General features: G+C 43.2%; 8 protein-coding genes across 19 annotated transcripts; 3 read left to right on the forward strand and 5 right to left on the reverse strand.

Annotated features, from left to right (window-relative positions):
- Positions 1 to 25633: 25633 nt before the first annotated feature.
- Positions 25634 to 27977, forward strand: BHLHE23 (basic helix-loop-helix family member e23). 2 transcript variants are annotated; one of them, XM_054845516.1, is made up of 2 exons: positions 25634 to 26804; positions 27569 to 27977. In XM_054845516.1, exon 1 carries the CDS (start codon positions 26042 to 26044, stop codon positions 26708 to 26710), a length of 669 nt encoding a protein of 222 aa, XP_054701491.1. In that variant the 5' UTR covers positions 25634 to 26041; the 3' UTR covers positions 26711 to 26804; positions 27569 to 27977. The 2 variants fall into 2 exon arrangements, with proteins under 2 accessions (XP_054701491.1, XP_054701490.1); XM_054845515.1 differs by having other exon boundaries at positions 25634 to 26693.
- Positions 27978 to 68523: 40546 nt separating this feature from the next.
- Positions 68524 to 89303, reverse strand: SLC17A9 (solute carrier family 17 member 9). 2 transcript variants are annotated; one of them, XM_054845909.1, is made up of 13 exons: positions 89049 to 89303; positions 80612 to 80809; positions 78873 to 79012; positions 78167 to 78266; positions 77267 to 77397; positions 76393 to 76489; positions 75408 to 75504; positions 73700 to 73787; positions 73350 to 73384; positions 72666 to 72781; positions 72122 to 72177; positions 71743 to 71772; positions 68524 to 71634 (listed from the first exon to the last, which is right to left on the reverse strand). In XM_054845909.1, exons 1-13 carry the CDS (start codon positions 89162 to 89164, stop codon positions 71471 to 71473), a joined length of 1368 nt encoding a protein of 455 aa, XP_054701884.1. In that variant the 5' UTR covers positions 89165 to 89303; the 3' UTR covers positions 68524 to 71470. The 2 variants fall into 2 exon arrangements, with proteins under 2 accessions (XP_054701884.1, XP_054701885.1); XM_054845910.1 differs by lacking the exon at positions 80612 to 80809.
- Positions 89304 to 92160: 2857 nt separating this feature from the next.
- GID8 (GID complex subunit 8 homolog) lies at positions 92161 to 102957 on the reverse strand. Its single transcript, XM_054845832.1, has 5 exons — positions 99709 to 102957; positions 98339 to 98468; positions 96984 to 97180; positions 96295 to 96492; positions 92161 to 95991 (listed from the first exon to the last, which is right to left on the reverse strand). The coding sequence occupies exons 2-5, from the start codon at positions 98454 to 98456 to the stop codon at positions 95818 to 95820; spliced, it is 687 nt and encodes a 228-aa protein (XP_054701807.1). The 5' UTR covers positions 98457 to 98468; positions 99709 to 102957; the 3' UTR covers positions 92161 to 95817.
- Positions 102958 to 105854: 2897 nt separating this feature from the next.
- DIDO1 (death inducer-obliterator 1) lies at positions 105855 to 161439 on the forward strand. Of its 4 annotated transcripts, XM_054845833.1 has the most exons (18): positions 106178 to 106721; positions 118328 to 118515; positions 120134 to 120335; positions 122530 to 122640; positions 122960 to 123878; positions 124193 to 124511; positions 127498 to 127710; positions 128300 to 128525; positions 142204 to 142669; positions 143616 to 143775; positions 144475 to 144591; positions 144817 to 144924; positions 145394 to 145529; positions 145655 to 146195; positions 147058 to 147211; positions 148246 to 148335; positions 149008 to 149203; positions 156310 to 161439. In XM_054845833.1, the coding sequence occupies exons 2-18, from the start codon at positions 118348 to 118350 to the stop codon at positions 159681 to 159683; spliced, it is 7500 nt and encodes a 2499-aa protein (XP_054701808.1). In that variant the 5' UTR covers positions 106178 to 106721; positions 118328 to 118347; the 3' UTR covers positions 159684 to 161439. The 4 variants fall into 4 exon arrangements, with proteins under 4 accessions (XP_054701810.1, XP_054701808.1, XP_054701809.1 ...); XM_054845835.1 differs by lacking the exons at positions 106178 to 106721; positions 118328 to 118515 and adding an exon at positions 105855 to 105977; XM_054845834.1 differs by lacking the exon at positions 118328 to 118515.
- A 2554-nt stretch (positions 161440 to 163993) lies between these two features.
- TCFL5 (transcription factor like 5) lies at positions 163994 to 169698 on the forward strand. The gene is made up of 6 exons (XM_054845965.1): positions 163994 to 165302; positions 166006 to 166189; positions 166854 to 167013; positions 167641 to 167887; positions 168303 to 168444; positions 169203 to 169698. The coding sequence occupies exons 1-6, from the start codon at positions 164569 to 164571 to the stop codon at positions 169320 to 169322; spliced, it is 1587 nt and encodes a 528-aa protein (XP_054701940.1). The 5' UTR covers positions 163994 to 164568; the 3' UTR covers positions 169323 to 169698.
- A 442-nt stretch (positions 169699 to 170140) lies between these two features.
- Positions 170141 to 209120, reverse strand: COL9A3 (collagen type IX alpha 3 chain). Its single transcript, XM_054845964.1, has 32 exons — positions 209036 to 209120; positions 207698 to 207766; positions 203165 to 203200; positions 202494 to 202565; positions 201682 to 201735; positions 197272 to 197307; positions 196660 to 196683; positions 196086 to 196139; positions 195370 to 195423; positions 194579 to 194620; positions 193147 to 193203; positions 191425 to 191478; positions 190890 to 190943; positions 190314 to 190367; positions 189617 to 189670; positions 188441 to 188494; positions 187936 to 187989; positions 187587 to 187640; positions 186915 to 186968; positions 186108 to 186152; positions 185118 to 185171; positions 184657 to 184710; positions 181956 to 182009; positions 181135 to 181206; positions 177571 to 177606; positions 176109 to 176153; positions 175804 to 175836; positions 175275 to 175421; positions 174589 to 174643; positions 173612 to 173794; positions 173265 to 173342; positions 170141 to 171364 (listed from the first exon to the last, which is right to left on the reverse strand). Exons 1-32 carry the CDS (start codon positions 209099 to 209101, stop codon positions 171189 to 171191), a joined length of 2028 nt encoding a protein of 675 aa, XP_054701939.1. The 5' UTR covers positions 209102 to 209120; the 3' UTR covers positions 170141 to 171188.
- A 2053-nt stretch (positions 209121 to 211173) lies between these two features.
- Positions 211174 to 223381, reverse strand: OGFR (opioid growth factor receptor). 5 transcript variants are annotated; one of them, XM_054845336.1, is made up of 10 exons: positions 223019 to 223381; positions 221275 to 221349; positions 220923 to 220976; positions 218448 to 218492; positions 217671 to 217733; positions 217280 to 217364; positions 216806 to 216884; positions 216249 to 216315; positions 215807 to 215955; positions 211174 to 214710 (listed from the first exon to the last, which is right to left on the reverse strand). In XM_054845336.1, the coding sequence occupies exons 1-10, from the start codon at positions 223247 to 223249 to the stop codon at positions 213336 to 213338; spliced, it is 2223 nt and encodes a 740-aa protein (XP_054701311.1). In that variant the 5' UTR covers positions 223250 to 223381; the 3' UTR covers positions 211174 to 213335. The 5 variants fall into 5 exon arrangements, with proteins under 5 accessions (XP_054701311.1, XP_054701307.1, XP_054701310.1 ...); XM_054845332.1 differs by lacking the exon at positions 220923 to 220976 and adding an exon at positions 222513 to 222646 and having other exon boundaries at positions 221275 to 221327; positions 223019 to 223154; XM_054845335.1 differs by lacking the exon at positions 220923 to 220976 and adding an exon at positions 222513 to 222582 and having other exon boundaries at positions 221275 to 221327; positions 223019 to 223072.
- A 223-nt stretch (positions 223382 to 223604) lies between these two features.
- Positions 223605 to 230779, reverse strand: MRGBP (MRG domain binding protein). Of its 3 annotated transcripts, none has more exons than XR_008579618.1 (6): positions 230512 to 230779; positions 229819 to 229940; positions 229192 to 229273; positions 227456 to 227530; positions 226089 to 226390; positions 223605 to 223726 (listed from the first exon to the last, which is right to left on the reverse strand). XR_008579618.1 is itself a non-coding variant. In XM_054845337.1 (5 exons), the coding sequence occupies exons 1-5, from the start codon at positions 230741 to 230743 to the stop codon at positions 226200 to 226202; spliced, it is 702 nt and encodes a 233-aa protein (XP_054701312.1). In that variant the 5' UTR covers positions 230744 to 230779; the 3' UTR covers positions 224960 to 226199. The 3 variants fall into 3 exon arrangements, 1 of the variants encoding a protein (XP_054701312.1); XR_008579617.1 differs by lacking the exon at positions 223605 to 223726 and adding an exon at positions 224960 to 225654; XM_054845337.1 differs by lacking the exon at positions 223605 to 223726 and having other exon boundaries at positions 224960 to 226390.
- Positions 230780 to 284183: the final 53404 nt, after the last annotated feature.

The following is a 284183-nucleotide window of genomic DNA, read 5'->3' on the forward strand; positions in this document are numbered from 1 at the left end:
CAAAAGGCTTGGCAGTTTTACGTTTTATCAGGGGTATGGGTGTCATTACTGGATTGGTACCCACCAAATAAAGGCACAGATAGGATGGGAGAAAAATTGGAGCCTTATTTTTTAAAAACAGAATCTCTCTAAGCCAAATTAACCCCTGACTAAGCCCACTAAAGTTAATGGGGCTACTGGGCAACCAAAGTTAACTTGACTCTTTTGCTCTGTTTTCTACTTATTTTAGAGGAGACAGCCTGTTTTTACATTGCTGGCCAAGAGAGAGAGCGTGAGGATTAATACTCAATTCAAGGCTGTAAAGTGCTGCATTGCTGTGAAGTATTTAATTTAGATCCTTTTTGCGTTTCTGGGGATGTAGCCTAAGCGGTCTACACGAAAAAAGGTAAGGTGCAGCGCAGAACTTGCAGTGATGTAAAAAATTAGCAAAGGAAAAAAAAAAAAAAAAGACAAGAAAATGAAACAACAACAAAAACCTATCAGAGAGTGTGAAATTCACCTGGATCCCTCCTAAGAGGTTTGCACATTTGTGTGATTAGAGTCATATTTATAGGAAAATCTTGTCACTTCTCCTCACACTCTGTGGGGCTGTAAAACACATCACTGCAGCTCTCAGTTTTTGGAAGAGCTGCTGAAAACAGGAGAACGTGTTGTGCAGGAGGGACAGAACCCATCATGCAGGAGGGTCCCCCAGCCTGAGGTCCTGCCTCTGCGCAGCCACGGGCTGCGGGTTTTAATCACAGTGAGATGCCAACGTCCATGTGCCAAGGGATTGCTGGAAAAACACAAGCCAAAGTGCTTTTGGACACCGCTCCAGAGGCTTTGCCCACTGTCATGGGAGGGAGCTGGTCTCATTTTGCCTCTGGCCATGGTTTGCAGTGCCAAAGCACTGCAGAGGGGCCAGGGAGGCACCCCCTTTCTCACCTAAAGGGTCCTGCATAATGTACAAGAGCAGGATTTCCTCCTGGCACCAACCTGTAAGAAAACAGCTGGCATTGAAACAAACAAGTAAACAAACAAACAAAGGCTCCATTGAAACCTGACATCCTCAATAACAGGATCTTGTTCAGATGTCAACTTAAAAATCTCAATGATCTTCAAAAGAGTTATAAAATCTAGTTGGCAGCAATTGCTGCAACCAGTGATTTCCCACGCACTTTGTGTGCTGCTCCAGCACAAATGATTGCATGAATAAATGGGAGAGTGAGGGAGAACCAAAGGGAGTGGGAAAAGAGGTAAAGAAGCAAAATGCAAGAGAAGAAAAGCCCAAGTCTGTGCTGGCAATCTTGCCTGCTCATCTAAATTGACATTTGATTTCTGAGCGTACCACAACACAGCATTGACAGATCTATTTCTCTTGCAGGGCTGTCCAGTTTTATACATTTCAGGTTGCCAGTGCTACATTGTGAAACCTCACCCAACCCATTTTCCTCTGCAGGAGCTCCTCAGGCAGAAAAGGGGGTATTTCCTTTTCCACTTGTCACAGGGATGTGTTGGGCAGCTAATATATATAAATTAAAAAAAAAAAAAAAAAAAGGCATGCAGAAAACAGCCAGAGCCCTGAACCAAAGATAAAAGCCTAAACAAGTGCACTGAAGTGTAAGGTTAAACGGAGAGGGAAAAGCCATTAGGGACAGTAGAGCTTTGGAAAAGAGTAGAAATAATTCTTAAGGAGAAAGGGGTGGTGAAATATATCTGAAAGACAAAGAAACAGAAGTCAGAAAAACATGGAGACCTACTGTTAGAGCTCAAAACAATACAAATTACTTTCCCTGGTCAAAATTGACTCTGGCTGAGATCTCTGGTTCTGGAGTAAGATGCTATTTCTGATTGTATACTCCCATGCAAGGCCTGGCTGCCTGAACACAAACAGAAGCAATGATGTCACTGCAAAATAATAAAACAGCAATCGTTTTGTTGGCTTGTCACATATTACAGCTAATTATTTAATTACTCTAATTTAAAGTTTTACTAGATTCAGCATCAAAGCATAAAAATCTAGTGATTGCAGTGTCAGAAAGGAATAATATAATTAACGTATTTAGTAGTAACATATTAAACTGTTGATTGCACTGCATTAATCGGCAGAGATGATATGATACATGGAAGCTATATGAAATACATGTCTGTATGAGCCTGCGTTGTCTTCCTCCCCGTGCCATCACTGACACGTCTGTGGGGCGGGAGGTGCAGGTGTGGAGGAAAGGAGCAGTAGTAGGAGAGAAGCAGACCCATTTCTGCAGCAAGTGTCTATGGAGGCAAGCTGTCGATGAGCTGACGGCATCGCCACCGAGGCACGTGCCAAACACAAGGCTTTTGCAACCAGGCCCAAAGCACAGATGACAAAGTTAGGGACATGTCTGGCTGCCGTGCACCATCACAGCTCTTTGCCCCGGAGATGTGCTGGAGTGCCCCTGAAGCTGCTAAGATTTAGAAAGATCTGAGCCCCACAGACCTCAGCTTCACACCGTTTCTCCCACATAGACACATACCCCACATCAAAGCATTTAAATGAATCAAGGTTTAATTCCCTGAGTTACCCACAACACACCAAATTCACAAGCAGTTGGGTAGTCAAATTGTTGATGCAATAGGCCCTTTACTTTGATAGTGCCCTCCAAAATTGGCTCAGTGGTCACCAGGCAATTAGAAATAAAGAAATTGTTTCTGCCTGACATAACCTAATAACATTTATTTTTTTCCTCCATTGCTCCAGAGCCAGGCAGCCAACAGAGGGAGCACAAATTCCTGAGCAGCGCTACATGCCTGGACTCTGCGATCCCCTCGGCTATCTTCGGTTGCTGATCATGCTGGCACACAAACTAGGAGGCAGCAAAAGGCACCAGCCTTGGAGGAATAATGTGCTCTGACCTCCCTTCCCCTGCAACAGGACACGGAGCAGCTCAGCTCTTCAGAGGACCCTACTCCGAATAAGCATTGTGATCTGAAAATATGAAAATGAAGAAAGACATCAGTAAAGAAAAGGCCAGTCAGGAAAGAAAGGATGCAAAACAGTGAGAGAGGATAAGAGTTTGTATTTTTAAGCTTAAGCTCTTCTACAAAATAATTCCCTGGTCAGAAAGGGAAAGACAGCAAGATGGAAAAGATGTTAAGTGAAACATACGGGCAAAACCAGACACACGTCTAATAATTACAAATTACACCATTTTCTCAGATTAATTTCTGTCTGAAAAGAAATTCCTTTTTCTCCCTCAGTAAGCACAGTGGCCTGCTTGCCTTTCTTGAGACAAGTCACATTCTCAAGCATCATGCAAATACATGCCCACAGCAGAAATGCTCCCTACACCAGTCCAGTTTCCAGACCCACATCTATTCAAATGCGGTTTGCTCTCCAGCCACCTCTGGGATACTTAAGTAAGTGTTTTTTATGGTAGAGCTGTTTCTTTATCCCAGCTGAAAATGCCATTACACTATAGTTTTATCTAAAAGCTATCTAAAAGCTAGAGATTCTTGTTAGCATTCACAGGCACAGCCAGGTGTGAACTTCTCAGGGTGCTGCTTCTTAAAGACAATCCAGCGCCGGGGCTGTGATGCTCAGAGCGGAACAAACTTTGCAGGGTTTCACAACAGCAAGTGAGAGATGCGTGTGGACAGCAGAAGGGCGCATCTAGCTGATCCCAGCTGCTAAATTCAAGACTACCTCAGCTGTGTGTGACTTCTGATCCACGCATAAATGGGGCATTGTTGCAAGACTAGCACAAACTGTATTCTTCAAATTAAAAGAAATGATTTACTTAGGTTTTTTTCTCCCAAAATAACAGAATTCAAATATATTATTTGAAAAAATACATTTTCGTTTTCCACCTCACTGCGTCCAATGATTGTGGTGTGATTATTAAACACTTCATAAATAATAATGTGACATTTTCAGATTGTGTGTCTGATTAAGCAGCCATTCTTCTCTCTCTGACTGCGACCATGGACAGATGAGATTACCGCAGACGCGGCAATCTTTGTGGCTCCTTCCCTGGGGATCAGGGATCAGAAGTCGCCCCTGTAACCCAATTAAAACCAAGAGGATATGAGCTGATCACTTCAGGCCAGCTTCAAAACTCATGACCATTGATGGGGAATCTTGACATGAACTTCTCTGAGCTGCAGATCTGACCCAGGAACACTGCTTGATGCATTTTCTAGGGAGGATATTTTACACAGTGAGTCACTTTCTCTGCAGTGAGTAATGATTTTACTCAATCATGGTTCAGTATTAGGAAGCCTGCTCTAAGAGCAAACAAGCAGTTCCAGATGAAGACAGAACTAAATCCAGGGAATGGAAGTATAAGAGAAGACAGGTTTCATCTAGGAGCAAAAGGGTGAACCTGAGAGATAAACAGTCTCTCAGTGAGGGGTCAGAGTCCTTTGAGGATCAACGCGTTGCAGAGACCCTCCTCAAAAAGTTTACTGCCCCTTTTTCACAAAAAACCCCCACCATTTAGTAAAGTTACTTATTAAATAAAGAGCCAAAATCCAGTGACATATCTCCCCTGGTTATTCCAGTGCCTACAATGCAGCTGTGCCTCTCAGAGCTGTCATATAGAGTAGCACAGATGTCAGTGAAAGGGACAATCTCCTAACCCAAATTCTCTCTTGCCTAGTATAGCATTCGGATGAGTTAATCCCAGTCGGAAAACCCAAATGCTTTCTTTTTTTCTGAGCACAATCACCATTTCAGAAAAATGACCAAAGAAAGCAGCCCCTCTCCGTAAACCCTCCCAACCATCTGTCTGGATATTACTGACCTTTAATATTATGCAGGCGGGAGGTGGAAAGGATGGGATAAGAAGGGGGTGGGGGGGGAGGTGTGGAAAAATGTCATTGCTGTAACAATGGCTTATTGCATTTGGATAATCTCGCTTCTTGTACCGCTGCTAACACGGTAATCTTTCTCCACCTACTGTATGTCAATAATGCAATAACCTCGCTCTCCCCCTGCATCAATAACACAACAGCCGCTCTCCGCTTTCAGCGGCACTGATGAATTCTAGAATTGCAACAGCTCAGATGGTCCACGCTAGCTCATCCCTGCCTCCCACCCTCATTACATTTTAATTTCACTTTAAAGACAGTTGCTATCAGCATTGTTTAGCTACAGCTTCTGCAAAATAAGATCAGGCTGTATTTGAACTCAGGAGGTTCCTCGGCTCAGCACAGGTGCCAGAATATTTTCTATCAGTGTCATTTCTTTGCATATTCTCAGTCGAAAAATTAAGGCAAGATTTTCCAAAGACTTAACTGGCCAACAGCTCAATGTATTCTCCAAAGAAGCTGCTCTAAGCTCAGTACTTCTGAAAATCTGTTACTTATGCTTCAGTGTACGGACAGCGGATCAGATTCTCAGTTCGCTGTCCCCATTGCAGCCTTCAGATGTGTGCCAATTACAATTATACCAGTCCACCAGTTATTGATTAATCAGTGTTGGTTTAAAGCATAAACATACACAAGTGCTCTCCACATGTTAGGAAAATTCTGGTTAAAAAAATGGGTATAATAACAACAGCTAAAAAATAGTTAAAGCCAAGTGATGTGACAGGTTGGAAAAAAAAAGATCTGAAAGCATAATCAAGTAAGCTTAATATCAGAGAGCATATGGTAAAAAGATCTTGTAAGAGAATCCTTAATACTACAGTGGGCCTCACACACTGATTAATATCACCTCCTCTGTATAGTCTAGCATGGATGGATTCAAGAAGCAGCTGATAATTTTCAGAAATGCCGCTCCTCGTAATGATAGAAGATGAGGTTTTTGAGTTATGTTGAGAATTATTGGCAAAGGTTAGGTGATTTCCCACTGGTGCTAGAGGGAAAACATTGCTTGCAAATTACGGGCATTTGTCAGTACTAATACCACATCCCCCAGCCACCTAAACTGTCAACATTAATAGGTGTCTTTACAGCAAAAAGGGGTGACGATAGTCAGACTTGATCAGACCTTGAAATGAGAAGAGGAGCATGATACAGAGAATAAAGAAATGGAAATGCGCTTGCAGTGCCTCTTGCCTTAGCTCCCAACATCCCACCCATAGCTGTGTGGGTGGCACTGCATACCACGCTCTGCCAATTATCACATTTGCTTCCCCCTTCACTCTCCTTCCCATCTCTCTTTCATTCGCTGGGTAGATTTCATTAAGCCTCTTCCATCCTCTCTCTTTCCAGTGACTGCTCTGTTTTCACCTGTCTACCATTCGCACAGTGTGTCTTTTTCCAAGAAGCAAACACAAGATGCAAGAAGCTAATGCAAGATGCTAATGCAAGATGCTTTCCCAAGAAAAAAAATGCAAGATGCAAGGCAGGAAAGGTTTTCTGGCACCTGGGTACTGCCAGGCCTTGGTCATTCTCCTGCCAGTCCTCTGTACAGCCCTTGGGCAAGCAGTGGCCCGGAGCCCACTGGCAGGGAGCCCACAGCACTGCTCCCCAGGAGGGAGGTTAGAGACAAGGGTCCTTGCCAGGCTTCTGGTTACCTCTTTCCCACCTGGGCACAGCAGCAGCAATATCTAGCCCTTGCAATATCTTACCCTCTATTTAAACCTTGAAAACTTTCAGTATGACTTAGATTGCAAGGTTTGGGTGAGTCTGGGGATCAGCCCAACATGCAACCTTGGTTACCCGGTCTGGGAGTGCAAAGCCTCAACAGCCTCCTCAGGTAAAAACGCAGACAGAGCTATGGTTATAGAAGTCTATGCTCCTGGCAGGATAGTAATCATCACTGGTGCCCAGCAATTAATAAGTGTTTTGCTGAAGAGTTGCTAAGGTATTTTCCCTCCTCACTTTCCCTCTATACATGCCATGGTAAAGGACCTGCCATCCACTCCTCCAGCACTTGCATTTCAGCTCTAGTGACCTGTCTTTGTTTCAAGCAGGCAAAACAAACCGTGACTTCACTCCCTACATCTTCATCTTCCAGGCTGCCTAGCCCAAGCAACCAGGGACACGGCTCAGCTTTGTCCCGAGGTTAACGCATAGTTTGATGTGTGGTTTGGTACCCCCACCAAGGAGAGCATATAAAATACAAACATCTGCTCTCCTGAGCCTTTCAGCACCAGAGGTAGCATTAATTTAGGTCGGCCACAACCAGAGATAAAAATCATTTCCATTTGACTCCTCCTTCTGTCAAACTGAATAAAATATAGTTCACTTATTCACCTCGCCTGGCCCCTTGGTGATTAACATTAGCAAATGCAATCAGGCCGTGGCCACATCGCCACTCTACATTAATGCAAAACTGGGGGAGGGCCTCGTCCACTATCAGCACAAAAAGAGAGCCTTACCTTTTAATGTGCTCATTCTTCACATGGCTGCTAGTGATAAAAGAAGCTGTCAAAACAGATGGACAGGCCAGCCTAGGCAGAGATAGGAGATTTCTGCTGATTTTTCAGGGAAAGAGAAAAAAAGCATGCAGTGAGAACTATGCACGTCCTCAGTAGTTACCACTCATGGAGCAACCAAGTCTCTGGCAGGGCCCCAGAGGGTCATAAGCTTAGCTATCCTAACTCCATTTTTGTGTGCGCTACTGCAATCTCGTCTGCTGACACCCCCTCCCTGTTGCAGCATGGCTGCTCTCCCTGGAGCACAGGCTGAGTTTCCCAAGCAGGTCCCACTGCAGATCCTGTTGAGAGGAGTATGGCACTTGGAAAGGCACAGAAAAGGGTCACTGCTGGCATATCGTGGCCAGGAATGCTGCTAAATTTTGCAGTCTGGCTCACTTGCATGCCCCACCAGAAGCCCCACCAGAAGCCAACTTAACTTTTCCTGGAGGCAGGATTATTAGTACTTCAGACTAGTATTTCCAGCAGTTTTTCCCACTGTTGCAGGTGGCTAATACACCATGAAGTGCAGAATCGAAGGCCCAGACTCATTTCTCCCTTTACTCGCTAGCAGTTAAGGGCAGGCTGACCACATGGCATTCCTCACCACATCTCAGCTCAGGCAACTTCGAATGCAGATGCAAATGCTGATTCTACCCAAACCCCTGCATCTAAAGGACCAACCCCCAACAACCACAAAACGGTTTTGGTCCTTGGATTGTAAAAACCCCTGATGCTGTCATCATTGAGCTATGAAAATATGAAAATAAGTGCCAGGTTTTATGCTAAATACCTCATTCTAACCCCACCTGGGATACCATGGTTCTAGGGCACACACCATCCACACAAGCATACATCTGGATTATCCAAGAATTAATAATCTGGTCTTTAACAACCTCATTCACCCTCTGTGAAAGGGGGTGAACTGATACAAGGTTGGTTGCCCTTGGAGCTGGACTGTGGGTGTCTCTATGTGCAGCAGTATGACTCGAAAAACTGCATGCAGAATCTCAGCCCACATTCTGAAGACTTTTTTCCTTAAAAATATTTTCTATGATCCATACTTCGGTGGCAAAAGTTGTTGTTTTAAGGCAGTTGAAATCATTATTCTTCTCAGATAACATTAAATGCTCAAATACATTATTTTTTTTCTTATTTTCCTTTCTTTCACTACACTCTCCTCTTTGGCAAATAGGACTACCAAGTCCCTTCTGATCACTAATAACATGGGCTTTCATACCCTCTTGGAACAAGTGAAATTTCTTTGACGTCTTAACTTTGCACAAATAGATTTTAATGAGGGAATATCACCTTGCCTTGAGCTAACTCTCTTCCTTTGCTCTTCCAAGGCTTTTGTAGTCATTTCCTTACAACTTACAGAACATTAAAGTTCAGCAAAGTGTTTGAACACTGCATACCATTTCCCCAGGAACTTTGTTTATTCGCTTCAGACTGTCACAGGAGGGACACGCTTTCAAAGATATGATGTAAATCAGGCAAAGGAAGAACATCTTCAGCAACCCTCCATTGTCCTGACATGGTCTTTCATGTCTGCTTGGGGGATTGCATACAAAAGCACTTCCCATTGGGTGACAACCAGGGTGATGCTACTAATATAAATAAGGCTCTGAAGTTATGGTGCACTCACAAGGGCTGTGGAAAGCCTTAAGTATAACTTGAGTAACATGCATTTGTTGAAGGGATCGGAAGAGCACAATAGGTGTGGAACAGAATATCTAGCTACTTGCCAGAGAATATATCAGTTCATGTTCAAACTCACCGTAGACTTAAAGAAGACAACAGACAGAGAGGAGATCAGCCTGTAAGTTCTGAAATGAGAAGAGGATACAGATCTGGAGTTAGGAAATATTGATCCTGTTGTCAAATTCCTCTCCATGCTCCTGCCAGAGCACAAAGTTGAGACAACAGACTGAGAAACCAGCCATTTTCCATGCTGTCATTTCGAGAAAGGTTTCCAGCACCTTTCTCCACAGAGACACCAAGGGATGGACTTTTCTCAGAACAGTTGTTCTCTCGGATGGAGCAAAGTGTCACTGTGAAACGTGGCAGAGCACTGAGATCCTGGGCAGACGTTCAATGAACCCATGAGTGGGATTCAGCTGTCCCCCTGCAAACTCTTCCCTTTGCTGATAATTTACTGTAATTAAACCATATGTAAAATTCTTTCACTCTGTCAGAAGCAGAGACCTTCTGCTGCCCATATGCCAGAAAGACAAATGAAGGGCAAAGCTCACACGAAGAAAGCAAACTTTTACTTCTTGGTTAAGGAACAGGAAAGGCACCTTCCATAAATGCGTCTGCTGGAGTTCAGATGATGTTTTGATATACGAGCAAGATCCACAGTGAGACACAAGGAGTCCCCAAGAACAGTCAAGAAACAGTTGGTGACCACAGACTCTATGTTTCCAGTTCCCCTACTGCTGCAGGAATGGGGTGTTAGCAGCATCAGGCCCTATCCCTGGCACAGGTTACTGCTGCTCAGGGCCCATACCGTGCTAGGGTTTGCTCGCTCCCCAGGCTTACACCTGCGTGTAAGGGGACAGCAGGTGTGTGAAGCTGGGAAACAGCCAGACTCTCGTCAGTGGTGCCCACGGAAAGGACAAGAGGCAATGGGCACAAATCGAAGCACAGAAAATTCTCTTTAAGTGTATGGAAAGAAGTTCTACTGTGAGTGTGAAGTACAGGAACGAGGTGCTCAGAGGGGTTGTGGAGTCTCCATCCTTGGAAACATTCAAAACACAAGTGGATGTGGTCCTGAGGACTAGGTGGCCCTGCTTGAGCAGGAGGTTGGACTAGCTGATCTCCTCAGGTCTCTGCCACTTCATCTATTCTGAGTCTGTGAGATGAATTCATGTGCTATAGAGCATGAGGGAAGGAGCCTGAATTTTGAACGCTTTGAACTGTCAAAACTGAAATTATTCCAATTTCTTAAAATACAACAGAAAGGCAGGTTCTCAGCTTATAGACAATTTCTTTCTGCAGACTTGCCAGACAGGAGAGACAAATATTTTGCTGTTGTTGATCTAACTGTACTTCAACAAGTACAACAACAAAAAACTAAGTAAGCTCAAACCTTTCACAGAAGCTACAGTAAATCGTAAGTTGATGTGTTTTTTAAAATTGTAAACATATAAATAAGGCAAGAATCTGGAGTTTAGCGCAATAGAAACAGAAAGCTGATTCAGCAGAACAAGGCATAGTCATAAAAGATTTATTACGCTTTATCAGCAATATCCACAGTGTTTCTGTGATTAGAGTTGCATTGTGTGTAATTATCTTATAGAAATTCTGTTCTTTGATGTGCTTTATCCACCATGCTGAAATACAGTTCAATTCTAGTGGGTTTTCATGGTTGACTGGAATTTACATTAATTCCTTTGGGCCTGCAGGGCCAGCCTGGTCTGTCACTAGCAAGCTCTTCATAAATATTCATATATATATACATATATATATATATAAAAAAAAATCTGTAAAGACCTAGACACTCTGGCCTAAAAAAACAGGGGAAAACAAAGAGTCTGACTTCCCAGGAGTGATCTTTGATTAGTATTCCATAGTCCAGCCTTTCCTCCCTTTTACCATGAATTAGTGAGTGATTGAAATGTTTACAGTAATTTTCAAGCAGAGGTTACACTTTGCTTTTAATTTAAAATGTCCAAGCAAATTGAGGAAATGATTTCATCTCAGTTCATTAAGCTTGATTTTTCTCAATCAGAAAAATGTTCTCTTTTTATTTTGCTTTTTAAAGTTCACTGATTTTTTCCTTACCCCCTATGCCCATAAATGGTTTCTATCAGCCAGAAAAACTACAGGTGTTTGCAGGCCAACCTGTATAAGATGCAAATGCTTAAAACTACCTTGGTTGTGTACCTGATTGTGCTTTTGTGGATTTCAGCATGGGGGAAGTAATCACCTTCAATGGGAGCAGAATCAATTTTCTGAATAATCGCTTAATCCTTGGGGGATGCTCAGCACCATGCAGGAAGGAAAAAAGAATGGAGAGCAAGGAGGAGCACAGGTTTACAGAGTTTGGGTTTTTTAATAAGCAAAGCTCATTTTGCTCCCATGTTTGATAACTAAATGGAGGCTACTCTGATTAAATATGTCCAAATAACTGTCAGAATTGTAGCACTCTGCTATTTCAGGCAGCAGATACAGTTACAGTGAATGTAGAAGACATAATTATGTCTGTTTCGCACGAATCTCACCTCTGTCACCCATTTACAGGTGTTCTTCTGTGGATACGATTTGGTTTTCAATTCAGTATCTGATATTAGAAGAGATGGAATTTAAACATTTTATTTGGAGGTGGAAAAAAGCACAGAACTATTGAGCAGAATCCATCATTGCAAATTGAAGGTCCAGGCCACCAGTGGGTCTGATCACCTCCCAGACCTAGAGAAGTCATGAGAAACCAGTAAGTGTGGTCCACAGAAAGCAAACTGCGTCATCAAAGGCAAGACCTGCAGAAGCCTCACTCATTCCCTTCATCAGGACCAGAGGTGGATCACCATGTTTCTCAACCAAAGATGTGACTCTCCCTGTCTAGCATAACTCCAGCACCTTCAAGTGTTGCAGCTTTGCAGCTTATTCCACAGTCAAATCTCACCATCAGGAACACATGCCCAACCTTTTCCTTTAGAACTGCAGGGAACGCATCATCATCTACCCATTGATTTCTAAGGTGTACATTGAATTAGATTAGATTCCAGGTCAGTTCAAGGAGGGAATAACATCTTCCATTACCAACCTGACCTGATCCTCACCTCTTTCCAGCCAGCCCTTCTGGGTTCATTATGTTCTTCTTTTCAACTCTTCCTATGACAGGTTTCCTTAAAAACACAAAATCATCAACACCCAGATAATTAATTTGTTGTGGTGGTGTTGTTCACAAGATCTTGACTTGCTCGTGGGAGGGGGAATTGTAAATCCCATTTCCTAACTGTGTATCCACGCTGCTTCTCAAGAGATGAGGGGTGATGGAAGGAAAAATCGGCTCAGGTTCTCCACTCCTCCGTGGTTTTTTATCTGAATGGAAGTGGGTTTGAGGAGGCTTGACATAACCATACAGGCAGGTTTGGGGAGAACAGGCGCCGGCGAAAACCCTCTGTGTTGTGAGAAGAGAGGGAGAGATGAAATCAATACATTTGAGTAAGAATTGAAACAAGTTAAGAGCTGTATGCTTATTAGCTCCCCACAGCAAAATAATCTGCCATTGAAAGCAGACAGGGAAGAATATCAGAATGACTGTAATGGCACACAGATTGGTTTAATAGTATCAGAAACTCTTTTGAAGGAAGCTGTGTAGCTTAGAGCAGGTGGGTGCAACTCAACAGGGAAGCCTATCTCTAGGTAGAGACTTTGTTAAAGAGAAAAAAGTGGGGGGAGGGAGAAATTGAAATTCTGTTGTCAAGTAACATCACGCTTTAATTTCATGCCACATTATGACAATCTGGTCTGTAAGGCACTCCCAGTGTGTGGCTGCAGAGCTGCTGTATTACAGCTTCTGCTTGCAAAGCTGATAGGCCCGGGAGACCTGCAGCCCTCAGCTAATTGTAAACCCGATTAAATAGCAGTGTGAAGAAGTTTGATTAATTCAATCTATCTCCATGCATCAAGACCAGAACCAGACGTGGCACGAGCCCCAAATCTTTGGAGTATCAAGTTCTTTGTTCTTTGCATTTAAAATAAAAAATTAAAAAAAAAATAAATGAAGCGTAGGAAAATAATGAAATTGTAACATTATGACATGATGAAACATAAGTGACACTTCTACTTTTCTTCCTAGAAAATCCTCAACCTTTCTGCTTTTAAAAAATAATGCATTAAAAAACATTTCAATTAGCATCTTTATGCGCTTACCCAGATAAATTACCATACTAATAAACTTCTGATAGACTTTCAGGGGCTGCTTAACCAAGGGCTTCTGATCCAGCTGAATTCATGGTCTCTTGGACAGGAGGGATTTGGACTTGATTAATTTTAGTTGTTTCAATTGCAATGAAACTGCCGATTGTTCTCTCTCTTCTGAGTGCACGTGAGACAGAGAAAGAGGATGTAAAGAGGGACTATTCCTGTTAACTTGGCTGCCCTGACTGACCTTTTGCAAACCACAGCATGCAATGCACTCTGCACTGAGCAGTGCAATTTTGTGCCGTTCCCCAGCAATACATTGAATTCAATTATTTTACACGACTGATAAATGCTTACGATACTGCCTTCCACTTCCTGAAATACTGCGAGACTGGCAAACGGTATATCCAACTTACGAAGTCATGCGTTTGAAGAGCAATTTTGATCAAGAAAAGTGTGAATATTCTTAGGGAACATCTTTACTTTGCGTGTTCCTATTTGGAAACAACTGCAGCTGCACAGGCTTGAAGTCTTTGGGTCTTTTTCCCCACTAAACCCAGTCTTCCTATTTCATACATTTCCAACACCAAAGGAATTGAGGGATTTTCCCATGCTCAATTTGCAGAGAAAAAAGAGATAACTAGTCAAGTTGCTCTTTGCAGTTTCTTTTAAACTTTCACTACCTACAGAAACTAATACAGGAAACGGTTCAAGAAAGAGATACTCATTTCTGTGTCTCGTGATCTGCACACATGTGCCTAATGCTCCCTTTCACTCTGTTACAGCCTACTGCATGTGAAGTGGCTTAGTTCCTACTGCATCACGTATTAATAGTATGACTTGTAATAACACCGGTAACACAGCTATACAAAGAGTAATATTAGATTATTTCTGTTATTCATCAGTATCACGGTTGGACAGAGTCCTCTTAAATCTACCTAAAGTGGCTTCCCATGGATGCTAGTGCTACCACCAAAAAATAATATATTATGCATATATGTATAGCTTCTTAGCTACCCACCGACTGCTTTTTGTGTACGATTATAAAATACCTGCATGACCCTCCTAAATTGAATATGATTTGATGGCAGAAGCTGAGCAACTGCAGTACTCAGAAGCCTTAAATATTTCAGAAGCCTTCTCCCTCCTCTTCCTTTTCTCCCCCACTAGCAAACGTGGAGGGCTTCCCAGGCCCCAACACACTCCTGGAATTCATTCTCTCAAAAAACCCACTGAACCTCAAATTATTATTCCATGGTGAGAAAAGCAGTGAACAGTAGAAAATGACAGTTTACCCAAATCGAGGTGAAAATGCACTTTCTCCTGTACTTAAGAGAAATAACAGCTTTCAGCAAAGATCTAAATCCTAGCAACAAGCACTACATAAATGCAAAAAGGTCATCTCTTTGTTAGAGAAAGGTTACTTTGCTGAACACATGCTTTAAAAAAAGTAATCTACTAAAGGAAATTAAGCTTGGTAACATTTCTGTTGTATTTGCACATATAGAGAACAGATCTGCGCATCCATTTTCAGTGCAAGAATGTGAAGGAAGGTGGATTATAATGAACAATTTTCTTCTTTGAGAGATACAAGGAAGAGAATCAAAGATGTGTTTCAAACAAACGGCTATTTAAAAACAAAACTTGGGCTCTGCTGAGCAAAGCACTAGTTGTCAGCTGTGAATTCACCTGGATGGCAATAGAGAGGGACTTTACGCACCGTGCTAGAAATGGCCAGAATGATGAGTGCTCCTGCAGCCCTGATGCAGTCATGGAATTTGTTCCTTGTCTTCTCCTCTAGCCAGACCAGTGTCTGCCTTGGCTGAAAAAATGCTTGGGATAAAATTCTGGTTCCAGTAAAGACCACAGTAACCCCCCTCTTTGCCTTCAAAATAGAGAGAGGACCCCAAAGTTTGCGAGATGGCAGGCTCCGAAGCCAAGAACTTTCTGTTTGAACAGACAAGCAGGCAAGGGGTATAGAGAGAAACAAAGGCACAGAGGGCTGATCTGCATAAATCCTTATTAAGTAGGAAAGTACATAAGAATATGTTTAATTTTACTGCTAGTCAATAAAGTAAGAGGCTGTGCAAGCCAGGTTGGGTAAGCTTGCTGTTCAGAAAGAATCATCACAAGGAACAGGGAGGAATAAGATGATGAAGCCAAATGTTGAGGGGAGAAAGGAGGGAACACACAGCAGAAACTGTCTCAGAAATACCCAGAAAGTCTTGGTCCTGCAAAGGAGAATACGATAAATGAATGAAACGACGACTCCAAAACACTTGAGCCTGATGCAGAAGGATGCTGGTGGGGAAACTGAAATAAGGAAATGTCCCCACGGTTTATTATCCTGGTCTAGATCCATTTCATTCTTATGTGATTCAGTACAACATCATCTTCCCTTGACCAAGCTCCATCTCCAAGATTACAACTGGTTAGAAATAACCATGTTTAAACAGACATATACAACAATGGTCCAGGCTTCTTCTCTAGGTCTCTTCTTGCCTTTGAGTGAAACTCTGCCCTGTTGAAATCAGTTGGAAACTCCTGCTGACTTTACTGGGAGCAAGGATTATATTGTCTTCTGGGGAAATACAAACAGTTACCTTCAGAGCCATTAAAAAAATGGAGGATAGAAATCTCTGGTCAATAAGAAGCTAAGCCTAGGAAAATAAAAATACAATTCTATGTCACCTTGGAAAGATCAACATCATTTGTCATGTGGTGTTTATTCAGCAGAACAACAACTGCATTTGTGCTTTTAAAGGGAAATGAAAGGAGAAAGTAGCAGGAGGGGGGAATGGGGGAGATCTGAGCACAGGAATGTACTGCCTCTCCAGCCTGCTATCATTAAACCACATCAGAACTTCATAATCATGGTGTTTAATTAAACAACAGAGGCATGGGTTTATGCATTAATAATGAGGCCTAGCACTTTAGCATGTCAGGCTAAATACAGTTTTAAATTAATAATGTAGCACCGCAGCATTAGTGAGAAAATGAAATCTTATTAACAACTTAATAAAGTCCCTTATTTGCTAAAGTTCTAGCTCTCGGGGAACAGTGTTATAGCAAAGCATTTGCGTCCCTTAAGGGGGCAGATGGGAGGAGGTGCTGCTTTCTCACACCCTCCGTAATTCCATTATATATAGCTCGTGTAGTCACTAAATATTGCCTAGTGTCTGCCAAATAATGCCGTATGTTGCTTCTAAACCTAGGTGTGAAGTGCTGGATAATCTGCACACGCTCTTTTTATACACCCAGGAAGGGCATTTACTCACTTTTTTCTATTACTGTACCATCTTACCAGGCAACACTGCAGAACATATATAGGACTCTAGCACTATCTACAATATCAGTGCTTTACAATCATTTGTGTATGATCCTCTCAGGCCCCAGGACTGCAAACACTGCTATTTTGAAGACGAGGAACTGAAGCACAGAAAGCAGCTGAGAGCGTGAGGAATAACAGAAAGCAATTGATTTACTGCGGCTTACAGGGTTACCACCCATCAGCTGATCCCTAATAACTGTCTGTATAAGCATTCTTGGACCGCTCTCCAATTTAGGCTGTTTTATTTTCAGTGCACACAAGTAGGTCCTCCAGCTCTGCTGATAGGCAGTCACTTGTTAAGCCACAGCAGCTCTAGCACTTTATAACCAGGGTTTCACAAGCCTTTAGCTTCCTGACTCCCACTGATTTCAAGGACACGGGCCATCTCAGGCACACAGTGAATCGGTAAAAGACTAAAGACTGGAGCCCCATCTGCTCAGCTGTACAACAGAATCTGAAGCCCAGGGCCAGGTTTCCATTTGTCCATGTGTTTGGCACAAATTTATCTACCAAATTCCCTTCAATCCAGAGAAACAATTTTTCCCCCTCCTCTACCAGCAGTCAGCACTTTTGCCATCCACGTAAGGGGTCTCTCTCCACAGGCTTGGACATCTATCTTGAAAGTCCCACCTAGGCTTGCTTTGCTGAGGAAACAAAGAACAGGCTACAGGACCATAATGAAATGAGTAACGCAGGGACAAGATCCAAAGCCAATGAGCTGATTTCAAATGGCTGAGCATTAAGGCCATGAAGAACTGACAGCAGCAAAGCCACAACTGGCCACAGCCACTAAATTCAAGGAAGATCATAAAAAAGAAGATGAACAGAGACAGGAACAGGCAATGTATATCCAGCTGTCTGTCCAAGAAGAGCCTCTTTGGAATGTAAAACACTGATCGTACATCTTGTGCAGCTTGAAAGCTATTGAATTAGAATGGAAAACAGCCAGCAACACCGCTGACTGTTGCAGATGGGAGTGGAGAAAAGCAGTGGGCCAAATCCTGCCTTTGGTTATGCTCATGCGACCTAGAGCTATTTCCTCTTCCTCCCTCTGTTGTCTCCACTCACTAATTTTGCTTTGAATTTGTTGGACAATGTACCAACACAAGTAACCTTTTAGCATGCCAGGAGAGAATGTGAATGATGAGTGGCAGACACACGTACACTTCTGCAGCCTTTGGATAAGACCCTAGCAAGCCCCCTTCTCATGTCAACAACTCCCTTAAAAAAGAATGGTCTTCCATTTTAAATGCCTCCAAACTTCATTTGCATTTTCCATGTGTATCCTGCTACGGAGAGAAAACTGATCTTGCAGAAGTTGGATGGGAGATTCTCATTTTGCCCTTTTTCATTCAGTTACTGCCCAGCTCTCTGTGTTCAAAGTGGGGACCAGATTTCCTTGCAAAGCCTGTGCGCGTTAGAAGTCCTGATCTGCATGCAACGGTTGCCTGTCTGCTCCTCTCCTACTTTGGAAACCGAAGGATGTGGGTTTCATTTGGGAACCACAGAGTTCATGGAAGTAGCAGCTTGTGGAATGTTTGTGCAAGTGAAATGTCTAGGACGTAAAAATCATCTTGGTGTGCCTTGTCTTCCATCTCCTGTGTTAAATAATAAATAGAAACCTAATGGAACTGAGTATGACTGCAGGATGCAGTGTAAGTGAAGCCAGAGTAGACCTGCATCTTCCCCCTTCATCATCAGTGAGTAAATGGGTCACTGGTGAATGGGATCTAAGTAAATCTCCATCCTTTTTATTCTATCTTTATACTCAACCTACTGCAATGGGATGTGGCTCAAACTCACACACCTCTGCTACAAAACACTAAATAGAAATATTAGAAATGATATCCTCAAACCGCCTTATGTTTCTACACTGAGCTCAAGAAAACTTGAGGAAACAAAGTTTTTCACTCTAGAAATCCTTCATTTGCTATTTAATTGTGCAGTGGGATGTCTTGGGATCTGGTCTTTCCCCCCCCCCCCTTTTTTTTTAATTTTCTATTTATTAATATTTAATCTCTGCATGGTGCAGAAGAAAATCATTTCTGCAATAACATCAGAATGGGAGGGTTAGAAATCAATAGTCAAGCTCTCACAAGACACATTCAATCCCTTCTTAATCCATTTTCGACTGCTCCCCTGTCTTATTAGAACAGCCAAGTTTTCCCACACTCGTTAGGTTGGGATATTCACGTTGCAGGAGGGAACTGAAAGCACCCAGAGAGGCAGAAACCTCCTGAAAGGCAGGCAAGAGAACACAGCATTTGTCTTAGGGAGAGGAGTCTAGACTTTATTCTGAACCCAAATCCCTGTTCTAAAAACCTCCTGATAGAAAGTCTGGCCCCATTTCTGTGAACCGTGACACGTCCTGCATCCACTGTCAGCCCTGACCCACACTGGAACATCTTTACATTTCAGTTTTTCTTCAGGGCCATCTGTCACATCCAGATCTCTCAGGCATCACCTTCTCTAATGCATGGGTCAGTTCTGGGGGAAGAGCCAGAAAGACGTACTCGATGGGAGAAGACAGGGTGTTAGAGAATCAGTTAGCAGAAGAATCCCCTGCACCTTTCTTAATGCCTCTAAGACTTGAGGATATGACAACAGGGACTCATTATTACGCTTGAGCAAGGAAACCAAAGCCCACGATTGCCAGCCTGAACCAACCTGACCATGCACTTATAGTCACACTGCACATCCCACTAGCCAAGCCATGACTCCATACAGTCCTTCACCTCTGAATAGTCAGCCCATCCCTTCCTTCTGCATCCCACTGCTTCCATCAACACCTTCTTCTTGGCAAACTAGGCACCTATGTGCTGGTGTCACGCAACCCCCCCTGTACCAGGACAGGACCATAGAAGGGCTTTGTCCTTTGCTTTGCCAAGGAAAGGGACTGCAGCTGGCCTTGCACCCAGCTGTGGACAGTTACCAACATGCACAGGAACTTTATAAGACAGTTGTGAAGAACAGAGGAAGGCAGATGTTGAGCCTTTCTTCTAGCTTAGAAAGGGGCTATGTTTAGCATTTGTTTTAATTTTGGTGAAGGAAGGCAACATTTTTGCTTGTACTCTGAAGGGGCAGCTGGGGTCCTTGTCACTCTCTTCTCTTTAGCAGGTTTCACGCTCTGGGATACAGCTCTGCAGAAGAGTATTCAATCAGTCCATGAAAACATATGATTTCTCCTCTCTGTGCAGGACTCGATGGATATCCAAGTACATCCCTTCCCTTAGCAGAAGTAATGATGACAGCTGTTCAACAAGTTTGTAGAGGGTGTAGCCAGAGCTAAGGGCCCTCTATGCATTGCTGGCAGCCATAAAGAACTTTTTCCTGGTGCTAAAAGGCTGGTAGTCTCAGGGCACTGGGAAGGAAGAAAAGGAGAAGGAGACTGAGACTTGGAAGAAGCAAGAACTGTATATCCAGTTTCAATATCCAGTATCCCATCTGCGAGCTTAAACCAGAGCTAGATGGGAAAGAGAGGATGATGCCCACTTGCTCTCGTAAGGGGCAGGGACTACTGTGGCCTTGTGTCCAGGCAGCACATCACTGTGGCCCTGTCCCTCCTCCCCATGCTGTCTGGTCTGCTCACCCCCCTCAGCTCTACCTGTTCGCCTCAGTGCGGGGCTGCTGCACCCTGAGCTCCGCCCGTAGCTGCCTCCGAGCCTGGCTGATGCAAGAAGAGACTTTGCCAGCAGAGGGAACTGCAGACCGGATAATCGCTCCTTCCATACTGAAATATGCACCGAAGTCCGTAGCTACACAGTTTCCTCTCCTGCCTGGAAGAGAGATGTTCCAGACACCTCTGCTAGTGCTTTTGACACACTTGCTGCTGGTTGGTTTGGTTGTTGAGGGCTGTGTATGTATGGGGACAGCTAAAGAAATCCATTCAAACAGAAAACCAGCTGAAAACTCTCTGCTTGCAGTATTAAGAAAAAAAAAAACCAAAACACCACCAACAACAAAAAAACAGTCCTGCAAATCCTTATACCTATTTTCTTGCTGCCATCTAGTGAAGGGCAAAAAGTATGACTATCTGACTGACAAGCAGAGCAAAACTTACCCAGGAGTCTTGTACTTGTTAAACTCTTACTTTGAATAAACTGCTACAAAATAACCTTCAAGGTTGCACAAAGATCTGCTCCTTCCCTGTTGGAAGTCTCCTTCAGAAAGCACCCTGCTAGGTCCTTGAAGGGGCAGCTACTGATGGAGGCCTCACTTCATCATTTCTTGTGTCTGAAGAGCAACACAATATTGACCATTTTGTCATACTGAAACTCTTTGGGATGCTCTTATAAACTGTAGGAACTGTGGTGGTCTTTGCAGGATCAGACAGTAAAGGAAGCTTTCACTGTCTTGCATATTACCCTGAATAGGTAATTAGTATAGCCACTATGGCAGGGAGGATCATAAGCACAGACTCTTTATATATTCACTTAACTTCTCAGGTAGGTTTTGTAATCAGAATCAAACTCCTTGTTAGTACCTGAGCGAGCTTCAGCTCAGGCTAAGAACAGAAGTGTTATATCCAAAGTCCTGTGCCTTAGCCACAAGATCTTCCTTCCCTAAAATAAAAATGGTATGTTCCTGCATTACTCGGATTTTTTTGAGAGGAGAACCTCAGCTGTGTGATAGACAAGTGATAGACAAGAAGTCAGCAGAAACACTAACACTTCAGCAGCTCCAGTTCTTCTTACACTCCTGTCATGCTTCCAGGCAACAGTCGTGACCCCTAGCTAGTCCTGACCTAAATATGTGTTTGGCCACATGCCTGCCAGACTGAGCTCTGCCTGCTTTTCCCTGCCTCGAGTTTCTGTCCTCTACCTACCCATCATGTCCATTGCCATCGCTTGTGCTCTTTCTACTCGGTGGTTTTGGTGATTTTCTACTATTACACACACGGGAGTAACTATTCACCCACTATTTCCAGCAGTTCCAGTTGAACTTTGAGTAGAATGACTCCACTCATCCTACCATCATTTTTACTCAGCAGAAGATGATCCATTCACGCCTTTTAATGCTCAAACACCTCTTCACTTTCCACCCTCCTTGCATTTGTCTGAATAAAAGGTCCAAAGACTGCCAGGCTTGCTGCAGTGACAGCTGCCACCAGGAACAGAGTTGTATTTACAGGGCAGGTATCCAAAATACAGCGTGTGGAATTACAACCCGAAACCCATAAGCGCTCACGGGTCTTATTGTGTTAGTCTTTTGGGTTATTTTTGATTTTTGTTTTTTCGCTTTGCCCGCATGCCGCAGGGGAGGTGGGTGCCCGCTAACTCCGGGGCTCTGGAGGAGCGGTCGCTAGGTGTCAGCATGGCACCGCCACACCGGCCGCCGGCCCGCGGGGCAGCCTGCCCGACCCCCCCGTCCGAACAAAAACCGCCCGACCAGAGCACGCTGGTGTCTCTTAAACCTCCCTCCTTCTGATGTTTTCAAGAGATTTGGGATTGTTCTACTTTTAATATCCAAATCTGGCTGATAGGGTTGGAGAGGCATTTCTCACGGGTGCCCTCTCCTCTTTTCTGCTGGAAAAAAATACATTTGTGAATTGGTCCCTCAGTCAAAATGCTGTTATCCAGCAAAACAAACAAAGTTTTTAAATGAATGTGGCAGTCTTTGCAACTAATTTTCTTATACATTTCGATAATAGGTACACCCCAAACGCTGAGGTCTTTATCTTCATGTGATGGGTAACATGTAGCTCTGAGTAAAGGTTTGTGCTTCATAGCTCAATCCTATCTCGTTCCAGTCCTCTAGACATTCAGACAATCAGCACCAACACGGTAAGATGCATTGTTTGATTCACGTGCATGGCTAAAACTGAAATTAAAGAAAATATGTAATAACTTTGATCCTTTTCTCCCTCTCTTCGCATCAAAACTGAAATAAACTGTATTCAAGCTCTTCTTGTAGTAACAGGTGCTACAACCTCCAAATTCACTTTTTTTTTCCCCAGAAGGATGAGAGCAGTCTCCAAGCTGCAGTTGGGAGCTGCAGTCCTGAAACAGTCCCAGCAGCAAACGATGGTCCATGCAGCCCTGGCAGTCTGTGCTGCTGACAGCTTGGTCCCCCTACGCAGTTAAGCAGCAAGTGTTTGTCTTTGTAGGCAGTTTTGCCTTGTCAAGCTAGCAGAAACACCTTGAATTTATGGAAGCAGATGTGGGGAATGCAGTAATCAAATCATTGATGCTGCCTATTATAAATCGTTTGTGACTTGAAAGAGTCTTGATAAGGTATGGGTCCTGCCTTGAGGAACTTAGTTACAATAGCTATTATAATTGCAGTGAAAATGGTCTGCTATTAATTATTAAATATTCACACCAAGTTCTGAATATGTAAAACAGTAGAAGAAAAAAATCCCACTTTAAAGCTGGCAAATACTCTACAGCAACTGATAAATTTATTTTCTATTGCATATGTCCATTTTTCCCCAAAACACTTGGAAGAGATATTATTTTCTGCCATGTTCTTCCCTATGAGTCACTCCCTTCTGCTATTTTTTTTGTCTTCCTTTTTTGTTGTTCTAGTCCAACATGTCAAAATCCAAATCAGATGTTCCTGTTTCTCAGTTTTCAGTGAGAAAACAGGTTGAATATTTTCAAAGATGCATATTCACAGCTGAAATTTGAGGGAGAAGTCCAAACCAAATTCTTCTGTGTGCATTTTTGGTAGCACATTAAGTCTGATTTTGTTTCAGATTCATACAGGCTCCAAATGATTTCTCTCAACTATGTGTTTTGGAATCAGATATAAAGCAGCAAGTCGTTCTGCTCTGTTCTCTTGTAGTTGATAGACATCCCAAACTGCCCTTCAATATTGAAATAACACTTGAAGAACTCATCTATTTATTAAACCACTAGAGAGCCTGTATGAAAAGTCTTTTCTTCTAATTTTCAGCCCACTGCGTTCTCCTGGCATTAGCCTTGTTAGATGCACATGACATACTTAGAAAGCCAGCACTATTTGTAACGTGTCTTTACAACCAGAATTCCTCAAACGTTATAACGCTGCTAGTCCTTCCTATTGCAAGATCTCAACACGTTACAAAAAAGGTAAATCATTTCTAGCAGGGGACAATCCTACTTTTAACAATCCCTGCACATCTTCCTCATGGGAATGATTTATGCCAGTGATAATTTTCTAGTACTTCCCTCCATTTGTCTACTATCACTTGGAGAGTGAGACTGATTCCAGAGATGAGCAGAAGTTATGCTGTGCTCACCTGTATTTGAAAGTCACCATGAATGTACACAGTGATCTGTCCCAGGAGTAGTTAAGTGGTCCAATTCTCATAAAACAATTAAGTGACTAAAACCAGTAATCAGTCTTCACAGTCTGATAAGCCTGATAAGGGTAGCAAAAAAGAGATGTGACAATATTGTAACATGTTCAGACACTGGAGGTGAGATAAGAGATCAGTGAAAAGTACGATGGTCAAACCTTGTGCACACTCTGATGGCCAGGCTTGGACAGCAGCTAGTTTTATGTGCTCCACCATTCCGAAACATGGAAATGCAAGACTTACATTCACAGAGGAGGGGAACAGCCTTATTCCAGCCAGCAGCCCTGCAACCACGGGTGAGGGTACATGTGTCACTGCAGATCTCAGCACTCTGGGCTCTGATGTGGAGAAGGAGGAGAGACAAGCTCGTCATTTCACGTTAGCGCACTGCATAAAGGGAGGTGATGGGAAGAGGACAAGCTAACTACACTTTGTAGAGGGCCTGATAAAAACAAAACATATTCTGGAAAAAGGCTCGTGTCACCTTAACACCCAAGCTATTTACTACAGCAAATAACCTACCAGGTACATCCGCATCAACTGGTTGCATCTGCCTGTAGGCAATATCCACCTGCTTGCATCTGTTTGTCACTGCACAGGATTGATCCCACCTTTCTAAGGAGACACTTGAGGGGCCCGGACAAGGCATGTGCCATGCTTGGAGAAAGCCTGGTATGCCCTTAGACTGTCTTTGTACCAAAACTCAGTACCATGAAGCAGACTCAGAAGCCTTGGAAAAAAAACGAGACCAGGAACTCTTTCTGTTGCAATGAAAGTTCAGGCCCTCTCTATCATCTCAATGCAGGAATATGGGACAAAGCACTCTGATTATCCTTCTCTATGCAGCTCTTGCCTTTGCCAGTGGCTGCCTCGAATTCTCCTTGAGATTTCTCCGTGGGCCAGACACTCCACCAGCCACAGCGAGGATTCCCCAGAGTGGTGAGTTCTCACACATTGCAGGCCATGATGTGGAGCGGTTTGTTTCCTTTCCGAACTTAGCACTCAATTACTGGTACCCACAACTGGGAAGGACAGAGAGCCCCTTCAGAGCTGGACTGAGTCACCAAGGATCACATTCCTTTTTCTGGCACACAGAAGGGAGGAGCGAAGTGAGCCTCTGAAGAAAATGGAACTAGACGGGGCCTTTGCCTCGGAAATCTCTCTGTACAACAGGTGCCTCCTCTGCCATCCCCACCGAAATCAAAACGACCTGATCAGCAAACCATGCTCACGGCTGTCAAGACCTTGCATGCCTTTGCCTCCCATCACAACATGTACCATGAGTGGTTCGTGGTCCCATGTCAGGGGGAGGAAAGAGTGTTCACTTCTCCAGCTTTTCCTGCAAAAGTCTCCAGGAAATGTTTTGGTTCCCTAATCAAGTCTTTATTTGCTTTGGGGCTAACAAGGGCTGAGGCAGAGGCAGCCTGAAGCATCAGCTCAACCACCTCGTTCAATTCAGAAAGGGAAACTCTCGCTTGTAAAAGCTCCTCCAAGCGAATTCGCAGGCCGGGACCTCAGTGCAGTCACCTTGCAAGAGCTGAACCTGCCCTCACGTTTCCAAAGAGCTCAGCCGGAGACTGAACTAGTAAGTCACAACACCTTCCCGGCCCTTCCAGCGTCCAGGGGCAGCTTCACTTAAGCAACTTCGCTGCTGTGCTCTCCGTGCCTGGCAGTTCCTGCCGTGCTGCCTTGTCGCAGCCAGCAGACAGGAGCCCCGAGAGTGCCACAGTGACTCATTCCCATTCCCGTCCACTTTTCACAGCTGCTTTGCCCTGCCACTCCCGAGGCTGCGTCTCCCTTCGTCCCCAGGTGCGCATTGAGGGGCGTCTGTTGCCCCCGTCGGACCCCAGGACCCCTCCCGCCGGACGCACCTTGTCTCCCCGAAAAGGCGGGATGCCGCGGTGCCGCGGTGGCGGGCGGAGGGGAGCGGGAGGCCGGTCACGAAGGGCCGGGAAGGACCAGCCCCGCTCTCCGCGCCCCTTCCCGCCCGCCGCCTCAGGCGCTGCCCGCGCCCCCCGCGAGCCGCCGCGGCCCCTCTGATTGGGCGGCGGGGGAATCCCAGCGGGCCCCTCTCCGCGATATAAGGGGCGGCGGGGCCGGCACCGGGCTCACTGCCCGCCCCCAGCCCGGGCGCAGCGCGGAGCGGAGCGGCGGGGCCGCCTCCTCTTCCTCAGCGCCGAGGTAGTGGCGGCGGAGCAGCGCGGCTTCCCCCGTCTCCTCCCCGCCAAGGCGATGGCCGAGCTCAAGTCGCTGGGCGGCGAGGCGTACCTGGCGCTGGCCCCGGGCTACAGCCCGTCGGCTTTCGCCTACGGAGCCGTGCGCGGCGGCGGCGAGGGTCCGCGGGGGAGCTACCCGGGGGGCGGCGGGACGGACTTCCACCCCGGGGCTCTGGGCAAGTCGGCGGAGAGCAGCGGCGAGCAGAGCGGCGACGAGGAGGACGGCTTCGAGGCCGGGGAGAAGGGCGGCGCGGCCTTCGAGCGGGAGGGCAAGCTGAAGGGGGGAGCGCTGGGCAAGAAGCCCAAGGAGCAGCGCTCGCTGCGCCTCAGCATCAACGCGCGGGAGCGGCGGAGGATGCACGACCTGAACGACGCCCTGGACGGGCTGCGCTCCGTCATCCCCTATGCCCACAGCCCCTCGGTGCGGAAACTCTCCAAAATCGCCACCCTGCTCCTGGCCAAGAACTACATCCTCATGCAGGCCCAGGCCCTGGAGGAGATGCGGCGGCTGGTGGCCTACCTGAACCAGGGCCAGACGCTGAGCACCCCGCTGCCCGCCACCCTCAACCCCTTCGGACAGTCGGCCGTCTACCCCTTTGGCGGCGCGGCCTTGCCCGGCTGCCCCGAGAAATGCACTGCCTTCACAGGAGCTGCCCTCTGCAAACACTGTAATGACAAGCCTTGACTTCTGGCTGCTTTGGGCTTTTTGGGTTTGTTTGGGTTTTTTTTTCCTGTGCACTTTTCTTTCCACTATCATCAGCCCTGGCTTCCTACCATCAGTTAAGTCTGGGTTTTCTTTTTGTTTGCCTCTCAAGTACTCCCTTCCCCATACCCCATTTGGAAATATTTGCCAGTTTACATGGACCCCCAAAACACCCACTTTCAACTTTCTTTAGTTACCCCCCACATGCAACTTCATCTGTAGAGTTATTTCCTTCCCAGCCTGTTAGTGGACAGTGAGCATAACATTGCTTTTCTGCTTGCTCTGATCTGCAAAGCCTTTGAGCAGTTCTTAAACTAAACTATAGAAAAACAGGGAGGGAGAGAGATCTGGAAATGGAAACCTCAGTGAGTTTTCTTTGGCATGATCAACCTGCATTAAAAATAGTTTAAAAGAGGGGGGGGGAAGCAAAATCCAGCTGCAAAACTATGCAATGTTTCAGCGTTGTGGGGGGGTGTCCTATGTAGCCAGCTGGGGTTGGACTGCACCTGCAAATCCAAATGAAAATATCATTTGGTCAGTTCACGGGAGGGGGGAAGTTTGGTGCACTTGATAAAACAATAGATGCTTCAAAATAAGATGCTTTTTTGCTCTTAAAAAAAAAATTAACCTGTTCTTGAACTGAGAGGAACCTGTGATTGTATGCTAATGCTTGCTTTTTGCCTGTTTCTCAGCTTGGTTAAGTTTTCCAGATGATTTTTCCAAAGTCATTGGTCATCATGATAAACAAAACAAAAGGTCACTTAACATATTTATATGTATTTATAATAAATAAAAGATATGAATAACCACTTTCTCTGTCCTACATGTCTCTAAAACCAGCTGGCAGTCAAAGCAAAACGCCTGCTGAAGTAATGTAAAGAGGAGACGGATGTGGCAGTCCTTTGCGGAGGAGCGGCATCGCGAAGTTAGGCGAATGATCGGAATACTTGGAAAAAGCTTGTGGATGTTCAGCTCCTTATCAGCAGGGATTTGTTTTTTCTCCAGTTTCTCATGAATCGTGAGCATATGAAAAAAATGTTTATGCCTGACATTTTGAGTGAAGTAGGCAAAGATTTAGCTTGTGTGTTTTGACACTTGCTGGAGAATGCCGTGCCCTGAGAGCGGTGTTTAGGAGGTTATTGTAGCATTGAGCTTAGCTCTGGGGGCACCCATATAAAACATGTCAGGGAAGGAAATCGCTTAAAGACTCTGCTTATCCCTTTGGCTTGGTTTTCTGTTGTATCTACAGCTTGACCCTACACCTACGGGGGGGGGTGGGGTTGGGCCACTTAAAACCATGACTAAACTAATAATCTCTTGCCAAGCATTGCCTGTGTTAGTACAAGTTACAAAGTGAGTCCCTCGCTGGCTAAGTTTTTTGATGTTGCTTGTGTTGTTTTACTCTGGGTTTCTGTTTTATGATATTGAACGCTTTGGTGCCTTGTATGCTTTACTAGTCATTATATAATAATAATAATGAGGTGCATTCAGTGATTTCTGTTCAGATTGGAATACCCACCCGATGTCAGAGCAACTGTGTAAACTGGTACAGTCGCAGCCCGAGGGGCTGGAGCTGTCCATGGCCATTTGTGTTAGGAGTGGGGTGTAACTGTTTAGGGTTATTAAAGCAATTTCCATGCCTGTCGCTAGTGTTATGCTAATTTGAAAAGGACTGCCATCCCTCTAAAGCCGCTTGTCTATGGCACTTAATTTTAATTAATACATTTCCAAAAGACTTTTTGTGTTTGGAAAACGAAGTGTGTGATTAAGCCTCATTCTTAAAGACATATGTTTAAAACTGGTTTCTGCTCATTTCCATTTGTGTATCTTCATTTCTTTTTTTATTACAGAATAGTTTTACAGAACATTTTCTGTTGTACATTTTTCCATAAAGTAATATCTTGAAAGTATTCTTAAAAGGCATCTGATGAAGCAAAAGCTGGCCAAAACCACTACTGAAGCAAAAATGACTAGAAACTGCAAATCAGCAAAGGCTGCCTCACATTTTGCAGACTGAGTTGTTGCTAGATAATATTTTGGAAAAAAAAGTCAGTTTAATGGAGAATCATGACTTTTAGGTAAATGTTTATTACTTCTGGTTAGAACTGTAGAAGATACAGGAGTTGGGAATATTTAAATGGAGATCAGTTTAACTGTTGATTTTTCACCAAAACTAAAATAGTTGGAAGATAAAGTATTTAACAGCTTAATATTAAACATGAGTTTGGTTTGGTTAAAGACTTACACTAATAATAATGGAATTTATAATTACTTCTTTCTTAAATAATTACGGCAAAAAAGTGGCTTACTAATTTCAGAGCCTAAAAAAGTCTTCATAGTCTTAGAGACAAGCTATTTTTGGAACAATGGTTTTTAGTACAGTGATTGTTTAATTCTTTTCCTATAATTTACATGAGTAAAAAGCTTACTCATATTACCGTATCTACCTAGAATCCTAAAAATCCACCTTCTGAGAGTCCTTGAAATATTCAGAAGGCTCTTCGAGAGCCCACTTTGAGTTGAACGATCTCAGGAGGCTAAATGTGGAATTTCAAATACAGAAGATAAAACCTGCATTAAAGAAGATAGAAAAAATAGCAAGTTTGAGTACCTAAATACTGTTAAAAAGCTAGGTATTAAGAACAGAAATGTAGAACTTATCAAAGTAATCTAGAGGAACATGTAAATCATTATTAAAATTGACCTTAAAGTACAGGGGTTTTTAATTCAGAAGTAAAAAGAAGTCCAATCATAACTCTTCCTGCAACAAACAAACGAATATTAAACTAAAGCAAAGTTGACTAACTTCTCAGTTAATCCTGTGAGTTGTTTCTAGCTGCCACAGACTGGTAGGATTTTAAATCTCATATAGAGTTGAAACCCATACTGAGCCCCTCGCATTTCCTGCTGACAGGAAGGCATCTATTTCGATGATGTGATTTATGTTTTGTGCTGAGCTGCTGCTAAAACCGCTGCCAAGTGAATGCCTAATACTGCTGGAAAGATTATTTTGTTGAGAGGGGGTAAACTAGCGTCCGATTATTGCATTTGTGTCTGTGAAGCATTGGTGCTAACCTTGCAAATGTGCATGGTTATCCTGGGGATGAGATCCTGTAACTTGTCATTTGTTTTTCCCCTTCTCTGGCATATGAAAACAAACTTACTTTGTGTACCATGTAAGGTTTTAAGTGTCTGCTTCCAGTTGGTGTTTCAGAGAATGTGAAGGGAAGGACTTCAAAATGCTGGAGACCTTTTTTCTGCTCAAATGTTCTTGTTACAATGTCTGCTTTTTCTCCAAGAAGGATTTATGATGTAATGGTCAGATGGAACTGAAATACAGATCATGTGTTCTAATGTACTCGTTATCCTGGTATGTTCATACTTTGAAGAAAACGTAATGCCAACTTTTAATTAAAGATAATATATTGTTTTCTAACCCCATTTAGTTTTTCTTTAAACTTCAAGAATAATCAGCATGACATTAGGAAGAGATGCCAAGAGGAGATGCTGCTCCACTGTCTGTTGCTTTTAAGGTGTGTAATTCTAGTCACTAACCAAAACTAACGTTTTACTAACCAGTATAACCTTACTAATAGGGAGTTGGAAACTGCTGTCAGTTTGCACTGCATCAGTCAAGATTTAACATTAGCAGTCTGGAGTTTGCAAGGTAAAATCTTGTTTAACCAAATACAGGGAAGCAACAAGTTTGAAGATGGAGGCCCCGGAAGGCAGCTATCTACTTCAGATACCAGCAAAAAGTTAAATCAGTTGGAGTTCCTAGAAAGAAGCCACGCGAATCATGTGGTTGTCCTTGTTCTTTAATCTGTGTAGCTGGTTTTCTGACATACTGTCACAATATGTTAGTATTGCTGCATTGCCGAGCCTGTTTCTGAGACTTTAAAGTGATTGTTCTCAGATCACTTTTCGGGATTGTTCTTTACATATACGTTTCTATAACTTTGATTTTAAAATAGGAATTGACATTTTACAAGGGTGAGATGAACACAGGGTCCAATGCTGCTGCTGTTTTACTAACTGATGGCATTTCTGGTGATACTAGTAACAGCAAGAGTGGGGCCTGATGCTCCAGAGCACGGCGGTGGTTTCCGAAACCAACTAAAGGCTGCCTTATTTAAGAGGCTCCAGAGGACCAGAAAAATCTGTACAAGCTTTATCCCTTTACTGTATTAGCCTGTAGCACAACAGTAGAGCATAGGGCACGGTGGATAAAGACCTTGCTTAAAAGCTTTCACGGTTCTTCAGACCAAACCTGCTTATTGCCAGCTCAGCAGCAAGAGTCGCGGTGCCTGTCCTGCAAGGCTGAGTTCTCACGTACAGCAGGTGTCTAGTTGGGTTTTCCACAGCTCTGATTATTTAGTTTACAGTTTAGGAGAACAAAACCAAGCATTCCACGTTGTGTTTTTCCCTCCCGCTTCTATAGCATGTGTTCAAACAAGTGTGTTTCCTGAATGCGCTCCTGAAAATAAGAGATTGGGCTTTGCAGCATTATTGAAATTTATTTTTACCAATGTTTGTTGCCTGCCATGTGAATTATCAGCAGAGAAATCGTTGCTCTGATCGCAAATAGGTGAAAATACTTTTAAAGAATATGAGAATACACCAAGCAATATTTTTAATTTTCAAAACAGCTTTTACTGTTATCTGTTTCCATAGAATTTTGATTAGTATTGCACAGTACAAAAGTTGGGTTTTTTGTTTTCACTAATCCTGATTAAGGCTAGAAAAGACTCTTGATTACAGTAATTTTAATCATGTAAATTTGTTTTTGATATGTCTTTAGTCTTTAATCCCCTTTGGCATTCTGTTTAAAAGAAAATGAAAAATTCAGGGATTTATAACATTTAAATCAGTCATTCCATGAATGCTTCTCAGGCAGTTTTTCTCCTACCTGAAACAGAAAATACCTAATGGGTATATAACAAAATATTTTGCTATCTAATTAGAAATATGCTTGCATGTTTTTTGTAGAAAAATAGCTTAATATCAAGCATTTTCCCTTTACAATAAAGCATATGTGCATAAGAGAAAATGGAAACAATTATCAAAACAAAGAATATATTTGAGATTTTTGCCATTCATTCATCTATTTCAAAGTATGATTTTCACCATGAACTTTATATAACCTTTTCATAATCAAAATTCACATTAATTCTTTTACCTGTTACCTCAAATTCTTATTTCTATTTGTAATTATAAATACATATAGCTTTAAAATGATCCGGTTCACTTTTTAAAAATATTCTTACCTTCATTTAACAATAGTAAAATTTGAATTAATGTTTATTCCTGAAATGCTAAACAGTTTTGAGCATGACTCTCAAAATTTCTTTAAGTCCAAATAGATTGATATTAAGTATTAGTGTTAAATTAATTTGTAGGGGTATTTAGCCAAGCTGTTTCAGAGAAAAAAAGGGAGTTGATTTTTTTTTTTTTTGCTGCACTTAAGGTACTGAAATTCCAGAACAAAGACTTGCAGAAAACAAACCACACGTACATAGCATCTTACACAACAGAGGAGGAGAAGATGCTGGTTTTCAAACACTCTGCTCTAGTGAAACAGTTAAAATGTACATTTTTTAATTATTATTTAATAGCTTATTTTCATTTTGAAGTCTTTCATTTAATCAGCGATTCATGTTCATTACAATCTATTTTGTTAATGCCATTTGTATTTGCTTAATTTCTGTTTCCCCACGCCAACACTAATGTTTTGTGTGTTTATGTGTATTGATACGTAATTGTACTATGAATATAACCCAGCCTTCCTCAGCTACCAATGGGGGGAAAAAACCCTATCTGCTCTCTTGCCTTAAGTATTTCAAAGGGAAAAACATGGCTGAGCAAAAAAAAAAAAAATCACCCCAGTTTTTCCTCCAAGCCCACTTTTGTCTAAAGTAATGAGGCCATAGTCAGTTGGCTCCAAAAAGCGTTGTGATTTAGTGTGACGTACAGTGAATCATTGCAGATCCATTCGGACTGCATTCGTTATTTTAATGAGACAGAGGCAAATCTGGTTTTTGGCCGCAAACCTTAAGATGCAAGCATAATGCGAAATGTTTGTTGATTGCCACAAGGCAACTGACATTATAGATTTTTATCGCCATCATTATGTGGCTTAAAACTTGCCGCGTCCCAAGATATTTAGCCCCTTCCCTTTTCTCCTGCAAATGACAGGAAAGTTGCAATGCTGACATTTAAAAGCAAGAAGCTCATTTGATTTCTGCACTTATTAAAACCTTACGTTGCATCCTAGGGTCTGCACTTTTTTTTTATTCACGCTTTCCCAGAGGAGTAGGAAAACCCCCCACCGCAACGCGGTCACCCAAAAAAGGTCACGTTCAGTTGGGCGACAGCAGTACTAGGTCCCCACCAGCCTTTGCTTGATGTAGTATGAGAAATGACAATGAGGCGGGCATATCTTTACACAAACAGTAATCACAGTAATGGTGTTCCTCAGACTTTACTAGTGCTGAACTTTTCTATAGTCCGTAGTAATGTTTCCTCTTCCATGATACCAGTCAGGAGTTTATTGTGCTTGTATTTGCCTTCAGGCAAATGGCAGTCAATTGATTATTGAAGGAAAAAAAAAAACTTTCAAAATTAGGTTACACGGATGAGGCTGGTTGTATGTGCAGGCATGTTTATCCGTGTGAAATGCACATCCATGTGCACATGTTGATGTTTGGTTACAATGTCTTCACATACGTTGTACCCATGCCTGTGTGCATGCATGAATGAATATTTCTACAATTTATTTACCCAATGTGTCTTTGTTTTTTTCCTATCAATTGTTGGTGGCTTTACTGGAATGCTTTTATTATGTTTTCATGAAACTTTGTACAACATCATTTGGCTGTAGCACAGAAAGTGTCATTGCATGAAAACCACTGGTCTCCTGAAAAATTGCTTTGACCTGTTCAGCCTGACAAACCCATGAATAATATTTTTCATCATTTTACTTTACCCATAAAAAAGGAAGCGATGGCTGGGGACAGGACAGGGTGTTAGTTTCCCATTCTGCCATTGGCAGCATCGCGGGAAGAACGATGGAGAAGCAGCGTGTCTTTGCTTTTACCGGTTTCCAAAAGCATGCATCCTGGTTTTATTGATTTGCTAAACGTAAATGTCATGCATTGCACTCTTCACAGAGATGTCATGCCACCAATTTGAGAACTACATTACCTTAAGTATTTTTTATCTCCTGGCAGCTTCAGTGTAAAGCAAACTGCGCAGCTGACAGCCGTAGTGGGTGCTCTCAGTGTTTACAGCAGAACTGAGGCTGTAGGGGAAAAAGATGAAAATCTCTTGCAAAATGTTAAAATGGCTGCTGACTCGGAGGCCTCTGGGTTGGTTTTACATCTTTTCCAATGTCCAAGAAAATACAATTTTACTTCTAACAAGTTTTTCTCCCCTTGGCTTTTTCCCTCTCTTGCCTCCATCAGTTTCCTGGAAGATTTGAGGACAGAAAACGCTTTAGTTACAGGAGCTCTATTACTCCTAACGGTCCTTTTTGCAATTGAGTGTGACACTGTATAGAATAATCTTGGTACTGGGAGATTGTACAACATAGACAAGCTTATTCCTGTATGACTTGACTCCTCTTTCAGGTGCTTGCTTGTGGCAGTTCACAAATACCCTTTTTTTTGGGGGGTAAGCATTGCTGCAAAGAGCACCTTTTCTCAAGTGTTTCTCTCCTTTGCAGATGTTTGGGGTCCCGCTTACATTTTATTTCCTTGAAAGCAAAATCAAAATTCCATGTCGGGCAAGAGATTTTTTCCTTTCCTTTTTGAGCTCTTGTGTGCACTTGTTAGGATCAGACCGCTTGTTGAAGTTCCCGTTCTTGCAAATTATCTCCCCTGTAAATGCTTATGCCCTCGGTGGGATTCTGATCCAGCCTGCAAAGAGAATAGTTTATATATAAATACGTGAAAAATTAACTCCTGACCACACTGAGTGTGCGTGTCTGTAGATAGTCACTTGGTTTTGGTTTTAGAGTTAAACCAAATTTGGAAGCAGCATCTGATCATTTAAGTGAAATTCTGTTGCTTTTGACTTCCTTTCCCAGTTGCCTTGCCCCGAGGCACAGAAAAGATCAAGGCAGTTGCCCGTGGACACACACTGACTCGAGTGAGCGGCTCACCATATATGAATTCAGATGATCTTAGCTTGCTGCTTTCCTAAATAAGCCCCACGTTACGCTGCCTCCTCGGCAGCATCTGTGCTGACATTTTCTCTCTCTCCCCACGTGCTCGGGGTCCCTGGGAAGATTGAGCCTCTGTTGTGGCGGTGGTGTCACCCAAGTCACCTCCCGGTTCCTTCTGGAGCAGTGACAGCCAATGGAAGAGGAGGTGTAGCTACATCTTGGCTATTTTCTAGCGATCTCCTGCCGCTGCTCTAGCCCGAGGCGACTTGAACCTACCCCAGGGACCAGCCGGTCCCCAGCTGCTTCCAGAGCGGAGAAGCATAAAGGTGGCTTGAAGCCACCTTTGTTCTCCAATCCTCATCTTGCGCTGAGCGCAGTGGAGTCGTAGGGGAGAATCTGGGCCAGAGTTTATGAAATGCTTTGCTATAGAAACATGCCCTCGCTGCAAAACGCAGCTTTCTGGTTCTCTGAGCTCCTGTCTCAACGCCCTTCGCTTCTTGCCCTGAAACCGGGGAGACGGCAAAGACTCCAGCCAAGATGCTGGCTCTGTCTGTGAAAGCGCCAGCCTGTAATGTGAAGTGTCATGGCCGGGCTGTCCTTTGCTGCTTTCTCTGCGTCTCTGTCACTGGTGGAGCCGCAGGCTCCTGCCTCAGAGAGGGTCCTGCACGAAGCTGCTAACCCCAGGAAACCAGACTGGTACGCAGTGGGAGGAGGAGATGCTATCACTGGCTGAACTACTCTTTTTCTTTTTGCAAGGAAAACAGGCTCTTCTAACAGGGATTTTTCTGTTCATGTAGTCACATCCCTACTTCAGCCTAGCCTTTGGTTTTGAACCAGCCCTGCTTTGCTCTCGCTCATCCTGAGGTGACGATACTTACACACCTGCAGTTCCGCTCAGTTTTACACCCAACCTTTGGGTTTCAGCCCAGGGAGCTGATCTGTGTCTTACACTAATATCTCACCGGTATCACTCTCATAGCCTCGGGGAGACTTCTCATTTTCAAATGAGACAAGTGCCGGCCTCATGAAGTTCACTTTTTGTGATCAGCGTTGTTTGGGCAGGTGACTTCCAGCACTTCGTTTCTATTCTCCGGTCCTTCCCAAGATTTCCTGTGTAACACCAACACGGCTGATAACACACACACGCGTTTTTGCTCGCTGAAACCCTTTTAATAGCTGGTTTTAGTTGTCTGAAATGAAAGAACTATTTTCACCTCCCCAGTGGTGTTACAGACTCTCCTAGGAAATGCCCCGAGGAGTGCTCTGGTCAGAAGGAGACAACCCAGGTGACCAGGTAAGGCACAGGAGATACTTTATTCCACCCAGATGAAAAGGTGTGTGTCTGCTCATTCGCTGAACGTGGCAGGTATGCTTCACAGGAGCGTAACTCCCATCAGATCCTGCAGCAGTAGTAATGCTCATCTTTTGCACTTTAATATAATCTAAAAACTTCTAAAAGCTCCTCCAAGGGGCTGCGGGTTGGGGTTTTGTTGGGATTTGGCCAGCAGAAAGTGGCTCAGCCTGGTAGTGATGTGAGGGGTATCTGCTCGGACAAGGATGCCCCGTAACCAGTCCCGTCATGGAAAAGGCTGATATTTTTTTGTCACAAATCTGATGATGATTCTCTCATGACTTCCAGTCTGTTTACCACACTGGCTTATGATTCATTCACCACATTATTCCAGCTGCTGGCCTGAAACGCTGTATTTGAGTTAGACCAAAAGTTTATTTTGATCTTGATTTCCATTCAGATGTGGTTTTGCGCCAAGTTCGGGGTTTCATTTGGTCCAGCTGTTAAAATTCAGGATTGGCATACCCGAAATACGGAGGCACAGGATGGTGGAGTTTAACCCAAATATGAAGGAAAAAAAAAAAAAAACCCAAACCAAAACCCACAAAAAACCCAAACCACTGTGGTTATTAATTTTGAGATAAAAACATGAATAGCTTGGGATGGACTAAAGACCCTCAGTTCACATAAACTTGGTCATCACAATTCAGTGATCCTGATTTCCAGTGCCTGTCTAGCCATGGACAGAGCAGACAGAGTATCTTCATTCATTCAGGAGTTGAGAAGTGGAAATTACACATCTTTCCTCTTCATTTTCTCTGGGAAAATCTTTTAACTAATTTATGGAGTAGTTAATCTGGTTTTGCATGTGTGCAAGTAAATGAGCATGTCATGTGTCTTTGGGTGGAGGAGAAAGAATTATTTCCTGATGGCAAGATAATGGGAACATATTGGGGGTGAGGGAAGGGTTTTATTAGAAAAGCACAGCTTCACAAATACGATTCTTGCATATGAATCATGACTCATCTGCACCTACTGAAAAAAAAAAAAATCACTGGGAGTTGGATTATTGTACCTAACTCAACATCTAGAAGTCAGACAACTAATTAAGCCCGGGCTGTCTCCATGCTGAGGAATAATAGATAACGGTTTCCCAAGGGTAATTCCTGTCACTACAGAATAGGTGGACAAGTCTCCTTCTGGGGATGCTTATCTCTTGCCATTGACTGCAGGAGCTGCACAGGTAGCTTAGAATAGATGCCTGGTTTTCAGACACATAAAGACAGTGAAAGAAAGCCTAGTGCTAGGATCAGGACTTAAAATGAGAGCTTAAAAGGTTGCGGTTTCCTAGCAGTTAGAATAACCTGGCCCCAATAAGCAGCAGCCCATCAGCAGTCGGAATAACCCAAGGCAATGTGAAATTAAAAGCAGCTTTCATTAAAGCTGCCAAGGGAAAGTGTTTATATCTGTGGGAAGCAAGTGTGGTCACTAAATAATATGGGAACAAAACAATGAAAGTGTTAAATGAATAGGGGTAAATGGAGTAAATTATGCTGACAAACCTCAGAGTTAAGCTCTTAAAATTGAAGGTTGCAGACAGTGTCTGTGTTCAGGACATGTAATGAGGTCAGAGCCTCTGTCAGAGGCCCGTTGAAAAGACCTACTGAATAACACAAACTGAATTTATCACACAGGATATTTGGGTGGGTGAGGTCAAATTTGTACTTCTCTGTTGCCCAGGAGCCGTGAGCCGGACACGGTGATGTTATTTGCTGTAAGAAGATGCTGCACAGACACACTGCAAAAATCAGCCAGCACCGACCTAGTGAAAAGTCCCGATTCCATAGCTATAAACTGGAAAAAAGCGCTGCGCATACAAGATGGCATTTTGTACCTGAGAAGGCAGCAAACAGTCACGTGTTTCTGAAATGCATAGCATGGCACTGCATTATCTGCTTACATCTGATTAATGTAATGTGAAAGTGGCCTAATGCAGTATGTTATTTGTCCTGATATATTCTGGAGCTTCTGTGAATGAATATTAAGGAAGCCGTGAAGCTGTCGCACTTTGTAAACGCTACCCAAAGGTTGTAGATTTAGTGGCTAAAATTCTAAAACACAGTCGTGTTTTTAAAGTGTTTCTTTTCCCAGGGTGGAGCCTTCACAGACTCTCAGAATGTTTTTTTAATTGACATCCATAACTCTTCTCTGGTTCAGGTAGGGCAGCAGGGAGGGCACTGATCCATAGTTGCGCTGTGGTTTGCTATCAAGGCTTGACAACAGTATTCCATATATATCTAGTGGAAAACACTCTTAATTTCCCCTCAACTACAGCAAGTCTGCCATCCAAGATCGCTACAAATCCTGAAATTCAGTGATGGAGTGAGGGCGGAGAGAGTCATAACGTTTAACCCGTGACTACCACATTTTTCAACCTTACAAGGACATTAGACACAATAAAATGAATTCTGGTGGAAGCGTGTGTCTCCCTGAAGTGGGCAAACGATAGGTTAAGAGAAAGCAAATGAAAGGTAAGATTAATAGCATTTATCGTGGCAGATAGACTAGCAGTTTGCTAATTAAAGATGTTAGAACATAGAAGCAGCCAAGGATCAGTGGCTTTTAATGAGGATGTTGTAGGGTGATTTAGGTCTAATTTTCTGCTTAATAAGGCTGGTTTAAAAAGTAATTTTGTTGGGATGTGACTCTCCTAAACCTGTTCATTATCAGTGATGGGACTTCACTTCAACACTCCAGGAAATGTTGTGTTTAATTAATATTGTGTCGGCAAGTGGATATGCTGACAGATGAGAAAAAAATTGATGAAGAACTTTCAAGGACATTGACTTCATTACACAGCTTCATTATAGCCTGAAAAACTGGCTAAATATGTCATTGGAAAGATAATGGGCCACTTTTAACTCTTCTCTGTGTGTTGTTCATGTAAATAACCAGAATCTATTTTCAAAATAGTCACTATTGGATAAAAACAACATCAAGGGATCAGTTCTACAACATTTTCTCATTGCTTCATTCTCTTTATGAGATTTCTAACTGATGGTGGACTATTTAAAGCAAAATACTGTAGATTATTTGCATTAATTTATCAACCATTTTACTTGGACAGAATAAAACTTTAGTAACTGACATTCTTCACCATTGGGTAATTTTGCACAGCACTCCTGAGACAAGAGTAGACATTAATTTAAAAGATTATTTTTTTTCTTTTTCACAAAATAACAACATGAGGTATAGTGATAGATTGATCAGTGTCTCGATGTATCTGTTGATGGAGATATATTTACACTTTTGGCCAGTTTATCAGCAGGACAATGAATGTTCATTTAAATCCCATGATCTTGTATACAGATATAGACTGGGCTTATTGAAGCAAAATTAAGTGTCCCAAAATGTCCTAACTACTTTGCATCTACATGGAGGGTGATCGGTTTTAGCAGTTTGAGCGAATCCCGACAGGGTTGCGCATCGGCAAGGAAGACCGCCTTACCCCGTGGTAAGGAGACACATCCTGCCTGGCACCATTAGTTGAGCCAGGAATGCTTTTAGTATCTGCCATGCAAAAAATTGGGTACCTGGGAGGCATCTCAAACAAACATTTTCTTCTCAGCTTGGAAGAGCCACACAGCAATCTTTATCACCCACCGGGGAACGCTAGTTTTAGCCCTGAGGTAGTGGGTTGTGTATTTGCATCCTCAACTGGCGGCCCGTGCTTCCGCAGCGTCCTTTAGCTCCTTGGCTATTGTCCGTGCAAACAGATTCGTCTTTCTCCTGGCTAGGATTAAGCTGTGAGAAAATCACCGCATGAAACAATTTGAAAAAGAGAGTCTACTACTGTGTAATCTGTATTATAAGACTTTTTGCAGCAAGAAAAAAACCCTTCAAATCTGATCTTTTAAACTGGGGTTGGGAGAGAAAAAGTGCTGAAGGCAGGGTCTGGAGCAGGGGTTACCTGGAGGATACAGAAAAGCACCCAAAAGGTGTCTTGCAAGCTTTCTAGAGAAAAGCAGGTCAAGCAGCAAACCGCTGACTTTTCCTGGGTTTCAGTTGCCTCTTCTTTGAGAAATAAGACTGTTTAAAGAAGGGATGGAAGAAAAACAAAGATCAACATTTGAGGCTGAAAGCAAAAGAAGAAAAAAATGTTTTCAATCTTAATCATTAGGGCTATTAGCCAAGAGAAGAGGGCCAGACAGGGGAAAGAGAAGAGGCGCTGACTGGAGGTGACAGCTGGAGTTTATCTGATGCGTCAGTTCTCTTTAACACCTCCATTTTGTGGCTGCTGTCACCTTCCGATGAGTCCTTTTACAGAATGGGACTCACTAAAGCGTTCTGCCGTATCAGCCCTGCGACACACCGGAGAGCTTTGTCCCCAGAGCGGAATTTGCATTTACATTCATGTTTCCCCTAGCTACAGGGAGACCCACACACGGGAGCACGTCTGTGTCCGCACAGCCATGGGCATGTGTGTTACTTGGCCCTCACCCAACACCTTTGAACTCTGCCCGCATGCCAGCAGCCATTAATAATGACTCATTATTTTTTTACCCTCGGTAATAAGGAAAGCAACACTCAGCCCAACTGTTCAATGAAAGAGTAGCAGATAGCATCCTGTCATCACCGCAAAGCTGAATCCACTCCAGCACCGTATGTCTAGAGAAACTCGGTAAGGTATCCTGGGTTTGGAAAAGAGAAAGGCACTGATGAAAGCCATCAATCTCCACCCAGGTTTGCTGTGTTGGTCCCTGTATAATGACCTCCCTAATGGGTAATTGCAGGATTAGAACCTCGGAGTTTAAATATCACACAGGGACATCTGTCAGTGGAGCAAACCATCGCCTGGCAGCAGTACGATGCTCTTAGACGCTTATATGGATCAGCCCACAGGAGAGAAGGTGCCTGGGAGATGTAGCGCTGGCTAAGCCTGTTAAGCACGCAGATCCCAAGAAAGTGGCTGTAACTGTCCCCTTGCAGGCACAGCTGCCCCATTCTTGAACATGAGCATGGGAAGATGATGTGCAGAGCCCACGTGTGTTGGGTACACATCGCCCTGGCCATGCACACCTTGGGAAATCAGGGACCTTGTTCCATAGTGCAGCAGAGAATAGCTGTGAGGTGGGGTTTCAAGGTGCCGTTAAATGTGCCGCTAGATATGCTGTCATCTGTCAGTGATCTCTGATGGAATCACACCAACTGTGGAGGACAGCAAGGACCAAACAGCTCCTAGATGAAAGCTCAAGTCCTATCCAACGTACCTCCTATGGATATCCACCTCAAACACCACAGCTTCTTCTCTCTCCTGAGTCAGGACAGAGTCAGGGTTGTGCACCTTCAGTAGCAGAAATTTTCTCAATTGCTCACCTTTCAGCATTTTGGGTGGCATGACAAGCACAAACCCTTAAGCATAGAGGAGATTACCCAGTCCGTTCCTTCATACTAATCCCCATCAAAATGCTATTGGCCAATAAGGGATTAAACAGTCTGTAAATGAGGCTCAGGGAGTATTTTGTGGCTTTAGTGGAAAACATGTTTCTTTTTAAGTGCTGGAGTAATCTTTCCAAGAAACCTTTCCATGGTGCTCTGGCGATTTCAGAGACCACCTCATCTCGCAACAGTAGCTTTGGGCCATCCCCTTCAAGAAGTCTGTGTTGAAGTGAAGTTATCAGACCGGTGTCATTGCCTATGGGCTTCCCCATCTGTGTGCTCTGCCAACACCCACAGATGGAAATCGCTGTGTGCTCGAGTGCTGGGGCATTACCGTTTATGTCTAAATAAGAAACGGAGTCCACCCCATTGTTAGTCGCTTAGTGCACTTTGTCTCCTGTGGTTGAGTTGGTTATGTGGCATCCTGGGTAAAATTCCACCCACATGGGATTTGATCCTTGGTTTTCCAATGGTTGGACAGCTGGAAATATCACAAGGACTTCTTCTAAAATAACATCCTCTTACCTTGATCCATGGAGAGATATGCCTTACTCATTTATCTGCATTTAATTGCACTGGTTATGTATTAGTGCTGGTGCATGCTCTGATGTAAATTAGGCACAGCGTATGGCTCCTCATTCTCTGTGGATGTCTTGTTTTTAATAGCTTTATCAGTGCTACTTGTATAAATAATGAAAGCTGGGGTCCGGTCACTGATCCGGGCTAGCCAGCCAGAAAAGACTCCATCTGTGCTCCCTCTCTCCTGAGCCAGCTGTCAGGGCAGAGCAACCACCCCATCCCTGTTCCAGGACCTGGCACCCTGGCATTCATCTCAGGGCAGGAAGTTCAGCCTGTGTTTTCCGACAAGCCCTGTAGCTGCAACTTGCAGCATCCGTTTTGTCCGCGCTTGTGTCACAGTACCTTCTGACCTAAGCCAAACCGCTGTATAAACCATGCCCGAGGGCAGTGGCACTGATGTACCTGGGTGTCCATCAGGCTGCTCCGCTGCTTTCTCCAGTTAGATGTTATACTTACCTACAGCAGATCCATGTTTTAAATACACAGCAACTTTTTTTCTGTGAATCCTCAGCCATAGATGCTGGTAAATGTATCAGACCTCAGGGTTACACATCCAGCGTCGAGTGCCAGCCTTTTCCCAGGTTTAACCTTCACCTGCAAAGTGTGCAGCTTTTTTCTACCTCCTACTTAATTGCTGGTCAAAAAATCTGGCTCCTTCCACTTGTGGTTGCCTGCTGCAGTCAAAGCAGAGCGCAGATTTGCTTGGAAACAAATGATTTAAGGAGGGGAACGTCATTCCTGGCAGAAGCTTGGAAGTAAACGCAAAAGTTTTTCGGAGCCTGTTAAGCTCAACATGGGCTGAGATCCACTGGAAACTTCAGCTCTCTCCATGTGGGCATGTATGTGTGTAAAGCTGTTTAAAATTTGGATAAATAAGTGTGATGTGGGGAGTTGATCCAAACCTTTGCTCAGGGCTGCAGCGACAGAAAGACCCAACTGTCCGGACGCCCCACCGCGGGCACCGCTCTCCGGCTCAGATGCGAGATGCTCGTCTCAGGGACTGCTGGCTTCTGTCTGACAGGCAGGAGACTCAGGTTTTTATTCTGCCTTGGCTTTTCTGGCTGCTGAGCTTGCCGCTTAATTGTTCTCTGACAAAGGGGCTAATTAATTCATATGCAGGGCAATTAAAACACCTCGCGTGTGATCAGTTTTGCAGCACTGACAATGAGGAGGCACAGAAAGCAGCCCCAAACAGGAGAAAAGAGACATTCCTGCTTGCCTTCTGCTCTTGACCCAAACAGAACTGAATCCCCAGGGCGTGTGACATGTTCAGACTGAGCTCAGGCAACTTGGAGGAGGAGGTCACGTTTTTGGAGATGGGCTCCTCAGATCCTCCTCACTCCTGCCCTGGGCTTGGCAGGGAGATGCTTAGTTTAATTGCTCAAATCGAGATCTCATCTGTGGGGCCAGAAAATGAGAAACCCCATCCTCCATGCAGGGCACTTACTGGTTCTGCTAACGGCGTCTTGGGCCATCTCCTGTGCCCACGTACGCTGGCTGCGTGGTACCATCTCACGGGGAGGAGGTGACATGCCCAGGGCCAACAGGAAAGTCGGTGGCAGAGCAGAGCAGCGTCTCCCGACTGGACCACGTAGGTATGAACTAAATAATGAAGCAGGTGTAAATCTGGAAGCAAAGGGTAGTAGCGACACGTGTGTCGGCAGCGCTTACACTTGTTCACCAGAGGAGCCTGTTGCTCGTTTCCGTGGCTTCTGGAGCATCTCAGCTGAGCATTCACCTTCAGGGCTGGAACAGAGAGTCCCTCAGCACACGTTCTATAAATATTGAGGTGGACGTTTCAAACCAAATCCTATTAGAATTTTGGCTATTTGTAGGCTGTTGTATAACTCAGTACAATGCACAATTATATAATTGTCAGATATCCAAGAGTTTAATATTTCGTAACATGCCAAAATCAGAAGTGTATTCTTATTACCATCCCAAATGTATGAAGTGTTTAGTAAATACTGGAAGATACATTTCTTGCCCCGGAGAACATACAGTCTGAAAAATTAATATTGATTCTAGACAAATCAATGTTTGCTTACTAAAATCATGTGCTGAATACTTTATAGCACTCACACAGCTGCAGGGATATTGCAAGCAATGTCTCCCTGCGATGCCACGAAACACGGCACGAGTCTGTATTCAAGGCTTCACCTTACCATGCAGCATGAAAATTCTGGCAATAATGTTACTTGGTAACATCTCCCGTCAGTAATAGTGAAGGTAAAAAAAAATCAGACTTTTTCTGCGGATCCCCAATGGGTTTCTTTTAGGCAAGGGCTATGTACATTAATACAAATCATATTTTATGTTACCCACAGGACATAGAGATAATCAGAAAGCTATCTTCATAAACAGAGGGTTATTCATAATCCCTCACATGGCATTTCAATTATCAGTCTGATGACGATGTGACATTATGGATGAGGTTGTGATTAAATTTTCTTGTGTAATGACCCTAAGTAAATCTTTGCAATTTTCATTTTGCAGAGATTTAATATAGATTGGTGGCCTGTTGTTTGGCCCCTGTTTAATCCAAAATCGCTCATTAAATTGGGACCAGTAAACATCTGATGATTGCATTTCATGGGCTGAGCTATGAATTTAACATATTAAATCTGCATTCCAGATGGATATAAGCATCTGTTCTCATTATGGTTATTGGTGTTAATCTGAAACCCTGACCTGTTTCTCCTAACATTACTCATATTAAATTCCATCCCAAATTCTAACAAATATTGGCATGAGGGCAGAAGACAGCTAAAATACCTTCACATGCACATAATCTGGTGAAAGATTAACAGCAGAAATTAGGGGACAAATAACATGAACTTGTTTCTTGTTCTCAGAAGATGGCTTTCACTGCTGCAGCATGTAAAACAACTGCTTTTGTTTTCCTGCATTGAAAAAAAAAAAACCCTGAAAAAACCCAGTAGGCAATTCCATTCGACCATGTACTTGCTAATCACCAGGCTTGAGCCGTATCCTTTACAGAGCGGCACATCCCTAATTTGTAAATCTGATTTGTCACTAAATCTCTGCAGAGTTTGACCCAGCATCTTGCAGGCACTTGTCTGGCAGTAGCCAGGCTCCTCTGCTTCAGAGCCAGTCAGCTGAAAGTCAAATTAATCGGTGACTTCCAAAGACCATTAGGAAGAAGATATGTGTTACAGGGCTGCTGAGAGCTTCTCCGCACTGAATGATTCATGTTTATTGCAGCCGGGGCATTTATTTATTAGATTGCTCAGTGTAATGGGAAATTTAAAATGACACACATTGTATTACAGGGAGGCTTAGCAAAATATTATCTCCCTGTTATTGTAAATCAAACAATTCTCAATGTCAGTTCAGATCACCTTTGCTCAGTTTTTTCAGAGGGTTTGTTGAGTTCCTTAGGCTTTTTTTCCTTTCGCTTTGCTTTAAGCAAACATGCCCTCTTCCCAAGCTGATGTGTGAGACAGGCTGCGCGGCTCAGTGCCGCAGACTGTTGGCACGCTGACTGTAGTGCTGGACTTACTTGGGTCTTCACGCCCAGGTCCTGCGTATAAAGAACCGGACAATTCAGCTCCATGGTAAAAAAAGATGAGCCAAAAGGGTGGATATAGTTTTTGCCTTGAAAAAGGAGGAAACCGTTCAACATTTTAAAGGAGCAGAAGTAGATCTGTTCTACCCACCTTGTACCAAAAGGCACGACCCCCCCGCTCCCAATGCCTCATTAGCTGATGCCCCAGGGTTTTCCTGGCTCGTTGGTGAGGGGGCAGGAACGATCCAGCCTCTGGGGTGGTGGGAGAGCAAAAAACAGCCAAGAAAATTGTAAATACCAGAAAAGCCTGGCTGAATACTAGTAAAGCTGGGCTGAAGCCAAAAATCTGAGCTAAGCCCGTCACTGGAGTTTGCCCTCCTGCAGCACCTTCCCTCGGTCAAGGCTCTCTGCGTGCAGGCCAGAAGTGGCTAATAGCAGGAATAAGGTTTTTAAGCACCAAATATTCACCTGCGACATATAAACGCTGTCCCTGCAGGACAAAGTGTTGGCAAATGTATAAAAGCTCTGGTTATCGGTTAAGCAGTGAGACGCAGTGTTTCCCGATAGCTGCTCCTCGCGATGCGCAGTCGCTCATCCGTAAAATTTCCCTGTGATTTTAACAGGTTGAAAAGTGCAGAAGCACAAATATATTATTTCTAATATGAACTGAAGTTTGCACATAAAACAAGGGGAAAAGATGTACTAGGTATTAGTGAGCGCATCATCAACACACAGAAAACTCTGGTGCAGCCTCCTGTACCCATTTCATAACGGTAAAAAAAAAATCTGATTTCTCAAATACCATCTCAAAGACCACAAAAAGAAAGGGAGGAAAAAAAGACTGCCACATTCAGTGTGTGAAAATGCCCACTAAGGTGTGTATTTACTGTCACTTGTGGTTGTAACAGAAGGACAAAAAAAACCCCCAGCCCTGTCATTAGTAATTAAGCCTGCATCATTCATGGGAGAGCTGTTGTGTATATGCAATGAGGCTAATTATCTCCAAAGTACGGTCTGATTTAAAAGAGTTTGGTTCACGGAACATGCAGAGGGGCTCACACAGCTCGGCTGGCCGCACTTCAGTCGGAGCAGTTTGACTTCGGCTCCTCGCCCTGACGGTGGGGTTCGGAGGCTGCGGAAAGGGTTGTTACTGCTCATCAGCGTCTGCAGCTCCTGACAGCCGCAGCCGCGGGAAGGATGGAGCAGGGCGTTGGGATGACGGCAGCGGGTGCACAAGTGCAGCTTGAGGAGATGCTGCCTGAAACAATCGACCCAAATTCATTTTTGCTCTAGTGTATTTATTTTTCATATCCCAGTGTAACCGGTTGCACCAGGTTTTTGCCTGGTTGCTCCCAGGATGGGCACGGCGGCAGCAGTTTGGGGTGTGGACATCACCAAGAGGGTCATCAGCTTGGGGGAGTGGAAAGCAGCCAGGGAGAGGGGTCCTGGAGGAGCTTCTCTGGCAGAGGGGATCACAGCAAAGGTGCGTGCACAGGCTGCCTGGGCTTAGCCACGAGGCAAGGCGATGTTTGTTTGGGTCACTACATCTAATGGTGCTTCCCACTGGCTGCAGACCATGGCCACAGCACTATGTGCGTGCGGAGCAGACACGTAAGCGGTAGGTATCTCTCACCACCTAGAGACTTCCACAGCGTAACTGTGGAACGAGTGGAGCTAGGTAAAATCAGAATTAAAAATACCCTCCCCAAGAACAGATTCACACCATTTTAAGTAGAGGAAGAAACTATCTATGCCAGGGAGGGCAGTTCCTGAAATTCCCCCCAACCTCCAAAATGAGGATTTTTTAAGAGAGGCTAATGCTGAATGATGACTCCGGGGAACTATCCCGTAGCTTCCAGCACAATGGACCAAAGATTTTAATTGCTTGTTAACTACTATTGTCGCACACAAGTTAGCAAAGCTGAAACCGTCTGACATAAATCACATGTATCAGCCCAATAAATCTTCTCTCGAAATGACAGCTTTGCAGACAGCACTAAATTAGAGCGGCCGTTGCACAGACCTGTACTTACAACTGCCGCCTGCAAACCGGTGACAGATCTGTCGAGACCAAAACACTTGGCATTCTGCTAATGTCTGTCATTACCGTGATTGATACAGCCCCTCTATCACATTCTGCAGTTGTCTACATTTGCAAAGCTTTATTAAATTACCACGTCTCCCAACTGTTATCCGGCATCAGTACAAGGAAATGACCAAGAGCAGTCAGGGACAACTTGAGGTTTTTCAGCTTCAAAGACCTGGCGAGGTGGAAGGGGTGAAAGCTGAGGGTTTGCTGACTTTTCTCTAGCTAAAAGACTGAGTGCAGAATTATCTTTATGCTTACGGACAGGAGCTGACACTGTCCCCACGTTTGGTAGCGGAGGGATTGCTCCGGATAAAAGCAATAGGTTACAACTCACTCTCTACCACTCAAGGCTTGGCAGGACCAGGGGACTTTCTGCTTCCTTCTATGTATTATAATTATAAATTTTGCGAGCCCTGGTGCTCTCGGGCCGGGGTTATCTTAATGACTCTTCTGCCAGTGTTCCCCTTGACCTACCTCTAGTGCAAGCCCCAGTAACAGGTGCCATTACAATATATTCCGCCCCACTGAAAGTCCTGTCTTTGTGGAGACTTTAGGAGGAAGAATATACAGATATATTGTTTCTATAAATCCCCTGATATTATCTTTTATCGGTAGTAATAAATGTCCATATTAATTAACTTAATGGTTTTAACTGCAGTAATGACTTTGTATTAAACTAGTACGCTTTCATGTCCCATATAAAAGCTGCAATAATAAAATTCGTCTGCAGTATTTTTTTCAACTTCTATTGTGCTGAAACAAAGCAAACCCATTGCTGGAATATTCCAGCTGCCAAGGCCAGCAGATGAATCAAGCTTGGTGTAAATCACTTCCATTTTAAAATGGAAGTATATTCAAATTTGGAAAGTTTTGAGCATGCCACAGATAGAATAGAAACAAAACAGTGCAACCACTTTTCTTTTTTTCCTGTATTTTGCTAATAAACAAGCGAATCTGGTATTCAGTCTTCTTTCATATGTTGCTGTGAATATTCTGGGTATTCCCATAAATATTTGAGAAAAATTCATCGGCTTTTGCAATCATTTTGGAATATGTGTTAGTGCCAGAGGAGGTGTTGACTACCAGCAAGGGAGCAGGAAATACTGTATGTGATGAGAGAATATCAAGGAAATAAACTGAAAGAGGGTAAATTTGGATTAGATATTAGGAAAAAATTCTTCCCTGTGAGGGTGCTGAGGCCCTGGCACAGGTTGCCCAGAGAAGCTGTGGCTGCCCCTGGCTCCCTGGCAGTGTTCAAGGCCAGGGTGGATGGGGCTTTGGGCAACCTGGGCTAGTGGAGGGGGTCCCTGCCCATGGCAGGGGGTTGGAACTAGATGGGCTTTAAGGTCCTTTCCAACCCAAACCATTCTGTGATTCTAAATATCTTGAAAACTTCATTTTCATTCTCCAGGCTGAAATTTCTTTACGCTAAATGTGAAATTCTGCAACTGGAAAGGTGGAGAATGGTGATTATCGGTAGCCGGGCAGTGGTGGAGCCAAAAAAGAGCTTATCTCCACAAATTGACATCTGTGAATAGTTTTTACTGGTTCACCAGAGCTATGTCTGAGCCAATTTTAGTCATTGGGTTTGCTATGGATTTAAAACAGCATGGCTGTCCACCATCTGTGTGAACTGGCCCCATTCTATAACTGACTGTTATAAATGTTTTCCCCAGCTTTAAAACACTCCGGCAGACGTGTTTGTTCAGGGCTCCTAAACCCTCCTGAGAAAGCCTGAGAGCCCTCCTGGCATCCCAACGCCACCTACATGATTCCTTTCAAGCAATCCTTACATGCTTCTGAAATTGGAGATGAAGTATCTAAATTAGGTTCTTGACACATAGAAAGTGCTGCTTTCCAGTAATAGTTTGCATTTGATTTTGGGGATGGAAAAGGGGGTGCACCAAAGGGAGAGATCAAAAAATGGAACCCAGCATCCATTCACAAGGACTTCTTTCACGTCTGAATTGCACTGGAGAGTGAGTAAGGCTGTGTATAAACAGGTTTAAATTTTGTACCATAACAGCAATGGATCTTTGCGAATTAAAACTTTTCCCCTAAGCTTCTTTATGCTTTCTAAGAACAGCACATTGCTGGCACAAGCTGGTTAAATCAAAAGTGGAAGCTGTGTTCACAGCCAGGTCACAGTGAAAGCTTTCTAGTCTGGTCAATAATCCCAAGTTTTTAAAAATTCAGGTTAATCTCTAAAGTCTTTTCCAACAAGAAATTGCTAGGTTGAATTTGTCCTTACAAGCAACAAAGTGAATTGAGAGGCAGCTGCCAGCCCTTTGCATGGCCACCTAAAATCAGATCCTGTTCCTCCTGCTCTAACCACCGGGCAGAGCTGCTCTCCATGTACTTCTTCCTGGATTTTAAGCTCAGAAAGTCCCAATCGTTGTGTGCAGGGAGGGTATTTGCCAATAAGCTCATGGTGCAGCAAACAACAAGGCTGTCCTGGTCTATTAAGATGCTTTTGAGCTTTTTTGAGCAGCTTCCAACAAACTCACAGTGGCTCCAGAGCATCTTCTCCCATCTCCTCCAAGAAAAAGGTCAGAAAACATTCAAGCTCTTGATAACTTCTTTAGGTCTTGATACTTTTTGATCCCAAGAGCTGCAGCTGTGGTTGCAGCAGTTTGCAAATCTAAGCCATGGTTGCGCTCTGCAGACGGGGGCAGCCGAGCTGATTTGGTGGACGTCACCCCAAAGCCAGCTCTGAGTCACGCTGCCCGTGGCTGGGCTGCGCTGGCATGCCGGGAGGCTTGCTTGATGGCTCCCTCTGGGAGTGCTGGTTATCCTGCAAGCTTTATGTAAATATTTTTAAGTGGCACATCTGTCTGAATTACAGCCGTGCCCTCCTGGATTGCTAATTGTAGGTTTTAATTCAGCTCTGACGACCAGTTTACATAAATTAGGGAGCTGGCAGTAAGCAAGCTTTGAGGAGATGGGATATGGATTTAGCGAGGGCTGATTTTTTTTTTTCTCTCTGAAATGCTTCTCCTCCCAAGCTAGTGCCTCTTCCCTTAGCTTGAATCATTCCGGGGGAAAACCAGAGAGTAATTCACCTCTGCTTGTTGAAGGCATGCAGCACTGTGTTGTCTTTACCCCAGCGCTGGTGTGCCCAGATCACACCAGTAGTCTAATTGACTTTAATTGGGTATATAAAAAGAGAAGGGTTTGGCATTTAATTTCTATGGCACAGCCATTTGGCAAGAGTCAGAGCCAGTGTAACTTGGCATGGCTCCGCTGGCCTGCCGAGGTGAGGCTCTGGCCAACGCGAGCACGGTGCGCGTGTTCCCCGGGCAATCAGTGCTGGATCGAGGACGCACCAACTAACAGGTTGCTAAATGATCAATAAAAGTCTTCCAGTCCTTCTTCAGCCGCACATGCCACAGCACTGGTGTGCCCAAGCCAGCCCTGGAAATCAAATAAAGCACAGCCAAACTGGTTCATATACAGCTGCATCCCTTCTGCAAAAGGGACTGGGACTACCCAAAAAGGCTTTAAAATCACCATTTGTTCTCCTGGCTCTTGCTTGTGCTGGAAGCATTAACACTCCCTCATGCACATTCTCGATGTGGCAAACTTTAAATTCAAAAATTTTTGCACCAATTTCCAGCAGTCAAGGTAGACCTTCTGAAATTCATTTGCTTAATCCGAGGAGGGACTGCTGCTCTCTGCTTGGGAGCAGAAGTTTGCTCAACACAGGGGTTTGAGAGGGGTGTGGAAATAGCCCTCCCTGCAGCCCAAAGCTCAAATTCTTGGGAACCAGATTTCACCAGGGAAGGTCTATGACACTTGTCAGCCCCTGAGAGGTACCACACCCCTGGGATGGATGCAAGCTGTGGACCATCATAGTCCTTATTCTCAAGGAAAATACCTAAGCCCTTTTATTAAACAACAGCTGAGGTCTTATACCTGAGTGGGGAAATGGCCCTTTAATATAAATTACTGCCCAAAATACAAGCAAAGACTACAACAGTAGATTTCTTTTTCAGAAGCGAGCTGTCTGATCACACGTCTTACTACCAGCAGCTGAGCATGCAGAAAGCTTGTGAGCTGCAATTGCATGGTGAGTTCCCAGTTTGCATATTGGGTAATTTAAACTTCAAGCAGAGATTAATCAAGCAGGTGAGCATTCACTTTATCCGAACTCTGGCCTTAGGACTGGAATGTCTTTGGCTGATGCTCTTATCCACGTCATCTCCTGTCTTCTGTCTGAAATGAATATGGTCGCGAGCCATTTTTCCTCTGTCACATCCCCCTGTTCTCCCAAGCAATCATGCATTTAACACCACAACCACTGACACAACTGATGCAGCCGTTTAACCATCAAGACACACAGAATTTGTCCCAAAGCCTGTCAAGTGTCCCTTGCTTGGATAGAAGTTGTACTACAACTGTAGACAGGAAAGTCAGAGTTTCCTTTAGCAGCATGTGCTTGCAGATAAAGTATTGCTGCCTTCAAGCAGCGGTAAACGTGTATTGCCTGCTGGGGGGAAAAATCAATGCCTTTCCAATAAATGTGTGTATTCTGCAAATGAAACAGAGATGGTTTTTATTATTGTCTGCCTCTTGCTTTCTTGAAACTCTCCTTTTCTTGGATGTTTAACAACTTAAACATGAGACTTACAGAAATATCCCCAAACATGCACAGTAGAGATTCCTCTTTCTCAGTCGAGATGGGTATGCAGTCACCTACCCATATACTGTGAAAGCCCATCATGCTGCACCTATGAAAAATCCATCTGCCACCTGGCATCTCCCACCGTCAACACCGTAATATTCACTGCATCATTAGAACCAGCTTTGCAAGAGAAACAGAGAAACCGATGATTAATAACCAACTATTTTATGGGTGGCTCTTTAGAAAGGTCAGTGGTCAGGCAGGAAGAGTTCCGGAATGGATTCAGATTACAGGGAGGAAAGAATATGAGAAGGACAGTCTGGGAATCTACTGAGATAGTCAATCTGGTCAGATGCACACGTGCTTAAAGTGTAATTGTCTAATTAGCTAAAATAGTTGCTGCAAGTGTATCTCGTGCTGTGACTTTGTCTTGTCTCAGTTAGACACTTCAGATCTTCTAGATGGTTGGAGAATAAGAGGAATATAGATCCTGATCCCCATCCTTGCTGCCACTGTATGTTTTCTTGCATCCCAGACTGAGCCTCAAAGCAGAATATTGTCTTAAATCCAAAAAGCCAAACCTGTCACTGTTGCAATGGATCTGAACGGGACTGCAGCCGGTTGAATTTTTGACCCTTTCTTCCCAAAATGTACACTAAGAATGATGAATTTCATCCACTTTGGTGACAATTCAGCTGCATCCAAGCTGGTCCAGAGCTCATTAAAGCTGTCAGGAGTCTTTGCATTGCTTCAGCCGGCTGCCGTGTGCATTGCAAGTGGGTGCCACCGTTGCTGAAGCACGATCGCGGTACATCACCACATCCAGCAACCAGACTTCCCAGAGCAAAAGCTTTAGGGTGTTTGGGGTTTTTTTTTTTGCTCTGGCTGATACTTTTTATGGAATTACTCAAGGTCCAGGTTGTAGTTCTGTAATTGCACAGGGCTGTCATCCTCATAAATATTAAACACCGCTGCCAAGTGAAACTGCAGCTCCTTTTATTGCACAAAGCGATGGATATCCCAGCTGAAACCATTCTGCTTCCTTGCTGGTGCCTGCTGAAAAGTGACTGTGGTTCAAAATATTTATCGATGCTTTGTTGTATTGGGAGAATGCTCAGTGACAGATGGACACTCTCTTTAAAACCTCAACGTATGCAAATCTCCATACAAAAGAACCCAGGATGTTTTTAATATCACACACTTGCCTCAGGACATGTTTTTAAATCCCCACTTACCAAGGGCCCTGGCTTTTTATCAGTCAAACGCCTTAAGCACTATGTCAATGTGGACATCTGGCCGCGTGTTTAAAAAATTTTTTATTTGCTAAAATATTTAGTGATGTGACAGGGGTTTTAACTGGGGACATCAGGTCTAATGGCATATGTTTCAACCCAACTGCTCAGAGAGGAAAAACTAACGAGGTAGCCATTTGGGGCAGTTTACCATTTGGTGTGTAGTAAGCCAAAAAAATAAAAGGGAGAGGACCAAAACCAGGGATTATTCCCAACTAGTGCAGGGGCGTAAAGAATTGGGGTTAAATACACTGAAATAGCTCATTGGGATTATTCTGATTCCTCTCCATCACTCTGACGTGCAAGAGGAAGTCTCGTAAGGATGTGTGTGGGTTTTAAGAGCTTCTCCCTCATTTTCCGGCTGTTGAGGTTGACCAAGGAGACTGACATGAACTGTTCCCGCGTGGGAGCCTGAGCAGCAGTGATAAGGGGGTTGGGACTGGTGGGAATGGGTGGGACAAGATTGCCAAGGAGTAAATAAATGAAAAATAACAGACAGAAGTGTCGTGAGTCTTTCAAGTTTCTTTCAGACCTCTTACACTGAGCATTGAGCTACTCAGCAGTGACAATTCCCACCCAACACCATCTGGAGAGCGAGTCTCAAAGTTTCCCACAGGTTTTGGTACCCCATCAGCACCCAGACCATGAAAAGGAGTTGCGATCGCGGCAATACCAAGCATTGACCTTTCTTTGGTCCAACTATTCCTGGCAAGTACTCTTCAAGGAGACCGCCAAGTTGGGCATTGAACAGAAGGTATTGAACAAAACTCAACATCCTACAGCAAACGGTGTCAGGGTTATTCACTGGACTCTCCCGGGGCAACGAGTGCTAACGCAGCACCCCAGCCTGGTGCCAGAAGCCCTTTTGCTTCCAGAACAGCCATCTTTTAGCTATAAAAATTGGATATGCAAAAGTGATTTCCAGCCTACTATGCACGGATGTGCCATGGCATGTTTTGTAAAAGCGGGAGCATCAGCTAATTGTTACTCACCTGCTAGAGCTAGTCTGTTCTCAATTAACACCCCTATTATTAGTAAGTCACCACATGTGAATTGAAACATTAGGCATGTTTGCCTTCTGCATGGGCAACCAGGCAGCCTGAATTGCTTAGAGAAATCCAGGCTTCCTCACCTCAGTGCTAATGCTAAATCCAAGGATAATGATTTTACAGGGCCGTTAACCGTTTTGTTGCTGTCATTTCAAAAGGAGCTGATGTGACGCTGCTGCTGCTAAATGAGCTCAGGAAGGAAGAAAGTAATGTGGGTCACATCACTGTTGTCATGTTTGATGGTAGGGATTGAAGAATCACTTCATTTGAGGGCAAAAGTTTCCTCTTCCTTCATTCAAGGAGAAAAATCAACCAGAAGAACCAACCCACCGTCTGACCCTTTGTCTTGTATATATGTGATACCTGCATTTTATGCCACTGCATTATTCATGTTTACATTTGATTAACTAAGACCCCTTGGGGTTTAATGGTATTCGGTGCAGCTGCAGATATGTCAGCGTGCCACAGAGTTTCAGGTCAATATGTTAGAATAAATGAGGCCACTTCCTCTTAAAATAAAGTGCTGCCTCTTGTACGGGCTGGCGAATGTTGCAGCGGTCTATTTCTGTTGCAAAATTAATGAGAAGTTAAATTTGGTGGAAGAACTGCATATTACAATGCAATGTGATGATGTAAGGCTAATGAACAGTGAAATCAATGAATTTCAGCTCATTTACACAGAAAAGGCCAAACTGTGCTGGAGCCAAGCTCCATCCATATTGGCATCCTGTCTCCAACGGTGACCAGAACTCTGCTGAAGGTCCAACAACCCCCAAAATGCTGATTTGGTAAAGCCAGGTGATGCAAAGCTGGTGTGAAATCTGAACACACCACCACCAGAAATAGGTTTGAATCCTGGAGCGCAAGGTTCTTGTCTCTTCCAAAGTGCTGTTTAATGTGATCATTGAGGGAAAAAAACGTGATTTAAATGGAGTTTATTAAAACTGTTTTGACCTGGGAGGTACATAGATATTACAGGGAAGCCTGAAAGGTCTGACAGGAGATACCCGGACCCTTATCTGGCACTTCTTGTGCCTGTAGAAAAGGGAGGGTTTTACAGGGATGAACCAGCAGAAGACAACTGCCTGGAGAGCCGGTCCCTGCTCCACGTGGTCCCCATGGTCCTCCAGGCACCTTCTGGGTTTGGTGCCTACCACTGCGGACTTCCCAGTTCTGCATCTGCTCTGCCCTGGGAGAGAAAGATTTCGACTTGCCCCCTTTTCTCTTCTGGAACGAGGCAAAACCTCAGGTCTAGATCCAAGGCATATGGAAAGAGTGAGACACCATGGTAGGCATCAAGTGCTATGCTAGTTCTGCTGCTTATTTTCCAAATGAGAAGATGATATAGCTCTCCTAGAGTTAAAGCTTTTTAGCTAACCCCTAAATTACTTCTTTTTTTAAATAAAAAGTTATTTTTTTCCAGCATATCTTACTTTCTTTGTGTCATGTGCTTGTATTCACTGCATTTCTCCTGAGAGCAGCTGGTCACTCTATTTCTATGAAGTATTAATATCCCACCAGTGATATTTATGTACCCAGATCTTTTTTTTTTTTTTTACCTTTAGATGTTCAACAGCATGAATATTCTTATTTTTTATTTAAAACTAATTTGGAGTTCTCGCTCTCTAAGGGGTTTCTAATCACCAAAAAGTGCCCGAGGCTAAAACTGATTGACAGGAAAACGTTGTGGCTTCTGAAAAGTAAATTGGCTATTGACAGAGCAGTATACAAAGGAAAATGCTAAATGCTTATTATTTATGAGCTATTAGGGAAAATGTTATTAGCATCTGTTTCCCACATGGGCAAAAACACCTGTCAGACATCAGGAAACTATAAAACGATGCACAGCTAATAGTTACTTTGTTTAAAAAGTCATTAAAATTGAATGTCAGCTAAAACTTAGGAAAACATTATTCTTCAAACAACTTTTAATCTCGCTGTTCAAAAACAAAAAAAAAAAAAGAAAGAAAAAAAAGAAAAGACCTTGCCACATTTTGATTTCTGGGAGCAGAAAGGAAGAAGACGTTTGATTTGAAAGTGATGAGGCGACTTCTGGTACACAACAAACAAGGTATTAAAAAAAAAACCAGAGGAAAAAAGGGACAGGTTGGCTCCCCTCCTGGAGTTGTACAACAGAGGGAAAGCAGAGCAAGGTCAGGCATTTACATGGGTTTTCAGCGCGCGTCGCGGGGATGTTTGGATTTCACTTAAACCTGTAAATAAGATACGTCTATCTTTCTCCTGCCATGACGCTCTTCCCAGGCGGAGCTAAAGCACAGAGCAGCGTTGGCTTGGCTCCAGAGCCAGCTTCGGCATCGGCCACAGACCGGGCTGTTGGCATCCCCTGGCTGGGGGCAGGAGCCGTTGGGTGGCCTTCCTGCAACGATACCAATTATCTTAACGAGTTGCACCTAATAGACTGACTAATGGTAGACTCCAAGGTGGGAGAAACCTCACAAGCGTCATCAGACCTGAATCGCAGTCGCCATGAGGCAAGGCCAAACTCTGCTCTGCACAGGGTGGGTCATGTCCAGGTTGAATTTTCTTGCTGTGTCTGCAAATAAAAAGGGAAATTGTGGCCAATCTGTCTCGTGGAGACCAGCCACACTCCTTTCCCCCAGTCTGCGTTGCATCTGAACAGGGATTTGAGTGTATTTTGATGAATTTTCCAGTTGCGAAGAGCTGTGTCTATAAACACCCCGAGCACCTCTCTGCCCTACAGCAAGGAAGGGGATAAGGCTGGGATGATCCAGGCATTTCATGCTCAGTATATTTAGGTTTGCTCTATCAAGACTGACCCTAAATCAGGATTTATTGTTGGAACTGTTGAAGAAAATGAAGATTCCTTTAGGGTTTTTTCTGCTAAGGTGAATCCAGCCAGCATTACAGATCAGGTAACTCGGAAACAAGAGAGTTTGATTCTTATCTTTACGAAAGCCATAGCACCTTTTGCTGTTCTATGTGCCACCAAAATTTATTTACCTCGGGAGCCATTTTCCTTTTTAAAATTCATATATGATTTTTCAAGCAGCCTTATTCAGGAGGCAAACCTGATCTCCGTGTTTTATACACAGCTGAGCACACCACCAGCATTTTAACAATCATGTAAGCAATCATGGTAAAACCAAAAGCTTTTTTTGACACACGTTGTGATGGCACTTTTCCCTCCGGCTTGGTCGCAACTGTAGCACAGGTTGTGAAACCAAACCCAGGGGGTCTTGAATGGATGTAGGGCCTAAAGGTGAAAATATGCTTAAAATGTGTTGTTCTTAGTGTCTGAGCGAGCGTAACAGCAAAATGGACGCACATAAGCCTTAGTGGTGAGCAGAAACATGGTCCATCTTCCCACAATTACACAAAATACCTGCTGTTGCAAAGTAAACAAATCATTTGTGTCTGTACAAATTAAATTCCCACCCGGGTAGGAATTTCATACCTGGAATTTTACTTTGGGAAATAGAAAAAAAAAAATCTTTAAAACAATCCCTCACCCCAAAGTCACCCTTGGTTTTACTCATGGTAAATGGGATCTTACTGATTCAGGAGACAAGGACAAACCCAGTGTGACACCAGTAAAAATGCCAGAGAAATATAATATAAAATATTGCTTGTCTATTTAAATTATTTAATGTTATTAACATTAATTACCATACTCGGATACCCTGACTGATTCACACATTTTCCCTCCCCCAACTTCTCCTCCAAAGTTTAACTCTGAATTTCAACATCTGCTTGTTTTCTTCATTCATTTCCTTAGGGCAGCAGAAGGGATTTGGCAGACAGTATCTCGCCATCCCAGTCCACTTTGCTCCAAACTTTACTTCCTTGGCATCCCCTTCTTTTGCACCACAGCCACCAAGTTCTCGGTGTGTGTCCCAGTTTCCAGCTATCACATCCATGGGGGGGTCTGGAAGGGTTTGGCTTGTGCCAAGACCCAGGGTGGGCTCAGTTAGTGCCGTTGGGTATCAGGGACTCGGAGGTCTCTCTGCACCCTCTCCAATGAGGCTAAAGAGCTACTTGAGGAGTTTAGCACTCTAGTGCAATAAGAAGGTCATATTTTAGTATAAATAGTAGTATAAATTACCTTCACCTGGTGAAACTATTGGCTTTTATGACTAATTTTAACAGAATATCTTCTGTAGACCATAAATTGAGACAACGTCTAGTCTGCTCAAGGGAAACGGCATCCTCGGTCACGCAATGGACCAAGGGATCTGCCCATGCGCCTGGTGGGGTTGGCTGTCCCTGAGACACGCTGGCAATCTAACGGCAGGGTAAAGGATGCCTCACCCAAGACCTTCTGAAAATGGCCAGGTGGGGAGGCAGAAGATGCTCTTAGTTAATTATTAAATTAATTTCTGGGGTTGGTTAAAGACACAATTACACTGTTGACATTTCAGCAGCACAGGGCAAAGCGGTGACTTTCCAACTGGCATCATTAGCTGGGAGAGGCAGATGTGTTTTCCAAAATCTGTGTTGGCCTGACCCGCACCTCAGCTGCCTTCAGAAAGACGTGGGGCTGCCTCTTGCCCTTCGCACCTTCTCTCCTAGGGATCTCAGCAGCAGCGACCGCCTCTGCCTTGTCCAATCCTCCAGGCAGGAGCCCTCCTGGGTGGGTACTTCAATATCGGGCTGGAGCCGCCTTTGATGTGACATTTTCTCTTTGAAATGCAATGTCTCACTCATCCAATCCTCATCACATTTGGGAAGCTTCTCTTCAGTCTTTCAGATCGGGATGTCAGGGGAGTAGAGTTTATTTTTGAAAGGGGCCAGTTTGAAGTTTTGTGTTTTTAAAATATAAATGCTTTTTTGATCAAAATGTAAAGGAACCCTTTTGGTGGTTGTTTCTGGTTGGGTTGAGGTTTTATTGTTTTGTGAGGGTTTTTTTCTTGAGACTGTGAATAGCTCTCGGGCACCTTGGATCTGTTTTCCTAAACTTTCCCTTGATGTTCATTGTGTAGTCCGTATATTTCAAACCTCCAAATTGTCTTTCCGTCTATGCGTGGGATCACTCCAGAAAGAGCTGTACTAAAGCCAACAGAAACCAACGCTGTGCCCACTCCAGTCCCGGGGAATAAATCCTAACCAGCAGAATATGCAAAGACCAAAATCTGCTGTAATTTATCCCATCTGGCTCATTGAAATGATCCTCTCCAACCCCTGTGCCCGTCTCAGGAGTGACGGGTACTTTCTGCCCGAGCAGCCACCGTGACGGACGGGAGCTGTGCTCGAGCTGCTCCAAATTCCCCCAAACCCGCATTTTCCCTCGGTCAGACACGAATGTGGCCGCTGTGTCAAGCACGGTGCAGGGCGGCTTCCAGCAACTCCCTGGGTGCAAAGACGCAGTTTGCTTGGACCCGGCTTTACGCAGGGATCCTGCAAGCGCAGCTGCTGCTCCTCACCTGGCCGGGAGCCGGGAACCACGCTCCGGGCACGGCAGCGGCGGGGATTTAACTTTGAAACGACTCGCACTCAGCCTGTTTTTCCCCACGCTAACCTTTCCTCCTCCCAGTCTTGAAAGTTAGAAACATCTTTTGTATTCCAGAGGCCAAAGGGCCAAACTTGCCTTTAATTAAAATGCATATTCTTTAATTAAAGGCCCCATAACACATGAAGGGCATTCATTGAAATACGATGTGTGACATAGTCATTACCCTGCTGTTAATTACTAATTAATGAAGCTATTTCAATTAATAGCTTCCCCACTGTCACTCTGGCTTTGACAGGGCTCCGTGCTGAGAAGCCGTAGTGGAATCACAGGCGATCGTAACTCCTGGAACAGCACCAAAAGGCATCAGCTGAATATTCATGTCGGACGACGTTAACACTTTTCAATTAAACATAATAAAGTAAAAGCTCCGTCAAAAGTGTATATCAAACATGCGTCAGCCTTTCCCTCTCCCCCTGTTCTCTTCCAGCTTGTCAAAAATAACTAGAAAGAAGTAGGAAAAAAAAAAAAGTGGGTTTTTTCCTTTCCTTTTGACACTTCAGACTGGAGCATCGTTTATCAAGCAAGCGGGGCTGCTGCACGGGGGGAAGATTTCCAAGGAGCCCAGGCTGCGGTTCTAGCACCCGGCTCTTTTCTCTCCGAGGACTGAGCGTTGCATCGCTCTCCTGTTTTCTCTCCCTTTCCTACAGTGAAACCGCAGTGGGGACAGGTCCTCAGGTGGCTTCCCGGCCCTGTGCAAATGTCTGGGAGCTCAGGAGCAACATTTATAATTTCCACAGTTAAAGGAATCGCTTCCCAAGTGCAGGTTTTAATTACTGAGCTGCGCCGCCAGAGAGGCTGCTGCTAAGGGCTGGTATAAGGAACAGTGTGAAAGAAGCTATTTTGCAGTTGACGGTAAGTTATATCAGTCCTAAAAAACGCAAAGCTGCGATGCGCTCTCTCGGGCACCATCTGGTTGAAGTTTTCCATTTGAAACACTTGGACAACAAAACTAAGAGAAATTCCTGTGGAGTATATCCATATTGAACCCCAAATGTTTTATTTTAAGAGCTTTTTTTTTCAGGCAGACCTTGGGTGGGGGGGGGGAATCTTTTAGAGAGAAAACATTATTTAGAGAAAGCCAGAAATTGGGAGAAAAGGAAGCTACTGTCCATCTATCCCTATTGTTTAGGTACACAGAGGGACAGAGAAGTTGCAGAAAGAAAAAAAGATGGTGACCTGGTGTGGGATACTTCTGCTCTGGGGACAGGGAAGGGAGATGGAGATTCCTGTGATTCCTGTGGAAAAAAGGAGGAAAGCAAGAGGGACCACAAGGAGATGTTTTAATCCATGTCCCAATTTGAAGTTTCTATCTGAAGCCAAGCAAGACAATACTCATTACATCACTTGTTGGTAATGCATTGCTGAGGCATTAGCTAACAGCACATCATGTGATGGGACTAATAAATAAATCATGTGTTTTCTGTTTATTCTTTGTGTCAGGTCATGTTTCTGCATTTCAGCGTCCCAAGTAGAGCTGTGGCACACAGGGTAATGTCCTTACTGCCCAGAGCTGAACATCACCTGGAAAAATTATTCCTCCAAATCCCTGGTGGCTCTAAGAAAATGCAAATCCATTTGCTATGCTTGTAGTTTGGTAATGGTAATGGAATAAAATGGTTTATCAGCCCTGGCTGGAGGGATCCAAGCTTTTGCTGAGGAAATTTTGTGTGTGCTAAGGGCCATCCCCCAGCGGAGCTGCGGGGATGCGGATGCAGCCGCTGGGATGATGCTGCTCAGGAGATGGGCAAAACGTCAACCAAGTATTTTGCCCTTGCACTTCCAACTCTTGCTTTGCTCTCTCCAGATTATCTAACAGGGCTGGTGTCATCCGTACGAATGTGCCTAGAGGCCCTGGGTAGAAACCTCTGCTTCATAAACATCATCCCTGAGAGGCAGATGAAAGCAGGGAGACAAACGCGTTGCGAGGAGGGGTAATCTGGTGTTGTAAGGCTCAGGGACGGGCTATCTTCTCAGAAGTGGTGATCTACATCAGGAAAAATTCCTCAACAGTAAAATGAGTCACATTGATGCAAGAAACAATGTGAAAGCAGAAGGACACAAAATTCGGTATTTAGGAATACCCCCAAAGTTGGCTAGATAGCCTCACCTACAGAAACTCCCCTGAAAATTTTTCCCTCTCTCCATGTACATCCCTCTCCACTGTGACCTTCCCACCCCAACCACTTCCCACACAAGCTGCAATCCCAGCCTCTGGACCAGCTCTTTGCTTCTTCAGAGTGGGTCAGGAGTTGAAACCCCCCATTCCCATCTCCTGCTCCGAATGCCAGTACCCATCTCGGGTGAGTGAAGCTCCTTCTAACATGACCCTTCAGCTCTGCCAGGTTTTCCCACCCCCTTACAGAGCCAGGCAATGACCCTCCTTCCTTCCCCATCCTTACAGACATCTAGATGATTTTCTCTGACACTTCAGGATTTCCTGCTCTGGTCCTAGACTGAGACTGGAAGCAAACACCAAACCATCTCTTGAAACCAAGCGTTTCGGACTCTCAGAAAAGTGTAGCTACAGCACCCAGCGCCTTCCTCGGTTTGGAGGGCAGTATAACAGCAAAGACCCTCTCCTTCTCTGAAGGAGCTGCCAGATGTGCTGACGATAGGGCAGGACAACTTGACTGCGGGTGCTAGTCCCCAGTTTGCTTTCTAACACTTATTCTGCCTTACAGCAGCGTTGCTTGCAAACCTTGGACCATTCCAGAGTACAATCAGATGAAGCAGTCAATACCCAGAATAAAATTTGCAGGGATGGATAGGCAGTCCTTCTGAGTGCTTTCTTTTGCCCTCCTTGCTATAATCTGATTTTTTTTTTTATTCCTTACGGCCATTACCAGACCAAGCCCTGCTGAAGCCGAGCTCAAGGGGAGCCCAGCTGATCTGTCCAAGCATGACTGAGGACTAATCACTTTTTGTCCGGCTGGGTGACATCTAAAGGCTGGTCTCCGAGGTCTCAATTAGGATTCAGGGCTGACTCGCCTCCACCTCTCCTGGGAAGAGGCTTTGCCTCTTCTGCTCAATTATACACTGTGTCTCCTCCATGTGCAAGACAGTCCAGGAGGGAGGGAGCTTTACCTCTACTTTAGTTGTTAACCTCTGAAGCATAATTCAGAGCCACACATTGCTATAAAGGCTTCACAGATTGCTCTTATAACGTAATAGGCCCTTGATCTGCCACGTTTGTGCAGGGCATGGAGGTCAAATTAATTAATTGGACAGGCCCCTATTTCGTTTGAGTGCTGTGCCCCTCTCTGAGAGAGTGCTGTTGGTGGCAAGTGATGCTACAGGGATTAGTGTCTGACTTCCCTGGTGCTGGTTGTGTTTTCTGTGTCTGTCTGATATGTGTTTCGCTTTATTCTTTATTATTAGCAAAGAAAAGGCAGAATTCACATAAAACACATTTCATATATTTACATGGGAAATGCTGGTGTTACACAAGATCCTGAAGCTCAAACGCCAGTGCTGTGAACTTCTGCGGTCTGCCTCTTGCCGTTACAGATGCTCCTCCTTGCCTGCAAAAGCAAAAACCGTTTCGGGATATGTTGAGAGAAGTATCGGCTGAGATCAGAGATGCCCTTCCCTGGAAATATTAATCCACCAAACACGGATGAATCTCCTGGAATAATCCTCTCTAATGCACGTTCAGGAAATCAATTCAGTGCTTTATTCTTTAATCCAGAAATCTCCAAGGAGGAGGAGGAGGAGGAGGAGGAGGAGGAGGAGGAGGAGGGAGAGCATGAACAGACACCATCAGAAGAGGATAAAAATTGGCACTGCATTTAAGAAAAAGAAAGAAAACAGTGTCGTTACTGAGAGTGGTGACATGTTCTTACCAGCCCAGTGGTGAAGATTCTCCTACAAACTCTGAAGCCCTGAGCAATGCCAAAATATGCCATTTCTTACTTATGCTTCAGTTTTTGGCTCTACAGAAAAGCGTAGGTGCTAAAGCGAAACCCCTCTGGGTTTCTAGTGGTCTGGGACACTCCCGGAGGCAGATGCCTTATGTGAGCTGTCAGCCTTACCCCCCTCTCAATCTGAACGGCAAAACCAACTAGCAATACCCCAAACTGCTTTACCTCGGTGTTACATTTACAAGCCAGATTTTCATGTGTCTACTCCGTGTGTGTTTTAACTGCGACACTGCGCACAGACACAACCCACACAGGCAGGTCTCAGCCAGGCTAACTACCACGGCAAATTCGGCATATAATTGCGTGTGTATTAGCATATCTGGGTTTGAAACACCAATGAATCTGGTTCAGTTTCCATCCCGAACAGCTTTATCCATATCCTTTAAACCTGTGGGTAATACATCTTAATGATGCTTTTTCAGGCATGGTTTCTATCCTAAACCCTTTAAAATACAGCTGGTTCCAGGCATGTTTATCTTTTAGCTCTCCCAAGCGGTTCCCATTTTTCAACCCCAAGCTATTACGAAGGATTTCCAAAACCTGCCACGAAGAGTTTGTCCATCTCAAGGCTCTGTCTCTGTTCCTGGATTTCAGTAATTTTATCCTAACTCGAATCAAAAATATACGGTGTATTTCTGAAAATATTAAAATGACCTGAGGGTGCTGAGAGAGATGACCTGGTATTTGATAGAGCTCAAAGGATGAAAAGCTGCATCCAGGGTTTGGCGACATAAAGGCTAAAGATTTTCCCTCAGCTCATCACAGAGCTATGAGCCAGGAAAAAAACCGGGTTTGGAGGTGAATCAAAATTTCCCCGTAGTTTTTAATCCCCCAAAAGTGCATCACTTAACTAAGCAATGAGTTAAATTTGAATATTGTACTCCCAGCACAAAATCCCCGGAAAATAGGTTCCCCCTTGAAAAGGTTTGTCATGGTCCCGGGATCCGAACCTTTTTGTCCAGGTGCAGAACAGTCCATCTCCCACCGGCGCGGGATCTCCTGGAAGGACAGCCCAGGGCTGTGCAAACATTTCTCAGGTCACCCACTTTGTTGCAACACGTGTCCTACTTAGAGGTTTCTGTACGATGAAATTGCAAGGGTGGAGGTTTTATTCTGAGCTCTTGCTGGTCCAGGTGGCTCCTGCAGTGGGAACTGCAGCCTCCAGCCCTTGTCAAGGCACAATTGGGCCCCAGATGGGCTGAAATAAAATGAAATAAACCAGATCACAATAAATTACTCATCTGAATACCTCGTCTCTGATATCTGATTATGCTCTTGCTGATAATACTATTTGTTTGAGGGGTTATTTTGCTAAATTACCAGTAAATAACCCGGGTCTGGGGTGCAGAGGAGGAGGGCACATCCTCCCCTGAGCCTGGGATGTGTGGGGGCCTCGTCTGCTCCCCCAAACTGGCTCAGGGGGCTCACGGAGAGGGGCTGGGAGAGGGATGGACCGCAGGATGGAGGAGCCGGAGGGAGGATGCTGGAGGAGGTGGAGTGGAGCTGCAAGCACTGAGGAGCAGCTTGGCTGGAGCAGCAAAACCACACGAAGGTGACTGCAGCTGGGAGACTGGTGATGCCGGGTTTACAGGCACAAGTCATCGCTTGGCTCGTTTGGGGCAAAACAAGAGCAAAACATAGAAAAGACACCTGGGACCAGCCAAGGTTTGCACCAGCTCCGGGCATCTGAAGGGATGAGGATGAGTCTCATGAAAGCGCTCACCTCACTCGTAACTCACGCAGGTGCACAGGAGAGATTGTAAATGAGTGGGGTTGTATGAGACTTGGTAGGAGAGGGGGAAAAAAACAATATGAAAAGAATTTAACAGCTGCAACGAGCCTAAATGGTTGCACAGGAAAATCCCCTGTCAACCACAAATGGTTTGCCTTTAATGAGAATGCAGGACATGCGTGAGTAGGTTGCTAATTCTTTGTGTAAAATCCTACCGATAATTGCTACACATGTACCTTTCCATTGCCTCCCATGGAAGTGGGATTTTTTTTTTTTCCTTTGGAGCTGAAATTAAAAACAATTTATTAGAGAATAATTAATGCCAAAGTGCCAGGGGATTGTGCCCAGCGCTGCACTCGGAAGAACAAGAGCGAGTCACCAGTAAATTGGTAGTTGTACAGGGCAGGGGAAAGCAATTTGGGAAAGGTTTCAAAAGATCAGCCAAAGCTTTTCTGGCAGCTACTTCCTCAGTCAAATCATTAATTTTTGTTAATCCTTTGCAAAAATCTGGTGATTTGGGAACAAAATTTTACAAGTATTTCAGTATTGGCACTAGGAGGCCAAATCCTGTTACTGGATAATGGGACTTTGGCCTCCCAGGAGCAGAGACACTTTGGAAGATGTGGATTTATATGGGGGTTTCTCCTCTTATTGGATTAAGACCTACCCCACCTTTAATCCTGCACCGGGAACTGTGTAAGCAGGGAGCTATACCAGTTGGGAAACCAACTGGAGCATAAAACCCCAGTTACCGCTCCTGTGGCTGACGGTCACGCTGTGATTTTGGGTTATTCCCGTGACTCTCTGCTGATGGAGCTCGGCTGTCCTGGCTCACGCCGTGTCCCCAGCGCTGCTGCGGGGCTGTCGGATGGGGCAGCCTGGCTCAAGGCAATGCCCTGAGGGGCTCCCTGCTCAGAGACACCCCCAAAAACTGCGAGCCAAGAGCACCGGTATTTCAGAGATGTTTTGGTAGAGGAGAAAAGGTCTTTTTTAAAATCAAGTTGTACTTGTGGGAACTCAGATTGGTTTTCGTGTGTTTTTCAGGCTACCTGCCCTGAGGACAGTTACAGACAAAACCAGGAAAATTATTTTGAAGAAAGAAACAAACCAGAGATGAAAAATTGTCAGGAACTTGATGCCCTGGACTGCAACTCTCTGCCATTACCCCCCCAACCCCCCATTTTTAATTACAAGCAGTCAAACAGTAAAGACCTTAATGGACATCTTAATTATTGCATTAAAGTTTGAAATGGAAAATTCCTCATTACGTGCCATGCAGTAGGTCACGGCTGCAATAAACGGTGATATTTTGCTTGTTACAGTGCTGGGTGCCCTTTGCAGAACGGTGGTGTCTTTGGGGCGTGTCCCAGCCCCGGGGAGCTGGCAGGTGGATGTTAGATCAGGTCTCTGCTGTGAGAGCATCTGCTTGTGTTTTCAAAGCGAAAGTATCAGCGAGAAGTGCTCTTTGCTATTTCTTTTCTCCTCCAAAGAGTGCTATTTTTCTCCCGTGTTTTGCTTTCCATCTGCTTGAATGCGTTTATTGATTTAGTGTTAGGCAAACTGCAATAAACCAGTATCCTTCCAATGCTCTAGAGCCAGCTATTGAATATGCCCCAAACAATTTAAATACAAACTGACCCATCAATTCCAGCCCACAGCAGCAACACAACGTACCTCTGAGTAATCGGCCTTTAAGCCCGGTCCCAGGTTCCCTGTCCCTTTTGCACCGTACCCATCCCTGCTTGCTCCGGGCAGGCTGGAAAGCTGGGATCCAGCCTGCCAGGCAGGGTAGCCCTGGGATACGGACAATTTAAGGAACGTAGCAGAGCTCATTCTTTTCTCTCAGGCTTTACACAGTTGCAGGATACCATGAAGAAGAACAGGGCAGGGTTTAAGGTGGGTCTGTGGCTTCTTAGAGCTTTTCAGGTCAAAATAGCTCAAGCGTGTGTGTCAGAGATTGTCTATACCTTTATAAGGGGAGCAAAAAGACAGGAAAAGTTGAGGATAACTTGCATTCTGCTAAATTATCTTCAGCATCGATTTCATACCACAAAGTTTCATGTTGTTTTTTTCTGAGCACATTGAGGAGAAAATTAGTGGACTCTGCAGTCCTTAAAGATATTTTCTTGATTACACGACCCTACAGATGAGGTTTTGAAATTCCTTTTGCGGCTATTTCTCCTTTTAAAATGTACTCCCAAACTGTTGCTTACCGCCCTCCCCCCAGTAAGGGTACAGGTGCCCAAGGGGCACATGAGGAGGGAAAGCAAACCCTGGGACAGCAGGTCCTGGGACACCCCGACACAGGCTCTGGCACTGACAGCCACCACCCAGGGCTGCTCCGCGGTGGGACCAGGCTCCGCTCACTGCCCAGCTGTGCCAGCTGTGCCAGCCAAACCACCCACGCCAGCCATAATCAGCCATACCATCCGTGCCAGCTGTGCCAGCTGTGCCAGGGCTGGGCTCAGCAGCTCTCGGCCGGCCAGGAGCTGCCACATCCCAAATCTAACAGCTCCCTCTGTTGGCATCTGCTCGAACCTATCAGCCAGGACGCAGAAAAGTTGGCAATGTATTTATTTAATTTTTTTAGCACAGTCTCCAGGTGGAAGGGAATCTGTCCCACCTCACCGAGGGCTTGTTTCGTTTGTGTTATTGCTCTAATGACTGATACGGGACCGTGTGCCCTGGTGCTGCACTGACCACGGCTCTGCTGAAGACAGCTTTTCAGTCATTTTTCCAAAATAAGTGGGAAGATGTAGCTGGATGTGCTCTGTGGTCCGACGTACGAGTACACACAAGGTTGCTGTGAAAATCTGCCAACCCAGATATTCCCCCAGCACAGCCTCCCCGTCCTCTCGCACCAGCCCTGAGCAGTTAATCACACTAAATATACTTGAGCTCTGTCTGATCACGCAAATTAGCACCTCCGCATTCAAAGGAAAATCAGACAGTGCGCAAATGATTCGCTGCCTTTATTTTTTTAGGTCCTTCCCTAACAAAAACTCTCAGACAGCAAGCTTTGGCAAGGTTGCTTAAACAAATAGTAGTACAGCTATGTAAGGTGGCTTCAATACTTCACCAAAGAGGTATGGACATAATGAAACCTAAGCCTCAAATGTACTTCAAATATTTAACTCATTAGACAGTTTACTGAGACATATAATCCAGACAGCCCACCGAAGCGTTAGCTGGATTTACAAAAAAGGCACAGCCAGCAACGCTGACTTTCCTGTGAAGATCTTTTAGTTCCAAATTTCCCGGCTTGCAGAGCCAAGGGGTGGCTGAACTGCCTGGTTTCAATGCGAGGGATTTAAACTCATCAACTCTTCCACAAGAAATGCTGCGACCAGCAAAGAGAACCAGAATTCACTCCTTGTGCTCCTGACCTGCAACGCCGAACAGCCGGGGGAAAAAAAAAACCCAAATCCACCATTTTCCTGCGTCACTATAGAAAAGGCTGTGCAAACAATCTGCTCGGACTGGATGAGGGACAAGAGAGATGGCAGAGATGGCTGCACGGCCTCGGGCCTCTCCGGCAAGCCTGGTTTGCGTTTGCTGTGTGTGCCCTCCCCGTTTTACTCGCTGGGTTTAAAACACTTCCCAGCAGCGCTCCTGTGTCCCGGCTCTGCGGCACGGCAGCGCCCCAGATACAGGGTTGGTAGCAGCCAGCCTTTTAGAGACAAAAGCACAAAAGGAGAAAAAAAAATTACTTTCTTAGCTCCTTGGCCCCCAGTCAGGCCACACTGATCCCATATTCTCTTGCGAAGACATCAGGCAATGCATCTTTATCTCTTAATACCTCCAATAAGTAGCTCAGCTTAGCTGAGTAGCACCCATTAATGCCTCTGCAATTAAAAGGCTGTCAGTATTTTCACTGCAGACCCAGTCAGTCACAAATTTAACACGGTTCCCACATAGCTTCAGAGAAGAAATTTGGCCAAAATAAAAGGAGAAGCAAGGAATTTTTTTTTTTTTTTTCAAGGGCAATGAATGAGAACCTACAGCTTTCCTGCACAGCGAGGTCCCTTGGGAAATCTGCTCCCAAGTCTCAGCTGAAGTTTTCTGGTAAGCACTAGAGAAATCAAAGAGACCCTTTCAGGCTGCAAGCAAGGGGTGGGAGGAAAAGCAATGAATTGCTTTAATACGAAATGTCGCATTTAAAATAGCTCCTACAAAACCAGAAACTGTAGGCTGGTAAATCCTTTCCTTCTAGAAATACTGTGGGGTTTGGGGTTTGGTGGGAGTACCACTCAAAACAAGCATGCAGAATCAGGCCTCAAGTACATAAAATATAGAATTTGGTACTTAAATTTAAAAATATTTAGAAATAACTTAAGACATTCAGGCTCAGAGGCATGTACAGCTGAGTATTTCCCTCTCACACGGGGAACAGCAAGGATCCACACCCAGCACTAGGGATCCCCAATGCAGAAATTTGCTTTACGCTTAAAGGAGAAACAAAACCTGCTTGTTGCAAGCTCTTTGGAAAGTCTCTTGCACGCCTTTGAGAGCGTGTGGAGGACACGTCTAATGAAGCAGAAAGCAGCATTTGGGGGTATGGATCCATAGCACAGGAGGTGACCTCTTCTTCCTATACATTCATAGCACATGGCAAAACAGCTCCCGGGGGATTCCTCGGCTGCACCTACACCGCGAGGTCAGCCCAGCTAAGCCCGACCACGGGTGACTGCAGCTTTCCTCTGCTCTCACGTTGGAGGTAGTCTGCCTTGGCTCAGGGCTGGAGTAAAGCGACCCAGGAGAGGAGGGAGCCCTTGAGCTCTGCCCCGGAGCAGAGATGGGCTCAGCTGGTTTGGGCAGTCCGCTCCACAACCTTCTGGCTCAGCTCAAGCGCGGTGAAGGCAGTGTTGATGCAACCTCATGCCCCTGGGTCCGCAGCAGACATCCAGCCAGAAGACTTCCCCTGACGGGAAGCCTTGAATCCATCTCACAACCCGTTCTCTTGTACACCCGGCTTGTACCTGCCGAGCAGACTGCAAAATGAAGGCACGCGAGGGAGGGTTAAGGTCAGAGGTACATTCGTTTGGATGATTCCTTTCATCAGAAAGGATTCAGAACGCACGTGTCACATGGGAGCCAGGAGCCGGCCACCCTCGCTGCAGTCACGGGACGGCAGAGCATGGAGGGACCCGCTCCCGGCGGGGCAAAGCAGCTCCCCTCAGCCAGCGACTGCTCCAGGGCAGAGCGTGCAAACCGCGGCTCCTTCGGAGGCAAGCCGCTTTGGCCACACAGATATTTGTCCACTGGACACAGACTGGGGCAAACCGGTCACACGGGCTGTATCCTCACCGGAGGTGTTGAGCTGGGTGGCTCTACAGGCCATCAGCTATGCCCTGAGCAAAAAATGAACTCTAGCTTTCTTTTCACCCATGGGTTTCATTTGGACCCATTACCTGCTTGGTCTCAGTATATTTTTTTCCTGTTAAACGCCTAAAAAAAAAAAGAAAATGTTCTTTGGCACTTGTGCGACAATGACACGTAGACGTGACACTCTCCTGTCCTTCGGCTGCTCGCTGGACTCATCTCTACAGGTCCATATACGCAGAGTCTGTGTCCACCCTCTGGGCCTCTCCAAACATGAGGAATGCACAGAGGCCAATGCTGTTAACGGCAGCCACCAGGTTGAAAACAGAAATCCAGGAGCCAGTGGTTTCGATCAGGTGGCCAGCCAAGTACACGCAAATGACACCTGGGACAGGAGGGAAGAGAAAGAAATGCAAAGGCTCCGGGGCCAGATCCTGCCCACCTGCGAGGAGAGGACTCCCCAGGAAGGGATGAGCTGCAGGAGGTACCTTACCTAGGAGGGCTCCACCTGTATTCCCAACACCTGTAACGAAAAGAAAGAAATTGCGTATTCAAAACCCGCGGACGTGAGTGGCTTCATCCGACGCCCGGTCTGCGTGCCCAGCGGCACGCCTTGCTGACGGCGGGGACAACCACCCCTCGGCCTCATCCCCACCCCTTGGTGCAGGTGAGCATTTGGCAAACTGAAAGGCAGGTTCGTGCAGTTACCCGCCCCCAGCAATGGCAGGTGTATCACAGAAGGAAGCTGAGGCTGCAAATACGGAGTCGACTTTGCGCAGAGCTACTTCTGCTCAAGCCTCACTGCTGACGACCGCGTGTCCCCCCCACACACTGGCTCTCCAGCACAACCGAAACCCCGCCGGAACCCTTACCGAACAGTAAGCCAGCACACGAGGGGGCCAGATCCTGTACGTTTACTGAAATGCCACTAGTGAGAAACAGAGAGGGGAAAACGGCTGTTTTAATGGAATGCAACTGCTTTTTCATCGTTTACACGGTTTAGTTTGTCAAACAAAAGGAAGGGATCCCAGACAATAAATGGCACTGTCAGGAGAAAGGGGGAAAGGCTGGGAGTGAAGCAGCACAGCAGAGCACCAGCAGGAAAAGGATTCAACTCAAAGCACTCAGAGGGGCCAAAATGCAGTTCCCCTCCTGCTTCACCTCCCCAAACCCGCCTGGTCCAGCGTGCCCTCCAGTGCACGAAGCTTTTCCCCACACTAGAGGTTTGCTGGATCATTTCCAACCCAGCAGGCACAAAACTCCACCGGCCTCACGGGGACCAACACACGATGCTCAGCCAAGCGACAGCTCTTGCTCTGACAGTCGTGGCAGAGGCAGCCTCCTCTGAGACCCCGAAACGCCGAGCGTGGGATAAGAGCGCAGGGACACAGCTACTGTCGTTATCATTCTCCTTACCTGTGGTTAAAGGTCTGAAGTCCAACGGAGGCAGAGGCGAACACTATCGCTTTGCAAAAACTGGATGTCTGGCCCAGGCACAAAGCAAAAATGCTTGAGACACCGGAGCCAATGACCTGGAAGAAAGGGAAAATTAATACCACAGCACATTTTCTGTAAGGAAGAAAGCAACTCCTTTCACAGACAAACTATTCCCTCTTACAGTGGCAAGAGCTCGTAAGCACCAGGTGCTTCTCAAGCTTCTTTTTTCCCCACTGTCCTGCCTGCCTGTGTCAGAGGTCTGTCCGGAGGGAAGCGATGCTGCAGAGCAGAGAGGATACGCTGTGCTCTCACCCGGCTTTTCTATTTCTGCTCACCCTTGTATTGCTGTTTCCTAGTATCTAAGGGGTCATGTGGAGTGACAGCATATGGCTGGCCTTTCCCTGTGAAAGAAAACCTCTTTGGAGCGCTCACAAATCTCTGTGCTCGCCGTCACCATCGCTCTGTGCTCTGTTCCTCAGTCAGGGTTTTCCTCTGGGTTTCATTGCCCATACGCACTGACCGCCGGTCTATCTGCAAAGCTACAAACCCTTTCCTCCTTCCACCTAGAATCACCAACCCAGCTCCATAAAAGGTCTAATCTGCCATGCGAGCAGAGGTCAGGAGGTAGCTGCAGTGTCACTCCTGCGGCTTCAGCTCTCTTACCTGCATGAACTTACGAATGGTGATGGTTTTGTACCCTGGAAGAGAAAGGGAGAGTTGCAGTTAAGCCCAACCCACTGAGTTTCCTTGTTCTGCAGCCGGGAGACCACAGAGTGGATCTCAGACAGCCAGATTTCATCTCCAGGTGCACATTGTGGCTGAGATCAAAGGGAGCCTCAAATACATGGGTGGGATTCAGGCCATTGAGTATTTATCCTCTTTCATATCAGAACCTCACATTGTCTATTTGCTGGGTCTTCTTCTCCCTACAAGCCAGTCCACCTCCCCCCACCCAGGTCCTCTTTCCACATCACATAAAATAAGAGCTAAGGAAAAGCCAAAAGAGCTCTTACCTTGGTTGATTAAATGATCGGACAGAAATCCACTGAACAAGCTTGTTGGAATTGCAACCAGCCAGGGGACTACATTAAACACCCAACCCTGAAAGCAAGCAAAGATCAAGAGAGGTTTGCTGTCAGAGCTGGGTTTGTTTTCCAATTTTATTTGACAGTCTGTGATATCTGTAGAAAGGCGAAAAAAATGAAGCGATCGGGACTTCTTGCAGGATCTCTACCCACTTCGCACAGCAAGCTCTCAGCTACACCTTGCACCACTCCAAGGTCTCTAAGGCGGCAGGCGCATTACGGGGCTGTAGCATTTGTAGGTTTGTTGTCTCTCCTCCTGCCCCAGTGGCCCTGCCTCCGAGGGAGAGACAGAAAGCTCCGTCTGCTCTGGGAAAGAGGGATTAAACGTCGCAAAGTTTACTGTTCGGCAAGGTGACGTGGCAGAGAGCCACAGAGCCCTGGAAAGCAAGCTGCAGATTTTACTCTGCCCTGCGGGTCATCAGTAAAGCTGTCGGCAAAACCTCCGGCATCAGCTTCAACCTCATTAGCAGCGTTACTGTGAAGCTGAGGGAACGTAGCTGGATTTTCTAATGCCAGGATTAGGTAATATTATGGGTAGCAACACACTTTGGTCTATTTTCAATTAAGCGAGCTTGCACAGTTGTAATCACAGATGATTACCGGTCACCTGGATTACAGCTGCTGAGGCGTTTTTGCGCTCAGATCCCACAAGGAGCTGAAAGCAGGTTGGGCTGGGCTTCATCTCAGCTGGTTGAATCTACCCATCCATCCATCATCCCCAGCATCTCCCGCTTCACTCAGAGCCCCTCACCCCGTGGAGGCATCCCTCCCTTCCTCGCCCAGCTTCAGGACGCTCGGGAGGGCTGAATGATCTTGGGTCTGAATAATCCTGTTTCAGCTGCTCCTGGAAATCGTACCAGGGCCCATCTGCGTCTTTCAGTGCCTTTGAAACTTTGGGTCTTGGTCACTTTTGAAAATATTACCCCACAGGGCTTGTGGGGTAATACCTCTGGTGTCTGTAAACACCAGCTGGAGCCGCTCAGCAAGCCCATCCCAACACACGGAAGCCACCCTTGCCTCATCCCTCCGGCCCATCGCCCCGAGCAGCGTGAGCCAAAATCCTCCATTGCCTCCACCCAGGCGGACTGCAGGCAGCTGCCTAGGCAGCAGTGAAGGCAGCTCACCTGCAGAAAGGGCGTTTGACCAGTAGGTGACATAGGTTTCCCACATTAAAGATTATCGTCCATCCTTTAAGATCAAGCATCCTCAAGCACAGTTTTATTAAAATGTATGAAGCAATTATCAGATGCAGGAACGCTACGTAGAGCATCTGACATAAGGGCGCCGTGATGTAACGCTTAACAGAGAGTAAATTACTGCTGCACAAGCACATTACTCGAGGTGCACAGATCTCGTCACAACTATGTTTGCTGTTTTAATACATGATTTTAATATAAATATCAAGTATGCCATAAAGTGCCTTGCACATGTAATATGAAAAGGCATTTGTAAGGAGCAGGGCGGTAACAGCTCCTGACCCCGCAGGGAAGCCTCCCACCTCCTCCTGCCTCCCAGCCTGCTCTCACCAAGTCCCTCTGCCATCGTCTTCCTCCCTAACCAACCCCTGTCAGCCAGCACCCAGCACGACCTCATTTGCACGGAGACCGGCGATGCCGGCGTCTCAGAGCCAGCTTACCTTTGACTCGGGGAAAGTTTCCTTAAAGAAAGTTGGCAGCCAGGAAAGCAGAGTGAAAAACGTGCTGGCCGTACAAAGCTGAGCGATGATGACAGCCCTGAAAATACACAGCAGGGAGGGAAAAATCAGGAGTGACAGGTCACACTGGGTGGGAAAGAGGCACTCAAGCAACCCAGTATTTCAGTTCCTGGTCTATAAATAAATCCCTCACAGCGCTACAATTGCTTCCTGAGATTTTTTCATAGATAACTTCTCCTTTTGGCTTGCCACTTGTTCCTTCGCCGCCATCACCGCTCAGGACCTGACGTCAACCCCTGGGTTCAGGCGAGGTTAACTGCAGTGGCGATTGTGCGAGTGCGTTTCCCACCAGTCCCTTCCAGCGACGCAAGAGCTGTCCTGCTGCAAGAGGCACTGTCTGGGGTTTTCCAGGGATTTGTTATCAGCAGGTGCTCCGTGTTACTCAAGGCAGGAACGGGCTTGCTGCACTGCATCGCCCTCCTCCATGTCTTTAAACAGCACTTGGGATAAACTTCAGTACCAAATGTAGCATCCCAAAGGAAAAATGGCTATTAACAAGATGTTTTTCCAGCAATGAGAACACAGCCCGTGCCACCCAGTGCCCCCGAGCAGCACTTCTTAGGAGCCCATTACAAGCAGCATTTCTAACAAGAGCTGTGGAGAATATCCCGCCGGAGGAGCACACAACCTACACAGGGAGCGCACTGCGAAGGAGGAAGATTTGTCAGTAATATTCAAACCTGACATTCCTCCAGACAGAACAGAAACCGCCATTTATCACACTTACCTTTTTAGTTATTTATTTATACAGAAGGTATTGGAAAACCTGGTCATATTTCCCAAATATATAAATAACTGGACAAAACGCTCATAGGCAGAAGAAATAAGAACAAAGAGGAGAAAAAGCCTGTGGAAGGAGGGTGCTCTCCCAGCCCTGCCAACCCTCGAGGCCACCGCAGCTGCCTACCATATCGGTGCCTTCTTAAACAGCTGCTTCCAGGGAACTTTGGTCTGCTTGGATATCGAGAGGCCTCGCATTAAATAATCTATAGGAATGATGAGTTCTGCAGGGAAGAAAATATACAAAGGCAAGCTCTGATCAGTAATTTTCTGTGCAGCTGGAGGAAGCCCTGGGAGACCGCTATATAACTACTTTTAATCTCTTTCTAACTCATTTTTTTGGCTATACCAGCATTGAATGCTCATGAAAACACCTTGTTATGTTGACCAAAATCTTTCCGCTGCACCCACACACTTCCCCATCCAGCCACCTTCACCCATTTGATATATCTCTTGTTAAAATTAAACAAAAATCCCCTGTGCAGGGACCAGGTTTGGATTTTGTGCAGCACCAGGCACACAGCAGGCTCCTGATGGGCTGCGAACCTACATACCACACTCACACTAATAATGCTGTAGCAAGGTATAATGGTTTCCCCATGTGTGGAATTACTCCCAGACGGTTATTTGAGAAGAGATATTCTGGATTAGCTGGTTTTTAAAAGCTCTGTGTAGATGCTTTTAGTTTGGAATAAGTATCTTGCCCTGCTTTAGCTTAATCCACTTTGAAGATCATGCTCTGTTTGGTGTTTTCACTGATGCTTAAGAGTACTGAGGAGTCTGATCAGGCTCTCGACAGCAATATAATCCAACGTGGGACTCGAAATAGGAAATCAGCAATGCAAGAGCCCGAAAAGACATCTGAACAAAAGGTCTTTGTGCAAAACCAGGTATGATCTTGCAACCAGAGGGGATTTGCAGAAAATAACCGGGAGGTGCCACTTGGGTCCCGCAGCCTCAGGAGCGCTGGCAGCCCGAGGGATGCAGGCGGCTGCACTTACCTTTCTCGCTCAGGAGGTACTTGCAGGTGCAGTAAACCCAGAGCAAAGTGAGAAACCCCGAGAAGTAGAAAACGCTCTCCCAGCCGTACCAGTCCAGGAGGAGAGATCCCGCACCGCCGATCACCAGCGTCCTGCAAGGGAAGCCACGCTCGGATTTACAGGTCTGGCTAAGAGCCTTTGGACTGCATGCGGCAATGGGAGATGTTCCCTGGGGGGGATGCTGCGGATCACTAAATGTGCTTAAAAGAGCCATCAGTCGCTGCCCACCTGCCCGGTCACCCCGTGACTCTGCAACCTGCCCCGATCTTGGGCCAGATCCTCAGCCGGGCAGCAGAAACTGCAACGGGACCTCACGCTCGCCTGCCCCACACTGAAACATGCCCAGCGGGGAAAGAAAATGAGGTTGCTGGTGTGCAGAAAGTATCTCAGAGAATGTATAAATCAGCAAAAGACAGGAGTACACTGGAAACTAAGTGATTAAATGCAGTAATATTTCTGTTTGGCTTTTAAGCAATTCTTCGATTTAGAAAGGAAATTCTCATGGAGATTAGCAAAGATGGGGAAGTTATATTATCCCCATCCATCAGAGAGGACAGGTGACCAGTCTCAGGCTGACCCTTGCTCTTCGTACTGAATCAGGCTGATTCCCATAGTAATTACATGTTGCAAACACTCTTCAAAGTCTGGCTTGAAAAGAAAGAAACAAAAAAAAATACATAAATCCTTGACATGCATGACAGCAACTGCCTAAGGCTTCCTCAGCTGCAGCCGGTATCCTCAAGGACCCAGGAATCCACATGTACTTTGGGCTGCAAGTTTTGCCTCCAACTATTTAATGGCATTTCATCACATACGATGTCCAGAGACTGTCACGTGCTGCTCAAAGCCTTTTGAACTTACCCAAACTGCGAGCCGGTCCCCACTGTGCTGTAGGTGAAGGCTCGCTCGCTCTCCCGGACCTTCTGGGACAGCAGGCTGGCCAGGGACGGGAAATACACCCCTGCGAGCAACGGGAGCAAGGCAGGGAGCAGTCAGGCTCCTGTGCCCTCGTGAGCAAATCAAAAGCAAATTAAAAAGCTATAAACACCAAGACAAAGCAACAAAACCTTTGGTGATTCAAAACAGGGATATAAAATAAAATAAGTGAAGCCGTCGCCGTGAAAAGTTTGTTTGTGCCTTCTCTGTAATCCCGTTTCCTCATCACTGCTGCTACTGTAAATCCATCGGTTCCCCAGCGCTGCAGCTCAGCAAGAGGGGAGGAAAATCATCCCAAATTATCCAAAAGTTTTGGCGAGGTCCAATTTTCCCCAAGTGCTTTGAAAGAGTTTTAAAATGTGGAAAATCGAACAGGAACAGTGATGGTTTCAGAAGTCAGCAGCCTTTGTCTGGCAGAGAGATTTCTACAGGGGAATGCTTTGTCACTTTTTCTTTCGCAGAAGTTCTGGATGTGGAGGCAGTTTTGAGGCAGAGGATTGCTCGAACACGCAGAAGGGTTCATGCTCTGCAAACCAGATGACTTGCATCCGAATTTACTGCACATGAGCCCCCACGCAAGGAAGCCCATGGACAGACAGACACACAGACACGCTCAGGACAGGGGTCTCACCTTGCAGCAACCCCATGAGGAACCTGGAGGAGGTCATAAAAACAAGATGGGCAGAAGTGACGTGGGTGAGCAGCGGGGTGAGGACTGTGAGGAACCCCCAGGCTGATGCCGAGAGGAGGAGGACTTTCTCCCCTCCTATTCTGGAAGACAGAAAACACGTTATCAAAAATGAGGGGAGGGCGAAAGGGCAAAGCCCCCCAGTCAAGACTCAAAGGTTCTTCCCAGTTTAGCCTGTTTTTAAGAGCAACCTTTCAGTCAAACCTGTTCTTCTCTTACAAATGCCTTTAGCCTTCTGGGGAGTAGCTCTGACCTCCTCCCTTCCCACCTCCTGCTCCCCTGGAGCAGGCAGCAAGCAGCTGCCCACCGGCATTGCTCTCGCCAGGACGCTGGCTGCCAGCGCTGCCCGTCCAGCTCCAGCACACACCAACCCCAGAGACAGCACTGCCCTGATGCACTCAAGTCTCTGACAGAGGGGAAGCCCAAGCCGCCGTCACCATTCTGCTTTTCTTAACCGGTGACGATGTTTTCTCTTCCGTCTGCTCTTTTGCATCAGCTCTGCCTGTTAATATTTGGGGGTTTTGCAGGCATTGGCTTGCAAACGATCAGGGAACGTAATTAAATAGCATAGTGCCCCGCATGGATAACGCGCTCCTTCCAGGCATGTGTTCCTCACAAAAGATTTCATAGGAAAGCCTTCCTCACTAAGAAGAGGGTGGCTGGGGAAAGGAACTGGAGCAGGTAATTACTTAGATCTTTCCTTACAGCTAACTGGGGAAGTTGTTTTTTCATTGATATGATAAAACGGAGACATCCCGTACATGATGGAAATTGTGATGGGGGCTGGCTTGTGAAAAGATTGCATGAGAACATAGGGTGGAAAAATTGGAGGTGCTGAACTGAAAATGAAGATAGACTATGCAGATCAAATAGAAAAAAGCTGTATTCGTTGCAAAAAGGAAATATTTTCTTCCTGTGGTTAGTGATTGCAGCTATAAACCCTTCCAAATGGCTGTCCGGCACCCCTGGGATTAAGCTGTTTGTTAATGGACAAATAACACTCCCGGTGAGCAGCAGCTAGGAACTATGCATGAGCATCAGCATTTATCACTTTTCTAAAATAAAGTCTGCTGTACACCCACTATTTCTTTCATCAGCTTAACATGTAAGCTTGTGGGTTTGCTTTTTTTTATCCCAATTACTGAACCAGTGCTAAAAACAACCTCCATCAGAAAAATTATGCTGGTATAAAAGTGCTCTTCACTGTTTCCAGGCGAAAAAAACCCCTATGTTGGTCTCAGTGTCCATTAACACGACTGTAGATCTCTCCTGGCAGCTGCTGTGCAGGAGCTGTGGAGGGAGGAATGCAGGTGTAGACACTCCCTGGGTTTGCCGGGGACTTTGCCTGTGCAAAGTCCTTCAGTGCATGCTGCCCTATAAGCACAGCAGCAATTTCAAGACCCAGGAATCTAATCAGACAGTCAAAACTACACATATCCTTTCTGAATCTGAGCTATAGACCCTGAGGGAGGCTGATGGAGAGACCTCAACTGCTTTCAGAGCAACCTGCAGTGCCCCGTAAAACTTCTACCCACAGACACGCTTCACCCTCCCACCCCGTCACTGTCCCAGGGTGAAACTTGGCACAGCCACTGTCGAGACTTGAACTGAGAAGTCAAAACCAAGCTAAGTGTCATTGAAAAAGCCCGGGCAGAGGAAAACATGAGAATAATTTCCAGTACTGATCACTGATATGTCCTCCGATAATCTGTGTCAGGCAGTAGCCCCAGAAGAAGCTGCTGAGCACTATGCCGGACTGCTTCTTGTCCCAGTCGAAGTGGGTGCTCAGGGCGACGGCGCAGATGGGCACGGTGACACGGACGCAGTACAGCAGGCACGTCCCCAGCAGCAACATCACCGTCCAGACGCGGGACTCGGGCCTGCGAGGATGGAGAGGAAGATGGGGAAAAGGCAGATGGGATGGTCTGCCTGGGAGATCCACGCACACCCAGCGCTTACAGGTCAGACTGGTTTGCTTGCAAGCTGTAACGAGTCTGTCTTGATAAAATAAAGGTCAGCGCAATCCCCCTGTGGCACAGTGTTTCTGACACAGAGCGTATCGCGTCTGGTGACGTTCATCAATGATGCTAACTTTCACCCCAAACAGCATTTGACCCCAGCGGCAAAACGATAGTGTCTGTCCGTAGGCTGCAAGGTGGAACGGGCTGCTCATTGACTGCAGGGGGGAAACCTGGTTTGTTTGCTTTTTTACCCAAACAAAAGCTTTAGAAACTGTTCTTTAAAAAATAAGTATAACAAAGGAAAGGTCAGTGCATGAGGTTGGAAGTATTTGCATGAGACACACCGTATGTAAACGTAGCAAACACTTGTTGTTTGGCATTCCTACCTGTTCCCAAGGGAGGTGGTGTGTGCGTTACCCTTCCTAAATAGGAGGGAGATGGAGGAATGCTTTAGTGTGAGACAAGAGATGATGGACCTGAATAGCCCAGAGAGAGGAGCAAGATAATCCAGCCTGGCCTGATCAGAAGTTTAATACGAGTAATAATACGTTAACTGAATACGGGTTTTGGTACATGAGTACTCAGCCCCAAGAAAAGTGCTCCTGCAGAAGACACAGGCTGGAAATAGGTGGGAAGGGAATTTTCTCCTGCTCCAAGTCAGCGATGTGCTTCTGGAGCAGGGACCCAGATTTTGCTGCAAACTTCAGACCCCAGCTGCTGGTGAACTCCTCTGCCTTCCCGCAGCCCCGCTAACATCAGTCCGGGTCCCCCTTTGCCCGTGAATTACGGAGTTAAAAGCTTAGTGAGAACACCCACTATTTGTATTATTTGCATTTGGTTATTTTTATGCTCAGAGGCCAGAGCACAAAGCACTGAGCAAACAGACTCTCTCTGCTCCAGAGATGACTGAGGAATTCAGCGTACCAGGGCATTAACCTCTGTGCTTTCCACCCTGCTAAACATACCCACTTTCTGCACAGGAAACAACCCGGGTCACTTTTTCTATTGAAACGAGCATTTATTTCTCTGTACCGGAATGATGATAAATGTAGGTTAATCCCACGCAGCACAAGACCATTTATAAACGTGTCAAACGGCCCGTCACGGAGAGAGAAGAAGGAACAATGAAAATTAAAACACGCCGGGCAGCTGTGCCCGCTGGAGGTGAATTTATTGCTGTTTCCTGACGGGCAGATAAGCAGCTCAGTGCCAACCTCTGGCAGGAGGAACTGGAAGTGTTTCAGTTGGTGCTTTGAAGGTTGGAACCATCTTTACTGTGCACACGTACAAACGTACAAAATAACCCAGGAACTAGAAAGGCTCACGTATCTTTGCTGGAAAAATAACTTACCAAGGGTTGGCCTGCCTCAGCCGTTTGAACTGGCTGGTAAACACTCTCAGAGTCCCTCCTGGTCTTATGCCGAGAGGAAGATATGCAGCAATCATATCTTAATTTGCTGCAAAGCCAAAGGTGATTTGTTTGGGTTTATTTAATCACCTGCCCCGGCCAGCTCCTGGCGCGGCGGCTCCACCGACTTCAGCTTGCTACGGCAAAGCACAGCGAAACCAGAGGCTCGTCCGGGTCAGACCAACCCCAGCGGGGTGATACGGGCAGGCGTTTTTGGGCGTAAGTCCCCCATCGGAGGCAGAGGGCAGGTGCGGGGTAACCGGTGATGGAAAATGTTACGGAGAGCCCTCAGAGGGGTGCCTCAGGATGAGATGCACGCAGGTGTAAGCGACCGACCCGCGCCTGCCTGCCCAGGGCTTCTGCATCCGCAGAAATGGGCTGCTGCCAGTCTGGGGCCATAATCTCTCCCGTTATCTGCAGCGGCACAGCACCGATTAATTTGAGCTACTGAACCTGCAACAATTGAGGTGACCGAGTAAAACACAGCAGCCTGCGATCTGCGTAGGTATTTCCTATTATTTAGCCACCAAGACAGTTTTCTAAATTGTGCTTTTCCCTCCCAAAGCAAAGGGAGACCCTTATGTGCTGTCTCACTGGCTGGAGCGGGGCTGAGCTCTGCTCTTCTCCCAGCAGTTATTCTGATGAGGCAGCAGCATTTTAACGGGGTATTAGATTGACTGTTCTTCTTCGGCCCTAAACCCTACGCGACTGTGCAAGGTGTACGATGGAGAGAGAAAGACCTGTGCAGCTCTACCAGTCTTTGCTTCTCTTTATAATATTGCCAGGGTCTGTTCCCTCCTGTGGGTGTTCGCAGCCAGGAAAAGCAAAACCCACGCGCAGCAATGCCGGTGTCTGAGGAAGGTGCAGGCGAGGGGAGCACAGTTTGGTGCTAACGGATTGAACTACGATCTATACATTTGTATGATTTTCCTATATGTTCAAATGCATGGGTAGACTTGTGCTCAAAAAAAGCGGGGAGTATAAAGATGGCTTCAGACTACCACTTGCTTCGTAGGTAGCATATCCAACTAGGAAAATCCACTCAAATAATATGAGTGTCAAATATAATCACTAGCTGCCCACACCCACCTGAAAGCATGGCAAGAATTATTTCCCTGCAAGGACAATGATGTGCTTGCATCAGAGGAAAGAGCTTTGTAAATGCATTTTCTCCTAATTATAGTTATCACAGAGGCTGCCGATGAGTCAATGCTTGCTCTGTGCAAAACAACAACAGCAAAGGTCACGGGAGAAACCTCGACCAGCACAAAGGGGAAAAATTAAAACTCTCCTTCTAAAACTAAGGAATAACGACAAATCAAACAATAGGCTTTGTAGGTAACACCAGCCACCCGAGAAGCCGGAGCTGTATCAGCGTTAACAAACTAAATCTAATGGCTTCCCTGATGAGGGAGGTACAGATAATTTGAGCTGGAGATAACCAAACTGAGTCACAGTACAGCACGTCTACACCTAAGGAAGTCACAGCCGCTGGTGTCACCGGTGTCACCGTGCCCATCTCACCGGCCACGTGAACAGACCGAGCATCTCCCCGCGACCCTGTGCCGGTGCTGGACGACCCCCGGCTACACGGGGCAGAAACCTCCGTGAGAGGGGGCAGCCACCTCCCAGCCGTCGGCAGGTGAATCACCAGAGCGTGTCTGGAGCCACCTAATTGACTTAATTGGGTGCTGCGTGACGGCGGCAGGTCCTCGCTGCCCAGCCTGTGCTCTCCTGACCTGTCATGCCTTTCTGCTTACAAGAAACAGGCACTGCAGGTGCATCCCCTTCTGCATGTCACCGAGACCCTCTTTAACGAGCAAAGCAGCCATGCAGCTAGAAAACACTTCCTATTTCACAAACCTCCAACCACCACCCAGACGGACTATAATTAGCTCGAGCCCTAATGACTCTTCCTGGGTGGCTTTTTGACTGGCAGCAGCCCCATATTTGAGCAGCCCTGCCTGATGTCCCTCAGTTCTCCTCCTCCCCACGCAGCCCTGAGCGCTGGGTGGTCCCAGCTTGGCTTCGAAGCATCTAGCGATTCCCCTGGGACCCAGCTCCCACCAACCCAATGGGTCCCCTGCTTAGGGCATGGTGGTTAACGCTGATTTTTAAGGATGCGTGAGAGCCCCAAAGTGCCAAAATCAAGCCGAGCCATCCCACGGTGGAAGGAGAGCCAGAAGCATTGAGTATCTGTATTTGCAGTGTGTTTTCCTGCTGGAGGAATTTCTCCGGTAGATGCCACAGAGCAAATATTTATTCAACTTTATTTCTCTTGACTTGCCTCCCTCCTTTCCCCCAGGTCTGTCTGTTTGCAGACACTGCAGGTCACTGTTAAAATGGACTCGCTGCAGTTTAAGCTATCAATCAGATTACAGTTTAGCACCCCCTTCAAGGCACAAGTCTGGACCGTCAGGTATTTTCAGGTGGTGAGAGAGCTGTGTTAGACAGCAAGACTACGAACAGTCTGTCCCAGCAACAGCTCTTGGCCAGAAGCCGTCTCCGAGGTTTGTGGGTGTTTTCCATAACTGGAATTGGGAGTGGGAGAAGAACTGGGAGCTGCAGCTCCTGATCTGCATCGGAGCTGCGCCACGGCCGAGGTGGGCGCAGGTATCGGCAGCAGGCCATACCACCCACCCCCAGGGCATCTCTACCTCAGTTCCCTTCTCTGCAAAGAGACTGAAAATAGCTCTGTGGGTGATGCACAGAGGGTTCATCACCTGAAGGCGCCTCCAGTGCCCCCAGCCCACTCGCTCATCCCAGCCACCAGTAGTGGACACTCGCCTGTCCCAGCAAGAACCCCCGGATGAGCAGGATGGAGATGAGCCCCCGTGGTGGTACCAAGCTCCCAGCCATGCTGAAGGGCCACCAGCTCCAAACTAAGGGCAGCCAGCAGTTCACACATGGGGCCACCTCCCAGGTGAACGTCCCCAGCACGGGCAGCCGGTGCCTGCGGTCGCCCCCCGTGCCTGGTTGCCCACTGCACCGCAGCCTGGGGACGTTGTTCTCCCCGTGAGCCGTTCCCAGCCTCATGGGAGCATCCCCCTTCAAAATCCTCTGTTCCAGCTTACCTGCCTATGGCTTTAATTTACAGTAATCTCCAACACAACCACGGCCTGACTGACGTGGCATAAACACAGCAGTCGTGCAGACACTCCTGTGCGAGGAGATAATACCCAGGTAGTTATTTTTAACCCGGTTTGACAGTCCTCTCACTTTTCTCTTTGTTTTTCTCAACAACAATTTCTCCTTCCCTTCAAAATCTAACGTGCTTGTCAAGAGAAAGATATTTTTATTTTTTTTTTATCCCTCCTCGGGTTGATTTTATCATGCTGCAGACCGGCTCCAAGCTAATGATTTGTTGCTGTCAAAAGTAGCTTTGGGGTTTAGAAGAGGGATTTTTTTCCAATCCACCAGCTAACAGCCAACGAGAGCAGCACAGAGGACACAGGGCTTTTTTTTCCTGGGAAAGCTGCTGGTTTCCTGTCCGCCTCCTGTGCACAAACTCCTTCCGCAGAGCCGCAGATGGCAACAAAGTGGTGTTCAGCAAGCACGGCTCTGGGTTTATTCCCTCTCTTCATTTCTTGCTTTCGGCAAAAGCAAAGATGAAATTAGATTTCAGCAGCTCTTATGAGCTGGAAATAGTTGTTAAGTCCAGGTGGAGGCGGTGGGAAAACGTAATAATGAAGCGCACGCGTGCTTTGCACGCTGATCTAAGAGCATACGTGGATCAGCCAGGGATGAAACGTGTGTCCTGCCTGCGTTTTCCACGTGAAAAAAGTTCTCAGCAAGGACATGATTAAAACCAGGATGAGGAACTTGTACAATAAAAAAAATGCCAAACACCAGGAAAAAAAAAAGCAACTAAAGCTGCAACATTGTGTTGACAAAAGATCAGGGCACAGAACTCAGAAAAACAACGTGACTGCTGGCTCCAGGCAAAGAGCGCGGTCAGGCAACTGGAGACCAGCTTGTGGCTGGTGGTACAACTCCTTTTATCTCTGGAGCTTAAAGAAACTGCTATAATAATCCTTTGTCCTCAGGTGTAGCCAGAGGCTGGGAGATGCAGAGTCGTTTCAGGAGTCATTTGCTTCCCAGGACACACTGACTTCTCCATGTCGTATTTCCCTCCTGGAGGCACCATCCAAAATGTGATCCCCATGTCTACTGCTGGATCTGCCCGTGGCTTTGTGCGCAACCTTCAGTAATAGATTTCTCTTCGCAGCACTTTGTTCTTCCTCCAATTAAAGCAGAGATGCTAGAACACATCTACTGCCTGAGGAGTCCTGCTTTGGCATGTTAAGGTCTCCATAAAAAAGTGCTATCTGAATGTCCAGACAAGCTACATAAACGCAAGGGCTTTTTCAAGCCCCAAACAGAAATTCTCAAGTGTTGTTCTTGGAAGAGGAATAGGAGATGTGTGATAACGGAGCCATTGGAAACCTGCAGAAAAGTTTGGGAAAGGCAGCTGGAGAGGCAGGATAAAACACAGGGCAAGAACAGTGGAAAAGGAAGGAAAAGCCAGCTGAAAAAAGGGAGGACAAAAGAAGAAGCAGCATGAACAAAGGTGGAAAAATAACCCTGCCGAGATAACTCTTTATCTCTCCTTGCACTGACGGTGCAGACAGACCTTGGAAGGCTGCCTGGCATGTCTTTTGTTGGGGCGTGAAAAGAGAACCCATGTCACTTCCCCCATGTGATAAAACCTTGCCTCTGTGGCAATAACTCCTTACTTGGAAACGGTGAGAGCTATTTATTTGCCTATGCTGTTCAAAAACTGTCCACCAAATTGACTTTAAACCATCCAGTGAGGTATTTTACACAACTCAACCAACCTACTTGTGTCATCTGGTGGACCGCTCCCCCTTTCTGCTCCCCCCTTCCCGTTCCCACCCTCCACCTGCCCTGTTTACTTTAAACCATAAAGCCTCCGTAAAGCCTCCCCACACAAGGGCTGCGACCACGCGTGTGTGTCTACACCAAACAACAGGGACAGGATCTCACCTTCTGTGAATTACTGCAATATAGATAATGATCTGATGGGAGTTACGGTTATCCTGCTGCTCCTTCACATGAACTGGATTCTTTCAATTACTAGCAGTACTTCAGATGGTCAGAATCCCTTCAAAATACATCTATCTTGACCGACAGACTGTCTTCATCAACTGCCTCTTTTGTTTTGGAAAGTGTTATCGGTGGTTTGCGTTTTTCGAAGAGATTTGGGAAACTGGAGAGCTCGTTCTGGCCAAATATATTAAATTTTTTTCTAGAGGAAGAACATCTAAATGGGAACTTTGCTTCATGAAAACTTGGCTGGGGTTCTTCCTCTCCCACCGCTCTCATTTCACAAAGACTTAGGGAAAAGTTAGAAAGGGGGAGACAGAGGGAAGGAATTTTCCTAACTGCTTTTAGGGGAAATAATCTTCAAATTTTAAGCAACCCTAGTGCCAAAGGGCTGCTTGTGAGACCCTTACTCTTGAGATGAGTGTGCATTTGATTAGACTTCCACATCTCTGACTGCCGAAGCATCCCTCCGGACAGCAGTTTACGGCTGGCTATCTGCCTGCTGCCGGTGCAGGAACCGATTGACGATAAACCTCAACTTATCGAGCAGCTAATTGCTGCTGGACGGGGCAATTCCTCCCCTTGGCCACATGTTCCTGTGCATTGGCACCGATGTCACCTGCCCCCGTGGCTGCCTCTCCGCTCTCCCGCTGGGGCGAGCCCACCGCAGGGTCACACTGGCCGCCGCAGCAGCCAGCCATTAGTTGGCCTTCATGGCAGTGTTAAACCAACCCGAATTTCAAAAGCACAGAGGCAACACGGTGGAGGCCAGGGGCTCCCGGTTTGGAAAAGCCTCTGACTGTCACTTCCAGCTGCCACATGGCACTCCTGAAGCATCATCTCACCCTGCCTTGGCTGCGACAAGCGGCACATCCTGAGGTCGAGGTGCTGGGTGACTTTCCCAGGGTGGGAGAGGAGCAGCGCTGCCCCAGGTATCCCAGCTCGGTCCCTGGTTCATAGCACCCTGTGTTTGCGTATGCCTCTACTGTTACAAGTGGTCCGTTTGGGCTTAATAGTATTTTTAAGTATTTCGATTACTTAACTTGAAGAACAGTTCGTGCTGTCTAACTGCTGCCCAGCTACTGCTCCGGACTTGATCTTAATTAATTACTATCACCAATACAAACATCCCTGCTGGAATACTTCGATAAGAACCTCACAGTGGTTTCAGCCGCATGTTTAAACAGCTGACTACAGGCCAGAAATAAGCTCAATAGACTTTTCCCCCCCTGCGTTTCACAGTAATTCCGCATCTTCCCCCCTTTCCACTACCGTCTCTGCTGGAGCCCGGTAGAGTCAGACCGCGGGGCTGCCCGGGAGCGCATCCCCGGTACCGGCCTCCTGCACCCCCGGCGGGCGGCGGCGGGGCCGGGGAGCGGAGGAGGGTCCCGGGCCGGCGGCATCCCGGCCGCTGTCCCGGCGGGGAGCACCCAGCAGCTCCCGAAACCGCCTCTCCGGAGAACGGTCCGGGCTGCCTGACCGCCTCCATCCCGAAGCTGCATCTTTTCCAGGAGCTGCCTCAGGACGTGGCGGAGGGGGTCTCCGGCTGAGCTTGCCCGAGGCTACGGGGAGTCCCGGGGGCCGGGAGGGGACCGGCCGGGGGATGCAGGGGGCGGGGGGGGTTGTCCCGGACGAGCGCTGCAAGCAAAGGAGCGGCTTTCCCGGGAGCGGGTCCAGCCTTACCTGGACCAGTACGGGTCCCCGCCGCCATCCCTCCTCATGCCGTCGAGCTGCGCGGCCCGGGGGCCGTGCTCGGCGCTGCACACCGGCACATTCCTGCCGCCGCCACCCGCGGCCATGCGGGCAGCGCCTTCCTCCTCCGCCGGCTCACATCGCGGCGGCCGCCGGCTCCCTCCCCCCGCCGAGCCGCGGCCACGTGTCAGCGCCTCCCGCCGCCCCGTTCCGGGAAGTCCCGCAAAGCGGCCGGGGGCGGGCGGGTCCCGGTACCCGGTCCTGGGGGCAGCCTCGAACCTGCGGTGGCCGGAGGGTGCCCGGGCGAGGAGGGTCCTTTTCTCCATCCACCGCCCACAGACGTGGGGTGGGGTTTGTTTTTTTTTCTTCTCTTTTTCTATTTTTCGTCCTGCTCCGGTAAATACTCACAGCCCCGTCCACAAAACCGAGCGGGGTTCAGAGAGGGGACGGAGCACAGGCTCGCCTCTCCCTCAATAGCTGGAGAGCACAACATGAAAGCACGCTGCTGGTGAGGTGGCCCCCTGCTCCTCTAGCTTGCTGGCAGAAAAGTCTCTTTTAAAAGAGACTTTTTTAAGGTTTAGAACCAAATATGATATTGCCATCCAAAGAATTTAAGGAAAAAATAAATAGGAATCAGTATTGTTACAGCTTGATTTAACTCTGTTGGATAGAGCTGTTGCCTTAAGTATCTTGGAGAGATAATCAGACTCCTTTATGGAAACAGCTAAAACGATGGTTATCTCAGTCCAAAACAAGAGGAGTCACTTTAGGAATATGAATGAGCAAGGCAGAGGAGCTTTCTTAAGATGTTGTTCAGGTGATTCTGTGACCGGATTCTGTGAGTGATTGCAGCTTGGATGCCGGCACAGCACAGCCTCAGGTCAGCAAAGGCTGAGGAGCTCCCGCACGGCCTGACCAAGGTCGCACACGGCCCCTGGAAGGTACCGGAGCTTCTGGGCTGCACCAAAAAGTACGGGGAGCAGGTACAGGGCAGGCACCTCCCGTCTGCTACTCCTGCAGCCAGCAGCCTGTAAATGCTCATTAAAATTAGGCCTTTATCAGACTAGTGTTTAGCTAACTCACCCATTCTTCTCCTAACAGGAATACTGCGCAGGTCCCTGAAGAGCAGTTAGCTACCTAAATCACGAGTGGTAACAGCATTATTGAGCTAAACCTTAGAGAGTGAAATAGCAAAACGTTCTTCACACACTACAGAGACAACTCCAGAAGGAGGAGGTCACCAGGGCTGATGAAAGCAAAAAAAAAAAAATCATAAAATCGTACTTTGTCCTTTGCTTCAGCATTTCCTCCTCAGAGGAAAGCAATCTCCCCCAAAAGGCCTGTGGGATAGTCACTCACAGTCATATAGACCTGCTACCAACAGAGAAAACAAATACAACAGGCTTTGGTACAAGCAGAAACTGAGTGGAACCATGTGTAGTAACTACAGCACTCAGCGTTCATCCACTTGTAGGCCTTCCTCCCTTTATTTGGACAGGAAACTGGAAATTATAAAGTAATTTTTATTCACCCTGCTACTGTGCTTGTTTCCAGAAGAGGGAGCCAAGTACTGGTAAGATGCAGCCAAAAATCAAACCCATTGTTCAATGTTTGGGTTTTTGTTTTTTTTTTTAAATAGCGTGCATGTTTGGAGTTGAATTAATTGTAGGCAGGAAGGGAGAGGAGTGCTGATGTAACTGAAGAAGTGAAATGCATGTAATAAGCTCAGAGAAGAACTGGAGAGGTTTTAGGCGTGCTATAGTAATCACATGTATCGAATACTCGTGAACTCATACCTGTGTATGACTTAGCACTATGTTAAGTTTCACTACTGGAGAATGCAAGCACCTCACACATACACTGCAACACTGGCTACTAACTTACTAACGTTATGATTCAATTTGGAAGTTAAGCATGTTGCACAAAGTTTTCTTTATTTGTTGTACTCTTCAGTTCCTCTCCTTGCACTGCTCAGCATCACCTCAATGAATAGCTGCTTTGACTAATTTACTTCTCACATAAGAAGCTAGTTTCACTGTCAAAAATAGCTACGGTTAAAAAAATGCCTGAGCGTAACATCCATCACACGCACATAAATAAGTTTAAAAAGTAAAAGCACAGCCGTCTTTCCTTCTACTGCTGTACCATTTTCTAGAAGCAAACCTCCCACCAAGCTGATGAAACGGCAAATGGAATCAGTTCAGGAGACAGGTGCTGGCTAAAGAAAATAATCTCATGCAAGAACACAATCTCCTCTAGTTTTTCCTGTTCAGCTTAATCTGTCAGAAGATTAAAGCAAACCAAAGATTATTGGGTTAATATTTGAGCTGACATTTATTACCATTGAAGTCTGTCCACAGATCAAGACCAAAAGGGTGTGAAAGGAGAAATAGTTTCTAGTGCTAAATAATGCAACTTTGCACAACTGCTGCAGACAGCAGTATGCTGAAAAATAAGCAAATGATCAGAGAAGTTGACAAACCGAGACTGCTCTTCAGTGAGCAGCCACTCCCAAGCAGAATCTCATCCAGGGGTATGGGACAGCAGCATGTTGTTGGAATCCCCCTTTAACACGCAGAGGACAGAGAACACACAGGGCGCTCTGGTTCTGCAGTGACTGATCACATCAACCCGCAGTCCACTGGTACTTTGGCCCATCTTGTCTTCAACATCATGATACGAAGGCAGGAGGGGAGAGGAAAGGAATAAAAATAGTTTCTAGCACCTCGACGTGTCCACCAAGAAATACAAATGCTTTCAAGGGTGCTATCGTAAGCTTTGTGTTTTGACACGTACAGTGAACAAGGTGACGAGCAGGGCTGGGGCCGCCGCTCCTCGTGCAACAGCTGGAAAGCCTCCTTGTCCCCTTTCATGAAGAACGTTACAGCAGAAACAAATACTGACTGGTGACATTGCTTCTGGATGGGAGAGCGCTACAGCATGGGTCAGAACCCGCCTCAACTCGCTGGAGCCTAAAGGCAGATTTAGGGAAAAATATGACTCCATTTCCTTTTGCGTTCTTTGAGGTGAGCAGCTCAAGGATGCGTTCAGCTGCTGTGACAGCCGGAGGCCCCATTACCCGTGAAGATAAGACACACAGGGATCACGCTCCAACTCAATTTAATAAGCTTCGTAACAAACTTGGACAGAAAGTGGTTTGAAATAAGTTGAGCAACACTCATCTACTAGTCAAGGATATTTTTTTTTTTAAGTAATGCTTTTAAGCTTATACTCAAGCATACAAAGCATAAATTTTACAAATTAAAAACAATAAAATCATCCTAGAATAATGTAATGGCTTCCCCTATATGTACAAGGAGTGGAAAGGAGACAGAATTCTTTCCAGGTAATTTCACACACCTTCAATGCTACATAAGCATGTAGCATTCACTCCACTTTAATTTCAATTTTTCTTCTAATGCGGGTGGAAGGAGCTGAAAGCGTTTCAATGAAATCATCTTAGAGAGAGGTACTTCACCTGATTTCAAGCTGTATATATTTGCCTCTTCAAAAGTCTTGAGAGGAAATGCTTTACTTAAAATTCTGTTAGTTTCTGTGCAGTGGCCTCTCTTTTTCTAGCTATATAAAATTAAACGGGTCAGTAAGTATTTCTCAGGAAGTACCACCAGTACTTCATCTTCATGGAAACCTGCCGCCCCCCACCCTTCACAAACAACTCCATTGTACAACAGAAGCAACCACAGCTTAGCTTAGATTTGACAGGCAGAAAAGAAACATGGCAACAGCGAAGACAACAATTATTAGGGAGGTGATAGGTTTTGGAAAAAGAGAGAGGTTTGTAGCCTCATCAAAACCACACTTGATATACAGCCTTTCTGCAGAGGCAGACGAGACAGGTTATTTTACAACCCAATTTCTTCATGCCCATAGCATTCACAAAAAAAAAAAATCTTATTTGCTTTCAACAAAGGAGAGGTTGGGGGAGGAATGAGTGTAGTGTACGACGTTTAATTACCAGATTTGTTTGCCACTGTTGAGTTTGGAACAAATCTTCTTACAAAAGTTATTTTCATATTGTTCTAAATTAAGTGGAACAAAATATGTATTTTTACACTAAAGCAAACTGATCAAAGTGGCATTTAATAATATCTGTTAAAGTGGTTATCTAACAAAAATGGGTTAACAAAATCCCATTCATTAGTAGTCACCAAATAAGACATTTCTCATGCATATGACAAAAGTTCATTCGTGTACTGAGAGGTCTGTTTACTGTGTACAATATTTCCATAAATTATAATATGTTTCACAGCCCCTACCATTCAAGAATATTTCAAACAGATTATATATTATATTTGTATATGCAAACTATTTTATATACACTAATATAAAGATCCTTAGAAGTACCATTATCACTACCTTTACGCTTTCTCTAAAATGCATAGCTTTCGAATATTTTCTTGCAGTTACCAAAAACTTTACAGATTAAAGCTGCTTATCAATGTGGCATGTTCATAAAAACAAAGTGAAATAGTTCTATACTAATTTTATATTAAACCCTTTAAAAAACTTGTTTATTTTTAATGGAAAAAAAACAACAAACAAGCTAGTGAAAATTCAAGTAATCTATGCTCAATCTTTGCCCAAATACTATATGAAATTAATGTAGCATTCTAGAAGTACAGTGAACTTCTCAACCAGGACTGTAATACTGCATTTCTCATGGAGAAAAATGCTAGTCATGCCACAAAAACGCAACACTTTCCACTTCATCTGGGAGAAGCTTTAGATGAGATTTAACAACACAAGTGTCAGAACAGAGGAAAAGCTGATCAGTCATATATGAAGAAATTAGAGCTATTCCAGTTTTGTTTCTGCAGTTTGTTATTAAACCAAGTTACATTAACCATACAGTTTCTCACAAACTAAAAGTTATACATGGTTTTCAGACATCAACCGACTGGAAAAAGAAAAAAAAAATTAAAAAAACCTAACCCACAACTGTTAAAAGTTTGGTGTTAGAATAACCAGCCTGGGCGAAGGAAAGACAGAGCCCTGTTGTAGTTGGGGGGCTACTAATAGCTTGTTTGTTATGTATAAACTTTAAGACCTCCGTACCACAAATGCCTCAAAGTGGAGAACAGAACAATCAATAATAAATGGGAACAAATCATTTTGTAATATCCATCATCTAGCTTAACCTTGGCGCTCTGCATCTCTAATAGCTGCTTAACAATGGTTTCCCCCCACAAAAAATAGCTACACAAGTAAACAGTGTTCACAGTAATGCAATCAGTAACAGGTTTTGTTAGTTTCCGTAAGTCAGGTGTATCTGCAAAGCTTTATACAGTTTAATGCGTAAGTATTCCAGTAAAATTAAGTGAAAACTAAGTTTCATTCTACAGGGTAATATCTACCATACAAGACTAGATTATGTACAGTATGGGACTGGTGTGACAACTGCCAGTGTCTCATGATGTTAAGCTATTTCACCCATCAGCTCGGTCTTTGTTCAGCAAATAACTTGATATATCAGTAATAACTTGATATACGGACCTAAAAATCTAGAGATCGATTTGGCAAGATTAGTGCTTACTACCACTGGATATATACCAGTGTACAGTGCTGCAAAACTGAGTCGACCAGAACATCCCATACCCAGAAGATTACAATTTGTTGACTTGAAAGTCTGGACTTCACATGTAAAACATTAAAACTATAATCCTAACTGGAGTGAGGACAGTCAGTAAACAAATACAAGTGAAGATGAACTGCATCTCTTCAGAAAGGTATGGAAGAATTGAAAAAATGGAAATTTCTGGTTTTAGACAGCCCTGCCGTGCTCAGCTCAAGGCATTAAAACAGCCCAAGGAGCTCTAAAACTACAATTCTTATTCAGCAAGCATAAAGGCAGATCCTGCACAAGATGATGCATCAGAGGCTTCAATGAGCATTTCTCCCCCACAGTTAATTTCCCAACACAAGCATGTCTTTCAGCTTAAAAACATCCAGTGGCCTTCCAAGCTTTAGTAGAATCACTGCAGTGCTACAGCTGCAAATTTAATATAGGGGGGGAAAGGCCCCTGTTAACAAAAACCCTCAAATGCCTCTGGGGGCCATTTTGGTCATCCATGAAAATTAAGAAAAAACCCTTATTTCCAAAAATACTCCTCCTGAAAAGATGGGTCACTGATCCATTATGAACATAGCTCTCACCATATAAAGCACCAAAAAGTCAGAAACCAGGAAAAAAAAAAAAAAGTCCTTAAATTATGATTTACAAGTTTGTACACTATTTCCTAAGCAAAAGGTTGACCTTACTGTAAAGTTTATAGATGAAAACTTGACGAGTTACTTTTAAGGGGAATGTATATCTGGCTATAACTTAAAGGTAGAAAATATTCACTGTTCTATATACACATTTCAAACAGGAGACAGTTAAACTTAACTGAATAGTTGCCAATATAACTCCATATTAACTCACTGGCCACTAAACTAGGCATCAGTAGCCAATTAGAAAGCTTGAGTTCTGTACTTTTAAAAATGCTATTTTTCCTGTCCTGTTTAATTGTTTTTTAAAAATGTATTATAGTGCATAGCCTAAGTCAGACTTTCAAAGAGATACAGCGCCTTTCAATGCAGTTTTTGCAGCATTTAAGAGGGACTTTTCTCCCTTCAAATTAGATGTTCATTGAAAAATCTGAATTGAGTGCTGTACTGTAGTAAAAATATTTCAGTCACAGACTGATATAAATGTATACTGTGCAGTAGTAAGATTGTTTGATGTCCATCTGCACACATTTTACTTGGGTTCTTCAATCGTCCCCTTGCTGAGGTCTGTCATTTTGGGATATTTCACTTTCTTCTGGTCCAGCTCATTCTGAGCCCATAGTAGTAGTTTCAGTAATTTCGCCAACTTGGGTGTTGATTCACGATTTTCATAGTCTAGAACAGCTTGATTAACCTCACTCCATACCTGGAAAAGAAATACTGGAGTTCAGTAATAGTTTTCCTATGATTAACACTGCTAATGGGTGCTAATTCCTCCAAACACAGTCAGGACAAAGCTCCACAGACTATAAGCCTGGAGAAAACAAGGAAGAGAGCCAAATAGTTGAATACATTAACACCACTTTTTTCTTAAATCTTGCTTAAGAAATACTGCTGTTCTTTTGCATACCGCTATATACATTTTTTTCTAAACACTTCAGAAATATTTGGACATCATTTTCAGCACATACAAATAAAAGACATCAATTTCCTTTTGAGAAAGGACTACCTTCTGTCGCTGCATCATGTTAAGCAAGTCTCCAAATGGTGATTCTTCAGGATTATCAAAGGCAAGCAAAGCCAGCGTACGCTCCATTTCTGTCAGGCATTCCCTGCTCTCCTCGCCTTGTTCTGCTAATTGGGTCTGAGCAAATTCCAGAGCTGCTTCTGTCTCACGCTGCCGAATCAGTTCAATCAAATGCTGCTGCTACATACGAAAGACACAGCAATATTAGCGAAACAAATTAACAAATCTTCAGTGTTTCAAGACTGTAATCTTCAGACATTAGCAAGTACTTTGAGACAAACACTAATCCATAATTTGACAGTTTGAGGTCAATTCTTCTCAATGTGTGAGACATGGAGCAGTGGACTTGTCTACACAATCTACTAAAAAAGGTAACCTGACGCTTCTGAATAACAGGTTTTGAAAAGATGTGTTATTAATGGAACTACTAGAAATTCAGACTAACAGTAATTGGAAGCTGGCAAGTCACAGGGCACTGCCCCTGTTCTAAGTTTTCATGTTACTAATGGTATATGATGCTTCCCACACCATGCCACAAAGTTTCCCCTTGCTACAAAACTATGCCAAAAACAAACATCCATGTTCAGTCACAAACTCTTAAAACCTGCACTACTTTTACCAGTCTCTCAACCACCTCTAAAACAGAGATGAAGTTTGCCATCTGTCCTTACCTGCAAATGAAAGTAAAGATATCTGTTTGTATCTAACAATTCTGGATGGAGGCTGTTTATTAACGCAATGGCTTCTTGAATCTGTCCTTTCAATATCATTTCTCGAATTTTTATTCTTTCATCGAGAGTCTCTAAATCAACACTGGGTTCAATTCCAGACTCCATACGAAATTTCTCTGCTGCTTCTTTAAAGCCCTCTGAAATAGAAACATTTCACCTATAAAATACATTTTATAAAACACTTAAAAAAATCAGCTTGATTTGAGTATTGCTTGTGCATTTGGGGGTTTAAAGATTAAGTCTGAACTTCTGAAAAATTCTTATCTATTTAAACAGGCATTTCTTCAACAGGCATCTAACAGTACATGCTTAATTCATTCTTAACTCAAGTGCCCTCATTCTCTAAGGATGCGTGCAACTTGTAGTCCAATACCTCTTAACCTAAAAGCTTGTTTTATACTTAAATAGAGCAGTGCACTTATTCCAAATGGGATTTTCAAAATCACATTTTCAAAATTTGGGTGGCATTGCTTCTCCCTCCAGCCCTCAAACGTGTTTACACAGACCTAGCAGTTTTACTGAGAAGAAATTGAAAATTAATTTTGCTTTCACATACTAACACTATTTTTTTTTTAAAGTTGCAACAGCTATTTTAAATCCTAAGTCATACATTTATACACACAAAAACTATTTACACCACTAAGATGCTCTTCCTTCATCCCAGAGGCTTCCCCAACGTAAACAGGGGTGTAGATCGGATATGGATGCCTCCGCCCTAGCATAGCTTACTGTGATGGTATGCATCATAATAGCTAGGGACAATTTCTGAGGGTTTCTGATTGTTCTAAGTATAAAGTTAGGCTACATGCTGAAGGCGTTAATATTTTTGGTCTCAAACTATTTTGACAACAGTGCCCTTTCACAGTTTATCTTTCGAGACAGTTAAAACTTGTTTCTGATAGCTGTTCTGTGCAGCTTTCAGAGTGCTACTTAACAACTGTAACGTATCTTGAACTCTGTTTTAATGGCACAAAAAAGGACACCATGCAGAAGCGGATCATGTTTGTTAGCAGAATTCCAGAAAATACTTTCTTTTCTATATGTTTTAGCAAAAGAGTAAGATTAATAAATGTCACTTCTATCACATGATGACTACTCGGTCTCTGAATCTTAGTTTCCATGTAAAAGAACCCAAGAGCAGTTGTACGTTGCTAAGAGAAGCCAACAGCAATCAATAAGTAGTCAAAGCCCTTAATTTCACTCCATCTAGTAGCATGTTCTAGCCAAAACTGTCTGTCTTGATAAAATACGCAACACGCATTTAAGAGCCTCCTAGTGTTACTACTCATTTTTACCTGTAACAAGGTAGTTCATGATAAGGCGGTTCATGTCTGCTCTCTGGATATGCAAGTTATTAAGTTTTTCCATCCATTCATCTTTCGTGATTTCATCAGGTTTTTCTGCATAACTCATCCTGGACTCTTACTACAAGAAAAGCAAAGCATCTCATTTAGCATGATTCAAGAAGAAGTAAATTTAATGTGTATGAGCACTGTGTTACTACCACCTCTGTACCTTTTTTATGGGATCTTTTAAATTAATAATCCAAGAGAGACCCTTTTATCTCAAATCACAATTTTACATTTTTCTCCTCCTTGTTCCTGTACTCTTTCACATCCACTAGCCAGTCTCTAAAGCTGCTTTCATCAATCATCAGAATAAAAAAATTCAAATACCATCTTCTTGTACTTACTCTTAAAAACCACTCCAAACAAACCTTGTTTACAAGTTATACAGGACACACAGCATCACAAAGTGACACAAGTGAATCAAAGAGTTTGACAGCTAGCCAGAAAAACTGTAACAAACATTTAAAGCAAAGCCTAGATAAACAATATTTGCTTTAAAGTCTTCACCAAAACTTAGACTGGGCAGCTACGCATACAGCTACAAAACTGTACATGGCACCGTATCCAACGTACAACTCACCAACTTAGACTAGCTTAGCCCGACTGTCCCCAAAAGTGCTCCTATCAACACTGCTAAAATATTATCTCCTAGTATTTTTCTCGACAATATTTTTTTCAGATTTGTAAGCAAAGTGCTTTGCTCAAGCCGGCATTTAATGACTTCTACCTTCCAGTCACGACCACAGGGGCAGCCGAAGGGGGAGGAGAGGCGGCAACAACAACAGCAACAGGCACCGCCGCCCCTCCCGCACAAACACGAGCGGGAGTGGGCCTGCCCGTCACCGGCCCGTTTCCAACAGGTTTTTCTTCCTCTCAACTATCGCCAAAGCCGCACCGACGCCGGGAAAGTTGGGCAGCAGTAGGCAGGACCAGCCCGGGGCCGGCCGAGGGGCCGATCGGTCCCCGGCCCCGCGTTCACCCCGCTCCCATCCACGCGGCGGGGGAACAGGGCTCCCGCCGCAACGGGCTGCGCCGGCCCGAGCCCCGCGCGGCCCCCCGCCCGCCGGAACACCCCGACCTTCCCCCCCCCCGCAGTGCCGCGGCCCCCGCTCGCCACTGGCCCGCCGAGGCGCTACTCCCGACCTGGCCCTGCCCGGGGCCCGGGCCACCGAAGCGCTCGGCCCTGCTCGCAACAGGCCCAGGGCCTCTCCGCCGCCCGCAGCGGTCGACAACAGGCCGACCCGCCGGGCCAGGAGAAGGGGCCCGCCAGCCCCCGTTCCCCGAGGGAAGCTGCGGATCCGCCGGCGCCATCTTACCGAGCGCGCCGCGGTGCCGGCTCCGACGCACGAACGCGGGCCCCTCCACCGCCTCCGCCAGGCCGCTCGCGCGCGGATCTCGCGAGAACCGTCCTCTCGGCCAATCAACGCCCGGAGAGGGACGAGAAAACGTGACCATAGAGTCGGCCTTCGGGACAGAGTGTATGTCTGTCCGTGCAGGTACACCCAACAGCGGGCAGTTGGTACCATAGAGAAGGCCTGGGGTGGCGGCGCCTCAGTACCACAGAGGTTGGCCGCGATCCCGCCAGGGCCGCCGAGGCGCGGCGACGACTGAGGCGCGGGGCGAGCCGCGCTGCAAGATGGCTGCTCTGCCGCCTCAGGCCAGCCCGCGGGGATGGGGTCACCGCAGGCAGCGGGGCCGCTGCGCCGAGCAGGGTTGAGCGCCAGGTCTCGTCTCTTCCCTGTCTGCGCTCAGGGCCGCGGGGCAGGTGTCGGGGCAGAGCCTGTGCTGCTCTGCCATGCTGCCTCCCTCAGCGGTCGGGCCACCTCTGCCGGGAGCTGTCGCAGCTGCTCTGTGGCTCACATCCTTCCCTGACGTGTTATAACGTCTGGGGTGACAGCATGGACCTCCTTGGGAGAGGGACACCGGCCCTGGTGGTAACAACCAAGGCAGAAATTGGCTGATGGGCTGGTCCGGTCCCTGCTCCGGTGGGGTGTGCACAGGCACCGCCATGTGAGGGTGTAACAGTGCCTACACGGGCGTAGCGGGGTCTGCGGTCGCAGTGTTGCTGTAGAGCCTTGCTTGGCATGGGCCGGCTGTGGCAGCTTGAACTGCTACCGGCAGCGTTGGCCCTGCCAGGCTAATGGGAAGGGAGTGGGAGTAGCTGCAGGCGCCTCTGTACCGCCCTGCGCTGCCAGCTGCCCCGGCTGAGGGCTGGGCCTGGCATCTGCCAGAATCTGTACGGGCTGCTGAGGAGGGTCAGTAACTCGCTGCAGCTGGATCCAGTGGGGATGCGTACAGCACTCCATGAAAGAGCCAAGACAACACCTCGATTTGTATACTTAAATGCAGAGCAGGCTTAAGAGGCAAACTTTTGTGCGTGAATTGCTGCAAATGATACTCCTCAGAAAAATGTTTCGCTTCCACAGAGTGGGACTATGGGTGCAATTACTCATTTTCCACTCTTGGTTTCATAACTGTGTCATAAAGCACAGCCTCCAAAACTCTCATTACAATTTTCCCTACATTGGAATGGAGAAAATATATGATGTAATCAACAATTTATTATTTTAACTTATTTTCCCAAACAAACCTCCAAGTTTATAAACAATGCAGAATTTTGGACAAATACTTAGTAATATATGCCCTTAGTTGTTAGCCACATGACAAAGAAAGCTACAGTGTGACAAGTATTCCTATTGACTGGAGAGGGCTCTTCCTCAGGCTTTCATTTAAAAACTAATCCAAATCATTCTGAGTCATTGGGAAACACAAACGTTCAGACTCTGTTTTCGAAGTGGCTTGCAAACCTCTCTTTGGCTTAGCTGACCTGTCGGGTTCTTGCCAGCTCCTCCCTAAAAGGTGGAGTTTCTCAGGAGGCATTTCCATAAAGAGGGAGGGAGCAGCAAGAAGCCCCTCTCTAGGAGGGTTTCCTGACTTTTCTATAGAGGGAAACACACCCCGAGCAGAGAGGAGGCAACAGAGCGTAATTCACACCACCACCACTGCTGTTGGCAGGTAAAGGATAGGTGGTGTTGCTTTCTAATAAGTAGAATGATGTATTAAACGAGTAAGGTAAAACGTGTGTGAGGTGCTGTTTGGCACCAGCTGATTGTGTGGTGCTGACACCTGTTCTGTCACGGGTTGGGATGTTCAACCAACTGCAGCAGAAATTCCTCTTTAGCCCTTCGTTGTCCCTGAGCTAAAGGAAAGTAAAAATGAGCTAAAAGCAGCTCCTGAGTAGTGAGTTTGTGTGTCATGAAAAATGGTTGGTTTGTTGCTGTGGTTTTTAATATTTTTAGGAGCTGGTGTTTTTTCTGACTGTAATGTTAACAAAAAGAAGTTTGTAATATTTCTGTGCAGAATATCATGGCCAGCTGTGTTCTTGTCTTTTTCCCTTTCATATACTTTCCCTAGCTTTTTGATATTTCTGGGGAGGTCAAACCTTTTTTGAAACTGAGCTTTCATTGGAGAGAAGAGGCTTTATAACTGCTTTAGTTGCAACAAACACATTTTGAATGTTACTATTGAAGCATTTTCTTACCGATTCTGAAAACAAAGTAACTTTGTTTTTTTGGTTAAATAACACTAAATAGTACTACTTGTAGTGACGCTTTTTTTGATGGCAGCACTAGCCCAATGTGATAAAATCCTAAGTATATAAAAACTTATAAAGCTATTATTCCTTTATCTTGACACAGGCCTTTCCCCCCCCCCCCCCTTCTCTTTCTGGGTGCAGTGAAAGCTCTGCATGTCTGGGGGACTGAGCAGTATCTCAACTAATAAATGACACCTATTTTATACCAAGTCTTTCCTGATAGACAGCTGCCTAGTCACCATCTGTATTTCCCTCTTTTTAACTTGTATCTCACTAAATAAATGTTTTAATCATCCTATGTATAATACCTGCTGCTGTCTTTAGTGAAGAGAACGTGTATGTTCCCTGCACTTCATAGTCTGGAATACTCAAGGATTTGGAAATGGCAACCTTGCATGGCTTTTCTTTGTTAAACCTCACAAAATTCAGAAGGGAGTAGGAAGATAGAAAGCTGTGCAGCAATTCAGGGCAAAAGCTTCCTACATCATTTGTCCTCTTGCTAGCACTAAAGCCTAACTTCTGTTAAAAAAACATCACATTCTCCCCGAAGTTGGAACCAAACCTTTCTTTTATTACTCAGTGAAAACCTTGCAGGATACTTCTGTGAGTCCAAAGTTGGATGAAAAGGCATGGGAACAAACTACTTTGCCCTTGGGAAACTATCCCGTGGCTTCAGTATGCCACAGTCCTACAAGTCCTTGACAGTTGGACTTGATGATCTTAGAGGTCCTTTCCAACCTTAGTGATTCTATGAATCTTAGAGTAATGAGGGCAGTAGTGACATGGAAAGTTGGAATTTTGGGCAAGACTACAAAATTGAGATGAAAAGAAAGGGAGGCGAGTTTACATAGAATTGGAGGGGGGAAAAAAATCTGCAAGTTCCTGTCAGCTGGTAGGGAAGAGGATTGCTTTATTTCTGTGAATATGATTAACCCTCAGTAAAGCATTTCTCTGTGTTTGCCTAGTCTTTATGAAAAATGAAGTATCAGGAGCCTTGGAGAATCAAGGCCCCAGAAGATACATTGCCTTGACACCTGACTTACCTATTTTGAGTGATGTGCTGAACTGTGAGGACAGAGGCCATTTTCCACAAAAAAAGGTAAAGCTGGAGCACAGCCAACAGAAATTAGACTCCTCTGACTTAAAATGATTAATTATCTGATAAAAAAAAAACAACCCCAACAACAAAAGCCAGAGAGGGAGGAGGGAAGAGAACTTATTTGTTTCATTCCAACTCTCATGGGCTAACTATGTCTCCAGTTTTCACCTGGCTGAAATTGGCTCACCAGCACATTCAGTGGGGAGGAACTGAGGGAAGAGGTGAACGTGAAGTAAGTATTCTATTGAAGGGCTCTGCATCTTCAACCACTGGGAAAGGTTGCTGGTGTGGTGAGGGGAGAGATGAGTGAGAGAAATATCACCCCATCTCTGCACAACACGAAGGTGATGCCTTAGTGCCTGTCACAAAGAGGAGTTTTATGGGTCGCGCCTAAAGGCCCTCTGAGACACTACAAATGCAAGTAAGGCCAGTTTGTAGACACCGAAGATTAAAAAATAATAATTAGGGAAATCCAAGGGATAAACAACTAAAGATGTATCAGCTGCCGAGGAAAGTCTCAGTGTACTGACTGCCCAATAGTGGAAAAGGTTTTGGAAAGCAGTGGAAAAAAGTTTTAAGGGGAGTTAGTGCTGAGGGATTTGTAACTATCTCAGCTTAAGCTTCTCCAGTGTTTAAGGAGAGATAGATAAAGGTGCTTATTAGACTGTTTTAGAAGCTGATTGATAGTCGTTAATCTCCATTACGATTTCCCAGTAGTGTTTGCAGTTCAAACCAGTTAGAAACTATCATCATGTTATGAGAAGAGTCCTAAACTGACACAAAACTCACATTATATAGATGACAAAAAAGCTCCTTCTGTGTGCTGTCAGACTCAGACCAGTAACCCAGGTGTAAATTTCCCAAATTAAGGGAAATTGGGCTCTAAGAGGAAAATAATTAGGAAGGGAATGAGGCAGGGAAAGAACTGAGGTGCTAATGGTACCATTTAAGTGACAGTGACACAGATGTTTAGTCAGACAAGGTAGATACTCTGGCTTGGGCTTTAACACAAAGATGTAGGGTTTTGTGGGCTGAAAGTGCGCTGTGGTTTGGATGGTATTCAGTGGGTGTGTGAAGTGAATCAGTATTACATTAAGATGGTGTAAGCCTCTTAGCAAATGCATGTAAGAGGAATTTAATACCTGTTTCACTGCTGGATCCCCTGTTGCAGGCATCCCCTTTTCACTGTTGGTGTGCAATTCCTTGTTTTTGCATGTTCCCTTTCCCTTGGTGTGTAATTCTTGGGTTTGAGCACTGCCTAGATGCTAAATTTGTCCATTAACTATATGTTATTAGCTTTTCCCAGGGCATAAATCACAGTGCAGCTTCATCTACCAAATCATAAGGTATTTCCTCTCCATGTGTTTTTCATTTATTGTAGCTCTGTAGCTGCAGAACAAAAATTAAACTTCTGCTTGCCTTTAATCATGGTGTCTTGTACTTGTGCACAGGAATCTGTTGGGTTTTTTTTTTACCTCTTGGTGTTCCTGTGTGAAGTAAGTATTAATACTGCCCAGTTCTACAGGTGGAGAAAGAGGCTGACTGCTATCAGGCAAAAAGCTAATAGCTTTTCAAACATTATCCTGAGCTTTTACCACCGGAAGTCTCTATATATGAATGTAGACTTGTAAAAGGTCTAATCAAATTACTCGATAGAATACTGTAATTCTATAGAATTAATGCTAAATAAGTTTGTTACCTCATGTTTTCATTCCTTAATCCATCTCAGTAAGCACTGCACCTGTGTGGAATCGATGTTATCAGCCCATGAGGAAAAATGTGCAGGATCCGGGTGGATCAGATCCAAACCTCACACCTCCAATTGCCTATACAGCTGTTCAGCTGTGCGGGTCAGGCGTGTTTGCCTGGCCTCATGGGTTCTCCTGTCAGCCTTGGAACCCCTCAGGGATTGTGAATGTTTCTGGTTGCTGGTATCACAAATGCTGACAGTAGGAACAAAACTCTCTGTAATTATATGTAGCAGATTGGATCCCTGAGTTTTTTGAGTAGCCTGACCATTTTAAAGGTTGTTTACTGGGAAGCCTCCATGCAGTGGATGAGCTGATCCAGTGAACGTTTCCTTTCCACAGCACTCCATAACTTGGACCCAGGGGGAAAGCATTATTGCAGCAACTGCTGTTTGATTTTTCTAAAACAGAGTAGGATAGGAAAAAAAAAACAAACCTGCAATGGAATAAGCACAGGTAGGGAGCATAGCTGATGTGAGCAGTTGGCTCTGCAAGCAGCAGATGAGCTCTTCTGCCACGTTAATCCTGTGACAAAGCTGTATTTCTCCTGTGAGAGGTCACTGTAAGCAAAACAGTATTTAGCACTGCTGCAGTGCAGTTTTGCTTTGGCACTTGCAACCTCACGAATAAAACCGCAGTTCCTGTGAGGTAAGATCACCCCGTATTTTGGTAAGAAAACCGGGAACAGCGTTGTTGATCCCACAGAACTCGTCCGCAGAGGGAGCCCTGCAGTGACCGGGGCGGCCTGCCTCCTGTTTTCTCCAGTGGCCGCAGGACGGGGGGACTCCCCGGGGAAGGGCTGAGCCTCCCCTCGGGCTGGAGGCAGCCAGAGCCGAGCTGGCCGGGCTGCGGGCAGCGCTGACAGACCGGCGCCGCCGTTTTCCCGCCCAGCGCCCTGACGTGAGGGAGCGCGCACCGCCCGGCCGGGAGGCGGAGCCAACGGCAGCCGAAGTCTTCCACGGGCCGTGCGCAAAACGGAGCGCGGTGCCCGCTCTAGGCAGCCGTTGGCCGCCCTGTCGGTTTCTATGGTAGCGGGGGAGGAGCGCCCCCGCCCAGCGCTCTGGAGCGGTTGCGAGAAGGAAATGGCGGCTGGGCTCGGCTGAGACCCGCGGCGGCGGCGAGATCCCCCACCCCCTCCCCGCGGTGAGTGAGGGAGGCAGCCGGAGAAGCACCGGGACGGGAGGAGAAAGGGAGCGGGGCCGCCGCTGCGGCGGAGGGATCGCGGAAAAAGGGGCGGCCGCCTCCTCCGGCCTGGACGCCTTTGGGCTCGACTAGAAAATGGAGGCGGGCGGGTGGTGCGGGTCAGGGCGGCCGGAGGGACCCCGGGGGGGAGCGGCGGGGCCTGTTTTCAGGGCACCGTCGGTGCGGCTGCAGGGCGCGGGCACGCCGGAGGCCTGGCCCGGTTCCAGAGGAGGTCGGCGACTCGATGCGGGGGCCCCGGAGGAAGCTAAAAGCCGCCGCCTCATAAGCTCATAACGTGGTTGGGCCGGAGCGCAGAGGACGCCCTCCCCGGGCGGAGCGGGCTAGAAGGCGGGCTCCTCCATGTTGTGGGAAAGGAGAGGACGGTTATGCTCTGAGGCGATCGACGTCATATCAAGCTGACGCCGGCAAGCTTCTCCGTGACGTCACGACCGACTTTAACCGCCTTTCTCGTTCAGTTTCTCCGTTGCCCTAGTACCGGACGAGGGGTTCTCCGCCGCGGCCCCGAGGGGTGGCTGGGCGCGGGGGTAGCGCCCCGCGTCGGGCCGGTGCTCCTCGCCGCTGGGGACTCCAGAAACCCAACCGAACCCTCACTCCAGGGCTGGGGGTCGTGGGAGGGTGGGACTAAACCTTAACCTGCCGTGAGGTGACGTTTATTTGCTCTGGGCGATGGAGGTGATCTCCTTGGTGAGTTAAACAAGAAAAGTTGAACTTTATCACGTTCTGGTGGCTTTCTTGTAGAGGGAGAGAGGAGGGGTTGGATTTTTAGACAGTAGTAATTGTTGGCTGGCTTTAAACTCCCTGTCAATAACTGTTCCCCGCCCCTTGCACTACTGTACCTAAATACTGTCTCTTGGAGGTAATGGTAGTTTGGAGCTGCTTATTTGGCTTGCACAAAGATATTCTTTGGTGACTAAATTTTTTTTTCATACAGTGAAGTAGTTTTCAGTTTATACCTCCAAGTGATAGCTATATTTTAGTAGGGAGTTAAGAAAATCTTACTAGTTTAGCTTGTAATTTTTAACTGGGAAAAAACATCGCAATCTCTTTAATGTGTTACAAAATGTATGCGTGTTACACTCTCCCTGCTGTTTCTATGTTTGGTAATTCAAAACAGTGTAATGTGCTGGTTTTCTTGCATGGGCTTTCATATTTTCCTTCTAGGAACTTCAGGGAGACAAAAAATGCTGATTCCTTTTATTTAACTCAAAAGGATGTATATAGCATTCCTAATTTCCCTGGTTAATTTTATTTTTTTTCTCCTGGATAATCTATTTGAGACTTTTTTTTTTAGAAACAGCTCTTTTGAATACTTAATCATCACAGCCTTGTTTAAGTAAATTATTTGGCAGCTGATACTCAACTATATTGTGCTTTATTTTTTGAGAACTTTTTCACTGTCTGCTTTTTTTTGTCTATTTTACACAGTTTTTTTGTAAGTGGTAATTTGAATTGGTTTAGCTTCAACCGTCTTGTTGCTACTTCTACAAACAAAATTTACTAGCTGTTCAAGCAATTTAATTGCTGGTCAATGAAAAATGATAATGTGTAGTTACTGTACAAGCGTAGCATATACCATGTTAATTGTAATAGATATTTTGGGATGTGCTCCACTTTTATGTATGCCAGCTGCTTATTATCGTTCTTTGACATTTGGAACTTTCTATAGGAATAAATATAGAAGTAAGCTCAAAATAGCTGTTCAGTTAGGCCTTAAATTTTTTCCCTTGATGGTTCCAGAAACACATTGCACATAAAGGTTTTTTTAATGCACTTTGGTGGAAGAATAAAAGCTCACGTTAGCCTTCAGCCTACTTTGAGACTGCAGGACTCCAGTGATTTGCAAATTGAATAATTGTTGATTTCAAGACTAGCATTTAAATATTTTTTTACAAACTTTCCATGTTTGGTTTTTTTAAGGGATATTTTAGTTGAGTTCTCCTGGTATGCAAATGAAGTTTTTGCTCTGCTGCAAATGTATGTGCACTACAAAATATTTATAGATTTTAAAATTGTTAAAATATAAAATACGTATAATTCACCACAGTGCTTCAGAGGGTGCTTTACATATAATTAAGAGATGTCTTTTGAGTTTAAAAAAAAAAAAAAAACCAAACAAAAAACAACAAACCACCCTGAATGTCCCAAACCCAATGTTAATAGAATTGTGTGAGTCCAGAATAGTAAATAAAATTGAATAAATATTTTTCATTGTCTAGTGGACTCATCAAAAGACAGTGTTTGTTCTACTTAATCCTGCTTCACTACTACTAGATTTTCTGGCAATAATGTTATTTGTTTCCAGTTTAAGATAGTAATTATCTTTACAGTTGTAACTTACAGCTGTGGGACTTTAATTCTGTACAGCCTGAAACTGAAGCTAGAAATATGAAGTGGGGAGAGGAAGGACAAGGATTATAGGGGTTAGGCTGAGACTTTATAAAATGTAACTGATAAAAATGGAAGAAGGGCCTGTACTGAGCAAGAGTAAGATTAGATGGGGTTTAGGTGACAGAAGTGGTAGTGTCTATCTGCACTAGGTTTATTCTCTGGTGCGCTTTTTCTGCCTAGTGTCTATGGTGGTAGGGGAGTGGTAGGAGACTTAAGAAGAGGATTTTAATGTAAGATTTATCTAGTTTACGCAAGAACTGGTTGCTTTTTTGTGTGCTGTCAAGCCTCTCTCCTCACTAGAAGAGTCTTCAGTTAATGCTTTGAGGGTTGTACTGCTATTAAGTTTTTATCTAATAGAGCTTCTGAAATAAGTGAGTACTTCACAGTTATGGTGGTAGTCTCAAGAGCATTGATACACTTAGAGGTTAAGAAAAGTCTTAAATTTCCAGTTACAGAGCCAAGACACAAAGATTAAATGTGCATTTTGTGTGTTCTCATGGTAAACCCTAATCAAAATTGGGAACTGTGTTTACTGCATTTTTAATAACATAATCAGTATGCTGTAATTATTGTGTTTCACTAAATTCTGAAGGAGAAATTCATGTCTGTTTTACTTCATTTAATGAAGCCTTTTTGATGGAATAAGAATGAAAATGATAGCTGGGTTCAGATGTTATGTTTTAGTTCACTTTTTACAAATGAAATAAGGGGAAAAAGTGTAAAAAAAAAAAAACCTGTGTTTTTCAACAGCTGTGCTGATAGGGTCAGAAATTATAATTCTGCAGTTGTTTTGAATCCATTTCTGTATACACAGTTGACTGACAACAGTAACTAGACATGCCAGAGGATACAGATAGTTTAATTATAAGGTAAAACTAACATTTTTTACATATAATAGTTTAGGATGTGTAACTAGTTTATGTAATGTTACAATGCCAACTTGACAAAAAGCCCCTACAGCTTTACTAGTTTGTGTAAAACTGTGTAAGAAGAGGGATTTTTAAGTACAGTGTAAGCATTCAAGCTGAAATTTGACAGTTGTAGAATTGTAATCTTGTATGTTTAAAAATAAACAAGCTGTGGGATGTTGAAGAGTTAACTGTAAGGTTCTCAGTCTTAGCCCCAGTAACTGTTGCTGTTCAGTTAACAAGCTGAGTGTTCCTAACAGCCATGATAAAGAACTAATTTCTTTGGTACTTCAGCAGAGGAATGCCAGATTGTGTGAATCACCTTTCCAAAGCCATTGTTTCCTATACAGTTGCTGAAAACTTATTTTCAGTGCTGCTGAAGAAGTCAAGTTCAGTAGCAGAAATTTAACATTAGGCAAATGAGTAGTATGTTTTAGTAAAATATTTTCATTCAATGTGATGGAAAAAGAATGATAAAGATATTGTATATTGAGTAATACCCAATAACAGGTCAAAGTTTGTAACTGAAATTTCTGTTGCCTAAGCTTAGGACCTTGGCTTGTAAAATTGGCTTGTACTGGGGTCTTTAGAAGGTTTCTTGTACAAAGAGGGTTATGTTTGTTTTTTTAAATTAAGCTTTTGACCACAGAAATCAGCTTTTTTTTTTTTCCTTAATTTGTATAAAAGGGAAAAAGAAAAAAGCAGAGCCATCTACGCTGCTTGTGATTCTTCTCACAACTTTTCTTAATGAGAAGAATCTACGTGCTATCTCATTTTTGCTGATACTGTTCAGACCCTGACAGCAGAAGTAAACCTGACCCAAAAATTCCATTTTATTTTCTTATCTTTGGGTAAATTTTCATTGTTAGGGCAGATATGGGATTAGCTTACTCAGAAGAATGTGAATAAAGGCTTCAGAAGGTATTATAGGAGTAGTAAAAAAGCCAAATGTCAGTCCATTAGTAAGCCAGTGGAGTGTATCTGCCTAGTCTTTTAGCTTCCCATGAAGCTCTGGACTAGAAAATACCAATGGCATGTATATAATACTTTCCTTCCTTCTTAAAATTACTTTGTTTCCTCAAATGCAGAAAACACTAAACTGAATATGAATTTTTTGTTTATCAAACACAATTATGGGCCTACAGGTTGGAGGATGTGCACAGTCTAAGTGCCTTATGTTAAAGTTTGACCTTTACTAAGTTCCATCAGTACTGTTGTCAGTTACAGTTCTTTCCCCAGCTACCAACAAACAGAGCTGTGCTGGCAAAAACTCTAATGTGTACACAAATATCTTAGAATCTGTTTGCTAATGTAGCTTTTTACATTCAAGGAATTTGAGTGAACTTCCAAAGTCTTGCTTCCTCCTGAGATAAACTGCTTCCCTACTTGGAAGGGCCTGTACTAGTGTGTTGATAGAGCTTTCTTAGTATGTGTGCAGCCACACTAATAAAACTCCACCACACCAGGATGGTGCATACCTGCTACTCCACCCTGCAAACAGAACAACTCATACAGGTAAAAGTACAGTTTTGCAGTGTAATTACACCAATATGAGGCACTTATGCCAGCACGGCTCTGTTGATGAGGGATTGTACCCCTTAACATTCCTGACTTGTGCAGTTGTGACAGTGAACATCCGTAGTGCAGATAATGATCACAATCTTGTCTGTTATTAAGTAAAATTTTCATGTTTGCCAGATTTCTGGTGGGTCTGCTGCTGAAGTGCCTTCAGTGTTTCTGTGGGAAATTGCTATTTAGCTGTGGGAACTTCACTCTGGTTCAAAGCAGCACTTTGCTACTTATCCAGAATAAAATACACTTGTAATACCTGGTGCTGTTCTCGTTGTGCTGCGCTACTTACTGAGTGGTCCATCCCTTCTTTATTTTTTTTTCCTGACTGTTCTGATCCTCTATGATGCAGGCTGAAATAAGAACATTTATAAAATGTTTTACCTGGGAAGATGATTTTCTAGTCTGAAAGATACTAAAATAAACTTCAGTGTGTGTGTGTATTTTGTGTTGCATAAACCAGGGAGCTACTTGATATGTTTTTGCTTGGAGTAGTTATGTCATACTGTGGAGTCGCTCATTGTCTTTTCTAACTGCTCCTGTGCACTAGAGCCTGCTGTGTGTGTATGGTAAGGTGATTCTGTGCATACACGTTAAATTGAACACTTCCAGGAGGTCCCACGTTCACTGCAAACGTGCAGGATTGCTGCCCTGTGTGTGCGCAGTTATCCGTCGTGTGAGGCAGTGGCCTTATGAGGCTTATGTAAGGTAAGTGAGTAGCCTGACAGAAATCAAGGAAGGGATGACGGTGTACATATTCGGTTCAGACATACAGTAGAGAAGCTTTTATAATAATGGATGACTAAAAACAATTTGGAAAGGTTAATTTATTACTACAAGCACAGAGACCAAGTGAATGTATTTATTGTTTTTAAGGGAAGCTATTTCTTCTTGGAATGAATACATTTGCTTAATTATTTTAAAAAGTAAGCAGTCAAGTTGGTTTGCTATAAAGTTTACTGTCAATTTAGAATATTTATTCAATACCTTTCTCAAGTGGAAAAAAGTGATCTTGTGAAATATATAAATGTATTGAGTCTCATTTTTCATGAGAGAAAAATATAAGAAAATGGAATGCATCTTTGGAAATTAAAAAAAAGTAGTTAATGTTTACATTTTAGATCTCATTAGGTGATTGGCATCAGCACTGCATATTGTAGTACTTGGTACCATGTAAATGTGCACTTAATGGGCTCTGCTGTACCAAGACGGGACAAGGGGTTTGCACCATACCCTGCACACTTGAAATAATTTTTCAACACAGAGATGAGGAGAGATGCAGAAGCCTCTGAATTAATTCTCCCCCCAGGAGATTTAATCCCATTGGTGTGCTAAGGTGTCCCTGAGGAGCTTTCACCTCATGGCGCAGACTACTGCAGTATGGGTACCATCACACACTTTCTTTGCACCATCTTCAAAGGGTGTAGAGTCTCTATCCTCTGGTGCAACTGTTTCTATCCTGGGGCAGCCTGATCTTCCATGCTAGTCAAGTCAGTTCTCTTCCATTACTTTTGGTAGGAACTTAGATGGGGTACTATCCAACACTTCCCAGTTACTGAAAAAAATGAGACTTTACAAGTACTGGAACTTGCCTTTGTGAAGGGAGATGGGGAGGTGAGGAAAGAAACAGGGCTCAGTGGAAGGGTGTGATGTGAGACTGTCTTGTGGATGTCAGTATCGGGTTCTCTGCATCTGGGGTTGAAATACTGTTGTGATACTAAAATCTACCTTAAAAATAGATCATGGTGATACTTCATCCTAATTTGGCTATATAGCACTGTTCATATTTGCCTAGAATTATTGCTGCTTCATGCAGTATTTAAGAAGAATACACATTTCTTAAATTTGAGTGGGATGTTTCTGAGCAATGTAGCTGTATTAATGAATTAACGTATTACTGAATCTACACTGTGCACATTTCAAAGCTTGTTAATGTGTTAACTTTTTAAATGGGAATAATGTATTGAATCTAGAATAGGAAGGAATTAACTGCTACTTTCAAGTTGTTAGTATTGTGGGTAAATGAGGTGGTAGGTTTGGTTTTAATCTTGGAATTAATTTAGTGTGTTTATAGCCAGCAAAGCATTTACAGATAAGTGTTAAAGTTTTTGTAGCATTATTTCTTTTTATTCTTCTAGGTCTAATTATGAGCAGTGAAATGCTTCAATTTTATGCAAAATTTTTTTTTTAAAACGTGATCTTTCAAATGTAATCTTCCTGGCATAAAATCTTTGTATTTACCAGGGATGTTTGGACTTTCAACCTTGAACTGCAGCTTGTATATGGCAGTCAAGTAGCAAGATAGTAAATTATTTGGGAGACAGGGGGAGAGATCAGAATCACATCAGTTTTCTTATGTCTCCCCATATCCAGACTTGAGCCTTACAACTGCTGCCTCTCTCTTCAATTTACTCTCTCTTTTGTCACAACATTCCCATTTCACAGCTTTTTGAAAGAGGTTTTTCTTCTTTCAGAGGGGAGATACTTAAATACATTAGCAGTGGATACATTTTATATGAAAATAAAAGCCAATCTATTAGTTGTACTTGGTCACCTGATTTTCTGTTGCTTCTCATGGAAGTAGTCTGCTCTGACATCTTCTGTGGATGAGCAGATGGAGGGAACTGCATTGCAGTTCTGTGCGTACATGGCTTTTTCCAGTGCTAGTGCAGAACCCATTTCCTGCTGTTCTTAGGGGTCAGTGGATTGTCCCTTTTGTCCGTGGTCTGAATGGAACTGCTCATTTATGTACAAAGTAGGTTTTGCCCTACTGACTTCCTTTGGCTGCTTTTGTAATGCTTGTTCATGCAAGGGATTAGTTTTGCTGCTGCTCAGTAGAAAGAGTTCAGGTTTCCCAGATGTCATTTTTGGCAGATAGGGATGCAAAGTAATTTTCAATGGGATCAGTCTTCTGAGTAGGAGTGGCATCAACTAAACCATGCCAACATTCTTCTATTTGCATCAGAAATTATGTCCTTATATGAGTTCTCAGTATTATTTCATCATGTGATAATAATATATATGCTTATTAGGAATATTTTAACACTTAAAGGAGACATAGGCCAAGCCCAGTGCCTGTTTTACAGAGAATAAAATGAGCAAATGGTGTCAATTTGATTGGAATCACTGTTAGATCATTCTGGAAAGAATGCTTTCTGTCCTGTTTGTAACATCCTGCAGTCGCTTTGATATTTAGGAAATCTATCCTGGATATTTTGGTTCTAGCCAAATACCTTGCATGTCAAGCATTCTAATTCTCAAGAAACTCAGAGAAAAATATAACTAAAGGCCAGTGACAAGTCATTCTAACTGAATCTACTATCTTAAATACTGGTATAGACTGGATTTGTGTCAGGATGTGGCAGTGAAACTGATCATTGATGAATGATACCTGCTTTTAAAAGCTAGAAGGTGTAAAACTCTTCTGCTTTGAATTTCTTTGCAAGTGCAAACAGTTTTCTGTCTTCTCTCTAATCCTAGTCTTCAGAAAGTTGCTGAACCTTGTATTGGCCATTGTGGTGGTTTGACATTTCTGTCCTGTCCTTGGGCCCTGGCCATTGAATTTCCATTATGTATCTAAAACATTAACTGGAGCTTCAGTATGAAGACTTAAAAAAACAACAAAAACCCAACCAACCAAAAAAAAAAACCCCTACAAAACCTCCTTTGTTTCTCCCTCACAGTAGAAGTAAATGTTTGTTAGATAACGGGTCACGCTGAAACAACTCCGGCAGGTACTGGGGTTCTATCCCAAGTGTCAGGTATGAGGTGAACCTTGCTTTCTTGGATGCTTGTGCAGGGGTGAGTATGTGTGAGATCTTCCAAAATCAAACATCCTTCTGTAGAGTTATTAGAGTGAGTAGGGAATAAGAGAACTAATAGGTGCCAGATATTAATCACTTGGACTAAAGTATTCATTCAAGGTGCTTGTATAACCTCCAAATAATGAGATACCAAAATTTGTGCAGATTATAGCAAACTGGCTGAGTATTGAAGAGTGCTGAACATGGAATGAGGTGCAGCATATTTTGTCATCAAGCTCTTGACAATGAGGATTAACGTTAATGAGAGGAAAAAGATCACTAGTCTCTCATATAGGTTCTTCAGAAAACTAAACGAAATAGTAAACTGAAAGTGAAGAATTTATCCTGAATTTTGATAGATTTTTTTTTTTTGTTCACAAATCCTCAGATAAAGGAGAAATTATTTCTTTTGGTGGTTTTTAGTTCATATTAAAGGTTTTATTACTGAGCTGTCTCTCAAGATCCTGTTTTAGAGCCAAGTCTTCCCAGTTAACTGAGGCAGGGAATTCTTAATGCAGTTAAAATGGTAAGTTCTAGAAAAGACAAAATCTTTGTGCAGTCAGTGGACCCATTGAACATTTTATTACCTTTTCAGGGAAATGAGAGAAAAAATAAAAATTGAGATACTGATCTGAATGTATATTTGCTGGAAATTTTTTTAATTGGCCTTTGTCTAAAAATACACAAAAAGATGGGGAAGTGTTGGTGTTCTTTAAAAGTTTTGCTGTGTCATCATCAGATTAAGATGTTATATTGAGACATCTTAAAAAGGGCTTAATGAAGTCAGCATCAGCAGCTTCAGGTGTCTTCAGGCTGCCTGTCCTGCAATTAACACCTTTCAGCCCTGTGTTACTGGCATAGATAATCTCCCTTCTGCCTGAGACTTGTAAACTGTTGGGTGACAAAGGTGGCAGTAGATATCAGTATGCTTTTCTTGAGGTTTTGTCAGAATGTGAGAGTGATAATATATTTACAGAAAAGTGGAGTGAGATTTCCCTTTTTTTTTTTTTTTATAAAGACATGTTGGAGGGTGGATTTTTTTAATGTGTATTGCGTGTTTGTGAACACGTGGTATTTTAGCAGGATTTGGAATTTGGGAGTATCTTTTCTGTCTTGTTAGATTGGCTGCTGATACGGCTCTGGAATTTCTTCAAGCCAGGTATACTGAAAAACACACAGGTTTGCAGTAGTTAAGAGAATCCGCAGCGATGCTGAATGTGAGTGATGGCTTCTGTGGTCTTACAGAATGGGCAGCCCCATGTTTTTGGTTTTGTCACTGCTTGAGAACAGTTGACCAAATTGAAATTAAAAGCTTGTGACAGTTTTGCGATTTTTCTAGTGTAGGATACTTTTGTGCTTCAGTTGCTCTTGGAATTTAGGTCCAGGATGAATTCAAGTGTCTAACTTGTTTTGGGGAAACTGAAATATTTTACCTGCAAACTAGTGGGGGAGGAAAAACCTGAATAAATATTTTCTTGGCCGAATATTCTTAAGATATTGTGCATCAGCTTGATGCTCCGTTATTAGATAAGTGACTGTTCTGTTTCACTGGAATGCTCACGTTATTACAGTTTGCAAGCTTAAAACAGAGTCTTGACTGGGGACAGTTAATGAAATCCTGCTGGCTCGGATCTGACGAGCGCTTGCTGCGTGGGTGGTGGTGTGCATGTGTTGAATGAGATAACAGCAGGGTGCTACACCAGCTCAGCCTGCTTAAGGGGATCTTGGTCTCCATCTCTGTTCTTGCATGTCTTTAGACTAGTTCTGACGTTCTTTTTTTTTTTTTTTTTTTTTTTTTATCCTTTTGGATCACTCTTTGGTGGATTCATTTTCTGTTGGATTCGGAATTTGAGTGTTTAAGGCATCAGGTGACCATTTCTGTGCAGAGGTATGTGGGTGCAGGTGGCGTAGACCATGTAACAGAGCACGGGAGAAGGGAGCAGGACAGTAGCAGCCCAAGTAGTGTTAGAGTTGTACCTTGTTCTTTGTAGTCCATAAACATGGTTTTAATAGGCACTGTGAATCCATTGTTTAATGAGGACCTGCTGTGTATGTTATGTAGCCATTTAAATCAACCTAGGGGTTGTATTGGCAAAGCTTACTCCCATCTCTGAAGGGAGAAGAGATTTTTCCTTTAAGAAAGTCTCGATTTGTGTTTCTAACTTTATTTATATCAGTCTTAAAAGCTTATGCCTTTTCACAGTGGAGATTGCTTATCACGGAAGTTGTTAACCTAAGCAAAACCAGAGGACTTTTTGAATAAGAAAGACTATAGATGTTTATTATTAACATTATTTTGCTTGTCTGTTCCATCATTTGTAGAGATTCTTGCCTCAAATTTTTCAGAGGTCCATAATATCCTTTCTGAAGGAATACCCTTTGTAAAGGAGATGTGGCAGAAAGGGAGGATGATGATGATGGGAATTGTCTATTAGGGGAGGTACAATAATTTCCAGTTTCCAGCTAGAACTTCCAGTTTCAGAAATGTGATTAATGTACAGTATTAGGAGGAATGAGATTAAGTTGATCATGGATGTTCAGTTCCTTCAAAACAAGATAACCAGTTTGCTGCTTCATCTTACATTTTGGTCAGTATCTCAACTGCAGTCAAATAGTTAACTTGAGAACAAACAACAAAATGAACAAAAAATCATGCTGAATTGGGAAGAGAAACCAGATATTTGAACACATCCAAAGTTGCCTTATGCTGTAGTAAATATTTTTGTAGGCAGTTAGTAGAATGTTTGCTTAGAAGTGCCAGCAGGCTTGCTAGGTTTAAAAGTGTAATTGTGAGTTAAGACTTTGTGCTTTTATGTTTTGATAATACTTGTTTTTTCAGCTTCTTTTAGGCATTTAAGTTTAACCTGTATTAAGATGCAGTTCTACAAAAGCAGATTCATGAAAAATAAGTTTGAAACTTACTCTATTTTTCATGAAAAATAATTTGGACCAAATGGGGAAAGAAAAAATGGAGATACTAAATAATAAGAAACCAAGCATTTTATAGAAAATGTAGGGGGTCTGCAATTTTACTGTTTTAAGTGTACTCCAACTTTCTACCTCTCAAATTTGAAACTATTTTAAAATTGTAGTTCTGTTAAAGTTTTTTCCTGTAGGTAATAGAGGTAATAATACAGGTAATAATGAGATAACATCTACTAATGCAAAAAGAAGCATGATTCTTGCATAGAATCTCTTAGTTTTCAGTTATTATTTGTGTTAAAGATGCTGTTTTACATTAAATCAGAGCTGTAGATGGTGTACTGTGCAGCGTTGCCACTGGGTGGGGTATGACTGATGTTGTAAAATGTATTATGTTCAATGATCCAGAATATCTCCTAAGAAGAGAGGATGCCGATTCTAGTTTTGGAACGCTTTAGTGGTACCAGCTCCGTGGCTCAAACGTAATTGTAAAGAGTGTGTTGTACACAGGGCCTTGAATGCAGAGATACTTAATTGTGCACAGTGAAGACAATACTTTAGACAACTCTTTTAGTATGTTACTGGATAAATTATTCAAATGGTATGCACTTTTTGCATGTTCTAGTGACATAGTTTGTTTTCATAGTTTAATATTAGAGCTGAACAAGAAGTGATTAGCTGACTTTCCCTCTTCCTTTAGGCATATCACTTAAAAATTGCATGATGTGTGATCAGTTGGAGATTCTGAACAGGGAGATTGAAAGGTTATTACAGAACAGCAGCGTGGAAGAAGGCACTTTAAACTCAGACTGTCTTCAGCCATCAGTGACTGACTCCCTGGATATAATCACTGATTCAGACAATGGAGAAAAATACATATTAGAGCAGGTATTCAATGCCATGAGATATAGCATTAGGGTCTTTAAAATTATTCTATTGTCTTTTTATTATTATTTTTATTTTTCCCTCCTCTTTTTGGAGTGAGCGAAAGAATGTAGATAATGCACATAATCACCTATAGAGAAGGGTACAGGGGAAGGAAATACTGATGTCAGTCTAGCTATACACTCATGGTTTTTTCATTAATTTTGCTTTGTCACTGACAAGCACATTTTGAGATTTATTCTTCATGAAATAATAAAGTGATCCACTAATGAAAATCACATTTGGGGAAGTGTTTCACTTTTCCACTGTCTTTATTTCTGGGACAGTGACATGGCACTGGAGGTGATCATTGCTTAGGAAGTAAAAAGTGTTTCTGAACAGCAGAGATGCTTTAAGAGTTCGGGGCTTGAGAGAGTTGAAAAAAATGACATTCTTTAAAAAGAAAAGTCAGACTGTGTATTGGCATGTCTATGAACGGTTATCTAATCTGTTCTTAAATTTGTATGTCTCCCCACCTGGAGTGTTAGCTATCAGTTTTTACTCCTTTGAAATAATTATTGTTTTAGTTATTTCCTACACCTACTGTGGCAGTCCCCCTGCATCTGTAATTGCAGAATGCTGACATGCATTAGTGTCCAATATTGTTCTTTTGTCTTCACTAATTTATTTTATAGCCCAGTTTAAAAGTGACTTTTTCTATCCTGTCCATCTGGTCCTCCTTTTCCTCCCGAGTTGTTTTCCAGTGTTCTTGTAGTTTGGTAGACTACTTTGGGTTAAATGCAGGTATTTCCCTCTGATTTTCAAGCTCACCTCCTTGGAAACAAGCAGTCAGTGTTGATGTTCCATTGCTATTCTGCATGTGAATTGGGACCCCTGAATTAAACAGTTGTTCAGATGCTTTAAATGAATATCTTGTGATTTTTTTAAAATGTTTTCCAAGGGTTAATTTTGGGGAAAATGTATTATTATTGATATTATCTACTGTCCTTGAAATAAAGTTTCTGAAATATTCTGTATTGCAAACCTTATTAGTGAAAGGGACAGTGATAAGGAATATTCCTTAATTCTGAAGCTCAACTATAATTTATTATCCCACCTTGCAAAACCACTGAGTAGCCACTTGGATTTAAATCCTCAAAGGTGCAGATGTCTTCTGTGGCGAAATTTCGTACAAACTGGTAAATCTTCCCTACTGTAACGTTGGGCATGCTGATGGAGTTTAAAGCATTTCTACATTGTCAGTGCACAATATACACTTTTAAATTTCACTCTCAGAATGCCTTTAAATACTGTAAATGGAATAGACTTGTTGATTACAGTTTGTTACTGTTCTGGAAATCTTAATGGGATCTAAATGAATTGATAAGAGCACAATCATATTTTGTGTTTATTTCAAAGGTCTCAACTGTTGGTAAGTGGTGGAGGTGGTATTGCTTTACTTTGACTTTTCATTCCGGTTGTCTTTCTGAAAGTAGAATACTGTCAAAAAGGCAAAATAACAGAAATTGCTTTCTAATGTAATAGAGGCAAAACAATTCCAAATTTATATATACAATGGTAAGATAAGTTCCTATATGTATTGGTGCCTTATTTTGTCTCCTTTTCGTTTTGTTTTTCCCAGGAGCCAGCAGGAAAAGGAGAATTGATTGTATTTGATCCTGCTGACAGCTCAGAGACTCAGTCCAGCTCTTCCGAATCAAGAAATTCAGCATGTGCTGGAAGGATAATGCGGAATGACTCTGATCCTTTGCTGCCCTCCTCTGGCTCTCCTTTTCAGTCAGCTCTGCAGGAAGAAACCATTCGAACCTCTAATGCTCTGTCAGGTAAAGCATATAGAGGACACTGAAGAGACTTCTTATTTCTTTACATTTTATCTGGAATTTAAACCTCAGCATTTGGATTACCTCTTCCTGTAGCTTTTAACATTTCTTCATCTTCCAAGGTAAACAAAGATGTAAACTTTAACTGTTTTAACTTGTTCCTTTACTTCCATTGCACCTTTTTGCTGGTGTGACTGTAATTTTAGAGTTGTTTTTAAAAATAATAAAAAAATATAGTTAGTTTTTTTTTGCAGGGGAACTTAATGGAATTTCATATTGGATTGAAGCAGTTTCAAGCTTTTTACCTGTGTAGTACAGGCTTAAAATACACTTTTTATTCTGGCTGTAATGTTAGAAGTAATCAGTTGCTATTTAAATTGATGTTCTGGAGTCTGCTACTTTTACAGCTATGTTTATAGTGTCTCACAGAAATGACTGAAGTTAGAACTTACATGTTAATTTCTTTAATGTATCTGCATGGATGTTTATGTTTCCATAGCATTGACAGTTATATTTCTATTTTAACATTGCTAAATATAATACTAGAAGGCAGAGGAGTTGCACTATAGAGCGATCGTGTGTGATATGGCAGAACAATAAGGCAACTGATGCAGTATATGAAATAAGGAGGCATTTATTACCAGTGTACGCTGCAGGATTGGGAAAAGCTTGCTAAAGGATGCCTCTGAAAACTTGTAGCTTAATACACGCAGCTGTTAGAAATACCTTTGCAAGTACTGTTATTTAGGAGTTAATGTTTCCTTTTGGCTTACTTGTGCAATTCGTGAGCCAGGAATACACACGTGTATAACTACTCCAAAAACACACTTGAGGGAGAGTTAGGGGGTTTCTTTTTGTTTTTAAAATACCATTTCAGTTTACCCAATTCATTGAGGTATACGTACTACTGCATGCTATAGTTTCATGTGAGCAGTGTATTTGCAATGACTGCAAAACATAGTTTCTGCATTTGTTTAGGAGAGCATTTACATGACATGCAACTCATTTAAAATATCACACCATGATGTAGTACTAACTTTAATACTTATTCAAACCAGGTTATTCCTGAATTACTCAAAATGCAGTCTCAGATTTTATATTTATTTCTCTCGTTTGCTTCTGTCTCCTCAAATAAGTGTGTCTCCTAGTATGCTGGAAAAGACTTTTGAGAAAAAAGGGATCCTGGTTTTCAGCACAGATTGGGGGCAGGAGACAGATTGTGGGCTTGTGTTCCCCCCCACATGGCTCCATCTCTGATAGTTGGAGGTTCTTTGCTGAATTTATTCTGGTGAATCATATAGGCTGAAAACCTTTTTGTAAATAACCATATCAAGGAGTAGCCTTTCTCAAGTTTCATTCAACATAGATTCATTTATTTTTTTTCCAGAGAGATGTTCGAGAAGATGATTTTGTTCTTTTCTGTATAATTTCTTCTGTCCAATAGACCTTTTCAGAGAAATAATGAAGGGAAAGTGTGTTGCTTTATCCTGAATACCTACCAGTGTTTCTGAAACAACTTAAAAATAGCAGATAAACTGTTCAATAGGCAAGATATAGACCTAGTTTATTTTAATAGGGAAGACTGGGATATTTCTCTGGTTTTACGTTTTGTTGAAAATCCCAAACTTCATTATTCTTTGACTAACCCTGTATTATCTAAACAGCAGTAGCTTTGAATTTCTTTAAACTGGCTGTTGTTTCTACTTTGTTTCTTACCCTGCTGCAGGTAATCAGCAGTCCTTTCTACCAGAAAATGTTACTGATACCAAATACCATCCTCACCTTTGAAACAGTAACTGTGTCTGTGTTGTCCGTTCTGCTCCGTGGTCTTCCACACACTGGTGTGTGCATGATTCCTGTGTCCACCTAAGGAGTGGAACTGCTATAGTTTTTTCCCCAGACAACCCTCAGGGAATAGGTTCATACCATGAAAGGATTTTTTTTGAGAAATATCAGAAATCCTAAGGCTATTTAACAAAATGTCAATATAGTGTCCACACCCATGCATTTGACTTAGTACTTTGTCTCTGAATGAATTCAGTCAACTTTTTGTTGGTATTCAGTGACTATTATTGGCTTGAAATTAAAGTTAAGTATTTATTACAATAACATAATGAAATTCCATTAGAATATTTAGTAATTACTTAGGCTATGAATATTTTTGAATCTGAGTTCTGAACCTCATGTTTCTCTTCAGCGTTTCAGGGTGGGGACAGTGGTGTCCATACTATGGAACAAGCTGTAAGTTCACAATCAGCGCCACTAGAATCTGAATCTAATACTGACAACATGGAAAATAATTCACCTGGTAAGATTTCTTCCTTTTCAACTGAGCAGAAAATATGCTTATTTGTCCATTTTGTGTGTGCGTGTATATGTGTCTATACATATATTTTTAAATAACAAGAGTTTATAACAGCTGGATTGTGTAGACAGCGTTCAGTGACATAAATTGCTTCTGCTGGGCTATTACATTCATAATAAAGCATTTTACCTTTCAGGGTCATAAAATGAGGTGGAGATAGAGATATATATATATATATATATGTTGTCACAAAGAAAATAATGCTATGTTGAAAAAACTTCTTCATTCACCACCAGTTTAATAACTATTCTCTTGTTTTTAGCATCAGTTTTGGATGAGAAAGGTGAGCAAAGCAATGAGGAGGAACAAAAAACTGTCAAGCCTACAAGTAAAGAGTTCAGAAAAACGTGGGGGTTTCGAAGGACTACAATCGCTAAGCGAGAAGGTGCAGGAGATGTTGATGTGGACTCTAGTGAACAACAGCCACAACAGCAGCAACAAAGCTTAAACCTCAGGCGTAGTGGACGGCAGCCAAAGCGGACGGAAAGAGTGGAAGAATTTCTTACAACAGTAAGACGCAGAGGAAGGAGGAGTGTTCCTACTGCTCTGGAAGATTCAAGCGAACCAGCATCCTGTCCAGCTACAGATGCTGAAACTGCTTCAGAAGACAGTGTTGAGAGCACTCCAGATATAAAACGTACAACTCGGAGGATTAGCACTAGGAGTAGTAAGGATCAGAAAGGCTCTAAAAGCAGACGCGCAAAAGAGGAAGAAGAAGAAGAGGAGGAGGAAGACGAGGAGGAGGAAGAGGAAGATGATACTTCTGATAGTGATAGTGATGGGTTAACACTAAAGGAACTGCAGAATCGACTAAGAAAGAAACGTGTTGAACAGAAACCTGTGCAGCTGACACTGAAGGATATACAGAACCGCCTGGGGAAAAGAAATTCAGAACAAGGTCCTACAGAAACAGGCGATGTCCAGTCTGAAAAACAAGTTGAGTCTGAGTTGCCTGTCAAACAAGAGCCTGAGACTGCAGACAGCACTGAGATTGCAAGTCAAGTGGTTGTGTCCGAGGAAAGCACTGGAGATCTTCAGGTTCAGACAGAGGTAAAGCCTGCCCTTGGCACAAAAGAGATCACAGATGAAGAACCTGAAGAACTACCCAAAAGCAAACCTGAGTCTGAGATTTATGACCCAAATGCACTGTATTGTATTTGTCGTCAGCCTCATAACAACAGGTACGCAAAGGCTTCAACTAAAAGTGCAGTGCAAGTAGTTGGAATTCTTCTGTGACGAAAAATTAAACCAAACGCTAATGCTTACTTTTGGAGTATATGTAAATGAGCTGTTGTTGGGTTTGTTGAAGTTTGGGGCGGTGAGTTTATAACAGATATTTAAAAGAGGGGATAAACGAATACAGAAATGAACAGCAAGGCAGAACAGTATACTTTAGCAGGGTACTTCAAGATCTGCTGCTTGAAATATCTGTCGAAGGTTAAATTTCTTCATTTCATGATGTTTTACTGTTCCTTGGTTGTTTTGTTTTTTTCAGGTTTATGATTTGCTGTGATAGATGTGAGGAATGGTTTCACGGTGACTGCGTGGGTATTTCTGAGGCTCGAGGGCGATTGTTGGAAAGGAATGGTGAGGACTATATCTGTCCAAACTGCACCATTCTACAGGGACAGGATGAGCCAATTTCAGAAATAGACCAGCAGGAAGCTAAAGCGGGGCAAGTAAATGTGGATGGCACAGAATTCACAAGCATAGGAACAATTGAACAAAAATCTGTTGAGGACCAAGGAATCAAGGGTAGGATTGAAAAAGCTGCAAATCCAAGTGGGAAGAAAAAACTAAAGATATTTCAACCTGTAAGTATTTTAGTTGTTTCTTATTTTTCCTGTTTCACTGGGTACATTGAGACAATGGCTTGCTTGTAGGACTGTAAATCTGACTTGTTTTTTAAAAGCTAAATATGAAGCTGAACAATCCACTAAATATTACTGTTTAGTGGAAATTTATCCATAGTTCTGTCAGTAGAGGAACTAAAACAGTGTTATTTTGAAGTGGGGAATTTAAAAGTTTCATGTAGGTGTAAGGAAATACCACACTATGTGCTTTGTGCTATCCTGCCCTTTATAAATACTGTTTTGGAAGTCAACTAATAAGGTGTTTGTTTAATAAAAATATTAGAATTCTGGACTGGGTTGTACTAGTTTTGAAACCTCAAAAAATTTGGGACATTTTCAATGACAGTGAAACTTTTTACTTTAACATGGACAAATGTCTGTTGCAGTTAATTCCAGCTGTGCTTCTCCTGTACTTCCAATTAGTCTTTGAAGTTCTGATTTTCGCCCTGATGTTTCTTCAAGTTATTAGTACATAGAGAATTGTTTCATGCTGCCTTTTTTAACATAAAAATGTGTATTTAAAATTATTGCAAATACTGGCATAAAATATAAAAGTTTAAATTTTGTAGAGCAAGTTCCATGCCCAATTCAAAATACAGGCAAAGAAGCTCCTTCAGCTTGAAATGTACACAAATGTAAAAACTTCATGCTACAGTGGTTGTCTTCATACTGCCTAAGCTACTGTAGTAGTGCCAACATCTTGCACATTTTCCTTCTTACTATGCCTTGAAGAGCATGTTTAATGTATTTGCTGTTAGAATGGTACAGCTGTTCTTATTTTTTCTGTATGAATTTGTTCTTTGACACCTAATCTTTAAAGTTTGAAATCATCCCTAGAATAAGCATTACAAGTTTGAGTGTAAGTGTCTCTCTGGAGGAATCTTTCTGTTCTAATACATTTTCTGCAAAACATTTATGGAACAACCCCCAAATCCCCTGACTTCTAGTCAGTTTAAATAGCAGGGCTATCCATATAAGCATGGTGAGCTTATTGTCTAAATCAGAACAGGCTAAGCTTAACGTATTTTAAGATAAGTGTGTAGAAACCAGTATTTTTCTCAAAAATGTCTTGAAATACAGTTTCAAATACATTTGTACGTTTCTGTATGCAAAAATGTGTTTGAGAGTCCAGTTCTGTTGGTGATGTTCTGCATTTCATTGGCAACTTTAGTATTAATTTTAACTTCTGCTTCTGAGTATCACCAATTACTCTGATATTAGCGTGCTAACAAGTTACTTAAACATATTAAGCACCTCTTCTTTAGTGAAAGAAAAACCTAATCATTAACTTACTGCCTGTTATGGAAGAACTGCTTATATTTTAGGTATTCTTTTGGCATTTGGAAATGGAATGGAAACGCTCTATTTGCATTTGTCAGGTGGTACTATGTTTTGAGAGAACTGAACTTTAAAATCTGTGTTTCAGCCCACACTGCCCCTCATACCTCAGTTCAGATCCCTCTATGGCTTGTGGAAACAAGCACCACTCTTGCTGCAGAATTCCCTGCCCATTCTAGGCAAAAAGATCATTGCTATTTCATGTATTGATGTGCTGAAATCGCTCTGTATTACAGTGAATGAACAGTCTCATTATTCAGTTTTTCTGTTCTCTTACACCAGTGTTCAAAGCACTTTGAGAAAGACTCCTTTTGGTGCTGTCCATAAGCACCTATAGCTGTAGAGTTTTGGTTTGTGATTAAAACTCCTAGAAATTGTGAAAGCACAGACATTAACACTGAAAGTTTTGTTATCATCTGAGTAAATGCCCTTAATTAGAAATGGCAGCTTGGTTAAGAGGCACCTCAAACTTCATATTAGGGAATATGACTTGCTACTTCTTTCTTGTACTTCACAGCTAAGTGTGTACATGATGGAAAAGTATTCTAAAGCATTGCATAAACTTAATTTTCTTAGGAAAATTCCCAAACTCAGGTTTTATCAGACTGTGGCAGATAATGCTGTCTTACTGACTTTTGATTGGGGAAAAACAAGCCACAGTATACAAATAACTTAATATTTTTTTACTGGAAGTATTTATTCCTAAAAACTTAATTTTGGTAAGTACAAATTAAATTTTACTGATAGGGGAGAGGCTGTCTGGAACTACGGTAGTTTCAAGTGTTAAGTCAGTTGTAATAATGTTTTTAGGAGTAATCTAGAAGAGTGAGACTAAATGCATAATACCTGGAGATTATATGTTGGAGCCTAAAGAGCTTTCCAGTATTTCTAGACTTTGGCCTAATGTACTCTGTTTTCAAGGAATGTGCTATTTTTTAAATCTTAACGTTTGAAGGAAGTGCTTAGTATATAACACTGATATAAATGGAGAGTAACGGTGAAGTAGAGGAAAATACAGTTTGCATATGCAAACTTCTTGGTGTGTGAGAAGTATTAGGCTATGACAAAATTGTTTAGGAGAATTGTTGTGTTTATGTAAGTTGGAGACTTCTAAAATTAAAATTGGTAAACCTCTAGAGCAAGAATTATCTGTACACCTGAACAACTGAGTGCTTCCTTTTGCATGTGTGCATGGTTGAGGACAGCTGCTGATGGTGATGTATAAGTAAAACCTGTTTTAGAAACCTTGCTCTTGAGAAATTAGTTCTGCATTAAGGAGATTTCTTACATGATGTAGAGGATCAGACAAAAGCATTTGTGGGCTTAGGGGATCTGAAAATTTAGGAAAACAGCCTCCCTTGTTCACTGCTAGCAGATCAACTACTTGAAAATACACCACGTTCTGAAACCAGTGAGTTAGAGTGAAATTCTTAGATTCGTATAGATTGTTTCTGTTACATGACGAATGAAAGTTGTTTTCACACTGGCAGTTGTGCAAGTCACAGTCATAGCTGCGGTTTGCACATATGCTGTGTAAGCATTTCTTCATGTTGTAAAGATATTTTTGTTTCCTCTTTGAAGTTTGAACTTCCTCTGTTTCAATCTATAGGTAATGGAAGCTCCTGGTGCATCAAAGTGCATTGGTCCTGGCTGTTTTAATTTGGCCCAGCCCGATTCTGTGTATTGCAGCAGTGAGTGCATTCTCAAACATGCTGCAGCCACTATGAAGTTTTTGAGTGCTGGCAAAGATGCAAAACCAAAACCTAAAGAGAAGATCAAACCAAAATCTGATAAACCTGGCATGCCAAAATCTCAGCTGCAGGTAAGCTTATGTTCATGGTCCAAAACAGTTGTCCTGAAGCACAGTGGCTTATTTCTGTGCTCTCCTTTTCAAGTGACAAAAATTAATTCCAAATTAGCTTACCTTTAAAAAATAAAAGTATAAGCAATACACCATTTTACTTTAATTTCATTTAATTTCAAATGAATTTTATCTTTTTAAATGCTGAATTATTTGGCAGTAATTTGGAATTACTGTGAATTGTGAACTAACATGACTGTGTTGTATGTGTGCTTTGGGAAGCAAAAAGGTGAAATCAAAGCCTTTTCCTTTCCCTTTTGAAACCACTATAAAATGGGCAGTAGTTTTTCAAACAAACAAAAAACCCCACAACTTGATGATAAATACAGTTGTTTTGAGGTGATTTCTTTACCATTCCTTTTCTTGAAGTTACAGTGTACATTACCTTTGCTTTAGAGACTTGAATGTGAAATTACATCATTGCGAGTGTGTGTACAGGAGCTTACTATAAAAGAAATTTGTTTACGTGTATGTCACTATATCTCTGCTTGTTTGTAAAATATAACATTTTTGATGAATATTAGTAATTAAGCTTCTTTCAATCATACAGGCAGGTATTAAGCCTCTTTCAAACCAAAAGAGACAATTTCCTGAGAAGAGAGATATGAATATGAAGAAGACTGTTTTGACAACTGCCAAGACTGAGGCAAACACTCAACCTATTGCTAAAGAGCCAGCAGCAGAAAACAGCACACCATCCTGGGCAAGCGATCATAATTACAATGCTGTAAAGCCTGAAAGGACTGCTGCCATTTCATCTTCACTGTTGTTCAAATGTATGTATCGCATAGGGATATTCCTGAATAATCATTTACATTTTCTTTGAATACCCATCCATTCTTGGCTCTGCAAGACTAGGGAGTTTAGGATTTGTGGTTGGTTTTTTGGGTTTTTTTGTTTTTATTTTTTTTAATATGGCACCAAACTACTTTTCTCCACCTTCAAAGATTCACACACAGAAAAACACACAAATGGGAGACCCTTTTAAAAGTTTCATTTGTATCATATGACGGTTGTATGATTAAGAGCCTATCAATCTACCCAGCTGATTCCTGGATGAAAACTACATGATTAAGCTTTACATTTTTCCCATAAGACAATAACTGTTTCTAAGCTAGAAAAGGTAAGTATTGATACATTTGTGTTAAGTTTTACAAAAAGGATGCACAGTGTGCACCATGAATCAGCTATTGACTGTACTAATTTGAGTTGTATTTTTGTAATTTAGATTTGGCACCTGTCTCTCAGGTTTTGCATTTTCAGTGCTAGTGCCGAGAATGAAATCTTCAACGTGATATCCAACGATACTTTACACTTCTGCAAACAGCTTTTAACTGTCAAGTATATCCAAGTTGTTCCTGCTGCTTTTCTTCCTTACATGAAATAATTTAAGGACCATTCTTTACTCTTAAGTTTGGGGGGAGGCAGTACTCTCTTATTTTTTTCCTTTCTATTTATATGTTCATACTTCACACATTATCCACACACAAGAACACATCTTAAGTGGATATTGGGCAGAGATATTGCCTTGCATATTTTTGCAGGTTTTGAATAGCATCCTTGTAACTCATATAAAGGTAAGTAAATACTACTTTGTAGCCTGAACAAGTCTTTCTGCTAATGACACTTTTGATTGACTGCAGCTAAGTAGTTTTATAATGCAGTGGTGGAACTTTGGATGAAATCTTACATTTCACAGTTATGAAACACATGACCTGGTGTCTGATGTTTACTCACTTGAAGATTAATGAATGCAGAAATTCAGTTCTCACCGCTTTCTTAACCTCACTTTAGTCAGTTTTACATTTTTATTTTCAGAAATAAACCTAGTTATTAAACACATTATATGTAAAGTAACTGATAAGTTTATAAATTATCTTTTAAGATGAGATTTTTTAGATGTAGTTTTTAAACACTGAGGGAACACCAGCTACCCTAAATTGTTCTTTATTATTATAGCATATAGTAGACTTACTAGGTATATTTTAATTGAATTTACCCACATCAAATGTTTAAATGGTTGTAATTTTTCCCTGCATATTTTTGTTGAATGTTTTGTTACTTGGGCTCTGTGCCTTTTTTTATAGTGAACTCTTAAGATACATACTTTGATAAACTTGCATTTTTTAAGCTTTTTCTAAAGAAACTATAGCTTTTTTTCTCAGAAACAGTAGTGTTGTAAACCTAACAAATTAGGAGAAAGACATAAATGAAACTGTAAGGGCTTATTTTACATGTCAAAATTTTATGACACTTTCTATCTCAGTATGATTGCAAGTGTCCATATAACCATATAACTTAAAATGTTCTTATTGCTATAGGTTTTTTATTTCTAGGAGACAGGAACACAGGTTTTGAGGCAGCGACTTTGGGGTTTTTTTTAAGGGGGGATTGCTCTTTAGTTTTGCCACACTGGAGGTTATACAGATTTAACCAACTGCAGTAGAAAATTGGATTTCTGTAGCTAAATTGTTAAATTGGTTCAAAAATATGTGTGTATATCAGACTTCAATAATTAATAGAAAACCAACCTAGTTCGTGTGATGAAGAACTGTCATATCAAATGCAAGGAAGATCCTCAGATTGCTGTTATTAAGGTAAGTTATACTAATATATGGGGACTCTGTGCCATTACTAAATTCCCAGGTAAATTGTGTATTTGTGAAAAAATTGTCCTGCTTTTTGATTGGATGGGTTTGATCTGTAATCTTCCTGAGAAGCTGCTATTGCATCATCTTTAAGAGTATTCTACAAAAATTTATTTAACAAATCTTTATATTCTATTCAAAACATAGAAGTTATAGCATCATGGAAGTTTGTGAGGGTCCTCTCACTTTGGGTATCTAAAATTTAGAACTCTAAGTCTGAGCTAGTCTGGCAAGAAAAACACCTTCAGTAGACAAGACATCAAGTTTTAGACACTAATCTTAGGACAAAGTGACTCACTGTTTAGAAATGCTTATTTCTGAACATTTGTTATGAAAGACATTTAAGATGACTATTCAGACATCTAAGTGTCTAGTGTTTGGACTTAAGTTTGCCTAGAGGAGGCTAAGGACAAGATTCTTCGATGGTCAGTATTTCCAAACACAGCCTGCGTTCTCCCAGAGCTTCAGGCCATATTCTGCAAATCCTTACTTGTAACTTCAGTGCACAAAGCAGTTTAGAAATTAAGGAAACTTAACGTGATGAGCAGAATTACTCTTTCTAATATTCTTTCCATCAGTCAGTTTATCATATTTCAGACATGGATTTACTTTATGTGTTTATTCTGTATTTGTCAGATACAAGATTTTCTTGTTAAATATCACAGTGATGTTACTAAGTTGTAGCAAGAAGAAAATCAAGCCAGCCTTACAGATGTACTGGGTGATATAGTATATTTGCATCTAAACCTGGCCACCAAGCCCCTCTTTTCTCGTCCCAACCTGTTTTGCATTTAAAAAAACCCCAAAGGATATTTGGTGCTAGTAGTATGCAGTTACATAGTGCAATGATTTTCCCCGCCCCGTCGCCTCTGTTATCCCATTAGTTAGTGTTTCTTCACTTCCTAATTTTTTTCTGTAGCTTTTTTGGGGATGCGTTAGGGCTGTTGGAAGTGACTTTGTACACCAAAATCTGGAGCCTGAGTAATGATACTCTCTAACATCTTGATGTTCCCAGTGAAAATAATCCTATTTATTCGTTTAGTAACTAGAGCGAGAAATGCCTTGAACTTGCTCTGATAAGTGAATATTAAGTTTTAAAGTTGCAGGCAGTATTTGAACTACACATAAGAGGAAATTAGGTATGCGTCACATTCCCTTTCAGAAGTATTGCTTTTAATTTCGTTCGGAAAATTGGTATTAATTTAATATGCAGTGCTCGACTTTTATATTGAATTTCAAAAGTCATCCTAGCTTCCAAATTCAGACAAGTATATGGATTGTTGAGATTTAGGAACATTGTTGTTCAGAGAGTCAAGTTGTGATAGAAATCCTGAATTTGTCATGTGAGCTAGTGTTAATGTTTAAGTCATATCAAAGGAGATGTAAAATTCATAACAAAAGCAAAACAGACTGTCATTTATCTAGTAAGATCATCTAGGTGTTTGTGGGGAAGCACCACCCAAAATTATTTCTGAAATGTTTCAGTTTTGTTAGCAGACTAACACACATCTTGCAATAATAGGAAGCATTATTTTCAATTATACTGGAGGAGGACAAACTTTAAACAGTGTAATAGATATACACGTTTTTTCCAGAAGGAATCACAGAGGTAGTTTGCATTCGCTGCTTAGTTGACTCTGCTGAGAGCTTTTTAGTTTTACACTAATATCATGTACAACATTTGTAACAACATTTGTCCATTATATTCCCTGCTGCCCTGTATAAAGGGGGTAAAGGAACACTTCAAAGGTGAAGTTTGCTGATGCAAAGGTTTATCAGCAGTATCAGTGCATATGTCTGAAGTACCTGAATTCTGTTTGATAGAGCAACACTTGGAAGAGACTTTTTTCGGTATTTTTGTTGTTAATTGTCAAACAGAAGTCAGTGGCAAATGTGTCAGCAGGGGAAGAAGATAGACATTTGCAGTATCCCTGGTCAGAAGTATACTAAATACTCATCAGTGCTTCAAATCTTTGTTGAAGGTCAGCTGACTTTATTAGACTTAAAAGAAATGCATGAACCAATAGTTTAGTCAACTCAGGTGCTAAAGCTACTTAAACATCTTAACTGCATTTATTGATAAAAGTAGCTAAGTGCACAGGAGAGTGAAGAGGGTTTATTAGATAAATAAACATTAAATGTGTTTATTATTATTGTTCCTGTGGTAGAACTTCCTGAGTGAAAAGCACTTCTTTGTCACTCTAAGGCACTAAACTTCTGTTTACTTAGCTGTAGACAGATAAATAGTATGAGTTTATAGCTAGCTATTATAATATCTTATTTGGTACTAGTATTTCATAGAAATTGTTAATGAGTGAGACTTCGAAGGGGAAGCGTTTCATTATAGAAAAGCACAGTGATGGTGGTACCTCTCCTGCTTTGCAGCAGTGAATCACAGAGAGACAACGCTGCCACCTCTTGGAAGTGGGATGCCAGGCTTGTAGAGCCCTGGCTCTGGTGATAGAAATTCCTTTATTATCCCTTTAATATCCTTTTATTATTATTTCTTCTGCAGCTAAACTTTCTACATCCAAGAGCTGTTCACAAAGTGAATAGTGTTTGCTTGCATAGTTGAAGATCCCAGATAGGAAGGGTAGTTGGACTGCTTTGTTCCTACACACCTCTAACAAAATATGGAGATGTTGTAAAGGGAATACAGTGATACTGGGAGGTCATCATCATAAAATGTGATGCGTGTACCAAAATGCTTAGATTATAGCATATATAATTTATAAATTTTTTCTTGTGTATTTTTTTTTCTGTAATAACAGTAAGAAGGCAGAAAAGAAAAGTATTCCACTATAAAGAGAGCAGACAGAGGAGTTATGGCTCAGGAGGTAGAAGTGAGGTAGGAAGCTGTAAGTACCATTGTGAAAAGAAAAAAGTAAGGCCTTGTCTGCACACAGACTGGTGCCAGTTTAATGCTTCAGGCAAGATTGTACCAGCTTAAGTTGTGACTCTTCAGTTGAGTGCAGTGTATGTGGATATACTGCTGTTGGTTTAGCTTAACTATTAAAAAATACCTAAACTGAGGAGCTGTTCTTAAGTCATGAGTATGTCTGCAAGGACTGATTGTAGTTAAACTTGATGCCTTTGTTTGGCGTGAGTGCTTCCCCATAGGAAAAATTAGCCTGTGCCAAGTTCCATACTGTTAGAACTAAGCTACTTCTGGCATCTGAATTAACTCGTTGAAAGCTAAGGTATCTTTGCTTAATGGTATATTCTGCAAAGTAGACCCACACTAAGAGACAGTTAGTATTGAGTAGTACCAAGGGAATAAAAAGAATTACTGATTTTATGTTGCCATTTTCTGGGACACACGGCTGCTGTATATGCAGGTCTAGCCTTACCCCTTTGTAACTAGAGGATTTTTCAGAAAGGTTGCTGTCAGACCAAATGTTGATCAGAATACCCAAGATGAGTCTGCCAGAACTTCTGAGAAATTAATGTTGGAGCTCTGGCTTTGGGAGGATTATAGTACAGGAGTGGTGGCTGGTGTAACGCGGCTCCGGTGTGGAACTTGCATCATGAGATCGGCAGGGGCTGTGCTGGCACAGGGGCTGGCGCGTGATCTGAACCCTGGCTGAGGAGCAAGGCAGACCAGTAGCGGCTGCTGACTCCAACATCCCCTGGGACTCAGCCAGTTAAAAGGAGCAGTGGGATCCTTGGGGAGTAATTATCATCTCCTGCCTGTGAACTGCTGGAGCTCCCCTTCTGTGCCCTACAAGGTATGTCACATCTGTCCTGTGGCTTTCAGCCATATGAAGATTTTTGCTGTGTCTCTTAAGTTAGGAAGGCTGGTCCCTGCTGCTGGCATGTTTCCTATTTGGCCTTGCAAGCCCCTAGTACCCAAGGTGCTTGGACGACAGCAAGCCAGCGCTCCTGCCATAATGGGTGCTTGGCCTCAGCATAAGGAACCATTGCTGAGGGGAAGGGTTGGGGGTGCAGAAACATGGTACAACTTACAGATGCACTATGAATATTAGGGTGGTTTATCTCTTGTCATCAACACTGAAAGTGATGAAAGTTTGATTAAAAAAAAAAACCTCACCACCCTCTTGCTGTTTTGCTTTCTTTTACTAATATTACTTTAGTTCTTTGAACTTGCTCACTTGACCGCATAGCCAGTGAAAAAAGGCTTCCTCAGCTAGGCCCCTAAATAAAAGGGTTTTTCTGAGGTGATCTCTTGCACTTTGGAGTCCAGTGTTGCTGTTGATCTTGGTGCTGATGATTCGCTGTGTCTGATCTGTGCTGAACTTGGAACCTGAAGATGGCCTGTCCCTGCAAGGAATGATGCTACCAATCCATAAACGGTCTGGAAAATAAGGAGCCCTTCTTTTGCAGCAGATAGTGCCTCTTTCACTTGGGAGTGGTGCAGTTGTGAAGATATAGTCATCTAATGTAGATCAGATAAATCACTATAATTTCATGTAGATTCAAACAAACAAAGCCTTGCGTGTCTAAGCTACCGATTTGCATGAGCATAGCTACAGTCTTGGCTTGAATGCAAACAAATCGCCACCATAGAAAAGGCCCTCCTCTCAGAGTTTCCTAAATTAATTAATTTTAAAGCCAGATTTACTACTTTGTGTGCCTGAATATAAAGGCTTGGCACACAGGCAGCTTAATTACGAGCTTCTCATTGTGGTGCAGATCAGAACTGATAGAGGCTTTTGAAGAAAACCAGCAGGGCAGGAGGCACACTTCTGAAACACTAATGTTTGATAATAAAGTTTGATTTGGTTTTGAAAGTGGAAGCAGACACATTCTGTAGGCAATTAACAGTGAAAACTAACACTGAAACCTATTTAAGAATAGTTCGACACTTCTGAATGATTTAGAACTAATGCTAAGCTATCTTTGAGTGAAATGACAAAAAGTCTAGCAAAAACAGGTTTCAGGAAAGCAACAGTTGAACGGCCATGGAACTGAAGCGGTTACAAACTACACCTCACCTTCACAGCCTTGGGCACTGAATGCTCAGTGCCACAAGAGGGTGCTTCAAGGGCACCTAACAGGAGTGACTTCGACAAGTTTCTGAGGCTCTGAGATGTCAGGCATGCATCCCAGCAGGGTGACTGGCTGCTCTTGAGGAACCTCTCGCAACTGGTAAGTAACTTCCCATTGTAGAGTGCTTTATAGCTGACATCAAAAGCACCTGCTCACCCATGTATTTTGTTCAATTTTTTTTAAAGTTGAATAACGCATCGAAAGGTTTCACTTTGGAAGAACTCGTGGATTAAAGTTCGGTATTGGCCACCACGTTGGGGTGGAGGGGTTGGTTTACATTCTGCTCTGTAAGCTATTTCGCTCCGGAGTCATGCAGAAAGGGGCCATACCACAGCCGCACCGGACAAGTCCATTTAGGCCATGGGATGCGTGGCGAAGGGAAGCCGTTGGAACACCACCAGTTTTAAATTGGAGAAATCCTGCCCCTCCTCTGTTTCAACGGTTTTACAAAGGGGGAAATGCAGTTCCTAAATTCTTAGATATTCGTAAATAGGGGCGAGATATTTCATCTCTGAGCCAAGAGACTATCCTTTTCTACTGTGATACGTGCCAAAACGGGGGCTGCCCGCACCTTTTGTAACGTTCAGACTGGACAGCCGCTGCATGCTGGAACAACTGCCCAGAGAAATGGATAGTGCAGCTGCCTGCATCTGAGCAAGAAGGAGCTGTGGGATCGTATAGAACTTCATGGGCCAATTTTTGAGTGACACTCAAAATGCTGGCTGGGGTTTTGTGAATTCCTAAATAGATTATTGCTTCTGGTTGGTCTTTTCACACCTGCATTCCCATCAGACTTCAAGCTGTTGTAAAGGCTGGTGCTATTGCCTATGTTTAGAGATTAGCTCCTTGCAAAATACATAATTACTCAGCTCTGGCCAGCCTTTACACAGGCTGTTGGAGAATACATTCCAACAGGTATTTTGGCTTTTTTAACAAATACAGTAGTGTGAATTTTCTTCAATTTGACATGTTTTGTTTTAAAAGGACATAAAAATCCTAAGTGTAGTGAATGATCCACTTTAAAAGGTGGATTGCAAGTAGCTGTACTCTGCTGCATAGGTTTTATTATTCATATTGTGGAATTTTACAGGTGTGTATTTTTAACAGAGAATTACTGAATATTAACTACCAGCTTTCTTACTGTTGGTGCCACATAAATTTGTATGCTGTGCATACGTTTGAAAGTTGTGGGGTTTGGGGTTTATTTTTTCTTTTAAAAGTCTCTATTTTAGTGACAGGAGCACAAAAAGTATCTATAGAACCCACACGTGCTTCAGTAGCCTCCGTGGTGTGGGCTTGCGAAGGCTCACCGATGTGCAAGGCGGCGTCTTCTGAAGTGTTGGGTTGCCGACGTCCTGCTCCCATGGGCCAGCGCTCCCTCTACAGAAAGTTCTGTGCAAGCTGGACAAGAGGACGCAGCCATCAGCCTGCGCTTCCCACGTGCTGCCTGGAGGAGTTTTATCTGATATGGGGGGGGGGGGGGAAGTGGATTAGTGTAGATGGAGGAGAACACAGGGAAATGTTAAGACAATATTGGACACCAGAGGCAATAGTTCTGGTGCAGGAACAGCCTTATGCCAAATTTTTAATTCTGTAGGGAAACATCTCATAATTAGGACTATGTAACAAACAGCTTGTGCATGGCTGCAAGACATTTTTCACAAGTGTCTTTCTAGTGTTCTGTAGTAGTAGCTGTGATGCTTTTTTTTAAAAAGGTTTTTAAAAGAAAAAAATCCGAGTCTTACAGACTCATTACAAAACAGGCTTTTCAACTGAAACTGCCTATCTATGGCATCGTTTAGAACTTAGCATCAACTAGAGCAAGAAATTGAAGATCTTTAAAGTGTGATTTGAATAATTTTAAAACTGTACACAGGAAAGAAATAGCACATTTCTTCAGGTATTTAAAAGCTGGAAAAGTTATCCAGCAAAAGAACCTGTCACAAATGAGATAATTTAAATAGAAATTTGGCGTGGTGGTGGTGTGTTTTTGAAGTGGCTGTCTAAAGCTGCTAGTCCAAAGAAAGATTGGGGGAAGAGCTAGCATAGGCTTGAATGCTATACAGAAACAGTTTGAAGAGATCAGAGGAAGAGGAAAGTTTCCTTTGGATAATATCCATGCCGGTGGTGTAAAACACGGCTTCCCAGTGCAGATGAGGGATTATGGTATGACAGCATCCCACAAATCCTTCACGCAAAATTAAACAAGGCTACATAGTTGAAACTGTTCTTAGATTGGGCCTCAACAACCACATTACAATGCTGAAACATGAGTGTTGAGATGTACAAAAGGGAAGTATATGTAACCGTCAGGCTTTCAACAGGCTCGTCTGTAACAGCAGATAACGTGGTAGTTACGTCCTCCGCCACTTAAAGAAATTACGTTCTCAGTTGCTTGTAATATCTGATTTAGCTTCACATGGAATTTTCTTAGGGGAGGGGTTCTGTATCTGTTGGCATGTAGCAGGAGAGATTATTGTTGCGACTGTAGTGAACATACCATAGCAATGCTATTTCTTAAGCCTCGCAAGGAATGCACTTCTTTCTGCCAGAGGATTCATTGGATTTCACTATGGAAATGAGCTGACTCGTTAGCTCCGTGTGTACATCACAGTCATTTTAGCCCCTGCCTCTCTTCAGGCAATAAGAATCCTGCTGCTGTCCTAATATGTGGCTCACAGGACAAAATAAGGAAAATAGGAATTAATGTCTTGTTTTAAACAGTGTTTCTAACATTGGGCCAAGGAGGTACACCCCTGTGTTCAAAAGTGCCGAATAGAAGAGCCACTAAATGCCTTATTCTGGCACTAATATTCTGTCTGTGGTGAAACTCCCTATTCTGTTAGGTTGGATAAGCTAATGTTCAGTAGTCGTGTCTATCCTTTTATTTTAAATTTAAGAGCATTTATTGTAGATACGCTGGAGCTACTGATGAGAAGGACCAGAAACATCACAGTATAAAACACAGTGGCCAGCACATATAGTAGGCATTGACTGCACGTGGTCTTCAAGTTGTTCGTGGACTGCAAGGCCAGGCAGTTTGAAACTCATGGGCAGAGAATACCTGTTCATTCTATGTCCCATCAATTTGCTGAGCAACTCTGGCATCCGTTCAGAAGTTAAATTCCACCTATGTTGGCATACTGCTCCCTGGAAAGAGTACCTATTTCTGTTAACTCTTCCAAACATAAACTTCCCATGGTTTCATACCTATCAGAAGATAGCGTAAGCCTTGGGGTGTGCTCACATCGCAGCCAAGTCAATAGAAGAGCGAGCTGCCACCAGAAGAGGCAGTCCTGCTCCTTCCTCGCACACAGTGGCCTGCTCCTGTGCATGGGATCCAAGACCCAAGTAACAGTGAGTTGGTTCAGCTGGATCATGTGGCAGAACACTAAAAAACAAAACTTGATAGGACAGAAATTCTGGTTTCTCATAGTCAAAATAGGATAAGATGATTTTTTTAGATTAGGTTCATCTACAGCCATCACAGGTTATTCGCATATGTAGGGTTTAAGTAGTCTTGATTCTTTGTCAAAATATGCACATGCTTTGAGTGTCCCTCAAATACAGTGAAGTGTCCTGTATATTTGAAAGAGTAGTTGGTAGAGGTTCTGAAGGACTAAATACCTTACATGTGACCAAATTAGTATACACAAAATCTCTACCATCAGTTTCTCTAATCAACAAGTACTTCTAGGTAGAGAGTTTTAATTGGTATGCAGTAGTATTGTAGTTTGAAACTTAAACTTTCATGAAGCTTATGAACTATTTGCTCATTTTCTGTTGGCTTAAGAAGCACAGAATTACATGCCTTACTTTGGAAACCTTTCTAAATAGCCGTGATGTCAACCTGCAGAATAAAGGATGCTTCTGCACCTTTCTTCTTGGACACTTAGTGATTCCGCAGCCCTTCAACCCTGGGAACTTCAGTCTACCTTTGGACTAGTACCTTTTATTTAATGCACATAAGTACATATTTATCGTACATAAGTACATACTCCTACTATGAAATAGCTGTCTAACATAGAAAGGTTTGTGGTGGGGATATAATTCTCATATATGCAACATCTGATTGACACAAATCATCTTGGCTGTGCTATTTGTAATTTTATCAATGTAATTCTTGTTTACTAATTGGCATTAATCGTTAAAAAGCACATAGAGGATTAAATATACATTTAGAATTTTACATTTTGTACTTCTGCTATAAACCCAAAGAACTAGATGTCGTGTCACTGAGAGCTGACTTGTACTCTCATCATTTTGAAACCCGAGCTGTGCTGTCCTGCCTTTCCGTGAGGAGTCACAGAAACGTGCCTCTGTCCTACCTGCCTGAAAACTTACAAATCTGTGCAGAAGACACAATAAACCAGGAGAAGGAGAATGGAAGTAGAGTAATTGCTGCAATGCCTATGTTTTGGATATTCACCGTCTCTCTATTGAAGACTATTAACTCAAAATAGTTTGTTTGGCTTTTTACCTCCATTACATTCCGGGTGCATGATTTGATGAAACCACAAATATGAGCAATAGTTCCCACTGCGTCCCAGGATTGCCAGAGCCCTCCTGACAGTTTATATGGCGTTGGTGGGGTAGGGGAGGGACAGGAGGAGAGATGTTTTGGGTCACATGGAAGGTCTCCCCAGCTCAGTCCCTGACAGTAACCGAGTCCTGTTTCTTGGGGAAACTATGGGAATAGTGTAAGAGTAATAGTTTTAATCTACTTAATAGCAAAATCTTCACATTCTTTGAAATTATTTAATTCTTACGGCAGCTGGTTCATTTTACGCTTCAAATAGTTAAATCTAACTCGGAAAAATTCCTCAAGGTGTCTACTTGTAAAATGCTTCTAGGAAAAAATAGAAGGACAAATATTTATCTTCTGGCTTCTCCTTGTGTTGCAGCAGCAGTTCAGCACACCCCCTTCTACTCAACCTTACCAAAGTTCAAGTACAGTGTGGTTTCTTAGTTCATCTTAACCATCGGGTTCTGTGTTTGTGGTGAAACTACCGGCAGTACGAGCCCATTTAGAGAAACCGGGGTTGGAAGCGTCTTTGCTGGAAGCATAAGCTAACATTCAGGGGTACCTGAACTTTATGGAGAGAGATTGCAAGGCTATTTCCTCCTGAAATGAAGGACCGTTGCGTTCTGTGTCTCAAGCATTCCAAATCTTCCCCAATTTGAGGGATGTTTCCATTGAAAGTCTGGGCTGATTTGTGGGGTTTCATGAACCAGACTTCACAGGAGTGCTTTGTCCCCTCAAGTCCATCTCAGAACAGATAGAAAGGTTGGACAATTTGGACCCTTCTTAGTAATTTCTGCTCTCGGAGCAGATCTGGAAGGAGAAGAGAGGGACTGTTTGGTCCTTGGTAAAGTTACACAAGTTCAGTTCCTGGATCTTTCCCAGGAAGTGTCCTGCATTTTGCCATTAGGGCTTCTAGGCTAATTCATCTGCAAACCTTCACTAGCTAAAAACATCAGATTGACAATTAACAGGTTAACTGGCCAGTGGTTATCTGTGGATTTGTGAGGGGAAAAAAAAAAAAAGATTTTTTTGGGAGAAAACTTGGCTTTTCTAATTGAAACAATTGTATTTCAGGACTTGTTTTTTGTAGTTTCCATCAGAGCCCGCCCTTATTTGAGCTGTCGGGGATAAATGTGCTAGTGTCAGCCCACTGTAACTTTAATGTCCGGTAAATAATGAGGGTTTTGCTGGGGGGGTGTGGGGGTTTTTTTGTTTTGGCTTTTTTTGCTGTGTTGAATGGTTCCTGTCAGTGCCAGAAGGTGAACAGATGAAATGCAATTTAAAGAAATGCTTACTTTTAAGCTCCTGTGCAAGTATAACTTCAACATGGGTGAAAACGGGAACTGTTACTTATACTTTTTAAATTTTCTTGTATATGATGTGTATCAATTACCTTATTAACATTAGGGGGGGAAAAAAAGTTTAAATGGAAAATTTGAGTAGTGTGAATGAAATAGTTTGTGAATGGTGGGAATTAGATGGCCACAGCCTGAGCAGCAATGTTAATGTTTAATTATTCTATAAATTAGAATTTAGCCAGGAACTGAATAGGAAGATATAATAATAGTTCATGGCAATGTCATCAGTATGATATTAATGCTAGCAACCAAGTAGATTGATTATGTGTTTTTAGTTTTTTAAGCAACTTCTGTACTTAGTAACTTACCTGTCTTTGCTCTTTAAAATAAAAGGTCTGGGGGAAAGGGTTTATTAAACTTCAATAATGCTAAACTTGAGGTAATAATGCAGTTTCAGATTCATGGACTCTATCACTGGGTCAGCCTCTGTAATAGGTTCTGTAAGGTGCTATGAGAATTTTTCTGTTTAAATATAAGATACAGGTTGTATTGTTGCCTTTTTTGTGTGTGTGTGAAAGTTTGTGGTGTTTTTGAAGCTTATCCCACCCAGGAATCTTTGAAGGTGGTGCCTTTTTTTTTTTCCCCCCAAATTTCAGTTTTCTTGCATAGATTGTAAATAAAATTTTCAACCTTTAGAGCCGAAGTGGAACTCTGTTCAACTCTTCATTTGGCCTCTGAGATGAAGTACTCTCTGAAGGATCAAAGACAAATTTCATCAAAACAATTATGTCAACCTCTGCACGGTTTTTAAAAAGGCTAGTGAAAGCGAATAGCTTAAATTGCCTCCTTGATAGTTATTCTCTGGAGATGTCATTTCACAGACTTTTCTTCATAGATTGGTAACTTCCAATTCATGAATAGGAAATTACAAAGTTAAGCCTTTAATATTGTATTTTCTTCTTTGTTTTAACAGCTCAGAGGGAAGAGAAAAAGCATGAAGATAGAGCAGAGCCTCCATCAGCATCAAAGAAAGCTGTTGCATCTATAATGGAGAAACAGACATCTTCTCTCACTAAAAATCTTCCTTCAAAGAAGTCCCCATCCCTCTCTAACACATCAGTAACTAAGCAACCACTTAAACCTACCGGAAGTTTCAAAGGTGTAATTCCCAAGAAACCTTGGCCTTCATCAGGCAGTGTTCCTTCATCAGGCAGTGTTCCTTCAAAACATTCATCTCTATCTCATGGCTCATCAGTTTCCAAAAAACCAGCTACAGCTTCCAGTTTGGGTGGAGGACTCAAAAAACCTTCACCGTCCTCCACTTCTACTGCATCTGGAAGTAGTCAAGCAAAAGCATCAGCTAGCCCTATCCAGTCTCAACCCAATTCTCAGATTCGACAAAATATTCGACGATCCCTAAAAGAAATTTTATGGAAGAGGTGGGAATTCAAAACACTTAACATAGGAAGCTACAACTAGACATAAATGTTTAGCCTGCAGAGTTTTTTGTACTTCTCGATGAGGGATATTGAGGGATTGAATTCATACTATGAATTACAAGTAGAATTGGCATTTCAGGTTTATATTTAAAATGTTAAAAAATCCTGATATAAATGTGCATGTGAAAAAGCCTTAAAAAAAGAAACCTCGCTATTCCATTTACATTGAGGCAATTACAGTTGAAGAATTAAGTTACAGCATAGAAACTTTTATAATGCAGATGCTCTGAAGGATTAAAATCTAGCGATGGCAGTGTTTGGAAATGTAGAGGTTGTAGAGAACATAGTATGGGAAATACCATATGGTGATAGTGAAAGGTTAAAAACGTACTGAAGAAAAGATCCTTTCCCTTTCCAACATAAAAATCAACAACAACAAACCCTGGTCAGTGAAAAACTGTTTTACTTAGGAAAGCAAAAACCCCAAACAAACAAAAAGCAAATTGTCCCACAACGATTGTTAAAGCCAGTGCCAGCCATCAATACTTATTATAGACCACTGCTCTCTCGTATTGTCTCTGAAATGGAAATGCTGTTCATAGTGAAAAATCCAGGACTAAAACTGAAGTGCTTGGGTTCCCTGCGTTGTTCATGGCAGAGAAACTCCTCACTTCAGCGCCGTGAGCAGGAGGAGCTGTAAAGGCTGACGCCAGCTCACAAAGGCTGTCTTCTAGGGCCGCCTGCGCTCAGCAGTGAAAGGCTTGCCATGCTTCACAGTTCAAGGTCCTGCGATAGACTTCGGCTTTGAGATGTCTTTTAGAGGAGTCTTGACCCCCCGCGGCATGAGGAGGAGCCTAGGCTAGCTCTGAAAAGTTAGTTATTTATGAATGCTACCTGAAGATTCATGCCTAACATAAATGTACATACCCTGTTTTGTTTTTAACAGAGTCAATGATAGCGATGATCTGGTCATGACAGAGATTGAAGTAGGGAAAGTAGCACTCAATATTGAAAAGGAGATGTTTAATTTGTTTCAAGTTACGGACAACAGATACAAGAGTAAATACCGTAGCATCATGTTCAATCTCAAGGACCCCAAAAACCAGGTTTGGAATTTCCTTAAACAGTAAATGTATACTGAAATATACTTTTGTTTTTTAATGAGATATCAAACTCAACCTTCAACAGAGTTTCAAGATAGAGACATGAATTATTCTATAGAAGATTATTATAAAGCCATTCAAAACTTTTTTAAAAAAATATATCCAGTAGGAATTCAAAGTCTAGTCGGTCACATGTATTTATTAAGTTTGGGCATTTGGTGGGGAATATTTATTTACAGAATGGCTTTCTTAAATATAGACTCTATTGATTTCTCCTTTTGTGACATTCTGTAGTGTGTTGGATACTGCCTGTGTACATGATCATATTTATGCTTTAAAAGAAAAAAAATGGATGCTGGTGCAGATGAAAAATTCCACTAGAGAATACTTGAAACTTCTTCTTTTTTTTTTTTTTTAATTTCTACAATAGATCTGAAACAGGAGAGTGGCTGCTCAACTTCTGACACTCCTATTCAGTTTTATTGCTAGATACTCATGTTAATGAGGAAAATTCATATTTTGTGTTTGTTTCATCCTTATTTTCTGGTTGCCGCACCTTTCCAAATTTACTTATAAGTACCTGGTATTTTTAATAGAGAATTGAGAAACTGGAGCAGGTTTTGCCTGTTCAGCACTGCAAATCTTGTTAGTTACCCAAGCAGGGTCTCTTCAGCATGGCAACAAAGTCTGTTTTGTTTTCAGGGACTTTTTCATCGTGTCCTTCGTGAGGAAATCTCACTGTCAAAACTAGTGAGAATGAAACCAGAAGAACTTTTATCTAAAGAATTGTCTGTATGGAAAGAGAAACCAACTAAAGCAGTAAGTAACATCATTTTCCCTTATGTCCTTAGGTATGAATTAAGAGTGAGTTCACCGTTACCACCCATGTTATTTTAATACACCACTTTCTTCCTAATGAAATACTAATAAAGTGCAGTTTCAGTATACTTTTTCTCTGTCACCAGTCAAACAATAACAAAGTACAGAATAAAATTAAAAAATAAATATGTAGACTTTTTACTAAAATGGTTTTGCTTCTTTCAGATGATAGAGTCAAGAAGCAAATCTCATGAGGTCAAGAAAACAGCTGTAAAACGGGAACATGTGCCAGTTGTAAATATGGAAGATTCTCCGCCAGTGTCTGATTCTGATGTAAGTATTGGCTATTGCTTCAGAATGAAGACAGTAAGGGAGATAAGTGGTAACTACGGCCTCAAATTTTTATATCAGAAGTGCAGATTTTTTCAATGAACTGTAAGGATATTATTACCTAGTAGGTATGCAATGAGCATTTTTCCTGTTAGTTCAAAGGAGCCCAACCACCAAATGATAGGCATATTTTGCATGCACTTCTAAAATGCTGTGTATTTTTCAGCCCTTGCTGTCAATTTACAGAGAAATCTTTTATTTCTGAACATCAGCTATCTAGTTCAAAACACAGTGGAATGAAATGAGGCCAAATATTATCTGAGAACTCTATCTGACGTGATATACTTTAGCCAAGGCCTTTAATCTTTTTTTTTTTTTTTAAAGAACTGAAGTTAATTAATGGTTTCCAAAGTATTTTTTATGGTTGAAATTCATGATCAACTGGAATATTTTTGTGTTTATTCACTTTTAGGAGCAGCAAGAGTCAGCCCGAACTGCATCAAATTTAAACAATGCTCCTTCTCTAGATGTTTTTAGCAGTATGTTGAAGGATACAACAAGTCAACATCGAGCCCATCTTTTTGACCTGAACTGCAAAATCTGTACAGGTATCTACAGTGATGACTTTGTGCAAAGTAAAAGAATTGTTGTGTTAAGGGTGGTGTGTGTTCGTTTTTCTCCAAACTATTTCATTGTTAAATAGTAATCAAAAACTTTCAAAATAAATTTATAGGTCAGATTTCCGCATCCGAAGATGAAGTGCCACCTAAGAAGGTAAAGGCTCCTGTTAAAAAGGTGGAGTCGAAATCAAAACCAGAAGTTCAGCCCAAGTATGAAAGTTCTGCACCAGCCCCAACAGCAGAGCCTGCCAAAGAGGCAGTCTCTGAAACTGCAATGGAAACCGAAGTTGGACCAGTAGCAGAAACAGTTTCTCAGGCCAGCACAGAAAGAACCTGCGTTCCTACAACCCAGGGCCATAACAATACAGATTCTTCTGTACCCGAAGAGGCTTCTGCTTTTCCTGCCCCTAGCGCTAGCGGGGTTGTCACAACTGTAACAGTTTCTGGCAGAGATCCTAGGACAGCAATGAGCAGCTCCTCTGGTACTGCAACACCAGCCCTGCGTTCTGGTCCTGCATCTGACAAAGTTTCAACAGGAGAAACAAAACAGGAGACTTCAAAACCAGTTATGACTGTTCCCAAATCAATATTGACAAAACCATCATCCTCACCAGATCCAAGATTCTTAGCAGTTCATCATTCACCCAATATCAAGTGCGTATACTTGCTATTAAGGCAAGCTCCCATATCTTTAATGCGGTTATCTTCAAAGTCCCCCCAGTCACAAGGCATGTTCAACTTTAAAGTTCAGATAGCCTGACTGAGATTTTTAATTCACCATCTCCTCATTTACCTTCTCTAGTTGGTAAAATTTTCAGAGCATCGGTGTATGTTGACAGCAAAGAGTGTACGTTGACAGCAAAGATTCTACAGTGTGTTTTAGCAGATAAATAAAACTTGAAGATGATATGCAGATTTCGAAGTCTGCATGTACATTAATATATAGAAAGAGAGTGTGAGAGATGGTTTAAAGGCATTTCCAGATTTTCATCCTATATTAAAATACTGTTACATCTGAATTTATGAATATGAATTTAAATTAACCAATCGATCAGCTTGAAAGGAAGTGGATTTCTTCCATATTCTGGGTATATACAACAGTAAAAATAAATATTACAAGGTATGTCCTTATGCAACTGTGGTTTGTTCACATCAAATTCTTTTACTTGAGAATCTCTTTCAGATGCATATTGTTGACTTAATTAGAGGGAAATACATAATTCAGGTTAGTTTGTTATAGAGTCAGGATCACAACAATTACAGCACTAACCTAATTTTATAAAAGTCCTATCTTTCGGCATCTTTTTTGCCTGTCTGCAGCTTCAAGTTTATTTTCTGTTACTCCTTCTCTTTTTCGCTAATACCAATACCAAACATTAACAAAGCAGTTAGTAAAAATTATGTTATTTGTTTAAAAAAAAGTATTTGATCAATAGGAGGAGGGAGGAAAAGAAAGCAAGAAGAGACCATTCTCATTTGTATTCTGTAACCTTTCTGTTTTGGATTTGTTTTGCAGTGTCGCAGAGCCACGCTCACCTCAGGACAGCGATACTTCCCTCTTTCTCTCTCGTCTCAACACCATTTGGAAAGGATTTATTAACATGCAAAGTGTGGCCAAATTTGTCACTAAAGCATATCCTGTCTCCGGGTGTTTTGATTATCTTAGCGAGGTTAGCACTGACATGTTTATGTGTTTAGAATAAATCTGTGCTGCAGTTCCTGTTGCTAGAAAGGCTGGGGTCACTATATATGTATATATATATGTATATATGAAATGTTAGAACTGTAGTAGTGGTAAATGGCATCCCTTTAGTAATAGGAAAAGTAGCTCAAGAAAAAAAAAAAACCTTTTAAAAATTCCTCGCAAATTCGTGAAGAATTCTCATGTCTTTAAACATATTTATCCTTATGTTTGGATCTAACCTGGAATAATAGCTTTATTTCAGCATCATTTTTTGGAAAGAAGTTTTAGAGTCAGTATTTTACCATAGATATTTTGTTCTGTTCTCAAACTAGATGAGTCAGTGATGTGATCTATCACAAAATTGTGTTTGGCCATTTATGAAAAGTATCATCCTTTTTACTAGTTTTCAAAAAAAAAAAAAATTATATGCTGGGAGGATATACATTCAAATACTGAGACAGTATAAAGGTTTACAGTAAAACAAATAAGCTTTTCTTTTTTCTCTGAAGTGAATTTTATGTGACTGTTAGGAAGTTTCAAACACAAATGGTGTGTTTTAAGACTTTTATTAGTAGAGTTGGTCGTTCTTGTTGGCATCGCTTTTCGTAAAATGAGTTTCAGTGCCCTCGTGACAGGTAGCTCACTAGAATTCCTGTGACTTGTAGTCACAAGTGCAGCATTTCGTGAGAAACTGAAAGTGTGGAGAAAATCTGTATTTTCAAATAGCAGCTTCCCTAGGAAAAGAAAGTCAATAACGGGCATACAGAACTATTAGACAGTTTGCTTCCTTGTTTGGGAATGTTTTTTCCATTTCATGTATACTGTTAGCATTCTGGTAACACGCCATAATTAAACACCTTAAAATCTAGAAATAGCCTGTCTGAAAAGTATTGATGAAAGTTTACTAAAATATATTAGTGCATTATCCACTAGGCAACTGGGATGGGGCAACCTGCACTGCTTTTAAACATTGGTCTCTCTTGTTTTTTCTCATACTACCATGTAATACTTCTTGTTTAGGATTTACCAGATACAATTCATATTGGTGGGAGGATCTCACCGAAGACAGTCTGGGATTACGTTGGCAAACTCAAATCTTCGCTTTCTAAGGTATTCACTTAAAATCCTTTGCAAAACCCAGAAGAAAAATGCAGCAATATAAAATGACAACTTTTTAATAATATAAATCAGTAAACAGCAAATACTGACATAGATCACACCTGGAAAACTACCGACACCACTTACTCATTTGAAATTTTGATTTCTTGAAGAAACGTGTTAATTGAGCTGCAGATCCTCTTGATTTCTCTCTCCTGCATAGTAGTTAAATTTTTATACTATTTATTCATTTTTAATGATTGAACATAAATAATTATTCAGTACTGAAGATTGAAATTAAAATTTTAAAGAAAAGGAATTTATCATTTAATGTATGTAATATATTTTACTATTAAAACACTTTGGAAGTGGAAAAAATGACACACAGTATACAGATATAATCACAAAACTAAGAGTTTTCCATTTGTTTCGTATTTATTTGAGCCTCAAAATGTTTAGTTTGTGAGATGCACAAGTAATTTGTATTTCTGAAAATGACAAACCTAATCCTGTTTTAATATTACAAATTGAACAACAGTACTCTTAAAGCTAGAATATTGCCTTGAAAATTTAGTTGGAGTGATAAATGTACAATTTCTCTTTACCCCTGGAATTTGCCCTTTACCATTTTATTTGGTGGTATGTTGCAGGTTGAATTTTTCCCACTCTGCTTTTGTATTACAGGAATTGTGTTTGATTCGTTTCCATCCTGCAACAGAAGAAGAAGAAGTCGCCTATATCTCTCTCTACTCCTATTTTAGCAGTCGTGGTCGTTTTGGTGTTGTAGCTAATAACAACAGACATGTCAAGGATCTCTACCTGATCCCCCTGAGTACTAAGGACCCAATTCCTTCCAAACTCTTGCCCTTTGAGGGACCAGGTAAGCACAAAACAGGGGAGGTTAAATGCTAGGTAAAAATCGCAAAACGAAAGTCAATCTGAGACAAGTTATTGTTGAATGTTTAATGTAAGCATTATTAAATTTTTTTACATAAAACCAATTTTAAAGTATGTAAATAGGGAAAAATTGGAAATCCAACTCTGTTCAAGATAAAATTGTCCGAAATTTACATAGCCTTTCCAACAAGATGCTTATATGCTGCTAAGAGGATGAGTTTACCTGTGAAATCAAGTATGTGGAACAGCCACTATATTGAAAAAAAACCCAACAAAACCCCCCAGCCTATCTTCAGCAACCCATAACTCCACAAAATCTAGGTCCTTACAAGCCATTCACTGTCACTTAAATTAAGCAGGACGCTTAGCCCACAGAGGACTTAAGAAATCTGTGAAGACAAAGGTAATATTTATAGTGGTTTCACTACACTGTCATTGTCTCATGCTAATTATCATGCTGTATGTGCAATATGGTGCACAAGGTGTTTGAAATGTTTTGTTCTAGTTGGAACAAACTCTAGTCAAATCACTGACTTCTGAAAATTGGTTTGTTGAGGGGGAAAGGGATCCATGTTCCCCAGGGTTAGTAGGTGGCAGAGTATAGTTCATATAGACAGGTTATATTATAATCTTCTATTTTTAGATAAAATTATCAGTAGTAATGTTTGACTTGAGTTTGCTCCGTGTTTGTGCGTTGAACATGGTGATGGAAGAACTGAGAATGAATTCAGCCATGAAACACCCTTCTATTACAAAAGCTGAAGTCGTCTTCATCTGAGGATGGAGGAGGTGCATGTGCTTAGTTTCCAAATAAGTATCTAGGGTTTCGTATAAGATAACAGATTGAGAAGCTGAAGAACTACAGCTTACAATGAAGGTAATACTTGATTGTCATAGCAATGGTTTGCAAAATATTTAACGGTAGGTATGAAACAGCACAGACGTGAGGAGCTGACCTTTCTGAGAAGCTGTTTTCTACTCCTCAAATACAAGTTTAGGACTAAACTCAATAAAGCATTCTCAGAGCTTATATGCAGGAGCAAGTGTCTGGGATGGGTTTTAACGTGTTAATGGCATACCACTTGAACCAACAAATGACACATCATTAGTTAAATGCTCTTTTTCCAGCCAGAAAAAAAGAAATACCCTCCTTTCTGGACAGTAGCACAAGAATGGGATTGGCCATTGCATCAGCTGTGTCTGCAGTCTGTTGCTGGGCTGGTAAACAACCTGCTTTTGGGAGGCACTTATCTAATTTTTGCCTACTTGCATTCCTGTGGAAATAGCAGCTTTCCTTTTTATGCTTTTACTTTTCCATTATAGGTTTCATTTCAAATGAAACTCTTACCTTAGACTGGAGGTCGGCCAATGTAGACAAACTCTAGTAAGCATTAGTTTAGAAAGTTGTAATGTCAGCCTGGTTTTGCTGAGTTTCAAGTGCAAAAGTTTTTCAAAGCTGGAGGGAATTGCTCAGAAGAAATGAGGTATCATTTGCAGGGTTTGTTCATGGAGGCAAATTTTATGAGTCAGGTTTTCAAATTGAAATACATATTTGTAGGCAAAGTTTAAGATTAAAGGATAGCAGTAGAAGCAAGGTTCCAAAGGCAGAGAGGCCACATGATGTAGCAGTTTCATAGAAGACCCACATAGACTTCTGCCATCAGTTCACACTTCTTGGAAACTTCTGTAGCAGCCTTTACCTCATAGTTGTGCTAAGCTGTGTTCATATTTTACAACCAGATCCAGTATGGGGGGCAAAAAAATCAGGTAAGCTGTTTTTCTGTTTTCGTGTATGTATTAAAACCACAGCATAAAAGACCTGTAATCCATACTTTTTAATGACATCTGATGGAATTTACTGCTTTTTCTTTCTTTCACAATCAATAAAAATATTTTCTGGAAAGTGGTCATTGTCTCCTTAAATTTAATTGTGTACCTTCAAATAGAGTTTAGCAAGGACTCGAAAAGCATTATGCTTTAGATAGCTTAAGATGCTTTGATAAATATGACTGGAGGGGGGAGGAGGGAGAGGGCAAAAAACCCTGCCACTCCAGAAATCCTAGTTAGAAGATATTCCAGCTGTATCAACCAGTTCCATCAAGCACATACGGATTATGAATTTCTCCTGTTTTCTGATGGACTGGATTTGGAACACAACTGAGGACTTCTGAACTGCGCTAGTACCTAGAAGATCCACAAAAAGCTTTGACATGGGTGATTTAAAACCAGAGGAAAATGGAAGGTTATCCGTATTTATACTTAACCCAGCTTTTATGTATCAGCGGGCTTTTCGGCGTTGTCTTTTTGCAGTGGTTTACTGTATGTGAATTTACTTGTTTCACATACACACTTAAGGTTACTTAGCAATGTCATCTGTAGATCTCAAAGCACTTTGTACAAAATAGTATAATCAGGCTTAATTACCAATAGAAAGTGACTTATTGAGGGAATGTAACAAGTATCTTACGTAGTTGAACTAAATGAATTTTAATAAAACAGCCATATATCAGCTAAGGATTCCACAAATGTTGATATATCTCTTTTGGTAGTTTACAACAGGAAGTGTATTTTTTCTCTAAATACAAAGGCATGAAGTCTCCTCATGCCATTTAGAATGCTCTTAAAAATTGCAACAAATAGAAGAAAATTTTAACTGTACTCTGAATGGAGTTAGGTGTCTTCACCTCAGCAGATGGCACGATGCAAAGTAGCAGTAGTAGAAGAACGTGGCATCACGAACCTTCTGTTCTATGCCCAGCCCGTTCCATTCAGCGAGTGTACCTTCGTGTGCAGCAGTGTTGCAATGCTGGAAGGGATCTGCATCCCTGAATTAAAGGCGCACAGATTTGATTATAGTTGTCAGTTGCTCTCAGGATTAATTGGGACAGATATTTAAATGGTGTTGATAAAGTTTAAAGAATTATCTTGTATTGGTCTCTGCAGTTTAGAAATGTACACCGGGGTATGCTTAGTCCATTCCCGTGGTTTTGTCATCGATGTACAGAAGTTAGGCATGTATTTGTAACAGTACAGGTAACTTCTTATGAGCCGATGATGATAGGGAAAGATGTGGCCATTATATGCATAAATATGGTAAAACTGATTTAATGAAAAAATGTATTTAAGGGCAAGAGAAACAAATATTCATCCAATACTAATACTTAGTATAATCTTTTAGTTATAGGATGTAACTCAATAAAACCAGCATGTGGACTTCAACGACATAATAGGACAATTATTTTATAAATAATTTAGCACTGAAAGCTACTAACTCTGCCAACACAGCTTGCAGCACTTGTAAAGTGCTTGCTTGTGAAAGACAGTCATTGAGCAATAGTTGGAGACTGCAGCCAACGTTTTCGTTCCTACCTAAAATTAGGCACTTAACCTATTTATGGATATTGAAATAGAATGGGGCTGACCTTTGAAATGCTCGTCTGGCTGTGTGTTTCCATGCCGAAGAAGCGTTTAGGGTTTGATCACTTTGAAATGAGTGAATGTAGGCATAACATCTAGTATTTGTGTAAAATTACAGTATCAAAATGTAAAATTTTAATGGATTTATTATATGATGACTAAACAGATTAAATTATAACTACTGTTATTACCTTAGTACTGGAATTTGTTGTCTTGAAAGTGTATTAAATTTTACCCTGTTTTAATTAGTGACTTGATCTCTGTTTCTTACAGAGATTCAAAACTGATTTTTCAGTAATTGCTGTTTATTAGATATCCCGGCTGATGGGTTTTTGAAACCTGTTCGTTTCAATTATTCAGTGTTTGAGATTCATGTTGTGACTAATTGCGTAAATCACAAGTCTCTGTGTATAAGTAGATAACTAAAACATTAACACCAGAAAACCAGCAAATGCCTCCCAGGAGTTTTTGGATGAACGCCAGTCTGTGAGATACTCTGCACGGGTCAGCACTGACCAAATGTGGAGTCATTATTTATATACTGATAAAGAAAAAAAATATAAAGTAAATTCATACACAGTGAACCATTTCTAACTGATGAGTCTATTTTGACTGTAAATTGTGAATGTTTTTCCCCCTGTTGTCTTACTTTTGATCTCTGCCTTTATGTTATATATTAATATAATTTCGTTTAAGGTAGTAAATTATTGTGGACAGAGTTGCTTGAATTGCCTTTAGGCTGTGGGTGCAAAGGAGTATTTGGATAAGTAAAGTATTTACGTGGTTCTTTTTGAATAATCTTAGATTCACTGAAAATAATTATTTGTTTAGTTCCTATCCTGCTTGCTTTCATTGTACACCTCGGCATCCTTACCCCTCTTAGGGGGCAAATTTGTGCATGTACTGAATTATTAGCAAGTCTTCGTTCTGGTAGTATAGCTGGTTAATTTTCTCCATGTATTTATAATTTTTGTATTTTTTTTCTAAACATGAAAGAAGGTGAAAATTGGCAATACTTACAAAGACTGAAATCTTCTACCTGGAGGAAGAAAACTTTTTGGCACTCAATTTTAGGCGTACAAATAGGAAATAATCTGCACTACAAAATGAAAAAGAAAATATTATTTAAACCAGCATATTCAATACCCTCTTAACCACAGAACTATGTAAAACTTGACCACTGAACTGTGAAATAATATAAATTCTATTTTGGATCCAGAATGCATTCAACAGAATACTGCGGTCCAAAAACATTCGCTCAAATTTAATTATTCTTGTTTCTCAACATAATTATAATGAGAGCCATTCCTGATAGGAAATCTCAAGCAAATATTTTAGATTGGCCTCAAATTTTCATTATAATTTTGTCTGGTCTTTTAAAAAGACTATTTCTAGGGAGTAACCTGACTTTAAGTGATTAAAACAGTTTTGCTCTACTATTACCAGTTATAATCAGAAGAACACAGATTTTGAGAGGAGCGTTTGTTTTCCCTCAATTGTCAAGAGATCTCATAAAACTTTGCAGTTAATTTATTTTATTTGAAAAATTACCATCTTTGTCATATTATCTGTAGTTCATTATTTGGAAAATAATGAACTTATATGGGATAAGATTTGAGCATCGGTGATTTGGGGGGACATTCTGTGAACAAAAGTTACTGCTTAATATATAGCAAGTATTGAAGGGAAATACATACGTTTAAAACATAAAGCAGTTATGGTTTTGGTGTGTAATTTAGCAATCTGCAAATAATTCCTGCAGTATAGGCTTTCATTGGAGAAGAAATCTTGACTTAATTGGTTCTAACACTTGGGCTTTCCCTCCTTTGGCATCAATTCAGCCAAGTTTTTCATCTTGTACTTCTGCAGGTTCTAACTGAATTTAGCTTAAGCTGTAACAGGGATGGCATCTTCTCACTGCCAGAACTTCACGTCTAACCTAAAAGTATACTAAACTCTTACTCAGGGTGAAGTTAGCAATCAAAGAACTTAGAAAAGGTGATGTTTATGAAACATGAACATAAATTTAGGAAAACAGCTGATGTAATTTTCTCATTAGATGGTAAATTTGAGAGTCCCCTTAAAACTTCTTCAAATTCAGTTGTTTCAGCAAAGTAATGTCTCTCTGAACATGGTTTGCTAATGGAATGTATCTGCAGCTGTGGGGCTTGGGGGTTTTTGTTGGTATCAAAACGTTTTCAGTGCTAATAATGAGATACTTAAAAATTGTTCCCTAATGAGCAGCTATTTTGATTTAATAAGAACAAGGAACATATATATGTATATATATATGTGTATATATATAAAACGTAGGGTCATGAATAAAAGGAGCAACGGAGGTCAGAGTCCTCACCTTAGCACTTAACGACAATGGAAACAGTCTGTTACTTCACGGATTGTTTTGTTTCTATATTACTGCTTCCTAGCTGGATGCAAATAATACCTGATGGCACATATGCGGGAAAGAGAGTGGTCCTCAAATGAGGGCCTTTTAAAAGGCATTAAATCCAGAAGTTAAAAACCCCTCTCTTTATACAGATTTTTAACGTTTGCCACCAACTGTATGTTAAAGGACTAATTCCCTGCCCTTCATTCTGGACATGTTTATCTTGTGCCAGTGGGAACTCCGTATGTAAAAGGAAGAAATACAATAACATGAAACAAGACCTACAGACCTGTGCATTTTTCCTCTTTATCAGTCACTTCCCCATCATTTTTCATATGCTTCTCCAAGGATTCAAGTCTGAAGCTTTCACAAAGGAGTTAATTCTGCTTACAGTGTTTTTTTACTTATAGAAAGGCATCAAACTGGGTCCTGCAACAGAGAGTTTAAAGTCCCCCTGCCCTCTGCCTCCCGTGTTCCTACCCAACCAGCCGTGTTCTTGCAGAGAAAGCAAACGCGCCCAGCGGCCCTTTCTCCCTCGTGCCAAACTCATGTCTGCTTAAGCTCTCCTGAGCTTGTTTGGCACGTTAGTTACCCGTTTCCCTGCTTCTGCCACCTTTCAAAATAATGTCTAGCTGGACCAACCCAAACAGACAGGGAGTGGGTTGCAAGCTTTAGTACTGTTTCTAAACACAGTTTGTTTGAGAAGGTAGTTTTAGCAATTGCTGGTATTTGTTTAACTTAGAGACAGACAAAATATAGACTGGTGTCAATGTCAATGTAGGCTTTTAGCACAGATTATAACAGAAATCTAGTTAGGAAGTTTAGCCCAGGTTTTCTCACTTTGTAATATCTATCTGTATACAACAGACTTGCAAACTATGTAAAAGTAAATACATGATTTTTCAGGGGAAGAGGTAGGGGTGGTTGAGCAACAACAAAAACAATGTAACAGTACAAAAAATTTGAAAACTTTCTTTGGTTTTGAACATTTGCAGAGACACTTTTTAATAATCATAGCTGTTGTTGGAATCTTTTATTGAAAATATCAAGGAAGGAATTAAAAAAATTATTTACTTATTATATACAAATACATATAAAAAGTAAAGAAATATAGATGCATACACTTGTGGACTAATGAAAATTGCCAATAGGTCATCTAATGGAATTTAGAAAAGCTGCTACCTTTATGACTTTTGTAGCTGCCGCTGTATAAAATAATAAGTTTCTACTGAAAGTATGATTAAAAACCAGTTTTTTACATATACAATCTTTGTGTTCCCTTTCAGGTCTTGAGTCATCTCGGCCAAATTTAATTCTTGGATTGGTTATCTGTCAGAAAGGGAAACGTCTCGCCCCCGGCATTGAAACAGAAAAGATAGAGGAAAAGCGAAGCAGGATTCAAGCACATGAGGAAACAGAAACATCACTGTTCTCTAAAGGGCCACCAGCTGCTTCGCAAGAGAAGAAAACTCCAAAATACACACTGTATTCAGGAGATTCAGCCGTAAGTACAACACCACCTGGATCTCCTCCACCTCCACCCCCACTTCCCATTCCAGACACCTCAGCAGTTACACCTTCGGTGTTAAAAATACTGTCCTCGATTAAAAGCGGAACCACCAGTACTGTACCACCACCAATTTCAACCGCTGCTTCTGCAAGCGTCACTGCTACGCATTCTTCATCCTCAAAAACGGCCACACCTCTGGAGCACATCCTGCAGACACTTTTTGGAAAAAAGAAAACTTTTGAGCCCCTTGCTAAGGATTCTGAAACTGTCCAGTCTTCAAATCAGGAAGGTCAGGCTGCTGCTGATGGAGGAATGTCAGCTGTTCCTTTGTTAGATCCCATTGTGCAACAGTTTGGACAGATGTCAAAAGACAGAGCTATAGAAGAGGAGGAGGATGACAGGCCGTATGATCCTGAAGAAGAATACGGCCCGGAGAAAGCTTTTGAAATGCAGCCTGGTGAAAGTGAAAAACGATACCATATGGAAAAGCCATCTAACACAGCAGGACTGGAGGATGAGGCCTATGATCCAGAAGATGAGACTATCTTGGAAGAAGCAAAAGTTACCGTGGATGATTTACCTAACAAAATGTATACTGACACTAAAAGCAATTCTTCGGAAACATCTGCTTCATATGTGCCTGATTTATCTGCATCCTCATCCTTGGTAGAACAGCAAAAAATGTTGGAAGAATTAAACAAACAAATAGAAGAACAGAAAAGACAACTAGAGGAACAAGAAGAAGCCCTCAGACAACAAAGAGCAGCTGTTGGTGTTTCAATGGCTCATTTTTCAGTGTCTGACGCTTTAATGTCACCACCACCAAAATCTTCCCTAGTAAAGACTGAACTATTCCATCAGGACCAGCAAGCTACACAAAAAGTAGATTTACCTTCATCTTTAAATCAGCAAGCACAAGTGTTAAACCAGGGCTGTGACCCAAGGCAGAACAGAGATCCTCGACAAGCTAGAAGAATGGCAACAGAGACGAACGACAATGCTGATTCTCGACTAAAGCCACAGGTGGTACAGAATGAGATAGCCACAAGAGAAATTGCTTCAGCAAGTTTTCCAAATGCTTTGCAGACATCATTTGGTAAGGAAGATAAAACTTTAATTTCTGCTACTCAGCCTGGTTTTAGTGGTGATAATTGGGTTTCAAGTGAAAAGGCTTCTGCAGTGTCCCAGAAAGAGGCATCTAATAGCAAATTTGAAAACCCTGTTCAAGTTAATTTGGAAAACGTGAATCAAACAGCTTCTGGAGAACCTTTTGCATCCAAACCTTTACGGAAAGTGCTGCTTCCAACACCTCCCAGTACATCTTTCCAGCCTAATTTTGCCACATCAAACGACAGTCAGTCTTTGCAAGATATGCACAAACTATCGTGGTCAAATGAGTCAAAGGAAGTAATGGGAAGGGATTCTTTCCCAAATACAATGTTTACTTCTCAGGAACCAGAGAGGGGTCTTTCATCAGTGCAATATGATGAACAAAGGAGTGCTCAGTCTCATCAATTTGTAGAACAAAGTGAGTCTCCATCAGTTCAGAGTGAGGGTGGACCTGCCCCACAGCACTTTGAAGAAAACCGAGCTGGACCTCCATTTTCTTTGTCTGGGCAGAAAGGAGGGCCTCCACAACCACTGATGCTCAATCCACCTGGAGGACCTCATGGACCTAATTTTAGAGGACCGGCACCACAGTTCTCTGAAGAGCATGGTTCTCCAAATAACGATGGGCAAAGAGGCCCTCCATCTGGAAGATTTGGAGGTCAAAAGGGGCCCATTCCTTCCTTATTTTCTACACAGCATGGACCACCATCTCTTTTTGGTGATAACAGGGGCTCTGCCCCTTCTTATCATGGTGTTCCAAGAGGAATGTCACCATCTCAGTTTGAAGATCGTAGGGAACCTCACATGGAACAAAGGGAATTCTCAGATTCCCAGTATAATGAAATGATTAGGCCTCCAGGACAGTTTGAAGGACCAGATCCACCTCAGTTTATGGGAAACAGAGGACCTTCGCCTTTTCCTTTTGGAGGTCAAAGACGACCCCCACCAGCTCAGTTTAAAGGACAGAGAGGAGGCCCTCAGTTTGGAGGGCCAAGAGGTCCAGCCCCAAGTCATTTCGGGGGACCAAGAGGGCCTCACCCAAATCAATTCGAAGGGCAGAGAGGTCCAGCTCCAAATCATGTACCTGGTCCAAGAGGACTTTTGCCACAGCCATTTGAAGAACGGAGAGGGAGTCCACCACCCAGGTTTGCCAACCAGAGAGGTCCAGCACCTCTGCAGTTTGGAGGACCAAGAGGAGCCACACCTGGACTGTTTCCAGAAGAAAATGAACCTCCCTCTTCTAGGTTTCACTTCCAAGGTCAGTCACCACAAGGTATGAAGCCAAGCCCAAGACCACTCCTGGACCTTCCAAGTCATCCACCATCCCACAGAAAAGAGATGTGGGAGGAAGCTGGACCATCTGCATCTCTTTCCAGTATTTCCGGACAGGGGTCTGAGGCGGAAGGACAGTGGTCAGCATCTGACTTCCGAGAAGGGAAAAATCCTGAATTTAGAGGCCAAACATTTGAAGGGAGACAGAGAGAGAGATATGAGGGAGGAAATAAAGACAAGGTTTTAGATCAGCCAGAGCCTCAGCAAGCAGATAATCGCCAAGGTAGACCCTTTGAGGAAAGACGAAGGGATCGAGAACATGGCAGACCTTGGGAAAGAGACCGTGGCAGAAACTGGAATAGAGACAGGGACTGGGAGAGACACAGAGACAAGGAATGGGATAAAAATAGAGACAGAAACCAAAACAAAGATAGAGAGAAGGATTCAGAGCGGGCTAAAGAATGGGAAAGAAACAGAGACCGAGAGAGAGCAAGAACCAGAGAGAGAGAATCCTACAGAAGACGTGACAGAGAGCGATCAAGAAGCAGAGACCGAGATCGCGACAGAGAGAAAGACAGGGACCGGGATCGAAGCAGGGAGAAAGAAAGAGAGCGAGAGAGAGATCGAGATCGTGAAAGAGAAAGAGGAAAAGATCGCAAAGATCGGAGTAAGAGTAGGGAAATTGGTAAAGAGGTGAAGCCCGAAACACCGAAGGAAACTCAGAAACCAACAGAAACAGAAGCTTCATCTTCCACTAATCAGTCATAGAAATATGACTGGTATTTCCCATAAATAATATACTTTTACAACACAGCAAAGACTGAGTCAGCATCTTCTGTATATACTGTATATTCTCACCTTTACAAAAATGCTGTTGTAAAACTCGCCTTACAAAATGTACTGACAAATTAGCAATTTTTGAACAACTGTGAATGAAAATACTCAAATAGGTAAAAAGCAAGAACATACTGGACTTTCACTTGCTGCATTTTGTGCATAATGTTTTTCTTATGAAAATTCACAGCGTTACCTGTACTGAAATTTTGTTTTTCTACTTGCATCTTTATCTTAAAATTTCCATTTACAGTACAGAAATGGAAAAAGTCTAAGAAGAGCATATTGCTTTTTAAGATTATAAAGTTATGTTTTCCAGTAACTTGAATTGTAATTTTATAAGAGAATTTAATCCAGACCTTAGGAGCCATACCTTTACATCTCATTTACGTAATTTGGTGTCAAAGTTGTTCCTACAGCACACGCTTTAAAAAAAGGAGCCCAATGTTGCTGTCTTGTTCATTTTACAACGGAAGGGTCGTGTGTATTTAGGAAAAGGCTGCAGTGAAAAGAACAGTGTTAATAATTACTTGTTATGGACGGAGGATTTGAAAACAGAATGTTATAAGCTTAAAGTGCACTATCTTCCTTTTTATATACAGGTAATTTGTGTTTTGGAATCCATCTGTTAAGTGTACAGCAAAGAAACAAGTCATATTTAGTTTTTTCATGAGGCTGAGAGGTTTTAAATGTTGCATTTTTACAAATCTGTAATTAAAGAACATGCAAGAGTAGCACCTTTATAACCAGCAAAAACTTTTTAAAACATCAGACATTTGAAAAAGGCTAAGACCACAAACAAATTGGTATACCAAAGGAAAGAAGAATAAGTTGGTTAAATAGGCCACTAAATCTGTTACGTCAGTTGAAGTGATTTAGTGGAGCGTATTTTTTTCGTTTCGGTTTGGTTTTGCAGAATTTTGCCATAGATTTAAGAAATATTCCTATTTAATTCTACTTTTCATTCTAAAAGTGTTTTGCTCTTGAAAAAAGTGTCATTGTTTTTTTGTTAGATTCTATTTAGGCTGGTAGTGTATATAAAACTCTCCACTGAAAAAGGTATAACTGCATTAAGCTTGAAAAGAAGAGTGGTGGTACTTCATGTTGTCATTCAAGATGGAAGGTTTTCACTGTGAAATACATTACCTTGCTACTTTTCCATGTATTCTTCAAGTACGTAATTCTAAAGTGTGAAATAAAGCCCCGCTAATTTATTTGACCATTTAGATGAACAGTTGGGTAAATATTTTGATATTTTTATAAAATAGTTTTGGAAATGTAAAATTAGATTCCTATAAATGTTTGCATCTTGAAGACTACATTACAAGTAGCATGTACACCATGTATCTCACTACAGATTTTACAGTTCATATTGGTGCATCTTTGAAGTCCTTTAACATCAAGGATTTGCTGGTTGATCATCTGTATTCTGAACCTGTAGACAAAAATGTTAAAATGCAGAGAGGTGGTATTAAATGCAAACATCTACTATGGTGTAAGATTTTTTTCTTAATGAGATGTTTCTAATTTAATGACATACATAAAAGTATGCAAAAAGTAAGTGTGTTTGTTTAGGTTTACTTGATAGAAATTTCTGTAAATTGTATTTTATATGGCAAAATATATCACTGTACATTAAAATATGGGACTTCACAGGTTTTTGTTACTGTAAGTAGAATAAACATCTACAGAGAACTGTTGTCCATTTCTTAAATCTGTATTTGTATATTATTTTCTAAATATTGCTACTTCTTAACAAGCCACGGGAGTCACCGCAGGAGACTTACGGTGCATAGGTTTCATTTCCTCATTGTTTAACGAAAGAAGATGTTTTGCAGGACATCACTACCAACTGAGGCTTAACTGTAGGCATTCTAAAAATCATATGAAAATCTGTGCATGTGAATTTTCTCTCAGTTCTAAAACATTCCCTAATTTAATCTGATTTATGTTTTAATTTGAATTAGGAAGTTCGTCATTTGTAGACTTTATACCAAAAGATCTAAGGAACAGAAAAAATATTAATTGATTCAGGTCAGCTTTGAAATTAAGAAAAACTCAATTCACACCATTTATGAATTCCTTGACTTTACATTGTTATGAAATTGATGTGTGGCTTTTCATCTTCTGGGAAACACTCCTTTATCACTTGGGAGAATCTCTTCATGATTTAGGAAGAGTAAATGTGTCCTCCCACAGATGTAGTGGCAAAAAAATCCAACAGCATACAGACACTGATGACTTATTTTTTTTAAACCACAGCTTTATATAGTTTATAATGACCTGGACTTGGATTTTGCAGTGAGGTTCCTGTGTCCTACCTGCAGCAGGCAGTAAAAACTAGGTTGAAAAGAATGCAACAATTTAACTCAATTTAGAGACTAAAAATGGTACTGGATTATTATGCATTGCAAGAAAGAGAAAAATAAAAATCACTGGCTTTGTTCAAACTTTTGATTAACACGAAACAACTTACTATTTTGAGCTTTTGTCTATGTTTATACTAACCAAAATTAACTTTCCAAAGAGTATTTTGCCAATTTTTTATGTAAAAGCCTCTGAAAGGTCTAGAACAATATAAGCAGAAAGATTATTACATCTATAGAAGACTAATATTCCACCTTTATGCATTCTAATGGAGACACGCAGAAGGATTAGGGAAGGAAAGTGTGTATTGAGTCCCATGTGTGCAACACTGCTTTTAAAATTCCTGCTTTTGTTTCTAGAGGAAAGTCACCAGCGTAACTTTCAGGCTTTGGCCACACCTCATATAATAGGTACACTTCCACGTGGAAAATATCTGTGCATGCTTCCTTGAGTGAATATGCATGTCATCAAAGAATGCAGTAAACAGATTTTATTTTTTTAACCTCCTGAAGGGAATAAAGATTTCATAAAGTATTGATTTATTTTATTCTGTTTATGAGCTAGAGTAGCATTTTTGTGCCTTTTGCGCTCTGGCTTGTCTCTAGAATGTGTCTTCTGTAATAGGCATCTGCTTTTAATACTAAAATACCTAACTAGGAGAAGATACACAATAGAGAGCGAATGTACAAACAAACTGCTCACGATCGTGAGAGCCTGTTGTGGAGAGAGCGATTGGATGGATGCGTTCAGATGGTCTCCGAATGGAAGGCAGCATCCAAGCTCATTTTCATGAAATCATGTGATAATACCACTTTACAAGTCCAGAAAAATGGAACTTTCTTAAGGAGCTTTGGATTAACTTTCTACCAAATAACAGGTTTTAAACACTGGCAAACTACTACAGGGCTTATAACTTAGTAATTTAATCTTACAATAGGAAATCCAGGGCTGCGGATCCCACTGCTGCTGTGTATTGGGTGTGGGAAGGAGCCTCCTGTCTCCAGAGCTTCACAGTAGCATTCTTGGGGGAAAAAAAAGCAAAAGGAGGAAAGCCTTTATCCTGAAACAACACAGGTGTTTATTTCAAACCATTGTGGCTTTTTTTTGCCTCTTACAATTTTCCTTCATACTACCTGTGCTATCAGTGGCTGCTAACAGCTAATAGCCGAGCGAGTACCAGACAGTACCGGAATCGCAGAGAAAGGTGATGGACATGACACAATCAGTGATGCGAGAGGAGCTCCCACCCCCGGCCCAACTGGGTTTGGGGAGGATTTTTAAAGCACTAGGAGTGACCACCGCCATTCAGCAGGGCCTGTGCTCCGGAGCGGCCGAGCTCCCCCGCCCTGCCCTTCACATAACGAGAAGTGAACACAGCTTTCTCCCGCGGGCTTATGAATTCCTAAGCCTTGTGCTGGTGGAAAAGATTCCCGTCGTGTCCACGATCGACGGGGAGGTCCTATGTGGTACAGCAACGCCGCGTTCCCGCCGAGTGTCTGGCATGACAAGACGCTCGCTGCCGTCAAACTGAGCGGGGAGGCTCCTCGCTCTCCTCTCGGCAGCTTCCCCTGCCCGTTCCCTCACGGACCGGGCTGCACCACCCGGCCTGGCGGGTTTCCCGCACCCCGAACCGCACAAAGCACAGGACGCCAGGGCCGGGCCCGGCGGCACAGGAGGGGCGGGCACGCACGCACACACAGACACAGACACAGATACACACACACACACACCCCCCCACACACCCCCGCCCCACGGCGTTCCGGGCCGGAGGCGCGGGGCGGGGCTGGCTCCGCCTCAGGGGCGGGGCTGCGAAGAGCGCAAGCGCGCGGCGGTCACGGGGGCGGCGGTTGCGCGCGGCGGTTGGCGGCGGCGCGCGCCCCGCGGGTCGGTGTGGGGGTTTGGCCGCTGCCCGGAGCGTTGGGGTGGGCTGAGGGGGCGGCGGGTTCCCCTCCGGAGCCAGGGCATACTGCGTCCGCGGGGCCTTGCCGGGGGGGCTGGCCGTCCTTGGCGGAGAGCCAGGCGATCCGCTCCCCCCCCCCCAGCTCCTGTCAGCCGGGGCTTGTCCCTCCGCCTTCCCGGGGGCTGCGTTGGGGCCCACAGGCACACGGGGGCTCTGAGGGAGCCTTAGGCAGCGGAGTACCTAGAGCCTCCCTCCCGGAGCCGGGTGTTGGCAGGTGAAATCCGGTTCTCGTGAGCAGCTGTGTGGGAGCGGGAGGGAGGGTCTCGCCTGGGCTCCGAGGGGGCCGCTGGCGGGGGGAGACATGGTTACACTCTGTGGTACCGCACTTCCTGCCTTGCCCTGGTACCTCCCGCTGCTACAGAATCAGTATTAAGTGCCTTTTTTTTTTTGCTCCCCCCCCTTTTTTTTTAATGGATGTTACTGATAATTTTTGCAGGTGTTATGGTTTACTCTTGAAAAAGACATTGGTAACTGGTTAGGTTCAGTGTAGTCATGTCAGGATCAACCCCAGAGGAGCCTCAGACCTCCATTCCTCAAAGCACAGCTAGTGTTCCTGATCCTGCTCCGGTTGCTGTTGGACCTGGAGGCTCAAGTGACATTGCCTTTGGTGAGCAAAATCTTAGCTTCACCACCACAGACGTCAGCCTGGTGGAGATGATGGAAATTGAGTATACCCAGCTGCAGCACATACTTTACTCACATACGGAGGCACAAGCTAGTGAAGGTGAAGTGGAAGCTAGGCTCAATTCTTTCTCCTCGCCTGGTAATTCTGCAGACCCCCCTGTGCACCAGACCTCACTGAACACCAGTCAGGAGGGGTGTTCATCAAACAGCACTGGGAACCAGTTGGTTTACCCGGTTATCTGTCAGTCGGGATTACCTTCCAACAGCAATTTGCTAAGCTCAAACCCGCGTTTGGGCTATGCTGACTTTCAGGAGCTCAGAATGATGTTACTTAGCGAGTCTAACCTCCCTTTGAACCAAACGGATAAAACGCCTAACAGTAGCTCTGTAGAAGTCCCAGGACACAGTTTAGTAAAAGTTAAACATGGTGAAAATTTTGTTGGGGCGAATAAAGGAAACATACTTGTTGAAAATTCAGCACTGGCACCAGAGCCTAGATCTAAATCTGCAGTCAGAGTTCGGTTGGAAGACAGATTCAACAGCATCCAGACAGAAAACCCCAGATGTCAAGAACCCCAAGAATCTGGAGTAACTCTTAACAAGTGTGTTGCAATTAATTTTAGTTTACATTGTTAAACTATGTATCATCATATAGTTCAAAACTGATTTTCTACACAAAACCTAAGAACAGTACTTTTTTTAATACATGAGATCGTGGGTTGGGCTTTTAAACTGCCAGTCAAATGTGGCTGCAACTCCACTGACATCAGATTAGCCCCCTTTGTAAAGTGCATAAATGGTATAGCGTGTAGTTCCAAAATTAGTTACTTTACAACTTTATTCTTGATAGCAACATGTAGCGTAAAGGTGAGAGAAGATTACCGAGTTTTAATGTGCAACTTGCTAAAAGCAAAGTAGACTTTTGATCATAATAAAATATTAAGAGCAGTTGATTAGTGTTAAAATGTGGAGGCCTGACTATGGGGAAAACTTCAGACAAAAATACTGTTTTACAGTCTGGCTCTGTAACAATATTAGTGTGCTGATAAAACATTTTATTGAGGCATAAAGCTGAATTGTTACTGCACAGAATAAAATACCTTCTCAGCTGATTTTTTTTTGTCCCAGAAGTAGGCAATATGGCAATAACAATGATTTCCGTTTATGGTAAATGAAAGTGGTTTCTTAGTGATAGTTACTAGAAGCATGTGTAGCTGTAAATTCTTCTACACTCATTTTCAAGTAGTCAGTGTGGTATGTTTTCTGTGTTGGTTTTTTTTTGTTGTTGTTTTGTTTTTTTTTAAGTTTAGTAACATTGATTCGACAGCCGTCAGAACTGATAGGTGTTCCTCTTCATCAGCAAGAAAACAAGTGTGCTGCATTAGGGAAAAATAAGACTGCATCTGCCACACCTTCTTTACAGTTCACATACCCATTATTTACTATGAATGCGTGTTCTGCTGGAAGTGCTAATCCTTCACAAGCACAGGTAGATGATAACATAGTCACTGCTAGTTGTACTCTGCTAATTTCAAATGCTAATAGTGTTAACCTCTTAGGTGTAATATAATTCTAAAGGTTTGTGTTAAAGTGTGACTTGGTTGGCATAGGAGTGATCAGAATGATCTGTAATGCAAAATGCAGTTTATTTATTTTTATGTTAATATTTAAGACCATCAAAAGTAATTTGTGACACAAACCAATGGTGTGGCAGTCATGTCATTTGTAATAATGTGCATCCAGGTAATAATGATCAATAGGCCATTAGATTTCTTACTGGAAAGACTTTTTGGTTTTGAGTTTTTCAGCATGTCTGCTTCATCTACACAAGATGAGGAGACAGTACCATTTTCTGTGGTTCCTTTTTTTTTTCTAATTAATTTTGATGAAAAAGATTTCTTTTTACCCCACCTCACAGTAACCTCTGAAGCAAGAGTGATAGCATGGCACTCAGAAATGTAAGAAGTATCCCCCAAAAATTTAGCAGCCTGTTAAAATCCTGTGGCTGTGGTGTGCAGAAGTAATTGGGATTTATTCTGATACAACACATTGAATCATGGGGCTAAAACGTGAGAAGTTAACATAAAGATATCAAAATAGTCTCTTTTTTTATGTGTATAGTCCTCTAGATATTTCCTTTTTGGTTTTCACAGACCTCTGGAACGTCTTGCAATATTCTGGAAGCTGCCAAACATCAAGACCTCGGGATACCCAAGACATTCTCTTTCTGCTATCAGGAAGTTGAATCCACAAAACAGACAGTAGGTGCTATGAATAAAGCTTTGCCTGAGGAAGTTTGGATTAAAGTTGGAGGTAAACCATTTATCTTCTTTTCACTTAGCTTTGTCTTGGCCTTCAGATCTAGAATTTTTTTCTGAATTTGATTTTTAGAATAAATATGATTTTAGTGAATCTTACAAGTTGTGGGGTTTATGTCTGAGATGTGCTATAGGCAATACAGGACTAGATTTCTCCAAAAAAATTCAACACCTATGATTTTTCGCTGGACTTTCAAAATTATTTGGCACTTGTAGCTTGAAATGAGAAAACCCAAGATTGCAAAGTACCTTTGAAAATCTGAGCCTAGAGTAAGCAACTGGTTTCTTTCTATAGTTTTCGACCCCAAAATTGATATTGCAGATCCAGACAGTATGAAACTGAAGGATGTTTAAAGGACTGTCTCAAATTTAATCAAGGCACGCATGATCTCAATGAGTTCTCTGAGAAAATAGAAGCTAGGTGGATTTTGAAACAGCAAGGAGTGGCGTAGGGCTTCTGAAGGACATGTGCTGCTATAAGAGTCAATCTAGATTGGCAGCAAAGCTTCAAAGATTATTCCACGTAAATAAAGTGACAAAAAAAAAATTCCATGATCTTAATTTTTAGTGATTAGTGGGAGGATTAATAATAGGTTCTTCTTTTTCTCTCTGTTTTTCCAAGAAGACACTTTATGCAAGCAAGCAATAAACAGAAGAAGTTGCAGCCGAATAAGCCCATCAGATACAAACATAGATCGCAAACCTCTTAGTGAAATTCAAAATATGCGTGAGGATAGCCAGAGTACTGCATCTGCCCAGGGTCCTTGGCAGGCAGCACAGTCAAATTCAAGTGTGCAGGTGCAAAGTGGTACACAGGATGGAATCGCTCAGCGAAGAGAAAGACACAACCGCATGGAGAGAGACCGCAGGTAATTTCTATGAGGAGGGAGTGGCAAGACAAAAGTTTTTGAAGCCTAAAATACTGATACTGTAACACTCTTGCCATTATCCAGAGTAAAATGTAAATTGGACGTATTTTGTTTTACCTACAAGAAACAGCAATGAAGGTGGTGGAGTTTGGTGGTTGTTAGAGGAAAATATATATGTTTCATTGTGGTTGTCTGTTGGTTTTTTTACTCTGTAAACAAACAGAGAGATTTCAAAACATTTAACCAATTCTAGAAACAGTAACATGACTAATACACAAATACAAAGCTTGTAGCAAACAAAAAGAAGTCCTCAAAGTCCATGGCTTGTAGCACATGTGAGTAGTCTTCCTTTTTTGATTTTTTTTTTTCCTTCCTTGTTGCCCATCGGTTGATAAACTTTTGTATTTGCCTGTAGGCGCAGAATCCGAATTTGTTGTGATGAGCTGAATCTTCTGGTTCCATTCTGTACTGTTGATACTGATAAGGCCACAACTTTGCAATGGACAACTGCGTTTCTGAAGTACATTCAGGAAAGGCATGGTGATTCTCTGAAACAGGTTTTAAATCTAATTTCATTTTTGTTCTTGATAAAAATGTGAAATGTTTTAAAGCTATCACAGCTAAAAGTAAATGGAATGCTTCCACTTGATGCTGTTTGTGAAGGACCTCAATATCATTGAAACTTCCTTTTAAAAATGCTATTTAAATAGCTGTCCTCACAACACAACAGTTTTAGTTCAGTAGTGTAACATCATAGGCTGTCCTCAGTCAGGGGTTTCCAATCAGATTGTAAAATGTTTTAATTTTTTTTTTTTTTAGTTAGCCCAGTTCCTGAGCATGATACTATCTGGACAACAATGTAGAACTGAGGTCCGCTTCAGTCATTCCTCCCTGCCCCCCTCCCCCCCCCCCTTAATATGCTCTATTTTCTGCTTGGTTCACAGAGTTGGCTTCTAGATAGCTTTCATGAACTGGTAGTTAAGTGATGGGATTTATAGCTACATGCCCATGCTATCTCATAGTGAGTGAGAGTAGTTAAAGGCTTATATGCCCTATAAGCAGCTCCCCTGCAACTACAACCAGTAGTTGCAGCCCCAGAGTAATTCTGGCTCTGCTAAGTAAGTATCTCAAGAGTGTAGATGGAGTATGTATAGGAAAACCTGCTTGTCGGGATACTGGTATGGTTCCTCAGCACTGCCTATTAAAGGTGTACTTATTTTTTTTTTCAAGACACTAGTGAAACAAAAACATACGTCTCAAGTAAATACCTACATTAAACATAATTGTTATTTATTTTTTGTATTTTGATTTTTAGGAATTTGAGACGGTGTTCTGTGGTAAAACAGGCAGGAGACTAAAAATAGCAAGATCAGACTCATTTGTAACGTGTCCAGTGCAGGAAAACACACATGGCTATGGAGACCAAGTAGTCTGAACTGACCGCCTTGAACTGTATGACAAGCGTGGCTAAAAAAGGCCCAAACTGTATTTTATTTTCTCCATTTACATGCTGAATATGAATTGCAAACTATAACTTGTAGAAATATATAAACAGAGCTTTAAAGAAAACATTTCTTTATTCAAAATGGAAATGAAAGTTTAACTACCAGCAATAGCAATCAGTGCTCTCTTAAAGGGCTTTGGGACCAGAAGCTACAAGAAAATGTCATGACAGCTAGGTATTTTTCCCCTTTAGTGATGAAAAAATATGTTCTTTTTCTGCTTATGGTTCTGCTTTGGGGGTTTGTTTTGGTTTTGGTTTTTTTTTTTTTTTAAAGATGATCCACTACAGTTAGGAATAGTTGTAGAACATGAATCTGTCCTATTATTTTAATGACTAGATGTAAATGTATTCTTCAAGTGTAAAAAGAAATTAAAGTTACCCTATTATAATGCCCATTTTTTTTCCCATTAAAAATGTAAAGGCTGTATTGGTTAATTGAGTAAGTGCATAGTTTCTAAACCGTGCTGATATTATAAGTTCGTATTTGACATATGTATTTTAACATACTTGGCCCTGAAGAGCAGTACAATGGTGTTAGCTTTTTTTTTAAATACAGTACTATTTTTAATGTCTATCACACAACTGTCCAACAGGTTCTTGTATTGTTACTTTAGTCCGAGTGGTGTATTGTAAACAGTAGATTATTTAAATGTAGAAACTATTTTCATATTTAAAGATTAATATGAGTCTTTTGTTCATAAGTTTTAGCATATAGGGCAGAAATAGTGTGTGAGCTGAGAGTGGTTTTATTAATTTTTTTAAAATAGATGATGCTAGCAAGTTTTGAAGTACAAAAAGGTCTCCCAAAATAAATACTGTTTTAAATCACGGATATGGACAATTTTGCAGCAATTTATTTCCAAATAATCCTAGTAAAACCAGTTCTGGAAAATGGAGTTCAGCTGAGTTAATTTGATATATATAATGACACTTAGAACATCACAAAGAAAAGATTAAAAAAAAAAATCTCCTTTTATTTTTACAACAGTTCATACAGGCTTTCTTGGCTGGACTTTAAAAGAGCATCCTTTCTTATTTGGGGTTTCATTCACAATTACTGTGCAAATAGCTTAAGTAGAGGTCGTGAAAATGCTGTTATTTCATTTCCTTTATTTTCATATGGAAATATACAAAAATTCTCCCCTGTAAATTAAAATATATACATTATACCTTTTGCAGAATTTGATTGCAAGAGGATTACTGTTTACCAGTCTTGGCAAGTATTTGAGGTGCAAGCTGAAAATTGACAGCATATACATAAGCTATTGTCTTTACTTAGGCCAGAATCTTAAGATATTAAAATACGGGACATTTAAATGCCTCATTTCCACTGATGTAAGTGGCAATTAGGGGCCCAAATCCCTTAATACCATGTATCTTAGCGCACAAACCTGCGTAACTGAAGTCAGTGGGAGTCAGAGAGGAAGTCAATTGACAAGGCTCAAATGCTTATATGGACAAGTCATGATCTTAAGTACAGTTAAGGGTGTGATGGTAAAAAGGAACAACGCTTTCTCTTGCAGTTCTCTTGAACAAAGGGAGAAAGGGAAGGTGAGGTTGTTTAGCAGTAAAAATTCTGGAAAATAATTGAAGGGGGAGGAGAAAATACTCATAAAGCATCTTTTAATTAAAGTTTTCATCTGATGCTTTCTTTTTCATAGAACTGTGTCAAAGTCTCCACTTAATACAATAGAAGGAACATGTGTCCATTTATCACTAGGAGGATTCTGTCTGTTTTCTTACAATGCACTGTTTATTTAAATATTCAGTCACTTCTCCACTTCTTGTACTGTTGTTTTATGATTTTTTGGAAGTTGATGCTCCAACAGCTCCCATGCAAGCCGACGTGTCGCATATTCCTGGAGTTCCCTGAGCCCCAATAGCACCAGGAGTACCAGGATCCCCTGGGAGGCCGGGTTCACCCTGAGCACCATCACGACCATTTTTACTAATTCCAGGTACACCAGGTGGTCCTAAACAAGAAGGGGAAAAAAGATTACATTAATTATTACCTTCCTTTTTTATTTAATATATATATGTGTGTTACTTTTAGAGTTCTTATAATACTTTGAGTGTCTGTACATTAGACTTGTTTACAGCCTGTTGAGTAGAAGGTGTTGAATAAATGTAGCCTGAATCTGGAGCACGTGCATTGGATTTTTTAGAGTACCTTTGGATTTATTGGAATTACTTCGGCACAGCTGAAGGCAGATGGTTAGTATTGCACTTTTGTTACTGCATGTAGTACTAGATTCTGTCTCAGTACTGCCTCAACTAGCATATGACTCCATGAGTAATAAGAAGAAATTTGTAACCAAAATTATTTTACATCATCCCTGAATAGTTTGCTCAAGGGATGTCCTGGATAGTGGGAGGCCTTCAGCTGCTTCAATTCATTCATCCGTAAGTCTAGTTGTAATTAAGATTCTGAATAAGGGAAGGAGAGTAGAGAGAATGACGATACAGAACATCTACCTGACAGTACAGATAAGGAGTTCCCTTTATAACTGTATCTAACTTTAAAAAAAAATTGCTCACAATGAAATATATATTTTATTTATTGGCAAAAATAATTTTTGCTACTTTATTTTTATTTCTTTTTTTCCTTCAGATACCAAACATAATTCACAAAACACTAATTTCCGTAACAGCAAGCTACTTAAGCTTTCTTAAATACTGTAAAATATGATTCTGTCTCCCTGAGGGACAGCTATAGCAGGTGGTCTATAAACCTGCATTCCCGTCTTAATTATGGTAGAGATGGTGCTTGATTCTTCTTATCATGTAATTGCATCTAGTGTTGATCTCTTTACCTTTCATGAGTAGGACAACAAATAGTCTCGCTATCTAATATATTAAACATAGCTTCTTTTTACACACTTTGGAAAAGAAAACATTTATGGATTAATACAATTATTTTATGGAAGAATCTAAGACAACTGGGTGTAAATATTCTGGGTTTATGAAGTTATATGGATGCAGAGCCCGGGTTTGGTGCCTGTAACTTAATCACTGTGGAGATGTAATCACAATTAGCAAAGCTGCTTTAATAGGCAAGCAAAATAAAGAATATTCTTCCAAGTTTCTAACAGATATTCATTACTTTGCATAAATTAGTCTTTGAATCCTCTGATAAAGGATTTGTGACTTCAGGAACTGGGATTATAACCAGGTACAGAGCAATACCACCACTATATCTCTCAAAATCATTATACTAGGTAATGGTAAAATTAAATATTGTCCCCAATTTCTCTTGTTTGATCCAGAAACACAAACTGAATTTTGGAGGACTACAGCTGGTAGGCCAGGCTGTAGCATTCTTTCAGCAGTGTATCAAAAAGGCTCGTGTCCATCAGGAAATGGGCAGCAGGCACGGTCCTTTTGCCTTAATCTGGAGCTAGAGCCTCACAGTTGTTAAACACCTTTAAATGAACTGATACACTATTACTTGTTAATTTAACTAATTAGTTACTGCATATGAAGTACCACTGAAAAGAACAACCTTCTGACACTGGCGGCCACGTGGGAGTAGTTAAGAAGGGTTCTAACTTCCCAGTCTATAAAAGCTCCTGACCTTTCACAGCCATTAGCGGAAGAAACCAAGAACAAATGAAGAGTCTGGCTGCCCCAGCGGCCTTTTCACTAACATTCTCCAAAACATTTAGGACTAGACAGGAGTGGTGTGAAGAGGGGATGTGCTAATTAAGTTCTGCTGTTCAAATCGTCTGCACTTGCTGTACCCACAGGAAAACAACCCTACTGTAACAATTACAGGGACAAGGTGATTGTAGTATACTGCCAGCAATATGCAGAGATGGTCCTCTTAAGCCTTTACTTTAGTCACAGTTTATTAAATTATTTGCACAGCCTTACCTTGAAGTCCTTGATCGCCATCAGGCCCATCGACACCTTGACCAACAGGTCCTTTATCTCCCTTTTCGCCAGTGTCACCTTTAATCATAAACAGACAATTTCAGCAGTGAGTTGTGTACTGCAGCTGGATCCAAGGACAGGAATGGGAAAGACCAAGAGAAGGTCAAAATCCTCAGGACACTGCAAGGATCTCTGCTTACACTGCATCCCTAAAGATGGAAACTGCTCTCTAGAACTATCGGCTGCCCAAGGCTTGATCTTTTCTCCTCCACCGCTGAAATTAGCACAAGTTTGCCATTTATTTCAGTAGGCGCAGAAGAGAAGCAGGTTGGTTTAGCCTCACTCACCTCTAGGACCAGGATCACCAAGTTCTCCTGTTGGCCCTCTGTATCCAGGGGGACCGCGAGGACCAGGATGCCCAACACTTCCCATCACTCCAGGAGGACCTGGGGGACCAGCTGGCCCAGGACGACCCGTCATCCCAGGAGACAAGGGCTTTCGCAGGTTAGCAGCGAGCTGGGCAATTTGATCTGAAAAGAACAATTAAGAACTGTGTGTCCAACACTTCCACTCTTTGTTTGGCTGTTATCTGCCACCAAGTGTGCTTAATTGAGTGAGCAGCTGAAAAGCGAGTGTCTGACAGTAAAGCAGAGCTCCACGCTTGGGCAGAGCCTGCTCCCTGCCACTCCTACACTTACTGCTTCTGGCAGAAGGAAGCGAAACATTGCCTCTGTCCTCTCAGCTCACCTGTGGCTTTTTGTCTTTTTTAAGGGGAGATTTTGGTCAGAAATCTGCAGGGTTTTAAGCCATTGATATTTCCTGTTTCCTAAACCACTTTAAAAAATGTTAAGTATTCTAGAAATTGATACTTACATAATTAAAACAAGTTTTCTGAAACAGTATTTCAGAGTTTAACATCATCCCAAATGGAGATGCAGAACAGTAACTTCAAATGAAAGAAGACAACTCCTTGGGAGCCGGCCCCTGCCCGCAGCCCTGCTCCCGGGAGCTGGGGTGCAGAGTCACACAGGTCAGGGCAGACACGCGCGCCAGCGTGCGTGTACGACGCTTCTGTCAAAGCTGCTTTCGGCATACTTTGTATCTTGCCATGATGAATCATTTAAAAATACTAATATTAGAAAAATGAAAGACATCCCAGACAACAAGGTGACCTCCTGAATAATTTCCTAACATTAAAGGTCAACATATTTTTTCTTATTAAGATAGAAAAATAACAATTCTCAGGAGCCATCTTATGTTCAGGATCTATTAATCTTCAGCTAAATATGGTAATTAAAATCAGTTTTCTCTCAGTAATACTCACCATTTATCATTTCCCCACAGAGTTCTCTTATATGTTGTTCACTGGCCTCTTTGCCCTGCAATTAACAGAAGAATCCAGCTTTATACAAACCATGTTACAGATAATCATCCCTGACAGAGGCTTCAGGACACAAAACTCATTTCCAGCAGCTCAGTAAGAAGCTGCTGGATCCCACATGAAGAGGAGTGAGTTTTTCCCCTCTTCAAAAGGTGACAGCTTCAATTTAGAAGCTCTGTCATATTAATGGCAGAGATTAATTTTAATGTTAGGCCAGATATTTAATCTGGGGCTTATTTAGCCTTACCTGAATGATGAAACATGAGCTCTGGACTAAGGTAGAGGCCTGACATTTGAAGCAGTGAATAGGAGTTGTATTTTTAAACTTCTAACTCGCTTTTGTAATGAGAACAGTGACTTACAGCCCGTACAATGGACGCAGATAATCTGTTCGTGTATCATTGTGAGAGAAGATTAATTCTCCAAGGCAGGTGCTCTGGGGACTTTAATTCTGAAACTTGCAAACTGTTCATCTTTTTGGTACACTCTCGATGCAAGACCGTTAGCTTGCACGCACAGTTACCTCCTGTTGCCTGCCCAAATGCAGGACCTTATTTTTTGAATACGCATCCAAAAATCCACGATGCGTTTGTTCACTCCAGAGACTCCCAGAAACAGATAATACTTACAGGAGGCCCAGGCTTCCCCGTGATGCCGGGAACGCCTTGCTCCCCCTGATGGCCCATGGGCCCTGGATGTCCTGGGATCCCTGGTACTCCAGCTGTCCCATTTGGTCCTTGGACACCTTTTGGACCAAGTTCTCCTCTTTTTCCTGGCTGTAATGAGGAAAGAAAGAAAAAAAACCACTTAAAATGGAAGACATGGTCCATTCTTTTCTCATGGGGATTAGTTAAGAGTTTCTTCAGGTTTCCCTAACTGACCTGGCTGACCACACGCATTCTTACATCGTATGGGTGGTTTTACCTAATAGGTCATGATAATAGGAGTCCTTGCTGCAGCAAAACTATCGCAATTGAATCTTTTGAATGGCACAAAAAATTGTCATTGTCATAGATTTTATAGCATGACCATGAAGAAAACGTGCTTCTAGGAAATGACACCAGAACACAGTTTATGGAGATACATCATTAAAAGATGGGATAAGCATGTCGACTCCCAAACCTTTCATGGCGTGAGCCCGCCCTGTCTGACACATACCTCTCCTTTCTGGCCGGGGGGACCAAAGGGACCCTGTTAGAAAGAAAAGGGAAATCAAAGAATGATCCATTCAGAAACCGCCCGTCTAAAGTTTAATCTCCCAAGCTCCGGGAATGACATGTACACAGCATCTGATGGGCTTTTCTTGCAAAAGGGCCAGGAATGAGAACAGGATGCTGAGACCTGATCCAGCCCTGGCACAACTCGGGGAGGACTCTTGACACTTAATTCTTACTGACCCTGTTCTTGATACATGGTTCTCTAGACCCATCTGAGTCAATTCTGCTGAATTTAAGGCCACCTACCAGTTCTCCTTTGTCACCTGGGAGGCCATCTGCTCCAGCAATGCCCTGAAAGTAAGATACCAGAATTAACACTGCACCTATCGCTGCACAAAGATTATCGTCTCACTCTGAGACTTGGATAACCTCAGCTCCCACGGGAGATGGGGCACTTCGCAGCTTATACAGCTCCTCCAAAGCTGAACCCAACAGTAGCTGTTCCCCTGCTGACAATGGCACTCGTGGTGCAGGGCAGCTTGCACGAGGACGTAGGTGCCCTTTGCAACGAGCTGGTACTTGGATGAAAGGCTGAATTCATACAGGTGAGAGCCCCGATGGGATGGCCATGAAAGACATCCACAGGCTGGCACTGGCATTCCTTGTACAGGGAATCTAAATTTCAGGTTCCCCAGCTCTGGGTCTCACAGAAAACGTGTGTTTGCAATGACAGCTAAACGTTCAGTGTCCGGTGTAACTGTGTCCTCCAGGTTTCCGCAGGGGAAAGAGTCATCTGCAAAACAGCTTCATCCCACCTTTAAACAGAAGTGATCCAGCACTTGGTGAGGACCGTCCCTTTCCACTCTGTCTGGGGACCCTAACATACGGGTGGCTCTGGTGACATTAATTTTACCAGCCGTGACAAGGAGTGCCCGTTTGCTGATGGCCTCCGTTAAGCCAAGAGCAGCGCGTGCAATTCGAGCATCGCTGGGGGCAACACGAATCACTGCAATCTGCCGCCACCGGCCGCACGGGCAGCGCTTCCCGCGCCGAACGCTCTGCAGCCAAGCTGGCTTCTTACACAGCAATTAGAGCAGGTAATGAACACAGTTGCGGTGACGATACGGCTTTAGAGAAGAAGTTATTTCAAGAGAAATGCAGGTTAGGTTGTTCTTTCCCTTAGCAACAAAACAGGGACCACACTGACACTGATGAACAAAATAAGCAATGCTTGCTGGAAAAGCACTCATTTTCTGCAAAAACACAGTCATGCATTAATGAAAGTCATATATTTGATGAAAACTGGCTCAAAAGATCATCACTGAGATTAATCAAACTATGGAAGTTAAGCAGCAAAAAGTAAAAGATTAAATTCATCTATTAGTCTGCCAGGCTTTGAGGCTAGGACCGATCCTCTTCATCAGACACATGATGTTCAGCAAAAAGCTGAGCTTCTAAACTGAACTCGGGAGGAATATGATGCGAGGAGCTCGTATGCGGCATGCCTCACGGATACAAAATACACAGAAGGTCTAGCATTTTATCACAGCATTTCCACGTGTCTCCATTAGAACAGACTACACCTCTTTCGCCAGTGCAGGAAAAACGAGACCAAAGAGGGTTTTGTTGGTGCCTGCTCCAGAATATTTTCATTTGAAAGAAGGAAAACCAGGCTGTGCTGTCAAAGGCTGTGCCTAAGGTACAGTTTAAATGCTTCTGCTGACTACAACATTAAAGTTATCCCAGGAGGAAGATCAGCTTCGCTTACCTGGTTACCTTTGGGACCAGGAACACCAGTGGGACCCTGGGAAGAAGTAAAAGAAAGAAGGCAAATGAGCTCAAACTCTTATTTTCCTGTGAATTCCCCGTGCAGTCAGACAGTCACTCACGCAGCAGGGGGTTGGGAATTGGTCTTCCAACTGCCAAGTAGGAGGGACCAAATCTCATTCATACGTCTTAGAAACAAGAAGAGATTTCAAGCATCCTTGCTAGCTTTGTAGCAGTTTGTGTTGTAGGACAGTTTCTCAGGCCTCTTGCCTACAGCGCAGAGCAGCTGCCAGACCAAGCAGGACCTCCCAGCTCAGGCCTGGTGGTCTTCTGCCCACCAAGTCCTCATCCAACCAGACCAGAGAGACTTTCTTGACATGCCTCGGCAATGCGCTGCTCCTCACCTGCCTGGCACAGGTTATCTACACCAGCCTTTTTCATACCGTCCTCCTCAATTTCCTAAATAAAACTAAGATGAATTCTGTGCTTTTAATCCTAGTCTTTAAAACCTGTTTCACAAAAGTCATCTTCAACATCCAGCCCAGGGGCGGGAACTCTTTTGCTTCTGCCCCTCTGCTTTTCGTTATTGTCATCTCGCTATCATGACCGAAACAGCAATTTTACAAATTTACAAATTAAAGGACGAGGTTCAGGATGAGACTGGTGGGCGATTGATCTCTGCCTTTCACACCTGAAGGTGTGAGAAGAAGATTGGATTTACTCATGATTTAAAACGGACAAGAACATTTTTGTACCGCAAGGGTAAAAAGTCTGGATGGTTTTTCAAGGCTTTATTAGACTGTCAGATTTCCTGGGGGTTTAGAGTTAGGTGCTCCTGACTTTGAGATTCACAGAACAACACAGCCACAGGAATAAAATACACTTAGATGATGAACTGGTTATCACCCTAGGAATAATTCAGGCAACTTGAAAAATCCTTCCAACTTTATCTACCTGGCATTCACAGAGAGGACATGAGACATTTTCAGCCCTGTTTGTGACTTTGGGTCCCTATAGCAGAGAAAACAAGGAGTTCAGGACAACCCCTGATTTTTTTTTCCTTCCTCTACTGCAAAATCTACATGGGAAATTTAACCATTTTACCCTTCAAACAGGATTTTTACAGCACATTCATCAATCTGGCATCTGCAAACTGGTTTTTTTTAATAACTACATCTGGAGATGGCTCAGCGGAACAGAATCTTCGAGGAGGACAAACACGCATAGCAAGGGCATGTCACTTTGCTCAAGTCAAGCACTGAATAAGTTAAAAAAGGGGGAGATTTCTATTAAAGAAAAAATAATTCTCAGCAAAGCAGACAACAGAACGTGGAGCTGCAAGAACGGCTGTGGCTATTTATAACTCCCATTTCAGTTTGCTGATGGCAAAGACGATAGATTCTTTTCTGAACATTATCATCTAGATTTATATCTCCGACCTCACAGAGTCCCAAGGCTCCACGACAGTTTATGGCAATAAAACACAGCTTAGTCACCACAGACCATGTCTGTGAGGGACGCTCCCTTAAAGAAAAGCTTAGCCCAAAAGATTTTGATTCAAAACTGTGATTTACAGCAGTAGTAATTCCTAGCAGCAGGAATGAGTGACGGGACTTCAGGACCAGCAGCTCCACGTCCACCAGCCATCCTCACGTTTGTGTCACCCTGTCTGTTAACCACCAGCAATGGTTTTGGCCAAGCACCTAGTGATGCCGGTACGGAGCCGAGAGAGACACTGCCCCAGCGTCAGCATCCAGAATCCCTGGGAATTTGATCACTATAAAAATCCTTAGGAAAAATATCTGCCTATTGCTACCTCAGTCAGAAATAACAGTCAAATCCTTCCCCTCCCCGATATCGCACTCCAACGACATTTAAATATTGTCTCAATGCTATTTTATATCTTACAGTCAAATGCACTAAACCGCTTCTATTTTTCATGCCAGGAAATTCACTTACTGATATGCTGGTTTATATTCCTGGCCACGGTCAGTCTGAGGACCGTGAAAAAGCACATCAGTACCTGTTAACTCAGGCTTGCAGGAATATTTTTTTTTTTTTTCCCCAGAGGAAAAAAAAGCCACCGTTGATTTCAGGAAAGCGTGATGGGTTAGCTGCAGCTGGGACGGTGCAATTGTACTGATCCTGTATTTGCATTTCTCTTTGTACACATCAGGACCAGCAGGCTGGATTGTCCATACAGCAAAGCCAGGACGGTATCTGCTGCGCTTTTTTCCACCCCCCCGCAGACGCCATCACCCCCAGCAAGCGAAGGCTCCTTCTTTAAATATAAAGACGCTGTCTGAGGTTTTAGGGTCTTCCAGTCCAAATCTTGCGCCCAGTAATAAGCGTGGAAATTCGCGGTGCTAATTGCTGGCACAGCCCCAGTTGCTGCCTGCACGGAGGACGACTGTGGGCACACGTGGCTGTCACCGACACTGGTGGGACGGGGGGGCAGAGGGAAGTTACTCTGAGTACCCGTTGCATACGTGGAAGTGGAAAGTCTCCAGCGTTACCCAAACCTGCTACAGCACGCCTTCCTGGGGAAAACTCTTAGTGAGCTGGGGCGTTAAGAAACAGCCAACAATTCCATCTTAGAGTTACTACACTTAACTTCAGAGCCAGAAATAAAACCTAGATTTTTTTTTTTTTTTTTTTGCTTTAAGTAGTACAAAATTTTCCCTCCCTCTGCTCGGAGCAGATCTCTGGATAGCAGGCTGCTCTGTGCAGGGGCCTCTTCCCCTCTGAACATACATTTTTTCACCGCAGCAAAGCCCTGAGCGCAGCCAGGACCCTGCAGCCCCACAATAACCCTCCTGTTTCACGCTTCCAGCCTCAGTCCCTCCAAGAGGCTTTTTTAAACCTGGCTGGAGCCGGCACAGAAGAACCATTGTGAGACCCCTGCGGTGCCGCTGCGATTGCTTACACAGAAACTTCACCTTAAAGCTGGAGTCGAGGGAGCCAGCAAACACACGGCTACTGTTCTCCTGCAAGCCCCAAACCAATGTCGTTCACTTTACCCTGCTGGCTTCTTTTAAATGAGAATGAATTCATTTAAATAAAAAGTTGCATTTATTCTGAGGTGTGGGGCCCAGGTGTGTTGCTGTTCAGAAAGAAAATCACTGAGTAAACTGTAATTTTAAAAAAACATCCAGACATCCTAATTGAGCATCTGAATAACAAAAATGCATGAATCGCCTCTCCTGTGCTCGTGGGGAGCAAGGCTTTGGTAAACCAGCATACAGAGTGGGGGAAAAAACCAAAACAATCATCTATTCTGGCTAGGATAGGATCCCAAAGTCTCTTTTAAACAAGAAACTAAAAATAGTGTGAGTTCCTGAACTGAAACGGAAACAAGGACAGAGCAGAAGAGATGCGATGCACAGAACCCCGCTCCCTGCTGCGGGTCTGTCTTGGGCACGCAGCAGCCTCAGAGGATGGGCTGGGACACCCAACGCACCCACCTTTGCTGGGGTGACGTCAGCTACACCGTGTTTGGGGGCCCCGTTACGCTCTAATTTCACATCTCCTGAACAGGAATTGGTTACAGATGTCTTCTCCTTACCCTGTCACCTATCTCTCCACGAATTCCAGTTGGACCAGGAAGGCCAGGTTCACCACTGGCACCTTTGGGACCCTGTTAGGAAAACAAAAAAGAAAGAGCTACAGCTTAAAGTTCCAGGAAACCCTGCATATCCTGTCATCCCCCAAGTTCACCGCTCTCCATAACACGTTCAAAAAGGTGATTTGTCTTACATCTCCCCTCTCCTTTTCCCCCCAGGACCCAGGGACCGCTTGCTGACTGCTGGTACCACTTGCGTCGGTCGGTACAGCTCACTGACTTCTGCCCCACCACGTTTCAGCCACCCTGCCGAAGTGCTCCAGCCTTTGGCTGGCCCAGGTCTTCTCGAATACAACCACATCTCTGACTCCTGACCAAGTGATGCTCCCAGAAGGGAGCACCCTACGCTGGCTTTCAGCCAGTTTCACCAGGGAACGCGCAGTGGTTGTGAACGCTCCCTTGGAGAGGGGAGGAAGAAATCTGAGCGTCCACAGTGCAGCAGAAAGGAGGAGGAGTTCACTGAAGACAGACGCGCTGGGACCATCCGGATCGAGGAGAAATTAAGGTGTCTTTACGCAGGTCAAACTCAAACCCTTCTGTTGCAATCAAATACTAAATATAAATTGTTCTGGCAGGCAGCTTATCTGGCCTTCTGCTTTTTCTACTATACTGCGGTAATAAAGGCGTCACTCTGGTCCCAGCAAGCGGAAAGACATTTCCTCCTGCCCCGCATTGCCGCCGTGCACTTGTCTTGCCAGACGTCTGCAGAAAAGTGGCCTGCCAAAACACGACGCACGTTAAATTACCCTTGTCAGCATACAGACCTGGAAACCTCTGACACCGGGGGCTCCCATCGGGCCTTGAAGACCAAGTGGACCCTGAAAAGAGGAAGAAAAGCTTTGATAAGGAGAAATTTCAGGGCCAGGTACGTCACTGGTGTAATTAAATTGGCTCACTTCTAACAGAGCGAGCACGCTTTGCCCAGCGGCACTGCTGATGGACCGCTGTAAAGCGGTGCTTAGTGTTTACTGAGCTTTATTAATATTGTTGTTATTAGCAAAAATGCTAATTTGTATATATTAATGCTTAATGACATACCATACTCATGAGTAGTAAAGATCAATGACAGCAAAAAGTGCTAGCATGATAGAGCAGAGACTATATACGTTAAAGGGGATCTGCTATTCCAATATTGGGCTTTTAATCAATCCAGTTCTGCAAGAAACTACTGTACAACACGTGCTGCATGCACTTGGCCATGAAAACTGGCAACTGCGTCCACTCGCTTGGACATACTTTGTACCTGCAATATAGAAAAAGGCAACGTCTTAGGCTGTTAGTGCAGGTGCTTTTAAGAGCCCGGCTTACTAGACAGAACAGGAACTTTACCATTAGGAGTCTCTATTGCTTTCTACTGAGAAAAATCACAGTAATTTAGTGACTTAGGCATCTAAATCCCATTTTGTAAAGTGTCTTCTTGAAATAGATGCCTTAGGGAAACTTCTATTGGAAGGTGGAACCCCAGCTTTGTCTCCTCTCACGGCCATCTCTGCTGGGTGCAGCACTAAGGGACACAAATAAACTTCAAACCGGCTGCCGCAGGCAGAAGATCAGTCAGCACGGACCGTCCAGCAGACCCAGGGAAGCAGTTGTGTACTGGGTTGTGGTGCAGGTGTGCCCTGCGATAAAATGGCATCTGTATCTTTCCCTAATTGTTAGCCCCACAAATCCTCCCTGGTACCTGAACATTTGCTGTTTCTCATAATTTTTTTCTGGTCATCACGAAGAGGAAATCCTCGTGTGATGCGTGACTCGATGTACGACCTAAACCAGTCGCCTTTATCCCTGCCTGGCTCTCAGGGTCAGCACGGCCGTAACCTTGTGCAGAAACCAGGGTCTGCCCCGAAGACGGAGCCAATCTGCTGAAATAAAGCAGCACCGTCTTCAAAAAGCTAGAGAACTGCTCAGGTATTTTGGGGGTTACTGTTTCCACTTCTGTTTTCTGCTTGTAATTCAGTCAGGAACTTTGAGAGTTATAAATACAGAGCTCTAGGAAAGTTACATTAAATTGCACCAAAAACGACTCTGCTGTGCTGGTGCCTTCCCAGCGATGGGACCTGATAAATATCCACAGCCTCTGAAGGGGCAGAAACCCCGGTGTGCTAGGAGAAGTAATGGCAGGTTGTTTTGAGCCAGTCTCAACACTAGATGAATCCTGTAACTCTCTTAGAATAGCCCAGGCTTAACAACATTTCATATAAATTAGGACTCTAATAACACAAATCAGAAACCCAGGTTAGAAATAAACGGGGGTTCATCTGCTATTGCATCCATGGCAGAAGTCTGCACCAATGCAATTAGCTCTACTGCATTTGATTTTTGGCTATAATAATATGATACTTTTTGTGGGGGCAGCTATTTTGATGAAAAATTGCAGACATAAAAGCAAACATTATTAATTTAGTTTATTTCTAAGGCCGATTTCCCTCTCCTTGGAAGTTACTCACAGACAATAAATCATCATAGAGTTCAATTTCTTCCAAGTGGCACATACCAGAAATCACATTAGACTTGCTGTAGGCTTCTGGATTTCAAAATGAGATTAAGAAAAAAAAAAAAAAAAGAAAAGAAGCCCAACAAAACCACTGGAAGGTCAAGTCCAACCACAACGGCAGCACTAGTTGGGGACTGACAAAATAAAAGGTATCCCAGCATTTTTAGTAGTGTGAACAAAATCAGGTTTTTATCATCCTGAGATCATTTATCATCATCTCTGCTGTTCAGCAGGGACACAACAAGAAGCCATGCAGTTATTTTCAGGTTTGCTTTGCAACTCCTGTAGCTTTTTATTTCTCGGGCTCTGAGATGGTGCAGGGAACGCCGTGGAAGCAGGAACAAGATGCTCCATTGAGGAACAGCTGGGAAAAGCTTGCAACTATGTACAAGACAGACAAGAGATTCCCAATGGGTCTACAAACTTTTTAACATTTTTCAACACTTTTCAAGCCCCTGTCGTTCATCGTGACAATGTGCACGCTTCCCAGTTTTGCTGCTTGCACGGCTTCGGGTTTGACAGTGACCTACTGCTCCAAGGAAAGCAGTACAGGAACGGGAATGATTTCATGTGCCATGTGCTGGTGGCAATGTACATTGCAATAGCTTAGCAGGAGTTTTGCTTCATTAATTACTCACATTTAGCGCAAGCTGAACCTTATTCTTAGTGCCTAACCAGGGAATGGCTGACTGTCCATCCGGTCCCTCCTGTGTGACCGCAGCAGCTCCACAAACCTCTCGGACAACTGCGGCTTTCTTTGCCAAACGAAATGGAAGGAATCACTTTGTATCTGCACGGAGCTGTGAGAGCAGGATCTGACCCACTTATGAGGGAGTTAATTCCTCTCCTGCCAAAACTCGCCCGAGACAATACCGAGAGAGAACGTGGCCTTGTATTTTATCCAGAGAGTAATCCCAGGCACTGAACTCGATTTTGGTGTCTATGTGCTTTACAAGCAGCGGGGTACTTACAGTTGCTCCTCTGGGTCCCGGCAGACCTCTCTCACCAGGAATACCGACATCGCCCTGGCAATAACACCAAAGTGCCATTTAGGAACCACGAATCCACCCTTCCCAATCCGCTGCAGAGCTGGAACATATTCCTGGATCCCAGGCTATTTCAATCCCAAACTCCCTGCCCCATCCATTACGCCACACCGCCCGCCTTGGTGGGCTTTGACCTCTGCTGCACTACAACATCTGTGCACAGAGCTGCCCACCCGGCCGGCTCGCAACCCACTCGCTGCACAGCTCCACGCAAGCGTGGGGCTGCCTGGGGGTGCTCATCGCCGCGTCGCAGGCAGCACAGCGCCTATCGCGTTACTAAAAGCTTTATCTGTGTGGCGAAGCGGCACGCGAGCTCTGGCTCTGCAGCCTGGTTTAAAACACGCTCAGCAGAGCTCGTGGGAAGTGTCAGAGATGGGGATACGTACAGGGATGCCTGGCTCTCCAGAGGGACCTGCCTCTCCCATCTCTCCAGGACTGCCCTGCGGAGGAGAAAGCAAACGTTGGGTTAGGGCATCACTTCGGAGTCATTTCTCACCTACGCAGAGCCACAAAAGGAGGAGGGAGTTGAAACCTGGATCAGGGAATAAAAACAGCTTTAAACTTTTACAGATTTAAGACCAAGAAGAGAAAACTCTAAACAATGGACATTTAAAGAACACATGAGCTGTACGTCCTGTCCTGGGGCCAGCCCCAGGCAGTGCTGCCATAACCCATCTGGACTGGGCGAGACAGGGATGCTCTTTCGGAGGCACGCTCCGGCGCTCCATTTCACTCATTTCTGCATCACCTTTACGCAAGAAGCGTCTTCCTGCAGTGCTGTCTCATGCATGAGGATTAGCAAGAATAACGATGCAGGAGCAGATGGGGAAATTCAGAAAGGAAGGAGAGGGACAGAAAAAAAAAAAAAAAAAAAGACTCTTTGTGCTGGACTGCTCTGGTCTGTCTGAGATTTTCTTTGATCTCATAGGTAGGTGCCAATCTAAACCTCTATGGAAGCTCTTCTCCTGAGGTGGGGAAAAAGTTTCCAGATGGGATAATCCTGCTCCTGCTTGCAGGTGCTCAGCCTTTTGCTCCCCAAAGATGAAGCCTGCTCTTGGGACTTTGACTAAAGGGGGAATGCTTCCTTCTGAGGTTTACTAAACCGCTGATGACTCTCCTGCGTATCCGATCTGTCTTAACTGACCCAGGTGCCAGAGCTGTCTCAGCAAGAGCAGGGCCATCTCGGTTGCTACACCTAACGCCTGCTCCTCGCTGCCGGGGGAACCCAGCCCTGGCAGGAACACTGGCACCATCACCTCCGGGTAAGTCCTCCCAGGGGCTACTGGTGGGCACCAACCCCCAAAAACCTGAAAAGCCTTGCCGTGACAAGGTAGTAGCTTCCCCACCAGAAACCATCGTTAGAGAGATTCACTTACTGGTTCACCCTTTGAGCCTTTAATACCTGCTCTTCCAGGCAGTCCCTGAAAAAAACCAACAAAACAAAACACAAACCAATATTAAAACAATGTCAGAAGAAGAAGAGCTATTAGATTTGTTATTCTGGTCTCATTTGATGCACAAGGAGCAACATTTGCTTGAAGCAATGGAGGATTTGCATTTCTGTAGCTTTCACCGTGAAAATTACGGCTTCGATTTCTCTCTTGTTCGCTGCCCTAGCAGCTCCACGTACACTAATCCTCGACAATTAGAGCAAAGAGGAGGAGTATACAAATAGAGCAACAGCAGCAATATTTTGCACAGCAGAAACCTCTCTCCAGAGGTGTTCAAAATATTCTGTAAGACAGGAAGAAAGGAATAATTTACCTCTATTTAAATAGCTGGACGACTGGAGAGATGAAACATTTTGCCAATGAACACTAGTAAGGCAGTGACAGAGCTCAGGATATCGTTCAATTACGGTTAGGTGTATCCCAGATCTTACCTCCCTGCATAAGGGATGCATGTCACTGGGATGTGAAAGAGAAAATTCCGCTCAAATTTAAACTTTAAACAGTCAGAGTGGCCAAAAGCCAGGGTATTACTACCCTTAGTATATGGTTGCTACTCCAGATGTTTTCCGTTCTGCTTTGTACACTGCTCCCCTGTCTGTATGGTGGCAGAAGTGCATTTCCTCATGTGAGACAATGCACAAAACCACCCCCTTCCCCCCCAGGAAGGATCGCCGTACGCAGGCCAAGCTGCCGTACGGCCCCGAAGGCGACGGGTCCTGCTGCCATACTCACAGGCAGTCCGTTTGGCCCCTTCTCTCCAGGAACACCCATGCGAGCTGCATCACCCTGTGGATATCAAGAGGTTAGGAGGGACCCTCTGCTGCTAGAAGATGGTCTGACACAGGTAGGGGACACATTCCCAAAGAGGCATTTGTAGTCTTCTCCCTCCCCATATGTGCAGGACGAAGAACCTGTTGTGTCTACAGGAGGTGGGCACCCACTGGACACCGGGCGCCCAGAGCTGCCAGGTCTTTCCCTAGACCTCTTGCGGCTCCCAGCCTTCCTTGGCAGCACACGGTCCGTGCTCCTGTGGGATCGCCGTTCAAAAACCAGGCAACTAGAACCTGACAGCACTTTGTCTACAGGCAATTAAAATAAACAGATGTGTCTGTCAACAGCTCTGAAAAGGCATCTCTGAAGGCCTAGAGCCAGCCAATAGGAACCACTAAGTATAAGGACACAGTTGAGTTTACATCACATGTGCATCTTCTTTCTTTAGGGAATTTCCTTGGGATTAATTAGTAGAAACGACTTCACTCTTCTTCACTAGTTACGCTACTGGAAAACTTTAGAAGTAAAAGCTTTCCAGCCGTGCTCTTTCTTAAGGAGCATCAGGGGCTTTGCAGCACACACGGGACAGTAACAGAAATCTTTCCTGCAGTGTTTAAGTAGGACTTTACAAACCTTCTCACCATCGAGTCCAGGAGCTCCATCCCGTCCATCCTTGCCAGGCATGCCCTGCAACCATGCACAACGCAGGTTAAGGTTATGAGGAGGCTCTGTGGTTTGCAAAGTACATTCACAAAGAACCTTTTGGCAATGGGTCCAACTCTGGTTGACCGGGAGACAGGGAGATTTTTCACGAACAGCAGTACAACTAGGGCTTGGTCCAACCAGGATTACACTGAAGGTTACACAGACCCACAGAGCAGAAGTTTGAAGGCAAAGACTGTAAGATGCAAGATTTCTCCTATCGTGCTTTATCTCATCATCTGAAAAACCGTGAGACATGCATCTTACTTAATTGACTTACAGGTTCTCCTATGAGTCCACGAGCCCCTGGGTTTCCTTTTGGTCCAGGTCTACCCTAGAAATCAGCAACAAATCCTGCGTTATCCAGAACACAACCCTTAAGAACAATCAGTCAACAAAGATAATACTCAAACTCTGTAGGGACATTTCATTCAGTTTGTGCTGGCTCCTGTCCTGTTCATACAGGTATGGTGGGTCTTTTAGGACACACCAGAAAACTGGCCCAATGCTGGCTGCAGCACCTGGGAGAAGTCTGGATCATTTCAAGGGATGGAGATGCAAGATCTGATCCCTGTGCTCTGGACTATAAGAAGCACTTTGGCATCTTAGTACTTAGGCATCTTTAATAAGACTTAAGCATCTCATTTTTGAGAGGAATACTTTCATCCCTTTCACCTTCCGTTCAAATAAACCAAGTAGGGGACAAGGCATAATAAACCTGTCAGACAGACTCCTTTGAATGTCACGTCCAACATTTGAGCGGATGGGTGTTTTACCGTACTTACAGTATCGCCTTTGGGCCCCCTGAATCCTTGAGGTCCTTTGTTTCCTTGGTCTCCCTACGACAGAGGAGGAAAAGCCATTAAGCATCTTCATCACACAGCGACAAAGACTAATGTTGCAAGGATGTAAATGATGAAGGCTTTTTTGTGCTGTTTGCTGGCGTTGGCAGAGGCGTGAGCGTACACATTCCCCTAGAGCTCGGCTGTACTTTCTCAGTTACACTCTGTAATTCCTGACACGCAGATGAATTGCAGCAGGGACTTTGCCAACAATCCCTCGGGGCAGAGACCATCTTCCCCTTCATTTAATTAAGCATTTTCTTTAACCAGAAAGAGTGGGAGAAAAACTTTAATATTTACTGTCTAGATCCTCCTTGATGTAATTAAACGTTTGGTAGAGAGTAAAGCACCTCCTTTTATTTTAGTTCGGATGAATTTCTTCTATAATTGCAAAAACTAGGGAGGTGTCCCCAGAGGGTGATACTGCCTCGGGGTCAGTGCAGACTGTGGTGTGTTGGCTGGTGCAGGCAGGAGAAGGTGGATGCTGTATTATCCACACTAAGGAGAGTCTGAGTGGCAGGCCAGTGGAAAACGCTCCTAGAGAGGCCATAACGCTGCAGATGCAGCTCTGGTCTCATATTTGGGCACAGTAAGGAGGGTACAGGGGTCTGCCCACAGGTAAAGGCGCAGGTTCAGTGTTCTCCTACACTTCACCCCAGAGCTCTGCAAAAGGATGAGGACTGCATCTTTAATACACAACTATTTCTGTTTGTAGCACAAGTCCTTGCAAGCTGCGAGCACTTCGGAATAGACCAGGCTCAAAGGATGTAAGCTCAGGATAGCGCTTACCAATTCTTCCTCAAAACTCTCCTTCCCAAGAACAACACAGATGTCCCTCAAGTGCTTGCCCACAGCTGCTGATGCTCAGGGAAGAGAAGTGAAGAACAGAGAGCAATGGAAATGTGGTGAACTTATTCTGGCATGGGGCATGACCATGAGATCTGAGTCAGGTGAAATAACATTGCTCTAACTGGAGGGAAAAAGGCATCTCCATCTGAGGGAGATGGTCATCGCCCCCCTCCATTCACTGCCAGCAAAGAGTTTAGTGCAGGAGGGATAAACTTCAGGCTTTGGTTGGGGAAGGCAGGGCCACAGAGATGCTGAGAAGCAGATACATACAGCTTTTCCTGGAGGTCCTGGGATTCCAGGTGGCCCTCTGAAACCGATGTCACCCTGCAAAGAAAAATACATCATTGTAATGCATTGGTTGGCAGAAGGTGAAGTAGCAGTGCCCCCCCCACCCCCTTATACTGCAACCTAAGAAAACACACAAAGCCCTGGAAAGATACCCCATCCTTCTTGCTAGCTTGCAGTGCAGCCTTGCAAAAGATCCCCCTCTGAACAAGCAGGTTTTTACTCTGGATTTCCCCACCGTTATCTCTGTGATACACTGATGTCATTCATGGCCCTGCTATCTCAGTAACGCACTCGTTCCTACATAAATGTGTGACTATCAAATTCAAACCCATTCAACCTCTAAGGCAATGGTCAAGGGACCTTGGCAAAAGTCCAAAGCCACGATGAGCTGGAGATTGACCCTGTTCTCACTGAGGAGAATGTCCTGAAAAATCTTTGTCCTTCTGGTCTGAATGCTTAAATCAACACTGGGTCTGATCCTGTCAGTCCCTCATGGATGTAGGCTCCTCCCGCCTTTGGAAGGTTGTTCTGCTTGGGGGAGTGCAGGGAAGAGCCTGCACTTTGCGTCTCTGCAAGTTCCGCAGTGGTCTTCGGTACGGACAAATGCCACTTGGACCTTGCATGAGAAAAAATGGTGATGGAGGGAAAAAAAAAAAAATCAGAAGAAGTTTTTTCTTACTCTGTCACCAGCTGGACCCATTGGACCAGGGAGGCCTCTTAGTCCTCTTGGGCCCTAATTAAGAAAACAAATTAGTTAAAACCCAATCACTGTTAAACATAAAATGGTAAAATGGCAGAACAGCATGAGGTAGCAACTCATCAACACAGAAAACATTAAGAAACAGCGAAGAGCAGCATAAAGCTCAGCCTTCTGATGCACGAACAAGACATTTTCCCCTTTGGTGATGACCTCTGAGCCAGCGACACTGGCGAGACCCCGTGCAGACATGCAGAGTGCCTGCTCAGCCAGCCCAGAGCTCAGCCTCAGATCCACCTAAAGGTGTTCAGGGCTCTCCCGGAGCACCAGCAAGACAGCAGCTACCGCTTGGATGTTTTGTGCAAGGTGAGGTACCAAAAGCAGGACCTGAATTAAAGCTCAGTGAAACCAGCACGATTTGTTTCTCCACCAGCATCAACTTTCACATCTGTTGTTCTGCAGAGGCAAGAGCTGTTTGCGTAACGCAAAATGATTGATGGCACCACTGAATTCCACAGTAAAAAGGTCACGGGAACCGGTCTGAAGAGTAGGTGTTACCTGCAGGCCAACGCTGCCGGGAACGCCTGCAGGACCAGGAGGACCAGGGTTACCCTGGGAGAGAAAAATTAATTAGACAAGAGGCGAGACAGCAGGAGCCTGCCAACACAAATCCAGGGACCTTCCCATCTTATTTCTCCTTGAGCTCTTTCCCACCCAGATTTCTGCTTCAGAATTTGCTTCCACGTTACAGGCAATTTCTTCTATGTGCAAGAACACTTGATCAGTCGGGAATTTACCCCAGTGATTAATGCAGGGCTTTTTCCTGAGCTGACATCCCTGCACGTGAAACAATAGGAGTTAACTTATCAAACTGATGTTAACATTATGAACATTGGGAAGATGAATTTTCTTGAAGTATGAGCACGTGGCCATACACGCAGAGCAATGGAAGCAAACGCACTTCTGTCATAGTAACCTCTCGTCGTTGTTCAGCCAGTTGCTTCATTTCTCCCTGTCTTCCTGAAGAAACCATTTGTTAGGGGGCTTTTAAAGAGAAAAATCCTCCCCCACCCCTCCTTAAATTGAAGTTTACCTTCTCTCCTTCTTTTCCTATTTCGCCAGGTTCTCCTTTGTGACCGGTGTGTCCCTAGAAATAAGAGCTCCAATTACCCACGTACAGCCTTGTTTCAAAATTTAAATTTTGTGAGATAGCTGCAAGACCTAAACCCACACAACACAAACAACTTACTGGGAAATTAATCTATACATGTATTGTAAACGTGTGAATGGAGGTCACTTCTGGGGTTAATTAGCCATGCACCGCTCCTGTGCTAGGTATCACTGTGTCAGCGCTGATCTAGTTTCAGAAAACGCCCGGATTTGGTTTTCAAGAGTGACTTGGGGTGAGATGAGGCTACAGGTCTCTGGATGCAATTCGTAATTACAGGTCAGGGACCAGACCTCAGTTCCCGTCACTTTTGAAAATAGGGCTGAGACACTTCCAAAAACCCTATTCTGTATCATTAACCTCCCTTTTTAAGTCATCTTTAATGTCTGCAGCATCCAGCTTGCAAAGAAATTAATGTCCTACTGAAATCTTTCACACAAACTCAGATTCAATTTGCTTCTTGGCTCCCTTCCTATTATTGTAGGAGACACCCAAAATAATTTCAGCCACGGCAGCTGTTATTCCTCACCACGCAAAGGGTCCTGTGCATCATTTGCATCATAATTGGAGACCTTCACAGGTTTTTACATTTCATAAGTTATGAATTTTGAATAGTTATACCCTAAGCATTGTGTATTTCTAATGATATTTATGACTCAGCTCAGAGACCAGATCTGCAAAAGGTCAGTTCATGAGGAACTGAGAACATTTCCCAGGAGATGTTCCACCCATTGCCAACTTCTGCTATGTCCTGCTAAAAAAAACCCAAAAAACTCGAGTAACTTATTACTTCAGCTCATTGCTGGAGTGTAACCTACTGCGCAGAATTCATACAAATCGTAGAGGGGACAGAGAAGGAGATGTTTAACTGCTCAGTGAGGTTTCCTGAGGGTTGCAACCCAGAATTTATGTACCAGAATCAAACAACATAGAGAGAAAGCTGCCTGGTGCTACACTGGGTATAAAATGACAATTAAATTGTATTTAATCATGTAAGTTATGTCTTGCGACAGTAAAACGTGTATCTTTGCGTACAGGGTCTGTGAGCACAATTTGAGAGCTGGTGAGATTTTTACGGCTCTCTGAAGTCCGAAGAGGCAGCACGTTGTTCCTGAGCCAGCCCGGAACCGCTGCTCTCTGGTTGCTCCTGTTCATCAGTTGCACCTTGCAAAGCCAGCACGGTGTTTTAATCTTTGTGCTCGCCCTATGCAAAAGGTGAAATATCATTTGTGGGAATAAATGGCCATAGTCCAAAAATCAGTAGTTAAACCTTCCATCTGACAAAGGTTGCAACCCTGCAAGGGATGGAGCCACAAAGCAACGCGCTGAAGGATGCAGAGCCTCTTGCTGAAGGTGAAGGGAGCGCGCAGGCAGGACCGAGTTTAGTGGCTGAGCAGCTATTGCTGCGAGCGCGGGAACAGTGCAGGGCAGGATCAGGCCCTTCATTCCCCTCTTGTCTCATATTTGGCTGTATTAGGGGTTTTCTGTTTCGACAGCATAAACCCAGGCAAACGCATGGCTGGTTTGGAGAGGTGTGGCGCCTGCAGGAGACGTGTACTGTATATAAACCAGTTTAATCCCAGGGGGTCATAGCGGTATTTATTTTGGGAGATGGACCTTTCTACGTGCAGGTGGTATTTTTCTTACCTTGAACCCTGGCATTCCTGGGGGACCTGGAGGACCCGGTGGGCACAGAGCTGGGCACTGCAAGGAACAGAAACACTCGTTGGTTTATCAAGTGCACACAGGGAAGCTGGTTCCGTTACTAGGGAGAAGAGAAAAGGTCGTGTGGGTTTTGGGTCTAAACCCACTAAATCCAATTCATCCATAGCATCGTGTATTCACTGGCATTTCCCTTTGGCAGAGGGTCCCAAACAGGCGCCCAGGAACCCACAAAATAATGATTTATGAATGGTCTGCTTCACACTGAGAAATGGACTGTGAGAAATTCTGAAGGCTGAGAGTTGTCCACAGTCCAAAATACTGGAGAATCATGATTCCCTAGTGAAACCAGATGGGTATCTTGTAAATCATTAGGAGCATATTTAAATCTATGTATTCATTGGCCCCTACTGATTTCCATTAGACAATTCACCTAACTGAAACAAGGACAAGCATTAGAGTTTATCAGAAGGAGACCTATAAAAAAATTAACCTAAATACCAAGAAGCTGGTATCTGCAGATGTCTAGGGGTGGGTGAGCCCCTGGCGGGAACTCTAGTTTGACTGGGAACAAATCAGAACATGCATGGAAACTGAATGGGGACTTGAAAGGCCATACTCTAAAAACTACAAATAAGGAACAAGATTTTCTTCTGCAGCTTTCCTTTCATTTGTTTGCTTTTTCTTTTATAAAACTCAGGCTACACCTCTGTAGCAGGAATTTAATTTTCTAGTATATTCCACAGGGTAAATTAAATTAAAGTTGCAGAAATAGTATCGTTTTCTATTAACTTCTACGTGACTTGCCATAAGGCAGTCTAAACCGACTCTGAGCTTTTTTGAGGCACGCCAATTAGAAAACCAAAGATGCTGTCACAACAACAGCTGCGAAATCTGGAAATGTCACTTCCATCGTTCACGGATTTAACACTCCTTTCATTCCCGTGAAAGAGAGGAATCATGACTTTCTCACAAGGAAGGAAGTCTAAACAAAGCATATGCCCGTAGGAACCTGGTGCCACCATCCATGGAAATAAACAGTGCAACATGCACGACCTTTTCTCTTGCAAAGCAGGATTGGAAACAGATGCATGAAAAGCCGTTGTCATTTACCAAATGCTAAAGTTGTTTTAGAAATAAAGAATGCATGCAAAACCTGCATTGTGGAAAGCAAACTGGAAAGCAAAGATCAAGGAAAAGATCAGCACTAGCATATCTACCTCCCTGAACGAACATTTCAGTCTTGTAAATACGCACACAACACTTACGCATTCTGCAATACGGCAGTTTAGACCCGTGTCTGCAGGCCTGAATGGTGCATGGAAAATGGTCTGACGGTCGCTGAGGTGTGCCAATGAAAAGCCACATCAAGGATTAAACCAAAAAATATTTTCATGCTCCATAAAGAAAAACCTACCTGAAGGTCCCCACCGCCATCGGGAAGGGTGCCTGGAAGACCCTGCAATTCATGAAACGTGGTCTTTTAAATACAGCAAGACAAACGCCAGGAGGAAACACAATTTCTAGGAAATGCACTTACAGACCCAGCTCAGCTGGATCCGCACGAGGCAGATACCCAGCCCCACCGCGTAAAATGCGGCCCCTGAACCTGGAGCATTATGAGCTGCACCAGCCCTCAGAACAGACATCTCAGGGGTGTAATCAACATCCTCTGGAGATGCACAGCTGAGCTGGGGGAAGAGCCTCGAGCCTTAGGTCATGAAGGCAGCAATTTGAGAAGAGCAGCTGTGCCTGGCTTCCTCCTGACTTGGGAAAGACCTCCCTATCCCACTATTCAGCCCTCCAGAGAGCCACGGCAAACCCAAAACAGACACTTACTGGTTTCAAGCCCCCCTTGCTGGCCCTACAAGAACACATCATGATCCAAGCAACCACATAAACCTTACTTGAGAGAGCAGACAGCCCACCCTGCGACCTGTCCGTGCCATAAGGCCTGGACATCATTGAGTTCCTCCACCAAAAGAACACAAATAATACACAGGAGATCATCAACACACCGAAGAGCAGCCAGTGAAAGGTCACTGCTCGTCTTGGGGCACAGTGTTTATGGCCTGCCGAAACCTAGCCTGGAAAGGGAGTGCTCATAGCAATCACAGCAAAGAGAAAGTGCACGTTCTGGCAGCAAGAAGAAAATTCTAGACCCCTCCATGGGAATTTTCTCAAATTTACTTGCAAGTCTCAACTTACGGGAGGTCCGGGTGGTCCAGGAGGCCCTGGGAATCCTGGCAGACCAAAAGGTCCCTAAAAAGAGTGAAAAACAGTAAGAATTCCCCTTCTTAACCATTTCAATGAAAATGCAAAGGGAGAGGAAGGGTAGCTACCAAATACCATTGCATATTTGTGAGTGCGGTGCAAGACATCTCTAATGGGACTAAACTGAACCTTTCTTTCTGCAGAAGCTTCTACGACTGCAAGGAGAGCAGCAGATTCCTATGGAAGTATAGGGATTAGGACAGAAGAACAGATCCCTGGCACCTACATCCCTGCTTCCACTGGCTCTGTACCTCTCCAGCGGAGCTGTGGGCACCCAGAAATGATGGTATGGTTCTTCAGAACGGGCACCCTCAGATCAGACCCATTCTGTGCAGTAGCTTCTTTTGAGGATGCTGAAAGTACATGCCAGTTGGTAACTGACCTCTGTTCTTGTGACACTGGCTGCTCTTCTGTCCTTACTCATGGCTGGTAAAGGAAGATATGGCTGCAAGCAGTTGCACATCTTTGGCATTGCACTAGTTGACTAGGGTGACCCTACACAAGCTGATACAAGGAGTAGCATTGCTCGTGGGCAGAACTTGTAGTGTCTTGTGCATCATGCTTCCAGAATGGGGTAAGAGACCAGAAATGAACCTCATTCTTCTGTGGTATGTTCAGTAAGTGAAGATCAAATGGTAGGAGAAACTCACAGGAGGACCTCGAAATCCATTTCCACCTGGGAGCCCACTGGGTCCTGGAGGCCCCTGTTGAACAGAGAAGAGCCTTTACACCCATGGCGACCTCACATAGCTGCCAAAGCCCCGGGCAAACAAACAGCCTGGCTGTACTCATTTGTCTAACCCCCCTGAGGAGCTCAGTCCTGCACCCAGACAATCAGTTTACCGACGCACATCTTTCTTTTTGCTCCACCTTCCCACGGAGCATGCTCTTACCATCATCGCGTATTGCCAACATCTGCATCCCCTCTGACACAGGGCAGCTCTGAGATGCCCCAGGAACCCATTGAACAAAAGCTGCCCCAGAGTTGGTCACTTCCAGCGATTACAAAGCTGCTGTGCCTCACATTTACGTCAGTGCCAGCAACCCTGGGGTTAGGGTAAGAATAAAAAACCCACAAGGCTGCCGACCTGCAGGACTCCACATCCCTCTGCCCGGCACAGGAGAGGGACCCAAGGCCTGGGGTGGGTTTGTAATGCTCAAGGTATCCAATAAAGCTGGTATAATCATTAAAACTCTTTTTTGAAAAAGAGACTTGTTACTTACTGGAGGTCCTGGTAGTCCTTTGCCCTGGAAACAACATTTAAAACAGTAAAAGATCACTTAGAAACTGAACATACAGAAGAAAAGCAAACCTCAGAAAATGCTGCTTAATTTTTTTTCTTTTAAATTTCCTCAGCACTCCCCTGTCCCCAATTATTGTGAATTGCAATCAGAGCAGAGCTGGAGTCTTGATGAATCCTTTTGTTGCCTCTAATAATTTGTATTCCCTTTACATCACTGTTACCTATGAGACATCTCCAAGTGAAGCCACGTACGGTGATGTGATAGTGGGGGACAGAGCGTTACAAAGACAACATTCTAGTTTATCTTACTTTTCCTTTTTTTTTTCTTTTTGTCTAATAATTTTGATAGCACGTGACATGCTAGTCTTTATCCCAAGCTGCCTTGCTTTATAACATCTCAGAGACTAAAAACAGGCCCTGTGGTACCAGAACAGGTCATACATACGTGTTTAAACACTTGAAACAATATTTTTACTCATTCAGGCTTTGATCCCTTTGTTTTGGTACACAAGGCTTCCCACCTTCTCTCGGTGATGGCTTTAGCATAATATTACACACCATCTTTACATAAGCAGTTCTAGGAGTTACTTACGGCTGGTCCAGGTGGCCCGGCAGGTCCTAACGCACCCTATAGGAATAAAACAGAGTGCAAATTAGCAGGGATAAACCAGAAACCTCCACATGGGTAAACACCAATGCCTGCTCTCCTCAACACCAATCTTTGCTTGAAAACTCCAGCAGCGTCTTACAGAAACAGCATGCAACTGGAGATGTGCAGTTGAATTCACAGATATAAGGACAGAAATTTATGGATAATTCTCTGTCATTCCTGGTTAATTATCTGATTGAAGAACATTTTAAGATAGTAGGGATGGATGTTTAGAACTGGCCCCAGCAACTTTCTTCACCATTTGGTGGTCAAGAGAGAGTAGACACTAAAACATGAGCTGCTCCTAAAAGACTAAATAGACACTTCTGAAAGTCACACTGGCCTCAGATTAGTCTCCATGAACATCTAAATATTCATAAATTGAATTTCATTAGTTTGAAATATTCTCATTCATAATACATTCATATTTGTAGATCCAATGACTAGATTATCTGTAACTATTTACAAGATTTGGACTCATTCTAGTGAATTTTATTAATTCATAGATTTCCCTTCAAGCAAAGACAAAGATTTGGCAGCTTCTGCATCTGCACTAGCTTCCCTGGCAAATCCCCAGTCTCCTTTTCCCAATCTGCACTCTTACTCTTAAGCTTGACTAGAGTTTGGTGATCTTATGTCTTACACTAGAATTAAGTCATTCTTGAAGTTGTTACATTCCTGCTTAACCAGAGACAGAGACCGACCTTCTTCATCCCTTTGTTGCATTACAGAGATGCCTACGCTGGCCAGCAGACCGTGAAATTAATTATAGGTAGTAATTCTGAAACAGAAAGTGAATGGAAATCTAAACCAGAACAAAAACCCCAGTGTGGTGGGTTGACCTTGGCCAGCAGCTGTTCAGGTATCTCCAAGAGATACTGGGTGTGCATTGCTGACTGATGCTCTCAGGTCCGAGAGCCTTCTCAGAAAACAGCTGTTGCTGCGACAGGGAAACAAAAAGCAGAGGCAGCAGCTGATGAGAGCAGACCGATTTTGTCATTGTTTTTAAAAAGAAAAAAAAAAAGTGGTGGAGGTGCAGAAATGCCAGTGTAATTTGGGGTGAATGATAAATAAAATCAAAGCTTGCTCAACAGCACTGATGCAGCCGTCACAGTGAGTTTCCCTGCAGACAGCTCTTTGTTTGCATTTGCGTTGTTATCACAGAGCAACATCAGCCGAGAAAGGCAGAATTTAAAATAGCGAGAAGGTGACAGACTTGAACACAGAACAAACCCCGTTGTTATTTATGCGCTGCATTAAACCAGTGCCAGCAAAATCCTCATCGCCTCGCGCAGGGGACAAAGCGATTACAGCACAAGGCTTCCTCTGCCTCTTGCCAGCCCAAACCTGCTTTCCAAACGTTCTCAAAACACCGCACAGAAAACACCCCAGGAATGATGTCCTGAGCCGGAACTAAATGGTATCTACCCCTAGGACCAGCAGAACGAGGCAGATGGGCAGACCTGGAAAATATCCCAACACATTGCTGCTTATTGTGATCCCAGGGATGCTGCCAGCCCTCTCCTAACGTTCTATGTACCAAATGAGATTAGAAATATTTTCGCTCATTAAGCTTAAAGAGAAAGATACTGAGAACCCAAGGCCTCATTAAGAGCAGTCTTATGAGGAGAGGACCGTAATCCGATAAAAATCAGCTCAGTTGCAAGCGTCAGCTCGTTCGCTTCTCTTGCTGCAGGTTCCTTTGTTTTTTTCCAGTCACTTTTATCTTTAGGCTGAAGTTTTACAGCTACTGATGGTTGTGAGGGACAAGCTGGGATCTCCTGTAAAGAAGCCACTGAAGTCCCGGCACCTAAATCCTGCCCCCACGGAAACCAGGTGCACAGCCCCTCTCTGCTTTGGCCGATACACCAAAAGGTTGGCAGAGGACCCAAAGTGCCCAGTGCTGGCACTTTATTGTCCTTAATTTTGATATCTTTGAGGGTGTAAGGCGCAGCACGCAGCAGTGAACATTCCTGGTGTGGTAAAAGACCATCAAGTCCGTGAGCAAGCTGATGTGACTCCATTAAGTTCAAAGGAGAGACTCTAATTTAAACCTCGATTTTAATAACATTGTCTGACTCGACTCATTCTCCTGCTAACAATGTTCTTTCTCTTTTGATTAGAAAACAATCTCACCATAATTTTTCACTTCAAAGTAATATCCTTTATGAATATACATTTATGGAGCATAGGAAATACTTCATTAATATTTCATTGCTCATAGTGTAAAGCATCAAACTTCAAAATGGCCTTTGAAAACTTTCCAGTGAAGGACACCAGTACCTACCACTGAGGTCAGAACCCAGCTCGCTCCTCGCTAAAAACAAAGGATTTTTTAAATTGGAAAACCAAGTAGGCTTGATCTAATCCGTTTGTAAGCAGAACCACGAGAAAAGCTAACACATGCTGATAGCAACAGGGGTATTTAAGACAAAAAACCATTTTGGTATGCTGCCTTCACGGTGCTTTGTCCCTGGTTGGACATGAGTCACTGTTGGACTGACGAAGCGTGGCATACAGAGGAAAAGAAACGTTTAGCAATAACGTATTACTAAAAATTGTCTTTCGTGAGCCCACTTCCATATGCTAAACACCTTCACTCTCAGACGCTGCGGCTCAGCAATACATGTTTGTTCAGAAGTCAGTGTTAAGCATGAATCCAGTCCCACAACAGCAAGTGGACACCTGCTGATTTCAGCGATTCCGGGGAGACTGAAATATGTTCTTAAAGTTGGGGAGAAGGAGGAAAGTCAGGATAACAATGCTGTCCTTTTAGAGTGCTAAAGCTTTTAGAGGTTTTGTCCTTTTTCTAGGCTTTTATTAGACCAATTAAAACAATTTTCCAGATGGACCACTGACCCTGAAAAGCTCCCACAAGTGACAACAGGCCCCAAGTTTGCCCCATGCTGACAGATTGAGTTAGGAGACATGGGAAAGCACATCAAATCAGAGCACGTAGTTACGGCAACTGTGTTTGTGTTCTTCTACTAAACGGCTGAAGAGGAAGTTCTTGTACCCAGCAATGATCTGCTCGATTACTCTGCAAACTAGGAGCTTGTGCGCTAAGGTGGGCATGGGCAAGTGCTACCACTGAGCATAAAACGGGCACAAAACTGCTCGGTCTTGTGTGTGGTCCTGAACTTTTCTATTTTAAAAATCAGGGATCGGTTCCCAGAAGGTGCTGGATTCTTGCCACAGACTGTCCGAGAGTGGTCGGGATTTTGCAGCCCTGGGGAGAAAGATGGGCACGAGGAAAAGCAAAGGAGATGGTTTTTAGTGCAGTGCCAACACACGGAGGCTTGAAGCTGTGACCAAGGCGCTTGGGTCCTGCCACTCAACTTTCCCAGTGGCCAAGCAAACTTTGCCTTGCACATGGGAAAGGAAGAAGATCGTATCGAAGATACATGGCTCTATCACTCATCCCTTTAGCTAAATGAGACAACTCACAGAGTTTTGAGCTTTGGGTACCTCCTTGGGGCAACAAATGGATTATTGAGATATCCTGAACATGTTAGAAAATTCCACCTTTTTTAACCCCTGCACACTGTGATGTGTGTTGAGCTCATCACTGCAGCCCTGCGTTCAAGAGCCCAGTAAACACCAGCTGTGGATACAACCCTTATCTCCCCTCGCTGGGAGACAGGAAAATAGCCACGCTGGATAAAAACACATGCCGAATGGCTCGTTTATGTTTAGCTCTTGATGTCATAAGGAGAACTAAGTGCCTTTCTGGCCCCTTTGTAGATGATCTGAAGGACATCCGTAACATCTCAGGCTGTCATTTCTCTATCCCTCTGGTGCCCCTTAGCAGAGCAGTAATATGCAGGAAGCAAGAAAACACTCTTCTGTCTTGCTACGCTGGCTGGGGAAGTCTATGCCAAAGCAACTAGTAACGTTAACCATATGGACAGCCCCAGAATTAACAAAAGGCAAAAGTTTAAACAGCTAACACACAGTAGCAGTAATTATAACAGAGCTGCGTACTCAGACTGCGAATAAAGGCCAAAACAGCTTCCCTTTGATAAACTTCGTAATTAAGTCTATTGACTGCTTCAAGGAACTTTTTAGGTACTCGAAATATCAGCAGAGCTGTTCTGCACTGGTACTCCCACCACTGAGGCTCTCCAAGCCCATCCAAAGCCATGTGAAAGAAGATGGATCTCATGCCCTGCCTAATGAAAAGCCATCTAGGGCTTTATTTCAAGGGTCCAAGTATTCTGTAAGGGTTTATGGATAAATAAGCCATTGTAACCAACACTTGAATGTCACCAATTTACAAAGGAATGAGAAATCATCAATACAATCAGTGACAATGTTCATTTAAAGGGACGTAGCATCTAATGTGGTACTCACACGGTCTCCTGGAGGCCCATTTGGGCCAGGTGGGCCATCAGTTCCTGTTAAACCCTGTAAAAAAACAAAAAAGTGTGAAAATAGAGAAATACAGTAATAAGAGCTATAAGAAGTCACTGTCACCAACAAAAATTATCTGGATGCCAAGCTCTCAGGAAAGCTTAACCATTTTATTTCTCTCTGTAATTAATCACAAAGGAAAGGACCAGAAGCAAATTACCAGTACTGTTCCCTGGGCATTGTAAGTGTGGATGAACACCACCAAGTAGTCTTGTTCCTGGTGTTTATTGAGTTCTAGCTTAGCTGTGGAAGCTGACTGAATGCTTCCTCTCGTCTGATGCAGAAGAAAATGTGCTACCTAAAATCTTACCACGGCGGTAAGATGGACATGGACTGTGTGCGGTCACCTGCCCAGAGCTGTAGGGCAAATCCCAGGTCGGTGACCAGCAAGCCTCAGCTAATAAGCGTGACTAGACTTCTGAATTGAGGCTCAATGGGTTTGCTCCAGAAACGTCAACTGATGCCCGTATTTCTGCAGACCTGCCCAGCGCACCTCTGAAGAACTGCAATGTTTCATTGCAGGAGTGCGGTCCTGTCAGTTACACATCTCAAAATTGTTCTCATACTCCTTAATTCAATCAAGAGATGCTTTCAACTCTTAAATTTTCTCCTAATACACAAGACATATATGTAGATCCAGGACCCATTTTGCTTCTCCAGTAGATACAGAGAAAGTTGGAGACACTTCGGGAAAACACTCACGCCTATGTGAAATATTTAAAAGATCTAAGAGAAAATGACAAAATACTCACATCCACTCCAGGAAGACCAGGCAATCCAGCTTCACCAGCTGCTCCAGGTTTCCCTGGTGCACCTTTTGGTCCCTAGATCAGATAAAGAGGCAATTATTTTTAACATAACAACAAGAGAAATGTGGCTTACGTCAATACGGGCTACAAGATGGAAGTTCATTTGCTGATGTGTTAATCTTAACCATACAACATGGAAGAATTCCTGCAGAGAGATGAAACTTGCCATGAATCCATCTCCAAACCTTAAATTTATTTCAGTTCTTTGGCTCAGTTCCACATACAGTTACTCATAAGCTGTTGCTAGTAGAGGGGTAGAAAGGGATGGGGTAAGTGCTGTGCCACCTGGTACAATTTTCAGCACCCTTTGGCAGACCACGGAGTTGAAGCAGAGTCAGACCGATGCCAGAAATAACCACACTTAGGTGGCTTGGTGCCACTTTTTGTGATACTGGTGATGGCCAAGCTTTATTTCAGGCACATCCTCCCCTAGCAATGAAGCAGGAGAACGTGTTTGTCCCCAGGACCAGTGCTGAGCATCTCCACTCCTGTGTACCCCTTACAGAAATTCTGCTGCAGATACAGAGGAGAGCCAAGCCACTAAGACTTAGCTCTTGTGTACTGTGCCCTTCTCAAAAGGATAAGCAAGTCAACGTCAACCAGAAAATACTTACTGGTGGGCCTGGCAAACCAGGAGGGCCCGGCTCTCCCTAAATGAAAGAGAAAAGACATCAGTGTTAGAGCTGAACCTCTCCTTTCTGTTGACTGTTTGCAACAGTGGTGTTCCCAGCTGTCACAGAGCTCAAGTCTTCCTTCACGCCCACTCCAAGATTTACCACCCTCATTCTAATGAAGCTGATGCTCTGGATCAAGGATGAACCTGGATAGCCTTTTCCACATCTACAGTAGCAGATTTGGTCGAAACCCATGTCCTCAGCCTCTCAAGAGAGTGACAGTGCTTCTGAACGGTGCCCAACACCTGCAACATTTTCCAGACATGCTTAGAAATTATTTGCGCTTGGGCTTGTCTGCAAGTGGGGCAGAGAGGAAGCTGGATGGCTACCAAGGCTTTCCAACACCTTCCTGATGAAACAGAGGGATGCGACGATAAACTCCAGGTATCCAGGGCACAGCATGTATCTGTGGTACTACCAGGAGCTGGGGACTATCAGAAAGTGAAGAACGAACAAACTGTCTACAATGATTTTCTTCATATGACTAAACTTTCACAGGAAAAGCAACTGAACAAAGCCCCCAACTGATTTCCACCTAATCCAATTGCACAATCTGGATTAAACCCAATTTTCATAAAATATCTCAAAACCGCTTGTTTTTTCCTATCCTAATGGAAAGCAACTTTTAAAAACAGCATTAAAGGTTCTTGGGAGACAATATTTAAAAAAACCTTTGAATCACTCCTAGCTCAGCCAGCTGTAACGTCGTTCAGAAGCTTGCGTGGACCCCAGACAGACATATTTGTGGTTTATTGTTAGCCCCCAAAAGAGGCAATAATCACTGTGAATGGCAGCGGTTTGACTGCAGCTCGGTTTCTCATCTCATCCCGCAAAAAATCGCTTTGCGTCCCAGTTCCAGATGTCTGAATGGTGCCCTACCCTCCTGGCACTAAACATTGTGAGACCCCCGGGGATTGTGGGCGAGCAGAGGGGAAGGGGCATGTTGATACCCTGGAACAAGAAAATCTCTATGGAAAAAGGGTGGTTATTAACAGAGCAAGGCTAGAAATAACACCATCCTCACTGCGGGTCTGGGTAATTAGGAGTTAGAAGGCAGTAAGCACAGGCGTGGAATTTATAGCACGTTTCTATATTTACCGTGTCGGCAACTGTGAAGTCTGTGGGCAAATGTCTCAAGACTGGCTGCCTTGATTCGCTCGGGCGAGGGTTTACGTACTGCGCTGGTGATCGATCAACGCACAGACCAGAGGGTCATTGCACAGAGGGATCTTTATGCTCCGGCCTGCTGAAGCAGCTCCTTTGCCCACAGATTTTCCATAAATAGTTATCATTATCATAGGTGGGGAAGGTCCCCTGCCAAGGAAATGAAAGGAGCAGTTCTTTTGCAATGAATGGTTTGAAAAGGCAGCTAGAAATGGCAGCAGCGGTGGTTTACTGCCTCCTCCATCACTTGAGATTGCCAGCTCCTTGCGCTTTTTTCTTGCTTGTGCGATGGCAATCATTACAGCAAGGTCACAGCATCAGCAAAGGCTGTTTGGGACCATCTTAAACCTTGATCCTGCCGTTGTGGACCCCTGCGGGACCCTGCAGGAGCACCAGAACTTCAGTCAGCTGAATCAAAAGCTTAATCAGTGTTTATACCCCTAATTCCAGATCACTGGGAATTAGAGGCAAAGGCTGTCAGCAAAAGGAAATGCTCTCCTGGTGCTACATGAGAGGGAAGGAAGTTTACTCTTTCTTAGCAAGTCAAGCCAGGAGATGAAAAGTGGAGGAAAAAAAAAATAAAAGGCTTGATTTTTGAAAAGTGACAATTGCTTATTAGCAATTTGGGGAATTACATCCCCAGAAATAATTCACAGGAACTTGTCGCTAATTCTTTCGATCATAACATGCTGTTTCTGTTCTTGGGAGGGAAAGCTTTTGCTTGTTACTGAGTCTGAAACGTGAAGCATGTTAAAGGCTATAATTATAAAATATTTCAGAAGGACTTAATGTTGCAGCTCCCACTGAAAGGCAGGAGCGAAAGCAGGAGCTTCTAGAAATCGTGCTTATGGGGTTCATCCAAGGTTTGTTCGGAGATATCCTGAATAATTCAGCTGTACGTTATGCTTCGCTCACTGCTCGTGGCCGACGGTAAGGGACTGCTGAACACCTCGGCAGCACTCATCCAGCTCAAAGACCGTTCCGCGACTCTTCCCACACAGCATTCATCCAAAGCCATCTCTGAAGACAACCCAGCTGGAGTGGCTTACAGAGTTCAGGAAACCTGCACGGGTCCAGAAAAGTTCTGATTGTGCTTTAAAAAAAGTCTCATCACTAAAGAAAGAAAATAATGGTTTAATTCTTTGCAGTGGTAGAATTGACACTACTACTCAGGCTCCACACAATTTTCTCCATGCAGCACTGTGAAAATACAGAGCAGTGCTGGATTTAATATGCCACAATTTTTTGGAGAGTACTGCCAGAAAAACGGTAGCCCTTAAACTGGGAGGCTTCATGACCGCGTTCAACACTAGCCACAGCTCCACATCTCTTCTCCTGTGCAATTCCTTAAAGGACTAAATGTGCTGTTGAATTGCAGAATCCATCCCGGAGCCTGTCCCTGGACAGCTGGACCATCTCACATGAACAGGGCACCTGACAACCTCTATCCACAGGAGGGATGTAGATCAAGTCCGTTCCAATGAGAGACTATTCCTGTGTAGCCAAAGCTCCAGACTCAAGCTGGGACTGCAAGACCTAGCACCTTAAATACTTTACTCAGCCGTTTGATTTTTTTATATTTTTTTTTAGGATTAAGTTCTTCATATTAATTAGATGTTGTTATTTGGTCCTGTCCCACAGGGAGCGTTCTGCAGCTTTTAGCAGTGGATAGAAGGGTGTAGGTTCAAGTGACCAGTATCTCCCCAGGCTCCTGTTTCCAAGAGCGATCAGAAGTGATGCTGGTGCCGCTCCAGAATTAAGGCGTAATATCCTGTAGAACGCAGGAACTGAGCGACACACTTACAGGGGCTTGTTTCTTTCTGATTGCCTATACGCAGAAGTTGGTTACGACTTGAAGGGCTTCATCCCTCCCAAATTCTTCTCTCTCACTCCATACAGAAACGCAGCCACCCTTTCCTGAAGCCCACTGGCCACACGGATGTCCTGCTGCAGTGACTCCATGGGCTCACTGCTGCGGACGTGAACGCACGTCCCTTGCCCTCTTCCAGGGTGTCCCCTTAAGCCTTTTATCGTATCGGGAAAAACAGGGGAGAGAAACCATCAAGGTACCAGCTCTGAACTTTTCAGGCTACAAAACCAGAGTGAGATTTTCAGTGAAACAGCCTGCACTAGTCGAAAGGACGCTGGAGAGGGACTGGCTGCAAATCAATGAGGTTCTCTCTTCAGACCAGCCTTGCTCACAGAGCCACTAGGAAAGCTCACCACTGCAGACAAAAAAGCTCCTTGTTCACCATATACCAGGGAACTCATATATTTTTTTTTTACCTTCTTATCCAAAAGAAAATGACCTGCATGTAATGAATAGATTTTTTCAAGGTTGCTTAAAGGCCCAATTCCAATAAACTTACTTCAGCCAAGCTTTAAAAAACCCTGCCCTATTCCATAAGCAGCTTAGAGAGACAAGCGCTACTCAAACCAAATATCGAAGCGGGAATCCAGCCTTTTGCATTTGATGTGGTCTTGTTGCAGGTCCCTCTGATGCTCTTTTTATCCACTGCCAGCTACAGGACACAATTCAGTCCTTATCCAGATGCACAGAAGCAAAATTTTTCATTTCTATGGAACCATCGATTAAAAGTAACAGGACAAGTTTTTCTCCGCCACTAAGTCCTGCGGTACATAGTCCTCTGCAGGAGGTGCACATAAAAGGAACCGCCTGCTGACATAAAGGGCGCCCATTTCATTTGCCTTTTGTGCCACTAAATGCAACTCATGTCTGGAAACACACGAGCCAGATACTGACCTCTCACCTGCCAGTGTAGGTTAGGGATAGCCGTACTAACAACGTTGAAATAAAACCAGTAAAAGTAAAAGCAGTGTCCAGTGCTGCATGTTTGAGTTTCTTGGGGCCTCTCTAGAAACATCGATGCTCTGAAGCATCACATAAACCTGTCTCTGAACAGACCATGCAACGACTCTGATGCACATCGTACCCATGCACTCAATCGTATTACGTTCCCCCTCCTCCCTGGGCACCAAAAGAGAAATATTCTGCTTTCCAAGCAGGGTCACGAATCCCCAGCTCTGTCCTGAACCGTCTCTTGAGACAGGGGATTGATCCTGCAAAGGACCTGAGGCCACTCAGCACCTCCGCTGGCTGTTCTGACTCTTGCAGAAGGAGGTCTCTTACGGGTGGGCTGGTTCTCCGGGTCCATCCACCTCTGAAGGATGGCCCAAAGGCGGGGGCTCCAGAGAACAAGAGCAGCTTCTCTGCTCAGTTGGCTTCTGCCTCTGCTCCACCCCTCGCCCTCCCTCGGCCGAGCCTGCCCTCTGCCCTACGTCACTCACATCTATGCCGTCCTTGCCAGATGGTCCAGGGGGTCCTCGTGGTCCAGGAGGGCCTTGTGGTCCTACTCTCTGAAAGGATTGGGGGGAAGAGAGAGAGAAAAGTTTATTTTTGCATCAGAAGAAACTTAAGGGCTAAATCAGAAAGCCATGGCCAAGTCCTACAGCTTAACCCCAAATCTGCACTAACCCTCCATCCCTCAGGGCACCCCCCCAGGGTGGGCTCAGAGGAGCTCAGGACCGATGCAAGGCTCTTTGGAAAGTGCTTTTGCCTGAGCACATCCTCAGGGCTCCCAGCAGGTTTCACTGGTGGCTTATGCTGGGAATCAAAGCTGGTCACTGGCAGCAAATGGGTTTGGGTATAGGAAAGGGTTCTCAGCGCCTGCAGGCACGTCCCACTTTGGGCAGAGGAGGAAATACAAAGCTCACAGAAAACAGGGGCCAAGTGCTTGGCATTAAAAATTAATTCATAGTCCCAGTCTGATGGAAGAGCCAGGCAGACACCGTTGAAGACAGAAGGAGAAAGGGAAAGTCTCCTCTCTGAGCAGGATGCAATTTGAAAATCTGGGATTTTTGAGGAGGTCTGAGGTGGGGGGAAGGAAAGAAAGGTCCAATAAATGACTTCTATATGGAGAGGGCTCCAGAGAGCAACTTGCTGTAGCTTCAGCGAACAAAGGTTTCATTGTAGAAGCAGCTCTGCTCGCAGCAGATGAGGGCAGCTCTGAACTCCCAAGCCAAACTGCAAGAATTCCTCACTAACACAATGAAAAACCTCACTGAGGAGTTAGTTACTTCCCCAGGCAGTAATATTAACGCCATACGGGGAAGTTTAATGTAACTTCACCTCTGAAGTGAACGAGGGTTAAATATGCTGTTTCATAAGTATAAAATTTGAAAATTAAGGGAAGGAATAAGAAATTCTGATTCAGACGCAGACCCAGATCCGGAGATCAGTCTCACTGGCAACCTGTCACTTCACTGTAAAAGAAAACTGTTCCTCTTACATCAACAGGTCTCCCCTTTCCCAAGGCTTTATCTCTCGTAACTGCAGTCCTGAACGGGAAGACAATACTTTTACAGAAAGAATAAAGCAGCAGTTTCTACGCACGAGGATACGATCCAAAAGCCTGCCTACGAGGGTACAAAGCCAGATGTGCCAGTGCCGGGCGCTCTCTGTACAACAGCACAAGCAACACACACATTTTTCATAAACTTTAGACTCCAATAACCTGCTTATTGCCACATTCCATCCTGCAGGTATATACACAGATCACTGTCTTTTTCTTTTATGGATTTTTTTTTTTTTTCTTTGAGCATAAGACATAAATTGAGGCTTCTTACCTGAGCTGGCGTTGTGGCTAATAGCTGACATAGGAAGAGAAGCCCAAGAGTGGAGAATCCAGCCATGGTGCCCAGGCTCTGCCTCTCTTCGTTCCTCCTGGGCAGCTAAACCGTTTCTCCTCCGGGGTCCAGCAGATCCCTCCTCCTCCTCCTCCTGGGTCTCAGCTTACAAAGGACAGACTCCTGGCCTCCAGATAAACCTGCGGCTCCAGCCGAGGGGCAGAGCTCAGGAGCACAGGCAAGAGGGGCCGAGCTGGGAGGAGAGAGGTTTTGGAAGGAGGTGGGAGAAGGAGGGGGAGCAGCAGCGGGTTGGGAAGAACAGCTCTCCTCCAAGAGAAGCTCTCATTCATGCCCCGCTGGGCAGCCCCAGCCTCGAGCAAACAGGGAGGGAGCCAACGGCAGGGTCGGACTTGCAGATGTGCCGCAGGAGCAAAATTCAGCTGCTCCAGCTGGAGATACAAAGATGTTCCTTAGGTCTCACCCAGGGCATGTCTCAAAGCCCATCACCACCTCCGTGCTGGACAGATAAAAAGCAACCCAGAGCGAGAGTTACTCAGTGCCTGAGGCTACCTAACTTCACTAGAGAAATGAATGTGTCTGTAACGAGCGCAAGAGGCACTACAGAGAAATGCACTTACTGCTTCGCGAGATGGTTTATTAGCTCTGGAGGTGTACTCACATCTGGGTTTTGGTTGGGGGGTTTTTTGATTTTTTTTTTTTCCTCCCAAGGAGATCTAAAGAATGCCAACTGATTTCTTGAGAAAGTGATGAATCCTGACCAGAGAACAGATGATCGCAAACAGATACAAGGAAAAAGAAAAAAGGAGAAACATTCATTCTCAGAGCTGGAAAAAAAAAAAAAACCCAAATAAAAAACCATAAGGAAGAATTGCCTTTGAAATATTTGCAAAGAAGGAAGAGGACGACAGTTCCCAGCTAGGTGATCCCCAATGGCAATAAATACACAAGGATGCATCTCCTGCAAGTAGCTTCATGCTTCCCTTGTCGATTAAAGACAATTTCATCGAAAGCAGGACTTAGAAGTGGAGAGGAACAGTGGCAAGATTCATCAGGACTGAAATGACACAGCTCATTTGGGTAGCAAGAGGAGAGCAGAAGTGGAAAAGCAAAGCTTCAAAAGTGAAATACCAGGTTTCAGTTTGGCATCCTTACGCCAGGAGGTTTCTATGAAGGCACAGTGTGTGCCTGTCCAGCTCCCCAGCAGCCAGTGCTCCACCAACCTTGACAGAGGGATAAAGGGCTCAAAGACTTTCTAAGTTCCTACAAGAGTTTGTGGAACAGGCAGCCAGGGACAGAAAGGGAGCGTGTGTCTGTATGTCATCCGATGGCTTCTAATTAAATGGAATGCTTTATTAGACACCACGAACCCCGCAGAGGGAGAGCAGTCGCACGAACTGCTTTGCACAGAGCTTGCACCTCCTCCTTCGCTCTGAGCCCAACTGATGGCAAGGGAAGGCAAAGCAGGTCCAAACGCCTCGGCCACACACTGCTCGCGGCAACGAGGGATCGTAGGGCTGCTGCAAGCACGGGAAGAGCCCTGGGAGCATCCCCCTTCAAGCCCACCCCACAGAACAAGAGGACCACCGGTCCTCCTCTCCTTCCCCATGCCCACACAGAGGGAGCGCAGCTGAAGGGACACAGTGACTTACAGAAATCACTACCCTGTGTCCTGAAGGAAAAAGCCCACCAGACTAAAGCCCCCCTGTGCAGGCCCCTCCTGCCTGCTCGCCCTGAGAGCTGCTCAAGAGCAAAGTCCTTGTTTGCTCTACAGGGCATCACGACACACTTGGGAGGAAGGCAGCACAAAGCTGGGGCGCGCTGAAACATTTCAAAGCACATCGTTATACAAGAAGCGTGGGTGGTGTGTCTTTTCCCCACGAACGTTCACTGGCCCTGTTTTACAGCGGTGGAGGAAGGCTGAGCATCATCTCCACATGGAATGAGCAGAGGTTTATCTCGCAGTGAGCCCACCAGACCTCTGCTTGGGAACGCTGGGCAGCCCCAGGCACCCACTCGTTGGGTGGTGGTACAGGGAGGGTGTGTGTTTGGGGCAGATATTTGGTCACATCCTACTGTTAAAGATAAAAAAAAAAAAACCCAACATAAATGGAAACTGGTATGCATTAAAGTCATGCTTTAATAGGTGCCATTAATGTAACAGACTCCGTGATACAGCTCTGAGTGCTGGAAAACGTCCTGTGAACTCGCTGCAAACACCTACAGCCAAAATTCTAAACCTGGTCATGGCAGGGAACTGGTTGGTTTGAGCACTCCAGACTGGGGCTCACAGTGAAATCCCATTAACACAAAACCAAACCACACATCGCTGCGACAAGGTATGATCTATGCCCCAACTGAGCACATATTCACAATGAAAACTTCATTAAATAAGAAAATTTCTATAAATCTGTACAAAAGCCACGATTAACAATTTCTTATGAATCTTTTATGAAAGAATTTTCACTCAGCATCTTCAAGTATTTATATCTGTAGTTAAGAGTATTATTGGCTATTTAACTCCTTTTGTTCTTAAGAAAGGGAAAAAAAAAGAAAAAAAGAACTATTTTAAAAACATTAAAGCCTTTTTCCAGCACATGTGTGACCATGAATACTAGATGTTAAGCTTGCAGACTTTTATTCCCACACACGTGTACGGGGCAGTCTGGGAAGACAAATCACTGATCAAATTCCTTGAAAGATGAAGCCTCTTAAGAGCCGTAGCAGAGAGAGGAAACACATTTAACATCGCACAGGCTACTGCATCTGCTCTCTGGCAAGGCGGGCAAGCCTCTAACCATCTCCTACACCAAACAAACAGCAGCTAAAAAAAAAAACAAACCCAAAACTAAACCAAACAATCTGAGCAAACAGCAAGTCCAGACCTTCTGGCTGTTGGAAACGGTTTCCTCTGCTTCATGAAACGGGTCCTCTGTTGTAAACCTCTAGGAGCGAAAGTGCTGAATTGTTTAATGCTGCTTCAGACTCGGCTGAATACTGTACAAGTCAGGCAGAAGAGCTAACGGGGAGGTCAGGAACATTAAGGCAGGCAAATAGCTGGCAAGGTCTGAAAGTAAATTCTTGAGGGCTGTAAATAAATGAACCAGACAAGCGTACCCCCTCCAATTAAAGTTTCAATTAACTGCCCCACAAAACCCAGTGGTTTCCAGACATGCTGCACTCGAACGTGCCCTCGCTGTCTGACACGCTGATCATTAACGGTAAAACAATCCTGCCCTAACTAGGAAGTGAGTTAAATCTGACACATGGAACTTCATGCGATGGGGCTGCAGAAAGGAGAGCTCCACAGGCCGCTGCAAATTAACAGCAAAGTCTGAAAAAATGCGACGACAAATCATTGTTCTATTTTGGCAATGGAGGAAGGCAGGGCTTTGAACCAGTGGTGGACGTAAATATCTGTGGAAGACTATCAAGGGTCTGAAAGTGGGGGAAAAACCTGGGGAAGAAGAGCTCTAGACAGCTTTATGCAAGGTCTGAAGGTTTTTCTCTTCGAAACCAGTAGACAATTCATATTCTTAACAACTCTAACAAACACTACAAAGCAACTTCTGCAGGGGATAAAGGGAACAAATTACTCGGCACTTTGCACCCTAGAGAACAGTGTCCGTACACAAAGGTTAATACTGGCCAGGGATATATGTTGACTATGCATTTTATCCCAGTCCAAAGTCAAACCTACTTTCTTTATAGGAGGAGAGGCAACTATACTCTTACATGATGTGAAATGTATATACTCATCTCTTTCAAAGAGCACCTTTGCCAGCAATAAATCTCCTGGGAAGGTACGGCTTTTCAAAATAACAAATAGAAGTTACATGGTAATAGAAAGGCCTGGCATATTAGGTCATGCTGTTTACATTAAAAATCATGTATTTAATAAATACTTGACTAGTTCAAACAAGACAACAGATCAGTTTTCCTCTTCTCTTTAAGAAGGGAAATACCAGAATCAAAACAAAGTGCAAAAATCCCTGTTGCTGCAAGATAGTCCTGAACATCAGATAAAACACAGGAACAGGACACAGCCTGTCTGTGAAGATGATTAAGTTAGAATTCTCCTCTTTAGGGTAACCAAGGGCTGGGATCTCAGTGGGGGTACTACAGATGATTAAAAAAGTGTGGAAAAGTGAAAGTCAGCTACCCTGGATCAGCCCGAAAGAAGTTTATTCTTCCGTGTACTTCTGCTACCCAAATGCAAAGCTGGCTCCTAGCAGTTCGGGCAGCGTCACCTCCGCTTGCTGGAGCACTCGTCACGCTGGTCTCACTCTGCTGTGACCTGCTCTTCATCAGGTTCTGCTGCACGCTCAGCGCTTCCAGGTTTTTCTGCTGCAATCTCAGCCCCGTCTTCTTCAGGACAGGTGGATGCCATGCTCTGCTCAAGGCTCTCTGGAGCTTGGTTCTTGCTTGTGACTTCTGCTTGCCCTTTTTCACTTGTATTTTCTGCCTTGTTATGCTGTTCTACCCCATCTACCTCACTTTTGCCTCCCAGGAGTGTGCTGTTGCAGTGGTGCTGATCACTGCTTGCTATGACTTGATCTCCACTCAACTTCAAGCCATCACTTATTGGAGAAGTCCGGCCAGTCTTGGGGAGCCTGGAACCAACCAGGGGTGTCACAGCCCCACCATTTGCATCACCACCACCCTTCTCACTTGTTGCTTCCACAGTTGCGTTTTCCTCACTGACATTTTCTTTTTCAGCCTCAGTGTTTGCAACAGATGGATTTAACTTGGCACTAGAGGCAGAGGTCCCCATGTTCAGGTTTATGGCCAAGTTGAATGTTTTGCTTCTCAGTGTTCTTTTATCAACTTTCCTCCGTTTTACCGTTGCATCAGCTGTTTCTGGCACTGTTGAGTCTTTGGTGCTTGTATCGTCTTCTTTCAGTGTTTCCTGGTTCTCTTCTGCTTGTAAGAGTGGAACCAAGGGGGGGATTTCTGCATCAATTGCACATTCTCCCAGATTACGGGAAATGTTTTCAATATCAGTAGGACTTCTCAACAGTCCACTCTTTTCAGTGCCTGCCATATTTGCATCTAGTTTCCTCTTCTTGCTCTCCTTTGTGCAATCATTCTCTGCCGTACCCTGCCCTTCCTCAGTCTCACTCTTTAAATCCTTCTCCTCCTGCTGGGTGAATGAAGCCTCTTTCTCCTCTTCACCAGTCTCTCCCTTCGAAACACATTCACTTAACTTCTCTTTTACACCTTCATCATTCACTTTAGGCTGCAAGTCTGCAGCATCTCCAGCCTTCTGTTCTTCCTCTAGAGACTGGTTCTGATTCTTTTCCACAGAACCATCACATTTTTTACCAGGACTTTCCTGTTTATCTTCAGCCTTTTGGTGCAGCTGCAACTTGGTAGAGCGTGCTCTGTACTTCAAGAGTTTGTCGTGTGGTCCCCATACAAAGCTGTCTCGAGGTCTGAAGTGTTGCCAAGCATAGTAGACTAGCTCTCTTCGCTTCTGTTTGCTTCTGATGGTGAACAGAAAGTAATCCAAGGCACTTCTCTTGACATTTGGTAACGTCTCCTTAACAAGAGTTTCTGTTAAGAAAAACTTTACCAAGTGCACTTGATAGTGTTCATACCCCATCTCCCCCAGGCACTTCAGGATGCGCGTAATACGCAAATTGTTGTGGCCAAACCTGAAACAAACAGATAAGCAAAGCTAGTAAGTGAGTCTTACAAGCTTGAAGTCACAACGAACCCCCAGGGTACCTGCAAAATGTTTTGCCCTTTACTGACTGTGATCTATTCAAGACTATTTGACAATGCAGATGGGAGTAAAGGCGGGCTTACTTTTAAAGCACCTACTGCTGCTGCCTGCCTTTAGCAGCACCTTCCTAGCCCTTCTTGGACTGCTTGGATTAATCATCTCAGCTGCTTGGAAAGGTTCTGCCTTTCTGCATCACCCACCAGTAGGTAACAGCCACCACACTGGGTCAGGCACACAGTCCATGCACTGTCCCCGACAGTGACCCTGCAGGGGAAGCCTGCAGAAAAGTGTAAGAATACAGGCGTGTAAGGATGCTGCCAGAAATTCATGACTTAGGGACTTAAGCTAGACACAGCTTTTGGTTTTTTATACTTGACAGTCTTCAAGTTGATTTTTCTTTTGTGAGTATGTCTAGTCCTTTTAGAGCCCTTATTAATAGCATTAGGGGTACTCGAATATGAAGGGTCATTACTATCTCTGTAAGACCTGCAATAATATAGAAACATTACCGTCAATTTGCAGAGGACTTTTCAACCAAGGATTCCATTTCACACCCATTAAGGCAGCTTTATAAACAATCAGGGAAGCATACGGAGACACTCCTATTTCGTAGTTTAACAGAATACTACAAAGGCAATTTGGCTACCTGTGAAAATGTTTCAGTGATTCCTGCTTAAAATGTGGTTTTAAACACAAGCTCTGCTAGAGCAAATATTAACAACTCCACGTCTGTATTTTGTACTTCAGGAGAGCAACACGAAGAATGCCTGCTGTCACCAGCTGCACCGGACACAAAACAGTCTCAGCTGGTTTACTCGTTATACTTGCCACTTATTAAAGTCACAGAGAGTGTGATGAGCTACAGTCAGAGGCTGAGCCAAGTTAAAAATACTTCAGCTAGCTAACTTTTTTATCAACAACAGCCTCCATTCCTCAAGGGCTCAGGATTTTCTTGACTGACTTTTTTTCTTCTCAAAGAAGTACCTGGCTGTAGAAAATGGCCAGAAGTATAAACAGAGACTCACCGGTTCAAGTTTTGAAATCGTTCAGCCCAGTTCTCTGCTCTCTCAAGTTCTCCAGTTTCCTTGTTGATCAGAACAATTCCATAAAATCTCAGCATGAGCTGATAAGCACGTATAAACCTTTGCATAACTTCCTTGGACTTCTTAAAGGCCTGAAAACAAGACAGAACAATGAGTACAAGGTGCAACTCCCTAATTACCTGCACCAGTTTAAGGGGCACCTGCATTACAAACAAGGTTTGATTATATCACCAAGCATTTCGTTCGCTGGTGTAGCTACTGGCAGGCACAGGACAGACAAATGCTTAACAGGTCTTGAGTGAGCTCTGTTCACACTAGGGCCCCAAGGAAGCAATGTAAAAAACCCTAGATTTCAAATATAAGGCGTTTAGGGAAAATCCTAACATCCTTCAGATCTCAAAAAAAAGACCAAAGCTTTAAATACCTGGATTTCTTGACACGTCAGTGGTCTGGCACGCCAGTTCATCCCATGTTCACGTAAAGGGAACAGCCTGAAGGGAAAAAAATTTTCAGTCCCGATGAGCAAAGACGACATCCATTTTGTTACAATTAAAAAACCCCAAAAGACTCCAATAATTTTGGTATCACAGGCATCTCCTGGAGAGCTCACATCCTTATGGATGCGGAAATAGTTTACTATATGACAAATAAATCCCTCCCATAAAAGCATTGTCTACACCAGCCATAACATACTTTGCTTATCTGGAGCTGTCGTTGCCCTAATGTTTTGTTCTGCAGGACGCTGTAAGACCAAACATGACAGATATCTACTGCCACAGCTGCACTGGAAACCTGCACCTTCAGGATTTCCATTGCATTGTTTCCAGAAGAATATAACTCATTAAAAATAAAGTGGACACAGGTTTCACTCAAGAGTAATTCTGGCCCTTTTGGGAAGCTGAATTCAGGAACACAGACACAACTGACTCTTCAAAAGAGGCACAACTAAAAAGAGGCACTATATTCATGCAGACAGTTTACCACTGTATGTAAGAATGGTTTTCTTCCAGAACTTCATAGTTGTCCCACCAAGATTCAAGCAGAGTTTCAATATGCAAACCTGAAAAGAAAAGGAAAAAGTCCGGAAGAAGAAATGACACCAAATGAAGATGAAAGTTCGCTAGTCACCCAAGGTGGCTCATTATCCAGAGCCAGGTGTTCACATACAGACATTAGCTTCTCTAACAAGACAATCATCCTGGTAAGCCAGAAAAAGAAAAGTTAAGTTTTCTACCACCAAACAGAAAATTAAGGAACATACAGTAGGAACAAGGACTTTTTAAAATGGAAATTCTTGGTGGGTTTGGGGGTGTTGTTTGTTTTGGGTTGTTTGTTTGTTTGGGGTTGTTTTTTTTTTTTTTTAAACAATTGTCCCACATGGCTCAAGCTACTCTTTCACCAATTCGACCAGCTGCAGCAGAGTTGCATCAAAGAGTCATCACACAAGGTACTCACCCTGGGGCAAAAAACAAATCTCATTTTTATAAAAGCTTAAGTTCCACATCTCTTCTTCCTCCTCATTTTCTGATTCTCTCAAACCCTGGAGACAAGAACAAGAAATCAACAAGCAGCAATCTTTTCAGAGGCAGTATTCACTTCAACACTTCTTGCTTTCTCTCACGTTTCCTAAACATTACAAGCTAAACTCTTGAAATGTGTTTGGGAAGTAACAGCTTGTTTCTGATGCACCCACATGCACGTCATCCCTTTCCCCCTCACAAACAAATCCCTTAAAGGCTCTGAGCCTGTCAACATAAAGACAAAAGGGTGCCCTCAAATCTAGAAAGTGTTCCTAAACTTAGCAGACGATGAGGAACAGCCACGTGCATCATCATTTAGTCCATACCGGGTACCGATGTCTGTATCTCTGCAAGTCTTTTGCTGCATTCCAGTTGCGCTGGCCTGAGAACTAGAGAAAAGAGACAGATTGGAGATCCAGAATAAAGCTGTCTTCTGGAAAAAAAAAAAAAAAAATCCACTGCCTGAATTTAGCACCTCTCACGCACGGCCCCCTGCCTATTGCTCCCCTGTGCCCTGCACTCCCAGCACCCCCAAAAACAGCCAGTTTGTTACTGCAGTTGTTTCTCTGCATTCCTGAAGACAGCTTTGGACTAAGAGAAGTTCACACTATCTCCTTTATCCAAAACATTTCTTTTTCTTTCTAGTCTTATTAATCAAGGTCTTCATGTTTTATGCATATCTTTTATTCCAGTTGAGTTTTCCTACACAAATGGTCAGAACTAGCTGGAAAACCCACATAGTAGAATGTCATTTTCTTCTTTAACTCAAAGGTTTTAAAACTAAGCCCTGCCTATCTCTCTAGTCACTGTATACCCTAGTCAAGACAGAGATCAGACTTTAAAATTGTAGAATTCAAGATGCAGAAATATCCCTTAAATTCAAGATTCTGATGCCCAGTAGACATTACTGAAAGAAAGTTTTCTTTGTCTTTGCTTTATGCTTGAGAGCAGCCTTGCTGATGTAGCATCATGCTGATCTAGTCAATGGACAATAATGGAGCCACCTGGTCACATTAGACATTTATTTTATTGGACTTCTGTTCCAATCATCATCTTTGTTATTGCTCATCTCTCCAAGTAACCAAACGTTACGTCAAGCCTACCTGAAAACCCCTCTGAGACAGTGGTGACGAATTTGATCTTTGCTCCTAGAAATAAAAGGCATTTAGTTGGAAAGATTTTGAAACCAAACTTCACTAATAAAATAGAGATATATATGAAATGAGAATACCCACAGCAGTGAATCACATCATCCCAATCAGTTGCCAAGTGACAGATTTACCTAGTTACAGCTGAATTCACTTGATTTTATTCATCAAATTGCTACACAGAAAAACCTGTGGTGCCACCTCCACCTGACAATTAGGTGTCTGGTTCTCCTTGCTACACAGATGTGCTAGATTCATTCCGAACATAGCATTTAGACACAAATCAAAGAACAGCTTCATTTATTTCCATGAAGTTCAGAGGAAGCAAAGTTCCAAGTATGACTTAATTTAAAATGCATTTTAACTGAATTATATATATATATTTTTTTTTTTTTTTTTTACAGTGGATTACTTCAATGATAAGAGATTTTGTTACACTTCACAAGCAACACAGACAGGTTTAATCTTGCTGAGTGCTGAACCATCTCGTCCCAAACCATGAAAGTGCTTAAAATTGTTCTGTCAAGGCAGAACCACCAAAATGAACCAGAGTGCTCATGAATTAAAGGACCCACCCAACGTGGAGCACAGCACACTCGGAGCGTTCAACGCCAGCTCACAGCAAGGGCCGGGTCTTTGGGAAACAGGGATAAGATGTGCACTCTTGCAAAAGAAGCATTTTAAGGAACTTAGAACAAAGAAGCATCGAGTGCTTTCCCAAGTTATTTTCTAACTTCATTTGCCCAGAGAAAAAATAAAAAACAAAATCACTTTCTAGTGAACAGTGAACACAGATCACTGGTTCATTAATTATTAAGGCAGGAACTGGATTAGAGTTTTTAACACATCATTGTAAAAAAGTCATCCACTCAGCAGCCTTGTTGATTGTTAATACTTAAATTTATCAATTGGGCACAGCGTTTGGTAGATCAAAGCTTTAACCTGAGGGAGGACAACAGAAGTTTTTAAAATTCCATTTTAAATATACATTTACACATTATGATTCCCCCATACTTTGGTGGCAGGAATTAAATAAAGCTCAATTTGTTTTTGGTTTTTTTTTTTAAATGTAGTAACTTGTGATGACCTAAACTAATGCCTGTCTACATTGCAACACATTCTCAGTCTATATATGACAACACAGACCGAAACAGGCAGCAGAACTTCCCACAGCCACATGGCCCGTACGGGATTAGAAATCCAAGTGCTGGTGTCCATCCCCAGAACCTACACACAACTATAAAAAGCTAACATTTGGCGGGGGGGGGGGGACAAGTGGCTGCAAATACAAGACTAAGAAATATGTTTCACCCAGAACAGATAAATATGATTCTTTTGTTCAAGATGTAAACAGAGACTGGGCTTCAGCACTTTGGAATTCATTGATGCTTTTGACTGTAACTTTTGAACTCCAGGGATGAAATTCTGATACATGTGGAATTAATGAAAGTTCTGCTCCCAATTACAGAAGAATCAATTTCCAGATATTCTTTACGCTTCAGGTTCTGAAATAACATCCTTTGACACAGGCAGGAGGGACAGGCTAACAGCAGACAGGCTCCAGTTTTGAAAAAGAACTGGCTTGCTGCAGGGTAGGTGTAGGTAGAGACAGATGCCACGCCACAGTGCAAGGCGCTGTGAAGCCTGTCTAGGAAGCAGCTAGATCCAGGAGAAAGGCATTCCGGAGCATGTCGTTAGAGAACAAACGGGGAAGCAAAGAGAGCAAAATTCAGCCCTCCCTCCAAGCAGGTGTGTTCCTGGGTCTCTAAAAGTTTCTGTTCAAGCCACACAAATACAACCTTCCTTCCAGGTTAGAAAGACAAACTGAAGTGCTGAAGTCAAACCTCCCTGTTTTTCACAACACCGATAAGCGATCTAAGCGGGTCTCTCTCTCCAAACTGGCAACACATCAGTCTGAACGCGCGTCGCTGCGCAAAGAGCGCGAGGAAAGCAGAGAACAAAGCTAGCAGAGGGTAACGCAAACAACGTTTGGCTGAAAATTGGAAACCAGCTGCAACCGAAAGGGATGGAAGAACGTGCGGATCGTGAACAAGACACAGAAATGGGAAAGATGACAGAATCCTAGGAGAGCGATCGAAGCCTTTTGTTGATGGAGAATTAGGAGAAGGCAGTACTACAGGGCTTGTTATTAAAACACAGCGCTGAGCAGCGCAACGTGAACCCCACGTGCTACAGCAGACCGAGAGGTAACCTTATTAAAACGAGCACAAACCCCAGGATTTTCAAGGCTTGCTCCTAGAAGCTAAAAGTACTGAAATGCAGAAGAGCTGAAGAGACGCGCCTGCAGGAATTTCAGACTGTGAATATATGGAGCATTTGTAGAGACACAAGTGAGGTGCAAAGACAAAAGTAAAATTTTAGGTTAGTTTTGAAAGTGCATAGTGAAAATAATAATAAAAAACCTCTAACCGCAGAAATGAATAAAAACATTATCCGCTTCAGCCAGAAAGTATACCATCTGGGCTGAGGGGAGAAGAATGAGAATTAGTGTAATATAAGTAGAAGTAGGAACTGGTTTTGGAAACCAATTCGTGCCTTTGGCAGGTTGTAAAGGCATAGACGGATAGCAGAAGATTTACTGTTTCTTTTTGTATTCATGCTCACTGCCCTTAAAAATTTTTCAGGCACTGTCAGACAGAGGTGACTACACATTCATCACTGAAGGAAGAACTCCTCTTTAAAGATGCAGAATGATATTCCAGGGGCCGTAAGTCTCAGGAACATCCTCCCCTGTAAGACAAAGCTCAAAAAGTCCACTCACTGGAGTGAGGAAATGGTCCTTGCTTTTACAGCTGTCACAATCCAGAAGTTGCTCTAAGAAAAAAAAAAAAAAAATCTGAAGAACAAACACATTCAAAGGAATAATCTGAATGTTCTGGAGGCATTAAAACTTGTGAGCAAAACCAGAACTCCAGCCATGTACAGAAGAAAATTGTCAAGTGTACCCTCAAACAATGCAAATAATTTCAAAGGAAATCCCTACTTCTTCCTCTAAGTACTCCAACTATTCCACCTAAAATACCAGAGACCTTTCACACATCTATGTTTCCTGCAGTAAACTCCATGAAGATGCAGAGACATGCACGAGCATGTCCATCTGCTGTATTTAAACCTTGATTTTGTTTGCAAAGTATGGAGTGTGTATTTTTGTAGGAAGTCATGAGTGTTTGGAATACTACATTGCATGGAATTATATATTTTTTTAAAGGGAGGTTATTTTAATAACTTAATGCTTGTAAAAAAATTAAATAAACTCCTTCAAAAGTATATTAATTAGAACATTTTATCTGCCTATTTCTATTCTAAGAATACGGATGAGTCGCTGAAATGAAACTTAAGTGAAGGATTAGTTTTATTTTCCCCAAAAGGGGAGGAGCTAAAGGACTGTAGTGCGTTTTGACTGACCCAGGAAATACTGAAACACAGAGACACAGTTTTGCATTTGCCAAAGCAATGCTGTAGAAGAAATTACTGATGCTCAATGTCAAACTCAAAGCCATAGATGCTAAAGACAGGAACCTCAGATAAAAGGAACTTGTTGGTCTTATTTCAAATCAACATTATTTTAAGGCACTGGAGACAAGCATTGACATTTTGCAGTACTACCTCATTCAAATAACTGCATGCACGCCTGCTGTTTTTAAAACATCAGCGGATATTTCTTTGTTTTCAGAGTTGCTTTATAACATGCTCCCTAGAAAATAAATGTCTAAGAGAAATAAAAAGTTACAGCTCATTTTCGAAAGCGAGCAGATGTTATGTGATGACTTTCTACTGACGGCATGAAAGAGTACAAAAGGCCAGCATACAGAGATGAGGCTAGTGGCAAAAAAACTTAAAAGCGAGGAGTTGCTGAAGAACATTGACGTCATAATGGCCATCAGAACGTGGTGAACACGCAGGTGCCTGGTCACAGGGAACGGCGGGGAAAAAAATCATATGAAAACCCAGCTCATGGCAGTGTAATAAAACTTAAGGGGTCATAAAGTCGGAGCACACCTCTGCCTTCGCCACCTGCAGAGCTCATTTCGGAGCGGGCCCCGCGTCATCTCTTCTCTGTGAAGACTGGCTGCGAGGCGAGGACAACGTTACACGCTAGCGATCGCTGCCAGGGCAAAGGAGCCTTGGGATTCCTGGAAGTATTTTAAGCTGCTCCAGTTCCTGACAGCAAACGAGGGTACCAGAGAGAAGGCGCCCAAACACACCGACAGCACGGGGAGTGCGTGGCCTGGGGACACCCACGCGTGCACATCGGCCGCACAACCCCGAGGGCCACGGTAAGTGCCGCGGTGCCCGTCTGCTGTTAAACACCTCGAGGGCCGCCTCTGCCAGCCGAGAGAACCTGCACCCGGCCACCCTCGGCGCGGAACGGGGGCAGGCGCGGAGCCCGAGGGGCTGGGGGCGGGCAGGGCAAGGGGCTCCCCACACACACCCCACCCCGGGCCGCCTCGGAGGGGCTGCTCCGTGCCCCGGGGGACCCCCGCACCGCCCCCCCCGGCACCCACCTGGGCCTGCCGGGAGCCCCGCGCCCAGCTCAGCACCGGCCACTCTCCCGCTGCCTCCGGCTCCTCCCCGGCTGCTGCTGCCGCCTCCGCTGCCTCCGGCTCGCCGCCGCCTTCTCCATCGCCGCCGCCTTCTCCATCCTCCTCCTCCTCCCAGGTGGAGTCGTACCTCCACAAGCTCGCCTCGTCCTCCGCCTCGTCCTCCTCCGCCCGGAAAAGGAACCAGGTCGCCATGGGAGCGCGAGGGGAAGCGAAAGGGAAAAGGAAAGCGAAAGGGGCGGCGGGGCCGCCCGCCCGGCACAAAGCCCGAGCACGTGGGGGGAAGGAAGCGCGGACACGCCCCGCCCCCTTCCTGCGGCACCGCCCCCCATTGGCCGCCGCCCGGCTCGCCGCGCGGTCCCTGCGCCCGCCCGCTCCCTTCCCTCCGCCCCTCACTCACGCAGCCGGGCGGCGGGGCCGTCTCTGTCCGGGACCCCGCGGGGATCCTGCCCGTCCGCCGGAGGGAGAAGGAGGAGACGTAGCTCGGCTCTTTTCCATCCACCCCGGCGCTGGGCAGCAGTGAGGGGTTCCGGACCGGCTATGAACCCCCTCGGCCGCCCAAACTGATCGCTGCTGGAGAGGAGATGCCGAGCAGTGGGAGCTTTCCTCTGCCCGTCAGGGAAGAATTCAGCGAGACTCGTGTGTTTAACTTCTCACGCCAAAAACATACCCCTGCGATAGAAAGAGGCAATATTCCTCTTAGAGGAAAATCAATAAAACAGCAATTTTCCCAAGAAGCCAGGACTCAGTGAAAGGGAAGGGAGGAAAAGCGAGCTGCAGCACTTGGGTAATTTACAGCATTTACGTTATCCAAATAGCCAACTTCGCAACCAATGCGTTCCTAAAAAATCTGTGTTGCTGGATTGACCATGAACCCCAAGGGGACTTTCCCTGCTCCAAGGGTGGTGTTGAGAGATTGTACCAGTACCTGTTAATGTTGACACATTTCTACTTTAAGGTATAAAACCCATTTCATTAGTATCGCAAAAAAAATGTTGACTAGAATCCCCCCTGGATGAAAAGAATTTACCCACAAGGCCATGAGACTTGAAAGTTATAAAATCTGCACTTTATGGCCAAGAGCTACGGAGATCACGACAAACTAACTAGCGCTTTAATTCCTAAGGAAACAGCAAAACTTAACAAAGGCATTCACCTTCCAGCACTCACTTATCCCATAGATCTGTAAGTGACAGATGATCACAACTTCTAGGAACTTGATCATACCAAATAAATTGAGTGGTTTTTCTTAAACATCGAAACCAGGAGCTTCCTCACGTAAGGTTCAAAAGTCTGATTTCTACCCACCCAGAAAACCTCCGAGCCACCCGTAGCATCTCTCCCACGAACCAGAGCTCCACGGATCTCTCCATCCAGCTGGCAGGTATCTCACTGGACGTTTTGCACGGCTTACTGGAGCACAGCACGAAATTCATGGCATTTCATAGCTTCTGGTTTGGAATTGGTTTATGCCTTGCTATTTCAGACCCTAAATCAGTGAGCTTGCACCACGCTGTAGAAGTGGTTATAGTGGCCATCCCAGCAGAGTTCCGGCCTTCTAGAGCTCACCAGTGCGTACGAGACTGTAAACAGGTGAGCTTCTGAAAGACTGACACAAAAAATTCATCTTCTCAACCCAGTACGTCACAACTGAACAGAGAAAATCCTCTAGTTTGGAAGCTTACAGCAACCTGTCTATTGAGTTCAGCAGGCTGGGATTTCTCATCAAATATTTTACTGAAATAAGAGGGTAGTAGTTCATAAGATCCAGGTAAAGTTAGGAAAAAAAAACCCCCAAAAAACCAGGTAGACACTTCTGACCAATTTCACTAAAGGCACAAGATATCTAAATAACTTTCAAAATAAGTTGGGCCAAATTTTAATCAAGTTACACAACAATTACCATTTAGTAAAATAAAAACAAGTCAAATTTATTCTTGGTATAAAACAAGTGAAGCAAATAAAGCAGACAAGAACTTGGCTACGTACCTAAAGTAAAAGCAAAAACTAGTAGATTCCTAGTTCCTCGCCTCAAAGGCAATACTGACAGATTAAGTAACTCTTCTTTTTATTAACTGATAGTTAGTATGGTGAAACAGATTCAGCAACATTTCAGCCTACTTCATTCCCCATTTAACACGTGTTTGTTGACTGCGGTCCATCTTTTCACAACACAAAATAGTAACTTCATCAACTCTTAATGTTCTAGCATATAAAAGATAAGCATTACAACGTCAGTAAGATTCTTAAGTTGTAGAACAAAATTAACATTTTGGAGTATCAATTCCATTAACATCTACTAAAACTGCTTTTAAAAAATAAATAATGAAGTACAAAACTCACTGTTATATGTTATATACTGCTATATTACAAATGGGTGAACATCTCCAGGTTCATGCACAGCTCAGCTGATCCCTTACAAAACCATGTGACATCACTGGATATTTTATTTAGGACACTTATTATTTTGTTTAGGGGCATTATAATTTGCACTTCGCTTACGGTATATAAACTTACAAAGATTGAAAAATGTTACGTCACTAAGGGTGAAAGAAGTAAAGGCTCCTCCAGCAAAGAGAATGCTTCAACTCAGTAGTTATCTGCATTTAAAAGAATTTTAGTTTTAGTGAACCAACGAATTCAGACATTTGATACAAACGCTACGTTTGCAGTAACTAAAATGGCCAGGCAACATCACCCGCTGAGGGTCTGTAATAGTCAAAGACAGCAACAAAACACAGGCAGAAAAAAGGATCCAAACTTTACAGAAATAACCTATGCTTTTCATGAACCGAGGCTCTGTGTTTCACTGAGCACTTGTTTCCTAACTATGCTGACACGGAGCGTGCTACTTGTTTGAAACGCAACCACCAGAACTGCTGCATACACGTAAACTCTTAACGCTGCCAGCTTTCTCCCCCACCGCCCTGAGAAGGTAGCCATCGCTCAGCTACTCGGTGCTGACTAGAAAACACATCAGGAAAGACAGACAAGTCTTGCACGTATAAAGCCAATGTGCAGATTCTTCAAATACCTGGCTCAGATATCTTTTCCTTTCTCAAAACGTTTAGGTAGCAACTATCCTGCTACTCGTTTTTACTCCTCACGTTCCATAGTTTATTACTTCTCTCTTTCACAGCTTGCTTTATGTTCTGCGTCGTTTTGCAGCACTTGGACTGGAAGGATTACTGTTTGCGTTTAAGACCTTTTCAGTGACTCTGTTGCGCTTCCTCTTATCAGATCCTTCTTTGGACCCAGAATCTGATGAAGTTTTCTCTTTCTCTTTGCTGCTTGGCTTTTCAGTTGTTTTTCCTAAACTTCCAGAGGGTGCAAAAACTGAAATAGGATCAAAGTAATGATTCCAGATCAGAGTCATACACATAGGCAAACAAGAAGTGATATCAAATTTCTTTATATTACATAAAACTTTTCAAACCGGTCAATTCTCAAGTGTATTTAACCACCATTATATATTACTTTCACTTTTAAAGGAAAAATCTTCTGTAAGAAAGGCACATATTGCTTTTATTATTTGCTTTGAAGACAGGCATGTATTTTGACAGGCTAGAAGTGAAATTCATTAAGTGGAATTAAACAGCACTTAAAATTAAATACTTAATAGGAACACTTACAGAACATAGGACCAATCTATGAAATTTATAATCAGTAATGGTCATTACATTTGGTATTATAGATAGATTTTAAAACTGAACATGTGAAATTTAATATATTTTTAAAATACAATTTTAGATCTTTTGTTACACTCAATCTTAAAACACCACTTATTCTGTGATATAAATATTCTGAAATTATCTAGTTAACAGTTGGCTTGGTCTGTTAACGTAAATAGCAGAACCCCTACTGTTCACATTTGACTTTGTGCTACAGCAAAGTGTTAGGAAAATAAGCCTTACATTTAAAAGAAGCAAAATAATGCAAATATAATAAAATTAAAAAAACACTCTGCCCGCCTTCCCATTTAAGCATACAATCTTACAAACTTTTTTGATTTATAGGCCCTATTTTTCCCCATGACTACGCAGATCCTAACACAGAGTATTTATGTTCACTAAAACTGGGCTCAACTTACTTTCAGCGACTCTCAGATTACTTCAGACTCTCAGGGTTTTCTCAGGTACATATTAAAACCAAAAACTCCAAGCTATACAACTTTGCACATATGAATTAGGAGCAAAGGAGAAATCTTTTGAAATATCAGGTATTGGCAACTGCTTACTCTGTGCATTCTTAAATTATTCTAGTTCTTGGCATGAGCACATGCGAAGTCTGAATACAAATCACAACGTACACCGTATTTGGGATTTACATTTTAACATTAATTTCGCAGAGTTACAGTTGGTTTTTAATCTCGTATTACACAGTAGAGAGTTACAAATTTACCTTCTTCTGGACCTGCATGTGTTTCCATTTCTTCTTTTATTTCTTCTTTCACTTCTTCTTCTATCATTACTTTTCCTACAGAAAAGATTGTTAGGCAATGCTTAGATGGTTTGAAAGAAACGTGTGTATTTTTTTCTGGATTATTAGCCTCAGCATATGTGCATAATGTTAACAAATATTCAGTGCAACATTCAGCAGTAACTTAGAAAGGCTCCTCAGCACTGTGATAAAGAAAGATAGCTAACAGTCCAGGCATGCTACCAGAATAATGTAAAGCACTGAATAAGGTGATGTCACATGTCAAAAAGTCCCACTGAAATTATTAACAGGAAGAAAGGGAAATGCTAAATAGGCAAAACATATCACAATATCTTAGCTACTGATTTTATACTGAATTTTTAGTGTAAAGTTTAGCGTGCCTAGTAATTGAGAAGCATTCCACTGTAGTTTAAACTATCTGAAAGACTCCTTTAGCAGATGCTTGAACTTCCTAGCTCCTGCCCTGGGTAACAGTACTAAGTCACAGACATACAGCTAAACTTTGAAAATCCAGCTCTCACTGCTCAACCTAAGATTTCTGTCAAACTGCTGCATATTTCTATTAGATTATACAATAGAGACAGGCTTATCATGAGTGAGAGAGATTTGGAAGAACTAGATAGTTGAATCCCAAGAAGGTGAAAACAGATGATTTCACAATGCAACAAAACCACTGTTAATCTATACAAATGCCTCTAGACATTTCATTTTTTTTTTCATCAATTTTAAGGCAACTACAGAAGAAAACTCCTCATGAAAAAATCTATCATCAGACATTAAAACCCAGTAATGCCTTTAAAATTAAGATATATGAACCATATTAAAAATAGTAATATCCTAGAAATGAGATGGTTATACAAGCGCAACAGGTACTTGGTATAAGTCCATAGCCAAAAAGCAAGTTTCTCCAGCTATTGAAACTGCAGCTATTCAGTAAATATATTTCTGGTGTACATTTTTAAACATTAACTGAACTGCTATTTAACTGCCTTGTATCATCATTCGTACAGAAAAATTTATCACAGAAATATTATTATATACAAATTATATGCAGAAAATGTTATTTTCATCAACTCCACAGCTCTTATTCTTTAAAAAATTATCTTGCTACAAAATGAACCACATTAAAGTATACAGATCATCTATTTTAGCAAAAATTACAGTCTGATGTAATATTACAGCCATCTCAATGAAGTGCAAGAAACCCACAATAAACTACTAATCACCTTGCAAAGAATCGCATTTTGCCATTCACTCTGCAAACTAGTATCAGTGAAGCACTCGGATCTTTTGCATATACCCAGGAGAAGAGGACTCTAAATGGAGTAAATAGAACCTGTTTGTGCTGTATTAGCATCCCATCTACAATATATTTAAGAATATGAGAAGTAGTGTGTGGAATCTGACCAAACGTCTTATCTCTCCCGCCAGCCTGTCCCCTACAGTGGTCACACAGGCTGACAGAATATGAACAGCACAAGCAGTGTGATCCGATCCTCTCCCCCCAGTTTCCTTCAGTCAGTTGATTAAAAATCTATGAGATAAACTTACATCTGTTTAACGCTTCCTTTTCCTGATACACCTAACGCACCAGTCTGAAAGAACAGCCTGTTCTTTTATGGGGTAGTTTTGCTAAACTACCCATTCTGAGATGAGATTAGGGCAACCAACAATAAGAGACTGCTATCACATCTTACCTTCTCTCACTTCTTGAATCATTTCGTCAGGAAGAGCAAAATTCTTCTCTATATTAGGGAACGGAAGAATCTCAGATTCGTGCTTAGAAGGAAAAGAAAGATCTCTATGAATTAATTTGGTAAAAGCTTTAATTTGGATTTAGAAGTGCGATCTCAAGTTCTATTTTACATGCAATTAGTGGCTACATAATTCTTAACAAGGCACTTCAGACATTAGAGAATCAGGAGGCTCCTGATGTCAAACTAATTACTAAGGTCAAGATGTCTGAGATCATCTCATGATCATTTGAGATCATTTCTGGAACTCAACCACGGCAAATTCTTATACAAGCGCACTATAACCTCCTTGTTGACACTTAAGTACCTATGTAAACGTTTGCTGCATTAGCATTTAGGCAACTTTAATAAACAGTCAAAACACAGTATAGAAAAAAAAACCCAAACCGCTGCAGGTTTTATTGTCTCCTACCTAATGTAGTTTTATACAGGGAAAACCTAATCAACTCACTGGAATGACACAAAATTCTTAGTAACATGAAAGGTATGACAGACTCGGTGATTTTGGCCTATCAAAACTCCTGAACTGTAAGAAATAAGAATGCGTCTGCATCAACCCTTTATACTCACAAGAGCTTGCATATCATACATGGTGCTCAGATGGTCCCAAATCACTTTGGATGAAATCTGCCGTCCAATATTCTGACTGAATTTATCTCGTATACAAATCATGTGGAAATGGCGATTCACACCTAGGGGAAGAACTCAGTGCAATTAACACTACTAACAGTTTTACTTACACCACACAATGAAAAAATCCTGTTGTTACAGGGAAATCATACAGTATGGGAGAGACACATGGCAACCCTGCCTGGCTGGTATTGCACCCCACATTACAGGTGCTGTTCTGGAGAGGGGCTGAGGGTGCCCCACTGGGTAAATGTTGACATGTGGCCGCAGCCAGAGCTTTTACAGAGGCTGCGTGAAAAACAACCGAAGGAAAGTATAAGGCAGCAAGTCAAGAAAGGCGATGGCACGGGCGAGAGAGAAGGGCTGGCTGTGCCCCCAGGAGGGGCGGCTGAGGAGGCCGGCAGGGCACGGCGCCTCCTTCCCCGCAGGCCCCGGGACACTCGGCCGGCTGCCGCGGCGGGAGCGGTCCGGGAGGCCGCTAGGGGCAGCACCGCGGCCGGGCCGCCACCTCCCCCGCGTGGGACCCTCACACGCCGCCCGCCCGGACCTTGTCGCTCCGGGCCCAGCGCCTCGTTCTCTTCCCCGGCCAGCGCCGCTACTCGAGGACGCGGCTCGGCCGCGGCCTGCTCTCACCTACGGGCTTGTGGCCCAGCATGGCGTGGAAGAGGCAAACCTCCACTTCAGGGCTCCACACCACCACCGCCTCTTCCGCCGGCACGCCGGGCTCCGGGGCAGCGGCCGCTGCCGCCGCGGCGGCTGCAACGGCAGCAGCGGCGGCAGCGACCGCCGCGGCGGCCCCCGGCCCAGCCGCGGGCAGCGGCGGCTTCTCCACAGCGCCCGCCGAGCCGCCCTCCGCCTCGCCCATCGCCGCGCCGCCTGCCGCCCCCCCCCCCCCCCGCCCCGCGCCGCGCCGCCGCCCGCAGCGGCTCCTGCCGGCCGGGAGGAGGGGGTGGCGGGCCGCTGCTCGGGCGGGGCGAGGCGGCGCAACGGCGCTTTGTAGGCTCTGTCCCGGAGCGGGGGAAGGTCCGGGGAGGGGGGGGGATTTACCTCAGGGTTGGACCGCACCGCGCTCGTAGCGCCAGAGGCGTGAGCTGGGCACGGAGCTCGTTCCCTCAGGGACGGGGGGACGAGGCCGCCGGCTGCCTCCGAGGAGTTTCTCATCGACCCTTGTCAGGCTTCAGAGTTTCCTGGGCCGATCACGGAGGTGGCACAACGCCGCCATCCCGAACGGCCTCCATAGGCCTGTTCTGTTACATTTGAGATAATCAGAGGGTTGGGAAGGTGGCACTAGGTCAGAGCAAGGCCAGAGGCTTGGCCCTGCTGCCAGGGAATCCTCCGCTGCTCCCGCGCTCGCCCTCCCGGCCCGTCCTGCTCTGGCACAAGGAGCTGCCGAGGTGGGCGATTGCGCTGGGGAAGGGTCCCGAGCGCTGCAAAACCCCCCAAACCACTCGTCACAACAGGGTTGTTCTGTATCAGCCTGGCATGCTTGAAAAATGCAGAACCCACCAGCTTTGCCCATCATTAAAGGCGTAAAAAACCCATTTTGTTTGGGAAGAAAGAGAAAGTATCATTCTCTCGGTGACAGGGTGTTTTGCCTTGTTAGGTATTATTAGACACAGAGGCATGAAACAGGCCTGTTGCTTAGGTGATCAGGTTTTCCTATGGCTCACTCCTCACTTGAAATCTGAATCCTTTTTGTGACATTAAATTATTTCAATAGCAAATAACAATGACATCATATGCAAAGAATGACTGTTCTGAGTGAATAATAAAGCAGCGGGGGCAAAAACTCAGAAGCACAGAGACATTATTTTCATGCAAATTATCCAAATAATAAAAAGTAGGAAGGGAAAGATGCAATTTTCTGAAATGGAAAACTTTCTGTACCTTTGATACCCAAGGAATTAACTTGACTCGTATCATTCTTTGGAGCTTGATGTAATGCTTATACCCAAACTGGATTAATTTAACACTAAGTAAACATTTGAAATGAGTTAAACCCACAGCTTCACATGTGAAGCCCTGGGAAGTTTGGTGGTGTGGATCCGTGGAATGGATGCCTGAATACAAATTCTCCTTTGCAGCAGGGTTCAGGCTAGCCTCTCGAAACGGAGAAGAGTCTCCGGTCTGGTTTAGATGCTGTTGAAACTTTCCAGGAATAACAGTTTCTGTAAGAGCTCCATTCGCAGTGACAGAGATCTTGCAGGAATGACTTTTTTCCACATCAAGGCTACAGGAATCTCCTGAAATATTTCTTCTGCCTACTGTCACCCCTGTACCTACGTCCTGCTGACGCTGAACCTGCCTTTACACAGCTCAGCCTTCACACTACTTCTCTCATTTTGAACCAAAATGTTACATCAACAAGGTTTTGCTGATCTTGAATGCAAGTCTGCATGCTTTTCCAGTTAAATCCAGTCCTAAATCCAGTATGGCTCTCAGACCTGTTTAATCTTCCGATGTTTATTTGATCTATGCTGCTACCTAGTCTTCAGCTGCTACCGAAAGAGAGGGTTATGATTTCCTGTGATGACTGTACAGCAGGAGTAAATGAGTTCCTGAGCGACTTAAATTCCTGTTTTCATACACATGTTTCTAGGTGTAGAAAAATGAAGGAAGAAAGAAAAGCAAATAAATTACAGAGTGGGAAAATTGTTCCCCCGTAGAATAGTTTTCAAAGTTTCGCAGGAATATTTTTTAATTATTTTTAAGTCTGTGTGAAACACTGAGCTTCAATGTTCATCTGTCACATTATGCATCTACTTAAAGACTATCATCAAGAGGGAATAACCGTGTCAACTCAGATAGCAATTTTTATGTCATTAAGTTCTGATGACTAAAAAAAGTAGCATGTGAAACAGAATGTGAAAAAACATATGGCTACCTCTGAAAGTACAATGACATATGAAAATAATTTAAGTCAGTAGAATAATGTTAATTCAACAGGGAGACTAGAAGCATAAACTGTCTGCTATTTTGTTTCAATCACAAGTAATTACATTTCCCTGTGTCTAAATGTCCTTGTCTCTTTTTGTGCCTCTAGGACAGATATGGGAGCCTATACTAATGCCACATACAGCCTCTACCTGGATTCGGACCAGAGTTAGATTCTTCTCTCTTTAAATTTTAGAGGGTTTTTTCCCCCCTCACCAAACAGATTTTTCAGATTCTGAAAAATTTACCCTCCTCTTGTTCAAGTTTAAATCTTACTTTTGGTTTTAAGCAGGTATCAGCCATGCAAGACATGCACAATTTAGTTCCTCTCTTCTTCTTTCCACCCTTTAGGCTGGTTTCAGCCTCAGAATCCTGGCTGCCTATTATATCAGCTAAGGGTGCTCAGCCCTTTGCTGGATCAGGTCGTGTCGCCCCGGAGAGACGAGCTGGTATTTCCTAAGATGTTGCAATAACTGAGAAGCACTCCTAGCATTTGGCGTTCTCTCTAGAAGCGTTGGATTTCTGGGATAAGCAATATGGCTACAACTATTTCTGTCATCATTTCAGAACACCATGTGTTAGTGCCCTTAACAAAGTAAAAACTTCATTCCGAATCCTGGATAATTTTTGATGTGCCACATGGACGTTTGTAAAAGAATATAACATGCATATTTTTGCTTTGAAACCTGTCACTTAACCTTTGCTGGGGGTCCGGGTTAGTACATCTTTGATATAGAACCTAACAGAATTGTTCTTACCTGGGTGAATGGAACCTCCTGAGACGCCCAGAGCGTGTTACCAGCTTCATTCCACAGAGACGGAGAAAGAGAAGTGCTGCAGTTTGCTGGAGACCATGGACACGGATCCCTGCTAAAGCTGATGGATGTGCTCAGCGGTCAGTGACGTCTGTGTTGCCAGCCATAGCTGGGTGTAATTTTTGACAAACTGGGTTATTAGCTACTGTATTAGGCCATTTTCATTGCACACGTAGTTTTTACATGCAGAAGTACGTATATTTGGGGCCTGGTCCTGCACCAAATTACTCTCAGGTCCATAAACTTTCCTACAAGATACGTAATCTCATTGCCTTGGCATATTTCAGTATTTCCAAATATAATATCCCTTCTGACTGATGAGGAAACTCCTGAAAAGAGGAGCTCTGATCAGATTCGTAAGCTTTACCTGGACTTTCAAAATCCGTTCTTTCAGCATGAAATCTGTAGGAAGTTTTGCTTAACAGGGCTGCATAGGGAATTGTCCAGAAGCTAGAGCTTGATCATTTTGCACATCTTTTACTAAATTAATGAAGATGGTTTGCTACAGACCTGCTTTTCTCCCCATTAAACCTGCCAGGGAGGAAGAACCACAAAGATAAACCTATTTGTTGTTGGAGTCTTATCACAGAGCCCTTTAGAGCAGCGTTACCCCTTCCCAGCTTTCTCCCAATTACCTAGTTCTTAGCAAAAAGGTGTGTTTGATTATTTTAAACAAGAACATTGAACGGGGAGTTCACTGTCAGATCAGACCTGCATGGCTTCTTATAGGGCTAAAAATATGGAATTTAATTCAAAATAAGGGGGGGGGGTGTGAAGCAGCAAGGAAGAGGGAAGCAGCTGTCAGACAGAGGATACATTCTGTTTGCTCAGACATATGTTCTTGAACTGAACCTTTCCCTTGTGATCGGTTGTGCTCGTTCTCCCAGTGGAGAGAGGCTACGTATTAGATGGGCATCAGATGGCAAGCCTTAGAAAAATAGGTTGAAAACAGTGCAAATAATCATCTCTAAGCACGCACAGGGGCGTTCATTACTGCTGCTGTTACACTTCAAAATATCCCAGTGCAGAGTGGAGATCGCAAAAGGAAAACCCATCTTACTGATTTTTCAGTTTAATAAATCCATCATATCCCAGGCTTACAGAGAAGCGTAAAGAAGAACCAGTGGATTTAGAATGAACCAGTTCAAGGTGAGCACAAGAATCATGTGCTACCCCCAGCCAGCATCGGAAGACCACAGCATGTCTTACTGAAGGGGATTTTCACTGACAGTGCCTAACGCTGCCTGCCAAACTAAACTCACGCTGTCCGGGCTGGGCAGCAGAAATCTACAGGTGATCCCCTTCCTTGACAGCTTCAATGTTGTGATCGGGATTGTTTCTTCTCTCTTTTTTCAAAACAAAAATACTACTCTTTAAAATAAAAAAAAGCCAGCATAAACACAAAGGATCTTCAGAAGGAAAGCGGGAAAGCACTAAACCCAACTAGCTGACATTAAAATGAAACCACACTCAGCCTTTCACTGTGGCGGAGGGTGGCAGCAGATTTTCATAAAGCACGTGTACTCCTTTAAGCACATACGAACCTTGACAGAAGTATGCAAGTCAGGGGGTTGGGACATTCTTTGACTACCTGAGAGTATTCACAAGTGCCCTTCAGCATCATCCATTAGGCTACATCATCTGGGTGACGTTCAAGATTGCTTCCCGGGACGGAGCCTATGCGTTGGCAAATGATGAGGTGTTAGGAGCAAACTGCAGCTGGAGGTGGCCGGGCAATGCTGCTGTTACAGAAAGCTGTGAAAACAGCAGGTTAGTTTGAAATCTGGCTCGCAGTGCTGGTAAGTCAATAGCACCGTCCAGGCCTAGGCCAAGTAACTTGTCAAAGAAGGTCTGAACTTGTCTGGTTTGTAGAAATATGGCTCTGGATTCAGCATGTCTCTGAAACAAGAGAGTCCACAAAGTGCTAGTAACAGGATCTTTTTTCCTCATTAGTCGTGGAGAACAGGCCTGTTTTGTTTTACAAACGCTTCTGGTTTGATTCCAGAATTTCAAGCCTGCATTTGATTTATAGAACCAAATCAGAGCTGTATAATTCTGGGTTTATCCTCAAGTGCAAAGAATATAATTACTCACAGTAGGAAATGCTTGATAAACCAACATACCTGGTGATGGAGCTTTATCTGATGAGCCAGATTCCTCACTGGGTATGAGGTGAACTCCGTCACATGGAGAAGAAATTGGTTTCTCAGAAATCGTCAGTATATTTGCAGTGGTTCTATTGGTAGGAGATGCTCTTAACATGGGGCAGAGTTTGCCCTCAACCAGACAGATGCTACTGTCCTGGATCAGGAGGAACTGCAACTGGTGTTGCCTAAAGTCTCTGAGTTCCTTCACCGTTTCCAGTGAATCCACCACTATCTTTAATAATCTTAAAACAGACTAACTGAAAAAAAAAAAAAAAAGTTGTCTTATGCTTAAGTGTTAATCGAGGGAAAAATCCATTGATTCCAGTGAAGGTGGATGTTCATATAGACCATATTCTTGTTTCTATTTATTTGGCAGTTTAGGAGACACCTGTAAGAGAGGACAGGAGACAATAGTTACTATATTTCAGGCCTGAGACTCTTTTTTTGTTGTTGTTGTTTTTGTAATTTACAGCACATATTTCAAAACCAGTTACTTCTCCTAAAACAGCACAGAAATGCCAAAGTAACTATATCAATAATTTAAAGTATTTGGATTCGATCGGAAACATGGAAGTGTTTCCATCTTCATAGCCAACAAAATGTCAGTTTTCACCATATGCATGCCTAGGGCATCTCAGGAGGAAAAAAAACCTCTCAAATAAATAAACAGGTTTAAAGAAAGGCTGCAGACAACACTGTCGTGACTGACATCACTATATTAAAAATAAAATAAAATAAAAATAGATATATAAAAATCTGTTCCTGTAAAAAGGAACAGATACAGCTAACAATATCACCAAGGTAATATGTGCAATTCTTTTTGTTCTGGGCAGCTGATACACTTAGCCACTTTTTGTTTTCTGATTCAGCAGGCAGAACTTCATTTCAGTGCATTGCTGCTTGGATACCGTAACTCAGCAATTTTATAAACTGCACCAAGATGATATAAATTGATGTAAAAGTCAATGATGCCAATGAGCTATTGTTGAAGAAGTTTGGCAAATTACGTATGTTACCTTCATGAGAGACTTAATTGCATAAACCTGCCCACTGGATCAGCAATTCTCTACTGCACTCCAAAATTCTGAGTACTGCCTCTTGCACTGTTTCCTACTAGGAGCACTACATAATTCATGTCTGGTGTTGGAGGAACTTAGAGTGGATTGATACAGGCTGACGTGGCCAATTACTTTGCTAAGATCACTGTCCATCTTTAAATTACTGGTCCTGCGTTACCCCTTCTTTATTTCGCTCAGTAGCCTCTACCCCAAAGCTGCTATTCCGAGCTAGCAGAAGTGAGCGTTCACTCCAGACTCCAACTCTGATTCCTATCAGAATGCATTCTTTGCTGGGCCAGGTCTGTAAGGAATTTTACATGTATATCATAATTCCCATCTGAACACATATGTTAGAGTATTCTGAGGCCAGCTGTGATATACGGACCTCTTACTTAGAATGGCCTTAATTTTTTCTGGAATGGAAGTAACTGAAAACTTGCACATTTAAATTGATTTTATCTCTTGGCGTTTTTTGAATAATCTTCCTCCCTTTACATAATGGATAGCAGCCTTACCACTTCCTGTTTCTTCAACCGCATCAGTTGCTTAGAATAATAAGGATCTCATTTTCACATGAATCCTATGGCAAGGCAACCTGACGGACCTAAATTCAATGAAAATTACATAAAATTGAAAGAGAGCAGATGCCATTGAAAGTGATGGCAGGGCAGTGCTATTACTATCATCTACTTTGCATAATCACGTTAGCGACAAAGCCAGTTAGCACATTTCAAGCTTTTCCCAGCAAGCTGTGACTGTAAGCTTTTTGGAAAGGGACAGAGCTTCTCCTTCTATTCAGGATTTCTCAGTTACCTCAGCCATTCACGCTGGTTTTATGCTCCTTGACACACTATCAGAGGTAAAGTATCAAATTTAAGCAATTTTCTAAATGGTAGGAAGGCCTCAATTTCTTTCATAATAGTTGACTTCGTCGTTTAACTATGTGAGAAACTTAGAAAGAAAATATCTATTTGGTTTTATCATGTGTGTTGGGGGACATACTTTTAAAATCTTGCTAACTATTTCTTCATAGGTTGGAACGGGAAGGTGAGGCATGAGAGACTGATACTCAGATGCACAGAATGCTTTGGCTGGCTTTGGATCCCACTGACACATCCTGATGCTACTGACTCATCCTCCAGTCCATGTCAGAGTAACCAAGTATCTCTTGCTCTTATCTCATTCTTAAATGTCTCTGCTGATGAGCTGAATTACTCACACTTTTCTTACACTCCCATTAGAAAAGCACTTCCACTGTCCAAAGGAAGCGCTGATACAGAATGTACCGATGTCTGGGGGGGTCTTTCTCCTGGCTTCAGAGGACTTTAGATCAGCCCTTAGGAAGCCATTAGGAGTGGGAGGTAGAGAAGTAGCATTTGCTACAGCTTGTCATCTTGCAGTTGGAGAAGTAATTTAAGAATATCCTAGGGAATGTCAGAGCTCTGCGATTCCCCAACCACTTTATACCTATCTGTGACTCTTAGGCCCTGGAGATCCTTTAGCACACTAGAGATGCTACTGCATGGTCAAAAGAATTAGGGATGACAAAAATCCTCCTTTTTTCAAAGCTTCCTTCACTGGCTGGTTTTCAGATTTGCCAGGGTGTCTCAATCTGGCGGGATGGGACAGAGGCAAAGCTGACCCTTCGTTCATGTGGATCTGTGCATTTGTTAACTACTAATGTCATCCTGGTTGAGGGATGATTTGTTAACTCACATGCCTCAAATCAGATATCTGTGCGCTTTGTATTTTAGTGACTGTATACCTATGAAGGAAAATTTGATGTCTTTAATTTATATTTGCCAAAATTACTATACATCAGAGCTAACTCCAAGTATTTCAGAGCACAGCTCTTTTCCCAGCTCTCATCACTGCTATGAGATATCAAAGCCTAAAAAAAACCATAAAAAATTATTTTTGCGGCAACTTCAGAGATACTAAATTAGGCCCTAGGTTCACTAGCAGTCCTGAAATAAGAATTATTCAATCACATTGTATTTCTGGCTTCCAAAGGTTTTTCTTTTTTTATGCACCATTAGAAGCAGATGAAAATTCATTTGGAATCCATACACATCTTCCTATATAATAGAGTACAATGTACTTTAAGAAAATAGTAAGAATAAAAAATAATCCATTTTGCTTTAACAGTAGGAAATTTGGGGCTCAGGTGAACTATAATGGGTCCTATTAACATTGCACACCAGAATTCTGAATTGCTCATGCAATGATAATAAATATATACAAGATTAAAAGGATGGCTTTATTCCCAGTGTTTTATTTCCCCTCCCTGGAAGCTATTACCTGAAGTGCTCTCTACTTTTGGTGATGTTAAACATAATCACCACAATTTTTCTCTTGACTAAGTCTCCACTAGAAAATATTTACAATTGTGGTAAGTTTAGAAGAGAACCTGCATATACCAAGGTTTTGTTTGATGCTTTTAAAGGAAGAGTTGTATGACCTTAGAAGGACCACCTGACCTCAGTCAGAGGACCAAATCATCCAGCTCTGTTGAGTGCAAGGACCTTCCAAATCTACTCATCAGCCGAGTTTCTCAGAAATTCCCTTTTATGCTGACCTTTCTCATGCTGTCATTTTTTCCCTATATCTGGTTCTGCTGTCCTCCCTTTTATTTCTTAGCCTGAAGACCAAACGTTCAATAGCCAAAGAAGAGAGAGATCTAAAATAGAGAGTTGGAAAAAATAATGTTTGTGGCAAATGTAAAATGCTGGGTCATTCACTGCCTTTGTTAAATGATCCCCTTTAAACTACTCTCATAATTGGTTTTTTTTATGGGAAGGATTTTTCATCGGTAAAAGTGATAGAAACAGGAATGTAGATTTAGCCCTGGCTCTAACATGACTGCTGTCCTTATACAGCTTCCAAACTTTCATCACTCAGAGGTGATTTGGATGGTGATCTCATTTCAGAAGCTCTGCACTTGCACAGGACAACATTTAATCTGCTACTGCCTTTCTGACAGCGTCCAGCTGCAATGATCTGTGGTGGCTTTCAAACATGGGCACGACATGGAAAGTGGCACTTTCTCCCCATTTTGTGTACAGCAGTTTCTCAAGCTGTTTTAAAGAGTCTTGATACTACAGTCATTTAATTTCTCTCCATTGAAGGGGAGTCTGATTCCGTCTGAATATTCTCCACGATCAAAGGTGGGATGAAACAGGAACTTTTTGACCCTTAGAAAATAGCTTCACGTATAAGGTTTACGTACCCACGTACAGAGGTGTAATTTACGTTCAGCACAGGTAGGGATGTTAGGGAGAGGTGATGAATTTTCCTCTATGTCTACAGTCTGTTGTGGAAGAGGAACCCAAGAACATAATAAGCTGCATTCACTACTTTGAATTTTTTAAGTTATTCTTCTTGGATCAACTCAGTTGAGTTGTTGAGAAAAATAATCTTATCTCATTTTCCAATTTAGCTTTTATTCCTGCCATTCATATCTGTATATTACCTTATCTCTGTGCCCTGATGGAATTGTTTCTAATTTGTTCAAATTCAGAGCAGTTTCTATTTGCTCTCACCATGATCAAGGAGAGCTCATGCAAAACTGTGCTCTTCTAATCAGTTTTACTAGATAGGATTGCTGATTAGGTGTCTTTATACTTATCTTCCAGACTAATTTATAAAATGAATCCTGACAACGGCTGTTTGAAGCTCCTGATTCTAATACAGGTAATATTCAGGTTCATATTAGGAAATTTGTCAGCAAACATATTTCCAGAAAATGAAAATCACAGACTTACTGGAACAATGAATACACAATATGTGCTGCTCCCTGTACGCTTTAGTTACAAACAGACAGTACTTTAACAACAGACAATTAAACACGATGATGATTGCTTGTTTCGTGACACTGGACTAAATCTACTAAGTTGAGTCACTGGGATTACTCCCGATTCACCGTAGTGCAAACAGAAAGAGATGCTGGGTCTGTGTGGCAGTACAGCTCCTACCGTGTTTCACCCTGGTTGGTATTCCTGCTGGAATAGATTTTAGGCAGGCAGGTTGGGTTTGGACTCAAATTTCTCTGACACCGGAAAAGATCTGACGTTAGTCCTCATGCTTAAATCTACCTCTAGGAAGAAATACTGGCACAGAGAGAAACTTAGAGAGCTGGAAGTGTTTGGAGTAAAATTGTTTTAAGCAACAAACATGTTTAAAATGTCTGACCTATAGAAATAAACAGTTTGAAAAGGGAGCTTGGACTGGGATTTTAGTCTCTGTACGGAGTTTTCTTAAACTTCTCATACAGCATAAGAGCAGCTTTGGCAGAAAAGAAGCAATTTTGTTGGAGGTTTAGACGGAGCAGCAGTAATGGTGCTGCCTTAGTTTAAGATGGCAGGGATCAATTTGTCCAAGAACCATATGATACGTGCAGGGTTACGTCTTGAAACAGAAGCTGCAAGAGAGGTGCTAGTGTCAACCTTCCTGGCACTGATGAAGTGCAGCAAGAGTGATGATTACATGCTCTGTTTTCCCACTCTAATGAAAACAAATTTTCTGATTCTCTGCGATTTTCTTCTCACCATAATACCCCAGGCCTCTGACTCCTGATGTAAACTTTTCTTATATAATTAATCCTACACATCCTTAAACGTGAGTCTGTGAGTAAGTTTGTCAGATTCTTTTGTCTGAATACTCTTGTGTTTCTCCGAGTTGCATGTGGAGGGGCACAGCAAGACGAAGAGAAGCAGGCAAGGAGGCGGCCAGTTTCTGCACAGAAGGAGAACAGGCTATTCAGGGAACCATTTAGCGTAAATAATTTCCGGCAGCCCACTGGACATCAGGCTTTACTGGGACTATCCTATTCACTTCTAGTCTGTGTCAGCAGCACAGTAAGGTCCCTTAGGAAATGCCATTATGGGCTGTAATCATAAGTGGAAAATACTTGGTTTCACAGCATCTAAGTGCAACCGCCTATGATTGCTGGTTTCCATGCAAAACACTTATTTTTAGTCCCCTTTGTTGCATTAGCAGTCATTTGGAAAGAGCCCCTGGAAGTGCCTTTGTTTCTGTAGCAGCAGGCTGTGCAGTTCTCAGCGCTCCCTGTCTCCGGACCGCTCCTCACACCTTGCCCTGGCTGATGGGTACAGCTGGGACTGGGGGATTTGGAGGCGACTGCTGCCCCCTCCTTTTCCTGCATGATGTGCGATGGACAGCGGGTGCTGTGTTCCCACCGTGGCTGTGGGATACCTTATTAAAAAGGGCATCGGAGCTTCTTGTAACTGGTTTATCTGAGAGCTGCAAGGGGTTTCCAGACGAATGGCCACAAGAGGTGACAAACCTGCTTGGAGGAGACTCCTTTTAGGAGCGAATGTGCTGGGAAGAGCGGGGTCTGAATTCTGATTTGTTACAACTTATCCCATGGCAAGGGGTTGTATTCCTGGTCCTGCTGGACTGGTACTGGTAGGAAGCTCGTTCTAAAGCACCTTCTCCAGTTTTTACCACAAACAAGATGTAGAGAACAAAGCCTTACAGGATTTTAAAATAATCGGTAATAATTAAAATTTAATAATAACATACCCATAGAGATGCTTCAAAGGCTTCACAGATAAGAACCCCACCGTCTTTCACAAATGAACCAACAGGAGAAAACCTGTAACTGCCTTTTTTAATACCACACTAAATATCCAAGCAGAGCAGGATTCAGGTATTCCCACAGCTCCATTTTCATCCTTACCTCTCCTCCATTCCCCTGCCGAGAACCTGGTGTTTCTGTTGCAGATATAAAGCCCTCCTAGACACTGATTTTGCATTCTCTGTTCCTGTAACAGGTACACACCAGCATTCACGTTAATCAGACACAGCACTGAGATAACAACAGTTTAGTATGCAGGGGAAAATGACAAAGTGCTGTATGGGGCTGTGCTGGGAAAATAACAGGCTTTAATGGCAGCAGCCTTGCACCGGAATCAACTCCCTGGGCAAAGCTGCAGCCCTGGAGGGGCAGGAGCAGTTCCGTGCTGTGGCTGCATTGGGTGCTACTGGTGGCATCACCCAGTTCAGGTGCCTGGGGATAAAAACAAGGAGGAGGCACCTGAGCCCTGACAGCGACAACAGTTGAAATCATCGAATCCAAGTCTACTTTATTATTCTCCTAATCGGGAAGATAAGTGCTGCTCATCAGGCTTAATGGGCAGTTAACATCATTTGTTTTATCGCGTAGTCTGAGGCTGCTGATTGTTATCTGTATTTACGCTGCCATCAGGGCTGGGACAGAAGTGCTGGTGATGCTCCGGGGCGTTAGCTACCGTGGGTATGAGCAAAACGTGCCAAATTCCAGAAGAAGGAGCCACATCCAAGCGTGGGGTTTAGTGAAATTGGTGAAGACTTTCCACAGACCTCTGTGGACTGTTGATCAGGCTGTTTACAAGGAAGGTGTCTGCAGATGGATTTCATTTACGGCCAGAGGGCATTAGGTATTTTTGCATATCTTTCTGTAAGCAGGCACAGAATGATACCTGCTATGCTAGCAACCCACGAATAACAGGGGCGTTACTTGTTAAGTGGCAACGCAAAAGGAGAGGGGGAATTTGAGCTTTAGAGCTTCCCACCTGAGCAAAAAGGATAGACCTCTGCTCTGTCCCATGTGTGACTTGGGTGCTTCCCTTGTGAAAATCCTGCCAGTTCTGGTCCGAATGGTTCCTGGGATGGGGGGGAGAGGTGGCGCTGAGCAGGAGGAACCCAAACAAATCCAGACAGTGAGCGGGGGAAATTGTTTCTTGGTGAATTCCTTCTTTTTTTTTGGACACTGTAGGTGGAGGGGAAAATCAATGTTTTATAGATATTTAAAGTGCAGAGCTCCCTTGAGGCCAGATGCTTTGAAAATAAACCCGTTACCTGGCTGGTACCTCACTGAGCAAGCCAGGGGCCTGCAGATAGAGAACCTTGGATGGAAAGACTTTCTATTTTTAAAAATAAAATCAGAGCTTGTAAACATGGCAATAGCCTCCATTATATCTTCTGGGGTTGTACTTAATAATACAACCTTCAAGTCTGGATGTTTTGCAAAGCAAATGTTTCTTAGGATATTAGAGGCATAGGTGTGTAATTTTTGGGGGTAGTAAAGCTTGGCAAGAACTTTAATTTCAAAAGAAAAAAATCCAAGCAGACATTGCCAGTCACTGTTCATGTTCTGCTTCTATAGCGAGTCTAATCTTATGTTTCATTACATATTCACATGGGTGCTCGAACCATTGTATAGAGTGCTTGAATAAGAATTTAATCACACTGCCAATTAATTTGCAAATAAACTTATTGAAAATGCTGCTAAATGCAAGAAGTTTTGGAAATGTAATATAGAAGCTCACCAGGTGTCCATTTTTTAAATCTGAAGGATTTTAATGTAATCTGATAAGTTGATTCTGTAATGAGGTTGCTGTGCTGAATTTCAAGGCCTTCGGCAATAAAGCAAACTATAATCTTTTGTTTCATTAGACCACTGAGGTAGGATATATTTGCAAAACTGAATTAAGCAGACTAAAAAGCTCTAGTCAAATGCTCTGGCAGGAACTAGAAAATTGGGTATTAGGATACATATATACATATCTATAGCTCTGCTTCCCCCACAGCAGTCTGGTGACTCACCACATCTGCCTGTGACACACAGGGGACAGGGCTTCCTCCTCTGTCAGCTCTCCTAAAGCTTTTCTTATTGCTATTTGTCCTTCTAACCATGCTAACCTTATAAACTGTGGTTCTGGGATTCTGCACTGGATTACCAGCATCTTTTTCCCACCTGCGGATCATAACCCTGGAAATATCCTTGTTCTCTGTGCTAGTGGTGAGATTTATCCTACTCTGAGTCCCAGCAAATACAATCAGCTTTAGGAAACAACATTGCTTTTCAATAAATCCTTTTTAATCAAGCAATATTAAATGAAGAAGAAATAGTAACATCTGAAATAAAAAAAAATAACACCTCTATCAAAGCTAAGGTTTTACTCCAATGTGCAAGAAATACAAAGAATTAAGTTTTTATTCACTCTCAGTTTTTATGTGGGAAGTGTTCAGATACTTCAGTGTTCGGTGCTGATGAGGGGTGATATAAAATGGTTGTATGATATCAGAGAGTTTAAATAAAAGGGTGTACAAAGCCACTACAAAGATGCATGGATTCTGAAGAAGTTTAGAGTTATATTTCATCTAGATACTGCTGCAGAAGGATCTTTGTATAAAGTCCAGTCACCAGGAATTGAGACTCAGCAAAACTTTTCTTTCTCTTCAGAAAGCACCTTTGAGCAGACCATGATCTTAAATACTGTGAGCATCCACACCGTTAATTTTTGCAAGGATGATCACTTAGGAGGAAGAGAATTAGAAAAATAATTTCATTTGCTATTCAGCTGGAGTAGTTTATCAGGATAGACAGATAAACATTTTTGTCTTTCTAGGCAGACAATGAGCCTTCACCTTTGTCCTTTCTGTTGCTGAGATAGCTGCTAAATGTATTTTTAAGTAGGAAGTTTTGTGAGACAAGAACTCAGATGTAGTGAGTGAGGGGAAGCCTGATGCAACAGATCCAAAGCTGTCACTCAATGCAAAACTCTATTTTTTTGCTGAAGGAGTGAAATAGCTCCTAGAAAACCTCTCTCACAGTCATGGAAAACGCAAACATTTACATTAGACAGGGCAGAAAACCGGCTGGAAGGATAGGAAAATGCAGATAATAAGGCAGATGATGCCTTCCCAGATCTGGGGATCACTGCCCAGCTTGCAGTACTCAAGGGGTTTTTTTCGTGTTCTTCCAAAGCAGCTGGTGCTGCCACTGTCAGAGAAGGCGAGTGGAGTAAACGGACCTTGGGAGTGATCCAAACTGGCGATTTCCACCTTTCTGATAGATACAATTACAAAGTCGGTGCTCAGGTGTCAGGGAAAGGGCTGTGTTGCTGTTACCTGTGTCTGTAAAATGTACGCACACTTGGCGGGGTTTCCCCGCATCCAGAAGGCCAGACTGGCGTGGGTACCACTCACGGCCAACAAAACGGCAGATGATGTGCGGGGTGCACTCAATGGAAACCCATCATCCTTGGAAAAAGCGTACAGCTGCATCGTCTGTGTCACCGTCATCTCCAGCTTTTGAGGCTTTGTCCCTCTACTTCCCCCTCCTCTGCAGGAGGCAGAAAAGATGCTTCTTCTGCGTTTATTGCTCCCTGTGCCAAGATCCTGAAGTGTCTGGTGTGCTAAAAACACTTAATAGCGCAGAGCAGAGCCGGCTGCTTTCCATTCTTCCAATGTGCTGACAGCTCACTTCTGAAAGTTTTAACTGTAGAGAGGAAGCAATTTGTCTGCAATTTCTGATTATTATTTTTATTATTCAGGCTTAAAGGGGAATTGACAGTAAAAGTGGTTTAGATTTAGCAGCTGAGGAGGAAACAGGTATTTTCTGTGAACTTATAAAAGCATAGATGCCTTTCGTTGAGCTGATATCGTTGCTCGGCTGACCCCACTTGGATGGCTGGTCCCAGGGGACAGGGTGGTGGTACGCTAGCAATCTGCTGGCGCTCCTTGCCAGAGGGTCAGCAGTGAATTCACAGTTAGCAGAGAGAACACTGGGCAAATTGCAAACAGCACACGCCAGGGCAGAGAGAAATTGCAGGCAGAGGCTCCCAGGTCTGCCCCGTTGAATCTGAGACACCCAAGATGCTGCTTGGCAGCTGGTTGGCAGCATCCTCTCTTTCGCGGCAGCCGCATCTCTCCGTTTTACCTGGGATTTCAGCAACACATTTACGTTTGAATTTGTGAAAACGAACATGCTGGTGGATATACTGCCCTTGAAAGTGGCCAGCATGCATGGTGCTGCCTGCGTGGGGAATGCACGTGGCAGTGGCCAGTGAGCGTGAAACAAGTGTGAGATTAAATCTGAGGATTTTTTTTCAGATTGGTATCTGCCCATTTAGTTACGGTGATGCGGGTTGAAGCACCTGCCACCTCTCCGTCCCACAGTCCCTCCTGTAGATTAGAAAGACACATTATTTTACAGTTCACTAGGAAAGACTCAGAGATCAGTGTGGAAGGCTTAGGCATAGGGAACATGGGTCTGGGGGGATGGGGTAATCTGGGTATGGTCTTGTCCTCCCTAGTCTGGGGTGAACCGTGGCCTGGTCGGAGATGACCGTGTAGCTAAACTCTTCTTTGCCTTGTTATTCAGACCTGGAGGTCCTCTTGACTGCAGAACATTTGAAGATCAGGTCTCCAAGAGCAGATGGGTTGGTGCTGTAGCATCATTTGGGATGTGCAGAGGGAGGTTGCTATTCCCGAGCACTTCCCACAGCAGCTGCTGCAGGCTGGAGTACCAAAAGACGGATTTTTTCGGGTGCTTTGAGCCACCTTCCCCTCCTGCTCCCGCCCACCTTCCCACACAGTTGTCAAGCGCTTAGTTTGTACAGAGAGAAGTTTTTGTTCCTGCAGTTCAATTTGTCACAACAGTCATGTAGGGAGGAGATTGTTTGATAATTTTTTTTTTTCTTTTTCTTAAACCAGGCACATTTCAAGGGTACTTTTCAGGGAGTCAGCCCAGGGAATGACATCTGCAAAATGAATGGAGGACGTTCAGATGGCTGGGAGCCCTTCTGAGGTGGTGGGAGCCTCTTTGAGTGAGTGTTTTGCTCCTAATCAGAGTCTGGGAGCCACCTGAACACTGGATACAAATTTGGGGGCTACAAAGTGTGTTTGAACTGGCTCATGCCCCTGTGTCTCTAAACGGACCCATCTTTGGCTTTTATTTTGTTGTTTAATGGGATTTGCAGCCTAGCAGTAATCTGCCCCTCTCTTTGCTACGTCTCCTAGCAAAACCGAGGGGCGGTCCCCACGCAGCAGCAACTCGGAGTACCGCTGAGCTGCGTGGCTGATGCTCCCCTGGCTGGAGTGGCCGTCACGAGGGGATGGAAGGGCGTGGGAGGGCAGGTATGGTTGCTGCCCCATCCCTTGAGAGCTCAGGTTAAGATAAAACAAGCTGGCACACCTGAACGGCCCCGTATGGGGGCTGACCCATGGCGACAACCCCTCCTCACAGTAAGAGCCTGTAAAATGACAGGATTAGCAGAACCCACGGCTAAATCCCTGACTTGGGACTGAAGTCGTGGATTTGTGCGTGGGGCTGGGAACTCTGCTAGCGGCGGGAGCTGAATCACGACTCGGCTAAACTGTCAGTGCACTCCTGGTTTCCCAGCTCCTTTCTCAGGATCTGGACCCTCTTTTCTGGGTTTCAAACCACTGTAAACTACAGATTCTGTGGTTTTCTTTTCCTGGAGAGACAAAAGATTCTCCTTTAGCTCAGTGTCTGATCCCTGGCTTGTGAGAGACCTTTTATACTGTGTGACAAATTTTCTCAATATGATTTTCTTTCCCCCTGCTGCATTTCTGTTTCCCCTGCCTCTGCTCTAGTGCCGTGATATTTGGGGCAGATTTTGCAGAGAGAGGAGAATACCCTCTTCCCCATATAGTTTTCATCCTTCTGCTTTCACCAACCCCACAAAATACCCTGATGATGTTTCTGCCTTCTCTTTTGCCGTTAACAACTACGTTTTGTGACAAGAGCTATAGTTGCAGTCAGCATGGAAAATTTGCTGTTATTTTAAATAACCATCTGCTCTCCCCACAGTCTGCTACCTCATCCTTAATTTCTTTATTTTTTGGATGTTTATTTTGATTAGCCTTGTCACATGGTGCTATAAGGAAATCTTGCTTCACTTCACACGCTACTGCGTGTTGATACAGAAAACTGGCTTACAACCAAAAAGATGTTATTTTTTTCTATCCCTCTCCCCCCTCTCCGCTTTTTTTTTTTCCCCCAGAAAAAGTTTTATGTAACAAAATGTTGTGTAAGGAGGAGAACAGCAGGGAGTGCATCAGGACTCATGGATTTTCTTTTCTTTTCTGTCACAAATCCACTATGACACATTGGGCAAGTCGGTACAGTCCAAATCTTCTTATTGGGATCAATGCGATAGCTGCTGAAGTCGCTTAAGTAGATCCATAGTCACACTTGTGTAATGAAGATTAAACTCTAACCTACAGCAAAAAGAAAATCTTGGAAGAATCATCTATGTCAGGGAAGAGCTGATGTACTAAAGTAGGTCATCTTTGTTTATTTGCATTAAAATTACCGGTAGAGACAGATCCTGAATTTCAGACTAACATTCATATTTGCATGCCAGGTTTGCATGGTTAATATTTAGGATATATATATACATATACTGTTTCTCCATTAGATGAGTAACCGGCTTGCGTGCACAAGGTTGTGGTAACTAAACAGCCACAATTCTGGGTGGGGAATTTGTGCATGTGACGGAAATGTGACGTATCATAAGAAATCTCTCTGTGAGGAGCAAAAAATCATGAAGAAATTGGTACTCATTTTACAAATGCAAATTTAACTAGTCTGGGTTGAATAAAGAAACGTAATTTGGCTTCCTGTGAGAAACGTTTTTGGAGGAAATACGGTCCCACTGAGTGCTTTGCATACATTACAATTCTTGCATATCCACGGGGAACAAACTGAAGTGTGGTAGTATTAAAACTACTGCTGTGCTGCAGGTCAGTTAGACTGTACTTTTCCTTAGGACTTACCTTAATCTCGGCTTTGGGCGTATAAAACAAGCTCTGCTGACCCTGGCTGTGCTGGGGTAGAGGCAGGGAGGTGAGACTGGGATCAGGCCCCTGTGAACAAGCCACAGTTGGCTTAATGAGTCTTTGGAGAGTGTCAGTGCACAACCTGGGTTTATTTATTCTCATCTCTTTTATCAGTATAAACTGTGAGTAACTCGACTAGTAAAAATGAAAGGAGAATAAGGTCTTTCGGTTCTGTCAGGGATTTCAGAAGTTCACTTAAGGTGTAATTTTTATGTTACAAAACACAAGGGATTCCTCCAGAAGCTTTAAAAAGAGATCTTCAACTGTTTTAATACCACACGCAGCTTTCATGGTGTGTGTCAAGAGCAACTCTTCTGAAATCAAAACAGTTCTTAAGTTTCTTCCTGAATTAATGATATACCGATCTCATTATGTAGTAGGTTTTAGATAAATTTGAATACATTTATCTTGCCTTTTCTGGGGCTAGGCTAACTCATATTATTATACAATTTCTGCAAACTGTATACCAGCATGGGCAGTTAGCAAGCCTATTCCATGTGTGTCTGAGCCCAAAATTGTTACATTACCAATGAAAACAGGAGCAGGAGTGTCCTCAGGATGGATGTTCCTTTGTCCTTTCCTTTACTTGTCCTAAACTCCATTCCATATTGGCTTCTGCCACTATTAATTCCGTGTACCCACTGTTAGGCTTTTCTGGGAAAAACCCCAAACCAACAAACAAACCCAACCAACAACAAACCCCCCAAAAACCCCAAACCAGGAAAAAAACCCAACACAAACCAGAGTTGCTGCAGTGATGTGCTAACACTTACTGATACTGGCCTGCAGAAAAGAAAATCTTCATTACTGTTGACAGCTAAATAAGCAATACTTATGTTATCTACGGAGCGCAGCCATGGATTCGACACAAGAAATGTCCTTTTTCATACCATTGCCCTTTCTCTAGACTGCTGTTGACTACCCTTGGAGTCCTCATGGGAATTCATTGAGTTTATCTGGTGAATTAACACCACGAAGGACTAGAAATTACATTCTCACAGCACAAGGATACACGCTGCTGCTGCTCACGTTACTCAGTGAAAAGCAGTGATGGATGATCAAAGGCGGTTCACCTGTCCAAGGCAAGTGAAAGCCACATAAATCTTGTTGATGCAGAGCCACAGACAGGGAAGCTGAAAACACTGGTCTGCAAAGGATGGATTGAGAGATGTCCTGGGGAAAGTTGCCTGAGCTCATTTGCAGAATGCTTTATTCTGATTATTGTTAGCCTAAGGCAATACCAGGCAATTCTCAAACAAGCAGAAAAAGAGAAAGTTACCAAAACCTTTAAGTGATTTTATTTTTTAAAGGAGGAGGGGAGAAGCAAAGAAAGTTTTTAGTAATTTAAAAATAAAAGGGTCATAAGTACTAATTTTGTTCTGCCCCAGCTACACTCGGAATGATCTTTTGCCTTTTCCTGTGACTGAAAAGACGTGGATTTTTGTTCAATGTCCAGGTGTTTTTCTTCTTCATGTGACTGTGATACAAGCCAGAAAATCCAGTAAGAATCCCTTTGCATCAGGCGTTTGCAGATGTGTCTTACAAAACCAGACTCTGTTCCCAAGTGTTTATAGTCTGTAACTACTGGAAGAAAAAGGGTGGATAAAGTCAGGTATTACAGCAAACCACGGCTGCCTACGAGACTTGAATTCCTTAGGTGTCCTGAAAAGTAAGAAAGAAAGGCTTATTTTCAGTGGATCAGAGATATTTCACATCTTTCACCTTTTAACTCATTTTCCATAGGAATTCTTGTGTAAACAAACTCTGTGTTTGTGTCTCAAATGGTCAGTTTTGGTTTTATTTCATTTCATATGATAGGAAGAATTCCTGAAAAAATTAATGCCTGACAAACCTCTTAGCAGAAGGTAGCCTGGCAAGGGGGATGGAATTTATTCGTGTTCATGTTGCAGTATGATCACAGCCCTAAGTAGACATCAGAGAAAACACACGAGAAGGAGTCATTATGAATATTGCAATCTTTGGGGGAGACTTCAGACAAAAAAAATATGCCTTAATAAATGCTAAAGAATCCAGCCATGAAACACCAGTTTGTAAGCTACCAGGCTTCATTGCTCACAGAACAATTGCGTTATGAGTATCCTGGGAGCGCCCCGTTTTCTTCTCCCCCGCTGTTATCCCATGCCTTGTCCCGTAAGTGCTTTGATTTGCAAGGGAGCTCCTCAGGGCAGAGACATTAGATGGTGGAAGCAGAAAGCAGGCACAGTTAGACAAGTTTTCTGTCGAAGTACAGGCTTCCCAGCTGACCTTGGAAGGCAAACTGTGCCTTTCTGCTTCTTCATCTAGACTGCTGTAAAATCCACTGTGCAATATTGCTTGCGGTGAAAGCCTTTAATTATGAAGCAGGTATCTTCCTCAACATGGGAACATGGCACATCTTTGTCATCGGCATCTTGCTGGCTGTGATTATTCTGCCTGATGAACGGCAAAAGAAACTTTCCTTTCCACCCTGCTCCTCCAGGATCTGCCGCAGGGCTCTCTAACCTGGGAACGTCCCCGCAGCTGTAATCCAGAACTGACATCTTTCAGGCTTGGATGGCTGAACACAGCCATGTGATGAACCTCACAGCATCACTCCCGAGTCAGCCAAGGGGAAGGCCGTTAAATGATGTGAATTAACGCCTTTAGCCCCTTTGGTTAGTGCTGGGCATCTGTCCCCAAATCTCCTGCCCCAGAAAGCAGAGCACAAGAACCATGAATCGAGGCAAAGCCACTCGCAAAGCAATGCTGGCAGCTCTCCGAGGACAGCGCACAGCAATTACCAGAAGGCTACAGCACCTTGCAAAGGTTGGGACAATGCTGTTGAGTTCAGTGCTTCATCTCCTTTTCTATCCTGAGACAGCACCTACCAACCAGGATTCATCTCCAGAACAGCAATATGCTAAGCACAGCCCCCAGAACTCATTAGTTTAGTTAGCTATGGTAAAACTGGCAAGACTGGCAAGGTAAATGCTGGATAAACTGGAGTATGAAATTTCAGCGCACTGTAGGATGAACGTACAACAGAGAGCAAACGGCAAGTGTGAAGGAGAGATTGAAGAACTGGCTGACATGAGCTGCCCACTGACCTCTTCTTATTCAGAATGGATTTAACTGATACCTGAGTTTAAATCATACCTACCAGCTGGCATCTTTTCCTAATTATACCTAATTATATTTAGACTGTGAAAATTGTAAGGTCATACAGTTCTACCTAGATTACCTTTTAACTAGCTAAATCAGGAGTAATTGGAGGCATTGCCCCAATATGTAATTTACTTGACAGCTGCAATGTGTACTTAATTTCCACAGGGGATTTCCCAGCCCCCATTGATTTCCGTACTGCTCACGGTACTTGAGTGGTTTAAAGCCAGCTCAAGCCTGTTCGCAACCACAAATAGGACCTACCCTCAGTAGTAAGTGCAACAGCTCACATCCATCCATCCATCCATCCATCCATCCATCCATCTGCAGATGGATTTACCTTTTCTCTGTCTCTTGTGTTTGAAGACTGTCAGTCAGAGTATTGCTTAGGGAACAAGGAATTCTGATTGAGAAATTCTGTAATTTTGATTAATTAGAATAAGCACAGGTGACTAAGTTCTACTTGGGGCTACAGCTCTAGGGAGATTTTTGGTGGCAGTGCTCAGCTTCACTGACAGTTTAATCAAACTCCTACCAAGCTTAGAACATCCCAGTGGTTTCAGAAAGTTGGTGGCATCAATTTTTGCCAGAACAATGGCACGAAATTCTTATTAGTGTCTAATCAGTGACCATATTTACTTATTCATGAGATGGCGATGTAGGCACCTGTGATACAAAAGAATTTAATAAATCTCTTCAGAGGCAAGACAAGGTGGCTCTTTCCATTGGAAATCCCCCACTCACTGAGAAACTAGTAAAGGGTGGCCAGACCTCCTGCTCTGGTGGTCGCACAGCAAAAGGTGCAAGGGGCTGAGAATCACAACGCCGATACGACATGGCTCTGAGAACTGAGCACCCGTCCCGGTTTGCGGTCACAGGGTGATCACAGGTCTGAAGGGCCCCATTCCCTTCAGTGACAAGGTTGGTTGTGTTGCCTGTGTTGCTGATGGACATCCTCCTACAGCCTGCAGATTTGGGTGGCCTGGCAGCACCCACTGCAGAGCCTAAGCCTGGGACTGTATGTCACCCAGCGTGTCCTATTAGTAGGTTACTCATGGACAGAGAGAGGGTGAGGTGAGTTTCTAGCTAGAATTGCAATCCATACGGACAATAAAATGTACTGAAAGCTCTTTGGGACATCTGCTGGTCTGGCGGAGGTGCCACCAGCACAGGATCCAGGGCTGGAGAAGGGTAGGTAGCCTTAATGCAACTAGACTATGTTTCCAGAGGTTGCTTTGCCCATGCCCTTACAGATGTTCTGGCACTGGGTGTCGCTGGGTGTCACGGAGTCTGCCCTGGCTCGGGGTGAATATTCTTGCACACAGAAGGTGAGTCACATTTGCTGGTGTTTGACTCTCTTCAGAACAGCAGTTTGCTGAGCCGTACTTGAGGATTCAGCCTATTATTTTTTATTAGCAGCCTCAATTTCTGGTTGTTGCTCTCCTCTCCCATTCAGAGATCCTTTAGTTCTGCTTGGAGAATATTTAAAATAAAGGCACATCTGATTTAGCTGGAACAGCCCTCTTTCTCTAACAGCTTGATAAACTATCTGCTGCCATCATTTCTGATTATATAATTCTAGCATTTCATAACCTTAATCCTAAACTGGGGCCGGACTTGATCACAACATAAGAAGTTTATATGCACTCTGATTTGAGATCTGCCTCAAATCTGCACAGGTTTCCAGCCACGTGCTTCTCTGGGGTAACAGAGATTTTCACTCAGCACAGAATTTATTCTCAGGTTTAGAAGACTCTAGATTTTTGCTGAAACAGATCACAGTACTGATTTTTTTTATACAAGTAAAGAATGAGGCTGTAAGCTCCAACAGAATAAAAATATTTCCAAATCCAACTTTTTAAAAATGTGTTTACCTGGCGCAGTAGGATGTGATGACTTCAATAGTTGTAATTTTCTTCTGCTTCCACTATATAGCAAATACCCAGGAAAGACTGTAGGAAAATATAAGATAACCTATGGTCACATATTTAAATCAGAGCATTTCCTTAAATACTGTAAGAGAGATTTCTGCAGGTCCTGTCAAACTCAATTATCCACCTTACTTACATAGTATTTAATCTCTGTGTGACCTGCGCTTCTTACCCTGTGTGGAAATAGTGGAGACCATCTACCTGGTTTCCACTTATTTATTTATTTTTGGCAAAGGTATAGCAAAGCAGCTATGAAATATTTCAACCTTTTTCCATTTCATCTATAATTTGCTCTTCTTTTGCAGTGAGTAACAGATCCTCACTTCTCTGTGCTTGGTTATCCCATATGGATAGTGTTGTTCATGGTGGATAATGGAATATTTTCAAATAATTAAATGCAAGAGTGGAAATGTATAACCAACGTCTATGGGAACCAACACCCGATGCTTCTGAAATTTTTCCTAATACTTTATCCTTATATATAAAGTATAAAGTATATATATTATTTCTCCAAATAATAATTTCTCAGTAACATTCAGGAAAACAGCAGTGCATTAATAATTTAGTAAGGCAGTGCCTCTCTGATGGCAACATTATGTCTCTTCATCTGCGTGTCAGTCCCTGACGCTGCTGAAGGAGATCAGAAATGGTGGAGATGTGGCCCGAGCGCGGCACGGGCAGGGTGACAGCGTTCTGCCTTTTACGGGCTGGGCAGACTTGGGGATACGTTCACGCCATGGCAAACAGAGCTTTGGGGAGAAGGCGAAACTTAGAGCCCGTATACTCAGCTGAGAGAAATGGAGACGTTTTTCCATAGGGTGACTTAGGTTAGGCTTCTCCTCTGACTTGTCGTCTGGAGGGGCTCGGCTCTTCCCTCGCAGGCAGCCGGCCCTGCTCCATGTACCTGTCTGCTGGGGGGGTGGTACACTGCAGTGATGGAGTCCTCACAGAGTTGGTACAGTATATTGCACTCAAGGAACATAAATTGCAGTACTTCAGGGGATATTATCGAGGGCAAAATTTTGAGCTCATTTTCCTGATGGTCTTTAATGACCTATTTAAAAAAAATGCAGCCTTAAACAGGTTTCCCACACTAGGAATTTGAGGGTGCATGGTAAAATTAAAGAAGACTCAGAGCTGTTGCCCTGCATTACCTACCAGTTAACTATTTTGTTGTTACCTCATTTATTTTGTGCTGTTTAGTGGGATGCTGACCAAGCTGCACAGGGAAACTGTCATTAATTATTAAGAAATTGTCTAATCCATCAGGACATCAGTACTGCTATAATGTTTCCCCTGAGGAGACAAAAAGAACCTTGAGTAAGGAGTTGGAGGTGTTCCAGTGAGAACATGCAGCCCCAAAAAACAGTCTCACTTCTTAAGTTTGTTAAATGAAATTTCCAGATGTTTTCTTCCTTCTCAGCATTGCACACCAAAAAGGTACAGCAGTTAGCTCTTAGAAAATGAAATTTAGAAAAGAAATATTGCTGAGAAGGGACTAAGAGACAGGATCCTGAGGGACTGAATTCCTCTGTCAAGACAAATTCCCCATGTCCTATCCCAATGGGACTACATGAAATAATACAAAAGCTTCGACCAAGGACTTTATAATCATAGCACTGCAGTACAACCCTACTGAGCTTACAGCCAGGAGGGACGTTAAATCCCATACTTTTACTTCCAGGTACATCATCACAGTCATGAAAATCACCCATTTCCCTTGCTCGTGGCCTTTTTATGTTTGACTGATGCGTGGCTAGAAAGACACCCAGTATTGATCTGAAGATAACAAGATCTTATTTACTCTATTGCAATGTCTGGCTTCAACTTTTAGGTGCTGGGTGTTGTGCCTCTGGGACAGCAATCCAGAATCAAGAATGCGTCAGGTATCAGAGATGGCAGAGGACAGCCCACCATGCTCGCCCTCGAAGAGGGTTTTGGGCAATTCCACTCTTCCTCTGCCAGTAATTCCCTGTTGTGTGGCAAAAGAAGACCAAAAAAGTGCAGCACAGGAGGGTCTGTAGCTGGGTATGAACGGGTACTAAATCTGTCTCCCAGTTCTCAGTCCTTAGACTCTGGGAGAAGCATCTGATACTACCCACTGGCATTTTACTTGACAGGTGGAAGCAGGAAAAACCTCGATAAAATGTTATCTATTAATCACTTGAATTTAAGAAGGTATTTTCATTTTATCTCCCATTTCCCACCTTTCTTTTCCTCTTTTCTATTAAAGTCCTGAATTAAGAGTGAAAGGTTCATGAGCTTCTGTCTGGAGTAATCAGGATGCCTTGTGTCAGCTGATAAAAGGCTTCTTTTCTAACCACAGCGCGAGGATACGAGCCTGCGGCAGGGCTCTTCATGCTTAAATCTGGTAGTTTCACTCTCCCTCTTTGCCAGTTGCAGGTGGCCATGATTCATCTTTACACTCTCGAATAGCCGGGGCATTTCAGGGTGCTCTGCATCTGGCCCACAGATACAGCTGCAGATGTTTTTTTCTTTTGTGGCCGATGATACTGTGCATCCCCTCCCTTCTTTAAATATGTTTGGAACGTGATTGCGAGCAGGAGCTGATCAGAAACACTTTTGGTGGAAGAAGCAGGTTCTTTGGAAGGGAATCCTTCACAGGAGCAGAAAAAAAACCCAGTTTGTATAAAGCTTTTGTCAGAGATTGGTTCTAGCGTTCCGAAAAATTAAATTTCTGGTTGAAATGAAAGAGTATCTAAGTAAGCCTCACTGTCCCTTCATGATCTTCAGAACAGCCTGGGATGATATTAGTCTCCCTCAGGGTTTGATTTATATCCCCGACTTTCAGGAAAATACTGCTTCTATTCAGGATGGCATCAGCATTTGCTGAATAAGTTTGCAAATAATGCAGTAATCCTTGCCTACGTTAAAGACTCTACTAATCCAGGGTGAGAAGTTTGAACATGGCAAATATTATCCTGACACAAGAAAACAGCTTTCCAAGGAAAAATTATTTCTCAAGGGGTTTTGACTGCTCTGTGCTACAGTAGCTGGTAAGTTTACCAATAATTAAATACACTGCAATTTAACTAATTGTTTGATTAGGGGCAATTCTCTAGATATTACAATGTGTCAGTTTTTCAATGACAGGGCTGACAGTCTCATATTTTCTTTTTGCTATAAATCACAGAGTATGACTTGCTAGCAAACCCGAAGTACGGAAATGAGATACAATGAAATGCACAACCACGCAGGGACTGTGGTGTTTACGTTTCATTCTAAGCAATAAAGCAAAAAAAAAAAAAAAGCTAAGGCATAGAGAGTCTTTGTGTGCAAATGGATCCCTTACAAGCAAAATCAAGCCTTGCACAATTATGTTGAGGCACAATTATGTGGAGCAAACATAGAAATTTACATTTTTGTGTGTGTGTTCAGTGAAAACACAGTTTACTTCATCAAGAGTTCATAATGAGGAAGCGATAGCGAAAGGAGTGAAGGTGAAAGAGGCTATATATGAGGGTGAAGGAAATGGATGTGAACAGAACAGCTATAACATACCAGAGGAATGGGCCTGAATTTCACGTTTCTAGCATGAGAATGTCCTCAAGGATCTGTCATGCAGAAAAGAGGTTCATACAAACAGACATGGCTACTACTATTTTATTAAGTAAGTTATTATCAAGCTCTAAACCATGTCAGTGGAAGTTGGTGATCGTTGTGTTATTCGATAAGGTACCATCCAACTTTTCATGAGTCTGAGACACTGCCTGGGAATTGTTTGGTGTCTTTTTTAAATATAAACAAATATTTTCAAAAATTTTAATCTGAACTTTTCCATCAGGGCAATCAATCAATAGCCAATGGAGATGACCCCACCCCACCTCTGTGAGATCCTCAGAGAGGGAGCAGAGGGAATGGATGATTTCTTGGCAGAGTTTTAAGCAAATCTTTCCATGCCACACGGATGGGCTGAAGCACAGCCCTCCTGCCAGGTCTCAGCAGAGCCCTGTGATCTGATTAATGCCCGCCTGATGCACAGACCTGGGCTTATTTAACTAACTGTGATTTAAACATGGCTCGGTGAAAGTGGGGCATGCATGAACATCCATACAAACTTTTCTGTGGGTATAGTTTGTGCCTCTGATTTTCTGGGGAGAGCAAAACCCAGCACAAACGAGATTAAAGACAGTATATGTGCATCTGCATTCTGAACTCTTGTAGTGAAACTTTTTTTGAAAGAGACTGAGGTAAGTCCAGCTCTGTGTCTGTGCGTGGACGGGTCCCATTGCACATTCGGTCCCCAGGCCATGCCATCGCAGCCTGTATTCAGATATCTGTCTCGGCTTCTACCCTCAAACACTGGCTGCAGAGCATGGATGGCTCTTTGGTAAAGAAAATGGCGCTTGCTCAGTGCAACTTGCTCCCTCCTCAGCAAACCCTAAAGCAACAGAGAGCCTTCAGCAAGGGACAGGAGAAAGATGGGGGGGAATTGACTGCTCACCCATGTCAGGGGAAGGGTGGTCTCTCCCTCACCTGTGGATATAAAGGAGGTAAGGAGGTTCCCTATTAGGAGACAGGAGAGAAGAGTTGCATCTTTCAGTCCCTTTGTCAGGAGATTGCTCTGTGGTAAGAGTTTGGGTCTCCTGTTACTCGCAGATCATTGTCTCTGCTTTTGTGTGCACTTCTACATAATCTGCCTTAAAAAAATGCCAAGGTCCTTGCTAGTAAAAAAGCCTCTTTCAAGAACTGTTCCAATTTTCTACAGGAAATCTGACACTGTCTTTGTCTAAGACCCTGGCCTTTTTTGTGTTTCCATCAATCAGCCCTCTTTCCCCATGAAAGCCTGCCCTGTAGCTCCAGATCCATTTCTTTTCATGGACGTCAATGCATTTGCCAGTGCCTTGATGGCTTTCAGTTCTTGGAATTTCACTGTCTCCTTTGTCCTTGCATCTGAAGCAGTTTAGATGCAGATCTGCTCTTTAAAGAGAACTGGAGCATCAGTCAAGTGGATTACAGTGAAGCTGGCAGGTTCCAAAGGCTTTATGAAAAATAGACTCCTTTTTGGCAGGCAAATTGTCCCTTGTAAAGGGAGTTCCATCAAAGCTGAACTTGTGTGGATCTGAGAGTTTCAGATCATTTGTGGAAAACATACATGCTTCATTTTGCCCACAACATGGATACCTCTGATGAAAAGAAATGATTTCTCTTTACTGTTCTTTTAATGTCCCATAAATTAGGAAAGAGCACCAAATAAAATAAGAGTCCATTATCACTTATTATTCCATAACCTTTCCATTCAGACATAGTCTTTGAAAAACTAATTAAGGAACTAGCAGTGGCTAATGCATGCACTCAAAATAATGCACATTCATACTCTATTTTCAGCAAGAGCAGCCGAGGTTCATTAACATTATACACTAGCAAATGAATTCAGTTTGGGATAATGCCATCCGATTAAACTTTCCACAGCCCACTTAACTGGAGCTTTGGTGTGTGTTTGACAGACACTTTAAACTCCCTGGAGATCCTCTGCTTTCCCATTTTCATTCCATCCCCTTCTAAAGGTCAGATTCTGTCTGCTCTCAAGTTGATTAGTGACGTGCTCTTTCCATAGTTCCTGGGGTTTGAGTGCGATGAGTTGCAGAGCAAAATGTTGTCCCATCTGGAGAAAGGTAACAGAATGGGATCCAAAATGATGAAGTTAGCAAAAAGGCGGTTTTTCAGTTATCCCTTCACAACCACAGCTCAGAAAGTGGGTTTCAGGTAAGACCCTGGGCTGGGATTCAAGAAATGGGTTAGCCTTAAGCTTAATTCTTAAACTTGAGTGACATTGTAGACCCTGTTTCCCTATCTCAGTTGTCTAATCACAAAATTAAAATAATGACTCTTCTACCCTTTTCCTTTAGCTTGCAACGTGTTTTCAGCAGGTCCTGCCTCTCAGCAAAAGTTTGTGCAGTGGCTATTGCTATGGGACTCGTCTGGGGAATGCAGGAAAGATGCAAATTGACTGAGTTGCACAAATTTGTGCTTTGAGAAGCAGAAGAATGGGCAACCGTGTCTTGTAGCCTTGGACAGATGGGGATGGCAGGATGGGACCATCCTCATCTCACAGGGATGACAAGTTACAAAAACCCAGTCAAGCAGCCAGCCAAGAATCCTGCAGATGAAGCTGTTGCAACCACCAGCAGATGTTTAGAAGTGGAACCAGCTCGAATGGCTGCCAGACACCCACATTCAGCAGGATGGGTATCCCTCTGCACATAGTGTGGGTTTTATTGAAGTGAGATTCCAACAAGGACTTTATTTCTTATAGGTGGCAGCTCTATGCAAATTAAAAAGTGAGTGCCAATAAATACACACTTAGGGACTGCCTTTATCATGCATTTTGATTTTTATCTTAGTGTTTTGCTGCATTTCCTCAGAAAAGTGAAGAAACAAATACTGCGTTAATAATTAATGGGCTGGCTAATTGAGTTGCTGCCCTTTTCACTTGTGTGATTACCCAATATTCACAGCTTTTTAGAGTTCTTTCCATTAGGATGAGAAGTGGTTGATGTCTGACTTGTATCTTCTTTGATGCTAATTTATGAAGAATATACACAAATTTCCAGTGAACGTCGCAGAAACACAGCAGGCAGTTCCCTTGATGAGAAAATCCTTGTCTGGACCTCCTGTGTGTGCTCTCTCCGGTGAGATCTGCCTTTCTGCCTGCTATTGAGAAATCACGGAAACCCATGGAGTCTGAGAGCCCGGCTTCATACAGTGACCCTGTACAATACGAAAAAAAAAAAAAAGGTGTGAAGTGGCAGTAGCAAGAGGTTTTTGGAGATACAATTTGTTAAACTGGGCTTTATAACAAGCACAGGGTGCTACTTCTGGCAAAACATTATCATGTTTAAAAGCAGAGAAACTCCTTAAGCCCCTCGGAGTCTCTGAAATGCCATGTACCCTGGGTAATCGGTTTGTTACCTGCAGCCATCTGAGCTGTCTGAAAGGTCTTGATTGCACTATTCATGAAGTGCCATGGTACAGGAGCACAGAGTCCACCTGTGGCTTTCATGGTCATGCAGAAAAACATCAAAAAATCACCCAAAATTCCAAATACAGTATAAAAAATCTCTTGAGTAAAGGGCAAGACATTTGGGGAGGTGGGATCTGTTGGGTGAATGCTTTCTATTACTCTTTTTCTTTCAAATGTACATACTGTGAAGTATTTTCTTATAATCTTTAATTAGCTTTAATGTAGTGCTCTGTTTTCTGCTTAGGTTGTTTGGGTGGATGTACTCCAACACCCCTCCCCACCCCCCTGCATATGTGCATGTGTGTGTTTGTGTGTAAATTTACATACATATGTATGTGCATAAACAAAATTGAGTAAAATTCTTTAATTTTTCAGTGCCCACGACTGGACAGGTCTGGAAGCACACTTTCACTTTGGAGGTGTGCAATAGGGTCGCCCGGGTTCTGAGATGTCCTCTTTTACCTGCCAGTTAGCATGTGCTTCCTGGCACCGAGATAACGTGCCCAGTGTCCTGAGCTGGGCGTGCACGTATGTGGCAGTGAATTAATTTGGCCTGAGACAGCTCAGATGGCAAAAATCCTTTACTTGTCTGCCAAGAAAACTGGAAATGTGCTTCAGCTGAGATCTGTCAACATGAGAGGAGCAGAGGGTTGCCCAGTCAGCCAGAAGATGAATTTGTGCTTGTTCTGTCAACTGCTGGAGATTGGAATGTCAATATAGAGCCTAATAAACTTCTAGTTTCTAGAGCATTAGCTGCTCTGAGATCATGTTTAATAACAATCTGGTCTACCTGAGGTCACACAGCCATCTGCAGCATTGTCTCCAGGCTGGTAGTGTTGCCAATACCCTGGCTTATCAGGTCTGCTTAGGTGCATGATCCACCCAAATTAAATTTTGGCCCCTGGCGGCTTCATTTCTCAAGCCTTCCATGTGCAAAGCAAAGGAGATAATTAAAAACAAAAGCTAGGGACTAGAGACTGAGAGATTAATATATTTCATTAGATTGCTTCAGAGAAACTCAAGCAGAGACTGGGTACTGAATGCACACAGCAAATATTCTCAGAAGAAGGGTGTGACCCCCCATATTTGATGGAGCCCTTACCAAAGGGCTGATAAAATCTTTGTGACTAATCAGGCTCTTAAAAGACTAGAACCTGAAAGTGTGAGGTCCGTGAAAGGGCATGAACACAACCTCTTTGGTGCAGGCAACTGCTTCCCATCTCAGCGCGGCTTGCAAGGCAGTTGGAAGGGAAGCGTGGGGAGTGGAGATGGATGTCTGGGTACCAAAATGCCTTATTACGCTGCCTTCCTCAAAGTTCATTTTTGTGGGATATTCAAAGTGCAAAGAAAACACTGAATACAGACATTTCTTTCCTTTGTGTTTGTCTTGGCTAGATTAATTAAAGATGTCATTGATCCTGACAGGACTGCCTTAGGGTAATATGGCTGATGCTGTGCTTGCTACAAATAGCTGGTGATGAGGGTAAGCGCAGTGATCTTTTTGTGCAGTATTATTCCATTTGAGTCCACTTGAGTTCCTTTTGAACAACATTTCTCTCTAGAATTATTACATTCTCTCTCTATTTATTGATAATATATAGTAACTTATTCCATGACACTGGAAATGAAATTGGTTGTTGGTGACTGCAGGGTTTTCATTTGAATATTCTTTAGATGCAAAGCAATAATTTAGGTAGAGTTAAAGAGGAGATGGGAGACATTTCCCACCCTGCTACACTGATATCTTAGCACTGCTGCATTAGAGTAGTGCTGATCTTGCAGCTATCACAAAGCAGTTCTCTAGGTATTTCCCATCGAAGCTGAGATTCAGGTGCCAAATGCTGGCAGGTTGGAGCTGGCAAAGACAGGGAAGGATGGAATAAATGCATTTGTGGGCAGAGGGCAGGTGATGGGGTCAGAAGCACAGGACAGATTCATTTCTCCCACAGCTCTGCAATTTGGCATGTGACTGTCACTTCCATTTATAAGGTATGGATTGACTTGGTGACCCATAGATGAGTGATGGGTCAAAGCATGAAGCATCTGTCTTGGTTCTAATAAGGCTGTAGTCATGGCATCACTTGGGTGCCTTAGAGGCATGAATGCATTTGTCACTGTAGTACCCTTTAGAGGTTGGTCAACAATATTAAGATTTTTCTTATTGTATTTATTTTGGAGACAGTAGGAGAATAAATGAGATGTTAAAGGTCACAGGGACCATTCCTTGCAGAGCAACGAACTAAAGCATATTCTTCTAACTCACAGTCTTGACCACAAGACTGACTTGTCAGGTGGCATCCTGAAAACCTGTTCTATTTTCTTGTTCCTCCAGGGTCTTCTGAATATATACATGATGAAAATATATCTGCAGGAGATATAGTTTAACAAGTTTTTCACTGCTTCTCCAAGAATGAGATCACTTTAAAATCAGCTGTGTCCTGTTTTCAGTATTATAAATTATTCTCTCTGACAGAAAAATATCAGTTGTACATTGGCTTTTACTCCGTGTCCATTTATGCTTGATGTCTCTTAAATCAGCGATGGCCGTGTGTGACTCACAGAGAGTGATCCAGTGCTAAATCAAATTTTATTCCTTTGATGAGAAGCCTGGAAGACAAAAATAAGGGGGGGAGGATCTAAAGTTTCAGCCAAGAAACACCTTGTTCTTCCTACAAACTAAATAAATGCTTGGCTGTTATCAGGGACAGAGCTTCTAAACAAGGCTATTTCCAAAGACCATCTCCACGACTAGTTATTTACTTGGTAGCATATACTTTCAAACCCAAAAAAAGTAGGATGCTTCATAATTTACAAAGAAAAGTTGTCCATCCGGTCTCAACTTCTGTTGCAAAATTCTTTCCCCCTTCTGAATTCCCTTAATTGCTCCTTTCTTCACGTGTTCAGGCTGTGCCCCAATAGACCTCTAACAAGAACTAGGAAATGTAATTATTCCCACTCTCTCTGTTTTCATTATGTCTGTATTAATAGTCTTCCTTTTTCAAACAACCTTTGCTGACAGCAAACCATTATCGTATGATGCAGATACACTGAGTACAAATTCAAGTTAATACACCATGATGCTGTGTAATACACTGTCCTGCTGCTGAGCTTAATCTAATAGAACGTGATGTAGGAGGCACCATGACACAACTCAGTATTTTATACCAGGATGCATTATCTTGTAAAATTTTGCTGAAGGCTTATTTAAAAACTCTCATTCTCCACCAAAATCTCCCAAGCCAATGTATAGAGCCTGTCTATTGCCTGCAGGTCTGATATAGGCACCTGCTGGTATCAGCTGGGTGGCTGCTTGCTTCTGTGCCACCTTGTCGTCTCTTGACCATCTATGAGAAAAGCAGCAAGGGAAGAAGGGGAGTCCCCAAAATGCCACCCATCCAGCGAGCTCAATAACCTTTGTTCTTTGCAGCTTTTATATGAAAATGGGCTGGCTGGGTCAGAAGGAGTAGAGGGCACAGAGGATACAGAACAAGGGAGATCCTGTGGCGTTATGCAACCACCCAAAAAAGATTAAATTAGAGGTGTGACCACAGTGCCTTCGTGGATCCTGCCAAGAAGTTAAAGTCACTTGCTGTAGCAGAGTGACCCACTTTCACTCCCAGCTATCACATCAGATGTGATGTTTTATGAGATGGGCTACAACAGCAGAACAGCGTTTCGATCTTTGTCTTTTTGCTCTTTTTTCTTTCCTAAGCAGAGGAAACAACAAACTCACATTGCAGGCAAGGAGAGGAAGATGAACTTTTTATGTTGCAGTTGTGGTAAAAACCACTGATGCATCACATGGCTCTTCCAGATCCCAGGCTCTGTCAATAGCTCTTTCAATCCCATATTCCCTTTTTCTCTAGGGATAACATTCAGGTGGAAAGACAACTCTCTCTGGAAAATTTCAGTGCCTTGTCCTTGCCTCTGTCTTCCATCCCTGCATGTCCCACTGAATTTAGAATTACAGAGTCTGGATTGCTCATCAGTGCACAGTCCCTATAGCATATCTCTGTCTGGGACAGGCTCTGCGTATCCCCTGTCTCCCCAGGGTGCTCACAGTAAAAGATCCCTAGGTTTTGGCAACTTTCTGCTCCCTACCTTGCAGATCACTGCAAGTCATTACTGCTATAGCACCATTACATCCCTCTACGATGGGGGAACTTCCCTCATCTGCCTTGGATCGCTGACAGAGAAACCAATGCAAAATGATGCACTATGTCTGGGAAATTGGTCCAAGAATTCTCCTAGAGCCATACAGACTGTTGTCTTTCATCCTGTTCTTTTTCCTAAGAATAAGGCCATACCATGAGCCAGAAGAAACAGCAAGGTGGAAATAATTTGTCTGGTTGTTTTTCAGTTGTAATAGAGGATTTGTATCCTCTCACCACTGCAGTTACAGCTGTGTAATTCACTGGAGCTCAGTGTAACTCCATTTGACATACTGTATGCTGGTCTGAGACCCAGATCTACCACCTGCAAATCAGCAGCAAACTCCACTTTTCTTTCCACAGAGAAATTTATGACAGCTGCTGCCAACTCTTCATTTTTATAGCAGACTGTTAATTTAGACTTTTCATTCAATTCAAGTCCAGAGAAAATACCAGTCCACAGCAGCACTGACAATCATTCCTTTTCTAGAAACAATAACACTGACTAAACAATAGAATCTTTATTGTGAAGACTCAATAAGAGTTATGCTGACACTTGAGAAAAAAAAATTACTTATCTTCAGACCATGGAAAGAGAAAAGTCACCCACTTGTCACAGTGATGAGCCCAAAATGAAACTTTTGATCTGATGCTCCTGGACCTCTAGATCTTGGGAACAATGCAACCTGAACGTAGGCAAGGGACTGTCCGAGTTAACATCAAATCCAGAGGCACTCTGGCTTTGCTGTTGTCTCTAGGTGCTAGAGTAAACTAAATAATACTGGTGAGGAATAGCTTCTCTCAGCAGGTAAATGCTCATAGCATCAACATTTTTTCAGTTTTTCTTATTAACTAGGCATGCCAGGGTAGAGACATCATACGTTCGTGGCTTATACACATATCATATCTCTGCTTCCCAAAGGCACCAGTAGTGCTTCCATCTCTGGACAGACACTAGTTTTACACTGAACAGAGCCAATACAAAACCCACAAAACAGCCTACTGCTAGAAAAAAACCAAAACCTCTCCAAGAGTGGGGAAGGAGAAACAGTGCCAGGAAAGCCAATCATTTAGCCAAAAGATTCAAGAAAGAAAGATGCTGCAAAAAGATACAACTCAAAAATTTCATTTCTTCCCAAGAATGCTTTAGCTTGACCTCTTTTCCCATTTATATCATAGGACACATTCCTGGCCTTGCTGTATATCATACATCCTGCCATTGTTAAAGAGAGGCTGAGGAGACAGAACAACAACAACCCCCCCCCCCCCCCCCCCAACATCCTCATTCACCCTGCAGTCCTCCTTCCAAAAGGGAGCAGTGAGAAGGAGCCTCATTCAAGAAATCACCCTTCCAGCTGCCTCCACACAGCTGCTTAGGATTAAATGGTTTCATCCTTGCAGTGGGTGGATTGCTAATTGCTTCCCTGCCCTCCACCCTCCCCCGGGACTGCCCAGTGCTTCACATCAGGAGAAGCAAGTGAATGGCAGAAAGCTCAAGGGTTCAGCAGCTCCTGCTGTGGACGTCACTACAAATCTGGGAGAGCAAGAACACGGGGAGACAAGCCTGACAGATGATAGGAATTGCAAAGGGCAGCCCATTGCCCTGACACAGCCTGGGCACTATGGGCCAACCTGCATCTTTATAATTACATCTAGGGATCTTCCTGAGATGAAGGAAGAGCCTTTTACTGTGCTCAGCAATTAACTCCTTTTGCTTTGCGCCTGTGTTGTTTAATCAATATAATTAAAGCTGAAGTAGTTACAGGTGCCTTTGATATAATAATAGTTGGTAATCACATACCTAACATTAGTATATATAATTTGCAGTAAATCCCTATGCATATTAACATGAACTTGACATTTTGCTCTTGTATTTGAAGCCTGGTCTATAGGACAGATGCAATGGGAGAATTGCTTTCAAAGGCCCTTGAAACAGGCATCGGTAAGTCTGAGGGCTCTGCTCATATGATTCCACATGAGAGATTAATAACACTAAGAGAGGTTTTTATCACAGTCAGATTATCAACAAGACATGACAGAAACTATTTGGGTCATTGAGAATGAAGAGGCTGTGAAAGCCAAAGATATACATGAAACAGAGTAAATATTAGTGACTGCCTTTTTTAATGAGGATCCAGAGAATTTAACACATGAAATTCCTCACACAATATTCTTGGCCAAAACCAGATCCTCTAGACAGTGAGTGCCAGGGGTTTTATGCATACGTTTCTTTCCCAGCATGAAAAATGCTAAGTGCAGATTAGTGACACATAAACTGAGATGAGAGGCTCTTGGCAGTAGAGGGCTTGATCTCTCCTGTACCAAAGCTGTGCCATTTTGCTCCTAATAAAACATCAGCAAGTGAGGAACTGTTTGAATGTCCAATATGTAGAAGAACTGAAATAACCAACCCCTGAAGCTGGCAGAGCATGATGGAAGAGCAGTGTCAGGAGGGTCTTGTCAAGATCTTTTCAACATGTAGGAGTCTGATTATCAAGTCAGCCAAGACCGTGTATATTGCAGCACAGTTGACCACCTTCTCTTGCATGGCCAAGGTGAACATCTCATCTGTGGCAATCATGCTTGGTCACTTTTCCAAGGATTGCGCAGAAATCAGATTTCAATTGAACAAGCAAATCTCTGACAAGACACTTCTGTAAATAAAACAGGGGCTAATTTCATGCTGGGGTGATCTGTTCCCACCTACCTAAGCTTGCTTTGGAGCAGGTTTTGTCTCTTCCTTCACCAGATAACTACTCTAACGTACTAGAAGTTATGTCATTTTCTGTTATTTCGTGCTCATTGAATTATTCCACCTCTGGTCCTTCTGCTGCCAATAGTTTCTCCATCAGTTTGTGGATGTGATATATTTGTGTTAATGCTATCGGTTCTTCTGCTTGTGCTTCTGTTTATGCCAATGTATCTTTCTGTCTGGTGAAAGACACCACAGCACAGCTGAAAAATAAGTATTGAGGATAGTAATTGCTCCAGCACAGGAATATGAACTTCTGCTCATCCAAACAAACATATGGTGCTCAAACAGTCGGATTAACACAGCTCCACTGCATATGGTATTTAGCTGAAAATTAATCAGACATATTATCTCTCCAAAGGTGGATAGATGTCCTTCCTTTACTTTGATAGAAGGCCATTGACATCAGCTCCTCCTGATTTTAAAATGCTGCCAGGGAGGTAGGATTTGCATAGATATAAGCTAGGCTGCAGCTCTGCTTCATATAATGCAGTTGGGGTAATTTTAATTGTTTGGGGTCTACAGGGGGAGGCAGAAAGAGTCTGTGTCTGGTGACTGCCACTAGAAATGCACATTAGTAGCACAGGAGTGTTTTTTTTCCTGTACAAATTGCCTCGGTTCCACTTTCCTAAGTAAACAACCAGCTACAGAATTAGCTACAGTGCTAAATGAAAAAAGGAGTTTAAAGTGAGTAATGTGGAATAATTGAACAGGAAGAAAGGAAATATGCATGTAGCAGACCTGAAAAAGAGACAGAGAGCTAATTAAATGTAGTACAATTAATTTCACACAACGTCCTTCAGATATGGCATCATAAAATGTTTTGCTGAATGAGTGGACCTAGAATCAGCTGCGCTTTCAGGAACTTTTTACATGTCTTTTGCTCTGGCTTATTGTTGTCAAGCTGATGCAGAGACCTGTCATGAAGAAAAAGCATCATAGCTTTCTGAGATCAAGGTGAAATTCTACCATCTCAAGCAAAGAATGGTAAACTGGGCAGCCCAAAGAGACCAAAGCTGTGGTGTGGGCAAGAAGTCAGAAAGCCAATCTACCACGTGCATTTGCAAGAATCCATGCATGGTTTTTGAAGTAGGCATGTAACCCTTACCATGATGTCACAAGATGCATGCCTTTACGTGGGCAACATGGGGCATGTTCCAGTGTGTGCACATATGGAAGTGTCCGATGGTCTTTTTGGAGCTTAGTACTATAGGTTGTAGGAGTGATTTCTGTGTTCTTTTCCAAATGTAATACTTCCGTTGTCGCATCTTAAGCCAAGGAGTAGATCTGAGGGCTGGCTGTAGGCCCCTTAATCATTTCTTGCTTTCAAATGACAGCAGCACACTCCCTGTATCAGTTTCCAAGAGTGCTATTTAGAATGTGCAGCAAATTGAAGGGTAATGAAAACAGCATAAATTTCATTATTGTTGGAGGAAAAATATTACGAGTGGAGCAAACTGAGAGTCACTGGAGAATGATGGGCCTGAAAGGAAGAAACGAAGTAAGTGAGCTTTCTTTTAGGATACTGATGTCTCCACACCAGTGGTTTTGTGCAAAAAACAGAACTCGGGAGTGATATTGGTTCCTGCTCTGGTTCTAATCTTCACCAAACGGCCTGATTTTCTTCTAATAAAATGGTCAGCCATTCTTTTCTGTGCTGTAGCATGCATTGCAGACACTCCTGGGAGCTGCTGTGCAGCCAAATGCCTGATCAACACATGCAATTGGACACACAACTCAAGCACACATGGATCCAATTCCTCTGTTCTCAAGCCTTCCATGTTCCAACCTGCTCCGTCTCCTGACCATTTGATACACGGTGAGTGATGCCCATCTCAAAGAGGCAGATACTGTAGGCAGAAGTCTTCCCTTTGGCTTTGGTAACTTTACAGCAACTGATTCCTTTGAGTCTCACAAATGAAGGCAAGCTTTTTCTTAGCCATGTGAGAAGATTCCCTTGTTGGCATTATCCAGTAGTTAACTACCCATCTCCAGGAATAAAGTAGAATAACAAGGTAGAGCGAGCCATTTTGTTCGTTCCCCATCTTAGCAGGATGATGTCCCACAGAAATGAGATGCACTCCAGTGTGTTTCTGCTCCTATCCTAATTTCTTCTTTGTTGTCCATAAGGGGACTAATTGAATCATATGATGCTTTGGATGTCAGTGCTAACCTCCTGGGTCATCCTCTTTACGTGGGATGTAATGAGGGCAAGTAGAGCTCTAGCTGCTTACATTATAGCCTGTGACTTAGGAAGGTATCCCTTCGCTCATCAGCGAGCTTGAGGTTGCTACGTTATATAGTTTTCATGATGGAAAAAAAGCGCAATTATTATAAGGCGCTGTTATCTCCTGTCACATTCAATCAAATCAGTTTGGCTTTCTGAAAGTCCTGTGAGGAAGGCATCAGGATGAAAATTCACGAGTGCAGACTAAGAGACATCGGCGAATAAGACCTTCTGTCAGTCATTATTCCTCAGATCCTTTTTTTTAGGGAAGGAATGAGTGAGCTGGGGTTAGGGGACCTTGCTGTGTAATTTGCCAGGCATTTCAAAATGTCGACCCTACATGTAAAGGCCAGTGATGAATGCAAGCTGTATTAATGAGCTTTGCACTGCAGCAAGTTGGGTTATAACGACAATGCAGCTCTGGCTGACGGTGGATGCTGACTTTGATCACCAGGCCGTGGTGGCTCCTTGCAGAGAAGAAGTGGCTCTCATTAAGGGGGAAACCTTTTGAAGGGCTTCATGGTGTAAGATCTCTCATGGATTCACATGTGAACAAGGATGAGTGGGCATCATCCTCAGAGGTGAGCATCCCTAACAAACACTAAGTAAAAAGGAGCTTCTGATGAGGCCATTGGAGGGAGAGGAATGGCCTCCTTGGCTTGAGTAGCAACTACTTCACTGAGGTGAGATCTCTATTGTGGGCCAAGGAAAGCCAGTGGCTGCTTTCTGTTGTTGCTACTGGCAGGATTTCCACAGCTAATATTAATACTTTCCTAAGAAGGAGCAACTCGCAGTGGTGTTGCTACTGTCACAGCTGTAAGTACTATTGTGCTCCATGTCCTAAAGTTAGGAGAAATTAAAATGGTGACTTGATTTCTCCTGACATCAAAGGATTTGAGTCCATCATTTTGAGTACTGAGAAACCAAACCCTTTGACACCCATGTGGCTAGCTGACCATGTTTGCTGAAGTTACCCAGTTGTTGGTTATCAAGCTTTACTCTGTTTGTGAGAAGAGTTCCTGGGAAAGGGGTGAATGGTTGTTGCATTTCAGTGTGCAGCCTCTCTTGGTAGCAGCTTAGAAATACAGCATGACCAGAGAGCCAGTGCTGATACGTTTCCCAAAGCTGCAGGGCTGAAGAGGAGCTGATACTCTTGGTGTCTGATCTGTACGTGGAACATTAAACCCAGACTGCTTCTAGATGGGTTTGCAAGGTTTAGATCTCATGGGGGTTTTTTTTGAAGTGTAAGAGACAAAAAGCAAGTTGCTTTTCTGGAAAAGCTTTCCTGTCTCAGAAAAAGCTTTATCCTACAAAGCACTGGCAGCTCTGCACCCTTACTGACTTCAGGGTGCAGGGGGAAACTTGCTCAGTAGCTTGCAGAGCAAAGCTCATCAGGGGATTTTAAATCATTAAGGTGTCTGTGATTCATAGATGCTGCAGAAGTCATTTAATGCACATTTGTTTTGCATGGGAATTTTGTAAATGTAGCTGAATATTAACTTTGTTTGCTCGACATTCTCTTACTGTTATGAGCTGTTTAGGATCTTCGATGTGGATTTCCAGGAATATGTGTGTTTAAATTCAAACTTGACCCTGAAAGGAGAAGAACCCATCTTCTGCTCTTGTGTCAAGCCTGTCTGATTATGAATTGGCAGGACCTGTCTTTCTGACATAGATATTTTCACTTAGATCTTTTTTAGTATGTGATAGCAAATGAAATTTTGAAGCCAAATGACACATCTTAATACGCTGGTCCTTGTCCTTGCTTTGCTAAGCATAAAACTGAAATAGCTTATGTCTTTCTGAGATGCTTTGTTACGATCTCATGGGAAAATGGGAGCAAAAGACTGCAACCGACCTTTCTGCAGCATTGTTCCAAAGAGTGTGGGCAGCAGAGTGGTTGATGTGTGGTCCCACAAAGCGTGCAATCAGAGGGACTGTGGCCACATTACCCCATTAGCTGACAAAGACCTCAGCGCGGTCCCTGTTTAAGCAAGAAGGTGGTGACACCGGGGAGGCAAGGCTGCTTTAGCTCACTCGTCCTGTGTCAGCACCCAAAAGTTACTACAAAGGAGTGGGGAGAACTGAGGAACTTCTCCAGAGAAGGATTTTTTTTTAATTGGTTTCCACTTGTCAGACTTGTCAGTGGTGAAACTGGATGTTTGCAAAGAGAAAAAAAATCCTTCCCCCTCATCCGCCCCCACACCTCCTCCCTTCCCACTGGCCTGTCTCCAGGCTCCAATGTGACATCTGAGCAAGTTTATTTCAGCATCCGCTGGCAGCAGGAGTGGAGGAGTTTGTGAGAAGAGGCATCCCACAGCTCTGGTTCCTAGCGGATATTTTGTGTCTGATCTGTGTTTGGAAATCATTTCCTTTGGATGCTGTTGAGAATCTGTTGAGATCCATGCCCTAGCCTTTAGACTCAAGTACCTTCTGAGATGCGCTAGTGCTTTAACAACAGCTTTGCAGGTCTGCACAGGTAGGGTGAGATGATGGGGATGATCTGTCCATCTTCAGAACGTCCCAGGTACCACAATATTGGTCTGTGAGAGCGAGTCATCAGCTAGACAAGAGAACCAGCCAAGGTGCTTACCGCAATAATGAATATCCACTGCATGTGTATATATTTTCTTTGCTTTTTATCCATTTCATCCAATGACTTCAGCTAGGGGCAACAAGGGGAAATATGATGTAATAACTGAAGCTGTTCCCAGCTGTGAAGATCATGCGGCAGCAGCTGTAGCGCACAGCTTTTCTCCTCTTCTCGGTACTCCATAAGCAGGCGTATGCTCATCTCTAGAGGTGAGTAGGATTAACAAGCAAAGGTTTCAAGACAGAGGTCTGAAAGTAAAGAGGTTTCTCTCTTCCCTGTCTGTTTTCCTTTGTTCAAAGGAATATACATTTAAATAAAGGCTCCTAGTGCTAAACGGAGCTATTCAGCCCAAGAGGAAAAAGAAGATACTGAGATGGATCCATAGAGATGAATAAGGCAAAGGCGTTGTTTTCTGAAGACACCCAGCAACCGACAACATCCAGCATTTGTTACCTCCAGCCTTCTCTCAGAGATCCATCTTGGCAGCTCCAAGTGTTTCAACGTGGCCCCACAGCAAAGCTGCGTTTCTGGAGGAGGTTGAAGATGGCACCATGTGAATCTCAGCGAGTTCAACACTGCAACCTGCAGCAGCTGTTAGCAATCATCTCTTTTCAGTGCAGGTCTCTCTCTGGTGGAAGGATGTAGCAGACAAGTGGGGAAAGTTTTCATGGCAGGGTAACATCAAATCAAATCTCGGGAGGACATAGGAAAGGAAGAGCCAAGCCTCCCTCTCCCCTGAGGGATCATGCCTTCAAGGTTATGCAGGCTTGGAGACTTGCTCAGGTTCCTGGAAAGTTCTTGTACTATCTGGACCACAAAAGCATGGAACACAGGTGGCTGTGGTTGGACTGCAGCTTATGTACGCAGGGACCACCTGGCAGGGGCTGTGTGGGAGTATTTGGAAACTTAAACTGGGATTGCTCAGAGAGGAGAGTCCCTGGCACAAGCCCTGCTTCTTCCCATAGGAAGGGGCAAATGGAAAACACATGTGAGTGGGGATTTTGCCAGTTGAGTGTCAGGAATAATTAGGGGAGAAAGGAAACAATTCTGTTCTGCTGATGGTAGAAGACAGAGTCCAACCACAGCCATGTTGTGGCTATACTGCAAAGTCCATCCTGCAGGTGACTTCCCCACTCATTTCTCTTCCCTTCACGGAGCTATCGTATAGGAAAGACTTAGGTGGTGAAACCAAAGGAAAGAGGACCTCAACTTCAAGTTATGGGGAAAGTGATTTTGTAACTAAAAAAAAAAAAAAAGTTCCTCTTGTGCACAGTGTCACCCGAGGGGTCTCTGCTTCCACAAAATTGCCTGAACTAGTGAGACAGAATATATCAGTCCAGCTTTGTGCCAACAGACAACTGAGATGACAGCAGTATTAGTGTTCTCAGGTCAAACCTGTCACGTTGAATTAACAGTTCATAAGGCACAAGAAGTACTGTTCCCCCATGTGCATCAGAACCAAGACATCACCTGCACAAATAATTGTATTACTTTTGAATCAACAATGAAAACAAAGGATAAACAATTATCTACTTAAGTTCTTCATCCTTTTTGGTAACATCATTGTGCAGAGTAACCCAATTACCTTTGTCTTGCCATTTGTCGTGGGGTTTATAAGACACCCTTTCTTCCTTTCTCCCCTCCCCGTGCAGTTGTGCGCACGAACACTCTGAGCAAATAGCCTAATGTGCCTCTGTCAAAAGAGTTTCAGCACTGTCGATAAACTTGCATCTCCTCGAGGGCCAACCTTGCAAACATTGCATTTACCATCAGCTTCATTGCAGAAAAGGGGACTAAGCTGCAAACAGCCAGGTTTTTGGCCAGTGTACCCAAGGCTGAACCAGATCTCCACCACTGGAAACCATGTGCTGGTTTTGCCGGTCTCGGATTTGCTTTCCATGTGTCTATGCAAATTTCCTGCATTGACTCTCAGTACATAGCATTGCACCCACCACGGTTCATGATTTATTTGAGATGAAATCCACTTTCCCGCATCACAGTTTTTCTGGATGCATCTGGTTATGATGAGGTCTCAGTGTTTGACTTCTGAAACATTAGATTTTTCTAGTAGCACAGAACAGTTTAAGGGAAAATAAGGACTTTTAGCTATGAATATTTATGGTTAGAGTTGAATTGTATTTTAGATTGCAATTCATTATTATTGGTAGAATAGTAGATAGAAGCTAACATTCAATTTGATTGCAATATTTTCCCTTTTGTGCCTTGACCACTGAACAAATTTATCTGAAATCTGTATACTCTAAGTCTTAGTATGTAAAACTTATTAAAGTTATAGTCTTATTAAAGAAAACAAAGCTAGGAATAAATTTGTCCACAATGCCAATAAGCCAGAAATACTTCTGCTCACAAACAGTAAAAACGTAGAATTGATTCACTCCATTTTATAGAGCAGATACTTTGATATGAACAGAAACACAGATTATCCTCAATTTAAAAATTCATGGTGTGTAACCAGAGCTACTCAAGTGAAATTTCTACTTGCTAATCCTAAATAAAAGGACCTGGTTGGAAAGATGCGAATATTTAAAATGGAGATGAAATAAATCAAATCAAACACACAGTTGTTTTATGGGTCTGGGGCTTACCATTTTTTTTCCCAGATTTAACATTTGGAGAATAGGGAAAACATCTGTGATTGAAAAGATGGATGTGGGAAGGGGTGTACTGGTAAAGATGCAGCTTGACCTGCTCTGAAGCTCTATTTGGCAGCAGATAATCCGGCAAACCTCCCCAAATTTGAACTTCTTTCTCCCGTAAGCCAGGTGAGCATCTCATTCCTCAGGTGAGCATCCCATTCCTCAGCCTCTGCAGCATCAGCTCAGATCCTCATTCTCCCCTTCTGCTCTCTTCTCCCACTGACTTTCAAAGTGTCTTAGCAGCTCTCCTTGCAGGTGGCTATCTACAGATTAGAACCTAAAGAAAGGAGATGCTTTTAGGTGGTCCGAGGAGCTGCTACCAAACAAACAGCAGTGAATTTCATCCGAGAAGAGGGAAAATGTCCTCAGCTGCACTTTGGAATAATTGCGCTAAGAGACAGTTGAGAACAGTTAAAAAATACAGAATTCTGGCCAAAAAGAGACAGCGATTGTGGGAACAGGCATTTGCTGGGAGATGTGAGCAAATTTAACTCTTTGCTTGCCTGCTTTGCTGTGATGCTCTGTGAGGGGATGCTTTACTGAGCAGGTTAGTGGGGTGGTACCCATCCCCTTCCTTCATCCCACTGCATGGGGTGCAGTGACTGATCAGCCCTCTTCCCCCTCCAGTTCATTCCATTCATTGTCCTGTTCTGTATTTCTCTCTGTGCACAATTAAACAGCTTCCTGAGAAATTCCATTTTGTGCCTCACAAGAAGTAGGCTCAATTTCAAATAAATATGCAATATCCTCAGCTTTATCAGCTGTCGCCCCAACAAAACATCTTTCCCATCCTACCATCTAATTCAATATTTCATTTCAGTCCTATAGCTCCTAATTCTCCATTACTCTGGTGCCAACCACTAAGGAAGTCTGTTGGGCTCATCAAAGTCTTGCTGTGACTCACAGCCCCTTCTTACATAAAATATCCTTTTCATGTTGATCAAGACAACCAATCTCCAAACCCTACGGTGCCTCCTGGAGAGATGGATATCAAAAATAGGCAGACCCTGATCCCTGGAGGCAATCTGCAAGAAAAATGAATAGCACGGGGGGATGAATTGTTGTAAATAAGTGGAAGTGAGATTTTGGCTGAAGAGAAAAGCTCCTGACTGATTTGTGAAGATGCGAAAATCAGACAGGAGCAGAATGTTTTCTCTTTTTTTTCCCTTTTCCTTTTTCCAGTGTTTTTTGTTACATGCTGATGTTGCTAACATGTCTTCTCTCTGGAAAAAGCCTGCAAATCCTTTTGATGATATGATGTATATAGAAACACAGAAAGCAAATAGAATTATCATTGTGCACTTATGTCTTCAGAAAGCGTGGGAGAAATTTGGAGTCCTCTCTACCTTTTGTCCTATGTCTTAAGCTGATATGGCACAATCTTCCTCAAAGCTGAGCATTGAAAAGTCAGTAGCTTTTGGGTCGGCATGCATTTCAACGGGGAGCCAAACAGAGCGAGATCCTCTCCCTGCAGAAACCTTTTCAACCTCTGTCTCCCTGTACAGAGATTCATTAATTTTGCATTTGCCTTCCAGACTGATGAGTGAAGCAGAGATAGCCCTCCACGATTTCTGTGTTAGTGTTCATCTATGGGTAGCTTTGGCTTTCCTGCTCACCACAGGTATGAAGCTGCCGCTCGCACTGACTCCTGTTCTTTCTCAAGCTTACTGATGAAATGTTTTCCCAGCAGAAGACAGCGCTTCTTCCCCAGGAATGATTATAACAATGATGTGGCTGATCCCACAGAGATCATATCACCCTAGGGCAAGGGGGAGAGGGATTTCTACCAGTTAGCTATGCTAAGCCAAGGACATTGCTCTTGGAGGAGGAGCTGGTTTTAATGGCGTATAGATGGAGTGAGGCTGGCAGCATGGCAGCATGTTGTTTTTCTCTGTCTCCCAAAGTCCATGAAACCTTATTAAGATACAAAGTGAACTCTGCAAGGGTGTTTTGTGCATGCCAGTGAGCTCCATATGATAAACGGTATATTAAAAAGCACTGAGGCATGCTGTGATAAACGCTCTCCCTCCTTGCTGTTGTAATATATACAATAAGCAAGAGATATTGTCCTGTATTCAATCAAAATCAGGACTGGAGTCTTTGTTCCTTCCAGACGCAAGCTAAGAAGTGTGATTTCTGTTTTAATCTGATCAGCGCCTCTGGCATTTAAGATTGGCTGTGGAGTTGCTAACATAATGAACTGCTTCATTTTTTTCCCTGCTAAACGATATTTGAAAAAAAAAAAAGCCTCAGAAAAGAGAAACAAACAAAGCTGGCCTGGGTCACTTAAAAACACAAACTGGGTTTCTTTGCAGATGCAAACTGATTTATACCAGCTGTGCATGTGGACCTTCATCTAGGCTCACAAATGCTCCACAAATTTGTATTTTCTTTCATTTCAAAAGTGTATAAGCTTGTGTTTACATGTCTTTCTAGATTAGCCCTCCCTGGGAAGGATGCTCACCTCTCTAGGCAAGAAAATTAACCAGTCTGGCTGCCTTGCTGTGGTGCCATCAGCGACCAGGTTTGAAACCCCCGTACCTTTTGCTTGTCCTAATCCAGATCAAGCGCAGAGGAAGGAGAGAGGTAAATCTCAAGCTTTGAGTCAGGAAACACCATGGACCACATAAGGTGTTTTTCTGGGAAGGTAATAAAAAATCTAATTTCATGCTTGTGATGACGGTAAAGAGAAGTTAATCTTATCCCAATTGCCGGTCTGAAGGAAGGCAAAAATGATTTATTGCAGTAACATGGAACTTTGTAAGAATGCATACTCTGTGTGGGAGCTGTACTAAAAATGCTGTTGACAGTCGTAGCTGCTTTTCAAGTGGACAGAAGGACTAGAACATTGAAAATGTCAGGTGTCACAGATTTCATTACAGTTCTCCATGGCACTGCTAAGGTCATTCCCATTTAATGGAGTTTATACCTGTTTGGGTATTTTTTAAATTCTGAACGCAATGCTTCACCTTCTCCTGCAATCTGTGTGAAGCAGACACCAAGGATAACAGCACCGTCAAGAACACTTTGAAAGATGCCAAGTGCTATGCCAAGGTTGTTGCTGTTGCTGACAACCAAGCGAGAAGTTGCTTTTAAATGGTTGAATATTGGCATGTTTTGCTAATAGACGTCTTGGAATGGAGGCTTAAAATAGCTCACGGACTACCTGCTTATGCTGAATGAAGAGAAGGATGAATCAGAGTTGACTCTGCCGGAAACACTGGGGTTTGAATCTCTGGTCTACAAGAAGATTTCATTACAGTTCTTCAGTGAGTCTCTTAAGTTCTCTGTGCCTGAAATCCATATCATAGAACAAGAGCACCCTTGCAGCGACAAAGGTATGGAGTGTGCTGGGTTGTTAGCAGTGCGCTAACACTATTAAATCTCAGTAACAATGGCTACTACATCTCAATTATGTTCATGAAATGTTGGGGTGCTTGTGAGTCCACAAGTGACTGCGGCAGGATGGCAGAAATGGCTGTTAGCTCAGCCCAGGACGGCTATTCCACAACCAATGTGATTTCAGAGGAGCGAGCATCGCATTGTGCAACCCATACTCCAGGTATTCAGAGTACCTATTACGTTAATGCCAGCTTGGCCATGCAGCAGCTTTCCCTTCACGCATTTCTGGAAAAAAAACGAGTTTTACAAACCATCCTTGTAGCTCTGGCCCTGGGACTCTCCCCTTGCATGTTTGTCTTTGGCAAGGAAATGAACCATATACCTGCACGACCTAATGTTGATACCTGCTCATCCCTGAGACGTTTATAAAGAAAAAAAGGCATGTGAATATTTTTATTGGAGATTACATAGTTAAGGAAGGACTAGTGATGAGATACAGAGCAATCAGATATCCTGATTAATTATGATGTGTTTTAGTGGTGCCTGAGGCTGAAAGCTGCATTGCAGAAGTGTTGGACGTACTCTTTCCACTGAGCTGGTTCCAAAGACAGGAGAAAGGAGAAGCAGAAGAAAGGAACACAGAAATCCCAGGCTAACTAGTTCAGCCCTTAATGGGACTGAAGTTAATGCAATGGCAAATATATGGTGTGTCTGTCCTTTCATCTTCATGCTGCATTTCATCAAGATGAGGGAGGATGAAACGGTCCATCCAAGACACTAATGTTACTCGCAAGACAGGAGTTCTTTATTCTTTCTGTACCTTTGCAGATCTTGAAGCAGATCTTCCAGGCTATGTGTTTATAATCGTTCCTTTATGTAACTTCAGTTTACAACAAAGCTAAGACATCTCAGCAGTGCACAGCGGAGCAGCAGCAGTGTGAAAGCAGAGTGCACTGTTCCTGCTTTATAAGACGTTTTTACATTTTTGCATTAAAAGAGTGAAGGATATTACTTCCTATTTCTTCAGGATTTCATAGAGAAACAGCCAAGTGTAATTAAATGTCATGTCACTGGTGACACAAACCAGCTGAGTCTGCCAGTAACTTTCAAGCAAGAGGAAGAAGTGTCCACTGGAAAGACCAAAAATTTATAGTGAGCGTACGCGTGGGTGAGCGGGTGGCTGTTGTATTCACACCTCTGATGATATTCTGGCCATCTCTGAGATGCTGAAGTTTCATTTAAGTTTTTTTGACTCCTCCCACTTACTTTGCTTTCAGTAAGTCTATCTTCAAGAATGAAACAACTGTGTTTTCCCTCTCTTTAGTACCTAAGGTCCCTGGTGGGCTCAGCTGACCTGTCCTAAACTTTCCATCACCATCCTTTCCCCCGGAATTTGGCTGAGCGAGCCCGGTGCTGGGCTGGGCGCTGGCAGAGACTGGGCTGGCTGCTGTGTGCTTGCCCTGTGTGGGTTTTTCCCCGGGAAGCAACCCCAGCATTCTGGTTTGGCCACCCCGCCGTGCTCAGGGCCGTGTCTGTGCTCCTGTACTTCTGGAGGGGTTTTGCACTTGAGTGCCCAAAGTCGTTTCACGCTCTGCTTCATAGTGCACAGCCCACAAGAGACCTGTAATAATAACCAGGATGCGCTGCCTTATTGCTTAAATACCCTCATGAATATACTCCAACCTGATCTACACTTCAAACAAATTCAATAAGGCAGAGGAGGCTTTAAAGCCATTTTAAATAAATTAACTTCTGGATGCACGTTTATTAAGTTTTATGAAGCCATTTACTAAAACGTAACATTTGTTTCAAAAGGCGCCTGAAATTTTCCTCTTGTAAACTATGGAAATTACTTTTATAATTACAATGAGAAAACCGGGCCAAATTGAAAGCATTCCTCATTGCTTGAGGCACAGCCCTTGTGCCTTTCTAAAAGAGAAAAGAAATTCATTGACTCTCCAGGGCCTTTTGTTCTCCTTCGCATTGGTGGGGCGTGACGTGATGCCCGGTTGCATGACGCTGGGTGGGAGGGTTGCATGGGAGGAGTGAGCAGCCCTGTTTCCCGGGAGTTTTGCTTTTTGAAGAGTCAGCCCTGAGCTAGAGAAGTCATGAGCAGAGGGCGACATTTTTCACTCCAGCTTGAGCATGGTCTGGATTTCTGCACAAGCAATGGAGGCTCCACTGGGAGCATCCTGCCCTGCACGAAGATCTCCTGCAGCCAGAAAACAAGGACGTAGCCACATAGTGTGGATTTTCACTGCTGAAGACATTAACTGCAGCTCCTTAGGCAGTAAACTGAAAAAACCCGCCACCTATTAACAGAGCAGGGCTGAATGCCAAATAAAAGGATCCATAAAATAAATTATTTGATTCTTTAATAATTGATGGTGTATGGACAATAGAGGCTCCTGCTCTTCTCATCTTCAAGCAGCACCAAAATGCTTTCGGAGGGGTGGTGCATTTCAGCTAGGTTTTAGAAGATGAATTTTCCAGGCACGAATAATTCCAAATATTTAAATGTTAGTTTGTTGCTGCTTTCCAAGCAACATTTCCCTCTGCCAGAAATCAAAACAATTGGGTTGAATGGCTAAAAACTGTGAAGAGTTTATGGATTTTCCTGGTGCTCAGCTGAGCTATTTCACAACAGCACTTTAACTGGGAGAATGGAGGTGACCGACTTTTGCTCATTAAATGTAAAGACACTTTAATATGGTGGGCAATACTCAAGTATTCTGTTCCCACAAAATTACATCTGTGTTTGTTAGAAAAATCAATGCCAGGGAGGACGTGGGTCGTGTAAAAGAGGCAAGGTAGGAAGGGAAATCTCACCGTTAAGGCACAGTAAACCGCCTTTGGTTTAGAGCAACAAATTCTCCGGGGTGTCACCTTCACTGTGCACCTACAGGTCCTAGTGCAATAAAGCCCCGTTCTGCTCATTTTTCTGGGCAAAGCTGCTGGAGAAATAATGGCCAAGATACAATGTCTTTAATGTTCACCCTGCAACAGGGGAAAGCAAGCAGGCAAGACAAGCAAGACAGGAGTTCAGAAAACAGCCAGACTCCGGTATTGCCACCTGGATCTCAACACAGCAGCTGCCCTCTGTGCAGCCAAAGTCTTTCCTGAAGCCCAGAAGATCTCCACTCCCGTACTTCAGGCTTGTGCATGCCAGACGCTCCAAGCCCAGGGGTTCAGCCAGGGGGAGATGGATGCTCTCCCTTGCTGCCCCTAACAGCCCAGCGGGCTGGACTGTAAACCAGCTGGTTTTGTCAGGTCTCAGGAGGGATTTCTCAGGGCAAACTTCATGGACGTTTGCCAACTTGCAGACACAAGCAGGAGGCATTTGAACAGTGCATTTGTGTTAAATAACCAGTGCTTGCGGACTTTGGGAGAGGAGCACTTGGGGACCTTCTGCAGAGGAGATGCAAAGGTCAGTTCACGTCAATGGGATTGCACGGGTATGGACCACAGCCAGACAGCCTGTGCTGGTAAGCAAGCTGTATGGGAAAGGCACAGCTGCCATTTCAAGCATAACAAGCCCAAGCCTTAAATTTGGATATTTATTTCTTAGGATCAATAAATGACAAAATAAAATAAAATACCATACGGTACAAAGGCTATATCAGGAAGTAACCATTTCATTACAGTTTGATCAGTAAATACAGTATCAATAATAGCACGTTACATTGAAAGAGTGTTTTCCATTGCTACACAAAAGGATTTCACACCCTCTTCCTTCCCTTTGTCACAGAAAATATTACAAAGGAGACGTTGACACACTTTTAACATTCATTTTTTTCCCATTGCGCAACAGGCCACAGAAAATAAAGCACATCAACATTTTGTATTTCAGAAAAAAAAAAAAGGTGCACTTTAAAAAATATTTGCCATAAATACAATATGTGCAGGACTATCAGGTGGCACGGCTGGGGAAGGACTCTTGATCACAAAGCCAGGACACAGCATCATGAAATTTTGGATTAGCAATTTCTGTTTTCCTACTAAACAAATCCAGACTGAAAACAGAAGAACTTGTTGAGCTGTAATGTTAAGAACCAGACAGAGCTCTAGCAGATACAGCTTTGTTTAAACAGCTACCAAACAACACAGCCAGGAAGATATCAGACTAACACTCAAGGCGTTGCACAGGAAAGCTCCGGCGCTCTCATGCCGTGTGGACGTCTGTCCCTCCCTGAGGGCAGGTAGCGATGGCAGCTGCACAGATGATGGGTTCAAACCTGCAACACGAGCTGTCTGCACCACCAGCACACCTTGTTTTTTACTTCACTAAATGTTTGATGCTATAAATGCAAAGGTTCTGCTATCACCATGTTTATAGCATGTGTCCCGCTAACCCTCCTCACTGAGTTTTCCATTTAGTTTTCCCCTCTACGAACGCAGTCACCGAAGGAAGGTCTCATGCACTTTACAAAAAAGACAAGCTCAGCAGAGTGTTCAAACACTGATGTGTACTGGGCCTTTGGTGAGAAAGTCCTGTCTGGGGGAAATTTCCGAATAGTGTAATGACTTTGGAAATCTGATTTCACACACTGCCAAATGGATGGCCCTGACAAAAACACTGTGAAGAGAAACAAAACCTCAAAATAATATTTGAAGAGGTCACTTGATAGACTCTCTTCAGATGGGAATTTCTCAGAATCCATCTGGCAGCACTTCACATCTGTGGGTTCAACAGATTTTTTTTTTAGTCAAAACAAACAGTTCAAAACACTTACAGGAAATTTGCATAGATTAGCAGCATGCTGCACCAACGCTCACCTCTCTGCACCACGGAGAGTTCAGACAAGACCGGAATACAAAGGATGGGAGTATGTGTTTTGTCTAAAGGCAAAAGCCACTTATACTTGATTAGGTTTAAAACTAAACCTTGTTGGGTTAGTAGTTCAACCATTGTTAAAAG

Source organism: Grus americana, chromosome 17 (genome assembly GCF_028858705.1).
Source record: "Grus americana isolate bGruAme1 chromosome 17, bGruAme1.mat, whole genome shotgun sequence".
Classification (NCBI taxonomy): domain Eukaryota; kingdom Metazoa; phylum Chordata; class Aves; order Gruiformes; family Gruidae; genus Grus; species Grus americana.

Bases quoted from the DNA above. Each gene is read 5' to 3' on its own strand.
- BHLHE23 (XM_054845515.1), top strand. From the start codon at position 26,042: ATGGCCGAGCTCAAGTCGCTGGGCGGCGAGGCGTACCTGGCGCTGGCC. The intron at 26,694-27,568 runs GTAATGACAAGC...CTCTAAAACCAG, and splicing joins AGCTGCCCTCTGCAAACACT to CTGGCAGTCAAAGCAAAACG.
- SLC17A9 (XM_054845909.1), bottom strand. From the start codon at position 89,164: ATGGCCGCGGGTGGCGGCGGCAGGAATGTGCCGGTGTGCAGCGCCGAG. The intron at 78,267-78,872 runs GTGAGACCCCTG...CGTTGCTCGCAG, and splicing joins CCTCATGGGGTTGCTGCAAG to GGGTGTATTTCCCGTCCCTG. The intron at 75,505-76,392 runs GTAGGCAGCTGC...GTGTATTTTCAG, and splicing joins TTTAAGAAGGCACCGATATG to GGCTGTCATCATCGCTCAGC.
- GID8 (XM_054845832.1), bottom strand. From the start codon at position 98,456: ATGAGTTATGCAGAAAAACCTGATGAAATCACGAAAGATGAATGGATG. The intron at 97,181-98,338 runs GTAAAAATGAGT...TTTCTATTTCAG, and splicing joins CATGAACTACCTTGTTACAG to AGGGCTTTAAAGAAGCAGCA. The intron at 96,493-96,983 runs GTAAGGACAGAT...TTTCGTATGTAG, and splicing joins ATCTTTACTTTCATTTGCAG to CAGCAGCATTTGATTGAACT.
- DIDO1 (XM_054845833.1), top strand. From the start codon at position 118,348: ATGATGTGTGATCAGTTGGAGATTCTGAACAGGGAGATTGAAAGGTTA. The intron at 123,879-124,192 runs GTACGCAAAGGC...TGTTTTTTTCAG, and splicing joins CGTCAGCCTCATAACAACAG to GTTTATGATTTGCTGTGATA. The intron at 144,592-144,816 runs GTAAGTAACATC...TGCTTCTTTCAG, and splicing joins AAGAGAAACCAACTAAAGCA to ATGATAGAGTCAAGAAGCAA.
- TCFL5 (XM_054845965.1), top strand. From the start codon at position 164,569: ATGTCAGGATCAACCCCAGAGGAGCCTCAGACCTCCATTCCTCAAAGC. The intron at 165,303-166,005 runs GTGTGTTGCAAT...TTTTTTTTTAAG, and splicing joins TCTGGAGTAACTCTTAACAA to TTTAGTAACATTGATTCGAC. The intron at 166,190-166,853 runs GTAGATGATAAC...TGGTTTTCACAG, and splicing joins CTAATCCTTCACAAGCACAG to ACCTCTGGAACGTCTTGCAA.
- COL9A3 (XM_054845964.1), bottom strand. From the start codon at position 209,101: ATGGCTGGATTCTCCACTCTTGGGCTTCTCTTCCTATGTCAGCTATTA. The intron at 203,201-207,697 runs GTGAGTGACGTA...TCTTTCATTTAG, and splicing joins CTGGCAAGGACGGCATAGAT to GGAGAGCCGGGCCCTCCTGG. The intron at 191,479-193,146 runs GTAAGAAAAATA...TCTTATTTCTAG, and splicing joins CAGGAATGCCAGGGTTCAAG to GGACACACCGGTCACAAAGG.
- OGFR (XM_054845336.1), bottom strand. From the start codon at position 223,249: ATGGCGACCTGGTTCCTTTTCCGGGCGGAGGAGGACGAGGCGGAGGAC. The intron at 218,493-220,922 runs GTTAGAGGTTTT...TTTTATTTCTAG, and splicing joins TGTTTTTATTCATTTCTGCG to GAGCAAAGATCAAATTCGTC. The intron at 217,365-217,670 runs GTATGGACTAAA...TCTTGTCTCCAG, and splicing joins GATACAGACATCGGTACCCG to GGTTTGAGAGAATCAGAAAA.
- MRGBP (XM_054845337.1), bottom strand. From the start codon at position 230,743: ATGGGCGAGGCGGAGGGCGGCTCGGCGGGCGCTGTGGAGAAGCCGCCG. The intron at 229,941-230,511 runs GTGAGAGCAGGC...TTCTTCCCCTAG, and splicing joins GCTGGGCCACAAGCCCGTAG to GTGTGAATCGCCATTTCCAC. The intron at 229,274-229,818 runs GTGAGTATAAAG...TTTCCTTCTAAG, and splicing joins TGTATGATATGCAAGCTCTT to CACGAATCTGAGATTCTTCC.